Below are 250,178 nucleotides of genomic sequence, written 5' to 3' on the forward strand. Positions count from 1 at the left end.
TCGTCCACCATAGGAGGTTGGTGGCCCCTTAATTGGGGAGGACGGGCTCGTGGTAATGGCTGGAGCGGTGTATGGCATTAAATACATCAAACGTGGTTTTATGCATACATTAAATACATCAAACATGTGGTTCCAGCCATTATTATGAGCCAGCCTCCACTGTCGCCCACGTTTTATAGCTAGGCTATGTATAATTTGTCAATGTAGTTATAGTCTTTGGTGTGGATGGCCCTTACATTAGGTGAGATTTCCATTGCTAAACTGTTATTCGCCAGCTACAGTACCATAGGCCTACAGTACTTTCAGTTTGATGCTGGCATTTGAAGTCATCCTTGTTGTGGATTGAAAGCCTGTATTGTGTGGCTTTAATATTTTATTTAGTAAAGATTGTCAAGATGTTTACGCATGGGGCCTTCCGTGTGGCGCAGTGGTCTAAGGCACTGCATCGCAGTGCTAGAGGCGTCACTACAGATCCGGGTTCGATCCTAAACTGTGTCGCAGCCGGCCGTGACCAGGAGACCCATGAGGTGGCGCAAAATTGGGCCAGCATCGTCCGGGTTAGGGAAGGTTTTGGCCGTCTGGGATGTCATTGTCCCATCGTGCGGCTGGCTTCCGTGTTACATGAGTAGTGCGGCTTGGCGGGGTCGTGTTACATGAGTAGTGCGGCTTGGCGGGGTCGTGTTTCAGAGGATGCATGGCTCTCGACCTCTGCCTCTCCCGAGTCCGTACAGGAGTTGCAGCGTTGGGACACAACTGTAACTACAAATTGGATATCATAAAAAAGGGGCAAAAAAGTACAAAAACTACAAAAAAATAAGATGTTTATGCATTTGAGCCTATCCAAAGAAGATTTTGTTGAGCTGAGACATTTTTCTTTGATGTGTAAATGATCAGACTATTCGTTTTACTTCTTGAAAACATTGAAATAAATGTAATTAACAATTGGGCCTATCTAAATTAATGAAAGTCATTTTATGCTTTTATTGAAGACAGAACAGTGTTGGAAAGACGGGGGGAGGGTGACTCAAAGGGCAGTGGGCCGTATTCAAACCCATGCCGACTCTGTTCCGTATTTGCCGAGGTAAGCGGCTGTAACCGCTGGACCACACAGGAACTGAAGCCACCTAAGAATTCACACGAGATGTGCTGTAGCCTGCACATAGCCTACAAACACCACCCCCTGGCAGCGATTCTAAATATTTCTTCAGATATTCAAATCCTGCTGCTGCAGGATTATTTTCCTCTTGCGATGAATGGATCAAATATATCCGACATCTGTACCTGTTTAATTGTCATTTTAATTAATGATGCACATTGATTCTTTAAGAACTTTTATCCCTTAGGAGTTTGGTACAACTGCCACACTGGTATATAGTATCATAACCCAAGAATTAAAGCAATTTTTGTATTTTCTAAAGTCTGGCAACCTAGCCAGCAGGCATGCCAGCAAAGACAGTTAGACAAGCTACTTTAACTTGATTGATAGTCTGAAATGGCTTGGTTGCAAATATGAGGTTGGAAGATTGGGAACCTATCTAGCTGGCTAGCTAAAGCTAACTTAATAAAAATTGCTAGGTGTCTAGTATTACAGAGAAACAACAAAACATTTGGGTATTATTTATCATTATTTATGCGAGTCCTGCCCATCACGGGCAACTTAAATCAAATCACACGCTGTACGTGTCACTCAACACTCTCTAATCCTCTACTGACAATACTCTCTGCACGCGCTAGAGTATCTAGCATACTCCCGAGCATATCTTTACTCCTTGGTACACCTTAGAAGGAACCACTTAATAGGGAGAATAGAGGGGGTGGGGAGATTATTTGCCTGGTCTAGTCAGTGTGGCCGCTCTACAAAATACCACTGACAAATCTTTTTATAAAAATGATGATAAAACCTCTGTCTGTGAGAGACCATGGGAGAGACCATGCCACCAATGTACAGTGGGGATCATAAATACTCACCCCCTTGGATTTCATCACATTTTGTTTTGTCAATGATCTACACAAAATACTATGTAATTTCAAAGTTGGAAAACAATTCTAACATTTCTTAAGAATAATGAAAAATGAAACACTTGATTAGATAACTGTTCACCCCCCTGAGTCAATACATGTTAGAAACCCCTTTGGCAGCGATTTCAGCTGTGACGTTTCTTGGAACAAAAATATAAACTCAACATGTTGGTCCCATGTTTCATGAGCTGAAATAAAAGATCCCAGAAAATGTCAATACGCACAAAAAGCCGATTTCTCTCAGGTTTTGTCCCCAAATGTGTTTACATCCTTGTTAGTGAGCATTTCTCCTTTGCCAAGACAACCATCCACCTGACAGGTGTGAGATATCAAGAAGCTGACTAAACAGCATGATCATTACACATATGCACCCCGTGCTGGGGACAACAACACAATGCCACAGATGTCTCAAGTTGAGGGAACATGCAATTGGCATGTTGACTGCAGGAATGTCCACCAAAGCTGTTGCCAGAGAATTGTATGTTTATTTCTTTACCATAAGCTGCCTCCAATGTAATTATAGGGAATTTCGCAGTACTTCAAACTGGCCTCACAACCACAGACTATGTGTAATCACGCCAACCCAGGACCTTCACATCCGGTTTCTTCACCTGCGGGATCATCTGAGACCAGCTGTGTGTTTGCAAAACCGAACAATTTCTGCACAAACTGTCAGAAACCATCTCAGGGAAGCTCATCTACATCCTTGTCATCCTCTCCATGGTCTTGACCTGACTGAAGTTTGGCGTCGTAACCGACTTCAGTGCGCAAGTACTCACCTTTGATGGCCACTGGCACGATGGAGAAGTGTGCTCTTCATGGATGAATCCCAGTTTCAACTGTACCAGGCAGATGGCAGATGTGTGGCATCATGTGGGTGAGCAGTTTGCTGATCTCAACATTGTGAACAGAGTGCCCCATGATCGCGCTGGGGTTATGGTATGGGCAGGCATAAGCTATGGACAACAAACACAATTGGATTTTATCAATGGCAATTTGAATGCACAGAGATATCGTGACGAGATTTAGCATGATATTGCACTGCCCTATGTCGCAAGGATCTGTACACAATTCCTGGAAGCTGAACATTTCCCAGTTCTTCCGTGGCCTGCAAACTCACCGGATATGTCAACCATTGAGCATGTTTGGGATGCTCTGGATCAACGTGTACGACGGCGTGTTGCAGTTCCCACCAATATCCAGCAACTTCGCACAGCCATTGAAGAGGAGTGGGACAACATTCCACAGGACACAATCAACAGCCTGATCAACTCTATGCGTAGATGTGTCTCGCTGCATAAGGCAAATGGTGGTCACACCAGATACTGACTGGTTTTCTGATCCACGCCTGCCTTTTTTCAAAGGTATCTGTGATCACCAGATGTATCTGTATTCCTAGTCATGTGAAATCCATAGATTAGAGCCTAATGAATTTATTTCAATTGACTGATTTCCTTATATGAACTGTAACTCAGTAAAATCTTTGAAATTGTTGCATGTTGCGTTCATATTTTTGTTCAGTGTAATTTAGGCTTGCCTAAACGAAGTGGGTGAATACTTATGCAACAACTATATTTTAGTTATTTCATTTTTATTAATTTGTAAATGTTTGTAGAATTGTATGTTTTTACATTGACATTATTTTGTGTAGATTTGTCACACAAAAAAATCACAATTAAATCCATTTCAATCCCACTTTGTAATGCAACGAAGTGTGACAAAATCCAAGGGGGGTAAAACCAATTGTAAATAGTGGTAATCTGTCCCCATTTATCTCCTGTGTGGTCATTTAGGCTGTTGAATTGGAGTTGGATAATACAACTGGCCAGAGATTTCCTGTGGAATTGTATAGGGCAGTCAGTTGCCCCTATTACAGTCAATCCAGAAATGTATTTAGTAATTTGTCCTGGTTTGAAATATACAAACAGAATCAAGGTTGACATAACATGCATAACTAGACATATAACATATTGTTACGGATTCCCCCGGTACTGCTGCTCATTCCGTTCACCAGCTCCGGAGGTCTACATCACCGGCCTTCTAGGTGTCACTGAACTGGGTCATTACCACCAACCCCGGACTGTCTTGTCTCATCATGCACACCTGGTTCACATTCCCCCTGATTGGTATTTGTATAAATGTGCCCTCTGTTCCCCATTGTCCTTGTTGATTATTGTTCCATGTCCGTTGGTCTTGTGAGTACCTGTGCTCTGTTGTTCTCGGCTTGTGTGTTACTGTGTTAGTGTGCACTTGTTATTACTGGTCTCGTCCCGTGTATTGTTATTACGGGTCTCGTCCCGTGTATTGTTATTACTGGTCTCGTCCCGTGTATTGTTATTACGGGTCTCGTCCCGTGTATTGTTATTACGGGTCTCGTCCCGTGTATTGTTATTACGGGTCTCGTCCCGTGTATTGTTATTACGGGTCTCGTCCCGTGTATTGTTATTACGGGTCTCGTCCCGTGTATTGTTATTACGGGTCTCGCTCTTTGTTTGGGTTACAGCCCTGTGTTCTATATATACACGTGTTTGTTTTGGGCTTCGTCCCCGTCATGTTCATTACGTATGCTATTTTGGGTAGAGAAATAAAAAGAACTATTTTATATTCCTGCGCCTGTCTCCTATCATTATGCAACGTGACACATATGTATAACATACAGTATAAAGTACTATAAATAAGCTGAAGACAATACTTTGAACCATGTCTGGAAATCAAATACTGTAAAGTTTAATAACTATCAATGTAGGTCTTATAAGAAATATTATTTGATTTCCAAATTGGAATAAAAATATATGAGGGAAATAAAATACTGATAGTTCCCTAAAACTCACCAGCTTACTTTTTGATGCCATTTCCATTTATTTCATGTATTTCTCTCTCAGAGATATCACTGTCAGAAAAGTTATTCCTCCTGCATATCTCGGCTTTTAATAATAATCATCTTTTTACCTGGGCAGAAATCTTACGGAGAGATAATCTGAGATAAATGTGGTTAATTGAGGCCAGGTGTGTTTTCTTTATCAGCACCCACGTCAACAAATCTGAAGTAAACACGATAATTAGAATAGAGCTGTCTTACATCTAAGAACACTGAGTTGACCTGTCTTTCTGTTGTTCCCAGGTTTCCACTCATAGTCTCTAACAATCGTATATGTACGAAACACCTTTTACACCATTCTATATGATGAGTTTATATACAGTGGTTATCTCTGTAAACATTTTTATATTCATTTTGCACACACAGAAGGCAACATTTCGGAAAAACTCTGGATGATAAATGCAATTGCAGATACCCAGGATTCAGTTGTTAGACAATAGTGATATAAGAAGATACATATATTCCTATTCCATTACTATGGAAAACTAGCCAGAAAAAGTAAATCCCTCCTTGCACTTATATACATCTCTGGTTTTCAAGCTACATGATATTGTACATCCGACCTGTTAAAGTGGCTCAAACCAAACATACTTAATCGTGAACATTTTTAAGGGGCCTTTTTGGTGACATTTACGAGTGTACATTCTACTGTACACCCCTAAACAAGCAGCCTTTTCCCAGAATGAACTGCATAGAGCTGCAGGTGAAAATGAACCCTCCTCCTTTTCCTGACCCCGTGGAGAGGTCTGAAAGGGACCTCTCCCTGGTCATACATGCAGCCTCTGCTCTGATGAGCTTGGACCGCTAACACCTCCGAGGAACCATGTTCTAATTACCCAGTCAGCCTGACAGAATCTCCTTCATTACAAACTCCATTAGCTTACTGGACTTTGTTTTTCTCCACAGAAGGGGATGGGCTGAGCGGGTTGAGCTGAGGTGCAATGGAGGGGAATAAACGGGTTGGTGTTTTAGCACCTTTTTCCCCTCTGTGCAGTTCTTTTTTTTTGGAAGGAAATGTTAAGACCTCAGTCAGAGATCTAATTAGATTCATGGTGAGAATCAAACACCTTTTAACTAGCTTCTGGAGTCCCCTAAAAGGACAGCAAGAGCCAGGGTGAGAGTGCAGAGAATCAAACACAGCCACTGCCTTTCATGTGTGAAGGGGTCTGATTTGCTCTCTCCTCACCTTAAAACATAAAATAATGTCAAGCACATAGACCCTGTAGCCTTTATATACCACTTCTATAAACTCATAGACCTATAGGGAGGCCTGTCAGAAACGCTTTAAGAAGAGCATTGCGTACTCAATAAAATCAAGTAATCTCACTTAGAAAGATATTTTCTTCCCCTGAATTCTATTTTAAAACACAAATCAATCAAGTGTTCATATTGTACCTGTTTCTCGGTTAACTGTTTTTAAAAAACGACCCATTTGACTAATGCATACAGAGGTCAGATATACATTGCTGCTCATCATTTTCAATAAGATTCCCATTCATTATTTGAGGATATCAGCTTTTAAAGGCCTATAATTTGGGATAACGATCGGATGACAGACACAGATATAACCTGTTAAAGTAGAATTACTTTCCACTTGTTTCTGTGAAAAGTATCTTTTACAACCTTTCAAGACAACTGCAACAGCACTTTGGCTCCGACGGCAACGAAGAGAGCCTCTCTACACCAATGCCTGCTAAGCTTCAAAGTCATTGCTCTCAGACATTGTAAGAATAGTGCGGGCAACAAAGAGTAATAATTTTCACCTAAACCTTCCAAAATGAGTTATGTTTGGGAGTAATTAGAGGCTCCTCTCGGAAACGCCACTTGAGATCATGTCCCTCAATGGCTAAGCCACACAATGCAGAACGGTGTCACGGTAACCGTTACAGTATATTACATAATAAAAGTGGATTATGCTTCGCCAGAATAATGTTGTCTATAATGTATTAGATTATCGGCAGATATGCGAGATATCTACTAGGCATTTTACTTTCATGTCACATAATCTGACATATTGGTCTACAGTTACATTCACATTTGGGTTCTGCGTTATATGTCACATTAGCGGGATAGATAGTTACTGTATATCAAAAGGCCTCATTTTTTAAACACATCAGGTCGAGGCCTATTAGCTCCTACTGTCAACTATTTCTGCATCCTCAGCTTTACCCCATATACACACCGTAGAGTAGAGGCACCCTTCTGTGTCCTTGACGAGCTACTGAGAGGCAGATATTGATCCTAGCTGTGTTAGGGGCTGTGTTCTTGTCACAGTCATCTATATTGGGAAGGGAGGGGTTCCATGTGGCTGTACACAGTTACAAACTTCAGGCTGCGTTAAAACGTCAGGGCACGCTAAATCCTGGATTTTGGTGGAGCGATCCTTTGGATATATACTACTTCCAAGCTATATTTTATAGAACACTTCTCCCACATATTTTGGATAGTCTAAATGTAATTCCTAATCACACAGGGGTTAGCTATAATCAGACAATATTTTTTTTTGGGGGGGGGGGGGGGGGTTCTTGCATTGGAATTATATTCCATTCTGCTTATACCATGCTATACCACAATAAACATAAAGTTCAAATGCCGAGACTCCAAGACAGTGACAGGTTGGTACGAGATCTGTAGCCTATCTCAGCTGCGCTGTATAAGCACAATGGACAGTGCCCTACACACACAAAAGCAAGCACGTTTTGGTAATGAATATAGGCTACAGGACAGATCGAGTAATTGCCCTATTCCAAACAGCCTATGTGAATGCAGCCGTACACACAGCTGTCTCACCAATATAACGCAAACTAAATGCTGAAAGTAGTAGCCTAGTTATTCATGCATGCAAACAAAAATACTGAATAGCAGTTTGACTTAGAATACTGACACAACTACAAATGCAAACAGAACAAAACAGCGGTACCAAGTAGGCCTAGTAAACAAAATATCAGATCGAAAAAGGCATGACACAATCCATATTTAGGCTAGTTACATTAACAGTAAATAAACACAAGTAAAAAAAAAAAAGGCGAAAGGAGATCCAAATATCCAATACATAGCCTACTACAATGAGATACAAACAAATAGACCATGGAAAACCATGCCCCTAATGAGTACAGCAACACGTTGTCATATGGCACAATACACTTCTGTGGATTCGACCCCACGTAATCAATTAAGCAATGCCAGCCTACCATAAACACGTTTCCAATATGTACAGTTCCACTTACAACCACGAAAACCAGTAGGCTGCCAAGAAAACCACAACAGAATGTATCTATTTATATGAACAAACATACCGATATGTAGCTATACCCTGGGGCGTCATTTGGATTCTTGCATTGGAATTATATTGAACTCTGCAGTAAACGAGTACTCCAGCCACTCTCTTCCTATGAACCAGTTGCTATTAAATGAACATTTTTTTTCGACAGAAAACCTGTGGCTAGGGTAGGATTCTAGACTAACCTGGGCTGGCTCATCTTTTCCAAGATCGTGAGGAACAGTCAAGAGGTGGAAGCAGGCTGCGGAGCCATTCTCCTGTCTCTGTACGCGGAGCTAGCTGGAGCTCGGCGGCATCATCTCGACTGGCCTTGGCAGTGGCATCCGCGGTTTGATGCTGCTGCTCATCGCTCTCCTTCTCCATTTGGCTTTGTTCGGTTACTTTGGAAAAGCCAATTTATGATATGGTTCGAGCTAGCTAAATAGGCTAAGGTTAATAACGCCAACGCTTTTTACAGCTGGATAAGAAGATCACTAAACTCTGTAGTGGTGGAGCGTGAGGCAGAGTTGAGTGAAGCAGCTTCAACTGTAAACTTGACCCCGCGCTGACACAGCCCATCAGACATACAGATTCAATCATTTGAACTTTTGTTGCTATTTTTATATAGGGGCATAAAACGAAATCTGAGAGGGTACAAGTTTCAACTGAGGGGGCTAAGCCCCCGTTTGCCACCGCGTGGACCTGGGCCCGGCTGCAGTGTAGCGATTAACTTGATGTAAATCACAGATAACATGTTACCGTAACTGTATTAAAGATATCATCAATCATTTTGCATTCATTTGCCACAGACATGGGATCTTACATTTGCAAACAAATTCCAAATGATCTCTCAGGGTACAAATATGATTTCCATTCACTTCCAAACTGGTTTGATTGAGAAGGCCAGAGATAGTGTTGGTGCTGTTTGCTGATGACAGAAATGATTACAGTTTCCAACAACCAATCGCTCAATAAAACTTTCCCGCCACTGGAACTACACTACATTGAGACATTAGAATCAGAATAATCAACAATCATCTAGTCTTGATCTCAAGGAATATTTTCCATATGAGATGTGTTGCGTAATAGGAAAAAAACGTGAATTTATTGGAGAGATTTAGTTTTATGAATACTCTCCATTGGATTATAGTAATCATAAAGAACAGTGTAATATACTAACATTGGTAAACATGCATGTCTGCATGCCATGAAAATACCTGGGACTGTATTCATAAAGCATCTCAGAGTAGGAGTCCTGATCTAGGATCCAGTCCCCCCTCTCCATGTTGTAATCTTATTCATTATAATCTAAACGGCAATCCTAGATCAGCACTTCTGCTTTGAGTCACTTGGAGAATATGGGCCCTGATCTTGCGTTGACTTGCTGCACCTTGCAGGAGACAGTCATCTGAAAGGATTCTGTCATTATAGCTGCTTCAATGCATCTGTCAACTGTCAAGATGTCTCACTTATAAACACATATTAGTTTAACAGACAGATCACAGTCTGTTCTCATCAGTCACTAAAGGAAACCTTGAGGAAAGGGATGACATAACATTTCCATTGGTGACAATGACTGAGTTTCAACTATAGTGATGCATAGAATGTACAACACCAGTATTTGAAACTGAAGAATGCACAGTAGAGCAGTAGACTACACCTAAAATGTTGTATGTATACAATCATTAACATACCTCTTAATAATGAACACTAATTTCTGAAATTACTTTCCTTAGCAGCTGAAAAGAAACAAGTTGTTTGTACTCATTGGAGTCCATCATTGAATTAATCAATTATTCAACTAATAAACGAATAAACTAATTAGCATACACAAAGCTTGATTATGAAAGCAAAGTAAACAAAATACTTGCATTCAGAAAGCCAAAATATTACGCAAGTGGTAAAATGTGGTAGGTTTCCATCAAATAAGTCATACTTTAAATAACAGCACATATTGAATCTTACTGAGGGGACACATCACCCTGTAACCATTGACAACCAGCACCCCATACAGCATCCCAGGGCAGCCAGGCCACTCAGTTCAACGCCAAGATTCTGCTTGTTTCCACCACGACACTGGGACAAGTCTCTCATGCTGCAGGGAATTGTGGTGTATCCTCTAGCCAAAACCACTCACTCGCTTCAATAGACCACTCTATCCAGATTTCCAACAGCCCACATCGGCAATAGTGTGATGATCCCAACCATAGCCAGCCAACACATCCAGCTTCACCATACATTGCCAACGCCTATCCAGCCATACCCTCAGAGCAACCAGGAATCTCGATCTATCCCTGTCTGACTGAACCAGATCTTATTCCACACCAGTAAGGGGGAGACTTGTCTTTGCCCAAGTTACCACCTGTATCACCTAGAGAGGGAGACACTGCCAACCGGAATTTTATGCACAAAAGAAGAGTAACATGAACAAATACCCTCAAATTCACCTGCCTGCCCATTTACTCCCATGAACTTCAGACTACACCACATTTTACATCTTATTTAAAGATACAATCCTGAAGCTTGCTTGTTGACTGTTGACTTTTGATTCAAATAGTATGGTTTAGGCATTATAACATCATATATAAATCCATTTCTTGCCTCATCAAACCATGAAAGTGTTAAATAAAGGGGGCCTCACTTTCAAAATAAAAACACATTATCTCAATTGCTAAGCTTACTGTAGTGACGTGTGGAAGTGCGCCCAGAAGGAGGCACACAGAAGTCAAATAGCTCATTGCAAAAGACCGTATTGTATTCAACTTCAATAACGTTTACATTGCTGCCTCATACGCTGCTGAAAGCAGAAGAAGTGGACTGTCTACACTAAAAATTAGGGGTTCAACAAGGGTTCTTCTAAGATCCTCAAAGTTCTTTAAAGAACCTTAGGGTTCTTGGCACTGAAAATTGCACCCAAAAGGTTCTTCCAAGAACCCCATAGGAGGTGGGGTTAATCGAGGAACCTCCTTAGTTGGTGGGGGTTCTTGCAGGAACCTAACTGCCCAACTGAAACATTTGGAGAGCAGGTGCAAGCACTTAACTGAAAAATGTGAAGATCTCAATTTAAGGTAAGGTTTGTCCCTTGTATGATATACATCTATATTGTTTTCTGATGACACTGAATCTTTTCATATTTGTGCAAATCTTTCTAAACAGAAAATGGACACAATTCAATGGATATCAATCAACAAAGAGGTAAGAATATGTAGGCTATAAGAACATGTTGAGGGCTAGCTGTATTGGGTGCAGATGACTGAACTGCTCACCTTTGTGTCTGTGTCTGCAGGTACACAGAGGAGGAGGCATACAAAGGTATGTCAATTGGTATTGGTATGTTATGCAGATCACATTTACCATCCTCCTCCCTTACCTCTTCAACGAATATCCCATAGTCCTCTACATTATGGACAAGGTATGTGAATGAAAACCATTATACAACAGTTTTTTTAATTCACATTTACCATAAAAACCAAGGTATGAATACTGTTGTGTGCATGTTTTGTTAACCATCTGTATAATTACTATTTGACTATTTTTTGGATTCACAGACTTCACCCTCCCTATACCACTGATGAATATAACAGGGAACTTGTTTGATCATCATGCACTGCACATTCATTCTGGCTATGGACACGGAGAACATCAACACATTAACATCAACAGGCCAGAGGATGTACACACTGGACTTGGGTCTCTGCTGGGAGTTTACCTCATATTTAGATTTTCTTTATTTCACTTTGCCACTAAAATCATAATAAACACTGACAACTAAAATATAGTGTTATTGTTGTTATGCATATTAGTATTATTAGTTAAAGAATGTAACCCAAAAGGTTCTTCGGGGATCTATTTAAAGGGGTTCTTCAAAGAACTTGTAGAGGTTCCCCAACAGTTTCAATTTGAAGAACCCCTAAAAGATACTTCAGGAACCTTTTCTTTTTAGAGTGTATTGTTAGAAACGCACATTCATTTGTGCAGAGGAGCAGTGGAGGTGAGCTAATATCATGGGTTTTCCTGACCACGCCTCACTGAGTCCAGGCATCAGAGGGCAATGATATAGAGCTGGAAAAATGATCATTTTACGATTACCTGTCTGTTATTGGATTATCCACCTGATCATGTGGTATCTTGACCCAAAGGTGACAAGGTAAGTGACCAAGCCATTCAGCTTTCACAGAGGACCATTTGGTGGCTTATTGTAAACACACTGATATTATATCACTTTATAGTAGTCTTTGCTACAATGAGTGCATATTAACTACAAATTTCATATTAAATGTAAAATACATTTTTAAAGCAATAAAAATGGCATTTACACCATCAGACCTCTACCTGAAGATAACAGTAAGGGAAAAAGTATAATATTTCCAGAAGGAGGGGTGTAGGTAGAAACCATGCTATTGGTAAGAGTAGACCTACAGCCTCTGTGAGTTAAACCAATTGCTTTAATGGTACATGTTGATGTTACAGAGCATCTCTTCCCTCCCTCTGTCCACCCCAAAATATCGCTAGTGTCACGGTTGTCGTAGGAATGAGCGGACCAATGTGCAGCGTGTGTGTCGTTCCACATTTTATTTACACTGAAACTGTGCAATACATAAATAAACTGAAGAACAAAAACAACAAACCGTGACGCAGAGTAGAAACATACACTAACTCAGAAATAATCACCCACAAAACCCAGGTGGAAAAAACCCTACTTAAGTATGATCTCCAATTAGAGACAACGAGGACCAGCTGCCTCTAATTGGAGATCATCCCAAACAAAACCCCAACATAGAAATACAAAACTAGAACCTAAACATTGAAATAGAAAACATAGAGAAAAGAAACCCTCTCACGCCCTGACCTACTCTATCATAGAAAATAACATCTTTCTATGGTAGGGACGTGACACCCCCAAAGGTGCGGACTCTGACCGCACCTAGACAACACAACAAACCCCCCCCCCAAAAAAAGGGGGAAAAAAGGGAGGGCAGGGTGGGTAACTTGTCTATGGTGGCTCTGGTGCAGTACCCAGAACCCTATCATCCAGCGGATCCTCCCACTGAGGGGGCGGCTCCGGTTCGGGGCGAAACCCCAGCTCCGCCCGCTGATCCCTCTGCTTCAGTACCACCGGACCGTGGATCATCGTCGGAGGAACCGGACTGCGGATCATCGTCGGAGGAACCGGACTGCGGATCATCGTCGGAGGAACTGGACTGCGGAGCGTCGGAGGAGGAACCGGACTGCGGAGCGTCGCCGGAGGAACCGGACTGCGGAGCGCCGCCGGAGGTTCCGGGCTGCAGGCCGCCGCCGCTGGAGGTTCCGGGCTGCAGGCCGCCGCCGGAGGTTCCGGGCTGCAGGCCGCCGCCGGAGGTTCCGGGCTGCAGGCCGCCGCCGGAGGTTCCGGGCTGCAGGCCGCCGCCGGAGGTTCCGGGCTGCAGGCCGCCGCCGGAGGTTCCGGGCTGCAGGCCGTCGCCGGAAGCTCTGGACTGGGAACAGTCTCCCGGAAGCTCTGGACTGGGAACTGTCGCCGGAAGCTCTGGACTGGGAACTGTCGCCGGAAGCTCTGGACTGGGAACTGTCGCCGGAAGCTCTGGACTGGGAACTGCCGCCGGAAGCTCTGGACTGGGAACTGTCGCCGGAAGCTCTGGACTGGGAACTGTCGCCGGAAGCTCTGGACTGGGAACTGTCGCCGGAAGCTCTGGACTGGGAACTGTCGCTGGAAGCTCTGGACTGGGAACTGTCACCGGAAGCTCTGGACTGGGAATGCGCACCAGAGGCCTGATGCGTGGGGCTGGCACAGGTGACGCCAGACTAGTAACATGTACCTCAGGGCGAGTGCGGGGAGCAGGAACAGGACACCCTGGACTGGGCAGGCGCACTGGAGGCCTGATGCGTGGGAGTGGCACAGGTGGCGCCAGACTGGTGACACGCACCTCAGGGCAAGTGCGAGGAGCAGGCACAGGACGTACCAGGCTGGATAGACTCACTGGAGGCCGGGTACGTGGGGCAGGCACAGGATATATTGGGCCGTGGAGGCGCACCGGAGGTCTCGAGCGTATAGCTGGCACAACCCGTCTTGGCTGGATGCTTACTTTCGCCTGGCAAACGCGGGGAGCTGGCACAGGACGAACTGGGCTGTGAATACGCACTGGCGACACAGTGCGCAGAGCCAGCGCAGGATATCCTGGACAGAGAAGGCGACCTGGAGACCAGGAGCGCTGAGCTGGCACCACCCTTCCTGGCTGAATGCTCAACCTAGCACGGCAAATGCGGGGCGCGGGCACAGATCGCACCGGGCTGTGAATGCGCACTGGCGACACAGTGCACATCACCGCATAACACGATGCTTGCTTCTTCACTCGCTCCCCATGGTAAGCATGGGGAGTTGGCTCAGGTCTCCATCCTGACTCTGCCAATCTCCCCGTGTGCCCCCCCCAAAAAATGGGGGGGCTGCCTCTCGCACTTGCCTCGTGGTTGGTATAATGCCCCGTAGTATCGCCGCTCCTCTCTTGCAGCCTCGATTTATTCTTTCAGACGGCGATACTCCCCAGCCTGACTCCAGGGTCCTTTCCCGTCCAGAATTTCCTCCCAAGTACATTCCTGTTTCTCCTGGGCACGCTGCTTGGTCCTTTGGTGGTGGGTGATTCTGCCACGGTCGTCAAAAGGAGTAGAAGGTGCAGCGTGGAAAGTGCTCAGATTTATATTTATTGTAACTCAGAACACTCAAACAAAATAACAAACAAACAAAGAAAAAATGAACGTCACGTTCTGCAGGCTTACTGAGCTGACAAAAACAACAAACCGTGACGCAGAGTAGAAACATACACTAACTCAGAAATAATCACCCACAAAACCCAGGTGAAAAAAACCCTACTTAAGTATGATCTCCAATTAGAGACAACGAGGATCAGCTGCCTCTAATTGGAGATCATAACAAACAAAACCCCAAAATATAAAAACACAACTAGAACCTAAACATAGAAATAGAAAACATAGAAGAAAAAAACCTGTCACGCCCTGACCTACTCTACCATAGAAAATAACATCTTTCTATGGTCAGGACGTGACAGCTAGAATAGGCCTACCCTGTGGGTCCTGATACAACAAGCATTTGTTAAAAACATTTATTGCATGGCATGCTGTCATAATGTGCCATGTAAAACCGACCCAAAACATCTAAAGGACAGTTCATTGTCAGCAAACAGAAACACACTGAGTCCTGATGTGGGAGGAGTAAACTCTAGGTCAAGAGACATTAAATAGTTTGGCTTCACATGTGATATATTTTGTGAAGCCATTGTTTGTTTTATTTAGGGAACGAATTGAGGATTTTCCAAACTGCAAGGCCCCTAAAGTATTTTATCAGGTGTACAGTCCAGCCATATGTTACACATTAGTGCTCTGAAGGGAATGTTGATTGCTGATATATGCAGCCTGGTCTCAGAGCAAAACGTATTATATTTTGCTAAAATCTGTGCCACTCCATTTAGTATATGTTACTAGACGTTAGGTTACATTACATTGGCCTACGTAAATCCAGGCCACTCAAATTAGTATGATATGTTACATGTGGTAAACACTACATGACCAAAAGTATGTGGACACCTGCTCGTCGAACATTTCATTCCAAAATCATGGGCATTAATATGGAGTTGGTCCCCCCATTGCTGCTATAACAGCCTCCACTCTTCTAGGAAGGCTTTCCACTAGATGTTGGAACATTGCTGCAGGGACTTGTTTCCATTCAGCCACATGAGCATTAGTGAGGTCGGGCACTGATGTTGGGCGATTAGGCCTGGCTCGCAGCCGTCGTTCCAATTCATCCCATAGATGTTCAATGGGGTTGAGGTCAGGGCTCTGTGCAGGCCGGTCAAGCTCTTCCACACGATCTTGACAAACCATTTCCGTATGGCCCTCGCTTTGCGCACGGGGGCATTATCATGCTAAAACAGTTGCCACAAAGTTGGAAGCACAAAATTGTCTAGAATATCATTGTATGCTGTAGAGTTAAGATTTCCCTTCACTAGAACTAAGGAGCCTGAACCATGAAAAACAGCCCCAGACCATTTTTCCTCCTTCTCCTGGCATCTGCCAAACCCAGATTCATCTGGGGATAGGGAAGCGTGATTCATCACTCCAATGGCGGCGAGCTTTACAACACTCCAGCCGATGCTTGGCATTGCACATGGTGATCTTAGAATTGTGTGCGGCTGCTCTGCCATGGAAATCCATTTCATGAAGCTCCTGATGAACAGTTATTGTGCTGACGTTGCTTCCAGAGGCAGTTTGGAACTCGGTAGTGAGTGTTGCAACCGAGAACAGGTGATTTTTACGCGCTTCATACTTCAGCACTTGCTGGTCCCGTTCTGTGAGCTTGTGTTGCCTACCACTTTGTGACTGAGCCGTTGTTGCTCCTAGACTTTTCACGTCACAATAACAGCACTTACAGTTGACCGGGGCAGCGCTAGCAGGGCAGAAATTTGACTAACTGACTTGTTGGAAGTCACTGAGCTCTTCAATAAGGCCATTTTACTGCCAATGTTTGTCTTTTGAGATTGCATGGCTGTGTGCTCGATTTTAAACACCTGTCACCAATGGATGTGGCTAAAATAGCAGAATCTACTAATTTGAAGGGGTGTCCACATACTTTTGGTGATCTAGTGTGTTATAGTAGGTTACTTAAGGCAGAAACAAAAGGAGGGGGGTGGGTGGGTGCATACCGTGAACGTCTAGCAAGCCAAAGGTCGCGTGTTCGATACTCATCACAGACAACTTCAGCATTTTAGCTAATTGTCAACTTTGCAACTACTTACTACTTTTTAGGTACTTTGCAACTACTTAGACTGTTAGCTAACCCTTCCCCTAACCCTAAACGTCACCTTTAACCTAACTTCTAACCTTAACCCTAACCTTAACTCCTAACCTAATGCAGCATATCATAGTAAAGAAGTTGAACGTAATATATCATACTAAAGCAGTCGAACATAATATATCATACTAAAGCAGTTGAACATAGCATATCATACTAAAGCAGTCCAACTTAATTTATCATGCTAAACTATCAAGACGTAGGATACTGTATGTCCTACAATTCATATTATATTGTACGACCACTATTACATTGGTAGGCCAATGTAATATAACCTAGCGTAAAGTAACATATCATACTAAATGAGTGCGCGGATTGTAGTAAAATATAATACGTTTTGCTCTGAGACCAGATTGCAGTACGCTGTATAATGTTTTTGAATGTAGCACTTCAGAAGATAGGGATATTATTTGTTTTCTGACTAAAGGGTTTGTGGACATGTGAGAACATATGATTAGGCCAACATGACATAAAAGGGAGCAAGTTAGGCTAATGGGACTCTGTTTAGTGAAACCTTACAACTTCATAAACCTCAGTAAACAAAGGTTTAGTTCTGAGGTCTCTAGGCCTAACACAGAATTTTAAATAAGTTTAAAAAAAATAGTTTTTATAGCTAAGCCATTACAAACATGACTTGGCTATGTTTATACAAACACACTCACACTCATACTCAACAAACCCCATAAAATAATACATGAAAACCTACTTACCTGTAACATTGTGTGTGCGACTGGAAGTTGTGTAAAAAGCAGTGGAGGCTGCTGAGGGGAAGACGACACGTAATAATGACCTGGAATGGAACGAATGGAATGGGTTTGATACCATTACACTTATTCCGCTCCAGCCATTTTCCACGAGCCCGTTCTCCCCAATTAAGGTGCCACCAACCTCCTGTGGTTAAATGCCTTTAAAACACTGTCCGCTGTAGGCTAATCCTGGTCAGCAAGGTGATTGCACTCTGCTGGTCAATGTTCAAGCAGATGCTGAAACTGTCCGCACGAGGTTTGTCACCGGCCTCGAGCCAAGAAGCCCTGTAGCCTAGGAGCCTGACAGACGGCGAAAATACACGTCTACAGGTGTTTCCCAGTCCCATCTTGCCGAAACACGATATAAATGTTTAATTATAAAGTGGGCCATTTGTCACTGCTGCGCTCGAGACGTCTCTTGACCAAATTAGAAACCCGGTTTGACCTTGTGGTTGACTAAATAATAATGACACAGCATTTGCTGTCATTAATATTTAGGCCTACGGAGAATACATAATTATACACCACTGACATAGAGAAATGTAGTTGAAGAGTTACGTGTTCCTATTGTCAAACATGGCTTATTTGCAATGTTCCATAGAATAATACTCAGATGTTTGCTAATTAGAGTTAGAGAATAGAACATGTTTATGTTGAAAAAGCTCCCATCATTTCTCTATGCTTCTTCTCTCTCTCTCTCTCTCTCTCTCTCTCTCTCATTCTGTAGGCTATAGATAACATCAAGGAGAAGGGGGTGGGGGGTGGGGGATTCCTGAATACCCGAATTTTCCATTATTTAGAAATAATATTCCAACAAGAGTAACAGTCAGGAACCCTACATTACATCATGAAGCATGTATTTGGCAAATCTCGCAAACAACTAATGGTGCGAACACAAGGAGCAGAACACAAGTCTAGACCTATTCTGTAATAAAGGAATTTCTCTAAAATATGGTACTACTTAATAGCTTGCGATATATAATCTTAATGAATAGGCTACCGCATGGAGAACGTTTTAACCATTTTTGAGCACCAATAACAACATAAGGGTCAGCACTGAATATTTATTGCGATCCATAACCATATGTGCACCCATATCTTGCACCCATAGGATATGTCTTGCCCCCAAATAAAAGTAGGCCATATTAGAACGTTAGTGGAAAATAAGCATAATAGGCTACTTTGGATAGGATGCTAAACTACACTAAACAATATTTTCAGGTGTATGCTATCCCGAAACTAAAATTGAATTGTAGCCAATGACAGGCGTAAATGATTGGTAAAATAGGCATAACTCTCTGGGAAATAGGCATTTAAAGTTATCAGGACTACTTGTTTCTTACTTTATAATAAGGCACTTAAGGAAAGTGTTCTACATTAAAATGTGAATTATATTAGCCTAAATATAAGTCTACAGAAACAGTAACAGTAGTAGTTCAATGAGCTATATAGGGCCGTCAATGCTAGGCTAATCGGTGATAATAAAAAGTGTTTACTTCTGCTGATCTTATGGCCCATAGGTCATAAGCAGCCCTATCCAACATAAAAAGTAATAAGTTAAAAATTATAGATTGCACTTCTAGAATGAATAGGGTGTATCTGTCTCCTAAATTGTATATAATCTTAATCTCAATAATTAATCTCAATAAATGCACGTGTGTGTGTCTTCAGTTAGGCTCTATATCAACTATATAACAACATGAAACCTTTGACACTCATATTTCAGAAATATTATTTTGAAAAGGGCACGTAAAGTTGAATCAAAATATCTGTTTTGTAGTTGTTGCTCCATGTTTCCAATAGGGGTGTTTTTCCCCCCAATACGTGTCAAAACCACCCGATCAATATCATTTGAAAAAGTCAGTGAACTATGCAGTCCGCCAATCTAAATAACAATTGGCTCTGCCTTCTGCATGTAAAAATGAAAATTGTTGTGATTGGAAAACAATAATCTCAATAGGCCTGGGCAAGCCCCTCCCTCGTTAATAATAAAATGAGAAACTGTTTCCGAGACCCTATAATGTTTAATTTAATTTATTACGCAATTTGGAAGATGATTATATGGTGATTGCTAATTAGTCTTGTATATTTATCGCTGTACCTTATGTCAGTGTCAAGGGAATTGTGTAGGGTTCATTCTCTCGTTTGAAGGATCAGTTTCAGATGCAATTTGTGAAACAGGATAGATCAGTTTGTTCTGGCATCAAATTCTCACAGTGCGACGGCAGCTCAAAAACATTTTATTCTCTGACATGACTTTAGCCCACTTACTATACGAGATGAGAACGTGAAAAGGCCGTAGCTGACACTGTGGACACTGCACTGTATAGGCCTACCTGGTGTCAAGCTACGTGAATGACGGAAGTCGGCATGTAGCGCTATAGCATAGGCCTACCAGCAGCCTAAATGCAAAGCAAAAAAAGTAAGTCTTCAAAAACGGAATCATAAATCATAAACATGAACAATATAAGCCATGATTACAGTCGTCTGTGCCTAATGGTGATGCAATATATATTTTGATTAATTTGAAAGTGCGAGTTGTCAGTAGACTACAGGGCCTAGGCTCTAACAAGAGCGGATTAGTCTCGTTGCATGTTTTATAAAGTGGGCTTCAACTAATGTGTGTTTGTTTTTGCAGATATAGCCTACTTGTTTTCAGTATTTAGGCTATAGCAGGAAAGTGGCGTTATTGGTGTGTAATGGTCCAACCAACGGTCGCCTGTCGCCATTCAAATACCATTCACATTAGTGACTTCAGCAGACGCTGGCTAATTATAGCCTAGGTAATAATTGTAGATTGGGGGTTTTGGGTCACTGGGACCATTTGATATGACCGCTTTTCAAATGACGGATAATTATTTCAGATCAGGTAAGTAGACCTTTGGTTTATGCACAAGCCTTTCAAATGGTGTCAGAATCCATACTTCTCATCGCGTATTTAACAGCCAGCAATGATCAGGGCCTCATTTACCAGAGCCTTCGTTAGAACCTTCGTTATTAATGTGGCTATTAAAAAACCTTCACACATCTACGAGTGATCCTGACCACTCGTTAGATGCTTTTTGTGCCCTTCCGCGTCACTTTATTCACAGAAGATCCTCGCTAAACATAGAATCAAGATGATTCGGCTATGTGTCTGACTGTGACTGCCAAAACATCAGAAGGAAGTTGACTGCTAATACAAAGTTTCCAAAGTAGGCAATTGTTACAAACAAGTGAAGGATAAAATTATGCTTCAAATGAAAAACGAGATGTCAGCATTAAAAGATACACAGGCTAAATAAACCTATAGTTCTATAGGCTATGACAATAATATTGAAATCACTAAGTGAACGTTATACGTGCTTGTTTGGGGAACACTTAAAAAGTTGACTCGTAAATAACGATGCATCTGGTACGATCGTCGTAATGCTTAAGTTACATCGCAACTGGTAAACGAGGACCACGCTAAGTAACCTAATAATAAACCAAAGCCATGGGGCTTTGATGATTGATCGTTTCCCAGTCCTTAAGCGTGGCAAAAAAAAAAAACGCTTTAGCCCCTGTACTGCCTATAGCAGCGCAAGGTTAGATAAGCGGGTCACAAGGTCCCCAACACTCCCCATACGCACAGCTTGATTGTTTGGGAAAGTAATCGATTGATATATGAGGTCTAGTACCTCATAACCTAACATTCACTGACTCGGAGCAAGTTTGAGTGGAGGAAACAGTACAATAAAAATACCAACAACGTCAGCCCACTGGGGACACACTGGTTGAATCAACGTTGTTTCCCAACTAACTTCAATGAAATTAAGTTGAAACAACGCTGAATAGACATTGAATTGACGTCTGTGCCCAGTGGGACCTGCCTTGTTCAAGACAGGTGCGCTTTTCTGCGCACATTGGTACTTTATCCCTCGGGCTTCTGCTTTACTCTGTCACCTCAGTGATCATGGTAAATAGTCAAAACAAAAGATCTTTAAATCCTTGCATTTGTAGGCCTTATAAAAATGAGAAGGTTTGTCTTTAGGTACAAACTCCTATGCAATATATAGGCCTATCATGGCCTTTATCACAAAAAACATAGAGCTATGTTGAATAAAATAAATTGACACCAGATAGAATACAGTGTTAATCCAATAGGCCTATTTGACGAATATAGCCACTGTAATATATATATACTTTTTTTTTAAACTAGGCAAATCAGTTATTAAGAAAAAATTCTTATTTACAATGACGGCTTAGGAACAGTAGGTTAACTGCCTTGTTTGAGGCAGAACGACAGATTTTTACCTTGTCAGCTCGGGGATTCGATCTAGCAACCTTTCGGTTACTGGCCCAACACTCTGGCCACTAGGCTACATACATTTCAGCTATAAAGGCCTGCAATGCAAGTTAAATAGAAATGTCCTCCCCTAGCTCCTGAATGGTGCAGCGGTCTAAAGCACTGCATCTCAGTGCTAGAGGCGTCACTACAGACCCTGGTTCGATTCCGGGCTGTATCACAACCGGCCGTGATTAGGAGTCCCACAGGCCGGCGCACAATTGGCCCATCATCGTTAGGGTTTGGCCGAAGTAGGCCGTCATTGTTAATAAGAATTTGTTCTTAACTGACTTGCGTGGTTAAACAAAAAAAGCTCAAAATTAGGTCTGTGAATAATATAGGCCTAGGCTATTCATAGGGAAACCCGTACATTTTAACAGATCTCGTTCTTCGTTATAACATGTATTTAATTTCGTTAAATGCAAGGATCTGCCATTCAATTCAAAAGATTGGCTTGTTTAAATCAAAAGAGTGAAAATTTAATAAAAGGAGACCAAGTCATAGCCTAATGAGGGGGCTGTCCTGCCTATTGAGGCAAGGCTGAGGGAGAAAGTGCGCCAAATTTGTTTGCAGCGGATCAAGGCTCACCGCCTTCACTGCACTTTATCTTAATTCCAACTTGAAAAGATATAATTATCTAGTTTGAACAGGACTGCTATCAAATCCTTCTTTAGGCAGGGTAGGGAAAAGCTCGAGTGGATTGCGCGCTCTGAGCCGCTCGGTGTTGCCCGAGATAGGAGTAATGAAGTTGTGGAGTCCGGAGATACAAAGGGCATTAACCTCATTAGCATGAAACCTTTTCTTCTAACTATTGTGGGACCCTTTCAGCCCTCTAATCCCCCTATTTCAAAGCTGGGTTTGTAATAAAGCTTTTAGGGTTTTTTCAAAGCTAATGGTATTCTCTGAAGATTTTTATTGCTGTTATAGTGCATGGGCCTATTTAAAATTGCCCATCCATATAGTTTGTATATAGGCCTATAGCCCCCCACACCACCCCCTCCGAAAAGCTCATTTTCAAGCTGTGAAACAATTATAGAAATAAACACTACACCTCACATCATAAAATGTTCATAGTGGATTTGACACATTTCTGAGATAACTAGTGTAAATAGTTTTCCAATGTGCCTTGTTATTTAGTCATTTATAATGAAAGATATGGTAGGCTATATAAAAGGTCTTATATAGATGTAAAAACGATTTTTTTAAATAATATGCTTTTCTTTTTCCCCACACAAGCTTAATAGGCTACACATTAATAAGAGGAGACTATGCATGGGTTGATGCTGTTTTGTGGGAAGAGCGTGTGTATGTGTATATCCGTGGCTGTACGAGACAAGATATTAAACAAAGATCCCATTTTGCTGCACATTGCAACCTTCTCTTATCGCTTCTTGAGGGGTAGTCAGATTGTACTAAATTATGTCCAACCAAACCCCATTGGATCCACGGATTAAGAGATTAACGTGGACCACTGGGCAATGCATCCCCTTTCCCCCTCATATTACTCCCATGATAATTGCCCAAACTGATTTGCACTTTCACAAAAGCTCGTAGGACTCTTTGTAGCCTGAGCAGACCAGACGCTGCCCCTCTCGGAAAAACAACCATGCATTTGCCACAGAAAAAAAACTTGCGTTTTCTCGTAATAGCATGATTTATAAGTTACTTTAACAAGCCTCCACATTGTCTGGATTCCCTCTGAAATGTGTCATGGAGCTAGCTACCTCAAGTGTAGGCTACTTGAGAGACTGGTATGACCAAAATCAAGATATAGGCTATGAAGCGGGTGATTGGTGACAGCGGGAATAAAATGTCAAGATATGAAAGCTGCTCGTAAATCAAAACCATTAGACCTACTTTTACTCTGCGCGCAACATATTGATAAAACTTTATTGACAAAATATTGACAATTACATACTTCTTGGAAGTATACTTTGTGTTAAAATTGTAGCAAACTTAACACAAACACAAAATTATATACATTCTGGTAAAAGAGGGTTTAACAGAAACATTAACTTTTTGTTGGACTATCTCTGTACATGGAAACGCTCAGTGCTTGAAGTTCTCTCGCCTCTATGGCTGTCAATTCTTGCATTAGTCCTTCGTGGCAACTCACACGGGAGGGTCAAATCCTGACAATATGCTCGGGCCAGAATAACAGAGACATGGTAAAGCTTGGGTTTAAGGAGTGTCTTGGATACTTTCCCTTTAAGTACTTCATATGTGGTTTGATAAACTTTTATAAAGTTTTCGAAATTCATTTCCATTAGTGTTTTCTCTAAAAACACTATAACGCAGCACTGCTACTTCATACTGTTTTCACAATCACTTTAACACGATAATCATTAATTAAAAGACTGCACACTTTGTAAAAAGGAAGAAGCACAACATCTCTGAGATTGAGTAAAAACAAAGTTGTGTTTTGAGAAAATGATCAAATTATAACAACTACCAGAAAGTCCATGCAATTCAAGTTTTACAAAAACAGTTGTGTATTTTGGTATCTTGAGTGGAAACGTTCATATTTAGAAACTTTCAGAAGTGCAAATTTCCAATGTGAATTGGAGATTAATTTTTGGGAGGTTCGTGGGAGATTGTAGTGGTGGGTTGGTGCGTGGAAGGGGGTCAGGTAAGTGGACTGCGATACTGTCGATCACTTTCGCCTGGGCAATTTGATACGTATTGACAGACCCATGGTGACAGCAGTGCCACCAATCTGAAATCTCTCACCCTCAGCTGCCGATCTCCGAAGAATCGAAATGTGACATTAGCTTAACCCTCTCCCTGTACACAGCATCCTTAGCCATGTCATACTTCACGCCACGCAGCTGTCACAGGTTCAAACAATTTAGTAGGCTATATTAATCGTCTGAAGTGACGTCAATTTCCTCGGGACTTCCAGATCCTTGTTTTGTTGCAAGTCTCCATCGGTTTATGTGATGGGTCCCCTTCTTCTTCTGTTGCGAATCTGAACCCTCCTCCTCCAACTTTTGCCGTTTGAACTTGGTTCTTCGGTTCTGAAACCACACTTTTACCTAAGGGAAACAAATAAAGGCTAGAATAAATTCACAAATACTAAACAAAAACCATCCATGTGCGCAAAGTGTGCATTCAAATAGCAGAACAGCAAAAGATAAACATAGGCTCTCATAGATTGCCGTGTGAAAATTTCCCCAATGCTATGGCACTAAAGGCTTTACATTATAGGCTAGAAGTAAGGTTATTTTCAAGAGAGAAAATGTATTTGATGAATAAATGTAGGGGTAGTCCATTGATACCTTTATGGGATAAAGGTAAAAAACGGCATGTCTATGTTGGTTATAGCCTAGTATAAACATAAGCCAATATACCAGAAATTGACGTCCCTAAGCCTATTGGTCGAAAAAAAAATATGACGCAAACAGGGCCATGGATATGCAATTGCATAAATATGTTTGATTTAATTTTTTATAATTTCCAAAAATTGTCAAAATCCAGATTTCTTATACATAAACCTGTTAATTTTAAGCCTTTTGTAAATGCATATCAATAGGCTACAGTGGGCTATATTCATATCTACAAGCCATTCGTCCGACAGCTTGGCAAGTGAGGTGCATTTAATGTGCTTTCAGTCAGCTAATTGAAGTGGGCGATGGTTCATTTCTTCCTCATTCCCCTCTAATAGCCTCCGTTTAGAGAAGAGCCGGTGGTGACACTGGGACAAAAGACACCGACCGTTCCGCAAGCTGATAGGCACAAATACGATCTTAAATACGGCCAGGAAAATTCATTGAGTCCGGCTCATTCTTTTTAGCGTGCCATAGATCCTATAAAATGGTTAACTGGTTAATTGCCCTCCATTTTGAATGGGAACCTTTTTTCTCTCAACCCCGCCTAAAACGAGGTTATAGCCTATGATCATGGATTTTCCCCAGCTAAAGCTTCAATGCAAATGGTGTAGCCTATACATTTATTTGTTTGTCTCTCTAAAACTGCGGGTTATACGTTAATCCAGTAGTGATTTAGAAAAATGAATAAACTTGTGTTTTCATTTCTATCGTTTTCCCCCCTTCATTTAAATTCTTAAATTAGGCCTAGTCTCTAGGACATCTTGCTAGATGGATTGGGTCTAGGCCTATATTTAACCATACACTCTTAGAATTGTGTTTATTTTGGGGTTCTAGAACCATTTGGTTCAGTGAAAAATAACCATACAAAATGGTTTCTATAGGCCTAAACAAGTTTTAGGGCTTCCATATATAAAGCAAGCGTTATAACCATTTTTGGTTCTAGGCTATATGGAACCTTTCTTCTAAGTGTAGCATTTGTGCAGTTTCCCCCCAATAGACAACATATTATCGTGTTCTCAATATATATTTTCATAATTGCCCTAATGTCACTTATAGCTTATGCAATGAGAACTTTGAATTCCCAATAAGTAGCCTAATTATTCCGAGAAAATGTAGCATATTCCAGATTCCGTAGCCTACACAAAAACAGTTATTGTTGTAACCTGTGGGTCATGTCAGGTTTGACGCAACTTGACATGATGGTATTTTAGATCCATTCCCTATTCAAAGTAGGCCTGATGCGGATTTAACGATAAACCTGTGAATATTAAATTCAGGGAAAATGTTCTTACCTGAGTTTCTGTGAGGCTAAGGGTGTGCGCAAGCTGTTTTCGTTCGGCACCTACGACGTAATGGTTTTTTTCAAATGCGTGCTCAAGCCGCAGAAGTTGCGAAGGTGAAAAAGCTGTCCGAATTCTTTTGGGCTTTCTGGCCAGTGCATTGTGCAAAAGGAAGCTCTCCGGACTTGTTTCGTTACCTGAAAACGACAATGGGAGGGATATTCATTATGAACAATCGTGCAAACTGAGGCTAAAGAGACGATGATGCTATGATCATATTTTGGTTATACGGTAGACTTGGGCCTTCTAACTTTTTAACTAAAGTCTACGGCACCACTCAATTGAACATCGAGACCAATTTAGACACAGCAACACCTTGATTTTTTTTTTCGACAGCAAGAACTTAAACAATAGCAAATTGATACAGTTTATAGTCTTCAAATGGCAACGATAGGATTATGCAGTAGCTATTTAAGCGGCGATTCTATCCCGTCTTTGGTTATCTTAAAAACACCACACATGGAAAATATAATAGTCTACAATAACAAAGAGTTCTGGGAGCCTATAGGCTACCCCTTTTCAAACTTTTATTTTCTACATTACCGGTAGGCTATAATGTAAGTATATGGTGGAGAATAACACAGGATACATTAACCCTACAATTGTCTTAATTATTAACTAGACACTCGTAACCATTATTGGTTCCAAATGAAAATATATCGTTCAGTTAGGCCTACTATATAATTTTCACGTCTCAGATACATAATGTGCATGCACCCGCATAAAACAATGTTTTCAAATGACAGTCCAAATTGTGGGCCTATAAATTGTGATTTTAAAAGTGCATAGTATACAATTTCTTAAACAGCAGTTTCGGCCATAAAAACATAGGCCGGAAATATTACCCATAGCATATTCCATGGCACAGACGATTGCCATAAATGACACAGGCTTCTGTCATTGTTGTTCAGTTGATTTGCACTCAGTTTAAAACACACACACATTTTTAAAACGAGAAAAGAAAGTAATAACTCATTTTTAAAAAGTCAACAATTTTGTTAAAAAAAATAACAATCCAATTAATTATAAAGATCTACAATTTAGATTTGTAAGGTGTTATGATTGTGTTTCAATCAAATGTTTTAGATGCTAAAGGACTTTTTAAAAATCCACACTGCGATTTCTTCAACAAAATGTAAATTATAGGCTACAGGCAAAACAAATGTGAACCCGTGTAGCCACCCTAAGAAATACTATGCCCTACATTACTGAAAGTAGTCTACTCCAGTTTAACAGTTCTAATTAGCCTATAACAGACAAAAACGGTTTAAACAATTGTTCAAGACACCACAAATATATATTTCGATAGCCCACTGATATTTACACCACTACAGCATTCGTGTCTTCATCCTCATAAATACATGTTATATAAACTACAGTTAACGAGAAATGCTATGGAAAATCCAAAAAGACAAACAGTACAAATCCGTAATAAATACGTCAAAGAGACAAATGCGATCTCAACCTACCTTGGAATCTGTGACCCAAGTACCTATATCTATGTATTAGCCAGGGGTAAAAAGTAGAGGGGTCCCTTTGCTGGCTGGCAAAAAGAGGGTGCGGACTATGCGAGGATGAAAGTGGGTGAGCCAAAGCGTGTGGAGGGGGCACCGAATGAACTGGGACACCGGAGTTGTTATGATGTGAGACCGCCTCAGCAAACACCAAGTCCGGATTAGAGTAGACGCCCCTGCCGCTGGAATGAAACCCGTTCAGAAATGGATTCATCTGGCTGGAGTTTGCATAGCTCAGAGCCGCTGGTCGTATGGGTTCCTCAGACCTCGACACTGGTAGAGGATTATCCTTCGCTACCAACGATTCTATAGTAAAACACCTCTTCGGTGTAGGTTGAAACATGGTTTGATAGTCAAGATTCCCCAGCTTAGAATGTAAGAGGTGCAGGCGTTCTTCGTAAAAATAGGCTACTACTCCACACCGAGAAAGTTTGTCAGCATAAATAACTTGGGAGCAAAGAGTGCAGCAAGAATAGAAGCCAAAGTAACAACAAATCAATTAACAGCCATAAAGGTGGTCGACTGCGCCAGACAATCCATGGATGTGATCGGTTCCTCACAGTTGTGCAAGCGATTTGTTAGTTCATGAGCCTAATTAGCGCTGGAGTCACATAAACAGCTTCCTCTGAAGCCTGTAATGGCATGGTGATTGGTCGCTGCTACTCGCCTTAAGGTTGAGGGAAGAGTCTTTAAGTGCGTCAATAGGAACAGGCACAGAGAGGCGGACTCGAGCAAAACGGAACGGATTCGTTCAGAACCAGATCTTCAGAACATTTTACATACTCATCTGAACCAGTAGAAAAGCTCAAGGTACTTACGTTTGCATTTATGTCTACCGATAAGGCCTGAGGACAGTTGGTCTTAAAGGGGCCTTCATGTTTATCAGTGTTGATTTTTATGTTGAAGTATAGTGCTAAAAGTCGGTTTAACATTTATTGACAATGTGTGATACATTCTTAGTGTAAAATGTAGCCTACAAACCATTGAACTGGGTGTGTTTACCCATAGCCACCACATAGTTTTGTTTAAATAAGGGTCTACCATTTTACATGTACCTTTTAAATTCCATTTTTATTTTCCATTATTATGGTAATTCCAGCATACCCCACCACATACCCTGGCATCGTCTTTCCATGTTTTCATTTTCTCCAATCCGTTTGCGATTAGTCAGGGATTGAGGTCTCCCCAATTTCTATTGGCCAGAATATTACAGTAATGGATATTGGATCCACACGACGTTCAGTGCAGTTCGTTTTTTCGTGTTGACATACCAACTAACGAGCCATTCATTTAGGACTACGTAGGCCTACATTAGTTTACACGCAACCTTTTAATAGGCCTACTTTATCCGGGTGCAAGTCCAACATTCACTGATGAAAACTTTATCACTGGTCATTTGAGTTTTACAAAGCCTGTACCATAACAATAAAAAGCCAATCGTAATGTATAACCTAGTATGTACCGCAATAGACTTACATGTTTTAGTGATATATTCATTATTTTGCTATTGCTGAATTCCAATGAAAATACGCATGATGTTTTCTTAATCCATTAAACTCGCACTGTTGGAATAAGATAACTGTAGGGTTTTTAGTCATTATCATTATTATAAAGCCCATCTTTGGTGACCCACAAGTGTAAGACAATCCAAAACATTGACATGATTATTAGGCTTATGTATATGATTATTCATTGTTATTTATATTATGCCGAGGTTACACTCTGTAAATGTAATCTAAGATTGACTTTGTATTTTGTATTTTTATTTATTATGGATCCCCATTAGCGGCAGCTACTCTTCCTGGGATCCGGCGAAATTAAGGCAGTTATACAATTTTAAAAACATTACAGTACATTCATAACAGATTTCACAACACGCTAAGTGTGTGCCCTCAGGCCCCTACTTCACTACCACATATCTACAACACAAAATCCATGTGTACGTGCGTATGTTATCATGTGTGTGTATGCATGTGTCTGTGCCTATGTTTGTGTTGCTTCGCAGATGTATTTTTATCTATTTTATAAATCTGATTATACTGCTTGCATCAGTTACCTGATGTGGAATAGAGTTCCATGTAGTCATGGCTCTGTGTAGCACTGTGCGCCTCCCATAGTCTGTTCTGGACTTGGGGACTGTGAAAAGACCCGAGTGGGTGCATGGGTGTCTGAGCTGTGTGCTAGTCGTTTAAACAGACAGCTCTGTGCTTTCAACATGTCAATACCTCTCACAAATACAAGTAGTGATGAAGTCAATCTCTCCTCCACTTTGAGCCAGGAGAGATTGACATGCATATGATTAATGTTTTATCTCTGTGTACATCCAAGGGCCAGCTGTGCTGCCCTGTTCTGAGCCAATTGTAATTTTCCTTTAAAATATATCTGAAAGATTTCGAAGGCTGACTTCAGTTGAACTCATTTTACGTCGGGACACCTCGTGATAGTAGGCAACAGGGCCAAGTCTCTGGCATTTCAATTGACTAATAGCAGAATGGTAGCCATGTCTTCTACGTGAAAACTGGGACGATTGGAAACTTTACTGAAGTCAGCAAGCATTGTGTTTATTGTAATCAATTACAACCCCAATAAGCATTTGTGTAGCGCACTGATCATACAACATCGCACGATTTATTGAAGGCTATTGTCTCCTTGCGTAGTAATATTCCATGTTTCCCTCCGTGGACAGTGTCTTTTAAAACGTCCTGTGTACACAGTATAGGCCTATGATTTACATTTACATTTTATCTGCTGTAGGCCTATGTATCATATTGGCCTCTATTACTCAATGAGGAAACGGACTTTTTGAAGTTACAGACTGATAAACAGTAGGCTAATGCATTTACTACAGCACTAAAACAGAATATGAGTAATAATAAACAAATAGTATTATTATTATTATTATCAGTTCATCCGTATTATTGTTACACAAATGATAATATTAATAGCCGTATAACAATACGGCAATTATTTATTTAGTAGGCCTAACGAATAACAGTTAGACCTACTTTAGTGAAATGATGCAAGATACATCATTTTTTTTCTACAACATAGCAAGATCCCCCTTATATTACACTGGTCTCATTCTTTGAATGGTTTCTTATTTTAATCCATCCAATGTACCAGTGATGAAGGAGAGTTGCTCAAAGGCTGTCCAAAAGTGCGTCACCTATTGGTAGAGTTGTCAATGCAAAAATATTTAGGCCTACATATGCGGATAATCGTTTGTTTATCGGTGATTAAGAAAAATCTGTCTTTTCAGTTGCAGTCTTTTGAGTTGCATATCTGTTTGTAAAGATTATTATGAAAAACGTACAGGTTTTTCTTTACAGCATCCGTCACGGATTGTGCGGACTTCCTCTCGGTTTTGACAGTCATGGTGCGCTGCCGTCCTCAAGTGGACGTCTTGTGAAAGTGCGCTTGAATTAGGCTATTGTAGGCTTTTACACCATTATTAAAATGTGTAGAGTAAATATTTTTGCAAACGCTTTAAATGTGTTAATTTCAGTTACAGGAAACAACAAGCAAGTGAGAAAAATAGTTTAACTATGTATTCAAAGTTGTCCTCGTCGAGAAACGTATGGTGTCATTGCTTTGTATAGACATTTCTGATATAAGCCTATTTAATTTCGATGAATATGTGTAAATATGAAATATTTCACATAGTAGGCCTAGGCTAGACCTCAAACTATTTGTCAAAAATAATAAAGTCATTGTTGAGTCAACTTTTTTAACATAGGCTATGTTGCATTGACATAGCTAAACTGTAGGGTCACTATAATTTCATATCTTTCCATGTTCATTACATTTAAACGGATGAAAATAGCTGTTGAGTAATAATTACAAGCCAACAATTTTGGCATAATGCATAATGACTATGCCTATTGAAAAATGACCATGCGTAAACTATTGTTGAATGATAAGGTGCGTGGGTAAAGTAGGACCAGTAGACCTAAACCTTTTCAATAGGCTAAATGTTAACAGCGTGTCATTTGCACGCTGTTACATTTTTGAAAACTAATTCTGGCGATGAAAACAAAATAAGATAACACATTTGCTAATAACTTTGCCTATCTTCATAGCCCTGATATTGTAGATTTTGATCGGTCTTAACTTACGAAAAGAAAGTGTGTTGAATTATCTATACACATTTGACAGCATGGCATAGGCCTTTCTCAAGCCATCTTGAAATCTACCTTAGGCCAGTGTAAACCCGTCATCTTATATATCATTGAGTTAATTAAGCCGCATACAAACATGGTCTCTTTGCTTTCTTGAGTATGGCAGCTCCAAAATGCAGGTGTTTCAGCCTTGCTCAGTGCTGGAAGAACTGGAAGGGAAGGCGGCCAAATAAGGTGTTGGCTTTGGGGATGATCAGTGCTGGAACGTGTGCTACGGGTGGGTGTTGTTATCGTGACCAGTGAACTGAGATAAGGTGGAGCTTTACCTAGCATATACTTATAGATGACCTGGAGCCAGTGGGTCTGGCGATGAATATGTAGCGAGGGCCAGCCGACTAGAGCATACGGGTCGCAGTGGTAGGTGGTATAAGGTGATTTGGTAACAAAACGGATGGCACTGTGATAGACTGCATCCAGTTTGCTGAGTAGAGTAATGGAAGCTATTTTGTAGATGACATCGCCGAAGTCAAGGATTGGTAGGATAGTCAGTTTTACTAGGCTAAGTTTGGTGGCGTGAGTGAAGGAGGCTTTGTTGCGAAATAGAAAGCCGATTCTATATTTGATTTTGGATTGGAGATGTTTAATATGAGTCTGGAAGGAGAGTTTACAGTCTAGCCAGACACCTAGGTATTTATAGTTGTCCCACATATTCTAGGTCGGAACCGTCCAGGGTGGTGATGCTAGTCGGGCGGGCGGGTGCGGGCAGCGAAAGGTTGAAAAGCATGCATTTGGTTTTACTAGCGTTTAAGAGCAGTTGGAGGCCACGGAAGGAGTGTTGTATGGCATTGAAGCTCGTTTGGAGGTTTGTTAGCACAGTGACCAAGGAAGGGCCAGAAGTACACAGAATGGTGTTGTCTGCGTAGAGGTGGATCAGGGAATCGCCCGCAGCAAGAGCGACATCATTGATATATACAGAGAAAAGAGTCGGCCCGAGAATTGAACCCTGTGGTACCCCCATAGAGACTGCCAGAGGTCCGGACAACATGCCCTCCGATTTGACACACTGAACTCTGTCTGCAAAGTAGTTGGTGAACCAGGCGAGGCAGTCGTTAGAAAAACCAAGGCTATTGAGTCTGCCAATAAGAATACGGTGATTGACAGAGTCAAAAGCCTTGGCCAGGTCGATGAAGACGGCTGCACAGTACTGTCTTTTATCGATGGCGGTTATGATATCGTTTAGTACCTTGAGCATGGCTGAGGTGCACCCGTGACCGGCTCGGAAACCGGATTGCACAGCGGAGAAGGTACGGTGGGATTCATAATGGTCAGTGATCTGTTTATTAACTTGGCTTTCGAAGACTTTAGATAGGCAGGGCAGGATGGAAATAGGTCTGTAACAGTTTGGGTCTAGGGTGTCACCCCCTTTGAAGAGGGGGATGACCGCGACAGCTTTCCAATCTTTAGGGATCTCGGACAATACGAAAGAGAGGTTGAACAGGCTGGTAATAGGGGTTGCAACAATGGCGGCGGATAGTTTTAGAAAGAGAGGGTCCAGATTGTCTAGCCCAGCTGATTTGTACGGGTCCAGGTTTTGCAGCTCTTTCAGAACATCTGCTATCTGGATTTGAGTGAAGGAGAAGCTGGGGAGGCTTGGGCGAATAGCTGCGGGGGGGGGGGGGGGGCGGAGCTGTTGGCCGGGGTTGGAGTAGCCAGGAGGAAGGCATGGCCAGCCGTTGAGAAATGCTTATTGAAATTTTCGATTATCATGGATTTATCGGTGGTGACCGTGTTACCTAGCCTCAGTGCAGTGGGCAGCTGGGAGGACGTCAAATCATGTTATATGTACAGTAGCTTTGATTGGACTGATCATGTCAACATCATACTTTCAAAATCTTAGCTAGCAGTCATCATCATGAATAAAGTCGACAATCTACTGGCAAATCCTTTTTAATCCTTGTCATATGAAGAGGAATAATGAAGATAAATTATAGATAAAACGTATCGGAGCTCATCGGCCATTGGACATAAACATTAGACAACAAATTGGAAATAGCAAATTCAACAAGGAGTTTGAGTTTGAGTTTATTTTTACAGGGACAGTGCACATTAATCAACGTTTCAGTAAAAGTGCCGGTTTTAGCCAGCCGGCTAATTTTCAACCGTAGTCCCTGGTCAGGTTATGAAAAGAATTACAGTAACAATACAGACAATCATTGAGCAGTGAGCACATGCAGAGCAACATAGGACAAGCAAGATATAGCATACAGACAGAGCAACATAGCACAAAAAGCAACAAAACAAAATCCATAAAAGCAACAAAATGTTTCCACACCTCACAAGCTACAGACAACATGGAAAGCAGCAATACACAACTAGGGATTATGTTCACAAATCTGATTGGCCTTTAGCCGTATCTTCATGTTTTTTGTGAAAGTGTGATAGGTGGTGCAGTTATTTGTTTCTGATGGCAGTGTATACCAAACATGGGAAGCTCTCACAGAGAAAGCAGATTGACTAAAGATGCTTTTCCTTAAGGGAACTATACAGTCACCTCTCAAGGTAGACCTTGTGGATCTGCTGCCATATGTTTCGGTTTTCTGTTTAACAAAAGTACTGAGTGGAGGTGGAGCCAGGCCATTTAGGATCTTGAATACAAGACATGCGTCAGTGTATTTTACAAGATTTTCCCAACTCAGGAGCTCATGCTTTCTGAGGATGTAACAGTGATGATGGCTATTGGGCTTCCTATCAAGCACTTTGAGAGCCTGTTTGTAGACAGACTGAATAGGTTTTAATGTTGTACAGCAAGCTTGGGCCCAACTAGTCAAGCAGTATGTTAAGTGGGGGAGTATCATAGATTTGAAATACAGTTTTGCTACCTCTGTAGTCAAACAAATTCGTATAAATTGGAAATTAGCTGGGTTGAATTTGGTTATTTGAATTACTTTTTTCACCTGCTTTTTAAAAGAGAGGTTGGAATCAAGTATGATGCCAAGGTACCTAAAATCAGATAACACCTGGAGCTTCTCCCCTGACACATAGACATCTGGCTCAGTAGCATCAGTTGCCCTCTTTGTGAAGAACATGCAGACAGTTTTTTCCCCATTGAGATGCATACAAGAGTCACTGAGCCACTTTGTAACCTGGACCATGACAGTAGTGAGTTCTTGTGCAGCTTCTTGTTTTCTCTTTGCATGCACATATATCACTGTATCATCTGCATACATTTGAACTTCAGACCCAGTACAGACAGACGGCAGATCATTAATGTACAGGCTGAACAGGAGGGGCCCCAGTATTGACCCTTGGGGCACGCCCACATCATAGCTAAGAGTGGGCACACAGCTCATTGCTCACTCTGACACACTGAGTTCTGCCTTCAAGGTATGATTTCATCCATCTCAAGGCATCGGGGGAAAAGATGAGTCCAAAAATGTATTGTACTGTATGCTGCTGCATAAATTATGTAATTTGCCAGGGAGATATGTATACTTTAGCTAAGTGTATGTTGTGTAGTAAGATGTCCATGTGCCTCACCCTAATCATTTGGTATATTTAGCGCTCTTAAATTTCGCCTACTGTTCTGACTTGGTGGTGCACATGTAGCCTATAACCTGTTTTAGCTTTCATTGGCTGACTTGGTGTACAGGGAGAACACTGTAAGAACGGCCCATGTTCTGAATTCTGTCGCTGTACATTTCAAAGGTGCTAAACAAATAGTTATATTTACTAATGTTACGTCCGTCCTAGCTTGCTCATTAATGTCTTAATCGAAATTATGGATTGCCTCTCATTCGCTTGTCGTCCCCTTATGCCATAGTTTCTACATCTCAATTGTCATTAAAAACCATATTTTTTAAAGCAAGTCAGCTATATCAGCTATGTTTTTTTAAAAGGCAGTAAATGAGGCTGAATTAACTGTTTCGCTGCCAGACAAGGCTCCGCTGATAGCCAGGTGTAGCAGTGGTAAGATGTTGGTACAGCTTTATGTAGGCTGTTTGTGGCCACCGTTTGTCACCGTTATAGTGCAATTCATGTGTTGTGTTGTGTAGTGGCTTTGCTGGCATGCATCCCACTTGTTTTTTTTTTGCCTCACCAAGATTTACATGCTAAAATCACTACTACGTTAGGCCTATATTTTACACATCTTCTTATTGGCTCTTTTCGAATTTGGCAAAAGTATTCAGATCCCTTGGATTTCTTCACATTTTATTGTGTTACAAAGTGGTATTAAAATGGATTTAATTGTATTTTTTTGTCAATAATATACACAAAATGCTAATGTCAAAGAGGATGAAATATTTAAACATGTTTTAAAGATGAATAAAAAACGATAGTGCGCTTGCTAGCTTGTATTTATGGTTCTGAAATACGTTATAGCACTGCAGTAGAATGGTAGTGATTGGTTATAGTTGAAAAAGTAAGTAGATGTAAAAATGTATTGATTGGATAGGAAAGCCTGAACATGATGAAGTTGTTTTTGTGCCTCTAGCTTAAACGGTTCAAGAGTTACTTTTGGTGAGTTATTTTATGCTAAGTGTGCACATTTATATAGTTATAATTGATCAAAGTTTTAAGAATTGAAAGTTACGATAGCCTGAACATCGTTGGCGTGATGTCTCTAGCTTGAATGGTTCAAGAGCTGATGGGTTGTGTGATGCAAATTTATATAGTTATTAGTTAATCAAATATTTTAAGAATTTGAAGATAGGATTAACATGAGAAAGTTGGTTTTGTGTCTCTAGCTTGAATGGTTAAGGACTTACTGTTGGTGAGTTATTTTATGCAAATTGTTAAAACGTTTTTAATAATAAATGTGATTTATATAGCACATTTCTACCAACTGAGGTACTCAAAGCTGCATTGCTTGCTGTTTGGGTGTCTGTATAACACTTTGTGACACCCGCTGATGTAAAAAGGGCTTCATAAATAAATGAGGGGTAAACTCATCTCATACACCACCAATGTGTAGCACCCACTTGGGTGATGCACAGCAACCATTTTGGTGCCAGAACACTCACCACACATCAGCTATCAAGGTGGGGAGTGATACATGCCAAGTAGGAATGAGGGGGGTGAATAGGTGGCCATGATGGAATTTAGCCATGACACTGTGTTTAACACTCTTACAATGAGTGCTGTATCATTTTTAATGACCACAGAAAGTCTGGACACCTGTTTAACATCCCATCTGAAAGACAACACAGGGCAATTTCCCCTTCACTGCCCTGGGGCATTGGGATCACCTTAGACCAGAAGGGAAGAGTGCCCCCTGCTGGCCCTCCAACACCACTTCCAGCAGCAGCTGGTCTCCCATTCAGGGACCAACCCTGCTTAGCTTCAGAGGAAAGCCAGCAGTGGGATGCAGGGGCATCTTACTATATAGTGTATATAAAACAAATGAGGGACCTGTTACCATTGTTTTTGTTGTCATAGATTTTGTAAACAAATGAATCAATGCTTCAAATCATGTAGAAGGCTCTCATGGAATGTCACTCCTTCAGCATTACATATATGGAGATCACCAGACGGTTGCATGTCAAAATGACCCACTCTTTGATGATATGCACAGAACATTGTGTGGTTTTAACCCTTAAGCTACTAAATGGGGTCAAAATTCTTCAAACGTTTCATGACTTTGTCAATCAACTTGTTCTTAACAAATTTAAATCATTGTTTAATGTTTCTGTATCAAGATGGACTTTAAAAAAAACACGTACTCCCGCCTATAGAAATATGATAAATAGGACCTTTATTTCAATCTAAGTTTCTCTGGAGACATAATTACAAGTTATCCATACCACCAAAGGGTGGAGGGGGACCTGTATCAGTGATTTTGACTAGATAGACAGATCATCTGCAAAGATATACAGGTAACTACCAAAATAAAGGAAACACTTATGAGGGATACAAAGTATATTGAAAGCAGGTGCTTCCACACAGTGCTGGACTAGTGCATACCTCTAGGGGGCACCAGGGCATGTGCCATGCGTGCCCGTTCGGTAAGACAGCCCTGCTTCCACTGCAATTAACATTCCATCATGCTTAGGCTCATATCTAAAATAGCCCAGTTTCTCATTGTTTTGGCTACCATGGCTAGAAGATGAGATCTCAGTGACTTTGAACAAGGGGTCTCAAAGGAGTATAGGGGGTTTAAAGGGTGTGTGTGTGTGTATGTGTGTCTGTGTGTCTGTCTGTCACCAAATCTCAACCCAAATGAACACTAATGGGAGATTCTGGAGCAGCTCCTGAGACAGTGTTTTCCACCACCATCGACAAAACACCAAATGATGGAATTTCTCATGGAAGAATGGTGTGACATCCCTCTAATAGAATTCCAGACACTTGTAGAATCTATGCCAAGGTGCATTGAAGCTGTCCTGGGGGATCAATTCCCTATTAAGACACTTTATGTTGGTGTTTCCTTTAGCTCCCCGTGTACTTGCCTATAATTACCTTATTTTTGTGCATATAACAAATCTGCCAATGGTATAAATACTTGATAGAACTGAAAAACAGAATTCAGATACACTCTGTATTGATGTGTATTCCCCCGAAAAGTAGTTATTCTAGGGCAAATCTAAAAAAAATCGAGGTTTCTCTGGAGACATAATTACAAGTTACTTAACATCAGAAGGTGGAGGGGGACCTGTATCAGTGATTTTGACCAGATAGACAGATCACCTGAAATATGGAGCACCTTATGTACTAGCCTATGGTTATAACTGGTTATAACTGGGTATGACAATGTACAAAATCAACATTACCTTAGATATATGCTTAGTCGCAGTCAAAACAGCTAAAGAAAGTGTCAGTGGTATGAATACTTGCTAGAACTGTAATACAGAAACCAGCTACCCTCTGAATGTACACATAGTGCTGTATTGGTGTGTGTTCTCCCACAAAAGTTATTTTACTGAAAATGTTATATAAATACCAGAATTCCAATCAAAATAAAATGTAACCTTTATTTCGACAGGAATTCCATATTTTGTTGTGTCACAGCCTGAATTCAAAATGGATAACATTTATATTTTTTCTCACCCATCTACACACAATACCACATAATGACAAAGTTATAACATGTTTTTAAACATTTTTGCACATTTATTGAACATTAGATTTAGAAATAGAGTACATTCGGAAACTATTCAGACCCCTTGACTTTTTCCACATTTTCTTACATTACAGCCTTATTCTAAAATTGATTTTTTTATTGATTTTTATTCAATCTACACACAATACCCCAAAATAACAAAGCAAAAACTGGTTTTTAGAAACCTTTGCAAATGTATTAAAAATTAAAAACAGAAATACCTTATTTACATAAGTATTCCTTGGTGTCCACATCACCAACAAACTAACATGGTCCAAGCACACCAAGACAGTCGTGAAGAGGGCACGACAAAACCTATTCTCCCTCAGGAGACTGAAAAGATTTGGCATGGGTCCTCAGATCCTCAAAAGGTTCTACAGCTGCACCATCGAAAGCATCCTGACTGGTTGCATCACTGTCTGGTATGGCAACTGTTCGGCCTCCGACCGCTTGGCACTACAGACGGTAGTGTGTATGGCCCAGTACATCACTGGGGCCAAGCTTCCTGCCATCCAGGACCTCTATACCAGGCGGTGTCAGAGGAAGGCTCTAAAAATTGTCAAAGACTCCAGCCACCCTAATTGTAGACTGTTCTCTCTGCTACGGCACAGCAAGCGGTACTGGAGTGCCAAGTCTAGGTCCAAGAAGCTTCTAAACAGCTTCTACCCCCAAGCCATAAGACTCCTGAACATCTAATCAAATGCCAACCCAGACTATTTGCAAAAACCAAGCCATGAGTTCGAAGAAATTGTCTGCAGAGCGCTGAGACAGGATTGTGTCGAGGCACAGGTCTGGGGAAGAGTACCAAAAACTGTCTGCAGCATTGAAGGTCCCCAAGAACACAATGGCCTCCACCATTCTTAAATGGTCAGGGATGTGACAAAGAACCTGATGGCCCCTCTGACAGAGCTCCAGAGTTCCTCTGTGGAGAGGGGAGAACCTTCCAGAAGGACAACAATGTGTGCAGCACTCCACCAATCAGGCCTTTATGTTAGAGTGGCCAGACGGAAGCCACTCCTCAGTAAAAGGCATATGACAGCTCGCTTGGAGTTTGCCAAAAGGCACCTACAGGACTCAGACCATGAGAAACAAGATTCTCTGGTCTGATGAAACCAAGATTGAACTCTTTGGCCGGAATGCCCAGTGTCACGTTTGGAGGAAATCTGGCACCATCCCTACTGTGAAGCATGGTGGTGGCAGCATCATGTTGTGGGTATGTTTTTCAGCAGCAGCGAGTGGGAGACTAGTCAGGATCGAGGAAAAGATGAACGGAGCAAAGTACAGAGAGATCATTGAGGAAAACCTGCTCCAGAGCACTCAGGACCTCAGACTGGGGTGAAGGTTCACTTTCCAACAGGACAAGGACCCTAAGCACAAAGACAAGACAGCGCAGAAGTGGCTTCGGGACTAGTCTCTGAATGTCCCTGAGTGGCCCAGCCAGGTGTGTCAAGCTTGACGTGTCATACCCAAGAAGACTCAAGGCTGTGATCACTGCCAAAGGTGCTTCAACAAAGTACTGATTTTAAAGGGTCTGAATTCTTATGTAACTGTGATATTTCAGTTTATTGTTAATACATTTGCAAAAATAAAACCGTTTTTACTTCGTCATTATAGGGTATTGTGTGTAGATTGATGAGGGGGATTAAAAAAAATCTATTTTAGAATAAGGCTGTGACATAACAAAATAATACATGTCAATACATGCTAGGATCACCTTTGGCAGTGATTACAGCTCTTTCTGGGTAAGTGTCTAAGAGATTTGCACATCTGATATATTGTACAATATTTGTACAAAGCCAACACCTTCTTTGGCTGCCTTTCCTTCCAGTTCTCTGCTGCCAATGACTGGAACAAATTGCAAAAAAATATTTATTTTTAAATCGCTGAAGCTGGAGACTTATATTTCCCTCACTAACTTTAAACATCAGCTAACCGATCGCTGCAGCTGTACATAGCCCATCTGTAAATAGCCCATCCAATCTACCTACCTCATCCCCATATTGTTTTTATTTACTTTTTTGCTCTTTTGCACACCAGTACTTCTACTTGCACATCATCATCTGCACATCTATCACTCCAGTGTTAATTTGCTAAATTGTAATTACTTCGCTACAATGGCCTATTTATTGCCTTACCTCCTCATGCCATTTGCACACACAGTATATAGACTTTATTTTTCTCTATTGTGTTATTGACTGTTTGTTAATTCCATGTGTAACTCTGTGTTGGTTGTGTCGCACTGCTTTGCTTTATCTTGGCCAGGTCGCAGTTGTAAATGAGAACTTGTTCTCAACTAGCCTACCTGGTTAAATAAAGGTGAAATAAAAATAAAATAAATTCTTAAAAAAAAAAAAAATCAATCTCTGTCAAGTTGGTTGTTGATCATTGCTAGACAGCCATTTTCAAGTCTTGCCATAGGTTTTCAAGCCGATTTAAGTCAAAACGGTAACTAGGCCAATCAGGAACATTCAATGTTGTCTTGGTAAGCAATTCCAGTGTACATTTGTCATTGTGTTTTCGGGTATTGTCCTGCTGAAAGGTAAATTTGTCTCCCGGTGTCTGTTGGAAAGCAGAACCAGGTTTTCCTCTAGGACATTTACCGTTGTCACCGGTGTAGAGAGGAGTAGGCAGGAGGCAGTTGCAGGTTTAGAACTACTGAATTTATTTAAGCACCATACATCAAAGCGGGATGAAACCCAAATGCTGTTGTGCTCAAAATATATCTTCATAAACAAAAAGGCACAGGGTGAACCCAAAGTGCAGAATATAAAGTACTCAGGAAATAGGAGAGATTCCTCTCAGGAAAACAAGTAACATTTACAATGACCGACAAAGACAAATGGCAGAGGGAGTATATATACAGTGATAGAGTGGGGATTGAAACCAGGTGTGTGTAATGATGACGAGACAAGTCCGGGGTTGATGTGTGAAGGGTATTTGCCAGCAGTAGGTTCAGCAGCAGCTAGAAGGCCGGCGACGCCGAACGCCTGAGCTGGACAGGACAGGAAGTGATAGCGAAGGCTGGTGTGACAGTTACCCCCCCCTGCGGGGCGCCGCAGACTTTGGGGACGACCCCGGAGACACAGTGCGGGTAGGTTCGGGACGACACCTGTGGAAGACCCGAAGGAGAGAACGATCCAGGACGTCCTGTGCTGGAACCCATCACCGCTCTTCAGGACCGTAGCCCTCCCAGCCGACCAGGAACTGGAGAAGCCCCCACGACGCCGTGAGTCCAACAGGCTGCGGACGGAGTATGCCAGTGCCCCCTCGAAGTCCAAGGGAGGGGGAGGTGCGTTGTGGGGTCCAACACTAGCCAAGGGACCAGCTGCCACCGGCCTGAGGAGAGATACATGAAATGAGGGTGAGATACGGTAATTGACAGGGAGCTGTAATCTGTACGTCACCTCATTGACTCTCCTCAGGACTTGAACGGCCCCACAAACCACGGGCTCAGCTTCCGGCAGGACAGGCGGAGGGGCAGGTCCTTCGTAGAAAGCCAGAGCCTGTCATTGGGGTGAAAGACCGGGGCCACACTGCGGTGACGATCGGCCTGTGTCTTCTGCCGGAAACAATCATCCACTGCAGGAGCCTCGATCTGACTCCGGTGCCAGGGTGTCAGGGCCGGCTGATAGCCTAGAACACACTGAAAGGGTGTGAGGTTAGTGGAGGAGTGACGGAGGAGTTTTCTGCGTATTCTGCCCAAGGCAGAAATGCAGCCCACTCACCACGGCCGGTCCTGACAGTAACTACGAAGGTACCTACCCAGTTCCTGATTTACCCTTTCCACCTGCCCATTAGATTGGGGACAGTACCCGGAGGTGAGGCTGACCATGACCCCCAGTCGTTCCATGAAGGCCTTCCAGATACGGGAGGTGAACTGAGGACCACGGTCAGACACGATGTCCTCCGGGATACTGTAGTGCCGGAAGTCGTGAGAGAAGAGAGCCTCCGCGGTCTGCAGGGGCGTAGAGAGACCAGGCAGCAGCTGTCGAGGACCTCCCTTCAAGAGGGAGGTGAGAGTGGCCACCACTGTGCTGAAACCCCTAATGAAGCGCCTGAAATAGTTGGTGTTGGATGGAACAGGCCACAAGCGTCCTGCACTGACCCTCTGCTCTTCCATCTCCACTCCCGCGGTGGATATCCGATAGCCCAGGAAGGAGACCGCCTGCTGAGAGAAAAGGAACTTCTCCGCCTTGGCGTACAGGTGATGCCCTATCAGCCGCTCCAAAACGGACCTGGCATGAGAGACATGTTGCTCGCATGTAGTGGAGTACACTAAGATGTTGTCTATGTACACCCCTACACAGCGACCTAACATGTATCTAAACACCTCATTAGTGAATGATTGAAACACTGAGGGTGCATTTGTCAGGCCGTAGGGAATTACCCTGTACTCGTAGTGCCCGGTGCTGGTGCTGAAGTTGGTCTTCCATTCATCCCCCTCTCTAATGCTCACCAGATTGTAGGCACTGCGTAAATCCAATTGAGTAAATTTAGTACTAACCTAATTTAGGTTAGTATTGTGGAGTTAACTACAATGTTGTTGATCTATCCTCAGCTTTCTCCTATCACAGCCATTAAACCCTGTAAATGTTTTAAAGTCACCATTGACATGATGGTGAAATCCCTGAACGGTTTCCTTCCTCTCCGGCAACTGAGTTAGGAAGGACGCACATTTTTACTCCTGAACTCTTTTAGGCTTGCCGTAACAAAGGGGTTGAATACTTATCGACTCAAGACATTTCATATTTTATTAATTTGTAAACATTTCTAATAACAATTTCACTTTGACATCATGAGGTATTGTGTGTAGGCCAGTGACACACCATCTAAATTGAATACATTTTAAATTCAGTCTAACACAACAAAATGTGGAAAAAGTTAAGGGGTGTGAATACTTTTTGAAAGCACTGCATAGGCTATGCATAAATCAGATACATTTTTACGTGATTTGGAGAATAACATATACTTGGTTTTACCTGAATTAAGTACCAGTTTCAGTTCAACAAAGACTTTCTGCAACACAATGACAGCTGATTGAAGCCTCGAAAGAGGCTGGCATGGCCAATCGTAGGGGAAATGCACACAAAAAGTAATTTTTAGCATACATTTTCATGTACTGAATAAAAATCTAAAATTCTGTTTTTCCATCAACTCTACCGACAGTTTTGTCACATTAAACAGCAAATGCGTCTACTCTGGTGTTGGCACATGCACTCTAGCCAACAACAGCTCGCAGATTAACTGCGGGTAGGCTGTGTGGGTAAACTAATCTACATGAGATTATTATAGATAAGAGCAAGAATATTTGTATTTGTCAAACAGCAGTCAAGCATATCACCAGAATAAGACCATCAATATCTATTGGAAAGGAGCATCAAGCTCATCACCGACAACATGCATTTTCACCCCCCTGTGAAGTTCATCAGAATTTATTTCATCTGTAGCCTATTAAACTTCTTGGTTTCCCGAGTCGTAGTGGGAGGACGACACACCACATCATCGGGGGACTCCAAGTTACCTTTGATATGATTATTATATTTCCACCGCCATTCCTCGCCTTATACAATTTACAGACACAAAAAGATCCCACCATGTCAAACAAAGAAATTATCTGTAGGCATTTGTTAAATTGTAAGGAAACTTCCTGTTTCCACCACAGCTATCATGATAAAAAAAACATGTGGTTAGTGACTCCGCAACCAGAGGAGCAGAAAGATGAAGCAAATCAGCCCCGGTGGATTTTTTTTACATCAATCTTAAGCAAGGCATCTAGCACATCACAAGTAGAAAAGTTTATTAAATGAAAATAAAGAACATAAAACTGATCTTCCATCGAGTCAACTGGAGGCTGGGAGGGGGAAGAGCAGTCGACTGACTGACCAGGATCAATTAAACCACAATTTCTTTCAAATAAAAAGCCTGCCGAGGTAAAATGCTGATTTAAAAGCGTCACTTATCAAAAACATTTCAGTGATAATGCCAGAGTCTGACAACTTGATTATGCAAGGGAAGGAGATACATTTGCACCCCAGTATCTCTACTTGAACATCATCATCTGCACATCTATCAATCCAGTATTAATGCTAAATTGTAATTATTTCACCTCATTGTCCTATTTATTGCCTTACCTCCCTAATCTTCTACATTTGCACACACTGTACATAGATTTTTTTCTATTGTGTTATTGACTGTACGTTTGTTTATGTGTAACTCTGTGTTGTTATTTTTGTCGCACTGCTTTGCTTTATCTTGGCCAGGTCGCAGTTGTAAATTGTTCTCAACTGGCCTACCTGGTTAAATAAAGGTGACAAAATAAAAAATACAATTCCACACTTCAGTGGATTAACTGTTTTCCAAAATGTAGACTGTTCACCAGCAGATGTGAAAGAACTTAGAAAGTAGCTTGATTTAGCTACTTAATTCAGGAAGTACATTTATTACTCATTAGCCTGAAATGCTGCCAATCAGCTACCGAGTCAGTTGTTCTAGCCTTGGCCCAGGCCTGATTTTTCATCATAATGAGATCTGAAAGTTTTATTGAGAACAAAGGATTTGTTCTATTTTTAACTCTAAGGCGTTTAAAGGGGGCATGTTAGTCTGCCAGAGATATAAAAATAGATGAGAAACGTTCTAGAGCCAATTCAGGGTCTGGCATGCAGCTGATAGAGGAAAACTCAAAGCAATTCATATTATGAAGAATCGCCTGGGGAGAATAAACAAAATAATGTATCTTCAGAATTATATGCGGATCAATGTTTTTCTGTTTTGTATCTCTAATACATGCAGTAGGACAGTGATTACTGATGTCATTAACAAAAACACACTAAGTAATTTGTCCAAATTTGGTCAATCAGCGAGGAGTTTCCTGGGTTTCTTACATTAATCTGTGTAGGTCCGGAGATTAGTTGAGTGAGGTTAAAGTCAAGACAAATATTATTCAATGATCAGAGGCCAAGATAAACCAATCCAGTATAGTATCAACAGAATCCATCAGTGCAACAGGGGAAGATAAATGTCTGCTACAAACAAATGCATATCTTTGCATAAGGCCAAATCTAAAACCAAACACTCAAAAACGTTTTGGTTTTGGGAGTAGCAGCTAGGTTCCCATCCAATTGGTGACAGATTTTCATACAAATATTCTAAAATCCGCATAAAGAAAATATGCAAATTTTTCCACCAGTGATGTTTACACCAAACAGACTTTATGCTGACAAATGACATAGTGCATACAAAATGTACTTTTTCCACTTATATTTTCATGTAGCAAAGAATAATCTGAGGTTCAATGTGTTTCCATCGCATTTTCAACTCTGCTGCTACCAATAGTTTTGTCAGAAACGGTTGCATTAAATAGCAACTGTTCCTACTCTGGTTTTGGCACATGAACTCTAGCCAACAGCTCCCAGATACAGTGCTGGTAGGCTGGTTTACGTGATGATTACATAAAAGCGAGAATCATTTTTTTGTCAAATATGTCAAGCATATATCATTGTCGCAAGAATAAGACGCTCAATATTTATTTGAAAGTAGCATCAAGCTCATCATCGTGCACTTTCGCCATTCTGTGAAGTTCGTCATCATTTATTTAATCTGTGGTTTAATAAACTGCATGGTTTCCCGAGTCGTATTCTGGTCGTAGAGGGAGGACCACACACCATATTGCGTGACTCCAAATGTACTTCCATATGATGGTTATTATATCAATATTTCCGCAGACAGGCGTTTCCACTGCCATTTCTCTCAAAATCAATTTTAGCATTTTAGCTAAAATTACGTGTTAGCATTTATAAGATTGTACCAAAACTTCCTGTTTCAAGAAAGGCGTCGTGATTTCTTTTTATATGGTATGACTTTACGGCCATAACAACTGTGGATGGTAAAAAAAACTCTTAGAGAACATAGCCACCCCCCTTCTCTGACTCAGAGGGGTTAAATGCCGAAGACACATTTCAGTTGAATGCATTCAGTTGTACAACTGACTAGGTATCCCCCTTTCCCTTTCCTCTTTTTCAGTCTATCACACCGGAAGATGTAGTCAGCAATTCCAATGTCCTCAGCCATGATCGAACCCTTGACCCAGGTCTCCGTGAGAACCAGATTATCAGTGCTCATATCATGCACCCAGACATCAAGAAGGTCCATCTTTGACATCAAACTTCACACGTTTACGTTCATCAACACATAATATCATCTAATATTTTATATGTGCAATTTATATCTTGGGTGCTATACTATTTAGTTTTATGTTAGAGGATTTGGGCATGGTTTTTGAAGCATACTGCCATTATTAGATTTTTGTACTATTGTGGATTGTTCTTTGGAAAAAGGCTGCACATTACATTTTCGTTTGACAGAATATGCAAATGAACTAACTTTGCTTAAGTGTTTTAGTGAGAAAAAATATATAAATCGGATAACAATTACATATGTAATAATAATAATAATAAACTGATATTTTGCTATGATTGTTGCTTTTTCCAATAGTTTCTTCTTGGTAATCCATGCACACTACATGCTCGTCGAACATCTCATTCCAAAATCATGGGAATTAATATGGAGTTGGTCCCCCCTTTGCTGCTATAACAGCCTCCATTCTTCTGGAACATTGCTGCAGGAAGTTGCTTCCATTCAGCCACAAGAGTATTGGTGAGGTTGGGCACTGATGTTGGGCGATTAGGCCTGGCTCGCAGTCGGCGTTCCAATTAATCCCAAGGTGTTCAATGGGGTTTAGGTCAGGGCTGTGTGCAGGCCAGTCAAGTTCTTCCACACCGATCTTGACAAACCTTTTCTGTACGGACTTCACTTTGTGCACGGGGGGCATTGTCATGCTGAAACAGGAAAGGGCCTTCCCCAAACTGTTGCCACAAAGTTGGAAGCACAGAATCGTATGCTGTATTCGTATGTTGCATTAAGATTTCCCTTCACTGGAACTAAGTGGCCTAGCCCGAACCTTGAAAAATAGCCCCAGACCACTATTCTTCCACCAAACTTTACAATTAGCACTATGCATTCGGGCAGGTAGCGTTCTCCTGGCATTCGCCAAACCCAGATTCGATCACCACTGCCAGATGGTGAAGCGTGATTATTCACTCCAGAGAACATGTTTCCATTGCTCGAGTCCAATGGCGGCGAGCTTTACACCACAGCACATGGTGATCTTAGGCTTGTGTGCGGCTGCTCGGCGATGGAAAGCCATTCCATGAAGCTCCCGGCAAAGTTCTTGTGCTGACATTGTTTCCAGAGGCAGTTTGGAACTCAGTAGTGAGTGTTGCAATTGAGGACAGATTATTTTTGAGCTTGAGCGGTCTCGTTCTGTGAAACCACTTTGCGGCTGAGCCGTTGTTGACCCTAGACGTTTCCACTTCGCAATAACAGCACTTACAGTTGAGTCCGGGGCAGCACTAACAGGGCAGAAATTGTACGTACTGACTTGAAAAGGTGGCCATTCAGTAAGGCTATTCTACTGCCAATGGCTGTTGCGTGGCTGTGTGCTCAATTTTATACACCTGTATGCATACGGGTGTGGCTGAAATAGTCCAATCCACTAATTTGAAGGTGTGTCCACATACTTTGGTATTTATAGTGCATGTAAAATGTTGTTAAGTTGAGGGTTAATGCCACATTTGATGCAGCCCAGTAAAGACCAAAAAGTTACTAAAACGAGTGAGCAAAGAAAATCAACTGTTGAGCAAAGTACTTTATTAATAAAGGCCATATTTATCTATAAACATGCAACTCATTGTGTCAAATATGGTTGAATGCTTTAAGATAGAACCACACACTAGATATTAAGTGAGACTAATTGTATACTCTAAGCATGCACATCAAAATGGGAATTAACTAGTTTTTAGGTTAAGAAGCAACCTTAATTTTAACAAAATACATACTCAATGGCAATAGAGATTGTTGATGAGATGACAAGCTTATGCCAAGGTTAAATGACTAGGAAGCTGGCAGCAATAGAGGTGTACAACAGTCCTTGTGGGGCCATTTGAAAGCAGATGCTCAGAGAGAGGGTGGACTCAGCGGCGGGCCACAGTGGTCCAGCCGTCATCGTCGGTCTCTTCGTTGGTCTTCTTGGCGCGACCAGCGTTCTCTTTGTCTTTCTCCGAGCGCCAGGAGCTCTTCTCTCCGTCCGCTTCACGCTCACCCTCTCTGGGTCTGGGGGGCGCCGGACGTTCCTCTTTACGCACATCCCGCTTCTCGTCGCCGGCACGGCGCCAAGAGCCTCCTCCTGTGTGCAGAGAACCTGTCTCGTTAGGGGATTGCATCTTAACTAAGTACTGTGTTTAAAAATCCATCCTCCAGACTGGAAACACTACCAGAGAACAGGGGTTACAGTAGTCTCATTTTTCATGATATAGGCATGTAAGAGTATTGCTGCATTAATAGGTTGATGCTTGATACCGGTTGACGCTTGCAATGAATACAGAGCTGGCTAAATGGTTTAAAACTAAACTTTATACCGACATTTAAAAAGATGTGGCTAGTAACGACTGAGCAGGCTCATCTTACCTTCTTCAGGCTCTCTGCTGGGTGGGGGACGGTCACGGTCATCCCTGCGCTCAGGTCGCTCTCGACGGATAGGAGGGCGATCCTCGCGGTCAGGCTCTTCCTGACGAGCAGAGTCTCTCCAGCTTTTCTTGGGCGCCTCATCATCAGCACCCGGCCTTCTCCAAGCACCACCACCACCTCCCTCCTCCCTGAAAACAGAGGTCCCCGATTACGGCATAATTTTTTATTTTTTTTAAACACCTGTAAGACTTTCACTATATGAGTAAAACCATCCATCAGTTCAGGGGCACTCCTGATCATAAAGTGTATGAGGCTTCACATCACAGTAGCGCTGTTTGTAGTCCACATACTGTGCTTCTGACCTGGGTGGGCGGCGCTCAGGGAAGCGTTCGCTCTCCTGTTTTTCCTCTCTCTCGCCCTCTTCGCCCTCCTTGCTCCCGCCACCTTCGCGGGGTGGACCCCAGCTCTCCTCGCGGGCCTTCTCCCTCTCACGCCAGCCACCACCTGAAGCAGACACCAGAGCAACTGCCCATGATCCAGCACAACGTGTAAGAAGAACTGGCAAAAGTTGCCACTACACAAACATTTACTATTAGAAGTTTATTAAATATGAATTAACATAATTATAGGAGAACAAGTACAAAGAAGCGGGCTTTCGACAACACCACACTACACAAGACAAACATGCAACCACATTTCAATTATCCATATTTGGGACAGATTAAACGGGAAACATCCATACCGGGCCGGCCAGCTGGCTTCCATGGCTTGTCGTCACGAGGTCCGCCCCTTTCGTCATCTCCTCCTCTCCTGGGGCCCCAGGTGTCATCATCAGCCCCGCGTCTGGGGGCCCTGGACTCGTCCGTGCCTCTGCGGGGGCCGTCATCAAAGCCACGGCGGGGACCTCTGTCTTCGTCAAAGCCACGCCTGGGGCCATCATCGAAGCCTCTGCGGGGAGCGCGGTCCTCGTCCCCTCCCCTTCTAAGACCCCGGTCGTCATCCCCAAAGGTTCTCCTTGGTGGACGGTCCTCGTCCATGCCTCTGCGCAGGGGGCGGTCGTCGTCCCCAAAGCCCCTGCGTGGGGGTCCACGGTCGTCGGCTCCACCACGGCGAGGGCCGTCTACTCCTCTCCTGGAGGGTGGCTCTCTTTCTTTGTCATCGCCGCCATCGGCTCTCCAGTCCCTAGCGAGAGAAAGGACAGAATCATTATAGGACATGTCACTTTGACCAGTGAACACAAAGTATTTTAAACCAGGTCAAATGTTTCAAATATGCAATCTGAATGAAATTCCACTCACTTATCTGGTACGGCGTCACTATGGAGAGTAATAGAAGATTTTTTTGACCAGTGAACAAAATGTATTTTTAACCAGATGAAATGCTTCAAAAGTACAGTCTGAATTAAGTCCCACTCACTTATCAGGCACTGGGCGACGCCTCTCTGATTCAACCTCAGTACGCCTCCTCCATCCTCCTCCTCCCTCCTCCTTCTCAGCACCCCAGTCCTGGAGAGGAAAAGAGTGTACAACACTGAGTGACAACTTTCATTAACATACATACCATACACACACACTCAGCAAAAAAAAGAAAACATCCCCTTTTCAGGACCCTGTCTTTCAAAGATTTGTAAAAATCCAAATAACTTCACAGATCTTCATGGTAAAGGGTTTAAACACTGTTTCCCATGCTTGTTCAATGACCCATAAACAATTAATGAACATGCACCTGTGGAACGGTCGTTAAGACACTAACAGCTTACAGACGGTAGGCAATTAAGGTCAGTTATGAAAACTTAGGACAAAAGAGAGGCCTTTCTACTGACTCAAAAACACTAAAAGAAAGATGCCCAGGGTCTCTGCTCATCTGCGTGAACGTGCCTTAGGCATGCTGCGAGGAGGCATGAGGACTGCAGATGTGGCCAGGGCAATAAATTGCAATGTCCGTACTGTGAGACGCCTAAGACAGAACTACAGGGAGGCAGGGCGGACAGCTGATCGTCCTCGCAGTGGCAGACTACGTAACATCTGCAGGATCGGTACATCCGAACATCACACCTGCGGGACAGGTACAGGATGGCAACAACAACTGCCCAAGTTACACCAGGAACGAGTTACACCAGGAATGCTCCATCAGTGCTCAGACTGTTCGCAACAGGCTGAGAGAGGCTGGACTGAGGGCTTGTAGGCCTGTTGTAAGGCAGGTCCTCACCAGACATCACCGGCAACAACGTCACCTATCCTGACCCTCCAGCATGACAATGCCACCAGCCATACTGCTCGTTCTGTGCGCAATTTCCTGCAAGACAGGAATGTCAGTGTTCTGCCATGGCCAGCGAAGAGCCCGGATCTCAATCCTATTGAGCACGTCTGGGACCTGTTGGATCGGAGGGTGAGGGCTAGGGCCATTCCCTCCAAAAATGTCCGGGAACTTGCAGGTGCCTTGGTGGAAGAGTGGGGTAACATCTCACAGCAAGAACGGGCAAATCTGGTGCAGTCGATGAGGGGGAGATGCACTGCAGTACTTAATGCAGCTGGTGGCCACACCAGATACTGACTGTTACTTTTGACCCCCTCTTTGTTCAGGGACACATTTTCCCATTTCTGTCAGTCACAAGTCTGTGGAACTTGTTCAGTTTATGTCTCAGTTGTTGAATCGTATGTTCATACAAATATTTACACATGTTAAGTTTTTTTTTTGCTGAGCTATATATCTTTCCCCCCCCCTCTTCTATATTTTAAAGAACATCATATTTGCAACATTATGATAATTTCATCTCATACCTTTTCCTGATATTTTTGGGACTTCATAACGAAGTAAACAGGGAAATGGAGTACATTCATGCCCCACTTTCCACCCAAAATGTCAAGAAATGTCACTTTTTACTTTGAGATGGCTGCCTGTGGTTCTCGCTCTCAGTTCGCCGGTGAAATAGAAGTGCATTTCATTTCATGTCGCTCTTTTGAGTGATCAATGAAGGAGAATCATCACTGAGCGAACAAAACTTAAGCGCTATATAAACCCATTTATAAATATTATAATTATTTTAACATTCCTCTAAAGTGAGTCATCTTTGACTCAACAGAAAGTGAGCTGTGAGAAAGTGCTCTGGAGGAGATGTGGGCAAGAATGTGTAGTAGGCTACCTTAGCTTCTCCTCTGGGTTTCTCCTCAGACCTAGCAGGGGCCCTCATCTCTTCCTCCCTGCGGCGCTCACGCTCCTCGATCTCCTGCTGCCGGGCTCGCTGCTTCCTCTCCTGCTCCTCTAGTTTGCGCAGGCGCTCCTGGTACTCCGCCTCCTCTGCCTCGCGTGCTTCCTGCTCGATGCGCTCACGCTCCTCGCGCTCTGCGACACCACATGGGATAACACGTTGATTCAGACAACAGGACACTGAGGACTATGGGGGGCAACCGTCACATGGGACACACAGATGAACAAACACCAATCCAACACACTTGGACCCGAAATCTGTGTGCAGAACTTAAGTTTTTGCAGATATCTTCCATTGACATCAATTAAGTTACTATTACCTTTAAGAGAAACTCAGAGTCGACAAGATCTAAGATAACTTGGCATCCATACTATATACACCCATACTATACACAGCAAGTCTTCTCTGGGCCTGAGGTGTAACTCGGATGTACCTTTCTTGAGCTGCTCCTCGTGGATGCGCTGGGCCTCCTCCTCCTTCTGGCGGTAGAAGGTGTTGCGACGGTCCTCCTTGCGCTGGATCTTCCTCTCCTCTAGACGCTTCTTCCTCTCCTCCACCAGGCGCTCCTGGAACTGTTTCAGTTTTTCCTTGGATGGTAACAACAACAAAAATATTGAGGTGTATTCTTAATAAAACAAATATCTTACTGAAGTGTATTCTTAATAAAGGAAATTTAAAAAAATAACTCAGGCAAAATAAGTCACGGTAGAACTCCATTGACAATGAACACTTCTGGTTATTCCTGCTTTCTTTGTAGCAACTGATAAGCTCTTTAAAGTAAATATTCACCCATGTTGAATGTTATATTGTTTTCGTGCGTCGCTGAGTGATATTCTATCCATTTCCTGGGCCAATTCATTCATTCCCTGGGCCAATTCATTAATTCATTCATTCCCTGGGCCAATTCATTAATTCATTCATTCCCTGGGCCAATTCATTCATCCATTCCCTGGGCCAATTCATTCATCCATTCCCTGGGCCAATTCATTCATCCATTCGCTGGGCCAATTCATTCATCCATTCCCTGGGCCAATTCATTCATCCATTCCCTGGGCCAATTCATTCATCCATTCCCTGGGCCAATTCATTCATCCATTCCCTGGGCCAATTCATTCATCCATTCCCTGGGCCAATTCATTCATCCATTCCCTGGGCCAATTCATTCATCCATTCCCTGGGCCAATTCATTCATCCATTCCCTGGGCCAATTCATTCATCCATTCCCTGGGCCAATTCATTCATCCATTCCCTGGGCCAATTCATTCATCCATTCCCTGGGCCAATTCATTCATCCATTCCCTGGGCCAATTCATTCATCCATTCCCTGGGCCAATTCATTCATTCATTCCCTGGGCCAATTCATGTTAATCTGAGATATTGCCGTTCAAGCAGGCAGAAATTCAGCCGGTTATGACGTAGCATTGAGATAAAGCTGCTCTCACTACACTGGAAGTTAATAGGACTTTTTGATTGCCAAAACCTTCCATCATACATGTCAGATGTCATAACGTGGTAGGTTGTCTTCTCTCCAATGAGCCATAGACCATATATTCCTACCTCAAGAAATTTGTAATTTAACATGGGGTCTAACAGTGTTCACACCTTTCAGACAATTTCTGAGAACTCAGTGCGCTTTGCTTAATTTTTTGGTGTGCAGTGTGAACACTCCAAAAGGAACTCAGACGCCTCAAAAGAGCCCCCAACAGAAACCATCTCGAGAGGTGGTCTGAGTTTGGTTCGCTTGAATTCCGCGGTCCGGTTCCTTTTTTTAGGGCAATGTGAACACTAAGCTCCCCAGGTTTGCTTGTTATTAATCCTGTGCCACACACTAGACTATTGCAACACTTTTTCCCCTGCCATCGGCCCTCACATTGGTGCCACAAAAGAGAGAAAATGCTGTGCAGGTTCACAGAAAAAAAAAACGTGTGCTGTTTTTGGATATTGATTAGCGATTATCAAGGATGCACAGAAATTCCAAAATACTCTGTGTGGAGTTTATTTCAGATTATTTGTTTGCGATGTGCTCTATAGGCCAAGAGAGCTTCATAAACTGTTTATTCAATAGTGGGGTTTGAATAGCGTGAGATGACAACATATTTGGTAAGAAAACATAAGAGTACAAAATATATTCTAGCTCTTAAAGGGGCAGTAGCCTACATTGGGTGTACAATTTTCAATTACAACATTAATCTGCAGTTATTAATTCTGTTACCAATATGTACATGTTAATAGTATCTTCTGATTGCATTTAGTTAAAAGGTGAGTCATAATTGTAATCTATTAGCTTCCAAAATGTAAGTAGGTATATGGTAGATCTAGCTGTCCGTTAACACATTCGGATGGAATGGCTCGTCCTGCACCTTGTAAAAACCCACAGTGCATTGAGTGAATGTTGGGGAAAAAAAAAAAATCTTGGTTCCTTTCTAAACATAGCAATGTGAATGCAAAGAGGACTCACACCACAAAATAGGTGAAGTGAACAGGCAAACGAGTTGTGTCCTCAAAGGCAAGGGCAGCGTGAATACAAAGAGAACAGATATTTTGCTTTTATTTTTTACCACAGAGTTCACTTTAAAAGAGGACTATATGTGAAAACACCTTAACACATTTCTCCCATTTGTCACTCATCATGCAATGGACTGACGAGTGACAAATAGGAGAAATGTGTTAGGGTGTTTCCACATATAGTCTATTGCGATTGTCAGACTCCACTCTGAGGCATATTGATCTAAAGGTTAAACATGGTGAGATTGTAGACTCTTAAATTGATAGTGCAGTTTGTTTAGGCGATATTACAGCTAACTAGCTACTTCACATGCTAATATTGACTTTAGTTTTATTGTGTAGCTATGTTAGCTAGCCCGCCTATATATAGAGCACTGCATTGTGGGTTTTGTAGTCGACTTGAGCTGCATCAGAATTCCACATGTTGCTACCAACCTTATTACCAACCTTATTATAATGACAAAATGAAAAAATAATTCACAAGAAATATTGTTCAGTGTTATGGAACACTTGAAATTACAGGAAAGAGTGGTTTTGGGTGGATTTTTCCTTTAATGCCATTGCCAATAGGCTTCTAGAATCGGTGGTTTCATGCAAATGTTAATTAAGCAATAAGGCACGAGGGGTGTGGTATATGGCCAATATACCACGGCTAAGAGCTGTTCTTATGCGCAATGCCTGGATACAGCTCTTAGACGTGGTATATCGGCCATATACCACAAACCCCGAGGCGCCATATTGCTATTATAAACTGGTTACAAATGTAATTAGAACAGTAAACAGTTATTTGTCATACCCATGGTATAACACAGCTTTCAGTCAATCAGCATCCAGGAGCCAAACTACCCGGTTTTAAAAATGGCATTTACCTCGTAGATGAAGCTTCGAGCGTCTGTTATTTTGCCCACAAAATTCTCCTTGTCCTCCATCATTCTGGACATCCTTTGCTTGTGCTCCAAGGCCCTCTCACGCTCCACCTTCATGTTGCTGATCTACAACACAAAACAGATGGACCATAATCATTGACCATTGTGTAACGACAAAAATAAAATAAATGTAATCACGAAAAACAGGGACCAGTCAGCCTGACAGTTTTCCATCGCTAGAGCGTTCAGTTCGTGCTCGCCATCTACAATGGCTTTGTGAATGTTAAACACAAAAGGCATAGACGCTAAATAAATATATTGTCTTACCCTCTCCTCCTCTTGGAGCTCCCATAACTCCATGTCCTTGACACGCTGCTCCTCATAGGCCTTCTTGATCAAGGGGATCTCCTCCAGACGTTTGGCCCTCTCAAAGTAGTCAATCTGCAAGGACCAGTCCACACACGAAACATTGAGTAATTTTCCCCCTAGTGGAGGTCTTCATGCATCACCTGTTTAACAGGCAAGACCAAAAACAAGGAATATACATTTGCTGAAATGTAAATGTCTTCACCTTTTTCTCCTGGTTCTTCAGGCGGTCCTGAAGCTCTCTCTTCTCCTTCTCAAGCTGCTCCACCTGTTTGGACATGATGAAGTCAGGGTCCAGGTCCTCAAGGTCCTGTGCAAAGAGAGGTTAATAGTTAGTTAATTCCACCATTGTAGAGCCACACTTCATTTCCAAAACTCATTCTAGATTGCTTGTTCTAACATGCCTTAAATTTCTGGTTCTTGTTTTGACTTTTGGATTATGTATGTATTGTATTGCTAGATATTGTTGCAATTTGAGCTAGAAATATAAGCATTTCGTTGACCTGCAATAACAAGGGAGGTTAAAATTGTATACGTGATCAATAAACTGATTTCAGATGTTATCTATACTGAACAAAAATAAATGCAACAATTTCAAAGATTTTACTGAGTTACAGTTCATAATGAAATCAGTCAATTGTAATCAATTCTTTAGGTCCTTATCTATGGATTTCACATGACTGGGAATACAGCTATGTATCTGTTGGTCACAGATACCTTTTATAAAAAAGGTAGGGGCGTGGATCAGAAAACCAGTCAGTATTTGGTGTGACCACCATTTGCCTCATGCAGCGCGACACATCTCTTTCACAGAGTTGACCAGGCTGTTGGTTGTGGCCTGTGGAATGTTGTCCCACTCCTCTTTAATGGCTGTGAAAAGTTGCTTGATATTGGCGAGAACTGGAACACACTGTCGTACACGTCAACCCAGAGCATCCCAAACATGCTCAACGGGTGACATGGCTGGTGAGTACTGCAGGTCATGGAAGAACTGGGACATTTTCAGCTTCCAGGAATTGTGTACAGATCCTTGTGACATGGGGCCATGCATTATCATGCTGAAACATGAGGTGAAGGCGGCGGATGAATGGTACGACAATGGACCTCAGGATCTCGTCACGGTATCTCTGTGCATTCAAATTGCCCTTGATAAAATGCAATTGTGTTCATTGTCCGTAGCTTGTGCCTGCCCATACCATAACCCCACCACCACGGGGCACTCTGCTCACAACGTTGACATCCGCAAACCGCTCGCCCACACGAAGCCATACACGTAGACCACGTGTATGGCTTCGTGTGGGCGAGCGGTTTGCGGTTGTGAGGACGGTTGGACAACTGCCAAATTCTCTAAAACGACATTTGAGTAGGCTTATGGTAGAGAAGTTAACATTAAATTCTCTGGCAACAGCTCTGGTGGACATTCCTGCAGTCAGTATGCCAATTGCACGCTCCCTCAAAACATCTATGGCATCGTGTTGTGTAACAAAACCGCACATTTTAGTGGCCTTTTATTGGCCACAGCACAAGGTGTAATGATCATGCTGTTTGATCAGCTTCTTGATATACCACACCTGTCAGGTGGATTGATTATCTTGGCAAAGGAGAAATTCTCACTAATAGGGATGTAAATACATTTGGGCACAAAATTTGAGAAATAAGCTTTGTGTGTCTACGGAACATTTCTGGGATCTTTGATTTCAGCACATGAAAATGGGACCAACAATTTACATGTTGAGTTTATATAATTTTTGTTCAGTGTACATTCCAGGCAAACACTTATGGTACTGATAAGGGTTTGACCCATTGGGAAAGAAACTTGTCTAAACATCGATCTCAATATGTGATCTTTTCATTTTTAACAAAGCAATATGTTGGACGGGTGTCAGAGTGTACAGCTTAGTTGAGCTTGTGTGTAGTTTACCTCTATATCGATGTCTTTGAAGGCCTTGGCTCCCAGTTCGGTCTTCTTGATCTGCTCCAGCCGCTCGCGCACCGTCTTCTTCTTGATCTGCTCGTGCTCCTGCATGATGCGCTCCTTCTCGCGCTCCTTGGCCTCCTGGCGCAGGCGCTCCTCCTCTGCTTTGCGCACCTTCTGTAGCTCCGCCTCGCGCTGCTCCAGCTCCTCTTTCTCCCGCTGGATGTTGAGGTTCTCCAGACGCTCCTTGCGCTCCTCGATGGTCTGCCGGCGGGCCAGGATGCGCTGGTGCTCCTTGCGGCCGTTCTTCAGGTAGGCGCTGATGGCTAGCTGGCTCTGCTCCTCGCGCTCTTTCTGGAAATTGTGGACAAGAGGGTAGAAGAGTGAGAGATGGGGAGAGGTTTGTTAGAGCGAGAATGAAGAGGAGCAATAAAGATTGTGCATGAATAGGGGTTTCACGCAGTATCAATGTGAATTGGTGTAGTGTGTGTGTGTGTGTGTATGCACGGAACAATACATATAGTATTGGCACAAAATGTTACATTTTCAAAATGCCTTAATACCTTATAATAATTTATGGAATGCACAATGAAAGCACGTTTTGATATTTTATCAGGGAGGACAGCGACGTTGTCTACTTTTTTTAGGGCTAGCAGTGCATGTACAAATGCTATCTCGACGGGAGGCTGTACTCACCAGCATGGATGCAGGCTTGATGACCTGGATTGCCTTGGCCAAGGAAGACGACATGGCTGTCAGCTGGTTCCTGATCTGGGCAGAGGGCATGTTCTGCAAGAACGGCCCCACGGGAGAGTCCTCTTTGGTGGAGTAATTCAGGTCCGAACCAAAGCTCAGATTGCGAGTGGTGTGGTCAATTCGAACCTAGAAAAAGACATTTCAAAAGGATTTAAGTCATTCTGTGTAACAAACAGAAGTGTGTTAATATTTTAGTTGTGGAAATATTGACTGAATAGGTATGAGAATAAAAAAAAACCCGATATATTTAGGTGAAAAATCAACTTGGGTGTTTGTACAATTTTGCACAGAGAATATTATTGACAAATCCATGTCCAGTACTCTACCTGCAGATCGCAGTGTCGGGCAGCATCCACAATAGAGCGCTCCAATTGGAAGGGATCCACAAATGGAACCAGGGAGGCCAGACGGTTGAACTCAATGCTTTGATAGATCTGAGCCACCTAATATCCCATTAAAACAAAAGAGGTCAGTGATTAGTTAATAGGACCACAATGTACATACAATACATGACATGTTACACAGCATATTGTTACAATCAATGAAATCATGCATTCCACATTATAGAAGGGATGGGCAACATCCTGAGGCTTGAGGGCCACGCCGGGATATTTTTTTGGACCGTTTGTTAGTAAAAAAATAAATAATTATAACCCATGCGTGCTGTAAAAAGGACAGTGATTTTAAAATACATTAGGTAGATATCATTTACATACTTTCTATCAGGTTTTATATGTTCAAATGTAATTTTATCCACTTAAAAACATTTTTTTTTTATACTAAATCCACCGTGGGTGGTATTTAAAATCGGCTTGCGGGCCTCCTAGTGCCCATCACTGCACTATAGAATTACAAGGACAACAGACATAGTTAACTTTATTATTATGTATGGCATTGTATTGAATCAGTTATTGTTTGGCACATATTCGTGCCATTTAATTACGAGTGAGATTAACAGACCATTAAAGTATAAGTGAGCAATCAGTCACCTGCTGCAGCAGCCTGAGGATGGTATTACTCTGCAGGTGGGGAACATATTGCTGGAGGTCCGCCTCCTTCTCAGACTGGTCTCTCACCCAGTTCAACACCTATGAGGAAGGTCAATACCACAGAGGAAGAAAAACAAATGGTAAATGAATCAGCCATGACACAAATAGTTATAATTCCTCTGAAATTACATTTGTATGTATTTTATATCGGTTTTGGACAGTTGCAAGTCAAATTGCCCAATGTTGCGACATTGTAACTTCTCTGAATTCAAATGTTACCTTGGTTACTCTTCCGCTCAGCTTCAGTGGGTGGAAGTCCATCTCCAGCCAATTGTACAGCTCCTTCACTTCAGGTACAATGTACTGCAGCAAGTTGAACCGAACCTAAAGGGGGAAACATAACATGCACATAGCACTGTGAAAAACCCCTGACAAAAGGACAACTAAAAAAAGAAACAGCAGTTGGTCGAACTTCCTCTGACTTCTCTAGGGGTAAAAACCAAGTCAGCCTATTTTTGGACAAGCTAACGTCATGCAAGTAAATCTCAGCAATGGAAAAACAAGTGTTTATTTGAATCGTTCATTATGTAGTAAACAAATGTATCTGTATGGGTAGTTCACAGGACTAAAACAAGTTTAGCACTAGAATACAAAACTCCTAACACTGACATATGGGACATACTGTTACTGGCCTGCTCACAAACAGAAATCTATGGTTATTTCTGTAGTCTGTTCCATGCATGTGGGTATATACCATGTCATTGATGAGGCTCTGGCGGGTTGGTGGGGACTGCAGGCCCAGTAGTGTGGCCAGCCTACGGTGTTTCTCCACGATTATGCCGTCCATGTCCAACAGGCGGGCGATGTCTGTGCGTTCCGGGGTGATGGGAATGGACAGGGTGGCTAGGAGGACCCTTGTAGACATCCTGAGGGAGAGAGAGGAGAGCCGTGAGCAACTGCCTGACCTGCAACCTTGTGTAACCGATGTGAAATGGCTAGTTAGTTAGCGGTGGTGCGCGCTAATAGCGTTTCAATCGGGTGGCGTCACTCGCTCTGAGACCTTGAAGTAGTTGTTCCCCTTGCTTTTGTGGCGCGATGGATAACGATGCTTCGTGGGTGTCAGTTGTTGATGTGTGCAGAGGGTCCCTGGTTCAAGCCCAGGTTGGGGCGAGGAGAGGGACGGAAGCTATACTGTTACACTTGGATCTACCCATCACCAAACATTGATGACAAAAAGCACACGAACATGAAGAGGAAGGAGCAGTGTCCTGTAGCGTAACAAAAGGCACTGATTAGTTGCAAATGGGGCAGAGATGTGAGGGTGACTGATCGACAGGTGATTAAGGTGAGAGAGAAACCATAAGTCCGGTTGATGAACGATCTGACCATTGTTTTTGTTGTTGTTAAGGGAATGGCCATTCAAGTAATTCTATGTGCCCCACATTCCAACAGACTGGTCAGGACTGGGCTTGCATACCTCTGCATCTCTTCCTGGGTGAGGTTCTTGCGCATCTCCCTGGAAAGGTGGTAGAGGCGATGGAGGGTGCAGGCGTGGAACAGGGCGTTCCCAGACTTCCAAAACACAGTGGACACCTTGTTGTAGTAGTTGGCCATAAGTTGAGGCTTGGGGGGCTTCTTGGAAAGGGCAAAGAGACCATGGATGTCTTCCACAGCCTTGAAAGCTTCCTGTAAAAATCAAAAATCTAATTTCACCATTCATAACACATAAAATCAATGTTCATAATAAAATGTAGATAAAATTGCCTGTTGAATAAAGAAAATGGGCAATAAAAGTATTCGAGATGCAACATTAATACAACTAAACATTGCAAGCGAATCATATTTGAAATACCTGCCAGAGCTCCATGGCGATGGCACTGTCCAGCTGCACCAGGCGTGTCTCCAGGTGCATAGACTGGCTCTCAGGGTTGTTCAGGTTGATGGCTGTGCTCTGGTTGTGGTGGCGCTGGATCTGACCCAGATGCATGCGCAGATTGTCACAAAGCTTCCGGAACTCTGCCTTACGGGTGTACTGAAGGCAGAACTTGAAAGCTGCAGAGTACATTAGGATAAGATTAGGATAAGGAGCAATAAATTGATTATGGTGCCAGAAAATGTGAGTAAACCTAACGCTACAGTCACAGCACTTATGCATCTCAGACTTATATTTCTAATAACAAGATTGTTAGATAATATCAAACCTACACTCAAACCGGGCACTGAAAATGTACATCAGGGGCAGCAAAAGGCGGCACGCAAGTGATTTTTTTGGGCCCCCCTAAAGTTCAGTAAAAATTATTTTAGTTTTTGGCTAAAAAAAATAATACTAATCACCAAGAATTCAGCAAAAAAAAAATCATAATTTCCGAAATCTGTTTCTAAGTATTTCCACAAAAAAAAAAAAGAATGTCTCAATGTAATCAGGTAGGAAATGCTATTTTCCAAAACAATCTTTTTGGGCTTACTTGTGGTCAATTTGCCGTGTACAAATTACTATAATTATTTTCGCTTCCTGACCATCCACTGACAAATTGGGTGAATGTAATTGCCTACCCGGATGTACATCAGGTTAAAAGTTCAGACTGTGCTCACCTTGTTGGGCAATGTCATGGTAGAGGCGCTCCACCTTGGAGTTGTTACGCAGCAAGTCCAGGCATTGGCGGTAGGATTCCCACAGAAATTTCACCCAGGGAGTGAGCAGCAGACGGTCTGTACGATCCTGGGTGTCTTCACCACTCACAGCGCTCAGAAGTACACTAGGATCGCACAAGGTAGTCAAGTCATATTTGAGCTCACAGAACTACACCGTCAACATTGCATCCCCGCGCACACGTCGCCACCATGCTAACGGTTTACAGCAGAGGTGAAGCACAATAGTTATCATGGTTACAGCTATTAAAAAGGTGGTAACAATCAATAAGTTTGCGGATAGTCCAACATATCTGAAATATAGTATCAGCCCATCACATTGGAATAAGGTTTCAATGGACCCATATCTTAAAGTTCAATGGTTCCTAGTTAAATAAAAGGTTAAATACCTCTCAGGAGTCTGGATGTTGTCAAGATCCTCAATGTCCAGGACCATCTGCTGCGACTCCCCCTTGGCCGTCTCCGTCTTCTCCTCGGCCAACTTCAGGTAGGCTCGAACCACATCCTCAAGGGATTTGATGTTCACCTACAAAACAAGAGGCTCATACTTAACTCCGGCAGGTGAGTGACATTGTAGGATCAATAGCATCCCACGTTTACGCTTGTCCAAGAGAGGGCTTGGTGTACTGACCTGCTGGCAGATGTTCTTGTACTGGTATAAGCCCTCCTTGGCCAGGTGGCTCTTGCGCAGGTCCACGCAGAGCTCCAGGTACTTGAGCATGATGGGCTCGTGGATCTTCTGCCATGTTCGATGCTTTTTGCTCTTAATGACATCGTACAAAACATCCAAAGCTGGCTGCTTTTTGCCCACCTCCAAAAACTCTGTAAAAACATAGCACATTACATGAAAAAGGATGAAAAAGGTTCTGAAGGTGAATCAGTTGCTGCAATATAACTTTCATGCACAAGGGACACCTAACAGGTGACAAATATCTGAGTCCGGTTTCCCCGACGGCGCTGGAATTTAGGCTTACGAGTGTTTTAACGATGCATCATTCCTACAACAGCTGAATTTGCAACGAAAGAACATTGCTAAGAGCATCATTGAGGCATGTGTCGATACTGATAGGATCGAAAGAAAGGCAGTCCGTCGCTCAGATCAGCTTTCTCCATTCATATCCTACCTTGATCTTATAATTATTCCACAATAATGACAGATGAGCTCCTCGAAAGATATCACTATGGCCGCAAATATTGAGACGGCTTATTCTAATGCTTACCCAATAATAACGCACTTAATCATGATTTGGCACATCATTGCACACATTAGGCTACACATCATTAAATATATTGAGGCAGAAATTGTCAGTAGCCAAATAAAACAACATTTAATTAACATGAAATTGATTTCAATATCATTGAAATAACAGTATATGGGCCTATGTATCCCATACTGTAGTTAGGATATTTATATTTAAAAGCAGTCATCCCGGCGCTCATTTGAAGCATATTTTTTAACCCTTTGCTTGTTTATAACAACTGCAGACATTGGGAACGTTGGATTTGTAGTCAACTTCGTGAAGTTATCTACATCACAGAGACAGATAAACATCTTGATTCTGTTTTGTGGACGTCTGTGCATAATGTGACTCGGCAGGGGGGGAAACCACACCTAACCACGCATTTTGCTGTTCTTCAAGTGGTCTGAGGCAGGCTTTAGATTATGAGCTTTTTCAAGTGCAACTTTAGTAACGATGTCGAATGAGATTTAACGATGCTTCTACGATGGTTCGTTCTAATGATGAACATAGCCTTCAGATACTTTTTGGGAAACGAGGCCCTGATAGCCGACTATTTATTTTGTTTTTTATTATCACATACACCGGAAAGGTCCAGTGAAATGTGTTGTTTTACAGGGTCAGCAATAGTAGTACGGGACCCCTAGACTAGGGGTTACTGTCCCAACCGCTAGGCTACCAGCTACACTTTAGCTACTATAGTAGCTATTTAGCTACACCCCAAACCAGCCATATGTTATGACTAACGAGTGACAATATAACTGCAAGATTAATTAGTACAGAGAACGTTAGCTATGACAACCGACTTTCATGGGGGGGGGGGGGGGGGGGGGGGAGTTGTGCAAGCCCTGCCCGGGGAACAGGGCGATGCAAAACCAACTCGCCCATTGATAGCCAATCTTAGCTGGGCCTTGTGTTTTGGTGATCCAATCTAGCTAGTTACCTAGTTAGTTAACCAATACAAGGCTAAACAGATTAACCAGCAGCAGCTCTTACCTTTCAGTTGATGTGGCGAAACCGATTATTACTGACTTCCGAGTGAGTTGGACAAGTTGATCCCCGTGTCACTAGTTAGCAGCTTAGCTAGGGGATATGCTAATACGTTAGCTAACCCTTCAAGGCTAGGACGTGCTGACGTTAACGTTAGCTAGTCAGAGTGAACAAGATGGCAGGTACTTTTCGATGCACCCGGCCTATCATCAGTAACAGACATAAATCTGATCAGTGTGACTTTAGATTTAAAGTACTCTTGCTGAATTGGCCGGGCTTTACATCTTTTAGCGTAATTATGTGTAGTGTTATTCAAAGGCCTAGTGACACGGGTGGCTTGAATGGGTGTACCTGTACTTACAACATGTCCCCCCGCCATGCGTAGCTAGCGAACCACGGCAAGCCAATGCGAATACATAACTGGGAAGCAAGCGCGGACACCTAAGAAATGATCATATACGACTCACCATTTGCTCGTTTGAGAGCATTCTCCGGTCGTTGGAAATATGCCGGCATTTTTCTGACTTTCTCGCGGAATGAAGAGAAGGTTGGTTTGGGTGAATTTGACTAATTTCACCGGTCCATCCGCGCCAGGCATTCACCCGTTCCGACAAGCTCCTAGGAAAGGAATGAACCACGTGAACGGCCCACATCAGTGACGACAAAGGTTCCCGTATGTAACAGAACAGACGTACATCAGATAGAAAGGCTTTAAGTAAATTCTTAAGAATTATTGAGGAAAATTTATTTAATTTCATGTGATTTTTTTTTCTCATGACTTTGCCGTAAAGAATTAAACAAATAAATATAAGTATAAATTAAATATTTAATAAACATTCATTTGCTTTGCAGGCATTTGAGATGAAAACATAACCTGACATTTAATGTGACATTTAAATAATACGTTCTTTGAGCACAACATAAACAAAAAAAGGAAATTAGTGATACATTGATTGGGGGTAAATTGAGATACATATTTTTTTCTATGAGAGGATAAGAGGAATTACCTGTTCTAATATAGTATTTCTATAGTGATGATACAGTAATACCGCCAACACAGCAGGTGGCACTAAAGAAATTAATCCTAAACGACGAAAAAGTCTGCATTTGTGCTTGTGTATTTCTCTCTTTATACTCCAAAAAAAGTCAGTGTAAAAAAAAAAAGACAAGACTTTTTCATGGTTTTCTTCAAAGGTCATTTTACCATCTCTACTTCTATTCTTAAAGCAACCGAAGAAGAAGAACCAATATCAGGAAGTAGGAAGATAATTTGATAGACTTTGCTTTTTGAAAGCGTCAATGTTAGCTAATTATTTATAAATGTTCTAGATTTGCTCACTCTGCACGATCATAATTGCAGATCTGGACGATACACACGGTAATTGTACTTTCATTAACTTTGTTTCCTAGTACTGTAGCTATAGTTATGAGCATAAGTGTATTCTGCAAACTGTAGCTACATGACTTCTCCTCAAATCAAATGTTATGACAGTCGAAGTTATTGTAGCTAATCATTCATTGTGGCTGGTTAATGTAGGTATAACCTTAGCTGGGTTTGTCAACTCGATATATTGGTGGAGTGAGTGTTAGGTTGCCACGACTGTCAGTCGGTACGAGGGAAAATACCAGTGAACAACATTAGCGTGAGCGACAAGAGTGGAATAGGTTGTTCGCCTTCAAAATAAAAGTTCCGTATTGAAACTGATGCAAAATGTTGCAAATCGTGAAAACATGACACAATTGGACTAGATAATGCTAAACAAGGTTGGAATGTTATATAAATTCAACAAAAGACAAGTAAAGTAAAAAATCTGTTGAAATCACACTGTCGATGGATTTGAATTCAGAATTGCATTGGGGGCATACTTACAGTACCAGTCAAAAGTTTGGACACCTACTCATTCAAGGATTATTCTTTATTTATACTGTTTCTACATTGTAGAATAATAGTGAAGACATCAAAACTATGAAATAACACGTATGTAATCATGTAGTAACCAAAAAAGTGTTTAAACAAATTCGATAAAGTAGCCCCGCTTTGGCTTTGCATATTCTTGGCATTCTCACAACCAGCTTCACCTGCAATGCTTTTCCAACAGTCTTGAAGGAGTTTTCACATATGCTGAGCACTTGTTGGCTGCTTTTCTTTCACCCTGCAGTCCAACTAATCCCAAACCATCTCAATTGGTTTGAGGTCAGGTGATTGTGGAGGCTAGGTCATCTGATGCAGCACTCCATCACTCTCCGACTTGGTCAAATAGCCCTTACTTAGCCTGGAGGTGTGTTAGGTCATTGTCCTGTTGAAAAACAAATGATAGTCCCACTAAGTGAAAACCAGATGAGATTACGTATCGCTGCAGAATGCTGTGGTAGCCATGCTGGTTGGCATGATGGCACTGAAAAATAGGGAAGCTCTGCTTTTAGCATTTCTTTCCCCATACATTTTTCGCATAGGGATGACTGAACGAACCAGAGGTAACTTATTTCTGGATTTTAGGACTACAAGCTTGTAAGCTCTATGAAGATGGTATATTCTGAATCAGGGGTGGATGGAGAAAAATCCACACCTTTTCTTTCTTTCTTTTTGTTTTTAATAATAAGGTTTCAATCTTCAATAGCTTAGACAAAGCGTGCCATGACTATGAAAACTATATATTATGAATCGGGGGAGGATGGACAAAAATCCACATCTTTTTTTTAATAGAAATTTCAGATTTTTCTCCATCCACCTGATTCAGAATATACTGTATCATCTTCATAGTCATGGCATGCTTGGTTCAATAGCCATTGACTGGAGAAAGCCGAATATCCAATGTAAAACTAATATTACTTCGGCCTGCTTGTTTGGTGAAAGTGTTGCTTCCTTGTCCTAAGACAAGCTATCCCTAATTATGTCCCTAATTATCAACTCCCACAGTTTACGACTGAACTGTAATGGGAGATGGCGGCACCAGAAACTCAGCTCATGCTAAGCATTGGATTAATTGGTAAGGCAAAACACAGAATATCATTCCCTTGTGGTAATTATGTTATCCTGCTGGTTGATGCATGCCAAGTGTTCTCCTGTTTGGCTTTGACTGTCACCACATTATATCAATGTGATCAAGTATTTGACTTCCTGTAAATCTTGAGAACAGTTCCAATTTAATTGAAATATATACTGGTAATATTTGTGATAATGAGTTGTGAAAGTAATATGACATAGTATACTCCCATTCTTCCCCCACACAGAGAAAGACGTGAATGCAGACACCTTGTGGGTGTGGTGCTATCCCTCAGTCAGTGCTGAGCTCCGGGCGGTCCTGCTCAGTAAGTGCTGTCTCACACGGGACAGCCAGGGCCTGAACACCTTTGTGTTCGGACAGTTCTGCCGTACCTGGTACTATATATCCACTGTAGAGGTACAGGAACCCACCGCCCTAAAGAAGGTACAGTTAGTTTATACATTCTCCATTCATTGAAAGAACTGTAACAAAGGTGTTGTAGGCCTAATGATGATAACTTCTATTATATTGCTCATATTTCTCTCTCTTTAGGTCACACATTTTTCATTAGTTGTCACAGCAAAGGACTTCAACCCTGAGAAGTATGCCGCATTCAGTCGAGTACTATGCAGGTACAACATACTACACTAATGCATCCCCATGGCTAAGTGTCTGCTTATTTAATACTTCCCCAAAAATGTATTTCTTCATGTGTATTTTATCATTCAGGATGTACATCAAACATGGGAGCCCAGTGAAAATGATGGAGGGTTACATTGCAGTCCTCACCAAAGGCATCTGCCAGAGTGACGAGAACGGCTCCTTTCTCATCAAGGACTACGATGTCAGGAAGGCATACTTGGCAGGCTCAGTGAAAGGTAAAACGTGTACTTAAAACAGTTATTACAGTGTAAGGAAATTATTGTTGATACAAGGTGCTTGACACTGTCAAGATTTCTTAATGGTATGCAAAGAAGCATGTCCACGAAGAAGCTGATACCATTTGATTGGCAGGATTAGGGTGACTATCTTGTGATTACTGTTTCAGATGTGGTGTCCCAGTTTGGGATGGAGACCATCATCCTATACACAGCCCTTATGCTAAAGAAGAGGATTGTGGTCCATCACCCTCGGATTGAAGCACTGTTGGAGTTCACAAGGTGACTAAGGCAAATGAGGAAATGCAGTTATGGTTTGAGCTTTGAGAAACATAATTGTTACATTACAGTGGGGCACAAATGATGGAAATGTAGAATATTCAATATACTTCATTGTATTACATTTTACATTTTAGTCATTTAGCAGACGCTCTTATCCAGAGTGACTTACAGTAGTGAATGCATACATTTCATTGCATTTTTTATTTTTTTTGTACTGTATTGTATATTGGACTTCATTGTAGAAGTGGATAACAATAACATTTTCTGAAAGAACATTATAATCATTATATTAAATGTATGATTTAATTGTATTCTCCTCCCCCAGAGCTCTTCCAGCTCTGACATGGCACAGGAAAGACTGGTCCATTCTGCACCCTTATGTCCACCTGACTGACAGTGAGCTGGAGAATCTCAGGACATGCACTGGTGAGGATGTCTGGATCATTAGATCCACATTACAACAAACTGATTCAGACTTGGGTGTGTACATTAAACACCAAAGAGAAGAAAATGGACTAAGGGAGGGACTTCCTGGACCTGTCCAATAGGATATGTTCATTTTATGTTGCAAAACATTTTAAAATGTTTTCCTTTGCATGTCCTAATGAACACAACCCAGATATTGAACAGATACCCATTGTTTCCCAACAGTCAGTTCTTCACTGACAGACACAGGAAGACTCATGCAATAATTGACTTGCATTGAATTAATTTACATGCATGTTATTCATAAAGAAATATGTTCCTTGGAGATTTTCAACCTAGTGTTCAATTTGAGTATCCACCATCTGCATTCACCCATATGCTCACTGTCTCTGCAGGATATGTCGCAGGATTTGTTGACCCACAAGTGAGCAACCGATCTGACTTGTTTGATGTGTATGTAAACCTCCCAGATACTGAGATTACCGTATCCCAGAGTGCCAAAGGTGGGTGTCACAATTAGTATATTCTTCCTATGAGTGTAGAAGACAAAGTGAAGAATGATGTTTAAAAAAAATTAAACGGAAGATAAACTTTGCTACCAATGCAAGCATCCACCATTTCTTAAACACTATGACGTCTCTACCACACTACCAGAGGCCATGGCTATGGGAAAGTTGCACAAAGACATTGGCCTCGTCATTGTCCAGTCTGCAGAGGATGCTGATAGAACAGATGGGCAGGTTATCAAGGTGAGTTGAAAGCATACATGACATCCTTACCATTTGTCCTTCTGTGCTCAGAGATGATGTTTGGGATGTCTATTCAAAGACTTAGTATTTTATACAATTTGAGATTATACATGTAATGAAGTGTAATAGAAATGTAATACATTATAAGTATTCAGGTATTTAGCACAGTCTTTAAAAAAAGCTGTCTGTTTGCTATGATGACTGAAATTCAACCTGTTTCCAGGACATTTCCATAAAGACAAGGGAGATCCTTGCTAACCTGGCGTCCTTAGCTAAGGACTGTGAAAACTCTAAAATCACCCTGGAGACCTTAAAGCAGCGTCACTTCCCGCCTGCTACCGAAAACTTCTTGTTCCACTTGGCAGCTGCTGAGCAGCTCCTCAAGATATGACCCTTGACCTCCTACATCATCTGGTGTGAGGTCACTGAATATTAGCATGGTCCTTCATCTATGCAATTATACATACAGTGCATTCGGAAAGAATTCAGACTCCTTGACTTTTCCCACATTTTGTTACGCTACAGCCTTTTTCTAAAATGTATTCAATAGTTTATGTATTAAAAAAAAAGAACTATCACATTTACATAAGTATTCAGACCCTTTACTCAGTACTTTAGCAGCGATTACAGCCTCGCGTCTTCTTGGGTATGACGCTACAAGCTTGGCACCTGTATTTGGGGAGTTTCTCCCCTTCTTCTCTGCAGATCCTCTCAAGCTGTCAGGTTGGATGGGGAGCGTCACTGCACAGCTATTTCCAGGTCTCTCCAGAGATGTTCAATCGGGTTCAAGTCCGGGCTCTGACTGGGCCACTCAAGGACATTCAGAGACTTGTCCCGAAGCCACTTCTGCATTGGCTTGGCTGTGTGCTTAGGGTCATTGTCCTGTTGGAAGGTGAACATTCGTCCCAGTCTGAGGTCCTGAGTGCTCTGGATCAGGTTTTCATTGTTTTCATCTCTCTGTACTTTGCGCCGTTCATCTTTCCCTTGATCCTGACTAGTCTCCCAGTCCCTGCCTCAGAAAAACATCCCCAAAGCATGATGCTGCCACCACCATGCTTCACCGTAGGGATGGTACCAGGTTTCCTCCAGACGTGACGCTTTGCATTCAGGCCAAAGAGTTCAATCTTGGTTTCATCAGACCAGAGAATCTTGTTTTCATGGCCTGAGAGACAGTAGGTGCCTTTTGGGAAACTCCAAGCAGGCTGTCATGTGCCTTTTACTTTGGAGTGGCTTCCGTCTGGCCAATCTACCATAAAGGCCTGATTGGTGGAGTGCTGGTGGTCCTTCTGGAAGGTTCTCCCATCTCCTCAGAGGAACTCTGGAGCTCTCTGAGTGACCATCGGGTTCTTGGTCATCTCCCTGACCAATGCCCTTCTCCCCTGATTGCTCAGTTTGGCCGGGCGGCCAGCTCTAGGAAGAGTCTTGGTGGTTCCAAACATCTTCCCTTTAAGAATGATTGAGGCCATTGTGTTCTTGGGAACCTTCAATGCTGCAGACAGTTTTTGGTACCCTTCCCCAGATCTGTGCCTCAACAAAATTCTGTCTCGGAGCTCTATGGACAATTCCTTCGACCTCATGGCTTGGTTTATCCTCTGACATGCACTGTCAAATGTGGGACCTTAGACAGGTATGTGCCTTACCAAATCATGTCCAATCAATTGAATTTACCAATCAATTTGTAGAAACATCTCAAGGATGATCAATGGAAACAACAGGATGCACTTGAGCTCAATTCCGAGTCTCATAGCAAAGGGTCTGAATACTTATGTAAATAAAAAATTTAAAAACCTGTTTTGGCTTTGTCTTTATGGGGTATTGTGTGTAGACTGAGGAACATTTTATTTAACAATTTTAGAATAAGGCTGTAACATAAAATGTGGAAAAAGTTAAGGGGTCTGAATACTTTCCAAATGCACTATGTTGTAGTAAGAAAGAACCGTGCACTTCCATTCAACAAGGATTTGGTTTGTGGGGACAACAGCAGCCAAAATGCAAAAATGTACTTTTATACTGCACAACTAGTATAATGTGCTGTAGCTACCTGCTATAGCTGTTTGATATCAATTTAATCAAATTAAGTTGTATGGCAGCTTAGTTTGATGAGTGGCCAAATTTCATCAATTTTGTCCCCATATTGATGCATATTTTGGAAGTTGAAACCACAAATATGCCACAGTGACATTTTAATGGTGAATGGGAAGCACTCAGGTGTTATGTATTCACATTCCTGATTGCATTCCTGATTTTTAACAATACTAAAAGCCTACCTGTCATTTTCCGTGACAGAAAAAAACAATTGATATACATTTTCTTTATTGTAAAGTATCGTCTTGACAATAATACAATAACAGTGAATACCTAAATGAATGGTGCTATTGGCAATATGTGAAATAGGGCTAATCCATTGAACACTGACGAGGTAACAGTGTTTGGTTGTGGTTACTTTGTTTTACATGAACAAGTGAGAACATGGTTGTCTTGTTCCCCAGGTGCAGAATGTATTGGCTGGGAATATAAGCACTGCAGTGTCTTAAACTGTCTAATAAATCATGTATCCCTAGCATTACAGCAATCCAATAGTTTATTTTAAAGACGTAACAGAATAATTTGAGGTCTCAAGAATCATGATTTATCCTCTTAGATTTCAGAATTAAAGTAAGAGATGCATGGCAAATATGAGAAATGTAGTTTATTTTAAATATTTCTATCAGTTATCTTAACAATGTGTTGTCGATTCTTATTATTGAATAAAGTTCCAAAATTGAACTAATATCTTTGGATAAATGCAATGTAAGGAATTTCTCATATGTTTGGGTGTTGGTGAGATGGGAGGGAGAACAGATAACATTTTTCTAACCTTGTGTCCTCAGTTTGATAAGCAGTAGACCGATTGCCAAGGGTGGAGGCATAACGGATCTCTGTCCTCCCTGGAAAGCTGTCAGCTATTGTTAGTTACTGGAGCAATATTTTTGGTTTTATATATATGACCATTATGTCAAATGATGTTGCATACCTATTTGTTACTGTAATGACATTTTTATTGATATTTTGAAAACAATGTAATTTATTGTTTTACTTCTTGGGCATCTCTACCCTTGTTCTCAAAGGCTTGTCTTAGTGCCTGAATAGATTCACTGAGACACTAATGTTGCGTGCACTATGCATGTCCTCATCTAGTTTGAGGAGATTCAACTCATCTAGTTTACATTTCTGGAATATCCTATTTGTTCTAAAAATACAAGTATCTGTGCCGTCAAAAAAATCCACTTCAACTGACATGTACATATATATTTTTTTAAACTAAAATAATGGAGAGTAATATGATTTGCTTTTGTAAGATCGAACTTGCAAACCAAATCACTAAACTTGAAACGTGAACAGCTGTACGAGGAAGGGCATTGTTTGCTATACAAACTCACGATTACAATTAATTTGCAGTGCATTGTTAATTCACATCCACTAACAAGTTGCAGCTATTAAATTCAACTGAATCGAAACATGGACTCTGTCCTTTATCAATTTGTAATTAATTACGACTGAATTCATCATCCTAGTGTATGAAGCAACGCTGCATCCCGTGGCCGTCAAGGTTACTTCTCGTGCTGCCCAGTCAATGAAGTCACACGGATTTGGTCCTCCTGCTCCCACATTGCAGTCTGCAGAACTTGTTTGCTGGTGCCTCAGAGCCCCCTGTGGTAGAATAGTTCACCACTTACCGCTGCAGTCGCTAATTCTTTTTCCAGCTTTTCCTTTTTGATCTGTAAAGCAGAGAGAATAAAATGTTGAGTTTCAGTATGTTTGGGTTTTGAGAAGCGCACAGTAAATACAGTATTAATGTTTCTAGGTCCTACCGTTCCAAGCTGTGGATAGAGACTGAAGGACACTGGGATCATCAGGCCCAGGACGATCGCAGTGCTGATGTGACGTATAGGAGCCACCAGCAGGGGGCTCCTTTGCAGAAAACTTGCCCTGAAATGACAGAAAAAAAGATGGGGTCAATTTGTTCATAGCTTTAGGTAAAGACATCTTCATAATAATATTTCTGATTTCAAGCTAAATGTTCCTGGATTAAAGCACATATTGTATTAGTCATATCATAGGCAATATTAGCAAAGATGTCACCAACTATTTATAAAACAGATTAGCTAACCTTATATACTCAAAGACTTGAATAGGTCATAGTGGGAAATACAGCCCCAGCACAAGACGAGTGACTTACTTTTGCAAGAGGAAAAGAAGAAGATTAGGAACAGCAGCTGTAGTGCCTAACAGAGCAGCTCTGGAGAGAGCAGTCTCCTTCACAGCCTAACCAGGAAACATGTCAGCGAACATTAACAAAGGTATATTAAAGAGCCTGCTGATGCCTTTTTATTTTACTTCAGTAACTGTTTCCTCTCACCTTTGCTCCAGCTGCCTGAGAGACTCCAACAGAATTCCCATTGGAATCAAACACCTGGATTCCATTCTCGGACTCCTCACTTCTGACAATGACCACATTGAAATAGGCCAGGGAGGCTATGGGATAAAGCACAGATCTGAGAAAAGGAACACCACCCTATCCATAAATGTAGATAAGGGCTTCAGAAACAAACACCCTTTGATCAATAAATCTATCAAGTACTTTGTTCATAAGACACAATCAGAGTCACACTGGGGCACTGATTCTGGATAGAAATTGTAACAACGTTCATCTAAAATTGGTATTGTGATAATTCTTTGTAACGGTACCCTGATGTCCCAGATGTTTTTTTATTTCACCTTTATTTAACTAGGTAGGCCAGTTGAGAACAAGTTCTCATTTACAACTGTGACCTGGCCAAGATAAAGCAAAGCGACACAAACAACACAGAGTTACACATGGAATAAACAAACATACAGTCAATAACACAATAGAAAAGTCTATATACAGTGTGTGCAAAATGAGGTAAGATATGGGAGGTAAGGCAATAAATAGGACATAGTGGCAAAATAATTACAATTTAGCAATTAAACACTGGAGTGATAGATGTGCAGAAGAAGAATGTGCAAGTAGAGATACTGGCGTGCAAAGGAGCAAAAAAATAAATAACAGTATGGGGATGAGGTAGTTGGATGGGCTATTTACAGGTGCAGTGATCTGTGAGCTGCTCTGACAGCTGGTGCTTAAAGTTAGAGGGAGATATGGGTCTCCAGTTTCAGTGATTTTTGCAATTCATTCCAGTCATTGGCAGCAGAGAACTGGAAGGAAAGGCAGCCAAAGGAGGAATAGGCTTTGGGGGTGACCAGTGAAATATACCTGCTGGAGCGCGTGCTATGGGTGGGTGCTGCTATGGTGACCAGTGAGCTGAGATAAGGCGGGGCTTTACCTAGCAAAGACTTATAGATGATCTGGAGCCAGTGGGTTTGGCGACGAATATGAAGCGAAGGCCAGCCAACGAGAGCATACAGGTCTCAGTGGTGGGTAGTATATGGGGCTTTGGTGACAAAACGGATGGCACTGTGATAGACTGCATCCAATTTGCTGAGTAGAGTGTTGGAGGCTATTTTGTAAATGACATCGCCGAAGTCAAGGATCGGTAGGATAGTCAGTTTTACGAGGGTATGTTTAGCAGCATGAGTGAAGGATGCTTTGTTGCGAAATAGGAAGCCGATTCTAGATTTAATTTTGGATTGGAGATGCTTAATGTGAGTCTGGAAGGAGAGTTTACAATCTAACCAGACACCTAGGTATTTGTAGTTGTCCACATATTCTAAGTCAGAACCGTCCAGAGTAGTGATGCTGGACAGGCGGGCAGCGATTGGTTGAAGAGCATGCATTTAGTTTAACTTGCATTTAAGAGCAGTTGGAGGCCATGGAAGGAGAGTTGTATGGCATTGAAGCTCGTCTGGAGTTTAGTTAACACAGTGTCCAAAGAAGGGCCAGAAGTATACAGAATGGTGTCGTCTGCGTGAGGTGGATCAGAGAATCACCAGTAGCAAGAGCAACATCATTGATGTATACAGAGAAAAGAGTCGGCCTGAAAATTGAACCCTGTGGCACCCCCATACAGACTGCCAAAGGTACGGACAACAGGCCCTCCGATTTGACACACTGAACTCTGTCAGAGAAGTTGTTGGTGAACCAGGCGAGGCAGTCACTTGAGAAACCAAGGCTGTTGAGTCTGCCGATAAGAATGTGGTGATTGACAGAGTCGAAAGTCTTGGCCAGGTCGATGAATACGGCTGCACAGTATTATCTTTTATCGATGGTGGTTATGATATCGTTTAGGACCTTGAGCGTGGCTGAGGTGTACCCAGATCACTTACTTTCAGTGCACTTTTCAAGTGAGAAATAGTTTTTCAAATCCTTAGGACTTACCTGAGAGGGGAATTGGTAATACAGACCTAAAAAACATCTGGACAGCTGGGCTGCTCATGCTAAGTCGCTGTATGACTATTTGAGGAATTGCCTGAAACACAGGTAAAGTCAAACCTGGTGTCATCTTGATGATCAAACAGCCTCTGACAGCATCATCTTTTAAAAAAAAATATAACTAGGCAAGTCAGTTAAGAACAAATTCTTATTTACAAGGAACAGTGGGTTAACTGCCTTGTTCAGGGGAAGAACGACAGATCTTTACCTTGTCAGCTCGGGATTCGATCTAGCAACCTTTCAGTTACTGGCCCAACGCTCTAACCACTAGGCTACCTGCCACCTCAATCTACTCTTCTACAAGTAATTCATTAACCAAATACATAACATTTTTCCCCAGTAGTGATACTCACCCCTGCACATGTTGCATATGCAACTGATCCGACAATCAACAGACCTTGCTTCAAAGAGGTCTTAATCCCCTGATGGAGAAAAGGCATGATACGCATATGAAACACCAGTAGAAAACAGAGCACAGTGTGGGATGACATAATTGGGCGAAAATAAGGTAATTTCTTCACCATTTACCTTGTCAGAAGATGCGTTTCTGTTTGCATGATTGAATCCAGCGCTGTAACTCTGAAGCAAAAACTACAGAAATGTTTCTCATTAGTGAACAATATTGAGTACCAGGCAGTGGCGGTCGGTGACGTTTAAGATGAGGGAGAACAATTTTTTATGAGCATGGCATTTTTCTATTACAGCATATTGGATGACTGTCAATCATATTCCATTTACCCAGTTCAACATAACGTCGATAGGTTTAGGCTACTACAGGATACTCACATTTCCCCTATACCCATCATGAGGTTGCAACAACCTAGCCTATGAATGAAAGTTTACAACGTAGGTGCACAGGTTGAGAGAAACATTTGAATAATCAAGGTGACAGACAGTGACACATTCAAAACCGCCTTGCACACTCTTGCCTGCATCTAGCTGATCTAGGGTGTAATCATTCGTCCAACAGTTGCAAACAAGTTCCTATTGGACAAATTCAGGTATGTTCATCCCCGTTTCGCTCCGTTTGCTTCCATTTAAGAAATGTTTTTCAAAAGAATCATTGGTGCTCTAACGGACTCCCTTCCAGAGCGACCCACAGAAGCAACTAAGGTCAACATCCTGCTCAAGGGCACATCGACAGATCTCCCACAAGGTCAAAAAACGGGGACCCGAACCAGCGACCCATCAGCCACCGCCCCAAGTTTCCAACCGCCAGGCCTCTAAGATCCCACCCCACAGTTCCCCAAGAGCTGCCCCTCAACCATCCGAGAATGAGAGTGTGTGTATATGTGTATAAATACTTTTACTAAGAGTATTAGTAATTGACTGACCTGGTCTCTCCAAATTTCCCAACAGTACTATCTCTAGGGTCAATTTTAGATCAATGTTATGCATTTTCAGCCATTCCTGAACCTGAGACCAGAAACAGGCTACCTGAGGGCAATACCAAAATAAATGGTCTATTGATTCTATATCCTCACAACAAAATCTGCAGAGCTGCGATGATTGTACGTCCCAAATATTCAACATTTTGTTGGTGGCAAGAATTCTGTAAAATTATTTTAGATGAAAAGCACGAAGTCTTAAATCTTGCAGCGTTTTATATATCGACTCATACACCCTTTACCATGGAATCGGTACATCAAAAATCTCTTCAACTATTTTGCAATCTGTGTGGCACAGCTGTCAACATCCTGGTCAAATGAAACTGGTATACTTTCCTATTTATGCAATTTTTCTTCCTCTGCCAGTTTATTTCTCAATTTTTAAAGAAATGAATTTGTTCAAAACTGTTCAACTATTGTCTTTCTCTTTGAGTCAACTACTCACTACATGTTATGCACTGCAGTGCTAGCTAGCTGTAGCTTATGCTTTCAGTACTAGATTCATTCTCTGTTCCTTTGATTGTGGACAAAATGTCAGATCATGCAAGAGCACTGATAGTTTGGAGGACATCCTCCGGAACTTGTCATAATTACTGTGCAAGTCTATGGAAGGGGGTAAGAACCATAAGCCTCCTAGGTTTTGTATTGAAGTCAATATACCCAGAGTGCTGTTAAGTCAACTGTAGACCTTCATTGCAAAACAGTGTTTTAATAAATTATTTCAGTGAGGAGGATGGTCCTCCCCTTCCTCCTCTGAGGCGCCTCCACTGGTACTTGGTTATGATTATATCAGTTGATGTGATCATCTGCAAGTCCCTTACCTGCCAGAATAGAGCCGGTTTGACTCCACTGTGTGGCAAAAAGCTGGCAACAACCTGAAGGAAAATGAAAAGTATGTTAACCACTACAGTGTGGTGAATATGAGATTATATCAATTCATTTGAAATAACCATGAAATTGAAATACACCAGCTGCAATTGCTATGGGAGTTTGAGTGATTATTAACATTTTTGTACTAACAATTTAGAGTAAAAAGTGATACACCATGAAATAAAATGTAAAACACTTACCAAAGGGGCTGATATTGGTAAAAATGCTAAAAATAAATTAAATGAAAGATGCCGTTAAAAGATATGATTTTGTGGCCCTTATTTTCTGTCAAAAGCTAGTCTCTCTAGACCGGGGCTCTCCAACCCTGTTCCTGGAGAAGTACCATCCTCTAGGTTCACTCCAACACTAATCTAGCACACCTGATTCTAACAATTAGCTGGTTGATAAGATGAACCAGGTTAGTTCCAACTGGGGTTGGAGCAAAAACCTACAGGAAGTTAGTTCTCCAGGAACCGGGCTGGAGACCCTGCTCTAGACAGACGGGCTGCCTCCCACAATGTTACCCCATGTTTGTTGCCCTAAGTCTGGGATTTCTAAGACCGGCTTTTGACTAATGTAACAAAGCACAGAGAAAAGAACTAGGCTACGATCAGACATTTCACTTGATTAATGAGACAGTACCTTGAGGACGGAAAACAGCTGGAAGTATAGCACCAGTACCAGCATGAACAGAAGACTGCAGAAACAATCAGAGATATCAAAATAAATGCCATAATCAACCCATAATGTACACTACCGTTCAAAAGTTTGGGGTCACTTAGAAATGTCCTTGTTTGAAAGATAAGCACATTCTTTTGTCCATTAAAATAACATCAAATTGATCAGAAATACAGTGTAGACATTGTTAATGTTGTAAATGACTATTGTAGCTGGAAACGGCTGATTTTTAATGGAATATCTACATAGGCGTACAGAGGCCCATTATCAGCAACTGTCACTCCTGTGTTCCAATGTCATGTTGTGTTAACTAATCCAAGTTTATCATTTTAAAAGTGTAATTGATCATTAGAAAACCCTTTTGCAATTATGTTAGCACAGCTGAAAACTGTTGTTCTGATTAAAGAAGAAATAAAACTGGCCTTCTTTAGAATAGTTGATTATCTGGAGCATCAGCATTTGTAGGTTCGATTACAGGCTCAAAATGGCCAGAAACAGAGTTGCAAAGAAAAAGCATTATCTCAGACTGGCCAATGAAAATAAAAGATGGGCAAAAGAACACAGACACTGGACAGAGGAACTCTGCCTAGAAGGCCAGCATCCCGGAATCGGATCTTCACTGTGGACGTTGAGACTGGTGTTTTGCGGATACTATTTAATGAAGCTTCCAGTTGAGGACTTGTGAGGCGTCTGTTTGTCAAACTAGACACTAATGTACTTGTCCTCTTGCTCAGTTGTGCACCGGGGCCTCCCACTCTTTCTATTCTGTTTAAAGCCAGTTTGCTCCGTTCTTTGAAGGGAGTAGTACACAGCGTTGTACGATATATTCAGTTTCTTGGCGATTTCGCGCATGGAATAGCCTTCATTTCTCAGAACAAGAATAGATAGTTTCATAAGAAAATTATTTGTTTCTGGCCTTTTTGAGCCTGTAATCGAACCCAGAGATACTCAACCAGTCTAAAGAAGGCCAGTTTTATTGCTTCTTTAAATCAGAACAACAGTTTTCAGTTGTGCTAACATAATTGCAAAAGGGTTTTCTAATGATCAATTAGCCTTTTAAAATTATAAACTTGGATTAGCTAACACAACATGACATTGGAACACAGGAGTGATGGTTGCTGATAATGGGCCTCTGTACGCCTATGTAGATATTCCAATAAAAATCTCCCGTTTCCAGCTACAATAGTCATTTCCAACAATTTCTACACTGTATGTCTGATCAATTTGATGTTATTTTAATGGATGAAAAAAAAAATGCTTTTCTTTCAAAAACAAGGACATTTCTAAGTGACCCCAAACTTTTGAACAGTAGTGTATAATGTTATAATTTTTCAATTCACGCTGACTGGATATCAGACAGTTTGTTTCTGTACAAGCCAGATTTAGTACAGGTTGTAGACTTAGCTGGTTGTAGGATCTTACTTACAAGAGAAAGTATCCATGCTGCATCTCCAGCCTAGAGGAAACAGAACTTCATTTAAAATGTGTCAAATGAAAACATTTGCCATGATGACAGAAAAACCTTACCTTGTCAGCAATTTTAGCCTACCTTTTCATCATGCACCATTCTCTCCACACTTCCAATGAGTGAGTGGGCATTTTCTATTTCAGCCTGAGAAAAAGAAATAAACCTCATTTGAATATACATTTTTCACCTTTGTGAGCTACAATTCATGGTGCTTGAAATTCTCTGTGCAGCAAGAACACATAGCCAAAGAGATCTGTGACATAGCCCCAAATGTGACTCAAACAGTGGGGCCTCCTGTGTGAGTGAACTGTTTACTACAGTCTACTCTAGTGGTTTTCAACCTTTTTTTTTAACCGTGGCACAACTTGATGTGATAAAAACTTTTATGATCCATACATTTTCGGTGACAACCATTTTTCATAGATTAAATAGAGTTTATTTAAACTATTTTCATAGTTCCTTACTCATGATGGTTAATTTGTGTGTACCCCTTTAAACGGTGGTAAAATAGGTCTTACTTTTGAACGGAACGGTCTAGCGACGAGCGGTTTTCTGCATCGTAAAGGTGCAACCACAGACAAAGCCATGCATTGTTTGTTTGTAAGACACTGTGGTACTGCAACCTGGTCTCAAAGCATTTTGTATTATTCTGTAAGTAAATCTGAGACACTCCATTTATGTTACGTTCCGTGTGGTATGTATTCATTGTTACAAATGATAATTCATTTATATGTAATGAATTTGCAAAAAGTATGATATGTTACGAATGCTAGATAGTTTGCTAAAGTTAGCTAGGCTAGGGGTTAAGAGTTAGGGGTAAGTTTAAGAGTTAGGTTAGAGGGTTAAGATTAGGGGAACGGCTAGCTAAAAGGATTAAGGTTAAGGTTAGGGTTAGCTAAAATGGTTAAGGTTAGGGTTAGCTAACATGCTAAGTAGTTGAAAAGTTAGTAATTAGCTAAAATGATAAAGTTTTCTGTGATGAGATTCGAACTTGCAACCTTTGAGTTGCTAGACGTTCGCGTTATACCTGCCTTTCATTTTTGCCTTTAGTAACCATCCGTCTTATGTAACCTTACCAAATGTAACACACCATACTAATTAGAATGTCCCGGATTGATATACATAATAATACGAAATGTTCTAAGACCAGGTTCGTTACTGCTAAGCCGCAGACCTTCGCTAATGGTTCTCACAGGCAAAGTAAAATTAAACAAATAATTTTGCTTGTGATGTGCGCCCCTCAAATGATACAACTGTAACAACAGCTCCTGCACACTGGACTTGAAACAAAAATGCAGATGTAACCATGTGTGCCATTCAATGAATTATCTGAGCGGCACTGGTGCGCCCAAGTCAAAATCCGACATTCATACCACTGGTCACGTTTGTAAGTGAGTGTTCAAACAAATTATCAAGATTAGGAAAGGTTTCGCAGCACACCTGATAGATCCTCAAGGCACACCGCAGCACACCGGTTGAAAACTACTGGTCTACTCTACAGCCTTAAATACAATTTATGCTTGCTCTGGCAATGCAATCCGGAGGCTCCGTACGGAGGGTTTACACAATTGCGGAGCCTCCGGAGGCCAAATCAAACTCTGTACCGCATCGCTGTGTGCCTCCCAAATTTTGTAACAATGTGGAGGGCTCTGCATACCTCCGCATTGACATTATTGGTTGACGGTCAGTGGGGGTGGGAGGTCCTGTATAAACACAAACTCACTTCCTTTACAACAGCTCTGCTCCAGGAAGCGCAAGAAGCCGGAATGCTCTGACTTTTACGGAGGCCGCATAGCAGAAAATGCTGTACAGCAAGGATTGCGATGCGGCCACCGCAGAAGTCAGAGCATTCATACTTCTTGCGCTTCCTGGAGCAGAGCTGTTGCCAAGGAAGTGAGTTTGTGTTTATACAGGACCTCCCGCCCCCACCTACCATCAACCAGTCATGAAAAAGCGGAGCTATACGGAACCCTCTGCGTTGTTACAAAATTTGGGAGGTGTGTGGCTATGCAGTTCGGAGCTTGATTTGGCCTCCCAAAGCCTCCAGAGGCTACGCAATTGCATCTCACACCCTCCGTACGGAGCCACGGGATCACATGGCCAGAGCAAGGTTAAGTTGACTTTTTGCAAAGTGGACCTTTGCGGGACAGTTGATGTTTGAACGCCCGCAAGTTCAGCCAAATAATGCACTAAAGGAACCTAACATTACTCCTTATAGTCCAAGGACCTTACATGTTCTGTTTAAAACTTCTCAGGGATAGCCCCCTTTTTTTCAATTTTAGCCTAAAATGACACACAAATCTAACTGCCTGTAGCTCAGGCCCTGAAGGATATGCATATTCTTGGTACCATTTGAAAGGAAACACTTTGAAGTTTGTGGAAATGTGAATTGAATGTAGGAGAATATAACAATAGATCTGGTAGAAGAAAATACTAAGAAAAAAACCAACAGTTTTTTTTTTATTTTCTTTCTACCACCATCTTTGAAATGCAACAGAAAGGTTCCACATCTAGTCATCACTCTAGTTGTAAATCCAATGGTGTCCACAAGAGGGCAGCAGTGTATGTTTCAGACTGATAACTTGAAGTATGAGCAAGCTACATGACATTTAGTGTGAAGTCACCCAGGTACATTCGGGCAAATCGTGAGGACACATTTACATTACATTTTTCTGCAAGAATATCGTAAAATCTGTATACTTGGACTTTGATTTAGCTTTTCCCGTATTAGTAGCCATATTGTAAGTTCAACATTTGCAAAACACCCAGTTTTCATAACTCTCCATATTCTTGCAATTTTTGTCCAAAAGGAAAAGGCTTGCTGTCGCACAAGGTTAGCAGCCAAATTTTGTGACGATACGGGGTTTCCCAGCTCATTGGCTATCTAGCTAGCTTTGTTTGACCCCGATTGGTGCTTATTTGACAAAGTTACAGTCAATCAAGTGAAGATCGCCCGTGTCATCGGCGTGCCGTGAAGGCGTCGCTCTCTGACCAAATACGGTGTCCTATAGGATATACTACACCCCTAATGATATAGTGAAGTCTGGTTACGTTCTAGGATCTCTGAGGAATAAACACAAACTTGATTTGACTGGTTAAAACAACGTTTAGGGTTAGATTCACAGATTCCTTTCTTTGCAAATTGAACAAGTGGAAATACAAAATCGATCGTGCATGCTATATGGACCTTTTTAGGATATGAAAAAGGATTTTATCAAACAAAACGACACTTCATGTTATCTCTGGGACCCTTTGGATGATAAATCAGAGCAAGATTTCAGAATGTAAGTACACATTTCACCTTCAGAGGTGAACTTATCAAACCTATTGCGGTGAAAAGAAAGCGTTTTGTTAGGAGCTCTCCTCAGACAATAGCATGCCATTTTTTCGCAGTAATATCTACTGTAAATTGGACAGTGCAGTTATATTAACAAGAATTTAAGCTTTCAGCCGATATAAGACACATATGTACCGACATCTCTTGTTTCTCTAAAATCTGCAATCGTGACACATGGCGCTGCATTATTTACAACTGCCACGTTGATGGGACGCCTAGCCCTAATTAAAGGTGAATTGGCTCTGGAAGCCAAAACAGCCAAATACTCCATCTCAAATCAAATCTTATTGGTCACATACACATTTAGCAGATGTTATTGCAGGTGTAGCAAAATGCTTGTGTTTATAGCTCCAACAGTGCAGTAATATCTAACAAGTTATATCTAACAATTTCACAACAATACACACAAATCTAAAGTAAAGGAATATATAAATTCTTGGATGAGCAATGTCGGAGCGGCATAGACTAAAATACAGTTTATACACGAGATGAGTAATGCAAAATATGTAAACATTATTAAAGTGACTAGTGTTCCACTATTAAAGTGGCCAGTGATTTTAAGTCTCTGTATATATGGCAGCAGCCTCTAAGGTGCTAGTGATGGCTATTTAACAGTCTGATGGCCTTGAGAGAGATTGAAAAACAGCTTCTCGGTCCCAGCTTTGATGCACCTTTACTGACCTCACCTTCTGGATGATAGCGGGGTGAACAGGCAGTGGCTCGGTTGGTTGTTGCCCTTGATGATCTTTTTGGCCTTCCTGTGACATAGGGTGCTGTAGCTGTCCTGGAGAGCAGGTAGTTTGCCCCCAGTGATGCGTTGGGCAGACCGCACCACCCTCTGGAGAGCCTTGTGGTTGTGGGCGGTGCAGATGCCGTACCAGGCGGTGATACAGCCTGACAGGATGCTCTCAATTGTGCATCTGTAAAAGTTTGAGGGTTTTAGGTGCCAAGGAAAATTTCTTCAGCCTCCTGAGGTTGAAGAGGCGCTGCTGCGCCTTCTTCACCACACTGTCTGCGTGGGTGGATCATTTCAGTTTGTCAGTGATGTGTACGCCGAAGAACTTGAAGCTTCCCACCTTCTCCACTGCGGTCCCGTCGATATGGATAGGGGGGTGCTCCCTCTGCGGTTTCCTGAAGTCCACGATCAGCTCCTTTGTTTTGTTGACATTGAGTGAGAGGTTATATTCCTGGCACCACTCTCCCAGGACCCTCACCTCCTCCCTGTAGGCTCTCACATCATTGCTGGTAATCAGGCCTACTACTGTTGCGTCATCTGCAAACTTGATTTACTTGGAGGCGTGCGTGGCCACGCAGTCATGGGTGAAGAGGGAGTACAGGAGGGGGGTGAGCACGCACCCTTGTGGGGCCCCCGTGTTGAGGATCAGTGAAGTGGACGTGGCTAGGGATGCCATCTGGGCTGGCAGCCTTGCGAGGGTTAACACACTTAAATGTCTTATTCACGTTGGCCACGGAGGAGAGCCCACAGGCCTTGATAGCTGGCCGCGTCGGTGGCACTGTGATCCTCAAAGCTGGCGGAAAATGTGTTTAGCTTATCCGGAAGCAAGACATCGGAGTCCACGAAGTGGCTGGTTTTCCATTTGTAGTCTGTGATTGTCTGTAGACCCTGTCACATACATCTCGTGTCTGAGCCGTTGAATTGCGACTCCACTTTGTCTCTGTACTAACGTTTTGCAGGTTTGATTGCCTTACGGAGGGAATAACTACACTGTTTGTATTCGGCCATATTCCCAGTCACCTTGCCATGGTTAAAATACAGTGGTTCGTGCTTTCAGTTGTGTGTGAATGATTCCATCTTTCCATGGTTTCTGGTAGAGGTCGACCGATTATGATTTTTCAACAGCGATACCGATTATTGGAGGACCACAAAATGCTGATACCGATTATAATCGGACAATATACACTGCTCAAAAAAATAAAGGGAACACTTAAACAACACTTCCTAGATCTGAATGAAAGAAATAATCTTATTAAATACTTTTTTCTTTACATAGTTGAATGTGCTGACAACAAAATCACACAAAAATAATCAATGGAAATCCAATTTATCAACCCATGGAGGTCTGGATTTGGAGTCACACTCAAAATTAAAGTGGAAAACCACACTACAGGCTGATCCAACTTTGATGTAATGTCATTAAAACAAGTCAAAATGAGGCTCAGTAGTGTGTGTGGCCTCCACGTGCCTGTATGACCTCCCTACAACGCCTGGGCATGCTCCTGATGAGGTGGCGGATGGTCTCCTGAGGGATCTCCTCCCAGACCTGGACTAAAGCATCCGCCAACTCCTGGACAGTCTGTGGTGCAACGTGGCGTTGGTGGATGGAGCGAGACATGATGTCCCAGATGTGCTGAATTGGATTCAGGTCTGGGGAACGGGCGGGCCAGTCCATAGCATCAATGCCCTCCTCTTGCAGGAACTGCTGACACACTCCAGCCACATGAGGTCTAGCATTGTCTTGCATTAGGAGGAACCCAGGGCCAACCGCACCAGCATATGGTCTCACAAGGGGTCTGAGGATCTCATCTCGGTACCTAATGGCAGTCAGGCTACCTCTGGTGAGCACATGGAGGGCTGTGCTGCCCCCCAAAGAAATGCCACCCCACACCATAACTGACCCACCGCCAAACCAGTCATGCTGGAAGATGTTGCAGGCAGCAGAATGTTCTCCACGGCGTCTCCAGACTCTGTCACGTCTGTCACATGTGCTCCGTGTGAACCTGCTTTCATCTGTGAAGAGCACAGGGAGCCAGTGGCGAATTTGCCAATCTTGGTGTTCTCTGGCAAAAGCCAAACGTCCTGCACGGTGTTGGGCTGTAAGCACAACCCCCACCTGTGGACGTCGGGCCCTCATACCACCCTTATGGAGTCTGTTTCTGACCGTTTGAGCAGACACATGCACATTTGTGGCCTGCTGGAGGTCATTTTGCAGGGCTTTGGCAGTGCTCCTCCTTGCACAAAGGCGGAGGTAGCGGTCCTGCTGCTGGGTTGTTGCCCTCCTACGGCCTCCTCCACGTCTCCTGATGTACTGGCCTGTCTCCTGGTAGCGCCTCCATGCTCTGGACACTACGCTGACAGACACAGCAAACCTTGCCACAGCTCGCATTGATGTGCCATCCTGGATGAGCTGCACTACCTGAGCCACTTGTGTGGGTTGTAGACTCCGTCTCATGCTACCACTAGAGTGAAAGCACCGCCAGCATTCAAAAATGACCAAAACATCAGCCAGGAAGCATAGGAACTGAGAAGTGGTCTGTGGTCTCCACCTGCAGAACCACTCCTTTATTGGGGGTGTCTTGCTTATTGCCTATAATTTCCACCTGTTGTCTCTTCCATTTGCACAACAGCATGTGAAATTTATTGTCAATCAGTGTTGCTTCCTAAGTGGACAGTTTGATTTCACAGAGGTGTGATTGACTTGGAGTTACATTGTGTTGTTTAAGTGTTCCCTTTATTTTTTTTAGCAATATATATATATATATATAAATAAAAAACAACTACAACAATACTGAATTAACACTTATTTTAACTTAATAGAATACATCAATAAAATCTATTTAGTCTCAAATAAATAATGAAACATGTTCAATTTGGTTTAAATAATGCAAAAACAGTGTTGGAGAAGTAAAAGTGCAATATGTGCCATGTAAAAAAGCTAACGTTTAAGTTCCTTGCTCAGAACATAGGAAAGCTGGTGGTTCCTTTTAACATGAGTCTTCAATATTCCCAGTTAAGAAGTTTTAGGTTGTAGTTATTATAGGACTATTTCTCTCTATACCATTTGTATTTCGTATACCTTTGACTACTGGCTGTTCTTATAGGCACTCTTGTATTGCCAGCCTAGTCTCGGGAGTTGATAGGCTTGAAGTCATAAACAGCGCTGTGTTTCAAGCACTGCGAAGAGCTGCTGGCAAGGAGGAAAGTGCAGTTTGAATGAATGCTTACGAGCCTGCTGCTGCCTACCACCGCTCAATCACATATCAAATCATAGACTTAATTATAATATAATAAACACACAGAAATACGAGCCTTAGGTCATTAATATGGTCAAATCCGGAAACTATCATTTCGAAAACAAAACGTTTATTCTTTCAGTGAAATACGGAACCGTTCCAAATTTTATCGAACGGGTGGCATCCATAAGTCTAAATATTGCTGTTAAATTGCACAACCTTCAATGTTATGTCATAATTATGTAAAATTCTGGCAAATTAATTACGGTCTTTGTTAGGAAGAAATGGTCTTCACAGCCCAAACTGCTGCATATACCCTGTCTCTGCTTGCACATAACGCAAGAGAAGTGACACAATTTCCCTAGTTAATATGTTAGATGGTAGGGTATTTGTTTGTTTATTTTTTCAAGCAAAGTATAAGGGAGTTGTACTCCAGTCTAGTTGGTGGCGGTAATGCAACATATTGGATGCCAACCGCTGTTAAAACTCATCGAAGAAGAAAAAGACAGCTTGGCTGTCGAAACATTGGTTATAAAAATATTGCATCTGAGCTCTCCTTTTCTTTTTACGCCTGCTACTGAAGAGAGAAGAATGCCTGATCGTGAGGTGACATAGATAGCAGCTGTTGCTTGGCGAGGTATCTGAAAATACATGATCAAAGTGATTGATAGTTGGTATTCAGATGTCATAAAAGTATGCCTTTTTTTACTTTGAAGAATAAAACAAAATGTAAAATACACAACTGAAATATTGTATTAAAGTAATGTGAATAAATTATGGTTAAGTGATAAGCAGTAATGGACAGTCACTACCATCGTGGGTCTTTTATTGTTGTATTCTGTGTTGTTATAGCATTCAACCTACATAATGCACTTAATGTAAAAAAAACATATATTCTAAACCGAAAACCATTATTTTTTTTATAATCGAAACGACCTCAAAGCACTAATTGCTCAGCACTACAGATGGCTAATTAGCACAGGTCTTCCCTGTATTCTGTAAACAACCGCTCTAACATCGAAATATGGCCATGTGTGAACCCTAACCCTATAAAAAGTGTGTATCAATTTAACCTTTTGTTTTTGGAAAATTATTTATCGCTAATATGAAAGTTAAGGTCTTTATGCATCCAAATCTTTACAGCAAGAGAAGGTAGCTGTTAACGTTCAGACCGAGCGTCCAGGCTGTTAAAAATACTCCCCCTAACAGAAGACGCCTTCGTCCAATGACGCTCATGTGTAACGGAACTGAGAGTCATGATCGAAGGCTAGTTCACATCCAGCTAACGGTTCTCTCCACAATCGAGTCACATGTGGAGTTTACAAAAAAATGTAATCATTCATAAGTCACATTTCCTTGATACTCACATCAGAGCAGAGCAAGGAACTTGGGTCAAGAATATTAAACCAGAGGCGTAGTCGACTGAGGAATGTCTGAAAAAGAATTTCCATGCATTGAAACACTTCAGATCAATAATCATTCCAAATATGCATACTGTGGCTTACTACAGACATGATGTATGTTATTCATTGCTCATCTAACACGTTGATGGATGGGATATTTACCTTGCCCTCGTTTTTCCAATAAAGCAAGTTAATATCCATTTAAAAAAGCAACGACTACCCACAGTCACAGTGAATTATTGGTGTGTAGATTACATATTTTGTTGTATTATGTAAAGAAATATAGAAATAACTCCGTTTGAATTGTACGTGTCTAGGTCAAGTTCTATGTACAATTTACTTCCTGAGTTGATCACATGGCAGGGAGCGTTTGCCATGTTCACAAGAGTCACCCTGAGCTGAGCAGTGCGCAGATTGGCAAACACAATGACCAAAATTAAGAAATCTGCAGATAGCGAACCAGTTTATACTACGCCTGCTACGTTATGTTACTGGCGAACAAACTTTCTCTGCAAGATGTATTCCAAATATATATATATATATATTATATATATATATATATATATATATAATATATATATATATATATATATATATATATATATTATAAATATATATATATATATATATATATATATATATAATATATATATATATATATATAAATAAAACAATTACAACAATACTGAATGAACACTTATTTTAACTTAATAGAATACATAAATGAAATCTATTTAGTCTCAAATAAATAATGAAACATGTTCAATTTGGTTTAAATAATGCAAAAACAGTGTTGGAGAAGTAAAAGTGCAATATGTGTCATGAAAAAAAAACGTTTACGTTCCTTGCTCAGAACATATGAAAGCTGGTGGTTCCTTTTAACATGAGTCTTCAATATTATATTATATTATATTATATATATATATACATTTAAAAGTTTTCCAAGGTATTTTACCTAGCTAGGTAAGTTATTATTAGGCAGCCTACCTGCGCAAAACATTTATATGACGCCCTAAAACACTGCACTGCTGTACACACTTCTTCTTTTAATTGTGTTGGCAGATCGCATCCAACCAAGAGGTGCATACACTGCCACCTACTGTACAAGAGTGTCAGGCCGGTCACATCCTCCCGCGTTGCCATACCTCCTAAAGCACTTCGTTGTCATGCTTACCTTTGAGGTCTGGAGAATTTTGAGAAGCGGTAGCTGCGCCCCATTATATGGAGACCGGAGTATGGGCGTGTGCAAAGGACTTGGCGTTTCTAAAGCGAGCAGGTAATTGGTCGGATATTACTGCAATGCCTAACCCTCTGCAAGGTCAAACACTGTCCAAGATACAACAACTCGAGATGAAAGTATATTACATTCACATAACTATACCAAGATCAAATCTAATTTTATGTCACATGTGCCGAATACAACAGGTGTAGTAGACCTTACTGTGAAATGCTGACTTATGAGCCCTTAACCAACAATGCAGTTCAAGAAATAGAGTTAGAAAATATTTACTAAATATACTAAAGTAAAAAATCTATTAAAAAGTAACAGCCCTCCTTTCCCTGTAGTTCACGATCAGCTCCTTTGTCTTGGTCACGTTGAGGGAGAGGTTGTCCTGGCGTCCATATAGGCTGTCTCACGTTGTCAGTGATCAGGCCTACCACTGTTGTGTCATCAGCAAACTTAATGATGGTGTTGGAGTCGTGCTTGGCCACGCAGTCGTGGGTGAACAGGGAGTACAGGAGGGGACTGAGCACGCACCCCTGAGGGGCCCCATATTGAGGATCAGCGTGGCAGATGTGTTGTTGCCTGCCCTCACCACCTGGGGGTGGCCCGTCAGGAAGTCCAGGATCCAGTTGCAGAGGAAGGTATTTAGTTCTAGGGTCCTTAGCTTAGTGATGAGCTTTGTGGGCACTATGGTGTTGAACGCTGAGCTGTAGTCAATGAACAGCATTCTCACATAGGTGTTCCTTTTGTCCAAGTGGGAAAGGGCAGTGTGCAGTGCGATTGAGATTGTGTCGTCTGTGGATCTGTTAGGGCGGTATGTGAATTGGAGTGGGTCTAGGCTTTCCGGGATGATGGTGTTGATGTGAGCCATGACCAGCCTTTCAAAGCACTTCATGGCTACCGATGTGAGTGCTACAGGGCGGTAGTCATTTAGGCAGGTTACTTTCACACAAAGTCGACAAAACTTAGTCCCCTCTGTTCAGAACAGATGTCTGTGAACAAAAAACTTTATTGAGATCAAATGTTTCATCGATAAGAAAATGTGCAGAATGTCCATCTTGTTCCATCTTCTCCTACTTCCCGCCAGTGGGCTTACTCTCACTATGTGTTTTTTTTTTATTGTTTTATTTTGGGTGGATTAAGTTAGTTTTTCCTGTCGCGTATTTTTACCTTGTTTTCTTCAACCCGTCCAGTTGGTGGCGGTAATATACCTTTTTGGGTTGTAGTGTGCCATAAAACCCACAGAAGAAGAAGTCGTGCATTTTATCCTTTTTCATCTGTTGTCATTCCCAAATCTCGTTGCTGTACCTTAGATAGGCTATTTATTGTACATATACCCAGAGACGCAACATCGCGAGACTTCCAGGAACGCTTGCGAAAAAAAACAGGCCGGGTTTTGAGAAGTCAATGAGAGAAGTGAAAAGAAATCTTACTTATTTGGTCAATCTAAAGGCACAACCTAGATCCAAGCCAATGTCTTAAGTAATTAAGCATGTTGTTTTCATTCAAAACAACTTTATATCGAAGGAGTGCCTTTAAATTGACGACATGTACATGCGCAGTTCGCTTGAGACGACCGTTAGACCCGACGGTGTTTCTACGCATGAGCTTTGCTAGCCAACAAGTGTGGTCGGGGATTTCTACTGGAGAAGCAGTTTTAGCCTATCTTTATACTGTATTCTCTTTGTCAGGGCCATGTGATTTTCTGCAGTGAGTGTCCTCTCCTCATTCTCAAAACACATTGGAGGAGGTCAGAGGGGAGGGACCTCTGGCTTTCTCATCCAATGGGTTTTGAGAAGGAGAGGCGCGCACGGACGCTAGAAGTATGTAAATTGAGGCCTTCGTATCCAGTAATGCGATTTAGCCTCTGCTCTTGTCAATATACAAAATGGCAGCCACCATTGGGAGACTATTAAAGACCTCTGTAAGTTTATTCTGAAATAGTTTTATGTTACAAAGTTACCAGTATTAGTGGGCTGCATTGAAATACAAACGGTATAATAGCAATTTATAATTTCGTTGTAGCTATATAAATTGGCAATGCGAATTGGACGAAGATTTGCAAAAAGTCTCAACTGGGCTTGACGGGAACGTCACTGATTTTATTAAGGACAAATCCCTCTGACCAAATAAAGATTTACCGCTAATGCCAAACTTTAAGTAAAAACTCTAAATATACAATCACTGATTATACTAAGCGCCAATAATAACGGTTGTTGTCACGAAGTGCAATTTCTCTATCTCCCTCTCTAACGTTACCCCCTCCCCATTAAGGCAAAGGTTGCATCTGGAGGACTGAAAGTATCAGCCTCGCCACGTGGAAATTCAGTGAGCAAGGCCTCAAGAATTTTGATCTGTCCTGTGCTGCAGAAAACCTGTTTCTCCACCAGTATGTATAGACCATGGACGGGGAATGTGATATGAAGTTGATCAAAGTGAGGGGGATGCAACAATTATGCATATTAAATTGCATTCCCAAAACACATTCAGTAACTGCTGAACAATTTTATACAATTATATTAAAGTCATGCAATAAAGTAAATGTTATAAAAAAATTGTAATTCACCTAAATATAGAATCCACTTTATTCATTTAATATCTTTCTCCCAATAGGTACAGCTGGATGGGCTCCTGCTGTCACTCAGCACGCACCACATTTTAAAGCTACAGCTGTCCACAATGGCGAGTTCAAGGAGATGAGCCTAGATGACTTTAAGGGCAAATACCTGGTCCTTTTCTTCTACCCTCTCGATTTGTGAGTAGCACTATTCCCTTGGAAAGACGAGAATGGATTGCTGTGTTTAGCTGCATGTCGTGTACGGTCCACCATCCTTGACTTTATTAATCTTTAGAATTATTTAATGGGCTATGCTCTTTGCACTACAGATACCTAAGCAGGAGATTGTGGATGTGACATTTTATTCAGAAACTTTTTTTCTTTCTCATTACAGCACGTTTGTTTGTCCGACAGAGATCATCTCATTCAGTGACAAGGCCAGCGAGTTCCATGACATCAACTGTGAAGTGGTGGGCGTGTCGGTGGATTCGCACTTCACCCACCTGGCATGGATAAAAACCCCTCGCAAGGTACAGTGGGTGTACCTAGGGTAGTATTCCATAGACATACAGAAATCATTCCATATACATTACCAGTCTAAAGTTTGGACACACCTACTCATTCCAGGATTTTTCTTTATTTTTACTATTTACTACATTGTGGAATAATAGTGAAGACATCAAAACTATGAAATAACACATGGAATCATGTAGTAACCAAAAAAGTGTTAGATTTTAGATTCTTAAAAGTAGCCACCCTTTGCCTTGATGACAGCTTTGCACAGTCTTGGCATTCTCTCAACCACCTTCATGAGGTAGTTACCTGGAATGCTTTTTCAACCGTCTTGAAGGAGTTCCCACATATGCTGAGCACTTGTTGGCTGCTTTTCCTTCACTCTGCAGTCCAAACCATCACAATTGGTTTGAGGTCGGGTGATTGTAGAGGCCAGGTCATCTGATGCAGCACTCCATCACATTCCATCTTGGTCAAATAGCCCTTACAAAGCCTGGAGGTGTGTTGAGTTATTGTACTGTTGAGAAATAAATGATAGTCCCACTAAGTGTATAACAGATGGGATGGCGTATCGTTGTGGTAGCCATGCTGGTTAAGTGTGCCTTGAATTCGAAATAAGTCAGTGTCACCAGCAAAGCACTCCCACATCATCACACTTCCTCCTCCATGCTTCACGGTGGAAACCACACATGCAGTTGGAACCAAAAATCGTAAATTTAGACTCATCAGACCAAAGGATAGATTTCCACCAGTCTAATGTCCATTGCTCGTGTTTCTTGGCCCAAGCAAATCTCTTATTATTATTATTATTATTATTGGTGTCCTTTCATAGTGGTTTCTTTGCTGCAATTCAAAAAAATTTTTAAACCTTTTATTTAACTAGGCAAGTCAGTTAAGAACAAATTATTTAAAAATGACAGCCTACCCTGGCCAAACCCTCCCCTAACCCGTACGACGCTGGACCAATTGTGCACCACCCAATGGGACTCCTGATACAGCCCGGGATCGAACCAGGGTATGGTCTGTGATGCCTCTAGCAATGAGATGCAGTGCCTTAGACTGCTCTGAGAAGCATTTATTTGGGCTGTAATTTCTGAGGCTGGTAATGAACTTATCCTCTGCAGCAGAGGTAACTCTGGGTTTTCCATGAGAGCTAGTTTAATCATAGCGCTTCATGGTTTTTGCGACTGCACTTGAAAACTTTCGAGAAATGTTCCGTATTGACTGACCTTCATGTCTTAAAATAATGATGGACTGTCGTTTCTCTTTGCTTATTTGAGCTGTTCTTGCCATAATATGGACTTGGTCTTTTACCAAATAGGGCTATCTTCTCTATACCACCCCTACCTTGTCACAACACAACTGATTGGCTCAAACACATTAAGGAAAGAAATTCCACAAATTAACTTTTAACAAGGCACACCTGTTAATTGAAATGCATTCCAGGTGACTACCTCATGAAGCTGGTTGAGAGAATGCCTAGACTGTTTAAAGCTGTCATCAAGGCAAAGGGTGGCTACTTTGAAGAATTTGTTTAACACTTTGTTGGTTACTACATGATTCCATACGTGTTATTTAATAGTTTGTCTTCACTATTATTCTACAATGTAGAAAAAAACAACCTTGGAATGAGATGTCTAAACTTTTGACTGGTACTGTACATAGACATTTTCACATAGACATTAAGCCTGGCAGGTTGGAGCGTTGGGCCAGTAACCGAAAGGTTGCGGGATCAAATCCCCGATCTTACAAGGGAAAAAATGTGTCATTCTGACCTTGAGCAAGGCAGTTAACCGACTGTTCCCCGGGCGCCGACGACGTCGATTTAAGACAGCCCTCCGTTCATCCGATTCGGAGGGGTTGGGTTAAATGCGTAAGGCACATTTCAGTTGTACAACTGACTAGGTATCCCCTTTCCCTTTATTACATACACACAGTGCTAATAAATTGTCTTGTTTTCAGGCTGGAGGTTTGGGTGACATCCACATCCCCCTGCTGGCAGACCTCAACAAACAGGTGTCCAGAGACTATGGCATACTTCTGGAGGGTCCTGGCATTGCACTGAGGTAGTGTGCATTCCAAATGGCAACCTATTCCCAATAGTGTATTTAACATGGAATTGTATGTATTTCTACTATGATATTGAGTAGTTATACATTGTCTGTTTGTCCATTAGGGGACTGTTTATCATTGATCCAAATGGTGTGGTGAAGCACATGAGCGTCAACGACCTGCCAGTGGGCCGCTGTGTGGACGAGACCCTGCGTCTGGTGAGGGCCTTCCAGTTTGTGGAGACTCACGGTGAAGTGTGCCCTGCTAGCTGGACCCCTGACTCTCCTACGGTGAGGCTACTCTCCTTCACTACCCTGACAGGGCCTCAGGCAACTAAAATTAATACAAGCACCAAAATATGAGTAGCAAGGACTTTGTCTTGGTCTCCCATCAGTACATTGTTTTTGGATGATCAGTTTGCTTACTATGCAAGTTTTTGTTTTTCAGATCAAGCCAACTCCAGAAGGTTCAAAGGAGTACTTTGAGAAAGTCAATGACTAGATGACACACTTCACAGCTTTAATAAATCAAATTAATTATCCAGAATTGAGAAAAAAAAACGATATACCAAATACTTTTCATTACAGATTAGTTTTAAAGTAGATGGAAATAAAGATTTGAAGTGGTCGGTTATCTGAGTTGAAACATTTCATCCTGTTCACTAGCTTCTATTTCTTACAAGCAATTCACTGTGATCACATTGCAAGTATTGAGAGCCTACACGTTTGTTTTTAAAATAATGAATGGTCCTAACATTGCAAAGAGCATGTAAATATTATCAAGAGTTTCAGGGGTCTGATTGACAGTATCAAAAATAAGCAAGGGGGGGGGGCGAAACGCCCATCACACACTTTTCAATCAATAAAATTAAACTGATCATACATAAAGATTGTATTTTCCCCAAACAGTGTTAAGAGACTGTTGCTACCGTGTCTTGATAGTTGAAAAAAAAAAAAAGCAGTTACGAGATTTAAAAGCCAGACAACTTAACCTTCATTTACAAACCATTCCTATATAAGCTCTGTACATTTTTTTTTTTTTTTTTTTACAGCAAATTAATATGCAGGTTTAAAATGTCTTGACATATGGTACACATCAGGTGCCAGAAATCAACTTCAGTGGATGTAAAATTTGAAAAAGGCATTGCAACTTCTCATACATTTAAGGTACGTACTGTATTTACACATAGGGGGAGCATTAAATACTCCGCAGCACTGTATTTCACTTTGTACAGTACGTTTGCGGCAACTTGGCACAATCGCCTCATTTCATCTGACATTCAATGTTTCAGGTTGTGAGGGACATGTCTGACCAAAGAACAGAGCCCTTTAAAGCTTTAAATAATCCATAAAACCAAATAGTGTCAGTTTGTCAATGTCACCCCTTTCTGCAAGCAGCCAGCACAAAGTCAGCGACCAACTTTTTTTATTTTTTATTATTGCTACAACCAGGGAAAGTGAGAAACTGCCAAAAAAAGCTGAATTTGATGAGCATATGGTTTGATGGAAACGTCATGCAATTTCAGGCAAGATGTAACAGCGCCACCCCAAGCACCAAACCCAAGAGACAAAACAAAATATATTTTTGCTTATAACTGAATCATTTGTAAAAAAAAAAAAAAAAAAAACTGTAGTAAATCTGTACAACCAAAATACATTTGGGATCTACATCTAAAGTTACATTAAGGTTATATACACTTTTCCCCCATCCATATTATCTTTCACAAGTTGTCTTCATTCAAACCCTACCATTATGAAAACAGCCTAAACAGGAAATTGGATCACATCAAACATCCATTTAAAACGTAACTCAAAACCAACTGTTGATCACACCTTCCTTTCCTGAAAGTTTTTTTCCTCCATATGTACAGCAAACTAATTTCTTGGGTGGCTGGTTGTAAAACTACTGCATTTGGAAATTAGAGAATTGTCCAAATATGGGAATGGCTCCAACTCAGATAAGTTAGTATAACATCCAGTTATTGAATGTGAAAATTGTCTAGTGTAGCTGGTAAAAATTGAATGTAGAAGCCAGAATAAAATAATATTTCATCCAGAGTGACTCAGGAATACAAAATAGAATCAGGTCAGAGCATGAACAAACCCAACTCTTCAATATTCTAATACAATAGAACAAAGGCTTTCAATATGGCCTCTTCACTGAAGAGAGCTAGACTATTCCATCAATAAAGATCTTTATGTTCTCTGGTGGCGGGTGGGACTGGATTGGAAAGGGGAAGCCATGTTACGTTTTGAAGAACATCTGCTTCAGAACATTGATTGAAAGCAATTGATAAAAACAGAACCGATGTTAATGTTTTCTTTTTCCTGCAGTTTTTTTGCTCTAGTACACTCTTTTGCAACATTGAAATTAATTCAGAAATGGGAAAAACTACATTTGTACAAATTGAGATACCACAATCTCTTTTTGCAAATGAAACGACTTGTGCCCGCTTCTGTTGGGGAGAGCTTCAGCTGATCCTTGGATCCCTTGTTGCTGCTTGCGACTGTCCTAGTCAATTTTCACATTTGTGTAGATCTTCCTCACGAAGGCACTTGTTCCCACATACCCAACGGCTCCTACAAAAGAAAGATATTACAAGAGTGTCATTGCATCAATAACCACACAAGCTTTGCACTCGTTGAGAATTTAAAAAAAGATGTGTTTACGAAGTAACAGTCACAATACTTTGATCAAAAACAGATGCTGTGAACAGAGAAGTTGAACCTACCACACATGATTCCGAGAGACGTACTGAATACTGCCATGTAGCCAAAGTAAAAGGACGTCTGGAACAGACCATACATCCTGAAACGGAGTGGGACAAAACAACTGTCAGCAGGCAGTGGTAGCAGCAGGCAGTGGTAGCAGCAGGCAGTACTCAATTGTCATACTTGAGTAAAAGTAAAGATACCTTAATAGAAAATCACTCAAGTAAAAGTCACCGAGTATTATACTACTCAAGTCTAAAAGCATTTGGTTTTAAATATACATAAGTATCAAAAGTAAAAGTTCAAACAGCATTTTTTTAAATTGACGGATAACCAGGGGCACACTCCAACACTCAGACAATTTACAAACGAAGCATGTGTGTTTAGTGAGTCTGCCAGATCAGAGGCAGTAGGGATGACCAGGGATGTTCTCTTGATAAGTATGTGAATTAGACAATTTTCCTGTCAAAATGTAACAGGTATCAGGAACAATGCAGTAAAAAGTATTATTTTCTTTAAGAATGTAGTGAAGTATAAAAATACAAAAATAGTACAGATACCCCAAAAAACAACTTTAGTACTTTACACCACTGGTCAGCAGAAGTAATACACAGGAAGACACTAGTGTCACGATACCAGAATTTTAACTTCGATACCAGGTTTAGTATCACAATACTCAATACCACAAAAAAACATGTATTAGTCAAAGTCACAGAATGGCACATGTTCTAGACAAACTAAGCTACTGCGCTGTTCAATCGTTGGGCATCTGAGAAAAATATAATTACATCTGAAAAATGTTGTCCATTAATGACAGCCACATATTCACCAATTATACAATACATTTTACTTTAGTAAATACAATCTAACTACAAAGCAGTAATCATTTGAATGGGAAATCTCTTGATAAACTGGATAAACCAAGATTTAGCCTTGGTCTATTCACAATATAGGCGAATGCATATTATTCAATAGCAGTATATGCATGCATTGAATTTTTCAGCTTGTTTTAGCTGATTTTATGGGGCTATAGATGAGAACCTTCCATTTAGGACACATTTTTATTGGCAACTGCTAGAATATATCATTTTATTGTAATGATCAACAACATTTGCATAGAACAAGCAATCTCTTTTCAAAATGTGTGTGCCGTCTAAGAAATTAATGATATTATTCGTGAGGCAGAATGTGGCTGTAGAAACTGACTTTGTGGTTATGGAATCTAGACAGGAAGCAAAGGAAGACGAACAAGTTAATTTGTTTTTGGTGGCGAGGGAGATGAAGTGAATTAATAGTATGATTAGTCAGCTTTGAAATCAGCATTTTTGCGTTATGGTTTGCATATCACAAACAAAGTACTAGGGTAGTGAATTCAGTTGAAAGTTAGCCTACAATTGAAAGCTGGACGCCATCGGTTTTCTCTTGCATTGTAAAATTGTTCTAGCGTGTATAGACAATGTTGTGCTAACAGTTTCAACATTTCTACATGCCGTGTTGCATTATTCAATTGTGTAAACTTCTGTGCAGCATGAGTGAGGACTGGGGAGCTAATTAAGCCCAGACAGCTCTAACAATGAGTGAGTAGGTGGAGCAAGCACTATGCTCTTCACGCTATAAAGGGGCTGCGGTGATAGATTTGATCCTGTCAATCACGTGTGGCACATTTGAAAGAAGTACTGAACCGTTTTTTTTGTATCGGAAAAGTACCGAAGTTTCAGTACACCGTGGAGAGAAATGTTTGCAAATTTTAATGATACGAGTGAAAGTGACTAACAAAATCAATGGGGGTCCCCCCTATTCGATGCAAACTGGTGAGGGCCCCAAAAGGTAAAACAATTAAATTGCATTTGTACATTTTTTAATACTTGTATTCATTTTTAGTAAACGAATAACAACCTTCCCTTATCTATGACAGAATGCACTGGGGCTAGTCTTTACGGTCAACAGATTATTTACTTCAGTTGTGTACAAATGTGTTTTAAATAAGAAAATGGATTTTGGAACTCACTTTGTTTTGAAGAAATAGTAGTAAAAGGAGTACATGTAAACATAAACTGCAGTGGATGCAGCAGAGAGAAAGCTTGTCCATTGCCTGAGTGGAGAAAAAAGAAAGAATTTAATTGAAAAGCACAGATGCAACATCCTCAGGCTGACTATTACTGTGTTACAGTAACTCTGGTGTTAAGGTTTCTTCCTGAATTTAGCTGTGTTATAGTCCTAAAGCTAGCCATGTTTAATATCCATTAAATTGTTGGGCATCTAGGAAGTCAATTTAGTATGCGACTTTCTTTTTACAAAGTTAACCATCCCGTTAGTCAGCACCTAACATTTTGGGGTGTGCATCAGCTCATGCTTTTTAATAGTTTTAAAGCTAGCCATGTAATTATATACTTACTTAGGCCTAATCACACAGTGGTGTACAAGGTCCCTCATTTAATTAATGTAATGAATTAATTTAATGTCTCTACGATTACATGATTCAAGTAAATACATTGCTGGTTATCTTTCACTCACCATCTGTAGTCCTCAGCATTGAGGAGGAAGTAAGTACAGACAATGGTGACACACACAGTGACAATGCAGAGGATAACCAGGACCAGCATCATGAACCCGTACACGTAGTAGATCTTGTAGGCCCAAAATGATGTGAAAATGAAGTACCTGGAAAATAAGCAAACAATGGTCTTACGCACAGGTCTTATTTGGTGAATTATCGACCTGCTAAATGCTGATATCCAGTGCAGTCGGAAAGTATTCAGACCCCTAGACTTTCCACTTTGTTACGTTAGCCTTATTTTAAAATGTAATTGTCCCCCCCCCCCGTCATCAAATCAACAATACCCCATAATGACAAAGCAAAAACACGTTTAGAAATGTATACAAAATAAACAAATCTTTCATTTACATAAGTATTCAGACCCTTTACTCGGCACTTTGAAGCACCATTGGCAGCGATTACAGCCTCAAGTCGTCTTAGGTACGACACGACAAGCTCGGCACACCTGTATTTGGGGACTTTATCCCATTCTTCTCAGCAGAACCTCTCAAGCTCAGTCAGGTTGGCTGCACAGCTATTTTCAGTTCTCTTCAGAGATGTTTGATTGGGTTCAAGTCCAGGCTCTGGCTGGGCCACTCGAGGACATTCAGAGACTTGTCCCGAAGCCACTCCTGTGTTGTGTTGTTGGAAGGTAAACCTTCAACCCAGTCTAAGATCCTGAGCGCTCTGGAGTTTTTCATCAAGGATCTCTACTTTCCCTTGATCTTGACTAATTGTGCCAGGTTCCTCCAAACCTGACGTTTGGCATTCAGACCCAAGTTCAATCTTGGTTTCATCAGACCAGAGAATCTTGTTTCTTATGGTCAGAGTCTTTTAGGTGCCTTTTGGCAACCTCCAAGCAGGCTGTCACGTACCTTTTACTGAGGAGTGGCTTCCGTCTGGCCATTACCATAAAGGCCTGATTGGTGGAGTGCTGCAGAGATGGGAAAACATTCCAGAAGGACAACGAGCGCTGTCAGAGTGACCATTGGGTTCTTGGTCACCTCCCTGACCAAGGCCCTTCTCCCCGATTGTTCAGTTTGGCCAGGCAGCCAGCTCTAGGAAGAGTCTTGGTGAGTCCAAAATTCTTCCATTTAAGAATGGAGGTCACTGTGTTCTTGGGGATCTTCAATGCCGCAGAAATGTTTTGGTACACTTCCCTAGATTTGTGCCTTGGCGCAATCCTGTCTCGGAGCTCTACGGACAATTCCTTCAACATCATGGCTTGGTTTTTGCTCTGACATGCACTGTCAACTGTGGGACCTTACATAGACAGGTGTGTGTGCGCCTTTCCAAATCATGTCCAATCAATAGGAATTTACCACAGGTGGACTCCAATCAAGTTGTAGAAAAATATCAAGGATGATCAACAGAAACCGGATGCACCGGAGCTACATTTCAAAGTCTCTTAGCAAAGTGTCTGAATACTTTTTTGGTTGCAAAAATGTCTAAACCTGTTCTCGCTTTGTCATTACGGGGTAGTGTGTGTAGATTGATTAAAATAATAAAAAATCCTCAATTTTAGAATAAGGCTGTAACATAACAATGTGGATAAAGTTAAGTGGTTCAAATGCACTCAGTGGTCACCAACCTTTTGACTCAAGTAATCTTGACTCAGAAAATGCAAGCAGAGATCTACCCCTCCGATTTAAAAACAATTCAAACATGACTTAAAACGTAAACCTATGCAACATTAACCAATTAAAAACAGTTCTGTAGCAATGAGGTTTGTGCAAGTCCATAAGCCCAATACATTATCACCGCATATTGGCTATGCTTGAATTGCCCTGCCAATGTTGTTCTTCACAGACCATTTTGAAATTACATTTCAAAATTGTAGGTATATGATCACACTGGTTGTATTGCTTGTGAGGCACAGGTGAGTGAGTGCTTTGTTTTACTGGACTGATGGCCTGCATCTGATGATCAGTCTGAGGGGAGGGAGCAGCAGTTAGTGAGCAGTGAGGCTGCCTCTCACCCAACTCACCGTCCCTCAAGGGTGAAATTGCGGCCAGCAATTCAGGGCATTCCTGCATTTGCAGGAATCCCTCTTTATACTTCTATTGGTCCATTTTTAAGTTGGGACTGGTGGGAGCTCTCCAGTAAAGCAGGTGACGTTAATGCACAATAACGTTGAAGCCGCCGATAAACCCGACAGAAGGGGCGACACAACGGTAGCTAGCTAGCCATACAACGGTAAAGTGTCCTTCACCCCCGCCTGTCAGGCAGTGTTCCCGCAGTTCTGTTAACGGTGAGGGCAGGTGTTCAACAGGTGGGAGCAAAATACACTATGTGCTAGCTTAGACAGCTAGAACTTAAGAGGACTCTGGATCACAGCAGGCGGGAGTGACAATGTGTGATCGCTAACTAGCAAGCTAGCTAGCACACGGTGCCGCCCTAGCCTTCTCTCTGCTGTGCTATCGGGCCAACCGGCAGCCAGTGTTCCGCCTGTTGGGCACGGTTTTATCCGGTACACAGCAGGCAGGACCGACACCGTGTGCTAGCTAATTAGCAAGCTTGCACACCGTGTCGTTAGCTAGCACAGGGTGTCGTCGTCCTAGCCTCTCGCCTGCTGTGCTATCGGGGCAACCGGCAGCCAGCGTCCCCCACCTGTCCAGCACGGTTTTCCCACAGTTCTGTTACTCTCGCCTGCCTTCATCGTTGGTGAAGGACACCATCTACCGGTGTTACAAAAATATCATCATAGAAGCATAAAATAAAAAAGGGCAAATCCTCTAAAGCCCAAAAAGTAGGCTACCATTATGTCACATCGTGAAATGTGCATTCAAATACATTTTTACCTGGCCAAATTATATTTTTTGTTGTTGCCAGATTTAAAAAACACTCTCTCCACTGTTTATGCGCAGTGAGGATTCACTCTCTAGAGAATTATTTTGTAAATCATCTGCAAAAAAAAACTTGTTTTGACCTCAACGCAGTAGTAGCTGTATGCAAATCAGGGAGCCAAATGAACGTCTTTCAACAATGCGATTCGGTTCCGACTTTTTGGGACTTTCACCAAAAAGATCAGTTCAAAAAGAGCCGTTCATTCGTAAACTAACCATCACTAGTGAGTGGAAGTAGGAAGAACGTGCATTTTATGGCTTCTAAAAAAAATAAATGTTGAAGAGGTGTTGACAGTGACGAACAACAACTTAAACATGAACTTACTCCAAAGTATGTATTTGTTCAATCTCTCTCTCTAGTCATGGTTTCAAAGTCTTGAAATTTTACATAAACTTTGCTGTGAGTGCAGTCTATGGTGCAAGGAAACGAAGGTTACGTATGTAACCACGGTTATGTGAGCTATTTGGATCACTTTGTGGCGGAGGGATACATCCGAGGTGAGGACTTACAGATTTACTCCCTTGTACACCTGTGTCACGGCTATAAAGACCCCATGGCCGCGACACACGTTCTCTACATCATTTTTGAGGCGCCTCTAGCGCCGTAGAGGATTGGAGTGATCCAAATAGCTCACATAACCTTCGTTATGTTTCACTATATTGGATCACTCCAATATATTGGTATACCCGTACCAGATTAGTCAGTGCTAGAGGGACCTGGGCAGCCAGCGGCGAAGTCCCAGCGCGAGACCGCGACGCAGGGGCCATCAATGTAGAAGGATGGTCCCGGCCCAGTCCCCGGAAGGTGCCACATTCACCCGATAGTACCTAGCAAAGGTGCAAGAGGAAGCCCAGCTGGCCGCAGCATAGATATCAGCGAGGGGCACTTCTCCCTCTCAGTAGAGCCCAGGATGCAGCCACACCTCGTGTTGAATGTGCCACCACAGATCCCAGCCAGGCGGTATGCTGTCGTAATCGTTTCCACGATCCAGTGAGAGAGCCTCTGCTTTGATAGTCCTGGGGGCTGGGCTCTCACCATAGCAGACAAAGAGCTGGTCTGTTGTTCTCACTGACCGTGTCCACTCCACATAGGCAGCCAGTGCCCTCACAGGGCACAGTATGCCACAGGGTGGTAAGCAGACAGGATAAAAGGGATGTTTACATGCCTGTCTGACAGAACCTTCGGGAGGAATGAAGGGTTGGGGCGGAGAGATATGGACCCCGGGGGAGGACTATCCGGTAGCACTCAGAACTTACCAAAAGAGCATGGAGCTCACCTACCCTCTTCATGGAAGTAATCGCTACCAAGAAAGCAACCTTCATAGAGAGGTGTTTCAGAGAGGCAGACTCCAACAGTTCGAAAGGCTGCTTTGCCAAAGCTGCCAAGACCACATCCAGATCCCAGCTTGCCATTGAGCAGGTCCTAGCTGGACGTAGGCAACGAACCCCCTTCATAAACCTGGAGACCAAGAGATGGCACCCCACTGGCCTGTCCATCCACCCCACATGACAGGCAGATATAGCAGCCAAATACCCTCTCGATGTGGAGGCTGTCAAGCCCTCATCCAAGCGAGACTGCAGGTATTGGAGGACATACTGCATCCCGCATGACTCGGGCACAACCTCAATACCAGTACACCTCTCTATGAAGGTTGCTTTCTTGGTAGCGATTACTTCCATGAAGAGGGTAGGTGAGCTCCATGCTCTTTTGGTAAGTTCTGAGTGCTACCGGATAGTCCTCCCCCGGGGTCCATATCTCTCCGCCCCAACCCTTCATTCCTCCCGAAGGTTCTGTCAGACAGGCATGTAAACATCCCTTTTATCCTGTCTGCTTACCACCCTGTGGCATACTGTGCCCTGTGAGGGCACTGGCTGCCTATGTGGAGTGGACACGGTCAGTGTTCATTACACTCTCCTGTGGTCCTAACATGGACCATTGGTGCCGTTCAATAGCCAAGCCCACAGACTGAGGCGGTGCTGCCTCGGATGCCATAGTTCCCCCGGCCTGAGACAGCAGGTCCAGTCTCAGGGGAAGTTGCCAAGGTGTCCCAGACAACAGCAATAGGAGAAGGCTGAACCAGGGTCGTCTGGGCCAGTATGGGGTTACCAGAAGCAGACAACACTCTGCCAACCTGGTCCTGTCCAGCACAGCCTGGATCAGGGGGAATGCGTAAAGCTCTAGCCCTGGCCAATTGTGAGCCAGAGCATCCAAGCCCAGAGGCCCTGGTGTCGCTAACATGGAGCACCACAGGGGGCAGTGCGCATTGTCTATGGAGGCAAAACAGGTCCATCTGCACCCTCCCGAACTTGTCCTACAGGTGCTGCACCACCTGGGGATGTAGGCTCCAGTCCCAAGGTGGCGGGCCCTCCCTTGAGAGCATATCTACTGCCACATTCAGGATGTCAGATAAGTGTGCTGCGCGTAGAGACGCTAGACATCCCTGAGCCCAGAGAAGGAGCTCCCGTGCCATAAGATGGAGGCGGTGCGACCGCAGTCCACCCTGATGGTTGATGTAAGCCACCACTGTGGTGTATTCCGTTCTCACCAGGACATATCTTCCCTTCAGATGTGGAAGGAAATACTTTTGGGCCAGCAGTACAGCTCGGGGCTCTAGTGTATTGATGTGCCTGCCGCTCCAAAGGGGGTAGCCAACAGCTGCTGGCCGACCTGCCCTTGGTCACACCGAACTGGGAGGCATCTGTGCCGACTAGCTCCCGGCAGCACATCCTCAGCATCTCCACCCCGCTTGAGAGAAAGGAGTGACAGCACCACCTCAGCGCTTCGGGTGCAGCCAGTGGGAGTTGAACAACCGTTGAAGAGGCCGGAGATGGAGCAGGCCCAGGGGAATCAACAACGAGGCCGCTGTCAGCAAGCCCAACAGGCGTTGGCAGGTTAGGACGGATACCATCCGCCCCAGCCGAAAGTGGTCGAGGCAAGATAAGATCGCCTGAACCCTTCCGGTGGGCAGGCATGCTCTCATGAGGACTGAGTTCAGTTCCATGCCAATGAAGGCCACCCTCTGGGTTGGCGTCAGACGACTCTTCTCATCGTTTATAGTAATGCCCAGGCCGCCGATGTGGGTCAGGAGCATGTCTCTGTCTGACAGGACCTGGGTCCTGGTTGGGGCTCAAATCAGCCAATCGTCCAGGTAATTGGGGATCAACAACCCTCGGGACGTGAGTGGTGTCAGGACAGCGTCCATGCTCTTTGTGAAAGTGCGGGGTGCCAAGGAGATGCCAAAAGGAAAGAACCATGAATTCGTAAGCCCTCCGTTCGAAAGCAAATTGGAGGTACTGGCAATGAGCTGGGTGAATGGAAATACGCATCCCTCAGGTCCAGCGTCACAAACCACTGGTCCCTGGACACGGCCTGCAACACACGGGCTGGGGACAGCATTTGGAACCTCTACCTTTAAGTACCCATCGAGGTTGCAGAGGACCTTCCGTCTCTTTTTGGAACCACAAAATAAGTGGAGTAGAACCCACCTAGACGTTCTAAACTCTCGATCCTGCGGATGGCACCCTTGTCCAGTAGTGAGACGATCTCCAGACGCAGGGTTTTCTTTGAGGGGGGGGGGGGGCTGCTGAGGCACGCCTTTCCTCTGGCACCCCAGGCACATCCCCATGAGGCGATGGGGCAGGAGAGGGACCCCACTGTTGTTCAAGTGCAGGTGGGTGGCGACGGTCCGTCTGCCTTGGACCCGGGCGGCGGCATGAACAGTCTCAGGGTCTCACAGTCCCTACAAACCTTATCGGTCTGCTCCAGAATGTCATTAACCCCTGTGCCAAATGTCAGCCCTGGGGTGATGGGGAGAGTGGCAAATGTGCTCTGAAGAGCAGCTGGCAGATGGGATTGGGCCAGCCAGAGATGGCGCCGGGAGGTAACCACCTCTGGAGCAGGGAAAGCAGGCGAGACACCGCCATCGCTTCCCCGGAGGAGCTCCTCTGTGCCCCCCTGCAGCCGGGGAAACAGTCTGCAGAAAGGCCTGGTAAGGTGGCCAAGAGAGCAGAGGGACCCATATGTGGCTTTCAAGTCCGCATCAAATACTCGGGGGGGGGGGTCCCGGCTTCAGTCGCGGGTCCGCCATATAATCTCCCGGTCCGGGAAGACCATGGCAGCTATCATGGTGTCCATGGTCGGATACTCCGAGGCTGAGTGACTCTGCGCCCGCCACGTAACTCCATGGTCCAATCTCTGCTTTGAGTCAGACGCGCACCCTGGCAGAGGCCCAGCTCTCCTGCAAGGCCTCGCGGAACTCAGCAGAGATGGGGACAGATGGAGAGTCATCACTGTCCACCTGTTTGATGCCCAGTGCAGTGGCTACCCGAGTGAGTAGGCCCCTCATAGCCTCTCGAGCCGCTGGGGGCGATGAAGCCCCACCGCCGGCTTTGGATGGCCTGTCAGCCCCGCTCACGGTGGTGAACAGTGCCAGCATCGTCCCCCAGGAACAGCCAGTTACTGGCCAACAGGGAACAGCTATCAACCTCCTGACGCAGGGCATGCACCCGCCGTTCAAGGTGGTCCCAGCGGTCCAACTCCTGCCCCCGTCCAGGACTGGCAGCCGATGGGCTCTGCCTGCGGTGGCGCCGGCCACGCTTCCGGGGAGGGATACTGGGCCCAGTAGAGGGACTAACAGCTTGCTGGCGCACCACTCCTGAGGGAGGGAGCTCGTCCCCAGCCTGAGGCCGGCCGACCCACTCACACATGGACTCCAATCACGCCAGGCGCAGGCGTTCTGAGAACACCACACAAACAGGCATCCAGTAGGGCGCTCCACCGCCCTCCCCGCGTTGCTCAAACCCAGGTAGTGCATAGACGAGGTATGCCACCATCACACCTGTCGCAAAGGGAAGCCATAAGCTCAGCCAGGCCAGCAGGGGTCGGTCGCCCTGCGAGAGCAGGGGTCGGTCGCCCTGGGGTCGGTCGCCCTGCGAGAGCAGGGGTCGGGCGCCCTGCGAGAGCAGGGGTCGGGCGCCCTGGGAGAGCAGGGGTCGTGACCCGCTTGGAGGAATAGGAACCCGGTGAGGGATAAATTACCCAGTACCACTACAAAAACAGGGAAGACACGTGTGGGGAAAAACAGCTGTTTTTTTTTTTTGTTTTTTTTTACACACCAACTGCAATATTACCTAGCTGGTTTAATATCCAAGCAGTAAAAACTGCACCATATGGAGTAACTCCATTAAGGAACTCCAAAGTTAATGTCTCAATGTAGTTAATGTCCCACTGTAACTCAGTTGGTAGAGCATGGCGCTTGCAACGCCAGGGTTGTGGGTTCGATTCCCACGGGGGCCAGTATTTAAAAAAAAAAAATGTTATAAAATGTATGCACTCTACTGTAAGTCGCTCTGGATAAGAGTGTCTGCTAAATGACTAAAATGTAAAATGTAGTGGAAGCCCACCACGATACTCTTACATTCTGCAGGGGAAAGAACAAGAAAAAAAAAACCTTGTTGAGTAATTAGCAGAGAACCCGCGCCGTAGCGTGTTAAGCAATTCACAACACACACAGAACAAGCCAGTCGTTGTGTAAGGTAAATACAGTTTGTGGCAGCAAGAGCCACCAATATATAAAGGATGCACACGGAGTCGTAGTGTAACGCTAACGAAACACAAGCACGACAAACCACAAGCGGAAGATACAGATCAACCACGTGGAGCACTCAAGAGGGGCTGGCCATGTGGCCAGCTGCTCCAGGCTGCAAACAGCCAGTGAGTATACTTCCACGCAAGATATTACACTTAGCAAGCGAACTTCAAAAGTTTGTACCTCAAACAATACGGACGTCCGCCGAGAAAATGAAAGAGAACGTGCCATGGGGTCCATATATAGGGGCAGGCCCCAGCCGCGACACAGGTGTACACGGAAGTAAATCTATAAATCCTCACCTTGGCTGTATCACTCCGTGGCCAATATATTGGAGTGATCCAATATAGTGAAAAATAACTGTGCAGACACAGTGATCTGAGGTATCTGATTGACCAGCGTTAGGCCTGTAGTGCACTTGATTTGCGCTCTGGGCCTGCCGGGTAGGCGGAGTTCCACCTAGGGCTGTGGCGGTCAGGAAATTCCATCAGCCGTGATTGTCATGCAAATAACTGCCAGTCTCACAGTAATTGACCATTAATTAACAAACACATTTAGCATCTCCTGGCTTCCACACATAGCCTACAAGCAACTGATGCAGACCTTTGGAACCTCTACATTTTAAAAAGTCTAATAAATCCATGTAATATAGCCTACACGAGGACTGGGAAATTATTTTCCAATATGGGCAACATTATAATATATTTTTGCCATTAAGAGCCAGAATCATACATCATGTGTATGACTGTGTTGACAGATACATCTATTGTAAATCACATCCAGATATGCTACTTACTCTACTTTAACATGCACAGAAATAAACCACATCCATGTTCTCCTTTTGGTAGGTATTTTCATTATTAAACATGCAATGAACTACACGGAGGGAAAAGTACACTGCATTCAGCACCACGGACAGAACTCTTGTTAACGGGTATGCACAAAAACACAAGAAAGAGAGCTCAACATTACATTAAATCAGTTTGAGGAGTGAAGTCAGGTATAGTTTCTGGTACATCTTCTGAGCATGACTCCTAATCTTTGGAAAGTGTTGTTCATCGAGAGATGCATAGAATCTCGTCAGTGACATTGGAGAACTATTCAAAACAATCACGGAGTCAGACTGAAGATCGGTAAGCTCAAGTTGCAGGTCAGTGGGAGCATTATCCACACTGAAGGTGAAAGGAGAGGAAACCAACAGCATGTCATTTTCCAACACTTTGAAATCCTCAAAACGATTCTCACACCGTTCAAAGCACGCAGCACTTCCCCCACTGGTCATCTGATAGGGAACAGACTAGTAGTGTCGGAAGGTGGGTGAGATTGTTGGCTTCTACATGGCTGGTCAGGAGTCATTTTCTCTTGAAGTCTTTGACAAGGCTGTGCATCTGATGTGCAAAAAGGCCCTTCCCTTGTAGTTTGGAATTCAGTTCATTCATGAGGGCCATGATGTCCACGGTGAAGGCAAAAATCAGCTAACCATTCATCTTGCAGTTGAGGGAAATCCACATATTTTCCTTTCATCTGCAAAAACTCAGCAATCTCCGACGTCAGGTCCCACACCCTTTAAAGCACCTTCCCCAAACTCCGCCATCTCACGTTTGTGTGGTGGGGGGGGGGATCTGCATGACCCGACTCTGTCTCTGCCAACAGTGAGACAAACTGCCTGTGGTTTAAAGATTTTGCTCTTATGAAGTTTACCACTTTAGTGACTGTATCCACAACATGGCTCATTTTCAGAACACGTTTATAGAGCAGCTCCTGATGAATAATGCAATACAGGAAAATTATTTTCGGATCTGGGTTCAGCTCAGCTACTTGATCTTGTGTCCTTTTCAAAAAGGCCAACGTTTTTTCCTGTCAAGTTTGGGAACCCATCAGTGGTCACACTGGATAAACTTTTGAAAACTCAGTCCCAGCTTTGCCACACACTTATTAACCTCCTCCAATAAATCTTTCCCTGTGGTTGTGGTCTTCATTGACTGCATTGAAGCAAGCTCCTCTGTAATTTCATAGTCTGGGGTTTTGCCTCGTAAGAATATCAACAACTGCGCCGCATCACGTGCATCACTGCTCTCATCCAGGGCCAAGGAGAAATCCTTTACCTTGTCTTTCACCTGTTGTTCCATATTCTCTGCTATGTCCTCAACACGCCGTGTCACTGTTTTTCTTGACAGGGAAACATTTTCAAACAGCTCTTTCTTGTCGGGGCAAAGTATTGCTGCAGCGTCAATTAAACATTCTTTAATGAATTCGCCCTCAGCGAATGGCTTGCTATGTTTAGCAATTTCGTGGGACAGTACATAGCTAGCTCTAGCAATTCCGGCATTTGCTGAATGCAGTTTTGTGAAAAGTCCTTGCTGCTTTTGCAACTGAGAAAGAAATTATTTCGATTCACTTGCCCTCTGCTCAGAAGACATTTATATATATATATATATTTCTCTGCATGCTTCGTCTGGAAGTGTCAGACAAGTTGTAGTCTTTCAAGACAGCAATGCTCTCTGCACACAGCTTTCCCCGATACCTCAAATAAATATTTTAATGTCCACTTATGCTGGAGCGCCGTACATTCATCGGAAAAACAAATAATTAAAATAGGAACTCGTTGGGTTTTTCCATAGAAATGTTTGGTGATAGACAAGGATTGCCTTGGAGATCGACCGGTTGGTAACAACTGATCTAGATTATAGTGTAGTGAGGTTAATGTGAGGTAGGACTTACATTTCAATGAAAATGGAACCGAATGGAAGGATGCCTCCCAGACAGACAATGACAGCTGGCTCCATGAACCTGGAAAATGTTATAAATTTACAATCAACTCACAATACGGACATTGTCACCAATAGTTTACAATTCAAATCAGAGCTATGCAACTCCAGGCCTCAGCACTGTTTTCATTCTTCTGTTAATCCAGGACTGGTTTCAACCTGGGAAAGCAGGTATAGACTCTTTGGCCAATCAGACCTTTATTGAAGTATCAACGAGAACATAAACTTAACAGTACAGTGGCTCTCAAGTAGCAAACATATCAGCACTGGGATCTTAATAAACAAACACCAATGAACGTAAAATGACAAAATGGCACACATGCATTGCTTTTAGTGAGTCGTGCTGTACAAATAAGATCATAGTCATAGATACCATTTCTTCTCAGGGATTGGCCGCGGCACTGCATTGACTCGACACGGAAAGTTGGGCTGGCCAGAGAGGTTTCTTCCCAGAATGGTCCCCACAAGGTTGAGTGGCAGGATAACAAACAAACAAATGCAGCAAACAGCCACCTGAAAACAACATGGAATAGTAGAATCCATGAGAATGATTAATGAGAGCGCAGACTATATTTAAGCAATAAGGCCTGGGGGGTTGGCATAATGGCCATTATAATGTGGGTGGTTCGAGCCCTGAATGCTGATTGGCTGACAGATGTGGTTTATCAGACCGTATACCACGGGTATAACAAAACATTTCTTTTTCCGTTGGTAACCAGTTTGTAATAGCAATAAGGCACCTTGGGGTTTGTGATATATGGCCAATATACCACAGCTAAGGGGTGTGTCCAGGCACTCCGCGCTGCAATGTGCATAAGAACAGCTCTTAGCCGTGGTGTATTGGCCATATACCACACCCCCTCGGGCCTTATTGCTTAAATATACCACAGCTAAGAGCTGTTCTTAAGCACAACGGAGTGCCTGGATACAGCCCTTAGCCGTGGTGTATTGGCCATATACCACAATCTCTAGAGGTGCCTTATTGCTAATAATAAATTGGTTACCAATTAACAGAATTTCTGGGGACCCCACCCCACATCTAATGATACAACCTTTAAAAAAAACTATTTTTATATCAACAAATAACCAATTTAGTACATGTTCATCTCTCGTTTCAAAATGTAAATGAACCAATAAATACATTTACTCAATAAAATTGTCATTTTCTAATTACATTTCTCAATAACATTTGTATGTTGTCCCATACAATACAACGATCAGTTGTCTTTAATATTTTGAATACCACTGCTCTAAACTCACCATTGTGCCAAAAGGGATGGCTCGGGAGGCATGGTAGTACATGGCGATGAAGTTGATGAAGAAGGCTGTCCCACACACCATGGCAGGGATCAGGAAGGCCCCGATAAACATCTGTTTAATCCATCGTCTGCCTATAGGATCAAATATAAAATTGGTTACCATAAGGGTGCACATTATGCATGAATGACAATCTCCCATACCATGTGAAAGAGAGCGACACGGCTCTATGTAATTTACTGGTGTGTGACTCACTGACACCGCCCCTGATTAGAGGGGAATCTTGCAGCCCAAGAGTTAACACACAGAAACTTTAAATCACACTCAAGAGAATATGAACATGGGTATGGTTTCTGTGTTCACACATCCCATGCACATATGTCCACCCACACTCAGACTGAAATAACACCATTCAGGTACTGGTAATATTTACTCCCTTAGAGAGCATGGGTCAGGCTGGCTAGCCAATCAGGACCTGGAGAGACTGCATGGCTAGAGCATACACTGTGGTGAGACACATGGCTATTTTTATTTTATCTTTATTTAACCAGGTAGGCAAGTTGAGAACAAGTTCTCAGTACAATTGTGACCTGGCCAAGATAAAGCAAAGCAAGTTTGACACATACAGAGTTACACATGGAGTAAAACAAACATACAGTCAATAATACAGTAGAAAAATAAGTCTATATACAATGTGAGCAAATGAGATGAGATAAGGGAGGTAAAGGCAAAAAAGGTCATGGTGGCGAAGTAAATACAATATAGCAAGTAAAACACTGGAATGGTAGATTTGTAGTGGAAGAAAGTGCAAAGTAGAAATAGAAATAATGGGGTGCAAAGGAGCAAAATAAATAAATACAGTAGGGGAAGAGGTAGTAGTTTGGGCTAAATTATAGATGGGCTATATACAGGTGCAGTGATCTGTGAGCTGCTCTGACAGCTGGTGCTTAAAGCTAGTGAGGAAAATAAGTGTTTCCAGTTTCAGAGATTTTTGTAGTTCGTTCCAGTCATTGGCAGCAGAGAACTGGAAGGAGAGACAGCCAAAGGAAGAATTGGCTTTGGGGGTGACCAGAGAGATATACCTGCTGGAGCGCGTGCTACAGGTGGGTGCTGCTATGGTGACCAGTGAGCTGAGATAAGGGGGGACTTTACCTAGCAGGGTCTTGTAGATGACCTGGAGCCAGTGGGTTTGGCGACGAGCATGAAGCGAAGGCCAGCCAAATTATTTTATTGTCCGATTGGCTAAAGCTATGAGCTGGAGGAGATATTGATCTCTCATGTGAGGGGGAGAAAGGGTGAGGATGGGTGAGTCAGCCCGAACAGCTCCAGAAAGAAAATGCTCACGCTAGAAATGAGTCCCACAGCGCCCTCAGGAGGGGGATTCTGTAACACCATGTGCTATTTACCCATAATGACACTAACAATGTAGCCACATTTTTGTCAATAGGCATCAACCGCAGCATTCTACACCAAGTACCACAAACAGTGTTTTGACAACCCAGGCTCCATGTTCAGAAAATGTGACACTATTGTGTGTGCAAAACTTCCCTTGCAAAGTGCAGTAATAGATGAGGTGTGATGTGTAGGAATGGAGTTTCTATTTTTAAGACAAACCCTTACATACCTCCTTGTTTTGCATACAAACTTCCGCCAAAATAGCCATTGACGGGAGAGGTGGCAGCATACACAAAGATGGCTGTGCTCAGCATGGATCCTCTCCTGCAGAGACAAATGGGAAGCCGCAGTGTGCGTGAACACACCCACGTTAGACAGCAACGAAGAAACACTCCATTAGGTTATCTGCGGGGAGGTGCTCATCACTCACTCGGTGTACAGATCCTCAATCATGGCCACGACTATGACGATGAACGAGACCGAGAAGATCTGGCATCCAGAGCCAATAAGGGAGGAGAAGATCATTGGGTGGCTGGACGGCCGGAACACGTCTCCATGGACCTGCTTCCACCCATACTCATCCCCCAGGTCCCTGTCCTGCAGCAGGGAGAGGCGTCAAAGGTCCAGGGGTACATTAAGACAAAGGACATACAGCTAGCTAAAAATCACACGAAGCCCTGGGCCTAAACTAATAAAGCAAAATCTTAAGTGCATGATGTTCAATGTGATTTTCTATCAGTAATGCTACCGAGGCTATGAAACGTTACCATGTCATCCATTTCCTCCTCTTTGCTGTATCTAGCATAGTCCTTCCTTAGAGTTCTCATCAGGATCATGGACACCAGGCCAACCAAGAAGATAACCATCATGAAGGAATTGAAGATGGAAAACCAGTGAATCTAGAGAAAACACTTTTTATTACCACAGGGAATATCGCACATCCCTAGAACATGACATCCTTGAATCCCAGAATTGTTAAAGCTGCAATATGTAACTTTCTGGGTAACCCGATAAAATCCACATAGAAATATTAGAGCTTTCACTCATTGAAAGCAAGTCTAAGAAGCAGTAGATATGTTCTGTGCATGCTATTTCCACGCTTCCCGCTTGTTTAGATGGTACAATGATTCTCTACACTATACTTGCTTGTTTGGGTCACAAACTGAAATTAGGCAAACGATTAGAATTTTAGCAGCCAGGAAATGGCGGAGCAATTTCTGCATACCGCATCTTTAAAAACAGGTTGATCACCGAGTACTGTACAGTTCAGTGCAAAATTGCAATGCTTATCTTAAAAGATTGAACTTACTCTGTGTTGGAAAAAAGATGGATCGAGATACTTGTCAAATCGGTCTTCAAACTTCACATCTGACTTCTTCCACTTTACCTGTGGTAAAAGACAATTCACATCATTCCTTTGGCAAATGAGCCACATTTGGATGCTGACGTAGAGGACTTTACTTTATATAAAACAATATAAAAGCTCTGAAAAATCCAGTCCCATTTCCCATCTCTGAAAAGCAATTGCAAATACTTACCGAATACGACATTGCAATTCGTGTGTTGGGCACAAGCTTGACTTTGCCTTCACTCGTCAGGTTGACATCAACAATTCTGTTGCCATTGAAGCCGATCTCCAATTTCTTGTAAGTCCACAGATAATGATCCTCTCCGTTTTCATCTGCCTCGCCGACAATTCCTAGAATAGAGAGAGATTAGTGTGATGAGTGCACTGCCACCAGAAATTTACTGGCAACTTGGCAAGTTTGGTGTGGAATGCAGTAACCAGATCCAGGGCTAAAGTCTATATTTATTCATACTCAGAATATGGAACTATTCCATGGTTATAAAGACTTGGGCAAGGCCATCTGCCCCACCTCCTGTGCATACATTAACACCGAGTACAGCAAACATTAGGAACACCTTCCTAATATTGTGTTGCACCCCCCCAGCCTCAATTCGTCAGGGGTTGGACTGTACAAAGTGTCAAAAGCATTCCACAGAGATGCTGGCACATGTTGACTCCAATGCTTCCCACAGTTGTGTTAAGTTGGCTGGATATCCTTTAGGTGGTGGACCATGCTTCATACACATGGGAAAAATGTTGAACCTGAAAAAACGGACAAACCGATATGCCTTAAATATTTTGTCTTGCCCATTCCCCCTCTGAATAGCACACATACACAATCCATGTCTCAATTGTGTCAAGCCCTGAAAATTCTTCTTTAACCGGGCCCCTCCCCTTTATCTACACTGATTGTGTAGATTTAACAAGTGATATCAATAAGGGATGATAGTTTTCACCTGGTCACCTGATTCACCATAGTCTTGTTTTGTATACGCCGTGTTTAAGTGTGGCTGTTTAGCCAATGAGAGGCATCTTGACAAAATATATTTTGAGCCAAATCTTTATTGGAGAGGAATAGGCTAAGCTGTGTACTCGACCAATACACTGTGATGTGGAGCAGTGGCATGAAAGAGGTGTGCGTCTGTACAAGTGGCAGTCAAGGAGAATTGCTGGCAGTGCGTCGTGTGACGGGTTATAAATCACCAAGGGCCTGGCTGTAAAGCACGCAACGCTGCTGTCCCCAGAACTGGATAACTATTCAATGATTGACATTTTTGCCTCATCTTCTGCTCTTATTAGGCCAAGGCTTCTGTTTTAAACGATGTAGGTAGGTTGTAGCCTACATTGTGAATAATAGGCTATGGAAATAGGCCTACTCTTTCATAAGCTTTGCTCAGCTGTAAGTTCTTTTGACTTCCAATTGGACTTTTCCATCTTGATATTGTTTGCTCGATTTCACTCGTTGTCTAATAATTGTCATTCAAAATAAAGCTGGCCGAAAATGGCCTATAGACCGACTTTCCCATTTGAAAGCTGCAGCTTTAGGACATTAAAACACTAGCCTATTTGGGAAATACTCTTCATAACTAACTTGTATTAATGCTTTGATAGGCTATTTGAATTAGTAGGATTTGCCTTTTGGTCATTTGATTTGCAACAGCAAGGAAGAGGGATGCATGCATAATTTCCTTTATAGCTAATAGACTAATATTTACCGAAATGTTTTTTTCAAATTACTAGCTCTGTTTTTTGTCTTGCAATAGTTTGTTCTACCCCTCTCATTATTACCTTAGGCCTATGATGGGTTCTGACGGGTTCTGACTTCTAAACTCGAAATATGTTACTGGGGGAGAGAGAGGAATGCCGAGTGTACATTGTCAGAACATGTTAATGTTTTTAGGTTATTCAAAAACAACTTAAAACTTTCTGATATAGCCTTGAACTCCATTAGATAAATGAATTGTTTGATCATGAAGTAGCGCGGCGGGAGAAAGCCAGCATGCATAAAAACTGAAGTCATATCAAATGGAGAGAAAAAAACTAATTTAGGCTTTAAAATAATTAAGACACCGGAGTGTTCGGTAAAAATATTCAAAGAGGGAAAAAAACGAACATTTTCTGACTGGACATTTTGCGCTGCTTTGGTGAAAAGCTTAGCTCTGTACATTATTCTCTTGCATTCTGTAAATTGTTTAAAACATATTTATTGAAATAGCTTATGCAGGTTATAGCAAAGGCCACCTGGCATGGCCCGGCTGGTCGCTGCCCGATCAGCTCTCCTGCGGTGCCAGTCAAGTTGAAATAAACTAGACATCGGCACGTCGCCCAACCTTAGTAGGCACCATTCCATGTGAAATAACTCCATGTTTAAGACATTCCTCATTCCAAAACTGGGACCTTTTCAATAGTAATGAACTCAGCTTTTCCATAGATAACCTTTGTCATAGTCAAACAACATCCCATAGTCAAACAACTTCCCATACCAACCAGTGAGGCAACAGATAAGCCCAGAAAAGTATGAATGAACATTTGGATGCCATCTTTTCAACTGCCTCAGGGGCATAACTGATTCTCCATAACTAAATTACTGGACAAGTTGCAACAGGCGGTGCAGCAGTATCACTCACCCCAGATAGGTAGGTCATCAATGTACATTTGGTACCAATAGTGGTTTTTAATGGCATATACAAAGGCATCCCGTTTGGCTTTGTCCAGCTCGATTTCACAGTATGTTGTTTGCATGACTTCATCTGTGAGAACAAAATGAAAAAAAAAATGAAAAAAACATTTTAGTATGACATAACACTACAAGACATAAAGCAAGTGTAGGCTGCTTTTGGATCTAACTTCATGCTAGGAAAGAATATAATTGACTACTCAAAAATCAAACAATGCTGATAAAATAGTGACTTTGTCACTCCAGAGTCCAAGTAATTCAAGTAGTACAGTTGCCTGTGGGTGTAGATTTTTGTATACCTTTGAACTTAATGTCTAGGCCACTGAACTCCAGCTCGACTCCTTGCAGAGCCTCTCCTAATGTCTCATGGTAGTGGCTAATGGTCTTTTTGGTGCCCACGCAGAAGGGCAGGGAGAAGTACTTGTACGTTTCTTGTCTGTTGTGGTAAGGCCCCACTGTATTCATCCATAAAACCACCTCCTCTTTATCTGTGTACTGAAGAAGGGAAGAAAACACATTAAACATGCTATAACTTACTTGTTTTGCTAGTTCTCAGATGGCGGCATTTGGTATTCCATTCAAGGATATAAAAATTGTGCATTCAGGCAAATAACAACAACCGCCAACATGTTAAGTCTATTCCAAGCAGCCTCCATCTATCAAGCTTTCGGATAGCAGCTGTCGGTGGCAAAAATACATTGACAATGAGTCATAAAGTTACTGTTTTAATGACACCATGTCAAAACCAATCCACACGACATAAAGGCATGAGTCATCAACAACGAGATGTATATTGAACTGAATACAGGTCTTTTCAGCCGGAGTGAAAGCTCAAGCATGAGCAAGCACCCTTGTTAGTTGACAATCATGGGCAGAAAACAATGTAGCGACAAGGGGCTTTATCCATGTAAAATCTCACCTGATCACATTCACACTGACAACACAGCATTGGTAAGGATGTCTGCTTGCGCTGGTTGTGTAGCCAGCTATTCATTCTGCACTGGGTGCGGATGCAAAGCTTACTAGCTAGTGCTAACTGGCTATGGTACCAGTGAGGACCAAGTTGAAGCTTGCTCTTGAGAACCCAAGGCATTAACAAGGCACTGTGCCTTATGCAAAGGGTTCTCACCTATAAACAAGGCTTAAATCCAATTTTTACTTGATCCAAAAATGTGGTCGGAGGCTCCATATGGAGGGAAGCAATTGAGGGCTCTGTGTAGCTCTGCATTGACATGATTGGTTGATGGTAGGTGGGGGCGGGAGGTCCCGTATAAACATACTCACTTCCTTGACAACAACAAAGCGCAAGAAGTATGAATGCCCTGACTTCTGCAGAGGCCATATCACCGTAAATGCTGTACGGCCACTACAGACGTCAAATTGACCATGCAGTCTTTTACCGGTAAGACCATGTGAACTACAATCCCGACGCTCTATTTTAATGTTTAGAAACGTCAATAATCCCTTGCAATAGGCCTACGTTCTTTTTTACATAAAATACATGGCCAAAAGTATGTGGACACCTGCTCGTCAAACATCTCATTCCAAAATCATGGGCATCAATATGGAATTGGTCCCCCCCCTTGCTGCTATAACAGCCTCCACTCTTTTGGGAAGGCTTTCCACTAGATGTTGGAACATTCCATTCAGCAACAAGAGCATTAGTGAGGTATGGACCTCAGTGCACGGGGCATTGTCAGGCTGAAACAGGAAAAAGCCTTCCCCAAACTGTTGCCACAAAGTTTGAAGCACAAAATCATCTAGAATGTCATTGTATGTTGTAGCATTAGGATTTCTCTTCACTGGAACTAAAGGGAATAGACCAAACTATGAAAACAGCCCCAGACCATTATTCCTCCTCCAAACTTTACAGTTGGCACTATGCAGTTGGGCAGGTAGCGTTCTCCTAGCATCCCCCAAAGCCAGATTCATTTGTCGGACTGCCAGATGGGGAAGCGTGATCCATCACTCCACAGCATGCGTTTTCAGAGTCCAATGGCAGCAAGCTTTACACTACTCTAGCAGACGCTTGGCATTGTGCATGGTGATATTAGGCTTGTGTGCAGCTGCTCAGCCATGAAAACCCATTTCATTAAGCTCCTAACAGTTATTGTGTTGACGTTGCTTCCAGAGGCAGTTTGGAACTCAGTCGTGAGTGTTGCAACCGAGGACAGACCATTTTTACAGGCTACGCGCTTCAGTACTCGGCGGTCCCGTTCTGTGAGCTTGTGTGGCCTACCACTTTACAGCTAAGCTGTTGTCACTCCTTGGCATTTCCACTTCACAATAACAGCACTTACAGTTGGCAGCACTAGCAGGGAATACATTTTACAAACTGACTTGTAGGAAAGGTGGCATCCTAGAACAGTGCCACATTGAAAGTCACTGAGCTCTTCAGTAAGGCCATTCTACTGCTAATGTTTGTCCATGTTGATGGCATGGCTGTGTGCTCGATTTTATACACCTGTCAGCAACAGGTGTGACTGAAACAGCCGAATGGACAGATTTGAAAGGGTGTCCACATACGTTTGGCCATGTAGGGTATAGCAGGTTTGCACAGATCCATACTGCTGTGTGTGCGCCTCCAACCAACAAACTACACTTCCCCATTACACACAAGTTTTCAGAGGAAGCTAGAGAGTTGACCACCTGTATTAATTAGCTATCTTCTGTCTGTCTTCAGTAAACAAGCGCTAACATGGAGATATGGCCGTGTGGGATCACAAACCCTATAAAAAAGGTGTGTAGTAATTTAACCTTTTGTTTTTATGAAAATTATTTGTCACCGCTATTAAATACACGTCTCTTACGTTTCCAAACCAGTACCGCAAGCGATGCGTATTAACGTTCAGACCGAGCGTCGGGGCTAGTACAACACTCCCTCGGCCAGAAGATACGTTCATGAATAGACGCTGAAGGTAGTCAGCGTCTATGAAATAGGCTAGGTTGAACTTGCAAAGTTGAGAATTCTTGGCTAGGTTGAAGCATGATCAAACCACCATATAGGTTACAGGTCAGAAATCAAGAGCAAAAGTATTTACTTCCAATTGTACCCTAAAACGCGGAAGGCGATTTGCTTTTGTCTTGACCATTTGATGTCCTGGTACCTAGACAGGCCTGCCGCCTGAATAACCGGATATGCAGTCTTCGCAATGACAACGTTAGTAAACTACCAACAATAGTTAACTAGCTAGGCATATTCCTAGAAGATACATTTTTCTATATGTAGTTGGCAAGCTAGCTAGATAAGTAGCTACATAACCAAATTATATGGATGACTGGTTATGCAAAATATTCCTACCATAGGTATGCAATGAGATGTCACTGGCTAACATTAGCTAGCTAACTTTGGTCCCCTACGTTAACTTGTTCGCCAACGTTAGTTATTGTATATTATTTATTTATCAACATTGAACGTTAACCTCATAACAATGAACTAGTTAGTTACATGCAACGATATGATTCATCTTATCTCGCTGAGTTAAAAAATAATAATAGGCTAATCGGTTGTATCATGTAGCTACTACAGCTAGCTAACAAGCCAGAACGTCCATTATTTTCACACACAAGGCTACCCATTTTTATTCGGCCTCAAATGATCTTACCGTGTGTTCGTGTTCATCTGCCTCGATCGGCATTAATATCTCGGCAACCGAGAGAAAGACCACCACTGCAATCTTCCACCTGGAAGACCCCATCATTTTCTGGGAAAGTTTGCAGATTTGGGATGTTAGCTTTGTTAATGCTATCCCACCTTCTTCCTGGTTGTACGACAGTGGCAGTTTTTCAGGATGCTCTCATACGCATATGGCGTAAATTGCCTCACTCGCATCGCATTCGCTTGTGATTGATGCAGACATGTCACATGGCTTGTAATCTCAAATCAAATCGAAGACGGTGAACAAACAGTTGAATAATGAAACTCTGGTTTCTACACTGTCCGCAACTTTCAGCCACGTCATCCGACTGTAAGTATTAGAACTGCCTCACCTTTGGGGGCATGAAGCCTGACCCACTTCTCATGTATGACTAAACTGTTGATATCTAATTTTACAGAGACAACTCATTGAACAGATCGTCATTATACACTACCATTCAACAATTTCAGATCACTTAGATAAGTCATTATTTTTGAAAGAAAATCAATTTTATTGTCCATTAAAATAACATACATTTATCAGAAATACAGTGTAGACATTGTTAATGTTGTAAATGACTATTGTAGCTGAAAACGGCATTTTTTTTGAATATCTACATAGGCCCATTATCAGCAACCATCACTCCTGTGTTCCAATGGGAACGTTGTGTTAACTAATCCAAGTTTATAATTTTAAAAGGCTTATTGATCATTAGAAAACCCTTTTGCAATTATGTTAGCACAGCTGAAAACTGTTGTCCTGATTAAAGAAGCAATAAAACTGGCCTTCTTTAGACTAGTTGAGTATCCGGGCATTAGCATTTGTGGGTTCGATTACAGGCTGAAAATGGCCAGAAACAAAGACGTTTTTTTCTGAAACTCAGTCTATGCTTGTTCTGAGAAATGAAGGCTATTCCATGCGACAAATTGCCAAGAAACTGAAGATATCGTACAATGCTGTGTACTACAACCTTCACAGAAAAGTGCTGACTGGCTCTAACCAGAATAGAAAGAGGAGTGGGAGGCCCCGGTGCACAACTGAGCAAGAGGACAAGTGCATTAGAGTGTCTAGTTTGAGAAACAGACGCCTCACAAGTCCTCAACTGGCAGCTTCATTAAATAGTACCGCAACAAACCAGTCTCAACGTCAACAGTTAAGAGACGACTCCGGGATGCTTTCAAAAACAAGGACATTTCTAAATGACCCCAAACTTTTGAACGGTAGTGTATCTACTAGGATTTCTAGGTACATCTCATTACATCATAAAATACAGTATGTATCACTTCCACTGTAGTGATTTGTCTCTTTTAGTCTTTATCTCAGACGTACTAGTAACCAGCCATGTAAACATCCAACAAGAACATGTACGATTCATGAACGTTGATCAGGTTTTATTTGTAATGTAATACTTGCCAAAAAGAAAAGCTTTTACAACAGTATCTTTTCTGTAATCCCTACTAAGAATTCACCCAAGCTTGAACACTTTAAAACATTGATTAATCATAATTTTTCATGTTTATAATTCATAGAAAGGAAACCAATTCATTGCCTCCATCTCAAAAGTTCTGTAATTTGCACATAGACTAAGACTATAGCTAGATAATAATGCATTGGACATCTCAGTAAGTGCTAAACCCAGAGATGAACCTCAGATTCTCTTTTTTCCTCAGTCCTTTCAGCTAAGTAAGTGCTTTACATTACTAGCAATGCAACTTTAATCTGATATTAGATCAATGATTGGACCATGTGATTGAAGTCCACCCTACTGATTTGCCATAAGGTAAAGAGACACGTGCAAACTGTGCATCTAGGTTTTGCAGTTCTCTAGATATGTTGAAACAATTGATGTCCAAAGGTTCTTCTGCATAGGTCACTGGATTAGGGGGGCAATGAATGTACAAATTCCCTGTAACGATATGGATGAAAAAAGGTGTACGTTTTATAGTTAGAATAAACATTGATATAGAACCGGAGTTGCCTTTTTTTCAAATTGCAATTGAAGAGTTGACAGGATTTCCTCACCTAATAATGTTGGGCAGGTGAGGGTCTTTGTACAATCCATTGTGAAGGTACCCAAGGGATCTGGCGAACGGTACCATCTTAACTCGTTTCTCTGAGTTTTGGGCGCTCTGTGCAATTTCATACAGCTTGATAGGAACACAACAAAGGACGAGAGGTGGAACCTTCCTTAACTGTATATCATGTTTCCAGGAACCCTTCTTGCTATTGTCATTCAAACCATACAGAAAATATCACTAATGTTGCCTGTGATAAAATAGACAGATGACAGTAGAGAAATGATTGTTAGTTACAGTAAAAGTATAAGCCACACCTGCTGAGCCATGTGGATAGGCACTATGTGGTCATCCTCTGCATGAAGGATCAGAAGAGGACTCCTCATCCTCTTCAAGCTGTAGAGACACGGTGAAACATCACTTTCATGAACAGTCAACCTCAAACTCTCAGAACAATTCTGAAACACATTTGGTTGCAGTGGGTGTATCAGTTATTTTGATTCGATTTGTTACCGCATATTGCAAACCTGTATTATGATATCATAATAAGGGATGACAAGTACGGTGAAAAGTTGCATGAACCAAAACAAATTTACAACAAAATGTTTTGGTTTAAAAATACTTACTTTTCATCATTAGGGAAGATTATATTGTTTTCTGCCCTTGTGTCCACGAAAAAGTACTCAAAACCTGGGAACTTCCAATAAAACTGAAGACAAAATGCAGCTTAGTACATTAATGAATACAAAATCATGGCGTTTAAAGATGTACTGTATCGCTATGGAAAGGAGGGTATGTGAATCTTACCCAGCCAAACAGATCATGAGCACCCTTCTGTCGAATGTTGGTGTATGCTCCCTCAATGATCACACCATCAACAACAATCCCTGATAAAAGCAAAAATATTCTAAGCATGTAAATATATCAAGTCAGCTTCCATAATGAGTCACACAAGAAACTTTCATGAAATGAATGTCATTATGCCGATCATGTGTATTGTACTTTAACCAGAGGGTATAAAATATGAAAGTTGAATGGATTCGGGCCTACCATGTTCCATTAGTTTGACTGCAGTATTAGTGGCCACTCTGTACAAAGATGAGGGGGAAAAATGGCATTTACTGCTCATGTCTTATACTCTATCAGAGTAACTGTCAAAATGTTCTGTCATATTTCTAATCATTGATTTGAGTATTTAAATCATCACCATTAGTGGTTGTAGATTAAGTAGTAGTAGTAGTAGTGGTAGTGACAGGTCCTCAAACTTAAACTCACAAATACTGTATTGTGTATGAGGGGAACAAGCAACAAATGAAACAAGTAAGTGTTGAATCAAACGTTAAACATAGTCCAGTCTCTTGAATGAACAACGCTTACTTTTAAACATAATCATAATTGAAATAATAAGATACCTACTAGTGGAATGACATACACATATCTCTGGAATGTAAGACAAAGGCATTACAGGGAACGTTTAAGTTAATCAAGGTAAATTTAATAAAGCTAAAGGTAACATTGTGTCTGCTTATGCAGACAATATTACTTTTGACTACCTTTGCTTTTATGAAAATTGCCTTACACTTCAATTACATTACATCTGAGATGTGCATTTTATTTGACTGTTAGGCTCTTCATGATTTGAATCGTGGTCATATGATTTAACTGTTATTTGTTTGAATTGAAAGCTGAGCATTGTTAATTTAAGAGACTGCTGTGTATAGTTTGAGTAAAAGCATAATTGTGTGCAACTATGCATTGACATAAGTTATCATTTCCATTCGCTTTTCTCTACAGACTGAACCATCTACCTGGTCACTCACCCAGTGCCAAGGGAGTGTCCCCATAATACCACCAGACTGCTCCCACTGCGGGCTTTTACCCACTGGTACAAGTAGAGGGTGTCAGTGGTTATACCAACTTCAGTGGGCTCTCCGGTGGAGTCCCCGAAACCTGTCAGAGTTTCTTATATCAATGGTTGTACAGTATGCAAACATACTAGACTACGTATAGTCCTATCATGTCATGTCTGTCTGCCTGAGGCAAACTTGATGCAGTTGTATACTGATTTGTAAATTACCACAAGGGGGCAGTCAGAAGCAAAACAACCCCAGAGGGTAAGGTGAACTTTACTACAGTATTTGGAATTGGGAGTTGGTTATCAGTCTCTTTACAGCAAGGTGAAATAATACACGACAAAATGAGGCTAATGTCAGGTTGTCAAGGATATGTGTAATAACATGTTTCAACCGTCTAGTAGAAGAATTCAAGTTTAACCAACCTCTGTAGTCCAAAGCCAAAACATGGTAATCCATTGCACTCAGCAGCTGTAGAAAGGCCAATCACCAGTTAATCATTCACACCATGATGAAGTAACTTTTGTTGTAGTTGTCAGTCACTTACATGTATTACTCCCACACGGTTACTTGCTGCCCTGTTTGAAATAATGTGGACTTTTAGATTCAAAGTGAGAACATTTGAAATATTATTGTGTAGCAATCCATTGTTCTTGCTACCTTGTGCCTCCATTGCCATGAAGATAAATGAAGATCGGATTTCCAGCTCCCAAAGAATCTTGGTACCATTCCAAGTCCTTTCCCTGTGCCTCTTTCCACTGACTTTCAGGGACTGTGTGCCTTGAAGATATTGTACAGTGACAACACGTGTAAGGGACAATATACTGACTTTGATGTATAAAGTTCAATGCAGTCTTTATAAATCTACACTGTCCAGTGGCAGTGAATGTACTTCAGATGTAAGGTAGGTAGGCTACATTAAACGTAACTCACAATGTAACCTGGAGAAATGGTTTACGTTAGCCTACTCACCATACTCCCAACGAGATCCCGTGTTCGGATGTAAGGTACATGTTCATTGTGTGGTTAAGAGACAGGTCGGCTGGCTGGCTGTGGTCGATGAAGAATGGGACCCTGACTAAAAACAAGGTGAGAATATATACTTATTACTCTGAGTTATTATTCCTAATTTGTCCAGTATTTTTGGATAATGCTCATGATTACACTCACCTCTGTGAGAATAAACCAGGTGCTTTATGATGTCAGGAAACAGTGCCATCATGAAAGGCACAGAAACATAAATGACACATACGGCCAGGAGACCTCTTTTGAACCACCACAACAAACGGGGCCAAGGTCTGAGACAGAGAGAGAAAGCCAGAGAGAACGACAGAGGGAGAGCGATCTACTTCACTTGCTTTGGCAATGTTAACATATGTTTCCCATGCCAATAAAGCCCTTAAATAAAAAAACATGTAAATTGAATTGAGAGAGAAAATGAGAAAATGGATCATTACTTCCCCAAACGCAAGAAAAAAAAGCAGAAACATTACAATGACAACTGGTCCATGCTGTCAGCTGACCTTTCTGGATATTGACATTGAAGCGCATGTTATGCCAATAATACAGTTGAAGTCAGAAGTTTACATACACTTTAGCCAAATACATTTAAATTCAGTTTTTCACAATTCCTGACATTTAATCCTAGTAAGAACACCCTGTCTTAGGTCAGTTAGTTTCACCACTTTTATTTTAAGAATGTTAAATGTCAGAATAATAGTAGAGTAATTTATTTCAGCTTTTCTTTCATCACATTCCCAGTGGGTCAGAAGTTTACATACACTCAATTAGTATTTGGTAGCATTGCCTTTAAATTGTTTAACTTGGGTCAAACATTTCGGGTAGCCTTCCACAAGCTTCCCACAATAAGTTGGGTGAATTTTGGCCCATTCCTCCTGACAGAGATGGTGTAACAGACAGGTTTCTAGGCCTCCTTGCTCACACGCTTTTTCAGTTCTGCCCACATATTTTCTATAGGATTGAGGTCAGGGCTTTGTGATGGCCACTCCAATACCTGACTTTGTTGTCCTTTGGAAGTATGCTTCGGATCATTGTCCATTTGGAAGACCCATTTGCGACCAAGATTTAACTTCCTGACTGACGTCTTGAGATGTTGCTTCAATATATCCACATAATTTTTCAGCCTCATGATGCCATCTATTTTGTGAAGTGCACCAGTCCCTCCTGCAGCAAAGCACCCCCACAACATGACGCTGCCACCCCTGTGCTTCACAGTTGGGATGGTGTTCTTCGGCTTGAAAGTCTCCCCCTTTTTCCTCCAAACATAACGATGGTCATTATGACCAAACAGTTCTATTTTTGTTTCATCAGACCAGAGGACATTTCTCTAAAAAGTATGATCTTTGTCCCCATGTGCATTTGCAAACCGTAGTCTGGCTTTTTTATGGCCATTTTGGAGCAGTGGCTTCTTCCTTGCTGAGCGGCCTTTCATGTTCTGTGGATATAGATATAGTCGTATGAAAAGGTTTGGGCACCCCTGACAATTTCCATGATTTCCATTTATAAACAATTGGGTGTTTGGATCAGCAATTTCTTTTTTGATCTATCAAATAACTGATGGACACAGTAATATTTCAGTAGTGAAATTAGGTTTATTGGATTAACAGAAAATGTGCAATATGCATCAAAACAAAATTAGACAGGTGCATAAATTTGGGCACCCCAATAGAAAAATCACATCAATACTTAGTAGAGCCTCCTTTTGCTAAAATAATAGCCTCTAATGAGTGTCTGGATTCTGGATGAAGGTATTTTGGACCATTCCTCCTTACAAAACATCTCCAGTTCAGTTAGGTTTGATGGTTGCCGAGCATGGACAGCCCGCTTCAAATCATCCCACAGATTCTCAATGATATTCAGGTCTGGGGACTGGGATGGCCAGTCCAGAACATTGTAGTTGTTCCTCTGCATAAATGCCCGGGTAGATTTTGAGCAGCGTTTTGGGTCGTTGTCTTGTTGAAATATCCAGCCCCGGCGTAACTTCAACTTTGTGACTGATTCTTCAACATTATTCCCAAGAATCTGCTGATATTGAGTGGAATCCATGCGACCCTCAACTTGAACAAGATTCCCAGTACCGGCACTGGCCACACAGCCCCACAGCATGATGGAACCCCCACCAAATTTTACTGTGGGCAGCAAGTGTTTTTCTTGGAACGCTGTGTTCTTTTGCCGCCATGCATAACGTCCCTTGTTATGACCAAATAACTCAATCTTTGTTTCATCAGTCGACAGCACCTTATTCCAAAATGAAGCTGGCTTGTCCAAATGTGCGTTTGCATACCTCAAGCGACTCTGTTTGTGGCGTTTGTGCAGAAAAGGCTTCTTCCGCATCACTCTCCCATACAGCTTCTCCTTGTGCAAAGTGCGCTGAATTGTTGAACGATGCACAGTGACACCATCTGCAGCAAGATGATGTTGTAGGTCTTTGAAGGTGGTCTGTGGGCTGTTTTTGACCGTTCTCACCATCCTTCGCCTTTGCCTCTCCGATATTTTACTTGGCCTGCCACTTCTGGCCTTAACAAGAACTGTGCCTGTGGTCTTCCAATTCCTCACTATGTTCCTCACAGTGGACACTGACAGCTTACATCTCTGCGATAGCTTTTTGTAGCCTTCCTCTAAACCATAATGTTGAACAATCTTTGTTTTCAGGTCATTTGAGAGTTGTTTTGAGGCCCCCATGTTGCCACTCTTCAGAAGAGAGTCAAAGAGAACAACAACTTGCAATTGGCCACCTTAAATACCTTTTCTCATGATTGGATGCACTTGTCTATGAAGTTCAAGGCTTAATGAGCTCACCAAACCAATTGTGTGTTCCAATTAATCAGTGCTAAGTAGTTACAGGTATTCAAATCAACAGAATGACAAGGGTGCCCAAATTTTTGCATAGCCTATTTTTCACATCTGATTTAATTTCATGCAACTTAATATTGCTACACTAAAAATCTTTGTCTGGACAATACCCCAGTACTCAGCTTTTATTAGAAAATGAATGGCATGCCACTGTGATCATTTCCTGTGACGACAGAGTAAATTATTATGCAGCCTCAGAGGGGTCCCCAAACTTTTTCATACGACTGTACTTTTGTAACCGTTTCCTCCAGCATCTTCACAAGGTCCTTTGCTGTTGTTCTGGGAATGATTTGCACTTTTCGCACCAAAGCACGTTCATCTCTAGGAGACAGAACGCATCTCCTTCCTGAGCGGTATGACGGCTGCGTGGTCTCATGGTGTTTATACTTGCATACTATTGTTTGTACAGATGAACGTGGTACCTTCAGGCGTTTGGAAATTGCTCCCAAGGATGAACCAGACTTGTGGAGGTCTACAATTATTTAGACCTTGAAATACATCCACAGGTACACCTCCAATTGACTCAAATGATGTCAAATAGCCTATCAGAAGCTTCTAAAGCCATGCCATCATTTTCTGGACTTTTCCAAGCTGTTTAAAGGCACAGTCAACTTAGTGTATGTAAACTTCTGACCCACTGGAATTGTGATACAGTGAATTATAAGTGAAATAATCTGTCTGTAAACAATTGTTGGAAAAATTACCTGTGTCATGCACAAAGTAGATGTCCTAACCAACTTGCCAAAACTATATTTTGTTAACAAGAAATTTGTGGAGTGGTAGAAAAACGAGTTTTAATGACTCCAACCTAAGTGTATGTAAACTTCCGACTTCAACTGTAGGCCTATTTACTAGCCTAGACTCTAGTCTCGACTAGACGGGAGGATCATTTTACGCAGTGCTAGTGCGGTGCACAGCCTACCAACTCACCTCGGCTGCGCACTCGATGACGCCCTAGTTTTTTTTCTCGCAGTCTTCTGCTCCTCGGAATCATGGTCACCGGTCCTCTTCCTCATCCTGAGATGTTTACTAACCGAGCCACCAGTCCTCTGCATCTGTAATGCAGCCGTTCTGTTCTAGATTGACATCTAGGCTATGTGACTAACTACTTTATTTTCTACCCTACGTATGTTCTTTTAGTCTACCTCAGAGGCTCCATGGGTGAAAGTTCAGTCGTCCCACACTGTTGATAAGGAAATGAGGGAGGAGTTAAGCGTTTTTTTATATTTGTTTTTGTTAACCTAGAGTAACCTGTGTATGTACAAGCCATGAAATAATGCTTCCCGGTGTACCTTATGAATTCACAAATTAGAAATATGTTTTTCAATCATAAGGATAAGTCAACGCACGAAGGCATACTTCAGTTTATACAATGGGGACATATAATACTTGTAGAGGGATCTTTTCACATGGAACATATACAATTCAGTAGGATACCTACAGTGTAGGCCTTTATGACTAAGGAATTTTATTTGGTATGTGTTTTCATGTTTTATGATCACAGCAATACAGCTTTGAGATCCACTGTGCTTCAATGTACAATGGCATACACAGTGTACAAATCATTAGGAACTGCTCGTTCTATGACAGACTGGCCAAGTGTTACCAGTTAAATCCACTTTGATCAGTGTAGATGGGGAGGGAGGGGGGGTTAAAGAAGGATTTTTAAGCCTTGAGACAATTGAGACATGGATTGTGTATGTACCATTCAGAGGGTGATTTAAGTGCATTTGAACATGATATGGTAGTAGGTGCCAGGTGCAACGGTTTGTGTGAAGAACTTCAACACTGCTGGGTTTTTCACGCTCAACAGTTTCCCGTGTGTATCAGAAATGGTCCACCACCCAAAGGACATCCAGCCAACTTGACACAACTGTGGGAAGCATTGGTATAAACATGGGCCAGCAGCCCTGTGAAACACTTTTGACACCTTGTAGAGTCCATGCCCCGATGAATGGAGGCTGTTCTGAGGGCAAAAGGGGGTGCAACTCAATATCAGGAAGGTGTGCTTATTGTTTTGTACAGTCAGTGTAAGTTTAGTATAGCCTTTCAACCAATCCAGTGCATTTTTGTTGAAAAATATATATTTTTAAATCAACAATACGTCAAAGGATTTAACTACTGAAAACTGAAACAAATGGGTCAAACAAAGACCAACAGATCAATCCCACTTTTCAAGCCTGCTGAAGGCGTGGTGGTGTGGTAAACACAGTGGTGGAAACAGTACTCATACTTGAGTAAAAATAAAGATTCGAAAATGACTCAAAGTGAAAGTCATCCAGTAAAGTACTACTTGATTAAAAGTCTAAAAGTATTTGGTTTTTAATATACTTAATTTACTTACGGATAGCCAGGTGCATACTCCAACACTCAGACATCATTTACAAATGAAGCATTTGTGTTTAGTGAGTCCATCATATCAGAGGCAGTAGATATGGACAGGGATGTTCTATAGATAAGTGTGTGAATGGGACCATTTTCCTGTCCTGAGCATTCAAAATCTAACAAAAAATGTTGGGTGTCAGGGAAAATATATGTAGTAAAAATCACAATTTTTTTTAGGAATATTGGTGAAGTAAAAGTAGTCAAAATAAATAGTAAAGTACATAAGTAGTTCTTCAAAAATATTTTTACTTAGGTACTTTACAACACTGGGTAAACACCACCCCCGGCTCTACTAGGGGCATGCTTGAGGTGGTCTGCGTATGTGATATTCTGTGGCCTTGCCATTCCATTTCTTGACTGTATTATACTGAACACTTTTATTTATTTATTTAACTAGGCAAGTCAGTTAAGAACAAATTCTTATTTACAATGACGGCCTACCTCGGCCAAACCCAACATAAACGCAACATGCAACAATTTCAAAGATTTTACTGAGTTACAGTTCATATAAGGAAATCAGTCAATTAGGCCCTATTCTATGGATTTTACATGACTGGGAATACAGATATGCATCTGTTTGGTCCTAAATACCTTTTAAAAAAAGGTAGGGGCGTGGATCAGAAAACCAGTCAGTAGCTGTCGTACACGTTGATTCAGAGCATCCCTAACATGCTCAATGGGTGACATGTCTGGTGAGTATGCAGGCCATGGAAGAACTGGGAGATATTAAGCTTCTGGGAATTGTATACATATCTTTGCGACATGTGGCTGTAGATTATCATGCTGAAACGTGATGGCGGTGGATGAATGGTACGACAATGGACCTCTGGATCTCGTCACAGTATCTCTGTGCATTCAAATTGCCATTGATAAAATGTAATTGTGTTCATTGTCCGTAGCATATGCCTGCCCATACCCCACCACCACCATGGGCCACTTTGTTCACAATGTTGACATCAGTAAACCTTTGGCGCACACAATGCCATACAGATGGTATGCGGTTGTAAGGCTGGTTAGACGCACTGCCAAATTCTCTAAAACAACGTTGGTAGAGAAATTAACATCAAATTCTCTGGCAACAGCTCTGGTGGACATTCCTGCAGTCAGCATGCCAACAGCACGCTCCCTCAACTTGAGACATCTGTGGCATTGTGTTGTGTGACAAAACTGCACATTTTTGAGTGGCCTTTTATTGTCCCCAGCACAAGGTGCACCAGTGTAATGATCGTGCTGTTTAATCAGATTTTTTATGCCACACCTGTCAGGGGGATGGATTATCTTGGCAAAGGAGAAATGCTCACTAACAGGGATGTAAACAAATTTGGGCAAAACATTTTAGAGAAACATGATATTTTTGCGTATGGAACATTTCTGGGATCTTTTATTTCAGCTCATAAAACATGGGACCAACACATTACATGTCACATTTATATTTTTGTTCAGTGTATATAAAACATTCAAAGTATTGTGCTCACAATAAGTTCAGATCTGCCAGGCTTGTGTTTGGAATTTGATATACACTACGCCATCTCGTCTGGTTTTCACTTAATGGGACTATCATTTGTTTTTCAACAGGACAATGACCCAGGCTGTGTAAGGGCTATTTGACCAAGAAGGAGAGTGATGGAGTGCTGCATCAGATGGCCAGGCCTCCACAATCACCCGACCTCAACCCAATTATGATGGTTAGGGATGAGTCGCAGAGTGAAGGAAAAGCGGGAACTCCTTCAAGACTGTTGGAAAAGCATTCCAGGTGAAGCTGGTTGAGAGAATGCCAAGAGTGCGCAAAGCTCTCATCAAGGCAAAGGGTGTCTATTTGAAGAATCTCAAATATAAAATAAACACTTTTTTGATTACTACATGATTCCATATGTGTTATTTCATAGTTTTGATGTCTTCACTATTATACTACAATGTAGAAAACAGTAAAAATAAAGAAAAACCTTGAGTAGGTGTTCTAAAACTTTTGACCGGTAGTGTAGTCTGGATGCAATCAGGCATCCGAATATGCATAAGCAATGTAAAGAGATGTGGGGAAATGTACATCCTACACAAATTACTTTGATAAAAACAAAGAAAAATGTGTGCCTGAGGGGAAATACACTTTCATACAGCCAGAGATGAACCACTATGGTGACAAATATTTAGCATTTAAACCATGTGACCTCTCACCTCACTGGCTGTAGAAGTGTTCTTCCTAACCAGTCCCTCAACAGCTCTCTGATTGAGCTCCAGCCTCACTGGGTCCTCAGAGGAGATGAAGGCTGGGAAGAGATTGATTCTTCCATCCCTCTATCATTCAACAAGTCAGTTAAATAAAGAGAGCATTGATAAGCTAAAATGTCCATCTCCCATCCCTGGAGAGACCTACTATATATACTGTATCTTACCATCAAGCGGTCTCGGAGGTAGAGAGGTGGGGTGGCTTGGCTCATCTCCTGGTCAGTAGGGGTGAGCGAATCATCACTGGTTCATACACACACACAGGACAGGGACATAGAGCCTAGTTAATACAACACTACTATAGAGAGAAATGGCATCTTTTGTAGGCACTAACGCTGAAAATAAAGTTTATGGTAAACAAAGGTTTGGGAGATTATGTATGTTTTGTTCAATGAGATAATGTTCATCAGTGTTTATGTAATCATAAAATGTACATAAAGGCGTCATAATTCATAAAGGTCATGTTAACTGACTGACATTATCTCGTGTAACAAAACACATAAGATTTCCTAAACCTGTGTTAACCTCAGACCTCATTTTCAGCATTTATCCCCAAATCCTTTTCTTTCCCAATAGAAATGGCTGAACAAACCAGAGGTAACTCATTTCCATTTTTAAGACTACAAACAGGCGAGCTGTATACCATGCCTTCTTAATTGCCCATGGGAAGATTAAATAAGTTGTAGTGATTTGAATGGGAATCTAAAGCGTCAGTCTCATAGACAACATCATGTTAATAAATGTAGTGCGTAACAAGAAGTATTACAGAGTGTTACGGGTTTGATTATGATATCTCTTACCTATCCAGCTCTGAATCTGGGTCAGCTCCTGATTTTTGGGCCAGTGAAGCAGCCTGGGATGGTACAACCTGAGCGGCTACAGTCTGCCCAATGTGTCATCAAGCGGCTCCGTTTCTTCATCAGCCAGTGATCATCATTGAGAGCATCTCCTTTTGTCTCCTCATCCTGAGGGAAAGAAACACTGAACACACACCCTTCCCTGTGTCCTACACAGGACTCATAACAAGGCAGCCATAGCCTACTGTAGGGGTGCACCTCAATAGTCTACAGTGGCTTCCTCTATCTCTGATCTGAACAGCAGATAGATGAAAGCATTAGGGTATTTGTTTTCACCCGTCCAGTTCATTCAGATGAGTATGAGCAGAGAACAGAATATAATGACTGTGAGCCACTTCAAACTATTGAGATGCACCCAAAACCTTGGGTAAAGTGTCATACCGTACCTCGAATTTCAGCTTGGCTCCATTGAGGTCCATGCAGGAGTGGAGACACTCCCCCACCACCATGCCCCTAACACGCACTACGCTGCTATCCAGGTGGCTCTGCATCTCTCCCAGCATGAACTGTAGCAGTTCTGACAGAGGAAAGGATAGAAGGGTTGTGATCATGACGCACCAAACAGGAGAAAATAGACTTCAACAAGACGGGACTACACGGACACTTCCCATAACAAAATGTTAGGATTTTTGTTGTTGTTCATTTATCAAATTAACACAACCTGGAGGTGGAATGGTCAGAAAGTAATGTGAACAGCTCTGATCGTGTGACACAATACTGTGCCGTAGTGTATCCGAGCATAGCTCCTGTAGCCCTGTATCACTCAGTCGTCCCACACACAGCAGCAGAGCCCGGCTCACATACAGCTACTGCCCCAGAGGGGGTTGGATGATGACAAACCGGGCCTTTTTGTCCATCAACACCAGATTCCCCATGATCCTGGACCTCTGTCGGGCCTAGAGGAAAAATAACACTTACATTATGAGAGAAAGAGATTGAACAAAGACGCAGACAGTTTGACACCTTTTTATAACCTCTAGCCATCCCCTTCCCTTACCTGTTGACAGCCTGCACCTGCCCAGTGATCACACTCTCCAGCCAGCACTCCAGGACCTTCTCCAGCAGCTTCCAGCACACAATCTGCCACACCATGTCTGAGCGAGTGCAGGAGAAGCGAGGTGCCAGCACCTCAAACACTAACCCTGCAGAAAGAGACACAAAATTATGTAACTCTTCTGATGAATGGACAAGTGAGGCAGTTGACAATCATCAATGCAGGAGAAACACATATTGAATGCAGCCTTGCTTACCACTGTGTCCCTGAACACAAGCCTTCCCCAGTGCATGGGTCACAAAAGTCAGGAAGCAGTCTTTTCCATCGGGTAACAACACAGTGTATTGACAGTAAGTGACGCACAATAACACACATGTTCGATGTAGACAGTTAAAGTTAAAACAACCATAAGTAGGCCCTTAATCAGAATTTACTATACTGCATTAAATAATTACTGTCTTCTGCATACATACAAACCTCTGAGCTTGACTGACTGGTTCTCTCCAGCGCAGTCTAAGGATGTTTATAAAAGCCAATTAAACTGCCAATAATCAAACAAGTATAATGGCAAAGTTTAGAGCTTGTCAGTGAAGTATAACCAATATTTTCCCCCCATATAAACATGTATCGTTCTTGTATCGTATCTACATACGTATCAGATCATCCTGAAAAGATGAGATAACCCCCCAGTGGATATTTAGTGTTTTGGAATGCAAATTATTCAAATGTATTTATGTTTTAATATCAGTTGTGCAAAAAACTGTTCTGTTGATATTATCCTACCATGACGGTTAGCAGTTATGCCACTGATATGACAATAATATCACTAGCTAGCTATTACTGTTGTCAAGTGGCGATTTGAGCATGTACATCTTGGTTGGGCAAACTAAACAACAACAAAAATGGAGATGCATGCCAGCAAAGCCACTACACAACACTAAACAATAATTGCACTTAATTGCACTGTAACGGTGACAAAAGGTGCCTACAAACTGTTAGGGCCTACATAAAGCCGTCCCAACAGCAGAGCTTTCTTTTCAGCACCATGGAGTGAATCCTTACCACCGCTACACCTGACTATCAGCGGCGCCTTGTCTGACAGTGAAACAGTTAATTCAGCCTCCTTTACCGCTTTAAAAAAAACATAGCTGATATGGCTGACTTGCTTAAACAAATGTGGTTTCTAATGACAATTGAGATGTACAAACTATGGCATAAGGGAACGATGAGCGGATCAGAGGCAATCCACAACTATGATTAAGACATTAATGAGCGAGCTAGGATGGACGTAGTCAATATAACAATTTGTTTAGAACTTTTGAAATGTACAGTGACAGAATTCAGAACATGGGCCATTCTTATAGTATTCTCCCTGTACACCAAGTCAGAACCGTAGGATAAAAAAGGGGGCATATAAGCAGACAAGGAAAGCACTTACATTTAATGATTTAATTTCTCTAAAACAGCCTATAGGCTACATGTGCACCACTAATTCAGAACAGTAGGCTAAGTTATGAGGGGGAAAGGGACAACATTGTTATGGTAAGAGGAACACTAACAGCTTACTACACAACATACACTTAGTATTACTTTCTTAGCTACAGTATACATATCTCCCTGGCATATTACATAATTTATGCAGCAGCATACAATACATTTTTGGACTCAGTTTGTTGTGCTATGCTCATTTGAATAGGAAGGTGGCGCAGCTGTCATCAAAGTCTGGAATTCTCTGGATTTATGGTGTTCTCGAGACAACTGGGAACTCGGAAAAAAAACAAGTTTTAATCATGAGGTCAGGGATCTTCAGGTCAGGGCTCTAGAAAGAGGCCCGAATTCCCGACTTGGAATTCCGAGTTGGATGACCGTTCAAAGCTTTCAATGTTCAACCTTATCTGGCTCATTGTGTGTTGCGAGTGAATGGTTATCCTTTTAAGCTTAAGCTACTGTAAGTCGCTCTGGATAAGAGCGTCTGCTAAATGACAAATGTAAATGTACAAGGTACTGTAGGATGTTTTTGTGTGGGTGGTAACGCTTTTATCCACAAATATTGATATAATAACATCATATCTAAGTAAACTTGAAGTGACGTGATGACATGTTGTCTGGTCCAACTACTATGACTCGTCGGACACCATGCAGTTTATTAGGCTACAGATGAAATAAGTTAGGAACTTCACAGGATGGTGAAAGTGCAAGGTGATGCTCCTTTCCAACAAATATTGAGGGTCTAATGCTGTATTCAAAACAACTGGAAACTCTGAAAAAAACAAGGTCAAATCATGACATCAGTGATCTTCAGGTCGGAAAGTCAGAGCTCTAAAAATTTGCCAGAGTTTCCGACTTGGAATTCCGAGTTGGGTGACCATTCAAAAATATTTTTCCCAGTCGGAACTAGTTTTTTTGCAAGTTCCCAGTTGTCTTGAACGGACTGAAGTCGGAAATTTCCCAGTTTTTTTTAACGCAACATTTTTCTGGTGACATGATCATCACTGCTTGGCTGCCAATTGAAGAATTAAAAATAATCTCACTCTTTAGTCCATAATAATATTATTTTGTAGGCTATACGTGCAGTCTATCTAACAGTGCGCAGATGTAGCCTATATGCGCTCTGTTGGCTAGAGTTTAAAATGTGATGGAAACTAATTTAAGTTGTATTGTCTATTCAGGTACATGGGAACTTAACCTCAAAATGTATTTTATGTGCCCTACGTCATCACGCCCTTACAAAAATGTACCACGGTACTACTATGGTACTTTCATTCATACAATGCTACTAATATGGCACTTTCACTTACAGTGCATTCAGAAAGTATTCAGACCACTTCCCTTTTTCCACATTTTGTTATGTTACAGCCTTACTCTAAAAATGATTAAATAAATGTTTTTCCCAATCTACACACAATACCCCATAATGACAAAGTGAAAATAGGTTTTTAGACATTTTTGCAAATGTATTAAAAATAAAGAACATAAATACCTTATTTATGTAAGTATTCAGACCATTTGCTATAAGACTCAAAATTGTGCTCAGGTGCATCCTGTTTCCATTGATCATCCTTGAGATGTGTCTACAACTTCATTGGAATTGTCCGTTGAGCTCCGAGACAGGACTGTGTCGAGGCACAGATCTGGGGAAGGGTACTAAACAATGTCTGCAGCGTTGAAGTTCCACAAGAACACAGTGGCCTCCATCATTCTTTAATGGAAGAAGTTTGGAAACACCAAGACTCCTCCTAGACCTGGCAGCCCGGGCCAAACTGAGCAATCGGGGAAGAATGGCCTTGGTCAGGAAGGTGGCCAAGAACCCGATGGTCACTCTGACAGAGCTCCAGAGTTCCTCTGTGGAGATGGGAGAACTTTACAGAAGGACAACCATGTCTGCAGCACTCCACCAATGAGGCCTTTATGGTAGAGTGGCCAGATGGAAGCCACACCTCAGAAACAAGATTCGCTGGTCTGATGAAACCAAGATTGAACTCTCTGGCCTGAATCCCAAGCGTCACGTCTGGAGGAAACCTGGCACCATCCCTACGGTGGAGTATGGGGGTGGCAGTATCATGCTGTGGGGATGTTTTTCAGCGGCAGGGACTGGGAGACTAGTCAGGATCGAGGGAAAGATGAACGTTGATGAATCCTTGATGAAAACCTGCTCCAGAGCGCTCAGGACCTCAGACTGGGGCAAAGGTTCACCTTCCAACAAGACAACGACCCTAAGCACACAGCCATGACAATGCAGGAGTGGCTTCGGGACAAGTCTCTGAATGTCCTTGAGTGGCCCCGCCAGAGCCCGGACTTGAACCTGATTGAACATCTTTGGAGAGACCTGAAAATAACTGTGCAGCGACGCTCCCCATCCAACCTGGCAGAGCTTGAGAGGATCTGCAGAGAAGAATGGGAGAAACTCCACAAATACAGGTCTACCAAGCTTGTAGCGTCATACCCAAAAAGACTCAAAGCTGTAATCGATGCCAAAGGTGCTTCAACAAAGTACTGAGTAAAGGTTCTGAATACTTATGTAAATGTAATTTCATTTAAACATTTTATTTTTTATTAATTTGCTAAAATGTCTAAACCTGTTTTTGCTTTGTTATTATGGGGTATTGTGTGTAGATTGCTGACGAAAAAAACTATTTAATCCATTTTAGAATAAGGCTGTAACGTAACAAAATGTGGAAAAAGTGAAGAGGTCTGAATACTTTCCGAATGCTTTTGACATTTTAGTCATTTAGCAGACGCTCTTATCCAGAGCGACTTACAGTAGTGAATGCATACATTTCACTTCATGCATTTTTTTTTGTACTGGCCCCCCATGGGAATTGAACCCACAACCCTGGCGTTGAACCCACAACCCTGGCGTTGCACACACCATGCTGGCGTTGCACACACCATGCTGGCGTTGCACACACCATGCTGGCGTTGCACACACCATGCTGGCGTTGCACACACCATGCTCTACCAACTGAGCCATGCTCTACCAACTGCGCTGTACTTCCTGAATTACCATGGTATAGATAGATGTGGATCATGGAAATACCATGTTTTTTAACCTGCATTATACATTCTACCATAGTAACGCAGAATTATGCTGCAAATAATTATCATATAGTACCATCTTTCTTAGTTGTGCGTTACCATAGCACAATCTCAGTATCATGTATTCAATAAATAAACCCCACAAGGTCAAAAGAGGTTGGTTGGTTTTATATTGATGACATTTCTGATAAAGTCAGGCTACTATTGTTGGTCCTAGTTTGTCTGTAAAATCAAAGAAAAAGGGAAATAGTTGATGGGAAAAAGGGGTAATACTTTCTGTATTAATTGTACCATTTTTTGCTCATGTTTGTGTTCCCGGTCTTGTGTTCACCTTTCCAACAAGTCAGTTCGTCAAATTTCTTCAGAGCTTCCCTGGTCAACTGTAACTGCTGTCCTCGATTGCAACACTCACTGCAGAGTTCCAAACTGCCTCTGGAAGCAAAGTCAGCACAAGATTTGGATTTCCATGGCCGAGCAGCTGCACACTAGTCTGAGATCACCATGCGCAATGCCAAGCTTCGGCTGGAGTGGTGTGAAGCTTACCGCCATTGGACTCCGGAGCAGTGAAAACGTGTTCTCTGGAGGGATGAATCACGCTTCACCATCTAGCAGTCCGACGGATGCACAAAGCGAGGTCCATATAGAAATGGTTTGTCGAGATTGGTGTGGAAGAACTTGACTGGCCTGCACACAGTCCTGACCTCAACCCCATCTAACACCTTTGGAATGAATTGAAACGCAGACTGCGAACCAGGCCTAATCGCCCAACATCAGCGCCCGACCTCACTAATGTTCTTGAGGCTGAATGGAAGCAAGTCCCCTTCAGCAATGTTCCACCATCTAGCGGAAAGCCTTCCCAGAAGAGTGAAGGCTGTTATAGAAGCAAAAGGGGGACCAACTCCACGTTAATGCCCATGATTTTGGAATGATATGTTCGACGACCATACTTTTGGTCATGTAGTGTATATGGTAGCCAAATGTTTGGCATTGTGTAGTCATTTACAGTATTTAAAGTCAAGGGTGTTGCCCTTGATTCAGACCTGCAGAGGGAGCCGCTCGCTCTAGTGGTTGCTTCAAGCAATCTCACTCTTGAGCTAACCTGCCTAGTAAGGGTGCGTTTGTAAATTCCCTCAGGATAACTGATTAATTTACCAACACTCAACACCCCTTGAATATGGCCAGTGTCAGTAAACGTCAGCAAAAAATTTAGGAACGGACAATCTGATAACTCTCTGAATTTCCTAATGCACAGAGCACACTCTGGCTCTCCAGATTGAATTTAGGAACACACCCAAAGAGAAGCATTGTAACTTGGTGTTTTTAGGGATATGTTGAGAATTGCATGAGGGAAATGTATCTATGAGATAAAATGACAATTTATACCTTTTTACAAGTAGTTTTTTAGTATGTTGGCTATTAAGAATTGTATAAGAGTAGCCAAGTCATGGTACTGTTGCAATACCATAGTATTTCCCTACCATGGTAGTGACCAGAAAAACATGATAGTACCATGGTATTTCTTTCATTTTACTACCATGGTACATTTTTGTAAGGGCGCACAGCATTTTATCAGCAACAAGCCATTGTTTAATAGATTTTAGAATATTCGCATGAAAATCTGTCGCCAATTGGATGGAAGCCTAGCTAATGTGTTGTTTTGTATGTGTTTATATAGAATAGAATATAATCCACTAAGATATAAATACTTTACTCTTCTCTGTTTTATTCTTTGGTCAAAAAGCTGATCCATCAGGTTTTGAACCTAAAGTCAAGGGAAATTGACTCATTGAATTTGATAGAAAAATAGTCAGCTGATTGAAAAGAGGAACAGAAAGTCAGAAAAATACCACCATACAATTGCAGACACATCAGAAAGCTGTATTAACACTTTCACAACTCCTACTGTCGCATGGCTAATGGTCATGCGGTCAGAAAACAATATCTTGACCATGATTTTTACTCAAATCACCATTTTCTTTGTACATAACTAACCTATTTCACAACGACAGAGGATGAGCATTTAAACAACAGGAGAAGGAATCCCCTAAGATAAATCTGTTTTTTTACAAAACCGGCAAGGTAGGCAACATTATCATAACATTAAGCTGATAACATTATTATAACATTAACATATTATTATTCTAACCACTAAAATGTGTAATGTACAGTACCAGTCAAAAGTTTGGATACACCTACTCACTACAGGGTTTTTCTTTATTTGTACTATTTTCTATATTGTAGAATAATAGTGAAGACAAAAACTATGAAATAACACATATGGAATCATGTAGTAACCAAAAAAGTGTAAAACAAATCAAAATATCTGTTATATTTGAGATTCTTCAAAGTAGCCACCCTTTGCTTGAAGACAGTTTTGCACACTCTTGGCGTTCTCTCAAGCAGCTTCATGACGTAGTCACCTGGAGTGCATTTCATTTAACAGGTGTGCCTTGTTAAAAGTTCATTTGTAGAATTTATTTTCTTCTTAATGCGTTTGAGCCTATCAGTTGTGTTGTGACAAGGCGGGGGGGGGGGGGGGGGGGGGGGGGGGCGGTATACAGAAGATAGCCCTATTTGGTAAAAGACCATGCACATATTAGGGCAAGAACAGCTCAAATAAGCGTTTTTTCAAGTGCAGATGCAAAAACAATTAAGTGCTATGATGAAATTGTCTCTCATGAGGACCGCCACAGGAAAGGAAGACCCAGAGTAACCTCTGCTGCAGAGGATAAGTTCATTAGAGTTACCAGCAAAAATAAATGCTTCACAGAGTTCAAGTAACAGACACATCTCAACATCAACTGTTCAGAGGAGACTGTGTGAATCAGGCTTTCGTCGTGGAATTGCTGCAAAGAAACCACTACTAAAGGACATCAATAAGAAGAAGAGACTTGCTTGGGCTGAGAAACACGAGCAATGGACATTAGACTGGTGGAAAGCTGTCCTTTGGTCTGATGAGTCCAAATTTGAGAGTTTTGGTTCTAACCGCTGTGTCTTTGTGAGATGCAGAGTAGGTGAACGGATGATCTCTGCATGTCTGGTTCCCACCATGAAGCATGGAGGAGGTGTGATGGTGTGGGGGTACTTTGCTTTTGACACTGTTGGTGAATTATTTAGAATTCAAGGCACACTTAACCAGCATGGCTACCACAGCATTCTGCAGCTATTCACCATCCCATCTGTTTTGCGTTTAGTGGAACTGTCATTTGTTTTTCAACAGGGCAATGACCCAACACACCTCCAGGTTTTGTAAGGGCTATTTGACCAGGGAGAATGATGGAGTGCTGCATCAAATGACCTGACATTCCAGGTGAAGCTGGTTGAGAGAATGCCAAGTGTGTGCAAGGCAGTCATCAAAAGCAAAGGGTGTCTACCTTGAAGAGTCTAAAATCTATTTTAATTTGTTGAATTTTTTTTGGGTTACTACATGATTCCATATGTTATTTCATAGTGTTGATGTCTTCACTATTATTCTACAATGTAGAAAATACAAAAAATAAAGAAACTCTTGAATGAATAGGTCTGTCCAAACGTTTTGACTGGTACTGTACATGTGTGCATACACTGAGTATACAAACCGTTAAGAACACCTGCTCTTTCCATGACAAAGACTGACCAGGTGAAAGCTATGATCCCTTATTGATGTCACTTGTTAAATCCACTTCAATCAGGGTAGATGAAGGGGGGGGGCAGACAGGTTAAAGAAGGATTTTTCAGCTTTGAGACAATTGGGACATGGATTGTGCATGTGTACCATTCAGAGGGTGAATGAAATATTTAAGTGCCTTTGAACAGGGTATGGAAGTAGGTGGCGGAAACTGGTTTGTGTCAAGAACTGCTCAAGTGTTCCTGTGTGTATCAAGAATGGTCCACCACACAAAAGACATCCAGCCAACTTGACACAAGCATTGGAGTCAACATGGGCCAACATCTCAATATTCGAAAGGTGTTCCTAATGTTTGGTGTACTCAGTGTATTTGTAATGTAATGCAATTTTCTATTAAAAAATAATGTGTTTCGATTGGATTACATTTTCTTTCTATAGATGGAGAAATTCTTTCTTCTGCCTTTTCTGTTTACAATGTGCTGGGCTGTGCCTCAAGGTGAGAAATCTGACCATTTATTCCTAAATCCAGAGCCCAAAGTTTGTCACGCTACAATAGATATATTGTCTCTGTATTTTATTTATTCATGTATCCTTTTTCCAAGACAGAAAGTAGGTGCCAAGGTAGCCTAAAGATCTTGAGAAAACAGCAATCTGCCTATTTTTAGGTTAGAACAGAATAAACAGTCATTCATGCAATTATTCATAATTAAATTAACTCTCAAAAAGTCTTGGTGCCTGACAATACTGTCTCCACATGTCGAATATGATCATTATTCAGATCTAAATGGCCTACAAGAGAAATTTACATCAGAGCATGTATTGTACTGTGGGGCTCCAGTGTGTCGCAGCGGTCTAAGGCACCGCATCTCAGTGCAAGAGGCGTCACTACAGTCCCTGGTTTGAATCCAGGCTGTATCACATCCGGCTGTGATTGGGAGTCCCATAGGGCGGCGCACAATTGGCCCAGCGTGGTCCGGGCTTGGCCGGTGTAGGCCGTCACTGTAAATAAGAATTTGTTCTTAACTGACTTGCCAACAGGAGAAAACTATTCTTCTGTGACAGTATGTCTCAGGTAAAAAATGTAGTATTCAATACTTCAATATCTGTCTGTATCTAGCATTAGAAAGCTGTGCAATGCATATGGGCAACAATACTATGGTGTGAGCAGCAGTCAAACACCTGTGAAATATTTATTTTTCTGTGGTAATTCTTAGTAAATAAGTGGGTAATACATTTTTATTTTTTTTGCATTTAGTTAATTTCAGCCACAAAATGTATTTCCAAGGCTTAGCTAACGTGTGTATTATGAATTTCCTAAAGGTATTTCACAGATGTCAAGAGGGCGTTTTCCATCTTTTCCATGGCAACTCCGACAAGCACCAATGACTTTCTGTTGTTCAAAAAGTCTAATGGTGACATGGAGCTACATGTTAGAAATGTGGGAAGTGTATTCACAGGGCTACCAGGTGAGCAGAACATGTGGATGTCTCTGTGTGGGAGCTGGGACTCAGTCACCGGACTCAGTCAGGTTTGGATCAATGGGAAGCCGAGTGCAAGGAAGCTGGGATACACTGCTGGGAGTGTGCTGAATGGAAAACCCATCATCATCCTTGGTCAGGAGCAGGATTCTTATGGTGGACATTTCGATAAGGGACAAGCGTTTATTGGTCAACTCACTGATGTGCACATGTGGAATTATGTTCTGTCACCTTGTGAGATCCAGCGCTTCACAAGCGACTTAAATTTCACCCCTGGGAATGTACTTAACTGGAGGTCCCTTGAGTACACGATTGATGGGCATGTGGTTCTAGAAAACAAGCAAACACCTTGCCAAGAATGAGCAGTGTTAACCAATCATTCAGCGTTGTTGAGACATGTTGACTATAATCAAACATCTGAATATGCATGTGTGACTATTCACAACTATTCTGCAAATCATCATAAAGTGTTTTTCTAATCAAATCAAGAAACACATTATATTCTTTCCTAAAGCAATATCCTCCAATGAATCTATTAAAATGACACTCTTTATAGTAAATAGTGTATTTCAGTGCAGGCTCATTGCAAGCCCAGTCTGGGGACAGAGGGGAGGGCAACATGGTTGGGAACGGTGTGATACATTTTTTAAGTTGGTCGAATTAAGGTCGAAGTCAGACATTTTTAAAGGGCAATTTCTCAGGGTAAGAATTTTGCTAGGACTGTCTGGGAGTGGTCTGAGTGGGGAGTGGAAAACTGAAAATGAGCTTTTATTGGCAGAGAGGTTTGGAACTTTCTTATTGGTCTATTAACTCATTTACTGCATGGTGATGTCACCATGGAACGCCAAAACTCCATCCCACCAAAACAGCCTGAAATTTCAGGCAGTCGGTTCAAACAGCTCTTACACTAAAAGGGCATTATCATTATTCTCACTATTCCACAGTATTATTCCAACTTCATAGTGTGAAAATATATATAAAACACAGAAAAATCCAGTTTTTATTTGGGTAAGCAAACATACTTAATCCACATGTTTAAGGACGAAGTCAACCAAATCAGTTATTCAAAGATAAAACCCCAAAATACAGTTTTGTTTATTTACAAAACATTCAAATCATGTAAACTAATAAGGTACAGTAATTGATTTACACTTCAATCTGTATGAGCCATGTTATTACCTGGGTTGTCTAGCAATATGCAAACACTTATGCAAACACAAATAAATTGAAATTGTATCCTATGCGATGTTTGCTTAAATTTTTATGCAGTCCAGACAAACGAAAACACATCTGGAATTGGTAACCTTATCATGACATTTCAGACTTTACAGAAGAGCCAACAGATAGGGTAGAATTAGAGTCTCCCAGTGATTGGTGGACCAGGTACACACCAAATGTCACCTAAAAAACAAACAATCAGAACACATTTACAGCATACTTACTGAATGGGCAAAATGGCCATTGTATCCAAAAGGAGTAATTTGGGGATAAAGGATACTGTGTACTTTGCTGTGTGCTTTCTTTGTTCTTTTTCTTGTTTTCTATGTACTCTGGCTACCTCTGATCTAAGGTCAATAACACAGACCGTTGCAAATGCAGTCCACCCAGTAGTAAGTCAGATGGTGTGTCATGGTATAGGGACTTTCTGAAAACACTACACATCCTGGAACACACTGAAATTAAACACAAACTTCCCCTCTCTCTCTCTCTCTCTGTCACACACATACACACAAGCACACTGCAGCAGTTGTTTTACACTGACCTTCCCCTTGCGATAGGCAGAGAGGGACAGAAGAGGCTCCTTGGTCTTGGCTCCTGTGCTCTGATCAACCCCGATCATCTGGCATCTGCCACACCGACCTTTCACCTTCATGTCACATCACAAAGAGATGATGCAGTTATAGCTTTTCATGACCATTTCGGTAATAAGTGTCACCGTTTATGATCTGCATCCTCACCTGGAAATGGGTATTTCCAATAGTCAAGTGTGACCAATCATCTTCCTCAAATGGCTCCTTTCCAGAGATGACTAAATTGGCCCGAAATCGACTAATAAGCTTCTGTGTGTCAAGAGGCTGATGGTCATCAGAGGATTCCTGTCTGTCCCACAGTGGTTAGATGAACCACAAGGAACAAGAAAAAAGGATGGCTCACATTAAACAAAAATAGTTGATAATTCAACTGTAACTGTTCACAGAAATTACTTGGGGATTGTTGTGAATAACGCCCTGCTATCAACTAATCAGCATCCAGGATTCAAACAACCCATTTTATAATGCAGAATTTAGTATGTCACAAATTTCAATGTCCTCCACCAAGAATGAGTGAGGCCCTCAGGCAATAATAACATGTTATACTATACCTGCTTGTGATATGTCTCTGAAGCAAATCGACACTGGCACGGTTGACTATTAGGTACTGGGCTTCATTCACCAATGAGAGGGCAGTGGACGAGACCTCTGGGGCAAGTCATTATGCATTTAAGAGGGCAAAGAAAATTCCAAAATTCATGCATACAAAATACTGAACAAAAATATAGACGCAACAGTGTTGGTCCCATGTTTCATGAGCAGAAGAAGAAAAAAAATCCCAGGAATGTTCAATACTCACAAAAAGTGTATTTCTCTCATTCTGTGCATACATTTATTTGCATCCCCGTTAGTGAGCATTTTCCAAGTTAATCCATCCACCTGACAGGTGTAGCATACCAATAAACTTATTAAACAGCATGATCATTCCACAGGTGCACCTTGTGCTGGGGACAATAAAAGGCCACTCTAAAATGTGCAGTTTTGTCACATAACACAATGCCACAAATGTCTCAAGTTTTGAGGGAGCATGCAATTGGCATGCTGACAGGACAGCAGGAATGTCCACCAGAGCTGTTGCCAGATAATTGAATGTTCATTTCTCTACCATAAGCCGCCTCCAACTTCGTTTTAGAGAATTTGGCAGGACTCCCCACCGGCCTCACAACCACAGACCAAGTGTAACTCCAGCCTGGACCTCCACATCTGGTTTCTTCAGCTGTAGGGTCGTCTGGAGGGGTATTTCTGTATGTAATAAAGCCCTTTTCTGGGGAAAAAAACTAATTCTGATTGGCTGGGCCTGGGTCCCCAGTAGGTGGGCCTCCCCAGATGGCCATGCGCCTTCACAATCTTCAGTCTCTATCCCACTACTCTCTCTCCTCTATTATCCTATCATCTCTCCATTCTGCTAAATCCTTCTCCCTCTCTCAACATCGACAAGACGGAACTGCTCTTCCTCCCGGGGAAGGCCTGCCTTCTCAAAGACCTCTCGGTCACGTTTGAGAACCCCACAGTGTTGCCCTTCCAGAGTGCAAATAACCTTGGCGTGACCCTGGTCAACACCCTGTCGTTCTCTGCAAACATCAAAGCAGTGACTCGCTCTTGCAGGTTCATCCTCTACAACAGCCGTAGAGTACAACCATACCTCACACAGGAAGCGGCGCAGGTCCTAATCCAGGCACTTGCTGTCGGGACTACTGGAACTCACTGTTGGCTGGGCTCCATGCTTGTGCCATCAAACCTCTGCAACTTATCCAGAACACTGCAGCCTGCCTGGTTATCAACCTTCAAGTTCTCCCAAGTCACTCCACTGCTGCGCACACTCCACTGGCTTCCAGTTGAAGCTTGCATACACTACAAGACCATGGTGCTTGCCTACAGAGCATCAAGAGGAACTGCCCCTCCCTACCTTCAGGCTATGCTCAAATCCTACACCCCAACCCAAGCACTCCGTTCTGCCACCTCTGGTCTCTTTGCACCCCTACGGGAGGGCAGCTCCCGCTCAGCCCAGTCCAAGCTCTTCTCTGTCCTGGCACTCCAATGGTGGAACCAGCTTCCCCCTGAAGCTAGGACAGCAGAGTCCCTGCCCATCTTCCGAAAGCACCTGAAACCCTACCTCTTCAAAGAGTATCTTAAATAATCCCCTCCTCACCTCGAACTGACTTTGCTGATAACTACTGTGATATGTGGTTGTCCCATCTAGCTATCTTAAGATGAATGCACTAACTAACTCGCTTTGGATGAGAGCGTCTGCTGAATGACTAAAATGTAAAATGATACTCTAGTATTGCATCTGAAATTAAGTTTACCAAGGACATTTCCCATTCACCTTTTTCATGGCCCTTTTTCATGTCGCGACTGAAATCAGGACTTTGCCTTATCAAACGACAAGGCTGTCCAAGGAACTCTGAGAGCCATGACGCAGCTTCATCGCCACAGTCCACTGTCTCCACCCTTTGGATGGAGAGAATACAATAACAACCATTACAACATTTCGGGAATCAAGGGGATGGTCAAATATCCTTATTTTAAATGATCTGTTATAACATCTGAAGGTGACTAAAAGGTATTGAAAAAAATATTCTGTGAAAGATGCGTCAAAATGAAACATGTCATTCTGATGATACATGTCTTTCAAGCCTACTCTACAAAGACATAGCTAGTAGTTTAATAAGAAAGCCAACTCACCTGTCACCACACACCATGTTTTGACACACCCTATGACTCTGGTGTGGCTCATTGTGGTTTTCCAAAGGGACACAAATAACGTTCATTCCTGAGAGAGAAGAGGAACTCTTTTAGAACAGTTCTGAAAATGTGTTACTGAAATGTATTTGAGGGGTGCTGCTGAATAAAAATTCCTGACGTGTCACAATAAAACATTTTATAAATGTATATATAAATACTCAGTTTATTAGGTACACCACCCCTTTCACGAAAATGGTTCGCTCCTAGAGACAGTGAGTCACGTGGCCGTGGTTTGCTATATAAAAGCAGGCGGACAGGCATAGAGGCATTCAGTTACTGTTCGCTTGAACATTAGAATAGGCTAAACGAATAACCTAACTGACATTGAGCATGGTATGATTGTCGGTCCAAGCGTGCCGGTTCCAGTATTTCAGAAATGGCCGGCATCCTCTACTTCTCATGCACGACAGTGTCTATCTAGGGTTTACCGAGAATGGTGCGACAAACAAAAAAACTTCCAGTCAGCTGCGGTCTTGTGGGCGAAAACAGCTCGTTGACGAAAGATCGAAGGAGAATGGCAAGAATTGCGCAAGCTAACAGGCAGGCCACAAACAGGCAAATAATGGCGCAGTACAACAGTGGTGTGCAGAACGGAATCTTGCAACGCACAACTTGTTAGTCCTTGTCATGGATGGGCTGTTACAGCAGACGACCACACCGGGTTCCACTCCTAAAGGCTAAAAACAAGAAAAAGCAGCTCCAGTGGGCACGCAATCACCAACACTGGACAATTGAGGAGTGGAAAAACATTGCCTGGTCTGACGAATCCAGGTTCCTGTTGCTTCATGCTGATGGCAGAGTCAGGATTTGGTGTAAGCAGCATGAGTCCATGGCCCCATCCTGCCCGGTGTCAACGGTACAGGCTGGTGGCAATGGTGTACTGGTGTGGGGAATGTTTTTCTGGCACACGTTAGGTGCCTCACTACCAATTGAACAATGTTTCCATGCCATGAAAAATTCTGTCTGTTCTGGAGGCAAAGGGAGATCTTTGATGTTATGGAGCTATTTTGCTTCCACCGGTCCAGGGGCCGTTGTTAAGGTCAACGGCATCATGAACTTTATCCAGTACCAGGACATTTTAGCCAAAAATCTGGTTGCCCTTGCCAGGAGGTTGAAACTTGGTCACAAGTGGATCTTTCAGCAAGACAATAACCCCAAGCACACATCAAAACAAAATAATAAATGGTTAATTGAACACAAAATCAACATTTTGCAATGGCCATCTCAGTCTACGGACTTCAGACCCATTGAAAACCTGTGGTTTGAATTGGAGAAGGCAGTCCATAAGCGCAGACGAAGGATACCAAGGATCTGGAAAGATTCTGTAAGGACAAATTGTCTAAGATCCCTCCCAATGTGTTCTCCAATCACATTTTTTTTTGTTTAAAGGCTCAGTGCTGTTATCCTTGCAAGGTGAAGTATGGGAAGGTATTGAAAACAGGGGTGCCTAAAACATTATTACTTGTTTAACAAAATGTATTTCTCTGGGCAGTTGTATTAGTATAAAATAATAATTGAAAAACATTTGCATACAACATTTACATTTTAGCAGACACTCTTACCCAGAGTGACTTACAGTAGTGAGTGCATACATTATTTATATAATATAGCTCAGATTTGAATAATTGATTTTATAGTCTTTTTCGCACATCCTTATCAAGGGTGCCACAACCTTTGGAACTGACTATATAGATGTCTGACCTGAGGCCTGCAGGTGCAGTGTGTTTGAGGGCAGGTAGATCTGTGGATGAATGAGGCATAAGCGTGGTTCTCTCTTTTGGTTCAGACAGACTCTATTACCATTCACCACCATCCAGCCCCGGTCATGGAGCAGACCCAGAGGGCCCACTGGCCAGTCAGTCACCTGCATAAACCCATATCACAATCAAAACACAGAAGCAGTGAGAAATCAATTGATAGTACTGCTAGGCAAACACACATATTGTAATTGTGTTTAGTTGATGAAATAGTACTTCTTACAACTAATATCCAACGCTAGGTTTTTGATACTTTTATCAAATCATAATATGGGTATTTGGTGAACTATAATAATTTGCATTGTAGATTTAATGACAGCCAAACAATATTAAAAGTGAAATGTGCTCAAACCTCAAACGCTGCACAGGATTTGATTGGATATATGTAAATGTTAGTCAGAGTCTGGGCCTTCTCATGGCTCTTTGCTTCTTTGGTGATGGCCTTCCCTCCACGTTGGTTCACAACTGGATCTGTAGAGGCATGCACTCTCTCATCTATGTGGTCAGGTTTACCATTGGTAAGCATGCTGAGCAGACATTGACTGGAACCTTTAGAAGAGGTGTTCGATTTCAGTCTGTCTAGTTTATCTTGGTCCACTTTTACTGGTTTCTCCACAAAGCACTCCGCAACAAAGTTCAGGAAGTTTTGGCAGTCCTGGAAGGTTGACATGTAGCCGAAAGATACACGCACAGATCCCGTTGGACGGCCGTCTACCAGGTCTATGTTGTCTCCACAGACATGACCCGCCTTGAAGAACACAGAAGAGGACATGACAACAGTATATTAAGATGAAGAATAATCTTTATCGTTTTTTTGCACAAACACGTGCAATGACACTTACAATTCATTACTCACCTGTAGGTTGCTCTTCACCACTTGACTGGTGATGCCAAGGAAGAGCTGACAGGCACCCGTGTTGCAGAAGCAACCTGTCCGCACATGGATATTAAAAAGGCTAGCCAGCTTGTCCACCTAAGGAGACGAGAAAATGGAAAACGGCTAGACATTTAAATCAATCAGCAGAAATGTAAGACAGAAAAATAAATTGCATTCATAACACACTTAGGCTTTGTTAATTCTGAATTGACTTGTGTGTGGATGTGTGAAATAAATAAATGCAAAAAAACTCTAGGGTGTAGTAAATAAAATAAGCTCATTTGAGTGGACCTGAGAGTATCCAATCATTTGTCCATGACAGTCCATCAAGTTGAAGTTGAGGATGGCTCCCTGTGTGTTCGGGTTCTCAAACTCACTGTGGGAGTATATCTGAGCAACTGGTTGTCCGTTGCCATGGCAAAGACTAGACAGCAACATGTAGGTATAGCGTGTTAAACCAAATGTATGCAGCTGGATTTTGTCCATGCCTCCTGAAGGAGAAAAAAATTATACTGAGCTGCAATACAATAGTAGAAGGGTTTCATTGACTCATTTCAATCTCTGTAGAATATTGGTCCCCTCCTTACTGATGTTAAAGATTTCTGTCAAATTGATTTAATGAACAACCACTTGAAAATGATTTCAAATTCAGAGTTCTTACTTTGATACTTAATGTAATGACAGATGATATTGATGCATAACTTTTTGTTTAATCCATGTCTTTTAAATTATTCACATGTACATACCTGTGAGCGTGTGGAGAGAATCAAAACTATGATTTAGAGCAATGATGTCTAGGAAAGAGACGGTGCCATCTTCAAACCTTAATTCGAGAACAAAACCACAAGATGTCACAAAAAAAAAAAAAAAAATCACACTAAATATTTTCTCTCTAAGCCTTGCTCACTCAACTTCATAAATAACTTCAAAAAATCATATTTGTTCATTTACATGTGTATAATTACATTTCAAAGCTCATGCAATAGTTTACCGGCTAGCCATATTTGGCGCTGGCACATAATAGTTATCCCCTGCTAGGTAGGCCGCTGCTGTCCCCCCACCAAAATACGTCTTTCTTAGGAGGGCAGCTGTATCATTCCGGACGAGAAGAGCCCCTAAACCTGTGGGGAAGCCAAACATCTTATAGAAGGAGAAGGGAACAAAGTCCGCTGGGTGCTCCTGCAGATCCAGCGGAGAGCAGCTGGCAAAAGAGGCAGCATCCAGCAGGACGAACCACCGGCCCTGGCTGTCACACGCTGGGTAGAGCTGCCGCGCCTGGATGCCCCTCACGTACCCCAGAGGGTATTTTCTGCCAGAGAAATTGCTCTGTGCTGGGTAACAGAAGAGGTGTGGTGTCTGGCAACTGCTGCCTTCACTCTGGGCCACATCTTTGGCTCTGGCCTCTATCTCCTCGGGAGAGACAGGTAGAGAAACTACTCCCAGTGCTGAAGTAACTCCTCTGATACCAACCACCGAGGTATGGTTATCAGTCAGATAGCAGAACTGACTGGCTGGCTCCGTAGCAGTGGGAGGCCTCCAGGGAAAGCTCTCAGCGACTAATTTGAGAGCTGCCGTACTGCCAGAGGTGAAAATCACTGAGTAATCGTCTGGAGTGGTGTTAAAATGCTGCAATATCCTGCATGAAAATACATTTCTGTTCAGTACATGTCCTCAATAGGAGGGCATAAATTAGTGGTCACACAGTCACATTCATTAGGATGGTATAATGGTGATTAATTATTTCTGTGAAAGAGGCTTACCTGTATCTGACATGCTCCACTGTGTCATGTGTCAGTCTGCTGCTGGGGTTATGGCTGTGAGGGTTGCCTAAAAACAAAAATATTAGAAGAATATATTGAAACTATTTCTCAAGCAATAATTTTGCTAGGACTGTGGTATGAGTGAGGGGAAAAATTAAAACTAGCTGTTATTGGCAAAGAGGTTTGGAACTCTTTGTTATTGGTCTATTAACCAATGTAAAGCCTGGTGATGTCACCAGGCAAACCAAACACCCGCCCATGCACATAGTCTGATTTAAAGGTCCTGTGTAAATTGTATTTTCAACCAGCAACTATCATGAGATAACATTGATAAAATGTTTTCACACTTTTACAGTGTTAGTTTCATCAGCTGTTGTACAATATGATACAAAACACAGGAAAACTTCATTTTAACTAAACTGGGCCTTGAAGATAAAGGACCCAGCAGCCTATTTAGTTGGTGTGGAGCAGCAACAGTCTCTGAGTCGGAAATTCAGGTGCAAATCAATCAGTCAAATGTAATTATAAAGACATCAGCAGATGTCACAAAGTGCCATACAGAAACCCAGCCTAAAACCCCAAACAGCAAGCAATGCAGATGTAGAAGCATGGTGGCTAGGAACCTAGGAAGAAGCCTAGAGAGGAACCAGGCTCTGAGGGGTGTCCAAAAACAGGAGGTATTTATTTACGGTGCAGGGCAGGCAGTGATGAAGAAGACTGGATACAAAAAGGGCAGGCAGTTATGAAGACTGGATACAAATTTGAGTATTTATAAAGTGAACAGTCTGTATTAGGAAAAACAGTTGAAAAAAATACTTGTAATTTGCAATTGGCTACTTTGCTACTTATAGGCAAAACACCTATAAACAAATCTGAGTTTGGCAGAGCTATAGCCCAGTAACAGGGAACAAAACCGGAAAAGGAAATCATTTGAGGAAGAGAACCCGAACCGGAAACATATGTGATCTATACTCTTCTGGAACAGAACAGTTCTTTTAAAAGAATGGGAACCAGTTAATAACATTATTTTACATTCCAGGCATATTTTTTCCAGTCCCCTTACTCTGTCACTCACAAACGTATTCCAGTGCCATATTCCAGTTTGCATGTGTGTGTGTGTAGGGTACCTGCCCCTCCCCTCTGAAGCAAGGTTACAAGCATTATTCAGAAATTAAAAGAATGGATTGAGGAAGTTAAGGAACCTATAGTTTCACATTGTATTTATTAACTACAAAAAGCTAAGACATGTTTTTAATTATAGTTCTGCTCTGCACACACAACAAGCTTGTTAGTTAGCTAGTTAACGTTTGCTCTGGTTCAACGTTAAACCAACTCGGAAGTTCAAAAACGTTCAAAGTTCTCCATAGAAGTCGCCCATCTGTAGGCATAATTCTGTGGGCCTTATTCAGATCATGTATGTCATAACAAGATGCCCAGCACTTCAAGGCAAGCTTCCTCCATCCTCTCTTTATGTTGCATCTCACGCCCTACACTGTGACTGGCAGCATAGTGTGTGTGTTTGTATTTCATTATGATTAAACCATGCTGTTAAGACAAAATAAAATTAGTTGTTAACGACTTCCTGTACAGATGAAATCACTTACCTGCTCCATGGCAAGCTGCTCTATCAACACTGATAGGTGAAGTAATTTAATGTAGAGCGAAATGTAAAAAAATATATAATTTTCAGAGGTTTAAAAAGGAAGGCAGATTACCTAGGTGTGACATTATGGCCCAATCCAGCCTTTTTGCCTAAGGTTTTATCATCCGTTCACATCAATCAAGCCCTCGAGGTGGCGGCCTACTGCCCCTCTCCTTTCCAGAATGCGGAGGAGGAGCGAGCAAATCTCCTGTGTCCAGTACGTTCCCTCAAATGCAATATGCAAGCCATGGCGCACTACAGGAAGTCAGACCAGCTGTTTCTGTGCTTTGGTGGGAAGTAAGTCCGGTGCTGCTGGGTAAATTGGACAACGGCTGACCCCCGCCATTCAGTTTATGCCTCTACACCTGTTTGTGGGGTTTGGGGGGGCTGACCACGGCAACGGCCTCCTGGGGGATGGGGGGTTGGCTGCATCGCCATCTTGGGCTGGCGAGCACCTGTTTTAGGTTAGTGGTAGGGCCAAAGGCGTGTGTAGGGCTGGGCCGAGTTAGAGCGGCAAGGTTGACGTGCGTCAGGCCTCCCTCTGCCCCGACTCTGTGATGCCTGCTTTCTGGGCTGTGCGTTCCACAGCGGTGTAGCCTGACTCAGCTGTTTTGTACATTTGATGGCGCGCTCAGCCGTGGGGCTGAAGAGCAGTACGGGGACCACTGGGAGCTATCTCAGCATCCTCCTGGAGTCATCGGACATTGGGGCTTGGGCGAACCAGACCTGGCGACGAGTCACAACCACGGTGGACATCAGTCTGCCTAGCTCTCTAGTCATGATTGCAAATGCTTGAAGAGATACATCATTCAGGCTGCAGAGATCCAGGTCTGCTTTGAATTCATCCACCTTAGGCATATTGTCCAGCCCATATTGTTTTGTGTCGCCCATGGCAGGTAGCATCCTACTATCCTTGCCGTGGTGGGCGAGAGCCCGCGGGTCGACCCAGCATCTCTGAAGCTCTGTAAGAAAAGCGGGTGAAGGTGGCCCCCGAACAGTGTAGCTGCCGGGGCCTTCTTAAAGAACGGGTTAGCCGCAGGGGCTGTGGCTTGAAGGTCATCAAGCTCTAGCCTAGCTAAGGCCGCACGCAGGACAGCACATAGTGAGGCAAAGCTTTCTTTTGACTCAGTTTGATCAGAGCCTTGGAATGACTCCTCTAACCCATCTTTAGCATTGAGACTGAATGGGTCTACAACAATGGTTGGCCCCTTTCCATCGCAATGTTGGGCATGTCATCATCCTGGTCACTAAAGTGCCGGTTGGATGCCTGAGTGGAGAGCAGATCATCATCGCGGCTATTCGAGTCCTCTGTTGCGTCCCCCATGCTGGAGGGAATGATAGAGGGCCCGACTCAGGGTGCTTGAAGGAATGCAAAATCGTTTTTTCTGCTCTATCTCAGAGGATAAGGAATCGGATAAAGAACCTTTTTCACCTATTATATTACTTAAATCATTAACTAATATAATAGTAACAGGAGACTGTATTACAACAGCTACCACAATATACAGTAAAAGGTAGAGAGCTACAATAATCTGGCGGGAGTTGTACAGCACCCGCAAAATAAGTTTAGGTTAGCCTAGCTATGACCACAGGGCTGGAGCAGGAGAGATATGTTTAAACGTAAGCTTGTTCATGTGAAACATGCACGAACGGCCGTCGTTTGGTGAGCCAAGCTGACAACACATAGTGGCAGCTAGGTTGAGTTGGTAGACTAGCATGTCAGTAATACCTGGGGAGAGGGATGCCTAGGGAAGGCAATGCGAATCTCACGTCTTATAGCTGGCTAGGCTAACAACCTTCCTAGACACGCGGTTATCTAGGGAAGTGACCCATTCAAATTTTAAATAGTTGAAGGACGACTAGTGCCCGGTGCTCGATAACGAGCATAGCAATGGAGGATATCTTGACAAGGTTGGCACCGGAGTACAACACACACATACAAACTAGCTAGTGGGCTAAGTCAGCACAACACAAGAAAGCCCGATATCCTCTGATAAAATGGATAGGTAGGGGAGAGCTGTCACACAGCATCGGAGGGCAAATTTCACGCTCTGACACACAGGTCACAGGCCGTTGGTGACAGACTGACAATACACACAACTCACACAGAGTTTAGCTTACCCTACTGGGACCTGGGAAGATACAATCTGAAAAACGGGAGCAGCGGAGCAATCACCTTGTGCGATACAGCTCCACTGACTTTTCGAGAATAAATAGAGACAGTGCATGGTAGCACATGGTCTGCCATTTTATATGAACACTGGGTCATGTCCTCCCATGCTGTCAGGTCACTGGTGTGACTTTGTTGTTATAACTCGACCTGCGTGGAACGTGAGGGTTATAACCCATAATGTCAACCATACTGACAGTCTGAAAGGTATGAAGTAGAACTGGTCGGAGCAGTGGAATGAAAAATAATTATGGTTCTGTTCGGATCTAAACTAGTGGAAAATAATTTGTTACCCCAACAAGTAGATCTCCATGAATAAGGAGAATGGGGATCCTAAAAGGACTTGCCCTGACCTGGCATACACATCTTTAAAAACGCAAATTCTCAATAAACAGTGATAATAATATGCTTGAATGGCAATATTATTGTACAATTGACATGCAATGGCCAATACATTACTTGTTAATAAAAACAAGAGCATAATTTACATAAATAGTCCAAAAATGTATTTAGCAATCCCAGATTTCCCCTTTAATCAAATGACTTTTCAGACTTGTAACAATTCAGCACATTACATCAGTTGTAGCTAATTATATTTGGTATGTGAAGAAATACTCACCATATACATTCGTGCAGATATCCTGATAGAATTCTCTCACCAATGACTCAGGGTATAGTGTTGTTCCAGCATGATCCAGGTATGTAATGCCTGTCAAAAAGTTGGTTTTGAAATTAGAGAAATCTCGGCAAAGAGTTTTTATTTGGATATACCCTGCTGAAAAAAACTGTTCTAAAAAAACAAGCTGGTCAGTGCTGGTATGACCAGCATGGTCTAGCTGGTTACCCAGCATTCTCTATTGCGGTTTCATTTTTAGAATTGTTTGTTTCAATATCTTTTTTTGTTTGTTGTGTTTGTGCATGTACATTGAGTGATTAATTAATATTATGCTACACAAAGATACATCACAGAACTGTGGGAAAGCAGTGTTTGGCAGGTGAGGGTGAAGGACACTGTCTACAGGTGTCCTAGCTAGCTAATTACCGGTGGGTGTTGACCCCGCCTCCCGCCTGTGTACTGGGGTCCTAGCTAGCTAGTACACAGTGTCTTTCTACCCCCAGCCTTTCCGAGAACCTGCCCTCGGTGTAACGTTAACAGAACTGCGGGAAAGCAGTGCTCGGCAGGTGGGGGCAAAGAACACTTTCTCCCGGTGTCCTGGATAGATAACTACCGGTGTCGCCCCCGCCTGTGTATCGGAGTCGTAGCTTAAACATTGACCAAAAGAACACCCACATGCAGGAACGCCCTAAATTGCAGGCCCCAAGCACACCCTTCTCGTTTTTTTCAGCAGGGTAATCACTTATGTGCATCTAATTACAACACTTGCACTACTAGTGGTAAGTACAGATATTGTCATAAGAACACAACAACATATTATGGAGGACCAAACCTGCTGTAATTATAATTAAATAAATAAATACATGCACACATAAATAGATACATTAATTAATAAATCCACACATAATTTCAAAAATGAGCAAGTAACTTCAAAAACACTGACTAAAATTAATATTCTCTACATATCTGTACGTATTCAATTATTTATCTAATTGTTCAAACTTTAATTAATTTGATTAATTTATATATATATTTTGTATTTCTTCCTCCAATATCATAATGAGGAGGTTTCAATCAAACTTCTGTGGGTGGTATCTAACACACCATTGGTTGATCAATGTCACAGCACGTGGGTGGGTCTAATTTGTGGAACTTTCCAACAGGAATCTGTTCCAAAAACTTTGTAAAGTACAAGGTTGCCAACAAACAACGCATACAAAGTAGCATGATCAATTCACCTAGCTAAATAGCTTCCGAATAGGCAGCAATTCACCACATAGCTTATTCTTAATGTTTGTCCATAGGCTACCAGAGACATTTTTCGGAATAAACGTGGTGAGTGAAAACTTAATGAAATAGCCCACTCCCTACCCGGTATCTTATTCCGCCGCTATACAACTTTGTATGCGTTGTTTGTTGGCAACCTTGTTATTTACGAAGATTCCTGTTGGAACGTTCCACAAATGATACCCATCCACAGCGCGTTGCTAGACTGATTTTGCACCACCTATGTGAAGCTAGCAACAATAACGATTAGCCACAATAGTAGAATTTGAGGATCGCCTTCAAAATAAAAGTCCAAAATTGAAACTGACGCAAACGGATACAAATAGTGGATTCATGCCATATTTGAACGGAATAATAATTAAACGTTTGGAATGTTGTTATATAACTTCAACAAAATACAATAATTCGTTCATTTGAAATTGCACTGTGGATGTATTAGACTTCAGAATTGTATTGGGGGCATACTGTATGCATTGTACAGCCTTGTCTATGGCTCTTGGGTCCATGAAACGTTCACAACTGTGAAGAGTTAACACAAATATTAGTGTTGTAGGTCTTATTGCAGGACTTTGACACCACTGTGAAATGAGCCACACTAGCTAACCAGTCAACCTACTTTGTATTGAACGTTCATATTGCAATGTACAGCTTTACCTATGGATCTTGGTTCCATGAAATGAGGTATCAGCCTACTCGGTGACACCCACAGAATACAACTGTTTAGAGTTTACACAGCAGCATATAATAGACTTTATCTCCAATGTCCCCCCCAAAAAAGTGACATATCATATTGATACATAGCTATATGCGCTACACATTTTTTTGGGGGGTGCTAATGTGAAACAACTTTTAATATGTTCTGTCATACTTAAATGCAGCCCAGGCAAATGTCATCGCTCAACACGCGGTGGCATTGATCAACCAATGGTGTTATATACCACCCACAAATATGTTTGCTTGACACCTCCTCATTATCATATTGGAGGAAGAAATACATAAATAAATAAATGAAGAAATAATATAAATGAATAAAATGAAAGAATGTGGGATTAATTATTTAAAATCATGATTTTTTTTATATGTATTTGTGTGCATTTATTTATGTATTTATATATGCATGTATTTATGGCAGATTTGGTCCTGCATAACATATACAGTAGTTACAATGTTACATCACCGGTTTGCATTGAACCAGCTTAAGTTAACATAAGCCCCACGCAAAAAGTAGCCCACTGTACCTTTAATCCTTGAGAACTCCCGTTCTATCACGTCTTGGAAGACGCTCTTATAACCGTAATGATTCCAAACTTCCTCGAAGCTCTCAAACGTGCACAGTTGATTAAAATTCAACGATTCCTTCTCCATGGCCTCTTGCAGTGGCATTTTCGCGTCTACCTGCAATGTAACTTGCACATGTCGAATGGCAGTATTGAGTTGACAAAGTTCTAAGTCCACACTGCATCTATGACAGACAGTGACAGTCTGTTTTAGTAGTAGTCATTTGTATCGAAACGATTTACCTCGCATTCCCAAGACAAGATGACTGAGATAATTATAGATCTGTTACTGATAATGCAGGAAATGGAATACAACATCATTTACATTTGAAAGTGGACCGAGTCTGTCAATCGGGACAATAAGCGAGCAAAACATAATACTGGCTAATGAAAATTAAATACTGTTGCTATTATTAAGGATGTATTTAGTGATAACCATAACAATTCAAATTACTATTCAGTCAATTCAAGGAGTGAATTGAAATGTAATTCAAGAATGTGCATAAACACACACACATTAATGTAGTCATGTACACACACATGTAGAAATGCAATAATAATATTTTTTGATATATGGAGGCCAAAGCACGTGGTCTGGAAGCAAGTGACATGAGACATTCGCAGAGGCCGTTATTGTCTCCTTTCCATGTAGTGAGCAGTAATTAAATATGCCGCTTATGCTTCGCTGATTCATTTCCCTTCACAATTTGGTGGCTCAGCTGAATGCAGCTCTATGGGCAGAAGGGCTGTATTGTATCCATTATGGCCTCATTATGGGTTGTAAAGGGCTTGATGTGGGGGAGGGGTAGAGTAAGGATAAAGCACCCCATGAAGACATTATGGATGTCTCTCTAAACATAACCCATGCAGACACTGTAACCATAGCTCTCTCTGGACAGTGTCCTGCAGAGGAGCCACTTTGCCCTGCCCTCAGGTCTCAGCAGCTAGTGGATCTCTCCACAGAGCAACACCTCTCATGTGCCACTGAAATAGAGAGATGCAGGTTATTTTGCCCTCTGTAGGGGCTTATCTAGGGCTAAGCTAGGGGATGGACAAATAGCAAAGCCAACCTCACTCCAGCCAGTCTAGGGTTGCACAGATAGCCATCTGTCGATTCTCTGTGCAATAACTGACAACAAAGGGGGTTAAACATTTAACGACGACTGTAAAACTAGAGGACTACTCATTCTGGAGAGACGAGGAAGAGGAACTAATATTTATACTAAAACAGCAGGTTAGTGTTTAATACTAATAGTTCTTGTCACATTACAGGCCCCTCAACAAATGGGGCTAACAGAGGATTAGGCTTTCAAATACGTCATGTTTCCCTTGGTAATAATATTGCAAAGAAGAAAACTACAGTAGTCTTATTCAACCATAGACTTTAATCCCCTGTTCTTTTAACGATTTACAAATAAATTGCCCTCTTATCTTGAGTTCTGTAATGTAGACTTACAATAGCCGGCTTCCCTGAGTTGACACATACTTAGCTACCCGTGTCATTAACTTTCTATACCCTTATTGTTAAATGCAAATCAAATCAAAATCAATCTTTATTTGCCACATACGCCGAATACAACAAGTGTAGACTTTACCGTGAAATGCTTACTTAAAAGCTGTTAAACCAACAGTGCAGTTCAAAAAGAAGAAAATATTTACCAAGTAGGCTACAATAAAAAATAATAATAAAAAGTAACACAATAAGAATAACAATAACGAGGCTATATACAGGTGGCACCAGTACCGAGTCAGTGTGCAGGAGTACAGGCTAGTTGAGGTAATCTGTACATGTAGGTGGGGGTGAAGTGACTATGCATAGGTAACAAACAAACAGCGAGTAGCAGCAGTGTACAAGAGGGGGCAATTTTTATGAATTGTTCAGCAGTCTAATGGCTTGGGGGTAGAAGCTGTTGAGGAGCCTTTTGGTCCTAGACTTGACGCTCCGGTACTGCTTGCCGTGTGGTAGCAGAGAATACAGTCTATAACTTGGGTGACTGGAGTCTCTGACAATTTTATGGGCTTTCCTCTGACAACGCCTATTATATATGTACTGGATGGCAGGAAGCTTGGCCCCAATGATGTACCGGGCCGTTCGCACTACCCTCTGTAGCCACTTACGGTCAGATGCCGAGCAGTTCAAATCAAATCAAAGTTTATTTGTCACGTGCGCGGAATACAACAGGTGTAGACCTTGCAGTGAAATGCTTACTTACAGGCTCTAACCAATAGTGCAAAAAAGGTATTAGGTGAACAATAGGTAAGTAAAGAAATAAAACAACAGTAAAAAGACAGGCTATATACAGTAGCGAGGCTATAAAAGTAGTGAGGCTACATACAGACACCGGTTAGTCAGGCTGATTGAGGTAGTATGTACATGTAGATATGGTTAAAGTGACTATGCATATATGATGAACAGAGAGTAGCAGTAGTGTAAAAGAGGGGTTTGTGGGTGGTGGGTGGGACACAATGCAGATTGTCCGGTTAGCCAATGTGCGGGAGCACTGGTTGGTCGGCCCAATTGAGGTAGTATGTACATAAATGTATAGTTATAAAGTGACTATGCATATATGATAAACAGAGAGTAGCAGCAGCATAAAAGAGGGGACTATTAGCACACAATGCAAATAGTCCGGGTAGCCATTTGATACCTGTTCAGGAGTTTTATGGCTTGGGGGTAAATACTGTTGAGAAGCCTTTTTGTTCTAGACTTGTCACTCTGGTACCGCTTTCCATGCGGTAGTAGAGAGAACAGTCTATGACTGGGGTGGCTGGGGTCTTTGACAATTTTTAGGGCTTTCCTCTGACACCGCCTGGTGTAGAGGTCCTGGATGGCAGGCAGCTTAGCCCCAGTGATGTACTGGGCCGTACGCACTACCCTCTGTAGTGCCTTGCAGTCAGAGGCCGAGCAATTGCCGTACCAGGCAGTGATGCAACCAGTCAGGATGCTCTCAATGTTGCAGCTGTAGAACCTATTGAGGATCTCAGGACCCATGCCGAAACTTTTTAGTTTCCTGAGGGGGAATAGTCTTTGTCATGCCCTCTTCATGACTGTCTTGGTGTGTTTGGACCATTCTAGTTTGTTGGTGATGTGGACACCAAGGAACTTGAAGCTCTCAACCTGCTCCACTACAGCCCCGTCGATGAGAATGGGGGCGTGCTCGGTCCTCCTTTTCCTGTAGTCCACAATCATCTCTTTAGTCTTGGTTACGTTGAGGGATAGATTGTTATTCTGGCACCACCCGGCCAGGTCTCTGACCTCCTCCCTATAGGCTGTCTCGTCGTTGTCGGTGATCAGGCCTACCACTGTTGTGTCGTCTGCAAACTTAATGATGGTGTTGGAGTCGTGCCTGGCCATGCAGTCGTGGGTGAACAGGGAGTACAGGAGGGGACTGAGCACGCACCCCTGGGGAGCTCCAGTGTTGAGGATCAGCATGGCAGATGTGTTGCTACCTACCCTCACCAGCTGGGGCCTGTCAGGAAGTCCAGGATTCAGTTGCAGAGTGAGGTGTTTAGTCCCAGGATCCTTAGCTTAGTGATGAGCTTTGAGGGTACTATGGTGTTGAACGCTGAGCTGTAGTCAATGAATAGCATTCTCGCATAAGTGTTCCTTTTATCTAGGTGGAAAAGGGCAGTCTGGAGTGCAATAGAGATTGCATCATCTGTGGATCTGTTTGGGCGGTATGCAAATTGGAGTGGGTCTAGGGTTTCTGGGATAATGGTGTTGATGTGAGCCATTACCAACCTTTCAAAGCACTTCATGGCTACAGACGTGAGTGCTACGGGTCTGTAGTCATTTAGGCAGGTTGCCTTTGTGTTCTTAAGCACAGGGACTATGGTGGTCTGCTTGAAACATGTTGGTATTACAGACTTGTTCAGGGAGAGGTTGAAAATGTCAGTGAAGACACTTGACAGTTGGTCCACGCATGCTTTGAGTACACGTCCTGGTAATCCGTATGGCCCAGCGGCTTTGTGAATGTTGACCTTTTTAAGGGTTTTGTTCAGGGGGCCTCCCGAGTGGCGCAGTGGTCTAAGGCACTGCATCAAAGTGCTAGCTGTGCTGCTAGAGATTCTGGGTTCGAGTCCAGGCTCTGTTGCAGCCGGCCGCAACCGGGAGACCCATGGGGCGGCGCACACTTGGCCCAGCATCGTCCGGGTTAGGGGAGGGTTTGGCCGGCAGGGATATCCTTGTCCTATCACGTACTAGTGACTCCTGTGTGGGCCAGGCGCAGTGCACGAGTCCGTTCGGGAGTTGCAGCGATGAGACAAGACTGTAACTACCAATTGGATACCACAAAATTGGGGTGAAAATACACACACAAAAAATAAGGTTTTGTTCACATCGGCTACCGAGAGCGTTATCACACAGTCATCCAGAACGCCGGTGCTCTCGTGCATGCTTCAGTGTTGCTTGCCTCGAAGCGAGCATAAAAGGCATTTAGCTCGTCTGCTAGGCTCGCGTCACTGGGCAGCTTGTGTCTGGGTTTCCCTTTGTAGTCCGTAATAGTTTTCAAGCCCTGCCACATCCGATGAGCGTCAGAGCCAGTTTTGTTCCATTTTATTCCATGCAGTATTCCATTTTATGTACAGAACTGCATTTTATTGACGAAACTAATATAAAAGTGAGGCTTTAGGTCAAAAATTGTGGTTTTGAGTATAAATATGTTCGCCAATGTTCTATGCCCTTGTACACCAGGAAAACATTTATTTTATCCCCAAGCTTAGATTGGCCTAATCTCGTTGCATGATGTGAGAGGAAGGTTTTAATATACTCCGATGTTACAGAACAGTATTGAGGCCCTATAACGCACAATTAGGGCGCGGGCACACAACACAGTCTCTGAACAAAGTCACTTTTCTTATGATAAATATCTTCCAGAAATGACTATTTCATGAGTATCAAAGATCAAATTCATTATCGATTTTGTGCTCAAGATAAGAGTTAGTCGAGTACATTTGAACACTGAAGTGTAACTGAATTTTGCTCACGAAGATGAAATTGTTATTAAAACCCGTTGTCACTGCACGTGTGTTTGCTGTTGTTTGGGAAAAGCATGAATGATTGAAATATGAGATCATCTGTAAATCATGTTTGTGGCTGCTGCTTTGTATCAGTGTTTTGTTCTAAAGTATTGAGTGGGTGCTGACATGCTAGAGGTGAAAGAAATGGGTCAGAAGGGTCTTAAGCATTAACCAAACAAATCATGGCCTATAGGATTAGGCTGGGATGTTGCTGTTTGTTGGATGCATTTACAGAACCTTAAAATGACACAGAGAAGGGAATCACTCTTGTTAGGCCATATATACAGTGCATTCGGAAGGTATTCAGACCCCTTGATACGTTACAGCCTTATTCTAAAGGGATTAAATAACACAATTTCCTCGGCAATCTACACACAATACCTCACAATGACAAAGCGAAAACAGGTTTTTAGGCATTTTTGCACATTTATAAAAAAACAGAAATACCTTATTTACATAAGTATTCAGACCCTTTGCTATGAGACTCGAAATTGAACTCAGGTACATCCTGTTTCCATTTATCATCCTTGAGATGTTTCTACAACTTGATCGGAGTCCACCTGTGGTAAATTGAATTGATTGGGCATGATTTGGAAGGCATACACCTGTCTATATAAGGTCCCACAGTTGACAGTGCATGTCAGAGCAAGCCATGAGGTCGAAGGAATTGTTCGCAGAGCTCCGAGACAGGATTGTGTCAAGGCACAGATATGAAGAAGCGTACCAAATAATGTCTGCAGCCTTAAAGGTCCGCAAGAACACAATGGCCTTCATCATTCTTAAATGGAAGAAGTTTGGAACCACCAAGACGTGTCCTAGAGCTGGCTGCCCAGCCAAACTAAGCAATCGGGGGAAAAGGGCCTTGGTCAGGGAGGTGATCAAGAACCTGATGGTCACTCTGACAGAGCTCTAGAGTTCCTCTGTGGAGATGGGAACGATCTCTGCAGCACTCCACCAATTAGGCCTTTATGGTAGAGTGGCCAGATGGAAGCCACACTTCAGTAAAAGGCACATGACAGCCCGCTTGGAGTTTGCCAAAAGGCACCTAAAGACTCTCAGACAATGAGAAACAAGATTCTCTGGTCTGATGAAACCAAGATTGAACTCTTTGGCGGAAACCTGGCACCCTCCCTACGGTGAAGGATGATGGTGGCAGCATCATGCTGTGGGGATGTTTTTTGTTTTTCAGCGGCAGGGACTGGGAGACTAGTCAGGATCGAGGCAAAGATGAACAGAGCAAAGTACAGGAAGATTCTTGATGAAAACCTGCTCCAGAGTGCTCAGGACCTCAGGCTTGGGCGAAGGTTCACCTTCCAATAGGACAACGACCCTAAGCACACAGTCAAGACAACGCAGAAGTGGCTTCGGGACAAGTCTCTGAATGTCCTTGAGTGGCCCAGCCAGAGCCCGGACTTGAACCCGATCAAACATCTCTGGAGAGACCTGAAAATAGCTGTGCAGCAACATTCCCCATCCAACCTGACAGAGCTTGAGAGGATCACAAGAGAAGAATGGGAGAAACACCCAAATACAGGTGTGCCAAGCTTGTAGCGTCATACCTAAGAAGACTCATACCTAAGAAGGCTTTAATCGCTGCCATAGGTGCTTCAACAAAGTACTGAGTAAAGGGTCTGAATACGTATGTAAATGTGATATTTCAGTTTTTTATTTTGAATAAATTAGCAAACATTTCTATAAACCAGTTTTTGCTTTGTTATTATTGGGTATTATGTGTAGATTGATGAGGGAAAAGTACAAGTGAATACATTTTAGAATAAGGCTGTAACCTAACAAAATATGGAAAAAGTCAAGGAGTCTGAATACTTTCCGAAGGCACTGTACCCTGCTGGCTGCTCAACAACTCTTTGGATTCCTAATATTGTTATTTGCAACGATAGTATATTATTTTTGCTATGGCCCTTTGTCTGGTATTTGCAACAAGGGAATGTGTGTAGATTTTTGCATTGCTTGCTGGGAATTGACCCAGGCTTGACCTAGCTCTCCAATTGTCCTTGTTCACAAGCAGGAAGTTGAGGACCCTTAAGAAAGCCCACATTTTATTGAATAATTATTATGAATATTGAAGAAATTGTAATGAAACAAATATATGCTGTGTGAATGTGATGATATCCCACTGGGCAAAAATTGGTTGAATCAACCTGGTTTCCACATAATTTCAACTCCAAAAATGAATGTGATGTCGTTGAATCTATGTGGAAAACTGATTGATTTGCAAAAAGTCATCAACGTAAGGGAATTTCATATTTTTTCACCCAACTTTTAACCTAATTCCAATGACAATTAAATGTTTTTGTTGATTTCACGTTGAATTCACATTAGTCGACAACTCAACCAAATGTAAATCCGAACTAGATGTTAAACTGACCTCTGTGCTCAGTGGGATGTTATTGTCAAACTCAAACATTATTTTACTCATGATCATCCTTGTGTGTAATCCTTGTTGCTTCCATGCCTTTTTTAGGTTTGGCATGGCGGCAAAGCGTTGTCTTCATCCATTGGTGTATGCATAGAGATCCTATTAAACTATGTAAGTATCTGAGTGGGGTCAAAGGTCATGCATGAGTCATGTCACACTTTGTAAGATACATAAGTGACAAATACAGTTATGTTTAGAGCATTGTTGTAGCCTTGGGAAATATTTTATATAATTTTGGTTTGTGGAAAAAATTATTCTGTCCAGTTTAGAACAAATTCTCATTTACATTGACTGCCTACACCGGCTAAACCGGGCCGACGCTGGGACAATTGTGCGCCGCCCTATGGGAATCCCAATCATGGCCGGTTGTAATACAGCATGGATTCGAACCAGGGTGTCTGTTGTGACGCCTCTAGTATTGAGATGCAGTGCCTTAGACCGCTGCATTCACCCTCACCAAGTAGCATGTATGTCCATGTTGAGTGTCCTACTTCTGTCTGTGTTATATTCAGAGACATTCCTCTGTGGTTTTGGGTATAGGATGAACGTTACATGCGAACAGTGGGACATTGTTCTCCCACAGTGTGTTATTGGCAGGGCCATATTAGAGACGGTCACACAGACATCACTTGATCTCCAGCCCTGTAGGACTCAAGCAGTTCCTTTTTGTATAATCAAAGAAGAGTCACACATGTTCTGTTTAGCTGGAACTAATGAGGGAGTCCCATGTGAGCATCACACCAAGGGCAAAGCTAATTTTACCCAGTAGCAACTATCAACCGCTAAAACAGGATAATGATCAGCCTTGCATCATCGGGCTAATGATGAAGAAACATGTTACCATGCATGCTTACTGGTATGTGGGCACATTTCACTCTGGAGGCTTGGATTTCACTTTTGAGTTGATATGTGGTGAAAAACTTGACGTCAAAATCAAAGAAAACGGCATTATAGGGAAAACTCTTTCATTGTAAAATGACAAATTAATTGTCTGATTAATTCTGGGAAAGCCTTCCATTAGAGTTGTATTGCCTGCCTGTTATATTGGATACATTTCAAGGGTCGTGCAGGGCTTTTGCATTCTTATCTTATGTTATGATCGACTGAACAAAATCTATTGATTATGCCAGTTTCATGTGAATTGGGTCCCTGTTTGTGTCTACAGAGTGTTGTATGAGTGTCTAGACCGTTGATAAGTGTGAATATGTCTGACAAGGAAGGTGGGGCCTCAGGGGGCGGGCTGAATGTTACCCTCACGTTTCGGCTTCTCATGCACGGGAAGGTAAACGCACGTCTCATCATTACAACATATCCCTCTTCTTTTACATTTTTCTGATTGTCGGATCACGTTACATTATTTATGATTGTTATTGATTTAAGGCTTAGAAAAGTGTACGCTACATTTTTGGGTGTCTCATTAACAGGAAGTGGGCAGCATAATTGGAAAGAAAGGGGAAACCGTCAAAAAGATGAGAGAGGAGGTAAGTCTTATCCTTACAACTGTTATAAAAAAAAAACATGTTTTTTTTTCAATAGAAAGGAAATAAAATGTCAATAGAATTGGAATACAGTGTATACCTTGCTTTCTGGAATAAAGTGTATTTTTACATGACTCACCTAAAACTCTATGAGTGTTTCCAGAGTGGCGCTCGCATCAACATTTCAGAGGGATCTTCTCCTGAGAGGATTGTTACCATCACAGGACCAACAGAGGGCATCTTCAGAGCTTTCTCTATGATCGCTGAGAAGTTTGAGGAGGTAACAAAATACTCTGGTACCATGTACTCTGGTGTGTTAACATCTTGTAAGTACAAAAGTAACTAATTTCCTCACCTTGGGCAACATTTTACTCAAAACTTCCATTGACTTCAATGAATGATACAGTACAAAAGCTCATGATATAATTTCTGAGATTAGACCCCTAGTTTTTGATAACCTTAAAACTGTTGTCGAAATCTCTATTTCAGGACATTACAGCTGCAATGACAAACAGCACGGTAACAAGCCATCCTCCAGTGACACTCCGCCTTGTGTTCCCAGGCAGTCAATGTGGCTCCTTGATAGGGAAAGGAGGCTCCAAGATCAAGGAGATCCGAGAGGTAAAAGAAGCTAGGCCTCAAGCATCTCTCATTTACATTTGTCCAGCGGGAGCTCATTTGATTTAGACTGCTCCCAGATCTGTTTGAGCTGTATAGCCAACTCATGACTTTAGGAGTTGTTTATACAGCACCTATCCGGTGATCCCATCCTAACCTTTCAATCACCCAATGAAACAGCCTCAGGTAAACGAATTACCATGACGCTACAGCACCACACGACACTATTCAGGGAGACTGATAAAGTGTGGAGTACCAAACAATGTGCTCACTCAAAAAGAATGTATGCGTCAAAGGAATGGTTTGCTGAATCTTCACTGTAAACACAGTAAATGAACAATGAGAAGGATTGCACTCTCCGAATAATTGGATGTCAAATATTTATGTTGACATAATCTTGGAACACAGAACCAAATCTTGTGTGCACTGTCCAGCAGTCTGTCACAAGAGACTAATTTGTACAACATGAACGTTGTGCATGTCAAATATAAATATCAGACATTGTACAATTATACAGTATATTTGTGATGTATTCATAATATATGATCTAATGGGCTATGGAATTTTTTGACAAGTAATTCCCTATCTCTGTAATGGACTCCTATTGTATGTTATGTTAAGATCACAGGTGCTCAGGTGCAGGTGGCAGGGGACATGCTGCCGGAATCCACTGAGAGAGCTGTCACTATCTCAGGCACTCCTCAGGCCATCACGCAGTGTGTCAGACACATCTGCTCTGTCATGCTGGAGGTAATCATGCCAACACAATTAACATTATTATAGCATCCAATTAGCTGTTTGGTCAGACTTGAAATGGCTATAGGCTCCATAATGATGGTATTTAACTCAGGTTCACACCATAATAATGGAGGCTACAGACATATCAGACCAATTGATATCAAAGTAATCTAAGAAACAATGCAATCTCACTACCTGCCCCATAGGGTGGCGCACAGTTGGCTCAGCGTCGTCCGGGTTAGGGGAGGGTTTGGCCGGGGTAGGCCGTCATTGTAAATAAGAATTTGTTCTTAACTGGCTTGCCTAGTTAAATGAAGGTTAAATAAAAAAATCAAACCTGTTGTTTGATAGTGATGTGTTTGTCCAATCAGCCATTGCTGTTTGTTGTTTGTTTGTGTCTTCAGTCACCGCCCAAAGGAGCAACAATCCCGTATCGCCCCAAGACCATGCCTGGAGCCGGCCATCCAGTATTTCAACAACAACAACAACATGCCTCACAAGTGAGTACCATTTTTGCATATACAAATGTGACACTTTAATACAAAACAGTAAGGTAAAAAAAAACAACACACACATCAGCCCTTTGGCACTGATGATTGGCAAGTGATGGCAAGTGTCCTTCTCTGTCCTTGCACCCCAATGGTGGAACCAGCTTCCTCCTAAAGCTAGGACCTGCCCATCTTCCAAAAACATCTGAAACCCTACCTCTTCAAAGAGTATCTTAAATAATCCCACAGCACCCCCCATCGGACCCGTCCTCACCCCCTCCCCCCAAATAACTAAATACAGAATAAAATAATAAAAAGGAAAAAATATATATATTTTTTGCCTTTCGTGAACTAACACTCGCACTTGACTTTGCTGATAGCTACTTTGTTGAGGAAAAATGTACTTACTATGACTGATATATGTGGTTGTTCCACTTAGCTATCTTAATAAGATGATTGCACTAACTTGTAAGTTGCTCTGACTAAGAGTGTCTGCTGAATGACGAAAATGAAAAATGTAAATGTATGTGATCAAATATCTTTCTAAGGGTGATGACGTTATGTTCAAGACATTGTCGATCACCTTGCTAAAAAGCCACCATGTTCAAGGCACAGTTTTGAGGATAAGTCTCTTCCATTAGAAATGTTAATGTATGTGTCCATGCTAATGAATTCCTTGAAAATTAACCTGTTATATGACGATAAATGAATTCACATTTGGTCATCTAACTCTGTGGAAGGCTGGAAGGACAGCTACTAGCCACATAATGTTGTTATTGTACATTCATTAACATACCTGCTTGTAATTAAATATGTTAATAAAAATGCAAACTTGGCAACAATCATTCCACTCATTCTAGGAATTACAAATTTTTTAGCACTTTTTTTTACCCCCTTTTTCATGGTATCCAATTGGTAGTTACAGTTTTGTCTCATCGCTGCAACTCCTGTACACTCGGGAGAGGCGAAGGTCGAGAGCCGTGCATCCTCCGAAACACAACCCTGCCAAGCCGCACTGCTTCTTGGCACAATGCCCACTTAACCCGGAAGCCAGCTGCACCAATGTGTCGGAGGAAACACCGTACACCTGGCAACCATGTCAACATGCACTGCGCCCGGCCCGCACAGGAGTCGCTAAGTGCACAATGGGACAAGGACATCCCTGTCGGCCAAACCCTCCCCTAACGACACTGGGCCAATTGTGCGCCGCCCCCTAGGTCTCAAGGTCACGGCCTGGACTTGAACCCAGAACCTCTAGTTAGACCACTGCGCCACTTGGGAGGCTCTCATTCTTGGAATTTCATGGAAATTCATTGCATTTCCTGTTTTTCCAATTTAAATGCAGATTCTGCATTTTCCTGGCCTTTTTCAATTCAGAGTAATCAAGTTATGAAATGTAATTCTGAAGTGAAACACAATGCACAAGCCAAACATCAACCAGAGCATATTTCACCACTAGAGGGAAGAATCTGCATATAAAGATATCTCACCACTATTTGTAGATTGTGAGTGGCCAGATGAGGAGAAATTGCTGCTACAGCCAGTTGATTGAAACATTTATTGCCTCTGGTCAGAGCTGTCATAGAAGTACACAGCTGTTAGTAAGCCCATCTTCCCTTTACAAATAACGGCAACGTACTGATGTGCATCAATGCTAGACAAATATGACGCTTAAACCTCTAACTTTGTCATTTAACATTGTGCATTATGCGCTCTCATCTTACATGTAGCAAAATCCATTGTGACCTTTCACAGTTTAAAAAGAACGAATGGATTACCTTTAGAATAAATTAGGTGTATCGAACCATGGAGGTAGTAGATAAAAGCTTGGGACATTTTTTAAAGGTTTTTACATATTTTGGGGATGTGAATAAAGCAGCATAGAAGCTACATTCAATTCTCATGTGTTGCAACTATTTTGAAAATAATCAAAAAAGGACAAGAGTAAAAATGTTCAAACAGTTATAGTAACCCAATCAAAATTGTATCCCATTTTTTCAGGCCTTCACAATTCAAGGACAGTATGCTTTTCCACATCAAGATGTAAGTGTATTTGTCTGATCCAATAACACCCACCCCAATGACCCACTCCTGCCCACCACCACCGCCTTCCAAGCCAACACTATGCCCTCAGTGCACCAACTAGCAAGGATGAAACACTAGCACTTGCCTGTACTGTAGTCTTTACTAACACTAACATAGCAGCTTGCTTTGTTTCAAAAGAGTGTCAGCAAAGACGGGGACCATAAAGCAAAACTAATGATGACTTGGCCCTTCTTGCTCATAGAAATACCACATGTAATAATGACAAATCAAATCACTTCCATGACAAGCCAGCATGATTCTGATGACAAACGTCATTCTTCACCAAATGAACACACACTTTGAACTCTGTGTTTGAACTTCAGATTGGTTCTGTATTGTAGCCATAGCTGTCATCTCCTCTGAAATAATCCAGTTTGATTGGTTAGTTCTAACTTCCTTCCTACCCTGCAGTTGACCAAGCTTCACCAGTTGGCTATGCAGCATATCCCCCTCCCTTCCCTTGGGCAGAGCAACCCTACCTTCCCTGGTATGTACCCAAGGCTCCCTGGGGAAGTCCATCTATCCCTCTCTCTCTGTCCTCTTTCTTCCACTTTCTGTCCTCCTGTGCTCATCATACCAATCAAAAACCCTCTTCTGCTTTTGGAAGGAGCACATCTTCTTTCCATTATTTTACATGGTTAAGTTCTACTGTATGTCTGAAAAGATAGAGCCATTTCTATATGAAGTGGTAGCCCACATCTTACAGACCCCTCTCCTTGACCTTGGCAATGATTCTCCTCTATTTCTTACATCCTCCATACCGATCCTGAACTATACCACCCCATGTATTCTACCCCACAACAAACAAGCAGCAAATCGAAATAACACAACATTGAAACAGGAAGAATGATTGAATTATCACAATTGCCTAACAGGGTATTGCAACAAAAAAACTATGCATTTCAAATGAAAAATTCCCAGATTGTAATGCTAAGGTCTATTAATAATGCATTAAGGAACTTTGCTCTTTTGTGGTATCATGTTATAGTTTCATGTTAGATGTGCATGCAATGTGACCTGAATTATTTACAGTTGCCAAATAGTTAATGAATGTGATGCCATTATATTCAGTGCATATGGAAATGATGTAGCACTGTCGTTACCATGCTATGTCCCACTCTGCAGGAATGGATGCCTCTGTCCCCACAAGTTCTCAGGAGCTGGCAATACCCAATGACGTAAGTTTTGCTCAGTCTCATCAGCATCATACAATGTACATCATATAGATTACATTCTTTTAGGCACCGGTTTCGCTGCTCTAAAATGAGAATGACAGCTGAAATGGTTGTTTTCCCGAAATGTAAGCCAACGGAATGCTATCTCTCTACATTATGTTCTATTCTTATCTTTAGGTTGACATGTTTCCAAACTGAGAGAAATAAAATTGTCAGATGTCCAAATTGGCAAGGAAAGTGTCAGATGTTCCAACTGGGGAGATAACATTATGGACGATGCAGATGTTTTAATTGGACTGATAATGCATGAGCAACATGCATGACACATCTTTTCATTTTCACTTTCCAATCTTTCCCTCAGCTTATTGGCTGCATAATTGGCAGACACGGCGGCAAGGTCAATGAGATTCGCCAGGTGTCAGGAGCTCACATTAAGATAGCCAGTGCCACGGACGGATCGCCCATGCGCCAAGTCACAATCATAGGCTCTCCGACCAGCATCAATGTGGCACACTACCTCATCAATGCCAGGTAAAACTGCCTCACTACCTCTAACAGGTCAGTTGGGAGTTGTGACCAATAATGCACTACATGACAGACAACTGACAAGACACAACTGACACTAGAGAAGAACAACAGACAAGATAGTCAAACAATAGACAAGATAGTCAAACAATAGACAAGATAGTCAAACAATAGACAAGATAGTCAAACAACAGACAAGATAGTCAAACAACAGACAAGATAGTCTAACAGACAAGATAGTCAAACAACAGACAATATAATCAAATAACAGACAAGATAGTCAAACAACAGACAAGATAGTCAAACAACAGACAAGATAGTCAAACAACAGACAAGGTAGTCAAACAACAGACAAGATAGTCAAACAGACAAGATAATCAAATAACAGACAAGATAGTCTAACAACAGACAAGATAGTCTAACAACAGACAAGATAGTCTAACAACAGACAAGATAATCAAACAAACAATGTTGACATGACGGAAGGATGACATTGTTTTGTTTTAGGGAAAAGCATTACATCTAATCTTAGTGCCTTGGGGTCTACATACAATCAACTGATCCATCCTCACAGAAGCATGAAAACCCTTTTGTCTCATTACTTCTGCTTTTAACACATAACATTCCTCCTTTAATTATTTTTTCCCTATTTCTCACTCTCCTCCCATGCTTTGCCCATTCTCTTTCCTCCTTTCTTTGGATATGCCTCTCTTTAACACCTTTGCTGAATCCTACCCATTTTCTCCCCACCCGATCCTCTCCAAAAAATGACTACTTTCCCTGTATCTGTTTACAGCTTAGAGATGGCTAAATACACCATGCATGCTGCTTCCTCTGCATCACCTGTTGACCTCAACAATATGAGCTTCTCTCAGTCTGTTCCCACTGTCTCCACACCAACCTCTATGGCTGTCATGGCCGCCACCACCCAAGTCCCTGGCACCATTAACATGCACTCCCCCTCCACCTTACAGTCTATCCCCACCCAGCACTATGCTGTCCCCGTTTCCAGTCTACTTGGCATGAAAACGCTCCCTATGCTGGCTATGCACCCAGCAGCTGGCTCAGGCCTTCCACAAGGTCTATCCCCTTACACCACTAAAGTTCCTACTGCTGGCATGAAAAAATCTGACCGCCAGAAATTTGCCCCATATTGACATAATAGGATAAGAATTGATTCCCCCATCTAAAAATGTGTTTGGGGCCAGTACTGCATTCCACTTGTTCCCTGTTGCAAAGCTTGATTAAGTTATATTGACTGTATGATTAAGGATATCTCTACTGATAATGAAACCTGACATTCAGCTACTTTAGTGTATCAGTATAATTGTTTGCAACTGTAAGTGAAGCTAAATACCTCCTAGTGTATCTGAACATACATAAGAATACACAGCCATTTATCAGGCTTACAGTATGTGATGCACAGAAACAGCTGATACTTCCAATATAATCATTTTCTCAGATAGAATGTACTGTACTTTGTTTGGTATCAATGTAAGTAGTTGACCAATGATGTTCTTAGGAAAAGTCCAGTTTCAAACAGGAATTGACGCTGTAGCAGCTGCATACCATTGGTAGGGTTACTTGTTTTATAAAGTAGTTATTACTGTGATGTTTACTGTAACAAGGGTTGTTCCACTCTGTTCCGCTGTCATATTTCCTCATCTCCTCCAATAGGCTCTCGTCAGTGGTAACAGGCTTGGGTGTTCTGTAGTATCCTTGTTGCACATGCAGTGCTGAAAGGATTACCATGAAGCCATATTTGATTCTTGTGGCTTTGACAATATACAATAATCCTGTAGAGTGGGACTGTCCTAACTAACTCATATAGTGCTTTTTTGAGACTTGGTTTTCTCAGAACTGAAGTCCAAATGAACAGAACTCTACAGTCCAATTCATTTTCTACTCTGCTCTCAGTATCTGTGATTGATGCAGCACAATATTGTAACAATGTTATGTTTATGTTTGTGTTTTTAATTAGGGTCTACCCTTAGTTTTGTTGATGAGCTCTTCCAATTTGTTATATTTATCACAACATACATAATGTATTTTAAATAAATTGAGCCTTTTGTGAGTACAAATGGGTATTTTCATTTTTTTTTTTATTGTGCAGCAAAATTAAACAATTCACACTTGAGGTTAGGTTACCCTCAATTTGAATAATTCTTGTTTTGATACAGTGGGTATCATAACTATTCACCCCCCTTTGATTTTTTCACATTTTGTTGTGTTACAAAGTGGGATTGAAATGGATTTTGTGACTTTTTTTGTAATTGATCTAAACAACAAAATACTCCATAATGTAAAGTGAAAAGACAATTATACAAATGTTTACAAATTAATAAAAATGTAATAACTCAAATATATTAGTTGCATAAGTATTCACTCTTTTGGTTAGGCAAGCCTAAATTAGTTTAGGAGTAAAAATGTAGCTTAACAAATCACATGGTAAGTTACATATGGACTCACTCTGTGTGCTTGACTTGAATGACTAACCCTTCCTCTGTCCCCGATACATACAACATCTGTAAGGCCCCTCAGTCAAGTATTGCATTTCAAACACAGATTCAACTACAAAGACCAGGGAGCTTTTCGAAAGCCTCTTAAAGAAGGAAAGTAATGGGTAATAATAACAAATCAGACAATGAATATCTCTTTAAGAAAGGTCAAATTAATAATGATGCTGTGGATGATGTATTAAACCACCCAGACACAACAAAGTTACAGTTGTCCTTCTGAACTGAGATGCAGGACAGGAAGGAAACTGCTGAGGGATGACACAATGAGTCCAATGGTGATTTTAAAACAGCTACAGAGTTCAATGGCTGTGATGGGAGAAAACTGAGGATGGATCAACAACATTGTAGTTATGCTACAATAAGGACCTGCATGAATGAAAAGAAGAGTAGAAATATACAGAATAAAAGATATTCCAAAACATCCTGTACACAAGGCACTAAAGTTATACTGCATACTCTAATCAAGATCTCTAATACTCTAATACTCTAATACTCTAATACTCTAATCAAGATCTCTAATCCTCTAATACTCTAATACTCTAATCAAGATATGTTAGTGTTTCCCTTTTCATTATTTTTGTAAAAACTGTAGATTTTTTTCCCACTTTCACATTACAGAGATCATTGACAAAAAAAGTATAATTAAACCTATTTTAATCCCACTTTGTAACACAATAAAATGTGAAGAAATCCAAGGGAGGGGAATACCTATGATACCCTCTGTACAGTATATCTTTCTCATTCACATGAAGAGTGAGCCAGAATTCAGATATGGTATGGTAATTGAGTCCACAAATACCTTTCCACTTTGCTAGATTCTTTTTCAATAATTTATTGTATACTAAAGTCTATGTTATTTTTGTCAAAATAACCTTTTTCTAGGAACTAACCCTATTTATATCTAGTATTCCTATGGGGGAAATTGTACAGAGTTGCATGACAGTATTCAGGATATGGAGTAACAACACTGCTATATCTTGGCTAGAGTTTGTCATAATAGTTATCGTGATCATACTATACAAAGTCTAATGCAGTTATAGTTAAGTTTGGAGCATGTTTAGATATGCAAACCTTGATAGAGTACTCTGTCGTCTCACTGGTGAAATCTCTGTTGATCGATACGTTTGTATGACTGTTGTGTGCTATTTATTGCATCAGTTGTTCAATTTGTTTTTGTGGTTGGTCACAAATCACATCACAAATCTTCTGTCTGTCAATACCCTAGTCTAAAACCCTAGTTTCTTATGAAATAATATTGCTTTCTGTCAAATGATACACTGTACCTTTAAGCTACAAACAGTGGGCCAGCTGTTATAAATAATAAAACATTTAGATGAACTTGGCTTAACCCAAAACATCAACTCAATATTCAACACTGTTTCTCATGTCCAAATAGTGTATTATTTCCATTCAGGTCTAAAATGCTATTGGTGATAATCAATAGTTAATAGGGGATGGAAATATAATGACAGCGAGTGAAGCCATTTCAACCTTAGGGTGAAGTGTAAATGCAGCAGCCAACTGCCAACAGTGTGCTGTGCTGTGTGCCCTGGGCAGTTAGGAGTTCACAGATTCTTGTTTAATGCTATATTAATGATTTCCCCTATCACCCTGTCACAGGGAAAGGGAAGGGACACTGAATTACTCTAAATAATCAATTATATTAATGCAGTACACACAGTATCGAGAATGAAAAGCATTTTAAGGGCAAAATCACTCTGCAGTGCTGCATATTGCCATACTTAGTTGCCTAGATTTTCAGACAATGACCATAGAGTAAGACATACAGTGGGAGGAAAAGTATTTGATCCCCTGCTGATTTTGAACGTTTGCCCACTGATAAAGAAAGGATCAGCCTATAATTTTAATGGTAGGTTTATTTGAACAGTGAGAGACAGAATAATAACAAAAATATCCAGAAAAACGCATGTCAAAAATGTTATAAATTGATTTGCATTTTAATGAGGGAAAAAAGTATTTGACCCCCTCTCAATCAGAAAGATTTCTGGCTCTCAGGTGTCTTTTATACAGGTAACGAGCTGAGATTAGGAGCACACTCTTAAAGGGAGTGCTCCTAACCGCAGCTTGTTACCTGTAAAAAAGACAACTGGCCACAGAAGCAATCAATCAATCAGATTCCAAACTCTCCACCATGGCCAAGACCAAAGAGCTCTCCAAGGATGTCAGGGACAAGATTGTAGACCTACACAAGGCTGGAATGGGCTACAAGACCATCGCCAAGCAGCTTGGTGAGAAGGTGACAACATTTGGTGCGATTATTCGCAAATGGAAGAAACACAAAAGAACTGTCAATATCCCTCAGCCTGGGGCTCCATGCAAGATCTCACCTTGTGGGGTTGCAATGATCATGAGAACGGTGAGGAATCAGCCGAGAATTACACGTGGGGACCTTGTCAATGATCTCAAGGCAGCTGGGACCATAGTCACCAAGAAAACAATTGGTAACACACTACGCCGCGAAGGACTGAAATCCTGCAGTGCCCGCAAGGTCCACCTGCTCAAGAATACATATACATGCCCGTCTGAAGTTTGCCAATGAACATCTGAATGATTCAGAGGACAACTGGTGAAAGTGTTGTGGTCAGATGAGACCAAAATGGAGCTCTTTGGCATCAGCTCAACTCGCCGTGTTTGGAGGAGGAGGAATGCTGCCTATGACCCCAAGAACACCATCTCCACCGTCAAACATGGAGGTGGAAACATTATGCTTTGGGGGGGGTTTTCTGCTAAGGGGACAGAACAACTTCACCGCATCAAAGGGACGATGGACTGTGCCATGTACCGTCTAATCTTGGGTGAGAACATCCTTCCCACAGCCAGGGCATTGAAAATGGGTCGTGGATGGGTATTCCAGCATGACAATGACCCAAAACACACGGCCGAGGCAACAAAGGAGTGGCTCAAGAAGAAGCACATTAAGGTCCTGGAGTGGCCTAGCCAGTCTCCAGACCTTAATCCCATAGAAAATCTGTGGAGGGAGCTGAAGGTTCGAGTTGCCAAACGTCAGCCTCGAAACTTTAATGACTTGGAGAAGATCTGCAAAGAGGATGGGACAAAATCCCTCCTGAGATGTGTGCAAACCTGGTGGCCAACTACAAGAAACGTCTGACCTCTGTGATTGCCAACAAGGGTTTTGCCACCAAGTACTAAGTCATGTTTTGCAGAGGGGTCAAATACTTATTTTCCCCATTAAAATGCTAATCATTTTATAACATTTTTGACAGGTGTTTTTCTGGATTTTTTTCTTGTTATTCTGTCTCTCACTGTTCAAATCAACCTACCATTAAAATTATAGACTGATCATTTCTTTGTAAGTGGGCAAACGTACAAAATCAGCAGGGGATCAAATACTTTTTCCCCCCACTGTAGACCAAAGGGCTTAATTATGGTACTGGAAAGCTTTATAAATTATATTATTTTCTTGTGGAAAAGGGTAAGGAGTCATGAAGTTTATGAGGGATGTTTGTGTGTGTATGTGTATGTAAACACAGCAAAAAAAGAAACGTCCTCTCACTGTCAACTGCGTTTACTTTCAGCAAACTTAACATGTGTAAGTATTTGTATGAACATAACAAGATTCAACAACTGAGACATAAACTGAACAAGTTCCACAGACGTGCGACTAACATAAATTGAATAATGTGTCCCTGAACAAAGGGGGGGTCTAAATCAAAAGTAACAGTCAGTATCTGGTGTGGCCACCAGCTGCATTAACTACTGCAGTGCATCTCCTCCTCATGGACTGCACCAGATTTGCCAGTTCTTGCTGTGAGATATTACTACACTCTTCCACCAAGGAACCTGCAAGTTCCCAGACATTTCTGGGGGGGAATAGCCCTAGCCCTTACCCTCCGATCCAACAGGTCCCAGACATGCTCAATGGGATTGAGATCCAGGCTCTTCTGGCCATGGCAGAACACTGACATTCCTGTCTTGCAGGAAATCATGCACAGAAGGAGCAGTATGGCTGGTGGCGTTGTCATGCTGGAGGGTCATGTCAGGATGAGCCTGCAGGAAGGGTACCACATGAGGGAGGAGGATGTCTTCCCTGTAACGCACAGTATTGCGATTGCCTGCAATGACAACAAGCTCAGTCCGATGATGCTGTGACACACCGCCCCAGACCATGATGGACCCTCCACCTCCAAATCGATCCCGCTCCAGAGTACAGGCCTCGGTGTAACGATCATTCCTTCATGAATCCGACCATCACCCCTGGTGAGACAAAACCGCGATTCGTCAGTGAAGAGCACTTTTTGCCAGTCCTGTCTGGTCCAGCGACGGTGGATTTGTGCCCATAGGCGACGTTGTTGCCAGTGATGTCTGGTGAGGACCTGGCTTACAACAGGCATACAAGCCCTCAGTCCAGCCTCTCTCAGCCTATTGCGGACAGTCTGAGCACTGATGGAGGGATTGTGCGTTCCTGGTGTAACTCAGGCAGTTGTTGTTCCCATCCTGTACCTGTCCCGCAAGTGTGATGTTTGGATGTACCGATCCTGTGCAGGTGTTGTTACACGTGGTCTGCCACTGCGAGGACGATCAGCTGTCCGTCCTGTCTCTCGGTAGCGCTGTCTTAGGCATCTTACAGTACGGACATTGCAATTTATTGCCCTGGTTGTGTCTACAGTCCTCATGCCTCCTTGCAGCATGCCTAAGGCACGTTCACGCAGATGAGCAGGGACCATGAGCATCTTTCTTTTGGTGTTTTTCAGAGTCAGTAGAAAGGCCTCTTTAGTGTCCTAAGTTTTCATAACTGTGACCTTAATTGCCTACCGTCTGTAAACTGTTAGAGGCTTAACGACCATTCCACAGGTGCATGATCATTAATTGTTTATGGTTCAATGAACAAGCATGGGAAACCGTGTTTAGATCTGTGAAGTTATTTGGATTTTTACGAATTATCTTTGAAAGACAGGGTCTTGAAAAAGGGACTTTCTTTTTTTGCTGAGTTTATGTGGGTGTCTGTGTATGTGCTATTAGACTATAGGATTGATCCATCTGGGCACACTCTCAGTTTACCATGTATTTCTCATATCAGCTCAATTAAATTGCAGTCGTAAAACATTACACAGAGACCATTAAAGATTAAACAGGATACTAAAATCAATCTTAATTGGTTAATCTGAGCGTCTTCACAGAGTTCACTCATTAATTCTCCACAGAGACGCTATACCCCTCCTAGTGGTCAAATCGACGCTCCCATTTCACTGAATCATGAATATGTGACGTAAGGACCCTAATATTTTTTTTGTCACTCATTCCAAAAAAAAGTGCCATCGTAGACGAGGAAGAAAACATTGGCGCCCCTCGCCTTGCAGTATTTCGAACGAACGACTGAACAGGAAGGAGGACCTCTCTATAGGAAGGAGGACCTCCCTATATGAAGGAGGACCGCAAGTTGCGCAAGACTCATCTACGGACAATCAAGCATCCTTATTGGGAACTACTAGATCCGTGTTTGCAATAGTGTTTGTAGTTTTGTTTTGTTGTAGGCTATATGCGACAGTTGTTATGTCTCTATAGTGATATGTTGTTACCGTGAGCAGCTTTATAGCCTGTAATAAAAAAGCTTCGACTTCTACCTCAACCCAACGGTCACCCAACGGATAAGGACACATGCAGAAGCTTTCAGGTATGCGTTTATATTATCTGCCACTCTTTCAATTGTTTCACAACTTAACAGGTGAATACTCAACCAATTCATCCAATATGAAATAATGTACATTCATACCAACTTACTTTGTTGCAATAGGAGATAGTATCTATATATAGATTCATAACGTTACGCCCCTGACATCCATAGTAGCCAATCTGCAAAGGATTTAAAGGTAGTAAATGCAAATGCACATGCAATTTTTATGCATCTGAAAAGCATGGAATCCAGTGAGGTAGTACTAAGAGCACAATTCGTAGACAGTCTACCTGCAAAGACTGTGGTGCTCTATTGTGCCAACCAATTTAATGAGCTCAAATTGTGTATGCCGCTATATTCAGAATAATGAAAGGTTTTATTGTCCTTCTGAAGTGGACTACTGTACAATGTGGATGGGCTGGCCCAAAAAAATTATTTATTGTTTGATCGTGTCTCCTGTTTTGCGACGTTTTGCAATGTCTGAAGTGCATGCAGTAGACTAGGCTAGGGCTGTAACAGGTGGGGATGTCAAGACCAAGCATCATCTATTTTATCATACAACGCATTATACAGCAAATGCACGCCTTGGAATGAGCAATTGCAATATGGAACATTGCATTCTCCTATCACATGCATCATTTGTCATCAAGTTAAATCATATTGAAAGGTATGTATGCACACATTGTGTTGAATGACCAGCAAACCCCATTTTTCATGGGGACCCATACATTATCCATCTGCACGATTCCAGACAGGCATGGACTCCAGAGGCCAATTTTTTATAATATTAATCAATATCAAAATGATCATGCTTTGTCTAAGATTCTGTTCACCCATAGGAGTGGCAATATTTCATAGAAAGGCAATATTTGGTTATTAATTGCATAGCATGGGATCATTAATAAAACAGGTTCTTTGCTGTTGCACAAGATGCAGTATCATCAGCCATTTGGTTCAAATTTGATTTTAAGTTCCACCCAAAAGAAAAGAGATACCAGGGTGGTGGTGGTGAGGGGATACATTTGATCTGGATTACTGGATCAAAGATTTTGCAACCTCACATCATTTCTAAATAATCCCACACATCTCAGATAGCCCACATGGCTAACACATTAACCCCAGCAGACATGAACCTGGGACATTTTGCATATCAGCCTTATTAACTGGCCATTAAGCTTGAGGATCAATATTGAGGATCCAATGTTGTTATTTCCAGTTTCAACCTTCAACAGGCTTAAAGTATTTGGGCATACACAATTATATTAATAAATTACATTTTGGGGTAATTTAATTATTTTTGATTAAGGATTGTTATTGCATGTTTAGGCTTGTTTTTTTTAGACTTGGGATTTGGGTCAGTAATAAATATCACAGTCAATGCATGCAATTCAATGAAACACTGGCAGGCAGCATTTGAAAATTATTGGATTCTGTCTCAGCCACTCTCATTGCTTTAATTCTATTTTTATAATTTCACACCATTTATTCACATAAACATATGGAAGCTTTTCAAGTTAAGGAAAATGTATTCAATGCCGTCCCAACACTGTCAACTCTCAGCCCACTAGCCATCACTGTTGGAACACTTTCCATTCCATCTCACTTGATCTACATTGTCACAAAATTAAACCGATCTCAAAGGAAATGCTTGAGCTGCATATGTCTTCTTTGCAGAACACGCAATGTCATCTATGCATACAGTGCCTTCAGGAAATATTCACACCCTTTGACGTTTTCCACATTTTGTTGTGTTACAGCCTGAATTTAAAATGGATTAAATAGAGATTTTTTTTCATCTGGCCTACACACAATAACCATTGGCCAGATAAATTTGAATTATGTTTTTAGAAATTTTACAAATTCATTGAAAATGATGGCAAGCATAACGTTCAGGAGTAAAAGTGTGCTTAACAAGTCACATTATAAGTTTCATGGACTCACTCTGTGTGCAATAATAGTGTTTACATTTTTTTGGGAATGACTGCTTAATCTCTGTACTCTACACATACAATTATCTGTAAGTTCCCTATATTTGAGCAGTTCATTTCAAACACAGATTCAACCACAAAGACAAATGCCTCGCTTAGAAGGGCACCTATTTGTAGATGGGTAAAAATAAAAAATAAACAGACATTGGGATTTCACCATCAGGCCAATGGTGACTTAAAAACAGTTACAGAGTTTAATGGCTGTGATAGGGGAAAACTGAGAATGTATCAACAACATTGTAGTTACTCCTCAATACTAAACTAAATGACGGAGTGGAAAGAAGGAAGCCTGTACAGACTAAAATTATTCCAAAACATGCATCCTGTTTGCAATAAGGCACTAAAGTAAAACTGAACAGACCCCTTGACTTTTTTTCACATTTTGTTACGTTACAGCCATATTTTAAAATGGCTGTAAAAAAATAGATGAGAACTCTATTGGTTGATAGTGTGGTCTACAGCTTATCATAAGGTACTCTACCTCAGGCGAGCAATACCTCGAGACTTCTATAATATTAGACATTGCACACCAGCTGTTATTGACAAATAGACACACACCCCCTCCCCTCGTCTTACCAGACGTAGCTTCTTTGTTCTGCCGGTGCATTGAAAATCTCTCCAGCTCTATGTTATCCGTGTTGTCGTTCAGTCACTACTTGGTGAAACATAAGATATTACAGTTCTTAATGTCCTGTTGGTAGGATAATCATAATCGTAGGTCATCAATTTAATTTTCCAATGATTGTATGTTAGCAAGTAGGATTGATGGCAAGGGAAGTTTACTCACTCACCTACGGATTCTCAAAAGGCAGCCCGATCTGCGTCCTCTTTTCCTCAGTCTTTTCTTCACGCAAATGACGGGGATCTGGGCCTGTTCACGGAAGAGCAGTATATCTTTCTCATCGGACTTGTTAAAGGAAAAAGCTTCTTCCAGTTCGTGGTGAGTAATCCCCGTTCTGATGACCAGAAGGTATTTTCGGTCTTAAGAGACGGTAGCAGCAACATTATGTACAAAATAAGTAAATAAATAAGTGACAAACAATGCAAAAAAATGAACAAAATAGCACAATTGGTTACGGGCATGTAAAATGTCAGCCATCCTCTTCGATGCCATCTTAACATGATTGGAGTTCCTCTGTGGAGATGGGAGAACCTTCCAGAAGGACAACCATCTCTGTAGCACTCCACCAATTAGGCCTTTATGGTAGAGTGGCCAGAATGAAGCCACTCCTCAGTAAAAGGCAGTGGTGGAAAAAGTACTACATTTTCAAACTAAAAGTAAAGATACCTTAATAGAAAATGACTCAAGTCAAAGTGAAAGTCACCCAGTAAAATACTACTTGAGTAAAAGTCTAAAAGTATTTGCTTTTAAATATACTTAAGTATCAAAAGTAAATGTAGTTGCTAAAATGTACTTAAGTATCAAAAGGAAAAGTATGAATCATTTAAAATTCCTTAAATTACCCAAACCAGAAGGCACAATTGTTTGTTTTTCTTGAATTTATGGATCGCCAGGGTCACAGTCCAACACTCAGACATCATTTACAAACAAAGCATTTGTGTTTAGTGAGTCCGCCAGATAAGAGGATTGGGCCATTTTCTGTCCTGCTAAGCATTCAAAATGTACTTTTGGGTGTCAGAGAAAATGTATGTAGTAAAAAGTACATAATAAGTAAAGGACAGATACCAAAAAAAACTACTTAAGTAAAAATACTTTAAAGTACTACTTAAGTACTTTACACCAATGGTAAAAGACACATGACAGCCCGCTTGGGGTTTGATAAAAGGCACCTAAAGGACTCTCAGACCTCTGGATCGAGGGAATGATGAACGGAGCAAAGTACAGTGAATCCTTGATGAAAACCTGCACCAGAGCCCTCAGGACCTCAGACTGGGGTGGTTCACCTAAGATTTACCTTCCAACAGGAAAATTAGCACACAGCCAAGACAATGCAGGAGTGGCTTCGGGACAAGTCTGAATGTCCTTGAGTGGCTCAGACAGAGCCTGGACTTGAACTCCATCGAACATCTCTGGAGAGACCTGAAAATAGCTGTGCAGCGACGCTCCCCTTCCAACCCGACAGATTTTCAGAGGCTCTGCAAAGAAGAATGGGAGAAACTCCCCAAATACAGGTGTGCCAAGCTTGTAGTGTCATCATACCCAAGAAGATTTGAGGCTATAATTGCTGCCAAAGTTGCTTCAACAAAGTACTGAGTAAAGGGTCAATACTTACAGTACCAGTCAAAAGTTTGGACACACCTACTCATTCAAGGGGTTTTCTTTACATTGTAGAATAATAGTGAAGACATAAAAACTATGAGTTAACACATTTGGAATCATGTTGTAACCAAAAAAGTGTTCAACAAATCAAAATATATTTTATATTTGACATTCTTCAAAGTAGCATTTCCACACTGTTGGAATTATCTCAACCAGCTTCATGAGGTAGTCACCTGGAATGCATTTCAATTAACAGGCGTGCCTTGTGAAAAGTTAATTTGTGGAATTTCTTTCCTTCTTAATGCATTTGAGCCAATCAGTTGTGTTGTGACAAGGTAGGGGTGGTATACAGAAGATAGCCCTATTTGGTAAAATACCAAATCCATACTATGGGAAGAACAGCGACAGTCCATCAAGAGATACGACAGTCCATCATTACTTTAAGACATGATGGACAGTCAATCTGGAAAAGTGCAGTCGCAAAAACCATCAAGTGCTATGATGAAACTGGCTCTCATGAGGACCGCCTCAGGAAAGGAAGACCCAGAGTTAACTCTGCTGCGGAGGATAAGTTCATTAGAGTTACCAGCCTCAGAAATTGCAGCCCAATAAATGCTTCACGGAGTTCAGGTAACAGACACATCTGAACATCAACAGTTCAGAGGAGATTGCGTGAATCACACCATATTACAAATCAAATGTTATTTGTCGCATGCGCCGAATACAACAGGTGTAGACCTTACAGTGAAATGCTTACTTACAAGAATTCAGTTTTAAGAAAAATGGCAAAAAACTAAGAAATAAAATGAACAAATAATTAAAGAGCAGCAGTAAAATAACAATAGCGACGCTATATACAGGAGGTACCGGTACAGAGTCAATGTGCGGGTGTACCGGTTAGTCGAGGTAATTGATGTAATATGTGGGTAGAGTTATTAAAGTGACTTGTGCAATGCAAGTAGTTTGGGGAGCCATTTGATTAGATGTTCAGTAACCTAAGGATCCTGGGACTAAACACCTCCCTTTGCAACTGGATCCTGGACTTCCTGACGGGCTGCCCCCAGGTGGTGAGGGTAGGTAGCAACACATCTGCCACGCTGATCCTCAACACTGGAGCCCCTCAGTCAGTCCCCTCCTGTACTCCCTGTTCACCCACGACTGCATGGCCAGGCACGACTCCAACACCATCATTAAGTTTGCAGACGACACAACAGTGGTAGGCCTGATCACCGACAACGACGAGACAGCCTATAGGGAGGAGGTCAGAGACCTGGCCGGGTGGTGCCAGAAGAACAACCTATCCCTCAACATAACCAAGACTAAGGAGATGATTGTGGACTACAGGAAAAGGAGGACCGAGCACGCCCCCATTCTCATCGACGGGGCTGTAGTGGAGCAGGTTGAGAGCTTCAAGTTCCTTGGTGTCCACATCACCAACAAACGAGAATGGTCCAAACACACCAAGACAGTCGTGAAGAGGGCATGACAAAGCCTTTTCCCCCTCAGGAAACTAAAAATATTTGGCATGGGTCCTCAGATCCGCAACATCGAGAGCATCCTGACTGGTTGCATCACTGCCTGGTACGGCAATTGCTCGGCCTCCGACCGCAAGGCACTACAGAGGGTAATGCGTACAGCCCAGTACATCACTGGGGCTAAGCTGCCTGCCATCCAGGACCTCTATACCAGGCGGTGTCAGAGGAAATCCCTAAAAATTGATTTGACTTATGACTTGGGGATAGAAGCTGTTTCGAAGCCTCTTGGACCTAGACTTGGCGCTCCGGTACCGCTTGCCGTGCGTTAGCATAGAGAACAGTCAATGACTAGGTTGTCTGGCGTTTTTAACAATTTTTAGGGCCTTCCTCTGACACCGGCTTTCATGGTCGAATTGCTGCAAAGAAACCACTACTAAAGGACACCAATTATAAGAAGAGACTTGCTTGGGCCAAGAAACACGAGCAATGGACATTAGACTGGTGGAAATCTGTCCTTTGGTCTGATGAGTCCAAATTTGAGATTTTTGGTTCTAGCCGCCGTGTCTTTGTGAGACGTAGAGTAGGTGAACGGATGATCTCTGCATGTGTGGTTCCCACCATGAAGCATGGAGGAGGAAGTGTGATGGTGTGGAGGTGCTTTGCTTGTGACACTGTCGGTGATTCATTTAGAATTCAAGGCACACTTAACCAGCATGGCTACCAAAGCATTCTGCAGCAATACGGCATCCCATCTGCTTAGCATTTAATGGGATTATCACTTGTTTTTCAACATGATAATGACCTAACACACCTCCAGGCTGTGTAAGGGCTATTTGACCAAGATGGAAAGTGATGGAGTGCTGCATCAGATGACCTGGAATCTACAATCACCCGACCTCAACCCAATTGAGATGGTTTTGGATGAGTTGGACCGCAGAGTGAAGGAAAAGCAGCCAACAAGTGCTCAGCATATGTGGGAACTCCTTCTAGACTGTTGGAAAATAATTCTAGGTGAAGCTGTTTGAGAGAATGCCAAGAGTGTGCAAAGCTGTCATCAAGGCAAAGGGTGGCTACTTTGAACAATCAGAAATATAAAAGTTGTTTAACAATTTTTTGGTTACTACATGATTCCGTATGTGTTATTTCATAGTGTTGATGTCTTCACTATTATTCTAAATTGTAGTAAGTAGTCCAAATAAAAAAATTACCTTGAATGAGTAGGTGTGTCCAAACTTTTGACTGGTACTGTATGTAAATGTGATACATTCGAAACATTTTCTAAAAAACATTTTTGTTCTTTGTCATTATGGAGTATTGTGTGTATATTGATGAGAGGAAAAAACTATTTAATCCATATTAAAATAAGGCTGTAATGTAACAAAATGTGGAAAAAGTCAAGCCGTCTGAATACTTTCCGAATGCACTGTATGTCCTGAATACAAAGCCTTATGTTTGGAGCAAATCCAACACAACACATTACTGAGTACCACTCTTCATATTTTCAAGCATGGGGGTGGCTGCATCATGTCATGAATATGCTTGTCATTGGCAAGGACCAGGGAGTTTTTGGGGGCTAAAAAAACCCAGAATAGGGCTAATCACAGGCAAAATCCTAGATGAAAGCCTGTTTCAGTCTGCTTTCCAACAGACACTGGGAGTTTAAATTCACCTTTCAGCAGGGCAATAGCCTAAAGCACAAGGCCAATTATACACTGGAGTTGCTTACCAAGATGACATTGAATGTTCCTGAGTGGCCGAGTTACAGTTTTGACTTAAATCTGTTTGAAAATCTATGGGAAGACTTGAAAATGGTTGTTTAGCAATGATCAACAACCAACTTGACAGAGCTTGACATTTTTTAAAAGTATGATGTGCAAATATTGTACAATCCAGGTGTGCAAAGCGCTTACCGAGACTTACCCAGAAACACCCACAGCTGTAATCGCTTGTCACGTCCTGACCAGCAGATGGAGCTAGTGTTTTAGTTTTGGGGTCAGAACGTGGCAGGTTTGTGTTTGTATATGTTGGTTGGATGATTGGGACTTCCAATTGAAGGCAGGTGTGTATAGTTGCCTTTGATTGGAAGTCCTATATAGGTGTGTGTGTTTGTCTTTGGGGTTGTGGGGAATTGTTGTGTGCACTGCGTTTGGACGAGCATGCCACACTGTTGTGAGTATTGTTTGTTGTTTTGTTTGTTTCAAGTGGATGCTCTACTCCTTTTTTTGAACATTAAAAATATGAGTATCCATACTTCCGCTGCGCCTTGGTCCTATTTCACTGAAGACAATCGTGACAGAATTCCCCACCAACACATGACCAAGCAGCGGAAGAAGGCTGGCGAGGTAAGGGAGACCGAGAGGCACCCCCAAGAATTTTTTAGGGGGGGGGCACAAGGGGAGTGTTGCGGGGCAAGAATGGAGCCCCAGGCCAGCTCCCCGCACTAGCATGGAGGTGCGTGGTCACAATTGGGTACGCCCAGTACCAGCACCACGCACCAGGCTTCAAGTGCGTGAACCCAGCCTCGTCAGTCAACAGTCGTCAGTGCGGCCCGCCAGTCAACAGTCGTCAGTGCGGCCCGCCAGTCAACAGTCGACAGAGCTGCCCGCCAGTCAACAGTCGTCAGAGCTGCCCGCCAGTCAACAGTCGTCAGAGCTGCCCGCCAGTCAACAGTCGTCAGAGCTGCCCGCCAGTCAACAGTCGTCAGAGCTGCCCGCCAGTCAACAGTCGTCAGAGCTGCCCGCCAGTCAACAGTCGTCAGAGCTGCCCGCCAGTCAACAGTCGTCAGAGCTGCCCGCCAGTCAACAGTCGTCAGAGCTGCCCGCCAGTCAACAGTCGTCAGAGCTGCCCGCCAGTCAACAGTCGCCGGAGTGGCCAGACTGCGCTGAACTGCCGGAGTGGCCAGACTGCGCTGAACTGCCGGAGTGGCCAGACTGCGCTGAACTGCCGGAGTGGCCAGACTGCGCTGAACTGCCGGAGTGGCCAGACTGCGCTGAACTGCCGGAGTGGCCAGACTGCGCTGAACTGCCGGAGTGGCCAGACTGCGCTGAACTGCCGGAGTGGCCAGACTGCCCTGAACTGCCGGAGTGGCCAGACTGCCCTGAACTGCCGGAGTGGCCAGACTGCCCTGAACTGCCCCGAGTGGCCAGACTGCCCTGAACTGCCCCGAGTGGCCAGACTGCCCTGAACTGCCCCGAGTGGCCAGACTGCCCTGAACTGCCCCGAGTGGCCAGACTGCCCTGAACTGCCCCGAGTGGCCAGACTGCCCTGAACTGCCCCGAGTGGCCAGACTGCCCTGAACTGCCCCGAGTGGCCAGACTGCCCTGAACTGCCCCGAGTGGCCAGACTGCCCTGAACTGCCCCGAGTGGCCAGACTGCCCTGAACTGCCCCGAGTGGCCAGACTGCCCTGAACTGCCCCGAGTGGCCAGACTGCCCTGAACTGCCCCGAGTGGCCAGACTGCCCTGAACTGCCCCGAGTGGCCTGAACTGCCCCGAGTGGCCAGACTGTCCCGAGTGGCCAGACTGTCCCGAGTGGCCAGACTGTCCCGAGTTGCCAGACTGTCCCGAGTTGCCAGACTGCCCAGACTGTCCCGAGTTGCCAGACTGCCCAGACTGTCCCGAGTTGCCAGACTGCCCAGACTGTCCCGAGTTGCCAGACTGCCCCGAACTGCCAAAGTGGCCCGACTGCCTGGAACGGCCAGAACCGGAGCCACCTCCAGGATAGGTGGGTTGGGGAGGGAGGGTGTAGCACAGTGCCGTCGGTGATGGCAGCCACCCTCCCTTCCCTCCCTTATGGTTTAGGGGTTATTGTTTGTTGGTTTTTGTTGGGGTATTGGGGATTTTCTTGTGTTTTTCTTTTTAGGTGCATTCCGGGGACTGCACCTTGAGGGGGGGGGGGGGGTACTGTCACGTCCTGACCAGCAGATGGAGCTAGTTTTGGGGTCAGGACGTGGCAGGTTTGTGTTTGTATATGTTGGTTGGATGATTGGGACTTCCAATTGAAGGCAGGTGTGTATAGTTGCCTTTGATTGGAAGTCCTATATAGGTGTGTGTGTTTGTCTTTGGGGTTGTGGGGAATTGTTGTGCACTGCGTTTGGACGAGCCTGCCACACTGTTGCGAGTATTGTTGTTTTGTTTGTTTCAAGTGGATGCTCTACTCCTTTTTTTGAACATTAAAAATATGAGTATCCATACTTCCGCTGCGCTTTGGTCCTCTTTCACTGAAGACAATCGTGACATCGCTGCCAAAGGTGATTCTAATATGTGTTGACTCAGTATTTAATTTTCAATACATTTGCTAAAAAGACTAAAAACATGTTTTCACTTTGTCATTGTGTGTAGATGGGTGAGAAAAAAAATCTCTCATCCATTTTGAATTCAGGCAGTAACACAACAAAATGTGGAATAAGTCAAGGGGAATACTTTCTGAAGGCAGAACAGAAATATGAGCCCTCAGTGTGCTTAGTAAGCATCTCTCACACAATCCGTTTAGAAAATTGTGTGTCTATGTAATAGTGCTTAGTATAAGCCTAAGGAGAACACTGCCTTTCCCTTTAATTGCAGCTTAGCTTTAATTGGGGAATTTTGGTTGTAGACTCCATTTATGTATTTTTAAGATTTTATTTAACTAGGCAAGTCAGTTAAGAGCACATTTTTATTTACAATGATGGTCTACCCTGGCCAAACCCTAACTCGGCCAATTGTGCGCCGCCCTATGGGACCTCAACATGATGGAGTGTAACTACTCTGGAGATTTGTGGTGTTAATGGGGCTTCATTGCTGATGTGATAGGTGACCTCCAGCACACAGATGCTACCTGATTTAAGAGGCAATGGCTCTGTACAACTGATACAAATGGTAGTGATACAACAGAGTTTTTCTGCACAAAAGAAATACACAAGCATTTTGGAGTCACCCCACAGTTGTTGTGTAAACATTATTTGTGCAGTCAAGCTCTCTGACTCTCAAAAATATCAGCTGTATCACAACCATTCTGAAAACGTCTTTGTACATCAGTTGTACAACATGAGTGTGTACACGGCCACAAAAGAGGAAATGCTTTAGCCAGTTATCCTCTTCCCAGCCGTAGTCTGTTATATTATACACTGCTGATAACATCCTACCTCGGAGGTAAGAGCACACTCCACCTCATTCCTATTTGCATAAGACTACATTTTTGGGTAGACACTCCTTGACACAAGAGGCTGAACAACATAGTGTAGAGATCATAATCATGAATAAACAATTTTGGTAATTATTTGCTAATTGCCCCCAGAAGATTTTGGCATGAAGTGAGAACTCCACTCAAGAATAAGAGATTGCCCCTTCATAGATGTGTGTTGGACCAACAAGAGCATTTGAACAATCAGCCATGGAACAACCATAGGCTCACAACAAAGAAGGAACCCACTGGGCACAGACGTCATTTCAACATCTAGTTTTGATTTACATTTGTTTGAGATGTCAACTAACATGAATTCAACGTGAAATTAACTAAAAATGTCACCATGTCATTGGATTTAGGTTAAAAGTTTGGTGAAAAAAAGACAAAATTCCATTACGTTGAGGACATTTTTGCAATTCCCAATCTGTTGATTCAACATCATCAGATTGCATTTTTTTGTTGAAATGACGTGGAAACAACATTGATGCAACCAGTTTTTGACCCGTGGGAAGGAAGGAGGAGGAAGATTAGGTCCCCTAAAGTGCTAATTTGCTGTGTGTGCCTCCAGTTGACAAACTACACTGCCTCCCCAGTTACGCTTGCACACAGGTGTTCCTAGCACGCTAGATAGCTAATTAGCACAGGTGGCCGCCTATGTCTTCCGTCTGTCTTCTGTAAACAAGCAATATAACATGGCGATATGGCCGTGTGGGAACACTAACCCTAACCCTATCAAGGTGTGTAGTATTTTAACCTTTTGTTTTTGGAAAATTATTTCTCGCTGATATGAAAGATAAGTTCCGTATGTTTCCAAAACCGTACAGCAAACTATACGTTTTAATGTTCAGAACGAGTGCCAGGGATCTTAACAAAACTCCTGACCAGAAGATACTATCGTCCATAGGCACGAAAGCAGTTTGCGTCTATGAATGGGTTAATACAGGACAGAGAAAATTACCCAATGAAATTACGGTAAGCAGCCAGTTACATTATATCAAAGTACTGATGTAAAAAAAATAAACAGACAAGCCCTTGTAGAATAGATCATTATGTAATATGATGAGAAGTAGGGAGAGAGATCAATCTTCAGTCAGTCTTCAATCAGGTTAGATCTTGACCACTTAGCCGGCCACACAGGGACTGGCTCTCTTCCCATCTATTGATGTGGAGTTCCTCTTGGTGAGCAGCTTGCCATAAGTCCCTTCCACCTGGCCCATGGTCAGGCGTCCAGGATTGACACACACACACAGCCAATCAAATCCTTGAGGAAGTAGCGTAGCTTGGAGGGAACGATGAGCACATCAGGACTGAGGGGCATCTGGCCGTAGCTCTGGAATTTCTCATTTCACCAGCAGGTAGCTTCTCTGGGTCAGCATGTGTTTCAAGATGCGCGAGAATCTTTCCGAACCGGCAGCACAGCTGATCTGATGTTCGTAGAGGTCAGGCCAAAGGTCACGCCCTCGATGAGCAGGGTGCAGGGGTCAGGCACCATAGTCACTCACTCAGCATCATCCTTGCTGAGGTCCGGCAGGGTGAAAGGGGGTTGTGGGTAAATTAAGCGATGGAGGACATATCTCTGGGAGGGAACAAATACCAACCGACATCCAACTCCTTGTGTGCCCTCTACACTGCTTCCCACACATCTGGAGAAGATGGCATCAAACGTCTCAGTCACCTGAGATTTCTATATCTGCTCATGCAAAGTCGCCAAGCAGTATGCAGACGTCGGGGCGGTCCCTGACGATGACATTAATGAAGTCCACCAGGGGGTGAAAGGTTAGGCTGTCAGAGGGCTTTAGGGACCACAGGACATCAGCTACTCTGGTACATCAGGAATGTCCATTTCCTGTTTGATGGGATTTGAGTAGAACAGAAGAGGGACTCCCTCATAGAGTTTAGATGCCACCAACGTCCTACTACAGTCTTACAGAATAAGACTATAATATAACATATGTCACAATTTCAATGTCTCAATGAGTGTTAGTGAATCTGGCAGTCTCACACTCTTCAATATCTTAGCTCAATTAAATGTGGCTGAAATATTGCTCTGTTCAGTCAGATACGCACTATAAAATGTTTTAGAATCCTTTGCACTCCAGTATCTCTACTTGCACATTCATCTTCTGCACGTCTATCACTCCAGTGTTTAATTGCTAAATTGTAATTATTTCGCCACTATGGCCTATTTATTGCCTTACCTACCTTATCCTACCTCATCTGCACACACTGTAGATAGACCTTTTCTATTGTGTTATTGACTGCATGTCTGTTTATTCAATGTGTAACTCTATTGTTGTTTGTGTCGCACTGCTTTGCCTTATCTTGGCCAGGTCACAGTTGTAAATGAGAACTTGTTCTCAACTAGCCTACCTGGTTAAATAAAGGTGAAATAAAAATAAAATAAAAAAATAATCATTTGAGATGTAAAGACAGCCTTGACCTTAAACAGAATGAATTAAAACAATGTCAACAGTAATGACTTAACCTTCTCTCTTTAACAATTAAGACAAAACACGTTTATTCATTCTGATGCAGTAGAGCAGTAATGCTACACACCTTTAAATGTCACTGGAAACATTGATAGTCTTCTGTCCGCCAGAGAGGAACCATTCATTCTGTGCTGATAAAACCACTATGCTTGTTCTGTGCTATATGTAACCAATGTGAAATGGCTAGTTAGTTAGCGGTGGTGCGCGCTAATAGCGTTTCAATCAGTGACGTCACTCGCTCTGAGACTTGAAGTAGGGTTTCCCCTTGCGTTGCAAGGGCCGCGGCTTTTGTGGCGCGATGGGTAACGGTGCTTCGGTGGGTGTCAGTTGTTGATGTGTGCAAGGGTCCCTGGTTCAAGCCCGGGTTGGGGCGAAGAGAGGGACGGAACCTACACTGTTACATATACAGAAATGTCTAATAACCACTGTTTGATAACCATTGGGATTTTTTTCCACATACGCAATTTCCTTTCACATGCACTAACAGATAAAAGGCAATAAGAAAAAAAGAATGTGAGCAAACAAAGATGAACATGCAACTGACTAGGGCCACTAGAAACCAAGGAGATGATGGTTAGCCGGAGGGCCATCCAGAGGCAAGTAGGAGGGGAAGAGGACAGCTAGCAACAGTAGCAGTGGGACTGTGACAGCCAGGCACTAGCAGCTGTTAAAGGGAGTGAGGTTATGGAGAACGGAGCCAAATGAAGTACTTTTACTAATGAACTATTGGCTCTGTCTGCTGCGGCACTATCTGTATGGCACTATCACTACCTCGTTCTGCTACCTCGTTCGGCCCAGTCTTAGCCTTGCTCCTTGGATTTTGCCTCTTGGCTCATACACAAAAATATAACAGAACAGAATCACCTCACAAATACCTATCACCACTGGCGTAACAGCTGGGTAGAGTCCATTCATTTTCAAGTCAAGTCTGTTCTGTTCTGTGAATAGGTTGGACTGATTTTCGGGCATTGCAAAATGGTCATTAGTTTAAATGCATACAGTGCATTCAGAAAGTATTCAGACACCTTGACTTTTTCTTCATTTTGTTACATTACAGTCTTATTCTAAAATGGATTAAATACAAAAATGTCTACACACAATACCCCATAATGACAAAGCGAAAACAGGTTTTTAGTAATTTTTGCACATTTCTTACAAATAAAAAACAGAAATACCTAATTTATATAAATATTCAGCCCCTTTGCTATGAGATGCGAAATTGAACTCGGGTGCATCCTGTTTCCATTGATCATCCTTGAGATGTTTCTACAACTTGATTGGAGTCCACCTGTGGTAAATTCAATTGATTGGACTTGATTTGGAAAGGCATACACCTGTCTATATAAGGTCCCACAGTTGACAGTGCATGTCAGAGCAAAAACCAAGCCATGAGGTGGAAGGAATTGTCTGTATAGCTCCAAGACAGGATTGTGTCGCGGGACAGATCTGGGGAAGGGTACCAAAACATTTCTGCAAACCTGGCACCATCCCTACGGTGAAGCATGGTGGTGGCAGTATCATGCTGCGGGGATGTTTTTCAGTGACAGGGACTGGGAGACTAGTGAGGATTGAGGCAAAGATGAATGGAGCAAAGTACAGAAATCCTTGATGAAAACCTCAGACTGGGGTGAAGGTTCACATTCCAACAGGACGACGACCCTAAGCACACAGCCAAGACAATGCAGGAGTGGCTACGGGACAAGTCTCTGAATGTCCTTGAGTGGCCCAGCCAGAGTCCGGACTTGAACAAGATCAAACATCTCTGGAGAGACCTGAAATTATCTTGAGAGGTTCCGCAGAGAAGAATGGGAGAAACTCCCCAAATACAGGTGTGCCAAGCTTGTAGCGTCATACCCAAGAAGAATAGATGCTGTAATCGCTGCCAAAGGTGTTTCAACAAAGTACTGAGTAAAGGGTCTGAATACTTACGTAAATGTGATATTTCAGTTTTTTTATATGGGGTATTGGTATAGATTCAGGGGGAAAAAAACTATTTCATCAATTTCAGAATAAGGCTCTAACGTAACAAAATGTGGAAAAAGTCAAGGGGTCTGAATACTTGCTGAAGGAATTACATTGTGAAGTAACTGCATCCCCAGGCTGAAAGTCTGGGGAAGTGACTTTCAACTTATGTTTAGAGTTGTCTAGAATTGAGATTCACCACAGCCCTTATCTCTGTATCTCTAATCTCCTGCTGTTTTCAACTCTCTAGAGACAGCAGGAGCGGTAGAGATACTCTGAATTATCAACTATGAAAAGCCAACTGACATTTACTCCTGAGGTGCTGACCTGTTGCACCCTCTACAACCACTGTGATTATTATTATTTGACCCTGCTGGTCATCTATGAACATTTGAACATCTTGGCCATGTTCTGTTATAATCTCCACCCGGCACAGCCAGAAGAGGACTGGCCACCTCTCATAGCCTGGTTCCTCTCTAGGTTTCTTCCTCAGTTCTGGCCTTTCTAGAGAGTTTTTCCTAGCCACTGTGCTTCTACACCTGCATTGCTTGCTGTTTGGGGTTTTAGGCTGGGTTTCTGTACAGCACTTTGTGACATCAGTTGATGTTAGAAGGACTTTATAAATCCATTTGATTGATTGATCTCAATATACACTTCCCTGAGGTGCCAGGACATGATTTTACGTGTCAGGCGCATGCATTTATTAAAATGTATTCCCTAAGAAATACTATGCTTCTATTCTTACTGATAACATACGTTTTTCATTCCCTTTATATTAACCTACTGCATTTTTAACAAGGCTGACTTGCTCAGGGAAAGCTTAAAGTATTTATATACCTTCTGTTCTTTCTTGAGAATCCTAATTCGGAAACAGCAGTTGCACTCTACTCTATTGAAAACGAATTCATTGCCAGCGGAGTTGACATATTAATAAATACGGAATGGTTTATTCTTAAATGAGTCCAGACACTCATCTACAGCTAATTGTCAGGTCAAAGTCAATACAGCGGAATCTCACCTTTTTACACAAAGATACAAATATTAATCCCACTGCAAGTGTTTTAATAGAGAAAAAAAATGTACTCAACATACTACTCTTAAGAACATGATTGAAAGTCGAAACAAAACCCAGTAAGGCATTCAAACTCAAATCATTTACATGTCAAGTTAGTTGGGTAATCAAATAATTTGATTAGTAATGAAACAAAAACGAAACTCATCAACTTAATTCATTCATTGTTGTATGTCCTGCTTACCTAAGACCAACTTAGTGGCATTGCGGTTAGTGTCCACCCTGAGATTGGAAGGTTGGGAGTTCGATCCACGGCCGAGTCATCCTATAAGAGAGCGACTCTCTGCTTTTGCTGGTCTGTGACTTTATTTAACCAGATAGGCTAGTTGAGAACAAGTTCTCATTTGCAACTGCGACCTGGCCAAGATAAAGCGTAGCAATTCGACACATACAACAACACAGAGTTACACATGGAATAAACAAAACATACAGTCAATAATACATTAGAACAAAAGAAAACAAAAAGTCTATATACAGTGAGTGCAAATGAGGTAAGATAAGGCAATAAATAGGCCATGGTGGCGAAGTAATTACAATATAGCAATTAAACACTGGAATGGTAGATGTGCAGAAGATGAATGTGCAAGTAGAGATACTGGGGTGCAAAGGAGCAAGATAAATAAATAAATACAGTATGGGGATGAGGTAGGTCGATAGATGGGCTGTTTACAGATGGGCTATGTACAGGTGCAGTGATCTATGAGCTGCTCTGACAGCTGGTGCTTAAAGCTAGTGAGGGAGATATGAGTCTCCAGCTTCAGAGATTTTTGCAGTTCGTTCCAGTCATTGGCAGCAGAGAACTGGAAGGAAAGACGACCAAAGGAGGAATTGGCTTTGGGGGTGACCAGTGAGATATACCTGCTGGAACGCGTGCTACGAGTGGGTGCTGCTATGGTGACCAGTGAGCTGAGATAAGGCGGGGCTTTACCTAGCAGAGACTTGTAGATAACCTGTAACCAGTGGATTTGGCGACGAGTATGAAGCGAGGGCCAACCAACGAGAGCGTACAAGTCGCAATGGTGGGTAGTGTATGGGGCTTTGGTGACAAAACGGATGGCACTGTGATAGACTGCATCCAGTTTGTTGAGTAGAGTGTTGGAGGCTATTTTATAGATGACATCCCCGAAGTCGAGGATCAGTAGGATGGTCAGTTTTACGAGGGTATGTTTGGTAGCATGAGTGAAGGATGCTTTGTTGCGATATAGGAAGCCGATTCTAGATTTAATTTTGTATTGGAGATGCTTAATGTGAGCCTGGAAGGAGAGTTTACAGTCTAACCAGACACCCAGGTATTTGTAGTTGTCCACGTATTCTAAGTCAGAGCCGTCCAGAGTAGTGATGCTGGACGGGCGAGCAGGTGTGGGCAGTGATCGATTGAATAGCATGCATTTAATTTTACTTGCGTTTAAGAGCAGTTGGAGGCCACGGAATGAGAGTTGTATCGTCTGGATGTTAGTTAACACAGTGTCCAAAGAGGGGCCAGAAGTATACAGAATGGTGTTGTCTACGTAGAGGTGGATCAGAGAATCACCAGCAGCAAGAGCAACATAATTGATGTATACAGAGAAGAGAGTCGGCCCGAGAATTGAACCCTGTGGCACACCCATAGAGACTGCCAGAGGTCCGGACAACAGGCCCTCCGATTTGACACACTGAACTCTGTCAGAGAAGTAGTTTGTAAACCAGGCAAGGCAATCATTTGAGAAACCAAGGCTGTCGAGTCTGCCGATAAGAATGTGGTGATTGACAGAGTCGAAAGCCTTGGCCAGGTCGATGAATACGGCTACACAGTAATGTCTCTTATCGGTGGCGGTTATGATGTCATTTAGGTACCTTGAGCGTGGCTGAGGTGCACCCATGACCAGCTCTGAAACCAGATTGCATAGCAGAGAATGTACGGTGGGATTCGAAATGGTCGGTAATCTGTTTGTTAACTTGGCTTTCGAAGACCTTAGAAAGACAGGGTAGGATAGATATAGGTCTGTAGCAGTTTGGGTCTAGAGTGGGGGATGGCCGCGGCAGCTTTCCAATCTTTGGGAATCTCAGACGATACGAACGAGAGGTTGAACAGGCAAGTAATAGGGGTTGCAACAATTTCGGCAGATAATTTTAGAAAGAGAGGGTCCAGATTGTCTAGCCTGGCTGATTTGTATGGGTCCAGATTTTGCAGCTCTTTCAGGACATCAGCTATCTGGATTTGGGTGAAGAAGAAATGGTGGGGGCATTGGCAGGTTGCTGTGGAGGGTGCATGGCAGTTGACCGGGGTAGGGGTGGCCAGGTGGAAAGCATGGCCAGCCGTAGAGAAATGCTTATTGAAATTCTCAATTATAGTGGATTTATCGGTGGTAACAGTGTTTCCTAGCCCCAGAGCAGTGGGCAGCTGGGAGGAGGTGCTCTTATTCTCCATGGACTTTACAGTGTCCCAGAACTTTTGAGTTAGTACTACAGGATGCAAATTTCTGTTTGAAAAAGCTAGCCTTAGCTTTTCTAACTGCCTGTGTATATTTGTGCCTAACTTCCCTGAAAAGTTGCATATCACGTGGGTTATTCGATGCTAATGCAGAACTCCACAGGATGTTTTTGTGCTGGTCAAGGGCAGACAGGTCTGAAGTGAACCAAGGACTATATCTATTCCTAGTTCAACATTTTTTGAGTGGAGCATGCTTATTTAAGATGGTGAGGAAGGCACTTTTAAAGAATAGCCAGGCATCATCTACTGACGGGATGAGCTTAATGTCATTCTAGGATACCCCGGCCAGGTCGATTAGAAAGGCCTGCTCGCAGAAGTGTTTTAGGGTGGTTGTTTGGTCGCAGACCCATTACGGATGCAGGCAATGAGGCAGTGATCGCTGAGATCTTGATTGAAAACAGCAGAGGTGTATTTGGAGGGTGAGTTAGTTAGGATGACATCTATGAGGGTGCCCGTGTTTACAGATTTGGGGTTGTACCTGGTAGGTTCATTGATAATTTGTGTGAGATTGAGGGCATCAAGCTTAGATTGTAGGATGGCCGGGTTGTTAAGCATGTTCCAGTTTAGGTCGCCTAGTAGTACGAGCTCAGAAGATAGATGGGGGGGCAATCAATTCACATATGGTATCGAGGGCACAGCTGGGGGCAGAGGGAGGTCTATCACAAGCGGCAACAGTGAGAGACTTGTTTCTGGAAAGGTGAATTTTTAGAAGTAGAAGCTCGAATTGTTTGGGTACAGACTTGGATAGTAATACAGAACTCTGCAGGCTATCTTTGCAGTAGATTGCAACACCGCCCCCTTTGGCAGTTCTATCTTGGTGGAAAATGTTATAGTTAGCGATGGAGATTTCAGGGTTTTTGGTGGTTTTCCTAAGCCAGTATTCAGACACGGCTAAGACATCCGGGTTGGCAGAGTGTGCTAAAGCAGTGAGTAAAACAAACTTAGGGAGTTGGCTTCTAATGTTAACATGCATGAAACCAAGGCTTTTACAGTTACAGAAGTCAACAAATGAGAGCACCTGGGGAGTGGGAGTGTAGTTAGGCACTGCAGGACCTGGATTAACCTCCACATCACCAGAGGAACAGAGGAGTAGTAGGATAAGGGTACGGCTAAAGGCTGTACGAACTGGCCGTCTAGCACGTTCGGAACAGAGAGTAAAAGGAGCAGGTTTCTGGGCACGATAGCATAGATTCAAGGCATAGTGTACAGACAAAGGTAAGGTAGGATGTGAGTACATTGGCGGTAAACCTAGGCATTGAGTAATGATGAGAGAGATATAGTCTCTAGAGACGTTTAAACCAGGTGATGTCATCGTGGCCTCCAACTGCTCTTAAATACAAGTAAAACTAAATGCATGCTCTACAACCGATCGCTGCCTGCACCTGCCCGCCCGTCCAGCATCACTACTCTGGACGGTTCTGACTTAGAATATGTGGACAACTACAAATACCTAGGTGTCTGGTTAGACTGTAAACTCTCCTTCCAGACTCACATCAAACATCTCCAATCCAAAGTTAAATCTCGAATTGGCTTCCTATTTCGCAACAAATTATCTTTCACTCATGCTGCCAAACATACCCTCGTAAAACTGACCATCCTACCGATCCTCGATTTCGGCGATGTCATTTACAAAATAGCCTCCAATACCCTACTCAATAAATTGGATTCAGTCTATCACAGTGCCATCCGTTTTGTCACCAAAGCCCCATATACTACCCACCACTGCAACCTGTACGCTCTCGTTGACTGGCCCTCGCTTCATACTCGTCGCCAAACCCACTGGCTCCAGGTCATCTACAAGACCCTGCTAGGTAAAGTTCCCCCTTATCTCAGCTCGCTGGTCACCATAGCAGCACCCACCTGAAGCACGCGCTCCAGCAGGTATATCTCTCTGGTCACCACCAAAGCCAATTCCTCCTTCGGCCGCCTCTCCTTCCAGTTCTCTGCTGCCAATGACTGGAACGAACTACAAAAATCTTTAAAACTGGAAACACTTGTCTCCCTCACTAGCTTTAAGCACCAGCTGTCAGAGCCGCTCACAGATTGCTGCACCTGGTCATAGCCCATTTATAATTTAGCCCAAACAACTACCTCTTCCCCTACTGTATTTATTTTATTTATTTATTTTGCTCCTTTGCACCCCATTATTTCTATTTCTACTTTGCACTTTCTTCCACTGCAAATCTACCATTCCAGTGTTTTACTTGCTATATTGTATTTACTTCGCCACCATGGCATTTTTTGCCTTTACCTCCCATATCTCACCTCATTTACTCACTTTGTATATAGACTTATTTTTCTACTATATTATTGACTGTATGTTTGTTTTACTCCATGTGTAACTCTGTGTTGTTGTATGTGTCAAACTGCTTGCTTTATCTTTGCCAGGTCGCAATTGTAAATGAGAACTTGTTCTCAACTTGCCTACCTTGTTAAATAAAGGTGAAATAAAAAAAATAAAAAAATAAAAATATGTAGGAGGTGGAACAACATGGTTGGTTAAGGCATATTGAGCAGGGCTAGAGACTCTACAGTGAAATAAGACAGTAATCACTAACCAGGACAGTAATGGACGAGGCATATTGATATTAGAGAGAGACATGCGTAGCCAAGTGAACATATGGGTCTAGTGAGCGGTTGGGCTGACTGGGGACACGGCGATTCAGACAGTTAGCAGGCCGATGCTAACAAGCTAACAGTTAGTAGGCCGGGGCTAAACAAGTTAGCGGTTAGCAGACCGGGGCTGGCAAGCAAGCAGTTGGCACACCGGGGCTAGCAGTTAGCAGACCGGGGCAGGCAAGCTAGCAGTTAGCAGACCGGGGAAAGCAAGCTAGCAGTTAACAGACCGGTGCTAGCAAGTTTGCCTTTGGGGATGTCGCGATGGGGGTAAGTCTGTTTTTGCCTCTTCGTGCGGTGATGTCGATAGACCAGTCGTGGAATTAGTAGGGTTCCAAGTAGCTCTAGGTAGCTAGTAGGCCGCGGTTAGCAGAATGGGCTTTCAGCGGACGTCGCGCCTGAGGGGCCTGTTGGAATCCTCGGGCAGATTATGTCGGTATTCCAGTCGTAGAGGATCGGCGGGGTTCCGTGCCCCGTACCGGCAGTAGAAGGGGTCCGGATATTGTAGCCCAGGGGTGGGCTTCGGTGGTAACACAGGAGCCCTGGCCGGGCTAGCTTCGGGATAATTGGTGCTTGCTCCGGGATGGAAACGCTAGCCAGGAGTAGTCACCCGGGATTGCGGTTAGCTAGTTGCGAAGATCCAAATGAAAATCTTCAGAGTTTGCGGTAGGAATCCGGGGATATGGGGAAAAAAATTACAAATAATAATAGGTCCGTTATGCTCTGGTTTGAGTCCCGTTGTTCGAACTGGCGAGAGCTTTCCGAGCTAAAGGTTAGGTGATGACAGCTAGCAATGGTTTGCTGACTGATAGCTGGTAGGTAGTTAGCTGGCTAGCTTCAGTTGAGGGATTCCAGATCCAAAGTAAATAGAAATACTTTAGAAAAAAAACAGATCCACGCCACATTGGGTGAGGCTGGTTGCAGGAGAGTATTTAGAAGTTGAGGTTTAGGAAAATATTTTTAAAAGATATGCGAAGAAAAAGATATATACAAGGGACACGACAGGACAAAGACGTCTGACTGCTACACCATCTTGGAGTATGTACTCCGCCCCCGGTCAGAGGGGAATAACGCAGTCTCACAAAAGTCACACACACAGGGAAACTTTATTTACACACACATACACACAAAGATTAATTCTCTATACATACCAAAGACTGTAAAAATGGGACCAGATGTGGACCCATAGGGTAAACCCTGTCTCACGCTACAGAAACTGGAGATAGGCTCCTGCTCCTACAGAATGAGCCGTTCTGGCTCACAGAAGCCAAGCCTCGTGCAAGGCTACTACTTAACTAGGATGTTGGTGCCATGATAATATCATAGGCAATGTCATAAATAGCCATGACAGTTTCTGTCTGTTTATGACAGCATGTTTATGTCATAAAACAACCATTGTTTGATTACTGAATTCAATAGATTTCATTGTAACATTGTTGCATTGTTTGACCAATATAAATAATGAAACAAATATTGATTCCCTTTACATTAGTGGTCTCAAACTCCTGGCCTGCGTGCCACATCAGATCCATAAGCTGCAATTTGGTGGCCCCAGGCCTGGTGTGTGAGACCACTGCACATGTACAAAACCAGAGCCATAGATCTAGAACATATAATGGAACACTTAATTTTTTATTTTTTTTTAAATCAATTTTTTGGGGTCGCATACACATATTTAGCAGATGTTATCGCAGGTGCAGCGAAATGCCTATGTTTCTAGCTCCAACAATGCAGTAATGCCTAACAAACACCAAACAATGCACATAAGTCCCCCAAAAATGCAAAGAAATAAATGAATAAATATACACTTTTTAAGCTGTTCACTGATCTAAATTGGTCTAGAAATTTCCCCTAGCTACAGTAAATTCAGTCTTCCTGAAGAAAATCACGATCTCTTTTCTAATCAATTTCTCCCTGTATAGTTGTCTGATTTCCTTTGTTCCGGGTGGGGAGTGAGGTTCTTTTTTGGCAATTTTCTCCAAAGTCTATCCCTGCTGTGAGCATTTGATGCAAGGAAGTGTTAGTGTAAGAAAGCCTATTGATTTCCTGACACCGGCAATATGAATAAACTCCGTTCTGACAGCCCAAGTCGCTGAGGTTTGCTTTAGGTCATGTGAGGTGTTTCTTTGATAGGATCTGGCATTGCAATGAAAAAACAGAGTCCTTATTGGGGCTAACATGAAGACAATTAGTCAGATATGTTTATGCTGTATAGCCAACTCCTATGAACATTGTCTTGGTCATTGTTTGGCCATGATAACGACAAGAGGAGTTTTCTATAAAGCACAGAATTTGGACCAGGCTAAGAGACAATATCAATGTCTAGACTACATACTGTCAAATACTTCATTCCAGTTTCATTCTCTTTTTCCAGATGGACTGGCTCACACCTGAGATATGAAGTGTGTTATGTGAAGCCAAGGTGTCATCCCACCTTCCAGGTGGTGGGGAGAGATGGTGCACTCTGTTGCCATGACAGTGGAAGTCCTCTTTGTTATGTTGTTTCTGACCAGTACTCAGTGTAATCCCGTGGCAGACTTGTCAGTGAGCCGGGAACGCTTGGAGCGTGTTCTGACCCAGGCCAGAGAGGACAAGCAGGACAAGCAGCAGGTCTCAGTGGGGGCGCTCAGCTACAGCACCCAGCCGCAGCTGGAGGAGATCAGTTTCATGGGCCTGGAGACCCACAGAGGGGCCAGCAACAGAACCTCTGTCAACAGATCCAGGCCAAACTCCAGCTCCCAGAAACTTGCTGGATCCAAGGGTGGGAAGACATCACAGGAGTTGTGGGAAGAGCAAGAGGGGGGCCTGAGCCGAGTAGACGAGGGTCCCACGAGTGAAACAAATCTCTCTCTTGATGCTATCGACGAGTACGCATATCCAGATTACAGGGGGAAGGGCTGCATGGACGAAAGTGGCTTTGTGTTTGCCATTGGGGAGAAGTTTACCCCGGGGCCCTCCACATGCCCTTGCCTCTGCACGGACGAGGGACCCCTGTGTGCCAAACCTGAATGTCCCAAAGTTCACCCTCGCTGCATCCGGGTGGACACCAGCCAGTGCTGTCCAGAGTGCAAGGAGAAGAAGAACTACTGTGAGTTCAGGGGAAAGGTCTACACAACACTACAAGAGTTTAAGGTGAGTCTGGAAATGATATCTTTAAAGGTTTACAGGGTGTTATTCTCTATGAACCAAACATTAAGCAAACGAGCCAAAACGGGAATGGTTTACCTGAACGTGTACAACAAGAAACGCTAGTGTTTGTTATCCGTTTCAAAACGGTTTTCTACATGAATACAACCCAGGTGATGATGACCTCCTTAGGCAGCCTCTTTCATAGTGCTATTTAATTTAAATGTTTTCTTATGACAGTCTGTGCTTCAAGAGATCAACCTCTGAATTGAAAAGAAACTCCAGCACACTAGGGATCTAGTAGCTGATTAAACGCAACTCCACGATTTACGATGGAGTTGAGCGGCGACTTGTGTGGGAAGACTGGAGCTCTGACATCAAATAAAATGAATTACACACTACCAGTGGTTGAAAAAGTACCCAAATATCATACTTGAGTAAAAGTAAAGATACTTTAATAGAAAATGACTCAAGTAAAAGTGAAAGTCGTCCGGTAAAATACTACTTTAGTAAAAGTCTTAACTGTATTTGGTTTTAAATATACTTAAGTATCAAAAGTAAATGTAATTGCTCAAATATACTTAAGTATCAAAAGTAAAAGTGTAAATCATTTACAATTCCTTATATTAATCAAACCAGATGGCACTATTTTCTTGTTATTTTTTTATTTACGGATAGCCGGGGGGGGGGGGGGGCACACTCCAACACTCTGACATCATTTACAAATGAAACACGTGTGTTGAGTGAGTCCGCCAGATCAGAGGCATGTTCCTTTGATAAGGGATGTTCCCTTGCTTAGTGTATGAATTGGACCATATTTCTTTCCTGCTAAGCATTCAAAATGTAATAATAAATTTTGGGTGTCAGGGAAAATGTATGAAGTAAAAAGTACATTATTTTCTTCAGGAATGTTGTGAAGTAAAAGTTAAAGCTGTCAAAAATATAAATAGGAAAGTAGAGTACAGATAAGTAAAAATAATTTATAGTAGTTTTTTTGGTTAAGTACTTTACACCTCTGCACACGACATTGTTCTGGGTAGTTGCGAGCTATTCTTTGGATGCTAAAATGACGTCGGAGCTCCAGTCCCCACTAGTTGCCACTCAACTCCATTGTAAATCATGGAGTTGAATTTAGTCGGCTGGTAATCTAGATGTTCCACAGTTTTAGTGGATCTTGTTACCAACGTTTCGGTCTCCGTAGACATTCCATGTGGGAAACTGTTGATAGATTGCCAGTGTATCGTGAAGACTATACCAAAATACTTCTCAGTGTAGCAAGCAAACAAGCAGCGAAGCACATTTATGATGGCAAAAGTCAGCATTTATTTTATTCACACAAAGTCTGAACATTACTTGGGGCTGCTAAATTGAATAGTATGTTTAAGCTTAAGAGTAATTGTGTTAATATTCTTATCTTGATATATTCTAGTCTTGGTGGAGTTATCTATTTTCTAACCCTCCAGTGGGAGTTATCCCTTCCACTGGAGGGTCACACCAGGGGGTTAGGTCTAATATGGGACTTATTTCCATTCATGCAGAGTGATACAAGCAGCTCTGTATTGAGAGGCACAGCTTGTAGCTCTCCTGGGAGAAGTCTGTGGAGAGAGAGAGAGATCAGAATGAGAGAAAGGAAAAAGAGAGCTAGAGGGACCCACTTCCACTAAAGTAAATGTCTCCTATCCTCTGTGGATGCCTGCCTAGAGGATTAGAAACAAAGCAACAGGCGAGCCTTGTGGTTGATTGCTGTGTTCCGCGGCGATACTGTAAGTGGGGTCTCTCTCTTGCCGTTTTTCACATTGGCGTGCTGGTCAGAAGCTTGAGCCGCTCTGCAGTCGACTTGATCCATGCTGTTAGGATTAACCTATGTTCTCTGATTTAAAAGGAAATGCTCACATGGCTACGAGTGGCTTCAGACTAAAGCCTACGGTGGTAGCATCTCCAGTCAAGGGGGGTGACTTGGTTGAAGGCATATTGTCGACACAAGTTGCATCATACGGTCTTGGGCCCTGTTTTTCTCCAATACTTTCGGACTTGGAAAGCTCCATTAATCAAACTGTTCTCTCTAGTTCACAAAGCAAGACATTTGAAGCTTATAGCTTCTGTTTCCAACTGAGCACACAATCGCATGTCTCCTTCAAATGAAGTATGTATTTCCAATAAAGTGCCGTAAGATGGGACCTCCCTGTGTTCTTAGCTCTGTGGCTGAATGTTTGATGTTCAATGTCCGTATATTGGCTAGTGGACCAGACAGGTGAGTGAGTGAGTGAGTTCTTGCATGAGAGAGAGAGAGATTTTTAAACACAGTCTTTTTCCCTCTGCCCCCAGGTGTCTCCGTGTGAGAAGTGTCGCTGTGAGGGGAGTGGAGAGGTGTTGTGCTCTGTGTCAGCTTGCCCCCAGACAGAGTGTGTGGACCCAGTGTATGAGCCTGAACAGTGCTGCCCCATCTGTAAGACCGGTGAGAGATCCTGCTTGTCTCAACATTTTTGGTACCTTAATACAGAACACACAACATTTAATTGACCATTTTCATTTGACTGTATCTCTTTGAGAAATCATACATGATTGTCCTGACAAATTATTGACAATAGTTGGTTGCAGTGCTAGATGTATTCATATGATTGTGCGTATGTGATAATGTATGACTCTCTATTAGCCAGCCCTGTTTGTGTCCAACGTGAACAGATATTTCTGGTTCGGTGCCAGAGTATGCTGGTGTGAATAAAAGGCGAATCAGGGTTTGAGCATCCTGGGTTAGTGTGTGAGAGCCCTCTGATTTGAAAGCATTACAGTGTCTTATAAGAGCCCTTCTCTGGCTCACTGTGGATTATCTGAAGTTGTTTCAGATGATTTTAGACAGCATGTCCTAGATTGTGTCCCCTTATTTTTCTTGGCGTGACTCTAATGCAACATGGCAATGTCAGCAACGTTGCTTCCTTCAGCAAAAAGAATGATGACTGGCGATACGCATCTCAGACGTGGCCTCTTAAAGCGATGCTGTTTATCACAAACAAGTAAATGCTATCAACATTAAAATAAATACAGTGCATTTGGAAAGTATTCCGACCCCTTGAATTTTCCCCGTATTGTTACGTTACAGCCATATTCTAAAATTTATTAAATCATTTTTCCCCTCATCAATCTACACACAGTACCCCATAATGACAAAGAGAACTGGTTTTTAGACATTTTTGCAAATGTATGAAATAATTCAGTACCATGGCTATGAGACTTGAAATTGAGCTCAAGTACATCCTTTTTCCATTGATCATCCTTGAGATGTTTCTACAACTTGATTGGAGTCCACCTTTGGTAAATTAAATTGACTGGACATGATTTGGAGCGGCACACACCTGTCTATGTAAGGTCCCACAGTTGACAATGCATGTCAGAGCAAATATCAAGCCATGAGGTCGAAGGAATTGTCCGTAGAGCTCCGAAACAGGATTGTGTCGAGGCACAGATCTGGGGAAGGGTACCAAAAAATGTCTGCAGCATTGAAGGTCCCCAAGAACACAGTGGCCTCCATCATTCTTAAATGGAAGAAGTTTGGAACCGCCAAGATTCTTCCTAGAGATGGCCGCCCAGCCAGACTGAGCAATTGGGGGAGAAGGGCCTTGGTCAGGGAGGTGACCAAGAACCCGCTGGTCACTCTGACAGAGCTCCAGAGTTCCTCTGTGGAGATGGGAGAACCTTCCAGAAGGACAACCATCTCTGCAGCACTCCACCAATCAGGCCTTTATGGTAGAGTGGCCAGGCAGACGCCACTCCGCAGTAAAAAGCACATGACAGCTGGTTTGGAGTTTGCCAAAAGGCACCTAAAGCACTCTCAGACCATGAGAAATAAGATTCTCTGGTCTGATGAAACCAAGATTAGACTCTTTGGTCTGAATGCCAAGCGTCACATCTGGAGGATGTCTGGCACCATCCCTACGGTGAAGCATGGTGGTGGCAGCATCATGCTGTGGGGATGTTTTTCAGCAGCAGGGACTGGGAGACTAGTCAGGATGAATGGAGCAAAATACAGAGATCCTTAATGAAAACCTGCTCCAGAGCGGTCAGGACCTCAGACTGGGGTGAAGGTTCACCTTCCAACAGGACAATGACCCTAAGCACACAGCCAAGACAACGCAGGAAAGTCGCAAGGAAAGTCTCTGAATGTCATTAAGTGGCCCAGCCAGAGCCTGGACTTGAACCCAATCGAACATCTCTGGAGAGATCTGAAAATAGCTGTGCAGCGACGCTCCACATCCAACCTGACAGAGCTTGAGAGGATCAGCAGAGAAGAATGGGAGAAACTCCCCAAATACAGGTGTGCCAAGCTTGTAGCATCATACCCAAGAAGAATCGAGGCTGTAATCGCTGCCAAAGGTGCTTCAACAAAGTACTGAGTAAAGGGTCTGACTACTTATGTAAATATGATATTTCCGTTTATTTTATATGATACATTTGGAATAAAATAAAATGTTTTTGCTTTGTTATTATAGAGTTTTGTGTGTAGAATTTTAGAATAAGGCTGCAATGTAACAATGTGGGAAAAGTCAAGGGGTCTGAACACTTTCTGAATGCGCTGTATCTTGATATCATTTACCCTATTGCAGCAAACATTCAATGAAAAGTGGTACCAACAAATATTTTTGGGGGGTGTATTTATTGATACACATCAAATAACCAGTGTTGGTGTGGCATTTCAAGTGAAGTTAAAAGGTCACCATGATTCTTGTCAACTTCACCTGACCTTTGTTAACTTCATTTGAGAAATACAATATTTTAATGTTTTATATATTTTTAAGTACTGTATTGTTTTAAATTGCAATTTTTGCAATAGCTATTTTTGCATACATGTGCATTTGTTCTCTTCAGCAGTAGTAGTGTCTCTCTATGGATGTTTTGGGGGTACTATAGTTACTGCAAGTTCCCTGGTGCAGAGATTTAGACAGTAATCAATGTTTGCCCCAAAGTCAGGATTTTCAGAGTTAAGAGGCACAAGAACTAGCAGAAATAGCTCCCTGTGGCTCAGTTGGTAGAGCATGGTGTTTGCAATGGTGTTTGCAACGACCAGGGTTGTGGGTTAGATTCCCACGGGGGGGCAGTATGGAAAAAATAAATAAATAAAATAAATGTATGAAATGAATTGAAATGTATGCATTCACTATTGTAAGTCCCTCTAGATAAGAGCGTCTGCTAAATGACTAAAATGTAAATATGACATACTGAATGTAGTGTCCATGTATATTCAAACATTGTAACAAATTAATGTGCTCATTCAGGCAATAAGAGCTTTGTGGTTTCATGCTTTTAAGACTAATCAAGGCCAGCGTCAGGCCCTCTATAACCATAAGATTACTACATTACCATTTTCCCCAATTCAGAGTGGCACTGTAAAATTGTCAAGTGGTACTTGACTCTACATTTAATGCAAATGTTGTCATGGCTTCATTGAGAAGTACTTGGATCAGTAGATTATTACATGGGTATCCACATAGGTCTGTCTTGTAACACTGAAACATTTTCCTCATCTAGAGTCTGTAAGAGGACGACTGTCAGCTATAGTAAAGGCCACTTGTATCTGAATCAAGCTGAGAAGTTAACCTTTTTCTCATTTGTCTCTGTTAATGTCACACCTCCAGCTGCTTTAAAGGACTATGCATGAACATTTTGGCGCCCCCAGTCACACCCATTCACTACGTCACACAAATCTAAAATAATAAAAAATCAGTGAGGCGAAGTGAGCAAGTGCACGCCTTGGTAGGAAGCAAAGATAATTGTGACGTAGCCAGTGTTGATGCAGGAAGTTGTGATACTGGGCCAGTAGGCAGCATCTTCATTCTGATCTCAATGTCTCAGTGTATCATAGACACTGAGCTGTTTAGGTTCTCATGTTTTTGACCCCCCCCCCATCAAAGAGATTGAAATACATGAACACATGTTTGGTTGAGCTCATTTGCTTCCCTTGATGGTCCCTTGCCACCTCATTCACATTTCTTACATTAGGTTTCCTTGTATGTGAACGTGTAGGTAGACAACACAACTTTTCATATTTTCCTACAGAAGGTTACTTTGTTACTTACAGTATGGGCTCTATTTTAACAAACCTAACACAGGGGAACATCTTAGCGCTGGCAGTAGCGCTATAGGTACGATGTCGTAGTTGTTAAACATAGCATTCACACTGATATAGGGGATAGGCCCTACTGTAAATGCATTATGGCTGAGCTATGGACCTGCAAAATGTTGTCAATAAGCAAGATGAAATGCATTATTTATAAGGCCTAAATAGAGAGTGAATAACTCTAATGAAATTCTAATCAAAACAACTTGTTTTAAATAGGCTATGTCTAAATACAGTTGCTAGTGTGTGTAGACAACACTACAAGAAACATGCAAGGTCCAATTCCTCATTAAGCCCTTGTGGGTGTAGCGTTTTTAAGGAGAGGATCCGTAGGGCTGCACACTGGAGAAGGCGCTCATCCGTATTGCGGCATCTGCAGCCTGAGAATGCGGTCAGTGGCACAGAATTTCAGATCAATCACATGATTAGCCTCATGAAAACGTCTGGCCACTGGTATCCTATGGATCTTCTCCTTAACTCAAGGGCTTAATGACCTTTTATGTTTCTTCTAGTGTTGTCTACACACACTAAGCAGTCCGTCCGTATCTATTGCTTCTGATATTGCTATGTAGCCCAGACTGTTGTCTCTTCCCAGTTATATGTGAGATATGATTTGTCCATTTTTTTTCAATTCCTTTTTATATATTCTTTTATATATTAATATGCATTGACTCCCTATTCACCCGTCTCTAATTAACTATCTGCTTGCACTTGTTACGCACAGCAGGTGTTTTAAGTACGTGTCTTCTTAATTTGTTTGTACAGCACTGATGAAGGCATATGGTCAAAACGTATGCTCTGTTTATTTAAAAGAAATCTATATTTTTTAAAAGCACCACGGCACTTTCACTTTTTCTATTCTTTTGAGCATGGAATAAATGAGTTGTATTATTTTTGCGTATCGGCCTCCTGGGGTTATTCCTCTTCATGGTTTTGAGTGAAGTACTTATTGAACTCTATATACATAATGGAACCATCTTACGAATCTCATTCACACTTCTCCAGAAATAGCAGACAGCTCCTTAATTTCATTGCATGTGAGCCATGGACGTTCTTATCTTAAAACCATGAATAAGTTTGGTTTTTAATGAACTTGTGTATTTGTTTCTCTTTTTTTTCTCTTTTGCAATAATATCTCTAAATAAATTGGGGTCAGAAGCATGATATCATAAAATTGCCAGGATAAAAAAGACATGACACATTGCTTTTGAACCAGCCTTCATTATAGTAGCCTAGGCCAAGGGTATATGTAGCCCACGGAGGGCTTGGTTTTTAATCATATGAAATGGAAAACAAGCAATTGTTACAGAAAAATAACTTCTAAATACGAGGGTCACCAGCATCATCTCATCTCTCGTTTCATGATGGTCATATGGACACATACAGGACTTTTTCCACATTTTGTTACGTTACAGCCTTATTCTAAAATGGATTAAATGCATTTTTTCCCTCATCAATCTACACACAATACCCCATTGTGTCGAGGCACAGATCTAGGGAAGGGTATCAAAAAATGTCTTCAGCATTGAAGATGCCCAAGAACACAGTGGCCATCATTCTTAAATGGAAGAAGTTTGGAACCACCAACTCTTCTTACAGCTGGCTGCCCAGCCAAACAGCAATCGGGAGAGAAGGGCCTTGGTCAGGGAGGTGACCAACAACCCATTGGTCACTCTGACAGAGCTCCAGAGTTCCTCTGTAGAGATGGGAGAACCTTCCAGAAGGACAACCATCTCTGCAGCACTCTACCAATCAGGCCTTTATGGTAGTGGCCAGAAGTAAGCCACTCCTTAGTAAAGGGCATATGACAGCCCACTTGGAGTTTGCCAAAAGGCACCTAAAGCACTCTCAGACCATGAGAAAAAAGATGATCTTCTCTGATGAAACCAAGATTGAACACTTTGGCCTGAATGCTAAGCGTCAAGTCTGGAGCAAACCTGGCGCCATCCCTACGGTGAAGCATGGTGGTGGCAGCATCATGTTTTGGGGATGTTTTTCAGCAGCAGGGACTAGGAGACTAGTCAGGATCGAGGAAAAGATGAACAGAGTAAAGTACAGAGATCCTTGATAAAAACCTGCTCCAGAGCGCTCAGGACCTCAGACTGGGGTGAAGGTTCACCTTCCAACAGGACACCGACCCTAAGCACACAGCCAAGACAACGCAGGAGTGGCTTCGTGACAAGTCTCTGAATGTCCTTGAGTGCTCCAGCCAGAGTCCGGTCTTGAACCCGATCGAACATCTCTGGGAGACCTGAAAATAGCTGTGCAGCGATGCTCCCCATCCAACCTGACAGAGCTTGAGAGGATCTGCAGAGAAGAATGGGAGAAACTCCCCAAATACAGGTGTGCCAAGCTTGTAGCATCTTACCCAAGAAGACTCAAGGTTGTAATCGCTACCAAAGGTGCTTCAACAAAGTACTGATTAATGGGTCTGAATACTTACAGTACCAGTCAAAAGTTTGGGCACATCTACTCATTCCAGGGTCATTCTTTATTTTTACAATTTTCTAAATCGTAGAGTAATAGTGAAGACATCAAAACTATGAAATAACACAAATAGAATCATGTAGTAACCAAAAAAGTGTTTTTACAAATCAAAATATATTTTAGATTCTTCAAAGTAGCCACACTTTGCCCCGATTACAGCTTTTCACACTCTTTGCATTCTCTCAACCAGCTTCATGAGCAACGCTTTTCCATCAGTCTTGAAGGAGTTCCCACATATGTTGAGCACTTGTTGGCTGCTTTTCCTTCACTCTGTGGTCCAACTCATCCCAAACCAACCCAATTGGGAGGCCAGGTCAAATAGCCTTTACAAAGTCTGGAGGTGTGTTTTGGGTCAGTGTCCTGTTGAAAAAACAATGATAGTCCCACTAAGTGCAAACCAGATGCGATTGTGTATCGCTGCAGAATGCTGTAGTAGCCATGCTGGTTAAGTGTGCCTTGAATTCTAAATAAATGACTGACCTTGTCACTAGCAAAGCACCCCCGCACCATCCCTTATCGCTTTGTTATTATGGGGGGTATTGTGTTTAGATTGATGAGGGGGAAAAAACGAATGTATCCATAATATCATTTATTTTACCTTTATTTAACTCGGCAAGTCAGTTAAGAACAAATTCTTATTTTCAATGACAGCCTAGGAACAGTGGTTTTATTGCTTTGTTCAGGGGCAGAACGACAGATTTTTACCTTGTCAGCTTGGGGATTCGATCTAGCAACCTTTTGGTTAATAGTCCAATGCACTAACCACTAGGCTACCTGCCACCCCATAAGGCTGTAATGAGGCTGTATAAGGCTGTAATAAGGCTGTAATGTAATAAAATGTGGAAAAAGTCAAGGAGTCTGAATACTTTTCGAATGCACTGTATAGCTTACATGATGGGGGTTTTACGCATGTCCAAAATGGGAGCTGGCTAAAATGTCAGCCTCTAATACATAGATAAAAAGGGGATGTCCACTCACTGTTTTGCTGCTCCCAAACTTGATCTTTTAATAAAGCTTTGGTTGTTAAGATTGATTTCAAACCAGTCACACGAGCCAAACCCTTTATTGATAGGCTTGCCTAATTGGCCAACGCATTAGGCAGAACAAGAAAATGTGGCTTCATTGAGGGGAGGTTATGCTTGTTTTAAATCAAATGAAACTAAATGGAGAAAAACATTAGTTTTTTATGTTTATTAATGCAAGGGTTACTGGCACAAACACAGATCTCTCTTGTTCCATGAGCATAAAGGGCACTCTGCATCACGGCCGGATAGGTTGCGCCACCACTCACAAAATCCATGGCATTACCAACTGCCTTACCGCTATCACCTGCTGTTCGATGGTCTTTAATATCCCGATATGCGCTTCATTTTAAGCACACACCTCAAATATTGCCACCTCTCCCACCTCGAGAGCCCTATGTGATCTTTATGTCCTTATCCACTTCAATGTTGATTATACATCTGCCAATATTCAACAACTCACCCATTCTCCAATAAGTTTGACTCAGGTAGTCTCAAGTTTTGACTGTATTGTAGGTGTCAGGCTCACACGCAGATGTTGTTTAAGGCAGAAACAGCTGTTGCAACCTCCTGAGAGCTCCGTGCATCTGAAGTATGACATCAAAGCATCTCTCATTGCTAATGGCCATCATGCTGCAGACAGGGTGGGAGCCTCATGAAAAAGATTGTGCAGTCGTGGAAATACCTTTTAATTACCCTTTCCTTACTGACATGTACAATAGGAATTGTTTTTAGAAGAAAGTCTGAGAAATAGAAGTTGGTCATAGAATACTTGTCATCATTCATGCTGTCATTCTTTTATCTAATTTTCACACACATTACATTACTATAATTAATTTGATAGTATGCATTGTATTACCGTTGTAAAAAACCTAAGGGTTTGGAAGATTGACACAGTCATTTGGGCTTTTTCAGGCATGCAAAATCATTTATGATCAGCAGCTAGAGCACCATGTCTCAGATGTGTTGTTCCCACTGTACGCAAAGAGACACTTGAGGAAGAGCCAGGGAGAGAGATGAAAGTGAGTGGTATTGCTAACATCCAACCCCAGGCAGTTGTTCATGAATATCAAAGAACATCTGTGGTATGGCAACTTTGTGAAATTAAAACAGGCTCCACCGGGTTTTTACCTGTTCATTTAACCAGGGTAATCTGTCGTGAAGATACAATCATCATGTTCTATTTTGTTTCATATAACAGCTAAAATACAATACGTCGATTGTTTGGTCGTTGGGCTGTTGGTCGACCGAGATTGTTTTAGTCGAGCGGTAACAAATATATATATTTGCGCCCATCTCAGTGAACTAATCCATTGCGGAGGCCTAGACTAAAAGTAAATTGATGCTTGATTCGAAAATGTGGTCAGAGGATCATATGGACGGTGTTACGTAATTGCTGAGCCTCGAGGCATGCAGAGGCCAAATCGAGCTCTGTACCACATTGCCAGTTCTGTCAAGTTAGTCATTGTCTTTTGTTTGGAGCACTCCTGTCAATGTTGAGTAAGGACACGCATGCATAAAAATAGGCCTATGGGCTACCTGGCCTGCGCGCAAATGTAGGCATATAAATGTGCCCATTTGGGGATCTGATAGTATTTCTGATTGGCTTAACGCACCACCACTAATGACCTGTGGAGCTTCTCAAATTAATGTTTTCTTCACATCAAACAGCAAACAACGAAGTCTGTTTTTACATCCATTGAGATTTACAATAGTTCCTCGAGGTATTTGAAAAATCTTTCCAGCTCTCTCCCTTTCGATATACACTCAGCGTGAAAGGAAAAAAATGTCATGTTGTGAGCTAGTGGAAACGTCATAAAATAGGCTTCTTATCAGTGCATGACTTGGACTGAAATAGGTTCCGGTACTCATTTTGGGGTGTTGGTACTGTTTATATTTAGGTGGAGGAGCTCCATAATACTTTTGAGCAAATATTCTATAAGAGGAACAGGAGCTCAAGCAGTAGGACATTCCAGGGTGCCGTTACTCAGCTCGGGTGAGCTCTTGCCCAAGTCAAGCACTGCTTCTTATCACTTGCGCAAATAACCTACAGCTGCTGTGTCTGTTCCGAGCTCACTGGCGCAGGCAACTGCAGGCCCAGAATATTTAATACAATGTTGTAAGTTCGCTAGCGCAAGCTTTGGACCAGACCCCAAGTTAATAGTTGATACAATGTTTCAAGTTTGTTGCAGACAGGCCATGTGTAGCCAATGTGATTTATAGGATATTTATTTTTTTATCATGATATTTTTACATTTACATTTATTTTAACATATTTTAGTAATTTAGCAGACGCTCTTATCCAAAGCGACTTACAGTAGTGAATGCATACATTTCATCCATTTCATTTCATGCATTTAAATATATATATATATTTTTCTAAATTGTACTGGCCCCCCATGGGAATCAAACCCACAACCCTGGCGTTGCACACACCATGCTGGCGTTGCAAACACCATGCTCTACCAACTGAGCCACAGGGAAGCTGGGAACCTGCAGGGTGCAATGTTTTTATTCTTTTGCTTTATGTAGGCTATTTTTACATAGTTGGGAATGGCAGTAGAAGTTACTTTTTAGGTTTGTATCATTTTCATTTAGCTTTGGATATAATTTTGATTAGCCACATGACAATGATTTTGAGATATGAAGACATAATTATAAAATTAAACTTTTTCACAAAAATGTGCATATGAAAACCGTAATTGGCATGCAGATCGGTAGAAATGGTAAGATAACTTTGCATTCCATATGAGAAAGGTTGCTGACTCCTCGTGTAGCCTATTACCGGCATCTTCAGGAGAGTAATGGCAGAATCTGCGAAAGCCAGCAGGAGCGGGGAGGAGAATAGTTGGGTCAGGTTATTTTATTTCTTCTGGTTATCTAGATCTCTGGCGCCCTCTTGAAGCATCAAACCATAAGCTTAAAGCATCAGACAACCTCAATGCACATAGTTGATTTTATTAAAACACATAGGGTGTGTCTATATATGGAAAAATACACCTATAACATTTTGAGCAATCGATTGGTCGAAGGAACAGATGACTTTCGGTCGACCGAGAATTATTTTAGTTGGGGACAGCCCTAGTTTACCATATAGTAGAATCTGGAATGATACAGTAGATGGCAGAATGCATGCACAGTCAATTTTGTAATATTTATGTTGTGGAGAATAACACCAGGCAGGAGACGGGAGTACAGGCTAGCGTGTCGTTTAGTAAAACATCTCGTGCAATACCACTTAGGACCATAGTGTACATGTGCACTGTCTAATAGGTGTCGTAACGTAACACTGTCGTAATGCATTACTGCTTAGTAATATCATTGCAACTAATATAGACAGACGTAGATCACAGATACTACGCTCCTGCACCATAGCCTTTAACTCCTAAGAATGAGGTAAGTATTCTGCTCAGGGGATTATTCTGCTCAGAAGGAGGAACTTGTGCCCTATTAACTAAAGACAGGTAATGTCCTTTTTCTTTCACTTTGCTTTAGAACGTATCAGTCTTTGTTATTTCACTGTTCATTTTTCAACTCAAAGGTCAAGCTTTTGAGGTGCTCTTTGCTGTTGAAAAGGATACCTCCGCTCTTTCTGGACTTCCAGTGGTAGGCCAGGTTCAGGTGGGAGGTCAGGCTGTGTCTCTTTTGTACGTCCACAGTCCTGGGGGTCGTTGTTCTCGTTCTCTCTGCATGTCTCTGCTGGGGCATTGGACTGTAGCAGATGATCCACATAAACGTTGACATGGCAATGATGAACTTGGACATGGTAGGTAAAAAGAGCTATGTTTCAAAGGATCACACCTTCTTGGGATGTCTGAAATCACGTACCATCACCCTTTTCTCCCTCTTCGAATTCTCTGACAGTCTGAGTCTGTCATGAGCTTTCTTCTGTTGTATCTGGTGCTTAGCCACAGTGTTGGACAAGTCTGGTTTCAACAGTGTCAGGTGGGTACGTGGTTGGCGTTTCAGAAACAGTTCAGCTGCTGTACATTCCTTTACTGTGTGTGTGGTGTGTTCCGGTAAATGAACAGCAAGTGGGCAAGCCTTTGGTGGGTGGGCACAGACTGAACCTTGAGTCTAGTCCTTCTTAAAGGTTTGCACTGCTCTCCGCTGCTCCTTTTGATGCAAGATGGTAAGGTGGTAGCAGGATGTGCCTTAATCTGTTGTTTTGCGAAACATTTAGAAGTGGTTCCAGATAACTGCGGGCGAGTGCTTTAATTTGAGTGACCCCTGGAAGTCCCTCATACAGGTCAGATAGCAGTCTCCTCCAGAACTTGGGAGGTAACATCACCCTTGATCCCCACAGAACAAAACCTTGATTTGTAGATAACTGATATGTGTTATTGTTGAATGGACAAAGGCTATTGTTGCTTACAAAGGTTGGCCCGCCCACCTATGTTAAGTCCAAGACTTTTGAAAGCACTGGGTCTTTCCTTATTTCCTTTGCTATGTCTGAAGGAGATATATGCAGTTTGTTGATGAGAGAGATCTGGAAGAGTGCCCCATTATTTCAATGGCGGTGTCACTTTTGCATGGTAGTCTTGATAGTGCATCTGTATTTGTACTCAATCTCGTGGTCGTAGGCTAGCCGTATCAGAGCCCAAAGTTGCATTCAAAGTACAGCCATGGTTGCTATGGCTGATTTTGGTCCAAGGATGGCCAACAGAGGTTTGTGATCTGTCAGCAATTGGAAGTTCCTTCTGTAGAGGTATTTGTAAAAATTCTTCACTCCAAATATTATGCTCAGGGCTTCCTTCTGAATTTTTCTCACTTGGTGACAGAGTCTGTGATGCAAATGCGATGGGGTGTTCTTCACCTGATGATAAAATATGTGAGATGATGGCTCCTACTCCGTATGAAGATGCATTACTCGCGAGCCTCAGCTTCATCTCTGTGTTGTAGTGGTCAAGCCGCTTGCTCTTTAGAAGATGCTGTTTGCAAGTTTCGAATGCTTCTTCTAATTGTGAAAACCATTTCCACATTGTGTTGGCCTGCAGCAGTTGGTGAAGCGGATGCAACAGTGTGGATAGGTTTTTGTAGGGGATAATACATTTTTCGTAAGGAAAAATCTAGTCTGAAATTTCAAAGTGGAAATTACAAACTTCAGAAGCCTTTTTAAATCTCAAATACATTATATGTTTTACATTTCCTACATTGCAGGGTGATCAAATTGAGATCCTACATCTGTAGTTCAGGAACCCCAAACATTACCTCAGCTCTGATACATTCGTGGTTGCTGGTGCTGAAGGTTGGGTGCAATCCTTGTGCGTTGATCTTGTATCCGAGATACCTGGAGAAACTCACGCATTGTGTCACATCCTGGCCAGTATAAGGGTTAATTGGTATTGTAGTTTGGTCAGGACGTGGCAGAGGGTATTTGTTTTATGTGGTTCAGGGTGGTGTTTTGGTAAAAGGGCGTTTGATTTAGTATTTCCGGGTTTTTGGTTTATGATCTATGTTTATGTAATTCTATGTCTAGTCTAGGTAGTCTGTTTTCTATGTAGAGTTAATTGGGGTGGACTTCCAATTGAAGGCAGCTGTGTGGTGTTGCCTTTGATTGGAAGTCCTATATTAGTTGGGTGTGTTTGTCTGTTTAATTGTGGGAGATTGTTCTGAGTTTAGACTTGTGCCTTGCCAGACTGTGTGTAATTCGTTGTTCGTTTCGTTTTGTTGTTTTGGAGTGTTCTTTTTGATTTAATAAATGTTCAAAATGAACAACCGCATGCCTGCTGCGTTTTGGTCCTCCTTCACCGACGACAAGCGTGACACATTGTCTATATTTAATTCTCACTCCAAAACACTGAGAAACACGTCTGCTTTTTTTCATCTTTTGAGTTCATTTGCAGCCAGCCAACGCTCAAAGCACTCTAAATAGTTATCAAAATCCTATTTTGTAGCCTCAAACTCTGGTACTTTACCAATGGTTGCCATTTTCATAGTTATTTGTTCTGTTTCTACATTCACTTGTATTCCTTAATTTTCAGAATGTTCATCTAATTCTTCAAGTTTTTGCAATTTCTTCATTTTCTACACACATTTGTAATCATGCACACACTGTTTTACGTTTATTTTGTCTTCGTATGCCTATTTCTTTTTGTAAAAAATATTTTCCCCTTTATCAGAATACATATTCTCCACTGAGATCACCCTTTTTTCAATGGGTTCAGTGCCAGTTCTTACTTTCACCACCAGTGTCGATTTTCTGGACTCCAATAGGCTCACTATTAGCAGCTTCCAATCACTGTGCTATTTAGTAATGCTTAGCTAGCTTTATAGCAGTCTTCTACTGGCAGTAAAAACTGACGATTGCCATTGCCATCATATTTTCGAATTTCATTACTCATTCTTCCCTTCAAGCAATGTCCGTTTATGAAGTTTGATCACCTCATCGCCACTGTAATATTTGTGTTGTTGAGAATATCCCCAGGCAGGAGACGGGAGTACAAGAAGTGTGTCGTTCATTAAAACATCTCGTGCAATACCACTTAGGACCATTAGGTGTCTGTCTACTAGGTGTTGTAACATAACACTGCCGTAATGCATTACTGCTTAGTAACAGCATAGTAACTAATATTGACAGATGTAGATCACAAAACAAAAAATGTAAGTCTCAGTAGTTCTAAAGATTCCATTTCCATACTTTGAACACACAATCAATTATACCTGTCAACACAATACATAAAAAGTATGCTGAGGAACTTCATCTTCACTTCTGTACATTTTCAGTTTCCTGCACTCTCCAAGAAGGCATGAAGAAGAAAGTCAATCCGGTAGTTGACTTGACTGACTTTCAATCAGTATTGGGGAAGCTACATTTACATTTAGATAATATAGTTTACCAAGCTACCAGTTACTGCCCACTGGAGGAAGTTAAGCTACCCTTAAGAAAAATACAGTTTACTTAACTAAAGTTACCTTGAAAAAGTAGTTCATGTTTTTTTTTTTACGGAAATAAACTGAACCAGAGCCAAAACCACTTCAAACAGCGAAACATGATGAAGAAGCCTGGTCGTCAGGGGAAGCCTAGTCGTCAGGGGGAACAGGAACTCTCTCATTTAAAATGAGGTAAAAATATTAATGGAATAGGTTTAGAGATGCTGCGAAAATATATTCAAAAGCATTTATAAAATGTCAGGGCTTGAAGATATAAGGTAACGTGGGGTAACCAGCACCCCCAATAACAATGTCCATTTGCTGACACAAAGAGTTTGGTAAAATTGTGGTATGTGGATGATGGTCTTGCTTGGACTATGAATGGAATTAAGTGGCTATAGTTTACACATTTTTTGTTATTTAATGAAATGTTGTTTTTATAAATGGGCTGTTTTCCCCAAGTACCAGGGCAATAACAATAACGAGGCTATAAACAGGGGGTACCGGTACCGAGTCAATGTGTGGGGGTACAGGTTAGTCGTGGTGATTTAAGTATTATGTACATGTAGGTAGGGGTAAAGTGACTATGCATAGATAATAAACAGCGAGCAGCAGAATTGTAAAAGTAAAAGGGGGGGGGGGTCAATGCATTCAATGCAACGGGTAGCCATTTGATACATTTTTCAGCGGTGGAAGTTGTTAAGGTGCCATTTTGACCTAGACTTAGTGCTCCGGTACCGCTTGCCGTGCGGTAGCATAGAAAACAGTCTATGACTTGGGTGGCTGGAGTATTTGACCATTTTTTGGGCCTTCCCGAGACACCGCCTAGTGTATGCTGTATGACACCCCAGAGGACAGTTGACCCCTGTCTATAGGTCATTGGCAACCAGTGGTGTGGAACATGTGTCAACTATAAACTATTTAAACACTTGCCCCCAAATCCCCCTACCCCAAAACATGTAAATGTTGGACTACAAATTGTGCCTTCCTGTGTTATAGTTAAGCCAAAATGTTTATTCTATTCTACTGAGCCATTTACTTTTTTTTGGCAGGAAGCTTGGCCCCAGTGATGTACTGGGCCGTACGCACTACACTCTGTAGCACCTTCTGTTCGGATGTTGAGCAGTTGCCAGGTAGTGACGCAACCGGTCAGGATACTCTCGATGGTGCAGTTGTAGAACTTTTTGAGGATCTGGGGCCAAATCTTTTCAGTCTCCTGAGGGGGAATAGGCGTCATGCCCTCTTCACTCTTGCCCTCTTGTTGTGTTTGGACTATGATAGTTTGTTGGTGACGTGGACACCAAGGAACTTGAAGCTCTCGACCCGCTCCACTTCAGCCCCGTTGATGTGAATGGGGGTGTGTTCGGCCCTCCTGTTTCTGTAGTCCACGATCAGCGTGGCAGATGTGGTGTTGCCTACCCTTATCACCTCGGGGCGGCCCGTCAGGAAGTCCAGGATCCAGTTGCAGAGGGAGGTGTTTAGTCCCAGGGTCCTTAGCTTAGTGATAAGCTTTGTGGGCACTATGGTGTTGAACGCTGATTTGTAGTCAATGAACAGCATTCTCACGTAGGTGTTCCTTTTGTCCTGGTGGGAAAGGGCAGTGTGGAGTGCAATTGAGATTGCGTCATCTGGTGTTGATGTGAGCCATGATGTCACGTCCTGACCAGTAAAGGGGTTATTTGTCATTGTAGTATGGTCAGGGTGTGGCAGGGGGTGTTTTTTTTGTGTGTTTTGGGGTTGGTTTATTTAGAGGAGATTTGTTCTAGTTTTCATTTTCTATGTTCGTTTTCTATGTGTGGCTGAGTATGGTTTCCAATCAGAGGCAGGTGTCTTTCGTTGTCTCTGATTGGAAGCCATACTTAGGCAGCCCTTTTTTCCTTTGGGTTTGTGGGTGGTTGTTTTCCGTTATAGTCTTTGTACCTGACGGGACTGTGTTGGTCGTTTGTTATTTTGTCAAGTGTGTTCACTAAAAAGTTTGAAAATGAGCACTATCCACGCTGCGTCTTGGTCTCCATTTTACGACCCCTATGACAGAACCACCCACCAAAAGAAGACCAAGCAGCGGGGTAAGGAGTAGGAGAAATATTTGGAGTCGTGGACATGGGAGGAGATTTTAGACGGGAAGGGACCCTGGAGGCAGGCTGGGGCGTATCGTCGACCAAAGGAAGAACTGGAGGCAGCGGAGGCAGCGAAGGCAGAGCGGCGCTACTATGAGGCACTGTATAAGCCAAGAGGCAAGTCCAAAAACCTTTTGGGGGGGGCACACGGGAGTTGGGCAGAGTCAGGGTGGAGTCTTGAGCCAACTCCCCGTGCTTACCGTGGGGAGCGGGTGAAGAGGAGAGCACCGAGCTATGCGGAAATGCGCACGATATCGTCCACACGCACGCACAGTCCGGTGCGGTCAGTACGGCTCCACGGCGTTGCCGGCAGCCAGGGAGAAGTGCCCCGGCGCAGCGCATCTGGCCGCCAGTGCGTCTCCTCGGTCCAGCTTACGCTCTACGCACGGCAGCCCTCACTCTCCAGCACAGCCCAGTTTGCCCTGTGCCAGCGCTCCGCCCGTGCCGGGCTACATTGACCATTCAGCCAGGACGGGGTGTGCCAGCCCTGAGCTCCAGACTGCCCAGTGTGCCCCGTGCCTGCTCGGTGCACCCAGTCTCCTGTAAGTCTCCCCAGTCCGGGGAGACCGGTCCCAGCTCCACGCAGGTGACCTCCAGCGACGCTCCTCAAGTCGGAGCCTCCAGCGACGCTCCCCAGTCAGGAGCCTCCAGCGACGCTCCTCAGCCCGGAGCCTCCAGCGACGCTCCCCAGTCAGGAGCCTCCAGCGACGCTCCTTAGCCCGGAGCCTCCAGCGACGCTCCCCAGTCAGGAGCCTCCAGCGACGCTCCTCAGCCCGGAGCCTCCAGCGACACTCCCCAGTCAGGAGCCTCCAGCGACGCTCCTCAGCCCGGAGCCTCCAGCGACACTCCTCAGCCCGGAGCCTCCAGCGACACTCCTCAGCCCGGAGCCTCCAGCGACGCTCCTCAGCCCGGAGCCTCCAGTGACGCTCCTCAGCCCGGAGCCTCCAGCGATGCTCTTTTTTCCTTTGGGTTTGTGGGTGGTTGTTTTCGGTATAGTCTGTGAACCTTACTGAACTGTTTGTCGTTTGTTTATTTTGTTTGATTGCTCACTCTAAATAAAGAAGGAAGATGAGCACTATACCCGCTGTGCCTTGGTCTGTCCCTTACGACGCTTATGACACATGACCAGCCTTTCAAAGCACTTCATGGCTACAGACGTGTGTGCTACGGGGTGGTAGTCATTTAGGCAGGTTACCTTGTCTGTCTTCGGCACAAGGACTATAGTGGTCTGCTTGAAACTGGCAAGTGTCAGTGAAGACACTTGCCGGTTAGTTAGCGCATGCTCTGAGTACACGTCCTGGTAATCATCTGTCCCCGCGGCCTTGTGAATGTTGACCTGTTTAATGGTCTTACTCACATTGGCTACGGAGAGCGTGATCGCACAGTCGTCCGGAACAGCTGGTGCTCTCATGCATGCTTCAGTGTTGCTTGCCTCGAAGTGAGCATAAAAGGCCTTTAGCCCGTCTGGTAGGTTCGCGTCACTGGGCAGATCACATCACTGGGCAGATTGCACAAGATTGTGCTATTTTCTTAGGTTTTTTTGCATTGTTTGTAACTTTTTTTTAAACGTATTTTGTGCATAATGTTGTTGCTACCTTCTCTTATGACCTAAAATAACTTCTGGACATCAGAACAGTGATAACTCACCTCAAACTGGAAGAAGATTTTTCTTTTAACGAGTCCGACGTGAAGGATATACTGCTTTCCCGGGAACAGGCCCAAATCCCTGTCATTTGCTTGAAGAAAATATGTAGAAAAAGGAGGCGGAGGTCGGGCTGCCTTCTAAGAATTCGTAGGCGAGCGAGTAAACCCCCACTGCCATCCGTTCTATTGGCCAATGTGCAATCATTGGAAAATAAAATCAGTGACCTACAATCAAGATTAAACTACAAACGGGACATTAAAAGCTGTAATATCTTTTTTTTCGTGGAGTCGTGGCTGAACGACGACATGAATAACATACAGCTGGCGGGTTATACACTGTATCGGCAGGATAGAATGGCAGCCTCTGGTAAGACAAGGGGTGGCTGTCTATGTATCAAGGTTTTGTTTGCCTGAGGTAGAATATCTCATGATAAGCTGTAGACCACCCTATATACCTAGAGAGTTTTCATCTATACTCTTCGTAGCTAAATCCATTTTACCTCATTTCTACCAACATGTTAAATGTGCAACCAGATGGAAAAATAACTCTAGACCACCTTTACTCCACACACATAGACGCATACAAAGCTCTTCCTCGCACTCCATTTGGCAAATCTGACCATAAATTTATCCTGATTCCTGCTGATTCCTGCTTACAAGCAAAATTTAAAGCAGAAAGCACCAGTGACTTGGTCAATAAAAAAGTGGTGATATGAAGCAGATGCTAAGCTACAGGACTGTTTTGCTAGCACAGGCTGGAAAATTGTCTGGGATTCTTCCGATGGCATTGAGGAGTACACCACATCAGCCACTGGCTTCATCAATAAGTGCATCGATGACGTCGTTCTGACAGTGATTGTACGTACATACCCCAACCAGAAGCCATGGATTACAAGCAACATCCGCACTGAGCTAAAGGGTAAAGCTGCCACTTTCAAGGTGCGGGACACTAACCCGGAAGCTTATAAGAAATTCCGCTATGCCCTCCGACGAACCATCATACAGGCAAAGCGTCAGTACAGGACTAAGATTGAATTGTACTACACCGGCTCCCACGCTCTTCGGATGTGGCAGGGCTTGCAAACTATTACAGACTACAAAAGAAAGCACAGCTGAGAGATGCCCAGTGACACGAGCCTACCAGGCGAGCTAAATTACTTCTATGCTCGCTTCAAGGCAAGTAACACTGAAACATGCATGAGTGCACCAGTTGTTCCGGACAACTGTGTGATCACGCTCTCCGCAGCCGATGTAAGACCTTTAAACAGGTCAACATTCACAAGCCCGCAGGGCCAGACGGATTACCAGGACGTGTACTCCGAGCATGCGCTGACAAACTGGCAAGTGTCTTCACTGACATTTTCAACCTCTCCCTGTCTGAGTCTGTAATACCAACATGTTTCAAGCAGACCACCATAGTCCCTGTGCCCAAGAACACTAAGGTAACCGGCCTAAATGACTACTGACCCTTAGGACATAGGTCTGTAGCCATGAAGTGCTTTGAAAGGCTGGTCATGGCTCACATCAACACCATTATCCCAGAAACCCTAGACCCACTCCAATTTGCATACCGTCCCAACAGATCCACAGATGTTGCTCTCTCTATTGCACTCCACACTGCCCTTTCACACCTGGACAAAAGGAACACCTATGTGAGAATGCCATTAATTGACTATTAATTGAACAGCTCAGTATTCAACACCATAGTGCCCTCAAAGCTCATCACAAAGCTAAGGACTCTGGGACTAAACACCTCCCTCTGCAACTGGATCCTGGACTTCCTGACGGGCCGCCCCCAGGTGGTAAGGGTAGGAAACATCACATCCGCCACGCTGATCCTCAACACGAGGGCCCCTCAGGGATGCGTGCTCAGTCCCCTCCTGTTCTCCCTGTTCACTCATGACTGCATGACCAGGCACGACTCCAACACCATCATTAAGTTTGCCGATGACACAACAGTGGTAGGCCTGATCACCGACAACAACAAGACAGCCTATAGGGAGGAGGTCAGAGACCTGGCCGTGTGGTGCCAGGACAACAACCTCATCCTCAATGTGATCAAGACAAAGGAGTTGATTGTGGACTACAGGAAAAGGAGAACCAAGCATGCCCCCATTCGGCAGGTAGCCTAGTGGTTAGAGTGTTGGACAAGTAACCAAAAGGTTGCAAGAACGAATCCCAGAGCTGACAAGGTAAAAATCTGTCGTTCTGCCCCTGAACAAGGCAGCTAACCCACAGTTCCTAGGCCGTCATTGAAAATAAGAATTTGTTCTTAACTGACTTGCCTAGTTAAGTAAAGGTAAAATAAATAACAATTAAAAACGGGGTTGAGAGCAGGTTGAGAGCTTCAAGTTCCTTGGTGTCCACATCACCAACAAATTAGCATGTTCCAAGCACACCAAGACATGTCGTAAAGAGGGCATGACAAAACCTATTCCCCCTCAGGAGACTGAAAAGATTTGGCATGGGTCCTCAGATCCTCAAAAGGTTCTACAGCTGCACCATCGAGAACATCCTGACTGGTTGCATCACTGCTTGGTATGGCAACTGCTCGGCCTCCAACCGCAAGGCACTACAGAGGGAAGTACGTACGGCCCAGTACACCACTGGGGCCAAGCTTCCTGCCATCCAGGACCTCAGTACCAGAGGAATGTCAGAGGAAGGCCCTAAAAATTGTCAAAGACTCCAGCCACCCTAGTCATAGACTGTTCTCTCTGCTACCGCACAGCAAGCGGTGCCGGAGCGCCAAGTCTAGGTCCAAGAGGCTTCTGAACAGCTTCTACCCACCAAGCCAAAAGACTCCTGGCCATCTTATCAATGGCTACCCAGACTATTTGCATTGCCACCCCTCCTTTCTTTTACGCTGCTGCTACTCTCTGTTATTGTCTATGCATAGTCACTTTAATAACTATACCTACATGTACATATTACCTCAATTTCCTCGACTAACCTTTGCCCCCGCACATTGACTCTGTACTTGTACCCCCTCTGTATAGCCTCGCTATTGTTATTTTACATCTGCGCTTTAATTATTTGTTACTGTTAATGCTATTTTTTAGGTATTTTTCTTAAAACTGCATTGTTGGTTAAGGGCTTGTAAGTAAGCATTTCGCTGTAATACCTGTTGTATTCAGCGCATGTGACAAATACAATCTTATTTTATTTGTATATGTTAGGAGCCCGTAAAATGCCAGCCATCCCCTCCCGCGTCATCTCTCTCAGCACTAAATAAATAAAATTTTGAAACAAAATGGCATTGCACATCTCACTATTAATATTCTCACTATGATGACGTTTTAATATACAGTGGGGGAAAAAAGTATTTGATCCCCTGCTGATTTTGTACGTTTGCCCACTGACAAAGAAATGATCAGTCTATCATTTTAATGGTAGGTTTATTTGAACAGTGAGAGACAGAATAACAACAAAAATATCCAGAAAAACACAAGTCAGAAATGTTATAAATTGATTTGCATTTTAATGAGGGAAATAAGTATTTGACCCCCTCTCAATCAGAAAGATTTCTGGATCCCAGGTGTCTTTTATACAGGTAACGAGCTGAGATTAGGAGCACACTCTTAAAGGGAGTGCTCCTAATCTCAGTTTGTTACCTGTATAAAAGACACCTGTCCACAGAAGCATTCAATCAATCAGATTCCAAACTCTCCACCATGGCCAAGACCAAAGAGCTCTCCAAGGATGTCAGGGACAAGATTGTAGACCTACACAAGGCTGGAATGGGCTACAAGACCATCGCCAAGCAGCTTGGTGAGAAAGTGACAACATTTGGTGCGATTATTCGCAAATGGAAGAAACACAAAAGAACTGTCAATATCCCTCTGCCTGTGGCTCCATGCAAGATCTCACCTCGTGGAGTTGCAATGATCATGAGAACGGTGAGGAATCAGCCCAGAACTACACGGGAGGATCTTGTCAATGATCTCAAGGCAGCTGGGACCATAGTCACCAAGAAAACAATTGGTAACACACTACGCCGTGAAGGACTGAAATCCTGCAGCTCCCGCAAGGTCCCCCTGCTCAAGAATACATATACAGGCCCGTCTGAAGTTTGCCAATGAACATCTGAATGACTCAGAGGACAACTGGTGAAAGTGTTGTGGTCAGATGAGACCAAAATGGAGCTCTTTGGCATCAACTCAACTCACCGTGTTTGGAGAAGGAGGAATGCTGCCTATGACCCCAAGAACACCATCTCCACCGTCAAACATGGAGGTGGAAACATTATGCTTTGGGGGTGTTTTTCTGCTAAGGGGACAGGACAACTTCACCGCATCAAAGGGACGATGGACGGGGCCATATACCGTCAAATCTTGGGTGAGAACCTCCTTCCCTCAGCCAGGGCATTGAAAATGGGTCGTGGATGGGTATTCCAGCATGACAATGACCCAAAACACACGGCCGAGGCAACAAAGGAGTGGCTCAAGAAGAAGCACATTAAGGTCCTGGAGTGGCCTAGCCAGTCTCCAGACCTTAATCCCATAGAAAATCTGTGGAGGGAGCTGAAGGTTCGAGTTGCCAAACGTCAGCCTCGAAACCTTAATGACTTGGAGAAGATCTGCAAAGAGGACTGGGACAAAATCCCTCCTGAGATGTGTGCAAACCTGGTGGCCAACTACAAGAAACGTCTGACCTCTGTGATTGCCAACAAGGGTTTTGCCACCAAGTACTAAGTCATGTTTTGCAGGGGGGTCAAATACTTATTTCCCCCATTAAAATGCAAATCATTTTATAACATTTTTGACATGAGTTTTTCAGGATTTTTTTGTTGTTATTCTGTCTCTCACTGTTCAAATTATCCTACTATTAAAATTATAGACTGATAATTTCTTTGTAAGTGGGCAAACGTACAAAACCAGCAGGGGATCAAATACTTTTCCCCCCCACTTTAAGGTCCTTCTTTTTTTATTTTGTCCAAATCATCCTAAAGTATCTAAAAAAATGACGTTTTATCTGTGTAAACAGACTTTATTAGGGCACGTCTACAGTGTGCACAAATCAGTTCACTTGCAAGACCTATTACGCTGGAAATATTTTAATGTTAATTTCAAGCACTTTTGATTTAGCTAGAGTGCACTTGCCAAGACCAGAATGAGCACAATCGCTATATAATGCAACATTTTTACAGACAAAACCATCAGTAGAGTCATTTTTATTTGCACAGCCTTTTATCCCCAACAAGTCAGTTTGATGGAAACTCCCCTCTGGTGGGAAAATGTGCATAGTGTTTTTATGCAGATTTTTGAATATTCGCATGTAAATCTGTCGCCAAATGGATGGCAACCTAGCTAGTATCCAGATTTCCATCCAACCTTTTTATGTGAGTAAAGTACATGTACATAATGATTCCGTGCCTACTTGTTCGGTCTGTGTTGTTTATTTTATGCCTGCTGGTTAGTCGGGCAGACAGAGAGAAGTGACAGAGGAATGCACTATCAACAAGGATAAAGAACAGTTGCTTCACGAGGTATCTCTACCTGAAAATGCATGATCTAAGTGATTGATAGTTGTTATTCAGCATTCATAAAAGTATGCCTTATTTACTTTGAAGAACTACTAAAATAGGGATTTTTTTTGTCAGACAGCATATGCAACAATTGAAATATTTTATTAAAGAAAAGTAATGTGAACAAATGATGGTTAAGTGAAAAGCAGTAATGGGCAGTCTCTACCATCATGACACTTTTATGAATTGCTTTATTCTGTCTGGTTACAGCATTCAACCCACATAATACAGTGCATTTCATTTAAAAACTGAAAACCATGATATTTTTTTTTATAATAGATCAGAAACCAAACCTTTTTAAAAATAGATCAGAAACCAAACCGACACTAATCGCTTAGCACTAGTAATCGCTCAGCATTGATGGTTTTGTGTTTCATTACAAAACAGCTAGTAAAGTTCAAAACCCATTTCACTTACATAGGAATTTAATCCATTTTTTTTATATGTGCACTATTTCATTACACACATTCAATTTGCTGGAAATTTGGGAAAATAGGCATATTGTTTTTATGCACTGGTGTAAAGTACCTCAGTAAAAATACTTTAAAGTACTACTTATATTGTTTTTTTGGCCATCTACTTTACTTTACTATTTATGTTTTTGACAAATTTTACTTTTACTTCACTACATTCCTTAAGAAAATATTGTACTTTTTACTCCATACATTTTCCTTGACACCCAAAAGTACTTGTTACATTTTGAATGCTTAGTAGGACAAGAAAATTGTCCAATTCACGCACTTATCAACAGAACATCCCTGGTCATCCCTACTGCATCCGATCTGGCGGACTCACTAAACACACATGCTTCGTTTGTACATGATGTTTGAATGTTGGAGTGTCCCCCTGGCTATCCGTAAATCATTTTAAAAAATGAGAAAGTGGTGCAGTCTGGTTTGCTTAATGTACGGAATTTGAAATGATTTATAATTTTACTTTTGATACTTAAGTATATTTTACCAATTACATTTACTTTTGATACTTAAGTATCTTTTAAACCAAATACTTTGACTTTTACTCAAGTAGAATTTTACTGTGTGACTTACTTCAGTCATTTTCTGTTAAGGTATCTTTACTTTTACTCAAGTATGACAATTGAGTACTTTTTCCACCACTGTTTTCATACGGATTTTAGAATATTCACATTAAAATCTGTAGCCAATTGGATGGAAACCTAGCTAGTGACAGCTTGTGAGATAAACAAGAAAGGAAAATGCTCTACTTCTAGATAAACACTTAAAACTAATATACCCTGTCGCTTCACAAGATAAAACCTTCTGCTGTCTTACAGCATTGTTCCGGAATAAAAAGATAAAAAGAAAAAAACAAAGTCACACACTAATTATTCTCATAGTTTACTCTCCGTTAGTCAGCACCTCTACAAAACAAACATTTTTGGGTGTGCGTCAGCTTATGCCTTTTACTAGACTAGAATAACAAAGATGACATTTAACATGTGACAGCACATATTCAAGACTACACACTCATTCTATTGCAACATGTTGGGAAGTAAATGATTCATACCATAGAAAAATCACTGCTCCAAAGGCTTCTCCTCTTCAAACACTTTCACTTACCATTTTCACAAAGCCAAGGCATTTTGCTGCATTCATAATGCATATGTACTAAGGAACTGCATTACGGGGAAGTGATTTCTGTCTATTCGGCTATTTCCTTTACCTCACCTCTCAGAGCCAGAAAAGTGGAGCATTAAGGTGTCCCTGATTTCTCTCATCTACCATCACTAGTGTTGAGCCAAAGGTGGTAATGGCTGTTCCTTTCACACTCAGTCCACCTGCTTAGTGACATTTTGGGACAAGTTTTCAGTACCTGCATATCACACAAGCACATTTTGGACTGTCCATTTGTGTTTTCTGATACAGTCTGATGCTGGAGGTTATTAATGGAGGATAATGCTCTTTTGAGGCCCATTTAATGTGTTCGGATAAAAACACTATCTACTGTCAGAGAGAAGAAAGATGTGTTAATGAAGCCACTGTGACTAAAAGGTGGGTGTTCAAGTGCTAAGCAAAAAGAAAGGGTGACAGCAATGAGTAAGCACATCGAAGCACAGAATGGGTGCATAAATTAATAGGAATGAGTGTCATGCTAATCATTCTGTGCACAAATTGATGACAGGCTGTCGCTTAAGTCTTGGCTGCATAATAACATTTCTCATGATTTTTATTGGGCTGCAGTCTACCTCTTTATAGTGTCAAACATATGATTATATGCCAGTTTGTTCATTCAGAAGTGTGTCTTAATAATTTTGATGGACTATCCTTGAGGCAATATTTTGCTTATTATTATTAATGAATCAATTGCGACAGCAGACAGGGACATGTGGTGAGTTGTTATTCAGGGAGAGTTTCTTCAGTTTTCATTTGAAGAGTTATAAATGTGTGAGTGCTGACATTTTTACAGCCTCAACAAACTGTTCATTATTGATTGATGCGCCAGCATGCTTTTCCTTAGTGTTTCTGTCCAGTGAAGATTCCTTTGCTTCAAGTGAAAGACTTTCAATTTATCAGTGGCAGCTGCATCTTAATACTAGAATAGTGTTGCTCAAGCCCATGTTAAATGAGAAACCATTTCCTGCAGCTGTATGCCATGTTGTGACTGCAGCTCCAGGAGTGGGTATTTGGGTCCATGCTGCTTGAAGGGGTGATTTATGTGAATATCTTTTTTGCCAGTTGGGGAAGACAGATGGGGTTTCTCGAGACAATGGCTAATGTTTCACATTGGGAACCAGAGCTAAGTAGGTTATAATGTAGGTTACATGTAACTAAAGATTGATGAACAGAGATTGTACTTTTCATTGCAACTGCATCATTTGTCAAATCAATGTTTTATTTGTAACATGCGCCGAATACAACAGGTGTAGACCTTACCGTGAAATGCTTTCTTACAAGCCCTTAATTAACCAACAATGCAGTTCAAGAAATAAAGTTAAGAAAATATTGACTAAATAAACTAAAGTAAAAGATTAAATGAAAAGTAACACAATTAAATAGCAATAACGAGGCTATACACGTAGGGGGGGTCAATGTAAATATAGTGGTTTGCGAAAGTATTTAACCCCTTGGCATTTTTCCTTTTTTGTTACCTTACAACTGGGAATTAAAATTGATTTTTGGCGGGTTTGACATGCCTACCACTTTGAAGATGCAACATATTTTTATTGTGAAACAAACAAGAAATAAGACAAGAAAACAGAAAACTTGAGCGTGGATAACTATTCACCCCCCAAAGTCAATACTTCGTAGAGCCACCTTTTGCAGCAATTACAGCTGCAAGTCTCTTGGGGTATGTCTCTATAAGCTTGGCACATCTAGCCACTAGGATTTTTGGATGCTGTTCTTGGGGTGATGAGAGGTGTTGGGTTTGCTCTAGACATAGCGTTTTCGTTGATGGCCAATAAGCTCAATTTTAGTCTTATCTGACCAGAGTCACCCACATGCCTTTTGGCAAACACCAAACATGTTTGCTTATTTTCTTCTGGCCACTCTTCCGTAAAGCCCAGCTCTGTGGAGTGTATGGCTTAAAGTGGTCCTATGGACAGATACTCCAATCTCCGCTGTGGAGCTTTGCAGCTCCTTCAGGGTTATCTTTGATCTCTTTGTTGCCTCTCTGATTAATGCCCTCCTTGCCTGGTCCGTGAGTTTTGGTGGGCGGCCCTCTCTTGGTAGGTTTGTTGTGGTGCCATATTCTTTCAATTTTTTAATAATAGATTTTAAATGGTGCTCCGTGGGATGATCAAAGTTTCGGATATTTTTTGTTTATAACCCAACCCTGATCTGTACTTCTCCACAACTTTGTCCCTGACCTGTTTGGGTATCTCCTTGGTCTTCATGGTGTCGCTTGCTTAGTGGTGTTTCAGAATCTGGAGCCTTTCAGAACAGGTGTTTATATACTGAGATCATGTGACAGATCATGTGACACTTAGATTGCACACTGGTGGAATTTATTTAGCTAATTATGTGACTTCTGAAGGTAGTTGGTTGCACCAGATCTTATTTAGGGGCTTCATAGCAAAGGGGGTGAATAGATATGCATGCACCACTTTTCCGTTTTTAAATATACTGCTCAAAAAAATAAAGGGAACACTTAAACAACACATCCTAGATCTGAATGAAAGAAATAATCTTATTAAATACTTTTTTCTTTACATAGTTGAATGTGCTGACAACAAAATCACACAAAAATAATCAATGGAAATCCAATTTATCAACCCATGGAGGTTTGGATTTGGAGTCACACTCAAAATTAAAGTGGAAAACCACACTACAGGCTGATCCAACTTTGATGTAATGTCCTTAAAACAAGTCAAAATGAGGCTCAGTAGTGTGTGTGGCCTCCACGTGCCTGTATGACCTCCCTACAACGCCTGGGCATGCTCCTGATGAGGTGGCGGATGGTCTCCTGAGGGATCTCCTCCCAGACCTGGACTAAAGCATCCGCCAACTCCTGGACAGTCTGTGATGCAACGTGGCGTTGGTGGATGGAGCGAGACATGATGTCCCAGATGTGCTCAATTGGATTCAGGTCTGGGGAACGGGCGGGCCAGTCCATAGCATCAATGCCTTCCTCTTGCAGGAACTGCTGACACACTCCAGCCACATGAGGTCTAGCATTGTCTTGCATTAGGAGGAACCCAGGGCCAACCGCACCAGCATATGGTCTCACAAGGGGTCTGAGGATCTCATCTCGGTACCTAATGGCAGTCAGGCTACCTCTGGCGAGCACATGGAGGGCTGTGCGGCCCCCCAAAGAAATGCCACCCCACACCATGGATGACCCACTGCCAAACCGGTCATGCTGGAGGATGTTGCAGGCAGCAGAACGTTCTCCACGGCGTCTCCAGACTCTGTCACGTCTGTCACGTGCTCAGTGTGAACCTGCTTTCATCTGTGAAGAGCACAGGGCGCCAATGGCGAATTTGCCAATCTTGGTGTTCTCTGGCAAATTCCAAACGTCCTGCACGGTGTTGGGCTGTAAGCACAACCCCCACCTATGGACGTCGGGCCCTCATACCACCCTCATGGAGTCTGTTTCTGACCGTTTGAGCAGACACATGCACATTTGTGGCCTGCTGGAGGTCATTTTGCAGGGCTCTGGCAGTGCTTCTCCTGCTCCTCCTTGCACAAAGGCGGAGGTAGAGGTCCTGCTGCTGGGTTGTTGCCCTCCTACGGCCTCCTCCACGTCTCCTGATGTACTGGCCTGTCTCCTGGTAGCGCCTCCATGCTCTGGACACTACACTGACAGACACAGCAAACCTTCTTGCCACAGCTCGCATTGATGTGCCATCCTGGATGAGCTGCACTACCTGAGCCACTTGTGTGGGTTGTAGACTCCGTCTCATGCTACCACTAGAGTGAAAGCACCGCCAGCATTCAAAAGTGTCCAAAACATCAACCAGGAAGCATAGGAACTGAGAAGTGGTCTGTGGTTACCACCTGCAGAACCACTCCTTTATTGGGGGTGTCTTGCTTATTGCCTATAATTTCCACCTGTTGTCTATTCCATTTGCACAACAGCATGTGAAATGTATTGTCAATCAGTGTTGCTTCCTAAGTGGACAGTTTGATTTCACAGAAGTGTGATTGACTTGGAGTTACATTGTGTTGTTTAAGTGTTCCCTTTATTTTTTTGAGCAGTGTATATATATATTTTTAAACAAGTTATTTTTTTTTCATTTCACTTCACCAATTTTGACTATTTTGTGTATGTCCATTACATGAAATCCAAATAAAAATCAATTTAAATTACAGGTTGTAATGCAACAAAATAGGAAAAACGCCAACGGGGGTGAATACTTTTGCAAGGCACTGTAGGCAGGGGTGCCATGTGATTTAATTGTTCAGCAGTCTTTTGGCTTGGGGGAAGAAGCTGTTAAGGAGCTTTTCGGACCTAGACTTGGCGCTCAGGCACCGCTTGCCATGTGGTAACAGAGAGAACAGTCTATGACTTGGGTGACTGGAGTCTTTGACAATTTTTTGGGCCTTCCTCTGACACCGCCTAGTATATACACATCCGTTCAAAAGTTTGGGGTCACTTAGAAATTTCCTTGTTTTTGAAAGATAAATGATTCATACCATAGAAAAATCACTGCTCCAAATGCTTCTCCTTTTCAAACACTTTCACTAATTATTTTCACAAAGCCAAGGCATTGCACAGTGAAGAGGCGATTCCGGGATGCTGGCCTTCTAGGCAGAGTTCCTCTGTCCAGTGTCTGTGTTCTTTTGCCCATCTTAATCTTGTCTTTTTATTGGCTAGTCTGAGATATGGCTTTTTCTTTGCAACTCTGTCTAGAAGGCCAGCATCCCGGAGTCGCCTCTTCACTGTTGACGTTGAGACTGGTGTTTTGCGGGTACTATTTAATGAAGCTGCCAGTTGAGGACTTGTGAGGCGTCTGTTTCTCAAACTAGGCACTCTAATGTACTTGTCCTCTTGCTCATTTGTGCACAGGGGCCTGCCACTCCTCTTTCTATTCTGGTTAGAGCCAGTTTGCGCAGTTCTGTGAAGGGAGTAGTACATAGCATTGTACAGGAACTTCAGCTTATTGGTAATTTCTCGCATAGAATAGCCTTCATTTCTCAGAACAAGAATAGACTGACGAGTTTCAGAAGAAAGTTATTTGTTTCTGGCCATTTTGAGCCTATAATCGAACCCACAAATGCTGATGCTCCAGATACTCAACTAGTCTAAAGAAGGCCAGTTTTATTGCTTCTTTAATCAGAAAAACAGTTTTCAGCTGTGCTAACATAATTGCAAAAGGGTTTTCTAATGATCAATTAGCCTTTTAAAATGATCAACTTGGATTAGCTAACACAACGTGCCATTGGAACACAGGAGTGAGGGTTGCTGACAATGGGCCTCTGTACGGTCTGATGCCGAGCAGTTGCCATACCAGGCGGTGATGCAACCGGTCAGGATGCTCTCGATGGTGCAGCTGTAGAACTTTTTGTGTATTTGGGGATCATGCCAAATCTTTTCAGTCTCCTGAGGGGGAAAAGGTGTTGTCGTGCCCTCTTCACGACTGTCTTGGTGTGTTTGGACAATGACAGTTTGTTGGTGATGTGGACACCAAGGAACTGGAAACTCTCAACCTGCTCCACTGCAGCCCCGTCAATGTTAATTCCGGCCTGTTCGGCCCTCCTTTTCCTGTACTATCCATTGGATATCTGTGTTTTACAAAGTTGTACAGTATGTTGTATGGTATGTTGGTTGATATACTCATGATGTTGAAATGGTTTTGTTTGGATAATCCCTCAACTATTATTAAATATTTTTGGTTAATGGTCATTTATGCATCAGTAACATTATTTTTCATCAGAGAGACAATCCAATGAAGGGCAACGAATTAAGGCATGTCTTCCCTTTAACCAAACAAAAAAACAGCTCAGTGGGATCGTTGTTGGAGTGGGTGGAATGGCCCTACTCTGTTTGCCATTCCATCCACTCCAACCACAATCCCACGAAACCTTTTTTCAGGTCTTGGATTGACTGTATACAAGATCATGAGATTGCCTGAGACCAATTTAACCGTTTATTCAATTCCTCTTTTGCCAGGGCCAAACTGTTATGCAGACACACAAGTGATCCCAGCTGGACGTGAGGTGAAGATTGATGAGTGTTCAATCTGTTACTGCACGTATGAGGAGGGCACGTGGCAGATTGAGCGGCAGGCCACCTGCAGCAAGAATGAGTGCTAGTAGAACTAGAGACTGGCACTGGAAGTGGGCATGGGGGGCAGGGGTTATGGGGCCATGGGTGCTCCCACCGTGATAATTGCCAGTAAGTACGCAACTCAATGCTAGCCTGACTAAACCAAAGTGAACGCTGTTGAGCACAAACAACAGTGAGCGCAGTGTTCATTCTGGTTTGACCAGGCTAACTCAACGCAGCCTTCACTCAGTCTAAACCTGACGTCAGGGTCACCCTCCAGACCGTATGATTTCTGCATTTATAATCACATGGATTATTAAATCAAGCTTTGTATGATGATTTGTAATCCACATACAGAATATCTATTTATCTATGTACTGAATTATTTATGGAGATATATAGTACAAAAACTATAAACTAGCCAAAATATATTTTTTATAGGCACTGTATTTTATTAAGCTGCTATGTATTGGGTCAGAGGTCAAATAAACATCATGGAATGTATAGAATCCTTACTGTACAGCTGTCTGTGTTTAATGAGGTAGAAATCATAGCCTACAGACAGGCAGTGTCATTACCTAAAGTTAACCAATTGGTAAGGTTTCAATATGACAACTTTACGCAATTTTGAAAATGACTTATTGAAGAAATGTAAGAAATGACTTGACTGTTTAAAGATTTAGCTCTCTTTTCTTGCCATTTTGATGTGTTTTGATTTTATGTGCATTTTGTAAGCAGTTCTCTATTATGTATTGATGTTTAAAATAAACAGCAACCTGTGTACTGTAGGTGCTTGTATGGTAATATCAATTCCTTGAACCAAATACAGTTTTTAGATGTCGCAGCACACATCCTATTGATTCATGTAGATTTAGATATTTCATTTTTGCAACTGTTAACTCACAAGACCCCTTTTATATGCTTGATGCAAGAGCTGATGGTTAATATTTCATAGACTGTCAAGAGAACATAGATGAAATTATTAAACAATTGTGCCAATTAATATGCAACAGCTATCTGCATTACAATAGAGGTCCAACGGTAACTGAAAATCTTGAATTTCCATAAAATCTGCCTAAGGACATAAGCTGGAATCGTGTTATTTTTAACTGAATTAATAAGGAGTAGACTGGGCTCTAATTACGTTGATCCCCACTTTCTGCTCTCTTTCCCAGCTGTTTAAGGTTTGCTGACTGGGAATATGTCAGTCGGAATTAATATTTAGGAAAGAGAAAAGGTTGTATTTAATCATACAGGTAGGGTTAGGGTTAGGGTTAGGGTTATGTCATGATACAATGCATTTGGAAAGTATTCAGACCCCTTCCCTTTTTCCACATTTTGTTACATACAGCCTTATTCGAAAACCTGTTTTTGCTTCATCGGTATAGGGTATTGTGTGTAGATTGATGAGGGATTTTTGTAACATTTTAAAACAAGGCTGTAATGTAACAAAATGTGGAAAAAGTCAAGGGGTCTGAATACTATTCGAATGCACTGTATAATGGGGTACTAAAACCAGCTCCACTCCAGGGTTGGAGACACAATCTGTAATGGTGGATTTAGTGCTCAGCTGTATTTTTGTATTGAGCCATTTTCACTCACAGTGAGATCTGTTGTAGTAGTACCAGATGTTTATACATCTAAACTCAGCAAAAAAAGAAACGTTCTCTCACTGTCAACTACGTTTACTGTCAGCAAACTTAACATGTGTAAGTATTTGTATGAACGCAAGATTCAACAACTGAGACATGAACTGAACAAGTTCCACAGACGTGTGACTAACAGAAATTGAAAAATGTGTCCCTGAACAAAGAGGGGGTCGAAATCAAAAGTAACAGTCAGTATCTGGTGTGGCCACCAGCTGCATTGAGTACTGCAGTGCATCTCCTCATGGACTGTTGTTAAGCCACTCTTCCACCAAGGCACCTGCAAGTTCCCGGACATTTCTGGGGGGAATGGCCCTAGCCCTCACCCTCCGATCCAACAGGTCCCGACGTGCTCAATGGGATTGAGATCCGGGCTCTTCGCTGGCAATGGCAGAACACTGATATTCCTGTCTTGCAGGAAATCATGCACAGAAGGAGCAGTATGGCTGGTGGCATTGTCATGCTGGAGGGTCATGTCAGGATGAGCCTGCAGGAAGGGTACCACATGAGGGAGGAGGATGTCTTCCCTGTAACGCACAGAGTTGAGATTGCCTGCAATGACAACAAGCTCAGTCTGATGATGCTGTGACATACCACCGCAGACCATGACGGACCCTCCACCTCCAAATCTATCCCGCTCCAGAGTACAGGCCTTGGTGTAACACTCATTCCTTCGACGATAAACTCAAATCCGACCATCACCCCTGGTGAGACCAAACCGCGACTCGTCAGAGAAGGTAACTTTTTACCAGTCATGTCTGGTCCAGCGATGGTGGGTTTGTGCCCAAAGGTGACGTTGTGCCGTGATGTCTGGTGTGGACCTGCTTTACAACAGGCCTACAAGCCCTCAGTCCAGCCTCTCGGACAGTCTGAGCACTGATGGAGGGATTGTGCATTCCTGGTGTAACTCGGGCAGTTGTTGTTGCCATTCTGCACCTGTCCCGCAGGTGTGATGTTCGGATGTACCGATCCTGTGTAGGTGTTGTTACATGTGGTCTTCCACTGCGAGGACAATCAGCTGTCCATCTTGTCTCCCTGTAGCACTGTCTTAGGCGTCTCACAGTACGGTCATTGCAATTTATTGCCCTGGCCACATCTGCAGTCCTCATGCCTCCTTGCAACATGCCTAAGGCACATTCACACAGATGAGCAGGGAGCCTGGGCATCTTTCTTTTGGTGATTTTTAGAGTCAGTAGAAAGGCCTCTTTAGTGTCCTACATTTTCATAACTGTGACCTTAATTACCTACCGTCTGTAAGCTGTTAGTGTCTTAACGACCGTTCCACAGGTGCATGCTCATGAATTGTTTATGGGTCAATTGAACAAGCATGGGAAACGGTGTTTAACCCCTTTACAATGAAGATCTGTGAAGTTATTTGGATTTTTACGATTTATCTTTGAAAGTTAGGCTCCTGAAAAGGGACGTTTCTTTTTTTGCTGAGTTTATGTCTGACTCTACTACAGACTACTTTTGGACAACATGTAAGAGGGAACCAAGGTGCAGCAGAGGATGTGCTCATCATTAGAATTTTAATTCAAATAAACAAGAGAACACTACAAAATGAACAAAACGACAGCAAACAGTCCTGTTAGGAAAATACTCAAACAGAAACAATTACCCACAAAACCCAAAGGAAAAACATGCTCCTTATGTGTGACTCCCAATCAGCAGCAACGAGCTTCAGCTGTGCCTGATTGGGAGCCACACACACGGCCCAAAACAAAGAAATACCAAAACATAGAAAAAGGAACATAGAATGCCCACCCAATGTAACACCCTGGCCTAACCAAAATAAAGAACAAAAAACCCCTCTCTATGGCCAGGGCGTTACAGTACCCCCCCCCCCCCAAAGGTGCGGACTCCAGCCGCAAAACCTGACTCTGAAGGGGAGGGTCCGGGTGGGCCTTCTTACGGCGGCGGCTCAGGTGCGGGACGTGGCCTCTGCTCCACCCTTGACGTCGCCCTCTTAGGTGGCACACCTGGCCGCGCCGAAGGTCTGGTGGGCGACGCTGACTGCGCCCGGCTGGCGGGCGGCGATGGTTGCGCCCGGCTGGTGGGCGACCCTTGTTGCGCCCGGCTGGCGGCCGGCGATGGTTGCGCCCGGCTGGCGGGCGACCCTGGCTGCGCCCGGCTGGCGGGCAGCGATGGTTGCGCCCGGCTGGCGGGCGACCCTGGCTGCTCCGACGGCACTGACCCAGGATTCACCAGGCTGGGGAGACATGACAGAGGCCTGGCCCTAGGCGTAGGCACAGGACTCACCGGGCTGGCGGGCGTCCCTGGCCACTCCGGCAGTTCAGCGCAGTCTGGCCACTCCGGCAGTTCAGCGCAGTCTGGCCACTCCGGCAGTTCAGCGCAGTCTGGCCACTCCGGCAGTTCAGCGCAGTCTGGCCTCTCTGGCGACTGTTGACTGGCGGGCAGCTCTGACGACTGTTGACTGGCGGGAAGCTCTGACGACTGTTGACTGGCGGGAAGCTCTGACGACTGTTGACTGGCGGGAAGCTCTGACGACTGTTGACTGGCGGGAAGCTCTGACGACTGTTGACTGGCGGGAAGCTCTGACGACTGTTGACTGGCGGGAAGCTCTGACGACTGTTGACTGGCGGGAAGCTCTGACGACTGTTGACTGGCGGGCAGCTCTGACTGCTCTGGACAGGTGAGACCCACTGGAGGCCTAGTCCTGGGAGGTGGCACAGGACGGACCAGGATGGGGAGACCCACTGGAGGCCTAGTCCTGGGAGGTGGCACAGGATGGACCAGGATGGGGAGACCCACTGGAGGCCTGGTCCTGGGAGGTGGCACAGGATGGACCAGGATGGGGAGACCCACTGGAGGCCTGGTCCTGGGAGGTGGCACAGGATGGACCAGGATGGGGAGACCCACTGGAGGCCTGGTCCTGGGAGGTGGCACAGGATGGACCAGGATGGGGAGACCCACTGGAGGCCTGGTCCGAGGAGGAGGCACAGGATAAACCGGGCTGTGGGGGAGCACTGGAGTTCTGGTACGGACACTCTTTACCCACACTCCAGGCTGAATGCCCACTTTGGCCCGGCACAGGCGGAGAGCAGGCATTGGGCGAACTGGACCCTCCCAGCGCTCTGGAGACACAGTGCGCAAAGCCGGCGCAGGATAACCTGGACCGAGGAGGCGCACTGGAGACCAGACGCGCTGAGCTGGCACCATCCGCCCTGGCTCGATGCCTGCACTCGCATGGCACTTGCGGGGGGCTGGTATGTAGCGCACCGGGCTTTGAACGCGCACTGGGGACACCGTTCGCTCCACAGCATAACACAGTGTCTTACCAGTACCACGCTGCTTCCGGTAAGCACGGGGAGTTGGCTTAGGTCTACCACCTGACTCCGCCAATCTCCCCGTGTGCCCCCCCCAAAAAAAATTGTGGGGCTGCCTCCCGTGTCCGTTGAGCTCCCTTGCCTCGTACCAGCGCCTCTCAGCTCTCGCCGCCTCGATCTCCCACTGCGGGCGGCGATACTCCCCAGCTTGAGCCCATGGTTCACCTTCGTCCAGTAATTCCTCCCATCTCCAGGAATCCTGAACGATCCTTTCCATCTTCTCCAAAGTCCATGAGTCCTTCTCCTGGTGCCTCTTCTTCCTCTGCTGCTTGGTCCGTTTTTGGTGGGTAATTCTGTAACGGCTGTCTGTAAGAGGGAACCAAGGTGCAGCAGAGGATGTGCTCATCATTAGAATTTTAATTCAAATAAACAAGAGAACACTACAAAATGACAGCAAACAGTCCTGTTAGGAAAATACTCAAACAGAAACAATTACCCACAAAACCCAAAGGAAAAACATGCTCCTTATGTGTGACTCCCAATCAGCAGCAACGAGCTTCAGCTGTGCCTGATTGGGAGCCACACACACGGCCCAAAACAAAGAAATACCAAAACATAGAAAAAGGAACATAGAACGCCCACCCAATGTAACACCCTGGCCTAACCAAAATAAAGAACAAAAAACCCCTCTCTATGGCCAGGGCGTTACATTTACAAAGTAACAGCACAGAACAGTGCATGATGAAAAGGAGGTAAATGGACAGATGTGGTGATGTTTTGTTGGAGAGGGTCTCTGTCTGCTCTTCAGCTTGGCTCTCGGTGCCCCGGTCCCTAATGAGCAAGCCACACAGCAGCGCTCTTTGATCCAGGGTTGCCTGACAACGGTAGTGTGCTTCCAGCAGTGAGACGTGCCTGTGAGCCAGCCCTGCAGGATCGAGGTAAATAAGCCCAAATGTGTGCATTTACATGACAAGCTCCGCTCAAGCAGCAGGGGAGCAGTGCCACACATCCGTTTCTGTCTCTCCTCATCTACCCCTATTCCCATACGCTTCCGCTCCCTTCCAATCACATCTCAATTCACTCTCAAGATATATGGATTGGGAATGTACTTGTTTGAAATGAATGCTCTTCTTCCCCTCTTTTCCTGTATACAACAGGTTACACTTCCTGGTGTGCACTGTGCATACTCCATTCTCCATTTAGATGTTGATCGCTTTACTCTATTTGGATAGTCCATCTGTAGATGCCATACAGACTATCTGCAGCTTCTCTCTCCCCTCCCTTCCATCTGTCTCTGTCTGTCTCTCTCTCCCCTCCCTT

General features: G+C 42.5%; 11 protein-coding genes across 22 annotated transcripts; 5 read left to right on the plus strand and 6 right to left on the minus strand.

Annotated features, from left to right (window-relative positions):
* Window positions 1-23,922: 23,922 nt before the first annotated feature.
* On the minus strand, window positions 23,923-29,237 carry LOC115153016 (homeobox protein EMX2). Of its 2 annotated transcripts, XM_029698014.1 has the most exons (3): window positions 28,204-29,230; window positions 26,687-26,871; window positions 23,923-25,100 (listed from the first exon to the last, which is right to left on the minus strand). In XM_029698014.1, the coding sequence occupies exons 1-3, from the start codon at window positions 28,589-28,591 to the stop codon at window positions 24,927-24,929; spliced, it is 747 nt and encodes a 248-aa protein (XP_029553874.1). In that variant the 5' UTR covers window positions 28,592-29,230; the 3' UTR covers window positions 23,923-24,926. The 2 variants fall into 2 exon arrangements, with proteins under 2 accessions (XP_029553874.1, XP_029553875.1); XM_029698015.1 differs by lacking the exon at window positions 26,687-26,871 and having other exon boundaries at window positions 28,204-29,237.
* A 19,910-nt stretch (window positions 29,238-49,147) lies between these two features.
* Window positions 49,148-66,106, minus strand: LOC115153018 (eukaryotic translation initiation factor 3 subunit A). Of its 6 annotated transcripts, none has more exons than XM_029698020.1 (23): window positions 65,933-66,105; window positions 63,869-64,059; window positions 63,627-63,763; window positions 63,181-63,344; window positions 62,441-62,640; window positions 62,066-62,274; window positions 61,343-61,514; window positions 60,868-60,972; window positions 60,589-60,687; window positions 59,926-60,042; window positions 59,540-59,725; window positions 58,850-59,197; window positions 57,134-57,238; window positions 56,890-57,003; window positions 56,566-56,688; window positions 53,625-53,778; window positions 53,126-53,325; window positions 51,400-51,488; window positions 51,282-51,299; window positions 50,726-51,165; window positions 50,346-50,487; window positions 49,984-50,171; window positions 49,148-49,702 (listed from the first exon to the last, which is right to left on the minus strand). In XM_029698020.1, the coding sequence occupies exons 1-23, from the start codon at window positions 65,979-65,981 to the stop codon at window positions 49,491-49,493; spliced, it is 3,762 nt and encodes a 1,253-aa protein (XP_029553880.1). In that variant the 5' UTR covers window positions 65,982-66,105; the 3' UTR covers window positions 49,148-49,490. The 6 variants fall into 6 exon arrangements, with proteins under 6 accessions (XP_029553880.1, XP_029553879.1, XP_029553877.1 ...); XM_029698019.1 differs by having other exon boundaries at window positions 50,334-50,487; XM_029698017.1 differs by having other exon boundaries at window positions 50,346-50,508.
* Window positions 66,107-66,516: 410 nt separating this feature from the next.
* On the plus strand, window positions 66,517-71,331 carry LOC115153019 (protein FAM45A). The gene is made up of 10 exons (XM_029698023.1): window positions 66,517-66,843; window positions 68,383-68,452; window positions 68,697-68,893; window positions 69,002-69,081; window positions 69,179-69,327; window positions 69,498-69,609; window positions 69,935-70,035; window positions 70,431-70,538; window positions 70,690-70,784; window positions 71,008-71,331. Exons 2-10 carry the CDS (start codon window positions 68,407-68,409, stop codon window positions 71,173-71,175), a joined length of 1,056 nt encoding a protein of 351 aa, XP_029553883.1. The 5' UTR covers window positions 66,517-66,843; window positions 68,383-68,406; the 3' UTR covers window positions 71,176-71,331.
* A 1,749-nt stretch (window positions 71,332-73,080) lies between these two features.
* sfxn4 (sideroflexin 4) lies at window positions 73,081-90,675 on the minus strand. 2 transcript variants are annotated; one of them, XM_029698024.1, is made up of 14 exons: window positions 90,454-90,675; window positions 90,256-90,321; window positions 81,661-81,723; window positions 81,538-81,567; window positions 80,076-80,130; window positions 79,634-79,659; window positions 79,385-79,438; window positions 77,704-77,766; window positions 77,529-77,597; window positions 77,122-77,212; window positions 75,184-75,299; window positions 75,004-75,089; window positions 74,636-74,753; window positions 73,081-74,542 (listed from the first exon to the last, which is right to left on the minus strand). In XM_029698024.1, exons 1-14 carry the CDS (start codon window positions 90,490-90,492, stop codon window positions 74,465-74,467), a joined length of 954 nt encoding a protein of 317 aa, XP_029553884.1. In that variant the 5' UTR covers window positions 90,493-90,675; the 3' UTR covers window positions 73,081-74,464. The 2 variants fall into 2 exon arrangements, with proteins under 2 accessions (XP_029553884.1, XP_029553885.1); XM_029698025.1 differs by lacking the exons at window positions 90,256-90,321; window positions 90,454-90,675 and adding an exon at window positions 83,020-83,171.
* Window positions 90,676-93,330: 2,655 nt separating this feature from the next.
* On the plus strand, window positions 93,331-97,274 carry LOC115153022 (thioredoxin-dependent peroxide reductase, mitochondrial). Its single transcript, XM_029698027.1, has 7 exons — window positions 93,331-93,440; window positions 93,791-93,905; window positions 94,130-94,271; window positions 94,468-94,603; window positions 96,549-96,652; window positions 96,763-96,928; window positions 97,086-97,274. Exons 1-7 carry the CDS (start codon window positions 93,405-93,407, stop codon window positions 97,137-97,139), a joined length of 753 nt encoding a protein of 250 aa, XP_029553887.1. The 5' UTR covers window positions 93,331-93,404; the 3' UTR covers window positions 97,140-97,274.
* Window positions 97,275-98,055: 781 nt separating this feature from the next.
* On the minus strand, window positions 98,056-123,560 carry tm9sf3 (transmembrane 9 superfamily member 3). Its single transcript, XM_029698026.1, has 15 exons — window positions 123,370-123,560; window positions 120,064-120,259; window positions 119,715-119,837; window positions 117,278-117,438; window positions 117,049-117,126; window positions 116,507-116,638; window positions 116,170-116,336; window positions 115,969-116,063; window positions 114,348-114,478; window positions 113,461-113,600; window positions 113,041-113,109; window positions 101,864-102,010; window positions 101,358-101,441; window positions 99,370-99,446; window positions 98,056-99,217 (listed from the first exon to the last, which is right to left on the minus strand). The coding sequence occupies exons 1-15, from the start codon at window positions 123,463-123,465 to the stop codon at window positions 99,150-99,152; spliced, it is 1,764 nt and encodes a 587-aa protein (XP_029553886.1). The 5' UTR covers window positions 123,466-123,560; the 3' UTR covers window positions 98,056-99,149.
* A 1,216-nt stretch (window positions 123,561-124,776) lies between these two features.
* On the minus strand, window positions 124,777-132,326 carry LOC115153025 (lysophosphatidylserine lipase ABHD12). The gene is made up of 13 exons (XM_029698030.1): window positions 132,074-132,326; window positions 128,441-128,568; window positions 128,243-128,348; window positions 127,931-128,050; window positions 127,818-127,848; window positions 127,696-127,741; window positions 127,238-127,367; window positions 126,468-126,505; window positions 126,225-126,304; window positions 126,044-126,126; window positions 125,735-125,813; window positions 125,425-125,549; window positions 124,777-125,308 (listed from the first exon to the last, which is right to left on the minus strand). The coding sequence occupies exons 1-13, from the start codon at window positions 132,196-132,198 to the stop codon at window positions 125,281-125,283; spliced, it is 1,119 nt and encodes a 372-aa protein (XP_029553890.1). The 5' UTR covers window positions 132,199-132,326; the 3' UTR covers window positions 124,777-125,280.
* Window positions 132,327-146,779: 14,453 nt separating this feature from the next.
* LOC115153664 (serum amyloid P-component-like) lies at window positions 146,780-147,783 on the plus strand (the record flags this gene model as incomplete). The annotated part of the gene is made up of 2 exons (XM_029699288.1): window positions 146,780-146,817; window positions 147,066-147,783. Coding segments are annotated over 2 exons (558 nt in total), but the record flags the coding sequence as incomplete, so codon positions are not given.
* A 415-nt stretch (window positions 147,784-148,198) lies between these two features.
* Window positions 148,199-163,400, minus strand: mocos (molybdenum cofactor sulfurase). Of its 3 annotated transcripts, XM_029698028.1 has the most exons (15): window positions 163,127-163,392; window positions 160,605-160,694; window positions 156,174-156,240; window positions 155,405-156,049; window positions 155,160-155,236; window positions 154,705-154,904; window positions 154,393-154,509; window positions 153,889-154,284; window positions 153,481-153,643; window positions 151,720-151,807; window positions 151,361-151,485; window positions 149,586-149,682; window positions 149,182-149,323; window positions 148,986-149,090; window positions 148,199-148,624 (listed from the first exon to the last, which is right to left on the minus strand). In XM_029698028.1, exons 1-15 carry the CDS (start codon window positions 163,269-163,271, stop codon window positions 148,532-148,534), a joined length of 2,550 nt encoding a protein of 849 aa, XP_029553888.1. In that variant the 5' UTR covers window positions 163,272-163,392; the 3' UTR covers window positions 148,199-148,531. The 3 variants fall into 3 exon arrangements, 2 of the variants coding, with proteins under 2 accessions (XP_029553888.1, XP_029553889.1); XR_003867628.1 differs by lacking the exon at window positions 148,199-148,624 and having other exon boundaries at window positions 148,992-149,090; window positions 149,182-149,319; window positions 163,127-163,398; XM_029698029.1 differs by lacking the exons at window positions 148,199-148,624; window positions 148,986-149,090; window positions 149,182-149,323; window positions 149,586-149,682 and adding an exon at window positions 149,874-149,913 and having other exon boundaries at window positions 163,127-163,400.
* Window positions 163,401-164,212: 812 nt separating this feature from the next.
* Window positions 164,213-179,809, plus strand: LOC115153026 (poly(rC)-binding protein 3-like). Of its 3 annotated transcripts, none has more exons than XM_029698032.1 (13): window positions 164,213-164,399; window positions 170,667-170,732; window positions 171,787-171,903; window positions 172,046-172,102; window positions 172,263-172,379; window positions 172,589-172,720; window positions 173,339-173,467; window positions 173,860-173,955; window positions 175,945-175,986; window positions 176,440-176,515; window positions 177,154-177,206; window positions 177,565-177,734; window positions 178,525-179,809. In XM_029698032.1, exons 3-13 carry the CDS (start codon window positions 171,826-171,828, stop codon window positions 178,883-178,885), a joined length of 1,311 nt encoding a protein of 436 aa, XP_029553892.1. In that variant the 5' UTR covers window positions 164,213-164,399; window positions 170,667-170,732; window positions 171,787-171,825; the 3' UTR covers window positions 178,886-179,809. The 3 variants fall into 3 exon arrangements, with proteins under 3 accessions (XP_029553892.1, XP_029553891.1, XP_029553894.1); XM_029698031.1 differs by having other exon boundaries at window positions 171,842-171,903; XM_029698034.1 differs by lacking the exon at window positions 170,667-170,732.
* Window positions 179,810-185,225: 5,416 nt separating this feature from the next.
* On the plus strand, window positions 185,226-244,713 carry LOC115153027 (brorin-like). The gene is made up of 4 exons (XM_029698035.1): window positions 185,226-185,900; window positions 209,730-210,487; window positions 212,807-212,936; window positions 243,830-244,713. The coding sequence occupies exons 2-4, from the start codon at window positions 209,810-209,812 to the stop codon at window positions 243,970-243,972; spliced, it is 951 nt and encodes a 316-aa protein (XP_029553895.1). The 5' UTR covers window positions 185,226-185,900; window positions 209,730-209,809; the 3' UTR covers window positions 243,973-244,713.
* The last annotated feature ends 5,465 nt before the right edge of the window (window positions 244,714-250,178 follow it).

The sequence above is a fragment of the Salmo trutta genome, chromosome 18, assembly GCF_901001165.1.
Source record: "Salmo trutta chromosome 18, fSalTru1.1, whole genome shotgun sequence".
Classification (NCBI taxonomy): Eukaryota; Metazoa; Chordata; class Actinopteri; order Salmoniformes; family Salmonidae; genus Salmo; species Salmo trutta.

What these genes read in the sequence shown, in the direction of transcription:
- LOC115153027 (XM_029698035.1), top strand. Translation starts at nt 209,810, where the DNA reads ATGGTGCACTCTGTTGCCATGACAGTGGAAGTCCTCTTTGTTATGTTG. An exon ending in CAACACTACAAGAGTTTAAG is followed by an intron (nt 210,488 to 212,806) that starts GTGAGTCTGGAA and finishes CTCTGCCCCCAG; the next exon opens with GTGTCTCCGTGTGAGAAGTG. An exon ending in CTGCCCCATCTGTAAGACCG is followed by an intron (nt 212,937 to 243,829) that starts GTGAGAGATCCT and finishes CTCTTTTGCCAG; the next exon opens with GGCCAAACTGTTATGCAGAC.
- mocos (XM_029698028.1), bottom strand. Translation starts at nt 163,271, where the DNA reads ATGCCACTGCAAGAGGCCATGGAGAAGGAATCGTTGAATTTTAATCAA. An exon ending in TTCTCTCCACACGCTCACAG is followed by an intron (nt 154,905 to 155,159) that starts GTATGTACATGT and finishes TTTCTCCTTCAG; the next exon opens with GAGGCATGGACAAAATCCAG. An exon ending in AACATGGTGTGTGGTGACAG is followed by an intron (nt 151,486 to 151,719) that starts GTGAGTTGGCTT and finishes CTCCATCCAAAG; the next exon opens with GGTGGAGACAGTGGACTGTG.
- LOC115153016 (XM_029698014.1), bottom strand. Translation starts at nt 28,591, where the DNA reads ATGTTTCAACCTACACCGAAGAGGTGTTTTACTATAGAATCGTTGGTA. An exon ending in CTTGGGTCACAGATTCCAAG is followed by an intron (nt 26,872 to 28,203) that starts GTAGGTTGAGAT and finishes TGTCGTTTTCAG; the next exon opens with GTAACGAAACAAGTCCGGAG. An exon ending in TTAGCCTCACAGAAACTCAG is followed by an intron (nt 25,101 to 26,686) that starts GTAAGAACATTT and finishes TGTTTCCCTTAG; the next exon opens with GTAAAAGTGTGGTTTCAGAA.
- sfxn4 (XM_029698024.1), bottom strand. Translation starts at nt 90,492, where the DNA reads ATGGATATTAACTTGCTTTATTGGAAAAACGAGGGCAAG. An exon ending in AGCTGTTTTCCGTCCTCAAG is followed by an intron (nt 79,660 to 80,075) that starts GTACTGTCTCAT and finishes ATTTATTTTTAG; the next exon opens with CATTTTTACCAATATCAGCC. An exon ending in GAAACGCATCTTCTGACAAG is followed by an intron (nt 77,598 to 77,703) that starts GTAAATGGTGAA and finishes TTTCTCCATCAG; the next exon opens with GGGATTAAGACCTCTTTGAA.
- LOC115153022 (XM_029698027.1), top strand. Translation starts at nt 93,405, where the DNA reads ATGGCAGCCACCATTGGGAGACTATTAAAGACCTCT. An exon ending in GGAGACTATTAAAGACCTCT is followed by an intron (nt 93,441 to 93,790) that starts GTAAGTTTATTC and finishes CTCCCCATTAAG; the next exon opens with GCAAAGGTTGCATCTGGAGG. An exon ending in GGATAAAAACCCCTCGCAAG is followed by an intron (nt 94,604 to 96,548) that starts GTACAGTGGGTG and finishes TCTTGTTTTCAG; the next exon opens with GCTGGAGGTTTGGGTGACAT.
- LOC115153025 (XM_029698030.1), bottom strand. Translation starts at nt 132,198, where the DNA reads ATGCAGAGGACTGGTGGCTCGGTTAGTAAACATCTCAGGATGAGGAAG. An exon ending in CTCATGATCTGTTTGGCTGG is followed by an intron (nt 126,127 to 126,224) that starts GTAAGATTCACA and finishes TTTTGTCTTCAG; the next exon opens with TTTTATTGGAAGTTCCCAGG. An exon ending in ATCTTCCCTAATGATGAAAA is followed by an intron (nt 125,814 to 126,043) that starts GTAAGTATTTTT and finishes GTGTCTCTACAG; the next exon opens with CTTGAAGAGGATGAGGAGTC.
- LOC115153026 (XM_029698031.1), top strand. Translation starts at nt 170,708, where the DNA reads ATGCATAGAGATCCTATTAAACTAT. An exon ending in TCAAAAAGATGAGAGAGGAG is followed by an intron (nt 172,103 to 172,262) that starts GTAAGTCTTATC and finishes GAGTGTTTCCAG; the next exon opens with AGTGGCGCTCGCATCAACAT. An exon ending in AACAACAACATGCCTCACAA is followed by an intron (nt 173,956 to 175,944) that starts GTGAGTACCATT and finishes CCATTTTTTCAG; the next exon opens with GCCTTCACAATTCAAGGACA.
- LOC115153019 (XM_029698023.1), top strand. Translation starts at nt 68,407, where the DNA reads ATGGCGGCACCAGAAACTCAGCTCATGCTAAGCATTGGATTAATTG. An exon ending in GCTAAGCATTGGATTAATTG is followed by an intron (nt 68,453 to 68,696) that starts GTAAGGCAAAAC and finishes TCCCCCACACAG; the next exon opens with AGAAAGACGTGAATGCAGAC. An exon ending in GCACTGTTGGAGTTCACAAG is followed by an intron (nt 69,610 to 69,934) that starts GTGACTAAGGCA and finishes CTCCTCCCCCAG; the next exon opens with AGCTCTTCCAGCTCTGACAT.
- LOC115153018 (XM_029698016.1), bottom strand. Translation starts at nt 65,981, where the DNA reads ATGCCGGCATATTTCCAACGACCGGAGAATGCTCTCAAACGAGCAAAT. An exon ending in AGCTCCAAGAGGAGGAGAGG is followed by an intron (nt 56,689 to 56,889) that starts GTAAGACAATAT and finishes TTTGTGTTGTAG; the next exon opens with ATCAGCAACATGAAGGTGGA. An exon ending in CCACCCAGGTCAGAAGCACA is followed by an intron (nt 50,172 to 50,333) that starts GTATGTGGACTA and finishes CTCTGTTTTCAG; the next exon opens with GGAGGAGGGAGGTGGTGGTG.
- tm9sf3 (XM_029698026.1), bottom strand. Translation starts at nt 123,465, where the DNA reads ATGATGGGGTCTTCCAGGTGGAAGATTGCAGTGGTGGTCTTTCTCTCG. An exon ending in TGATGACCTACCTATCTGGG is followed by an intron (nt 117,439 to 119,714) that starts GTGAGTGATACT and finishes TCTCTATTCTAG; the next exon opens with GAATTGTCGGCGAGGCAGAT. An exon ending in GTCTCTCGGAATCATGTGTG is followed by an intron (nt 99,218 to 99,369) that starts GTAGGTTCAACT and finishes TTTCTTTTGTAG; the next exon opens with GAGCCGTTGGGTATGTGGGA.